The 274,198-nt window shown below is 39.3% G+C and overlaps 3 protein-coding genes, 1 long non-coding RNA gene and 1 pseudogene across 34 annotated transcripts in view; 3 read left to right on the top strand and 2 right to left on the bottom strand.

Moving 5' to 3' along the window:
• The window catches only part of UBP1 (upstream binding protein 1), a 35,329-nt gene extending 17,252 nt beyond the window's left edge, over nt 1–18,077 (bottom strand). Inside the window, exons 1-5 of one of the 4 annotated variants that reach the window (XM_064704979.1) lie at nt 17,456–18,077; nt 8,272–8,423; nt 3,166–3,242; nt 918–1,023; nt 212–318 (exon numbers count right to left, since the gene is read on the bottom strand). In XM_064704979.1, the coding sequence (XP_064561049.1) occupies nt 212–318; nt 918–1,023; nt 3,166–3,242; nt 8,272–8,423; nt 17,456–17,568 (555 nt within the window). In that variant the 5' untranslated portion in view covers nt 17,569–18,077. The remainder of the gene's footprint in view (nt 1–211; nt 319–917; nt 1,024–3,165; nt 3,243–8,271; nt 8,424–17,455) is intronic. The other 3 variants (XM_064704978.1, XM_064704977.1, XM_064704980.1) reach the window with 3 other exon arrangements.
• A 14,135-nt stretch (nt 18,078–32,212) lies between these two features.
• Nucleotides 32,213–180,794, bottom strand: CLASP2 (cytoplasmic linker associated protein 2). Of its 27 annotated transcripts, XM_064704948.1 has the most exons (43): nt 180,418–180,794; nt 168,266–168,344; nt 155,301–155,404; nt 151,892–151,983; nt 151,491–151,566; nt 149,913–150,010; nt 142,879–142,949; nt 122,331–122,477; nt 107,057–107,136; nt 101,324–101,416; nt 100,545–100,690; nt 98,593–98,728; nt 95,399–95,469; nt 93,258–93,317; nt 92,057–92,134; nt 91,340–91,507; nt 88,727–88,782; nt 87,422–87,592; nt 84,105–84,128; nt 81,296–81,313; nt 79,272–79,373; nt 79,109–79,135; nt 76,170–76,196; nt 74,147–74,317; nt 73,129–73,236; nt 69,395–69,457; nt 68,618–68,724; nt 65,270–65,293; nt 64,568–64,812; nt 63,966–64,029; nt 58,775–58,938; nt 57,983–58,061; nt 57,775–57,825; nt 53,136–53,279; nt 49,294–49,437; nt 48,844–48,950; nt 47,341–47,494; nt 46,376–46,604; nt 41,943–42,136; nt 40,974–41,102; nt 39,108–39,314; nt 35,424–35,540; nt 32,213–34,464 (listed from the first exon to the last, which is right to left on the bottom strand). In XM_064704948.1, exons 1-43 carry the CDS (start codon nt 180,610–180,612, stop codon nt 34,378–34,380), a joined length of 4,707 nt encoding a protein of 1,568 aa, XP_064561018.1. In that variant the 5' UTR covers nt 180,613–180,794; the 3' UTR covers nt 32,213–34,377. The 27 variants fall into 27 exon arrangements, with proteins under 27 accessions (XP_064561018.1, XP_064561022.1, XP_064561020.1 ...); XM_064704952.1 differs by lacking the exon at nt 57,775–57,825; XM_064704950.1 differs by lacking the exon at nt 65,270–65,293.
• A 24,510-nt stretch (nt 180,795–205,304) lies between these two features.
• On the top strand, nt 205,305–209,122 carry LOC135443147 (uncharacterized). Its single transcript, XR_010438841.1, has 2 exons — nt 205,305–205,409; nt 208,395–209,122. It is a non-coding gene; the product is annotated as an uncharacterized LOC135443147 (long non-coding RNA).
• On the top strand, nt 205,461–206,445 carry LOC135443652 (uncharacterized; annotated as a pseudogene).
• Nucleotides 209,123–210,779: 1,657 nt separating the features above from the next.
• PDCD6IP (programmed cell death 6 interacting protein) lies at nt 210,780–241,298 on the top strand. Of its 2 annotated transcripts, none has more exons than XM_064704947.1 (18): nt 210,780–211,079; nt 217,087–217,141; nt 218,918–218,987; nt 222,081–222,208; nt 222,783–222,936; nt 226,091–226,191; nt 227,858–227,974; nt 228,785–229,007; nt 229,728–229,851; nt 230,476–230,653; nt 231,049–231,160; nt 232,252–232,421; nt 233,244–233,492; nt 234,789–234,923; nt 235,791–235,885; nt 237,173–237,305; nt 237,670–237,875; nt 238,714–241,298. In XM_064704947.1, the coding sequence occupies exons 1-18, from the start codon at nt 210,874–210,876 to the stop codon at nt 238,877–238,879; spliced, it is 2,622 nt and encodes an 873-aa protein (XP_064561017.1). In that variant the 5' UTR covers nt 210,780–210,873; the 3' UTR covers nt 238,880–241,298. The 2 variants fall into 2 exon arrangements, with proteins under 2 accessions (XP_064561017.1, XP_064561015.1); XM_064704945.1 differs by having other exon boundaries at nt 227,843–227,974.
• The last annotated feature ends 32,900 nt before the right edge of the window (nt 241,299–274,198 follow it).

The following is a 274,198-nucleotide window of genomic DNA, read 5'->3' as shown; positions in this document are numbered from 1 at the left end:
TTTAATTTTTTATTTAATTTTTTCTATAAACCCAAATTAAATAGAAAAACCTTACTAGGGACTCTAATAAACCTATGAACCAGTGGTTTTTTTGTATTTAATGGCCATCCCACAAATAATAAACCAATAAGCTTTGTGTAGTTCAAGTACATTGCTGTTTGTGACCTGAAAGGCACCAAACACAGACATCCAGTCAAATAAAGTTTCAAACCTGAATAAAAGCAGATGTACATTTTGTTGGATCCCATAAAAATTCAACTGCGTTGAGCTGGCTTGGATTTGTCTTGATATCAATGACTCCAACAGACATTGGAATATCTATTAAAATAAGTAGCATGTAATTCAGAAAAGCAAACAGCAAGTGAACACTATAAATAAACTGCAATATAAGGTTACTATCACCATACACAAGGTAGGATGGAAAAATGTGGGCTTTGGTGGCTTGACCAGTTTCTTAGGACTGATACAAAGAACCTTAGTAGATTTAACATACAAAGTGCTTAAGGTTTTGGGTGCTTTTTCATTCTCCTCCCCGGCTGCCACTCCTGAGGTTATGCACCAAAAGTGATCAAGTCACGCAAAGTACAGAAACCATGTTGGTACTGTTTTCACAATCTAATAGAGAAAGTTACTTTTGTCTGTGTTCTCCTAATCATTGCAACACTTAGCAATCAAAATCAGAGAGAATATTAAATGCATATGGCTGCAGAATTGCTATCTTACTTTTATAGCACTTAAAATTTGAAAAGAACATAGAAGAGGCAAGAAGGTTTATATTCGAAACACACACTATGACAAAGCAGCATCCAGAAATCTGGTCTGTCCTTTTCCATCAGCCTCACCCTCAATGTGAACGTGACCAATTTAAATTTGGAAACTGAATTCCATACAGTGGCAGCAAATAGCAACAATTATACCTAGGTCGAGCAGTCTGTCCCCAGGGCGGTTCCACTTCCAACCCTCTAGCTGCTGGTGCTCTGTGTACTGCAACCTTCTGTCATGGAACACAACTCTTATAATGCTCTAACAAAGAAGAAAACAAGCCTCTGATGAGCCACACAGTCACTACAGATAAAAGTACTAAACCATCCCAAAATAGCCACAGTGCTAATAAGTACATTATTTACAGCAAAAATTTGGCAAGCATCAGTATCCCAAAATATTCCAGAAGACAGAAATAGAACTGAGCAGCAGGAGATACTTGAAGATGTGGTAAAAATGAAAGGGAGAATTACATCTGATAGGATACTCAAAAGGTCACTATGAATTACATGCAGCGAACTGCACAACACTGGCAGCACAGCATCATCACTGTAGGCAACACCAAATTATTTTAGAAAGCAAACACCAAATATTTCATTTATTAAGAAAAGTGGTGAATATTACTCGATCATTCTTTCACTGAGAATTCTGTGAACTTGTACAGGACATTTTAAGAAATCAAATGGAAAATTCCCTTACTAGCACTTGTAAGATATTTACAAAAAATCTATGATTTTACTTAGTAGAACTAAAAAGTTCCAAACTTTCTCAACTACTCTAGATGAAATATTCATCCAGAACTACTACAACATGATTAATTTTATTGAGGTAGAAGCAATTCTCTAACAATACCTGTTTTTGTGGGCAGTTTTGATACTGCTAAATGAATGCACATATAAAGCAATTTGTTACAAAGAGGCTGGAAAAATAGTGTATACATTGACTGTTACCCAACAAACTGAATGTAGACAGATTTGCATATTTTTTCCATTATTCTACAGTCTTCCTTGTATTAACAGCAGCTTAAAGTGTCCACAAACCCCAAGAACTTTTAAATGGAGCACCTCTTCAAGATGAATTGTACTTCCCTGTGTTTATTTCAAAGATAATGGAAAGCAAATGTACACACACACAAAGGAACCCTTCCTTCTGAACTGCAAACCAGCACATTTGGAACTTGGAAATATCTGTAGCCACCTTCACCTCCATGAAATTATTTCTTTGGTAAAATACTAAGATTCCAATATTTAATTGTCCAAAATGGAAAATTCATTGATGCAGCATTACAATACCTTGCTATAGTAAAACTGACTTTTCTAAACTTTTACACTGCTTTGCCCTATTGTACCAACCAAATGACTCATCACCCACACACAAAGCTAGAAAATTACAGAAGAGAGACACCCAAGGCTACAAGGAAATAGCAGCTAAGGGGGCAAAACAGTTCTTATTACAGCAAGTCACCATGCCAGGATGTAAAAAGTTTAATCACAGAACTCTCAATCCCACTTTTATGCTCATGCTTAACTCCTCCTGAAATGATCTCTAAACAAGCATCCCACAGATAATAAAAACAAGGCCTAGGACTATACAAGCAAGCCAAAGTTCACAAATTACACAGCCCAAAGCTGGCAGGTAAAGATTTAGACTCCCACAGGCACACCATTCTGGTGCACTTATCAGCACCACTTTCAAAGTGACTTTAATTGAATTTTTTCCCTTCTTTCCTAATAACGAAATAAATTTTTTTTGAGAATTCAATAACATCAAAAATTGTCAGGTGCTTAGAAGAAAAATCCAAACCCCTCCATCAGCTCTTTTAATCATCTGTGCTCCAAAGAGGTTAATTTTTCAGTTTGCCTCATTTTCATATTTCATAAAATAGCTCAGATCAACAGTACCTTCTACTAACATTGAAGCACAAGGAGACAAATCTGGAACTGAGGAGAGGGGCTCAGCTGTGGAACAAACTGCTCAACAAGCAGCAAAATTAGAGATCCATTCTCCCATGCATATATCGCCAATAGCCCACTGCTGCAAAACCCACAGGCTGGCTCTGTGTGCTTTCTGTAACACTTAAGAAACACGATCACAATACCTCCACTTTTATCTAAATGATCCTCTACCTTCCTCTCACCTCTCCTGATCACTTGAAGTGGACAATGTGATGGCTCAGAAGACACTGGATACAAAAATCTACAGACAACTATCTTTAGCTTTGCATAAATACTTAGGCCTGCAGCGCACACAAGCGTGCATTGGGTACTTATATCCATGTTTTTATTTTAGACATCACTGGTCCACATATTCTGACCAATACCTAGTGATAGCAGGAAAAAATAATTCCACAGAACATACAGTCTTTGGTTTGTTAGTAATACTATCTAGTGAACTTAAATTCACCTTCACCAGTTTTCCATTGATCTCTGGTATGTCTCCAGCTTTCCGATTATCTAGCATTCGGATCTCATAGGACTGACCTTTAAAGAGAAAAAAAATGGCATGGGTAAAAGAGCAAGAGCGCAAGGTTATTTGGTGTTTAATGCATTTAGATTAGATCAGCTTTTGGTTCACAGTACACGAGGATACCAGTACCTGAAACTTGAGTTTGAGAGATCCAGATAGCAACATGCACTTCACACCATGCAAATTAACAAACTTAAGTGACACTTTTTGGTCCCCTTAAAACCACAGATATTTTCAAAGTTTAATTATTTAATTTTGTATCAAGTGTAACTAATTGCTTCTCTATTTTTTTTTTCTGAAAACAAAACATTTCAAGGCTGAATTCCTTCTTTTTTAAAAATGCCAAATGGCAACATACTAAGAACCATTAACTGGTTTTCCAAAATAAACTATTGCAGAGTTTCCATACTTTCTCCAAAACATAGGTACTACTCTCCCATGTTTAATTTTGTCCATTTACCTGTTGCCTTTGTATGATTTTATGCTCTGTATGATTTCAGAAATAGACCTTTAAAAGAGACAGTTACCATTTATATCAACAGTATAAGCAAACCTATCTTTCCAGTGAATATGATAAACTGTTTTGCTTCAAAAACAAAGCTTCTAGCAATTTATTTAATTACAAGGATTTTTTTCTTTCCAGAGTGAGCAGCACATACTCATTTGCAAAATCATGTTTCCCTAACTAGAACATGGGACCAAATAAATTTCAACACCAAGATGAAATGCAGGAAAATCATCACCTCCACTGCCCTTCAGGCTACCTTTATGGCCCAATGTATTACACATTGGACATTCTGACATGTCCTACAAGGCAATAACCTTGTGAATGAGCAAATAACTTCCTCATCTCCTTTCACTTTTCATAGACTGATGTTACTTCCAACTATGGACCATTTCAGGGTTTTTTTTGCTCAAACATAATAAGCATATTTATGTATATACTCTACACATGTACAGGCTTTCCTTACCCAAGCAGCATGTGAACATTGATACAGTCATTGATGACATAAATTCATATGAAACAGATGTTCACCTGGTACAGTTGAGAAAATAATATATAATTCCTCCTCCTGTATTCAACAGGAGGAAACTTTTCCTGCTAGTATGATTCATTCAATTACCAGTGTTCTTCTACTCAAACAGCTATAACATGTAAGTTCAACTATATTTAAAGTCAGCATTTCTTGGACCTGGCAATATTAATAAACTTTCTCAAATATTTCTCTGTCCTCTCAACATTTTTGGAGGGGTAGGGAAGCGGGTGAAGAAAAGAAATTTGATTATTTCTTCAATAAGTATGGTTAGCCTTTCATAGGTACAAAATAGACAGTAGATTTGACGAAGGTAAAAATCAAAGAATACAAGACTTGAAAATGTAAAAACAGCTCTGGAAATTTTCAAGACAGGGGAATAGATACATTCAATTTTGGACACGTAGCTGCTCTGAAAGTGTAAAAAGCACCACAGCACTCACTTTTGTCATCTCTACATAAGACCTACATACACTACTTTCTCTGTCCTTTCCTGGAGAACAGCCAGAGGAGCAAGGTGACACAGCTATGGACAGTAAGTGAATCCAGCATGAACTAAATTCACACTGAACCTCTGGCAGCTTCATTCATAAAAATCCCAGAATGTTCAGTTTTGGAAGGGACTTCTGGAGGTCATCTTTGGCAATTCCCCTGCTCAAAGCAAGGCCACCTACAGCCAAGTGCCCAGCACTAAGCCTGGCTAGTTGTGAGTGTCTCAAAGGTGCTCATTGAGACCATACCTCGTAAGCTTCTTGGTAAAGATCTCATGGGAGAAACCAGCAAAGGCCTTACTGAAGGAAATCACTTGTAAACAATATCTACTACCCTCTCCTTGTCTACCAAGGCACCCAGTTCATCACAGATGTTTATCAAGCTGGTCAAGCATGATACCCCCTTGGGAAATCTGTGCTGACTACTCCTGATGATCCTGAACTTTATGTACCAGGAAATGGTTGCCAGGAAACACTGCTCCTTCACCTTCCCAGGAAGCCTGTAGCTCACTGGGTCCTCCTTTCTGAAGATCAGAGCAACATTAGCTTTGATGTAGTCTCTAGCACCTCTCCTAGTCACCAAGATCATTCAAAGACTATTAATGGTGGCCTCAGTGACACAGGCCACTGCCCTCAGCACTTGTGGGTGCTTCCCATCAGGACTGGTGGATTTATGTCTGTTCAGTTTGCTGAAGTATTTCCTGATGTTCTTCTTTCACCAAGGGTACATATTCCTTGCTTCAGACTTTCCCCTCATCTCTAAGGCCTGGGATTCCTAAAGATCAGTGATACCACAAAAGACTGAGGCCAAGAAGGCATTCAGTACTTCAGCCTTTTCAGTGGCCCATGTCACCATGGCCAATGTCCTGCTCACCAGGGGGCCCACTTCAGTTGTCTTCCTCTTGCTATTTATGTAGCAAGAGCTACATAAATATATACACAAGACCACCTTGCTTTGACATTCCTCACCAGATCCAGTTCCAGCTGAGCTTTGGCCTTTCTGATTGCACCCCTGCAGGCATGGACAGGATCTCTGTACTCCTCTCAGGTTACCTGTCCCTGCTTCCATGTTTTGTATGCCTGTCTTTTGTATTTGAGTTGCCTTGCTTACCCATGCAAGCCTCCTGCCACTTTTGCCTGACTTACTGTTCACTGGGATTTGCTGCACTTGAGTTAGAAGGAGCTAATCCTTGAATGTTAACCAGCCATCTTGGGCCCCTCTTCCCTCTGGAGCTTTATCTCATGGAACTCTAGTCTCCTGAAGTTCAAATATGTGATCTTGGTCTTCTGCCTTGCTTCTTCCTCTCAGGATCATAAAGTCCACCATCTTGGCAAACAAGCCTGACTGACCTTGATACTCACAACCCCAATGAGCCTTTCCCTGTTTCATGAGGTACAGCAGAGCCATCCTCTAACACTTGGATCAGGAAGCTGTCAATCAGCACTTTCCAGACATACCCTGCTGTGCTGTCCCTGCACGAGACTCCACATTCCTTGAGGTTCTCCTACAAGGACCACGGCCTGTGAATGTGAGGCTACTTCCAGCTATTCAAAAAAAATCTACTTGTTCATCCTGGTCAGGTGGCCTACAGCAGATACCCACTATAATGTCATCCATATGACATAATCCATAATATCCATCTATAATCCTTACCCATAAACTCTCAATTGGAACATCACCTATCCCTAGGCAGAACCCCAGACATTCCAGCTGTTCTCTCACGTAATGCTTAACCTCCCCTCCCTTATCCTCTTGCTCTGCCTTTCCTTAAGAGCTAATCTCCCCAGACTGTAAAGTGGCAGTTTGCAAGCCATCCCACCATGTCACAGTGATCCCAAATCACTCAGATGTCTTAAATCCTCGTGCTTACTTCCCATGCTGCTTGCACTACTGCTGTGTGTGCACTTCAGAGGCACCTCACCATGCTGACTTACCACACAGGGCTTTGCTGTTTCCTTGGAATCATGCTCAACAGGCACTCACTTGCTCATATCCAAATGCTGGAGATGACCCTGTTTAAGCCTCCTTTTGTTGATGCTGTGCTCCCTTTCATGCTCTCTGCTTATCAGCCATGGCCATCACTCCCTCTCAGTGCTGCTGTCAGTCCCTCCCCCTCCCTCACTGTTCCCACTTCAAAGCCCTCTTTACCAGGTCAGCCACAAGCTGGCTAAGACACCTCCACTGCCCTTTCCAAGCTGGATCCCATCTCTCCCAAGCACTTCTTTGCATTCACAGAACTCCAAGCTTTGCTGCACTGTGTAAACCAACCCAAAGAATGCTTCCCTTTTAAAAGCAATTCTCTTCCATACCACTTCTGCTGTTCCATATACATCCAGCCAAACAGCAGCCAACCCAAAACACGGTCCCACAAGCCCAGTGTGTTTCCAATGGACCCATTTAACAGATTTCACAGTAAGAACTCTGCAAACCCCTGAACAACCAACCATCATTGCTCCAAGATCTGAACTTCTAGAGTCAGCCTCAGCTGAACATCTAATCACAGTAAATATTCCATCACAGTCTACTGAGATTTAAAGTCAAAATCCATGAGACAAAGAAAGCTGAACTAGAAAAAGGATTGGAGATCCTAGGGCTTTAGAGCCAGAGGAGGGGGAAGAAGAGGTGCAGCCATTGATATGATGTATGCAGCCACTGATATGATCCAAAACAAATGATAAATGATTTTAAGTTCAGAATACTAACTGGCTAAACTTAGGACACCAATGTAATTCTCAATGTACATCTTCTCAGAGGAAGGTTTTATCATGTAGCAATGACTACATTCAGATTATTCTACCCAGCAGTCAGTGGTCTCTCTAAGAAAAAAAAAAAAAAAAAAAATTTCATGCAAATTAAAACCCAGGGAAAAAGGAAAAAAAAGCCCAGCCTGATTCACATGAAGTATTTATCTAGTTAATTTCTGGTAAATCTATACAAACTCCGAAGGTAACTGCACTTGTGATTGTGTTTAAACATAATACAGTTCTGGACAGACATGTCTAGCTCATTTGAGAGCAATTACAGTGGTTCCTTCTGTGCAACACCTCAGGCACTGACATTTTAACATTTATTATGATTTTTGAGGGCTGTCTGTACCTCATGCATATATCCAATTAACTTGTTCTTATCAATCAAATTTAAACAGAAATGCCAAATTAGTCACGAATTTTCAGCTATTACTGCCTGAAATTTGTCTCCTAAAAGGTCTGTTGGCTTGCATTTATTGGGGGATGAAGAGGGGCAACACACAACAGGAGAAAAAACCAAAACCAAACCAGCAAAGGAAGAAAGACCCCACTCCTACCAGAATCCAAAGGGAAAGTAACACCATACTATGGCTGTGAGCCTACAAATTGGGCAAAAAGACCACTGGCAAGGCATCTTTACAACCTCAATGTCCACAACCTCATTTCTGACATGCATTCATTTTGGATATAGACACACATGTATCAAAACATGCAATATCACTCCAGTATCAGGCTTGCACCATAAACTGCATTCACACACATATACCAACCTTGATTCAAATATGTGAGAGTTTCATCATATAATTTGACTGCTGGAGATGTTGCAGCACACATAACATACTGGAAAGGTGGATGTTTGGTCTCATTTTCTTGTGGAAGGCTGGAATCTTCCTGTTTGAAAATAGGCAGCGCCAAAACATCACTGAAAAGAAAAAAAACCAGACAACTTTGAGACTGCTGGCCCTGTTTTGATTGAAGTTAAACAAAAAAGTTATTTGTGACTTAAACTCCACAATGAAATACATATAGAATTTTGTTAGTCGTTTTAAATATATAGTAAAATCTATATGAGCAGGATCAAAAAGATTTTCCACCAGAACTTAAGGCTAGGTTACATAAACAAAATACTATGGGACTTAAGCAGACAAACAATTTTGCTGATGCTTTGAAAATCTAAACTTTGTTTCCTGTCTCCACTTAAAAAATTCAGTTCTCTCTTAACTTTTCACCTGTCAACACAGCCAAGCTTGCCTAATAAACATGGAAATGAAAGCAAGGCTTTCATTTTCTTCTTTGGAATAATGTATTTCCCAAAGTGAGTTACCTACACTGTGAAAGCATCTCTCTCCTCATTTAGTACCATTATGCCTAAGCTGTTAATTCTGTTGGCATTCTCAAGCTTTTCTTAGGCTTTGGCACACTGATTAGCTCAAAAATCATTAAGCAGCAGACTCACAAAACATAAGCTATGAACAGTTTATGCCAGGATTCACTTCACTTATCTATGATGCATAAGCACCAGAAAAACTTTGGAAATGCTACGTTTCTTGAGAATAAAGAGCAATCCATGTTGCCCACAAGCTGTGGTAAGAGAGAGAGCTTCACCACAACCAGCAAACACATCTTCTGCTTTCTACAGAAATTAATAATCTGTATTAGTAATAATCTTCCTTGTATACAGAAATAATGCATAAATTAGATTTTTAGGAGCTTTTCTTGTACTGAATTTTTGTTCATGATGACATCATCTGCATATCCATGCAACTTTCCTTTAAAATGTTTCAAATGTGAATCAAGATCTCACACCACCTCACCTGTTAATTTAGTTTTTAACCAACATGTATCTTGTTTCTATCTCTTGCATTGATCTCAAACATGGATTTGATATATTTTGTAAAACAGTTATGAATGCCTGTATTGCACAACTATTTGTTAGTTGTACACTAAAATTTTTGAAGTAAAACTGTTTTTAACTGTTCCTCATTTCTGCAAGTCTGCTTTATTAAAAGTCTATTAATTACTCTTGAATTCCAGCTCATATCTGAAGAATCAAGAAAGTATATCATAATAAACTCAAAAAAAGAAATCACAGCTAATATTTTCAAGTCACATAGGCTTAGAATGTAAGACTTGGTCTGCTTAAGTCTTAGATATGCAGAGTGCAGGGGCACCCCAACTTTTTTTCAGGGCAAGTGCCACATTCCACCAGGGCTGTTACTCCCCGGGGTACTTGGAAGACATTATACTGACAAGAAAATATTTATGAAGGGTGAAAAAGTCTAAGAAGTTTGTCTATGCCTTGGAGAGACTGTACTGTGAATCCTCAAAAAGAGACAAAAAAAGACACCCATACAGATTCCCTTTCACTAGGAAGAAACCACAGGAGATGCTACATGAGAGCAGGACAAGGCAGTACACTGCCCAAAAAACTGAACCATGTCCTAGCTACTTCTGATGCCACCTCCTCAATCTGTAGCCCAGAGAAGAATTAAGCTACAAATGAAGATGTGAAATAACCACTTCAGAGAGTGGACATCCTTAAAAGAGTTTTCTCATACACAGACAAGGATCCGTGAGTAGGGCAGCAAAATCCACAGATGGGTGAGTGCTCCTTGAGGATGACTCAGAAGAAAGCGAAGGAAGGAGCTGCTTCAAGCCCCGATGTCATCAGGAGGGCAGCAGGAGCAGCCCAACACAAGAGGGAGCGCTGTGACAGTGACAAGCAGAGGGAAGAGAGTGTGCTCTCAGGACAGGGCTGCTGCACCAGGAACCCACGCTCACCACGCACTTCAGCACCCAAAACACAAGTGCCATTATGAGGAGGAACTTTCAAATGGCAACAACATGGAAACAAGGGCAATGTTTAAAATACACACATGAGTCAAAGTGCAACAACCAGGGCATGAGAAGTATCTCATCAAATAAATTACCTGTAATTCTTGACTAAGTTCTGCAGCACTTGCCTTCACATAACACACGATTAAAGAGAAGTCTTTTGTGTATTTGTGAAGAATATCTTTAAAGCCTTCATTTTCCACTCACAATTTGAAGTTTATAATGTAGCTGGTCTGGCTTAAGAAAGTGTGAGGTGGGGTTAATGAATTAGCTAAGAGATTTTGCATTGGAAGCCTACAAATACACCAATTTAGGCAGCTTTAAACCAGCTTTTGCTAATACTTCCAAAGCATAATGACTAACTGCCACTGCAGAAGAAGGAAAAATAAAGACATCCAGCTCTACAACCCTACAATTTAGCTGTAAAGAGAGCACACTGTTCATTCTTAAATGCCTCCATTCTAAAAAATACTCCATAAGACAGCACAAGACAATTTTTTCCTGTAAAACACTTTTGAGTACTAATACATTCCAAAGGAAAAGACAAGCCAATGCAATGTAAATTCCTTCCTAGACCATCTTTAAATAAATACCATTTAAATAATATTTTGATTCATTCACTTGCAAACAATGAAATATTGGTGGTTTTTGCATTTTAACATACACTCTTTCCCCATCTAAAAAGAGATTAAAGCTGCAATTAAAACAGTCAATAAGGTATTTCAAATTAAGACCTGAAGGATCAGTTTAAGGATCAGGGACTAGCTAAATTTCACAGCAACAAACATCTTCTACAAATAAAAATTCATTGCAGCACAGGTGAAGAAAAGATGCAAGGACTGCTTACAATGGGAAACAGAATAGGAAACAGGAACTTAATATTTTTAATAGTGCTCTTTACTGAAGCTAAAGATGAAAAACTGCATCTAATATATGCTATTGCATCAATCACATTACCAGAAACTATGGAGATGCTAAATCAGTCTTTTTACCACCTCTAATCTTAGACTGATTCTATTTTAACACCCAACAACGACAAAAACCAAACCCATAAAGAAATCCCACAAACAAACAAACACAATACAGAGAACAGATCAACCTTGTCAGCTCCAGCCTTTTTCCTTTCAGACCCCCACTACAATTTCTGCATTTATGAGCCAATGTCCCAGCAGAACAAATCGTCTGCCCACAGTCAAGCCCTGGCAGCCTCCATGCCTACATACACTTAGGTAGGCATCCTTCAGTCATTTTCTTACTCACCTGCTGAAATCTTGGTTTTGTTAGGCCAGTAGAGATGAGAGACAGGGACTTGTAGTGCCAGCTTTGTTAAAGTTATTTCATACAGCAAAGAACCTAAACTTAAAGTTCTTACCTAAACTGAAGTGCCCACTGACAGAGCAGCCCACATGGAGGAAAATCCAAGTGCTCCAAAATAGCTACTGCTGAAATGATTTCACACTACAGGAGAACAGAGAGCTTGAAAAGACTGATTCTGTTCCTTTTTTTCCCCATTATTAATTTTTGATCTTGTGAAATAAAGACTCATTTACTTCACTTGTTTCATTTAAGTGAGCTCTAGAACTACAAGCAAGCTGATGTATGGGTGAGTAGTAACCTTTGGAAGGACAAGTGGCATCTTTTGTTATATTTTCTGATATCATTTGAGAAAGTCCATCTAGCAGGATTTACTCTCCTGATGGAAGGAACTCCGAGACCAAGTTTTTGAAACTATTAGCTCTAGTAAGAAAAGTCTTATCTCAGTTCCCCAGCATGTGTTATCTAAAGCATTCAAATGAAAGGCACCTATAGGGAGGAGGAAAATTTACCCAGAGAACAACCCAACAGAAAGAGTCTTCATTTCACCTCAAATGCAGGCAGCAAACCTACCCTCCAACACAAGTTATGCTGAACACTACTTATGCTACAGAGGTGCATACATGAAACATCATCACACAAAAGCAGGAAGGCTTAGAAGAGGAAGTAAGGTGAATGTTACCACTTGAACTAAAGCATCCAGTGGGATCCAGCACATGTGAGAAGTTGTATTATGTCATGTACCCTAGATGAATATAGCACAGAAAGACCAAGAAAAATGTAATTTATCCCCCCATGCTTGTGAAATGTGTCTGTAAACCTTCAAAATCACCTTCCTTAAAAATTTAAAACCTTCTTTCCACATATTGTCCAAAGCAATTTAAAAAAAGCCTAACACACACATACAAAAAAAACCCTCCCTAATAATAATAGAGTCAAAAAATAAATGAAGAACTTCCTGTCCTTACAAGAACAGGAACTACTCTGTCAACAAAATTCAAACTGATGTTCCATCAATCATCTGCCTTATCTATCTTCTGGATTGCATGTATATTTTTGGGTGTGAGTACTAAAGCATCCCAAGGCCTTTTGAACAGGTCTTTTGAAACTTTAAAGCATGCTTTTTATGAGGACAAATACCTTCAGGAAAAATTTTTCTCAAGCAGTCTTTGAATTAAGACTTATGATCTCAAGGCCAAGCTCTGAACTGTTCAGAGGTATGAGCAAGCCACAGGAAAATGTAAAGCAATGGGAGACCTGGTACTTCCTAAAAAGCAAGTTTGATGGGGGGAAGGACCCCTGGAATTAATTTCTGGGAAAAAAGCTTCTCTGCAACAGGTGTCCGAGAAATCCTACACAGGAGAAGCAGGTGCAAATGTCATGCTGTTCCTGGGAATCCCACACACCATCCCACAGAAACTCAGATGGAGAACGGCTTCAATTTAAGGGCAGTCTGGCATAAAATACAAGAAACCACCAATCAAAGAAAGAAGAGAATGCCAACAACATCACATGCGTCCTTCCTACCAAGGAAAAGAAGTAAGAATGTTCACCATGACAAATCCACTCCTCTAACACAGGGAGGTCAGGCAGCTGCTCTCACTTGCAGCAGGCTCCAGTACAGATGGCTCCTACATGGAGAAGGGCACACCAAGGCAGACCTGCTGCCCTGCCCTCAATCTGCTATGTACACCCAACATCAGAGGTGACAGAGGAACACAGAAGGCAGTTCTGCACTTTGAAGTCTTTTCCATAAAAATTAAACTGCCCCCTGACTTTTTGTAATGTATTCACACACTCAACTTGGAAGAAAACAACAACAAAAAAACTCAAACCCAGGCCAATGTCAACGATCTAGAACATGAGGTTTATCTTTCAACATGTTTTATCTGTGGTAACAGAACAAGGAAGCTTAGATTTATGGACACACTTTTCCTTCAAATGCCTATTTCCTCACAGGTATTTACTTACTTGTGTGCTTGCACAAAGAATTGAGCTCCAATTCCAATCAGTACCCGACATTTTATTTTAGAGTCTATATGTGAGTGAAATTTTTTTTTCACAGTGCAATGCATAAAAAAACAGACCACTAAAAGAGAAGCTTTATAATGTATTCTGCAGAAAACACTTTGTACATCTAAAAAAGCAGAAAAGCAAAAAAAAAAAAAAATCAGGATAGCATCAGCAAAGATTCCTCTATCAAAAATCCAATATAAGCAGCAATAGAGTCTCAAAAGAGTGAGAGACATTAGGGGAAACATAAACAGCAATTTGTCAGTCATAATGTAACAGCAGCCAAAACCAAGGCCTGAATGAGAACTCTTTTTCGGTTTTGCGCAGCAATTATTTAGTTAAGGCAGTAACTGTCACGACCCAATGGTGTTTATCAGAAGCCAAAAAGGCTGCCAGGGACCCAAAAGCTGTTAGAAGAGAACACTCTCCCTTTCTCCTCCTGAAAAGAGAGCTCTAAGTTGTCAGACAGCATTTCCAGACTGACCATCTCAGAGTTCCTTCAGCCTGAACTGTGCAGGAGGTTGGTACACAAAGTGCCCTCACCCCACAGCACAGCGAGGAGACAACACTGAAGACTGCATCAGGCTTTCCCTCTCTTCAACCAAGGCAGCACACAGCTGCATTCTCCAAACACAATTAAGTGTTTGGGAGATGCAGCACAGGCAAACTGACTTGGTTCTCCAAAAATGGAGGATTGCCTGCATGTATTTTCATACAGTCTTTTGTACCAAAACAGCTACTCTTGAAATAATTTTCAAGTTCCCCATGACAGGGTTGAATTGTACCACTACAAACATCATTAGAATTGCAAACATTTAAATAAATCCATATACTAAGCTTACAAATTACACATAAAAATTTAGTCATTAAGGTATTTTGCTGTCTATTGATGCTCAATTAATGCAATGTATATGGATTTAATAATCAAATAAATCACTAATAAAAAATAGAATTTTTTTTGTTATCTGGTAGAAAGATGACAGGCAGTTCTTTGAAACTTAACTTTAAACAGCCTCCATTTTTAAACAGTTCATAGCAACCACGAGTGATCCTCAAACATACACAACTGCTTCTGTGTTACAATGGATATTATGAGGGATTCAAAAGAAAACATGATAGGTGCCATTATCAACAGAAACAAACATTAACTTTCTTAAATTAACTCAAAACTCAGTATCACTGAACGGTACAATGTTTTTATATGGGTTTTGGTGCAGGTGTTGACACATCTGACAACTGTTACAATACATTCAATTTAATTTTGTAATTATAGGTAGTTTCTTTTTGCATGAGAAGGTGCTACCAGAAAAAAATGGGTATTGAGACTTGAGAAAGAAATTTCAGAAAGTATCTAAAACTAAAACTGTGAATCTGAAGGGAAATTCAGGAGGCACTTAGCTGCCTTCTAACAAAAGTCCTATAATGGACTGATGATCAATGAACGTGTGCAACTTCTCCAGGAAGAATAAACACAGGAGTAATGCCATAAATTCTATCTAAGGGCTCTGATTTATCATCAACTCCAGGAAGTATCAATTCCTTTATATACAATCCCAACAGTTAAAGAGATTACATGCAGATCTAAGAAAATCAAGGGGGCATATACCTTGGGGAGTTCACTGAGAACTCTCCTCTAGGCAATATTTAATTTTCTTCTGCTTTGTTAGCAAGTGACAAGTAATTAACTTCCAGTGACACAATGAACAGTGACAGAGCAGTATCCTTCCTGTGCATGCTTTGCCACTTCTTTTGGTTTTCCCCTCTCACATCACTTGACAGGCCATAATTTCTCTGAAGTAGAAATCTAACCAATATATAGAATAACTTACTTACATTGTGCTGAGAATCTGAATCCAACAAACACTGATGGCAATTAGGTGACCCCTTGAACTACAGGGTCTGTGACTGTAGCTACAAATACTACTACTACTCTGTATGTTTTCCAAAAATACTCTGCAGAGGAAGTGCATAACAAGATTCAAGACTAATATATAGCTTAGCTTATAAAATATTACTTTTGAAGTGCAGTTTTAACGGCTACAACTCTTTCTGTGGTAATTCAAAATGTCCTAATAGGCAGGTATATGTAAGAAAAAGCCAGCCACCACAACAGGATTATATGACCAGAAAAAAACAAACTATCCCACAACAATAAAAATAGTAATTCTTACAATTCCTAGGAACTGTAGTAGGTGCATTACTGGGATGAGAAATTAAGTTAGGAATACACAGGAAAATATTAAAAAACCTATCAATCAAAATGCAGAAGTTTTAATCATAAGAGATCCTAGAAAGAAGTGGATGAAGATAGAGAGGAGCAGCTCTTGAACATGAAATGCACATGCATTTTCCATTGGTATCTGCACTTAGAACCCATCCAGGCAACAACCACACAGCTGCCCACAAGAACTGGCACACCACTTCATGGGATGAATGACTGAAGGCAAAGACAGAAACAGAACAGAAGTGGGATAAAATCCAGACAAGCTGAATATAAAATCAGGAATATTCTCATCAAGAGAAATGAATCACTTCATTCTCTGAACTGGCAAGTTCTCAACGTTATTTTTAATTTAAAAAAACCCCGAAACAAAACAACAAAAAACAAACCAACCAACCAACACACAATCCAAACCCCACACAGAACAAAACCCTCATCAAATACATGTCCCACCATAAATCCACCGAACTCACAATACCAAACACTATCAAAGTGTCCTCATTTCTGTCCAGCAGAAGCCCTTTTCCGTAACTTCCAGCAAAGACACTGCACTTCCAAACACTTTACCTGGGAAGTCGTGCCTTAAAGCATACATAATAGATGAAGCTTGTGGTCACCTGCAAGCTCCAGTTTCCCCTGAGAGAGAACGTGCCTTTTATACAGGCTAGGCCATCAAAACTATCAAATGCAAGTGTTTTACTTCTCCAGACAAAATCCTTTAACACCGACAAACCCTGTCGAAAACCTTGGACTTAAAATGTCTGTCGTTGCCTCCAAAACAGTTTCTCTTTTTCACACCAAGTCGTCACTCAGGAATCCACACATTCTGCCCATGAGCAAGCTAAAATTTACTCAAACAAGTACAGTTTTAACTTAGTTTCGAGAAGGTACACCCAAACGCTACTTAAACACTAACTCTGTAAAACCTGGAAAACAATCAAAAGGTAAGGAAACCGCCAAGTTGGCTACCAACAGAGACCTTCACGGCAAGGAAGAAAACCCCATCATTAAAGACACACTACATAGAAAAACCCCATCACTACACAGAAATACAGAGTAAGTATTGAATAAAGGACAACCACTCTATTAACGACAACGTTTACCTGCTCGAGATATAACATTTTTAAACCCGGCAGGAAACACCTATTGTTTATCACGACAGAACTACATTTGCCGAGTGTAAGACGACCATAGTTTGGAAGGTAGGGTCCGGTTACACCCCGAAGAGACAGGGAAATATCAGTTTTAGGGCAGGGATTTGGCACATAAAGGCAGCAGCACCCCGGCGCAGGCGGCTGCCCGCCCTTCCCGAGCCGCCACCTGCCAGTACGGCACGGCAGGGCAGGGCGGGAGCCCCTCCGGCACGGGCCCGCGCCTCGGGAAAAGCCTAAGGAGCTAAAAATAAAAAACAAAAAAGAAAGAAAAAAGGGAGGGGAGGAGAAACTCCGGCTCCTTCCCGCGCAGCCTCAGCCTGCCCACGGCACGGACAGGGCTGCGCGGCCCGAGGAGGCCGGCGGGGACGCGGCGCCCGGCGGCGGGGATGGGATGCGCTGCGCAGCGGGCCGGGTTACCTCATGCTGTAGGCACCGGCTCCCAGCTCCTGCCCGATGCCCGACAGGCTGGCGTCGAAGTCGTGCACCAGCCCGGACTCGATCACTTCATCCATCTTCAGCACCCACGCCATGTTCCGCCGGCCCCGCCGCGCTCCCGCCGCGGGAGGAGCCGGACGGGGCGGAGCCGCTCGCACCGGGGCCGCCGGGGAGGCGGTGCCGGGCGGGCGAGGGGGCTGGAGGAGACGGGGGGAGAGCGGGAAAAAAGCACGTGCGGGGCGGGGGGACGGGGGCGGCTCCGCGCTCAGCCCCGGGGGGGCCCTTTCCTCGCAGCGCGACCAGGGCGCGGGGTCGCTCTCAGCATCCTGCGCCCGCCCGGCCGCCGCGGGGCGCTGGGGACCGGGCGGCCGCCGCCTCCTCCTCCTCCGACCGGACACTGCCCAGCGCCGCCGCTTCTGCCGCCGCCCGAGCTCCGACCCAGCCCAGCGGCGCCTCCCGCCGCATCATTCGCAGGGGGGAGGCTGCGGCGGCAGCAGCAGCAGCACCGAGGGCGCCCGCCGGGGAGGAGCCGCCGCCGCCGCCGGAGGTCACGGCTGCCCCGGGGGCCGCGCCCGCCGCTCCGGCGCGTCCCGCAGCGCCGCCGCCGCCGCTGCTCACGACAACATGGCGGCGGCTTCCACCCCCGAGCGCCTGCCGGGGCGGTGCCTGGCCGCCATCGGCGCCGCCGATTGGCTGGGCCCCGCCGGCAGGGCCAATCGGGGGCAGGCGCGGAGGGGTGAGGGAGAAGCCCGGCCAATGAGGAGGCACTTCCTCACGCCAGGTGACGTCATTGTGACGGGCGAGAGCCGTGCCTGCGCTCCGCCCCGGGCCCGCGGCATGGCGGGAGCGCGCCCCGGAAGCGGCGGCGGCCGCAGGGGCGGGAGCGGGAAGGGGCGGTGGCGCTCGGGCCTGCCCGGAATGGCCGCTGCCGGCCGGGCTCCCACCGCTCCCAGCAACCTCAGGGGCCGTGACTGCCTTGAGCAGCCGGGGTCGGTGCGAGGTGTCCCTTCCCATGGCTGCGGGGATAAGCTTTAAGGCCCAACCCAAAGCGTTGCATGGTTGCTTTTTCCAGAGAACACCGCGGAGCCTTCCTGGGAAAACAGCCAAACCCCAGAAAATCACTGAATATTCCGAGTTGGAAGGGATCCTCGGGGAACACAAGGGTCAGGTTGGAAGGGACCACACTCGGTCATGGGATCCAACCTCCCTGCTTAGGCATGGACACCCTGGAACACACGGCACAGGATTGCATCCAGATGGTTCCTGGATATCCCCAGTGAGGGAGACTTCCACAGCCTCTGTGGGCAATGTGTTCCAGTCACCCATATAGTAAAGAAGTTCTTCCTCATATTTAAGTGGAACTTCCTGTGCATTGGTTTTTGCCCATTGCCTTTCTCATCCTATTGCTTGGCACCACTAAGAGCCTGGCTCTGTCCTTGACACCCTCCCTTCAGATAGTAATAGATACTGTTTAGGCCCCCTCTACTCTCAAAAAAATCCTCTTCATATTTAACAGTTCAGACAATACTTACATAATTTTAGGATTTCATTATTATTATTAATTTCATTAAAGTGTTATGTCTGGAGAACAAACTATTAAGGCCGAACACTATTAAGACTGTAAAATGTATTTTGATCCTATAGTAACATGCTTTAAGTACAATTGCACAAGTTTTGCAAAAGATAAAGGCAGGCCCTAACCTCATTAATGGTGAACAAAATACAAGCTGTTGTTCAAAATGTGCATATGTCATCCTCAAAGATAAAGAGAGGTACGCAGACCATGATTTATGATCTTCAAAGAAAGTTTGTAAGTTAAAATGTCTGCCATCTTCTCAAAAAAAAAATAAAAGTACTGGTGTTATTCCTGCTGTAATTGCTGTAAGAGTTCTTTGCCTGTCTGGGCAGAGATGAAGAGCTCATCTGCATATAAGGAGAAGCTTAGAAAAAGTGAAATTTATTAAGAAGGCAGGGGCTCATGGACAAGCCACTAAGGTGGGCACTAGATACCATGTTACAGCTTTGAGTGAGAAGAACTGAAATTGCCACAGGCAAAATTCCTCTTTTGTGCCTGACAAGATGCCAACAATACCCAGAAGCAGAAACAACACAAACCCCCATATTTGTAAGTTTTACAAAAGAAGATTTGTGGGAAACATGAAGTAGTGCACTTTCTACTTCTGACAGATAAGGCAGGCTATAAGACCAGCGAGGCCACATACAGTTTGATTTATGCATAGCAAAACTGGTTTCTCTGCTCACTAGACCTATGCTAACATAGCTACCTGGCAGTTACGAGATCATAAATTGGTGATTTTGATACTGGGAACTGTTTTCTTGTGACATAAATTCCAATCATTCCTGAGGGCATCCTGAGAGGACAGAGTGAAACCCATCCTCTTGCATTTCAGTCTTTAAAAGTTGGGTGTAGCTTATCCATGATAAACAAGGTGACTGCTAGTTTTTCTGCAGATGTTATCTTTACATATTTTAGGACACAAAATGCCCTTTTTCTGTTAAAACATGAATATTAAAGGGAAAGTATTTTTTCTTTAGCATTATTTGTATCCCTGGCTCATTCAGAAGAAGTTTTGTAGAGGTGTGTGTTGTTTGTTTTTTGCTGTTTTTAAAGTACAGCCTTGTGATGTGTTTCTTTGGGGCAGGTTCCTTGATCAGTGCCATTCTCACATCCTCAGCTGAGGATCAGCAATGCACACAAATTGCTTCTGAGCAAGCCAGATCCACAAGTCTAACCTGTCAGAGACAACACTGCCTGTGGCCCTGCCATTCCACTTCTGTAGACCCAGTAACTGGAATTGGAGACATGATGTGATGGAGAGGAAGTGCAGGCAGTGGAAGTCTGATTTTGCCAATTCAGTTTTGCTTTTGCAAAAAAGCATTCCAAGTGCAGTTCTGCTGGGATATGGGGATCCTGGGACATTTCTTTCTCCATCTGTTTATCACTGCTGCTGGCTGGCATCGTCCCCTGAGGCTGATTGCTCCTCTAGCAGCCCTACTGATGCCCAGATGTGAGACTGAGGTGTGCTGTTTCACTGAAGGTGCACTGAGGACAGAGACAAGCAACTCAGTGATTAAGAGCAGACTGAAGCCTCGTGCCTGGACTGGTTTGTGTTCTTTCTCCTCAAGGTAGTTGGCCTTGAGGGGCAATTTCATTAGAGATCAGCTCCTGCACACAGCCCATAATTGATGGAAGGGCCTCCCCTATGCTGTATTTCAATCCCACAATGCAGATGCAGGCTGCCATCCAAACCTAAAGGCAGCTGCTCAACAGTGTGTGGGAAGAGCAACTTGAGAAGGACTCAAATGGCAGATTTTTAGATAAAGGGTGGGAAAATAGAAGCAAATATAGGGAGCAAAGGCAAGGAAAGGCAAGGACATGGTGAAAACAGGCCCTGAGAAAAGCTGTGAAGAGACCAACATCCCTGTGGCTGAAGAAAGGAAGACTGGAGGAGTGAGTGGACACTTTGCACCCTCACTTTCCCTTGTGGCTTGCTTCCTTTTGTGCTGGAGCTGTGCGTGTCACTTGTAAACAAGGTGGGAACTCGAGCAGCCGTCCTTCATTTCTGCTTTATTGCTTGAGTCAATAGAAACAGTGCTGTGCTTGCTATCTGTGTTAGCCAATCTGAATTTCAGATCACTCTCACCTTTGTACTGAGATGGATTGATTTTATAAAACTCCACTGCAGTTTCATTAGTTTCAGGCTTTGGACTCCAAATATAGCCTCAGTTCCTTTGGGTTTCTTTTTGGTTGGTTTGTTTGTTTTAAAATCTAAAACTTAACACATTTCTAGTAAAAACATGCAACTCAATAATTCTGCAAGAGAACTAGTAATGCTGTGATGGAGCAATAGTTGTAAGGCTACCAGTATAGTAAGAGCCACATGAAGATAAATTATTAAATGCTGTTATGTTTATGTACATTGTATTAAGCCAAAAAGTAATTAGCTAAAGTTTAATACAAAGAGTGAACCACATTATAAATTGAAACTTAATTAACATCAAGATTATCTGTAATCTATGAGCCTAGCTCTTGTCGAAGCACAATCATTTTTAATTATAAGAAAATTTGAATACTGTACACAAATAATATTTCAATCATGCAGAGGTTAAGTAGGTTCACAGCTCACAGGAATATGCTGATGCAATAAGCTGTATATTGCATGAGAATTTCAATGCAAAGCATTTAGCCTGCACTGATATGACAAGCAGCCCAAACCCCTGGTCCCACAGATCAGTTGAACTGCAGCAAATAATCAAAGCAGATATGAGACATCAAGGTACTTCTAAGTCTGTATTCTTTCATATGAAGGGAGTTTTATCTACAGACTGCAAATGTAATTTAAAAATCCCAACCAACCAAACCAAACACAAATTAAGCAGGAAAACATTCCTGACACTATTAGCAGCATGCACATACAGTGACATGGCTTGTGAAAATTGTAGGACTACTGCAAAGTAGACCTCCACCATTTTGATTCTACTGCTCCAATTACTTTCAAATCACCAGCTCTATTTGAAGGTTTCAGCTTGTGGATCAGCAAAGATTGCACATACACTCTGCATTCCTGTGTATTATAGCATTATAATTACAATTATTATGATAAAAAGTCACCCCCATCCTTCACTTACCGCAGGTAGCTGTTGTTGCTGGTGGGATACTGGTGGTGGTGATAATGTTCAGGCTGGCTGTGCCAGAAAAGCATTTTGGGGTGAGGTGAAGGCGAAGCATTGTGCTCAGCTAGGAGATGGTCGCTGCAGTGATGGGAGATAGGAAAGAGAAAACAAATACTCAAATTCGGATTACAGTTGCACTTGGGTTGCTCTCAGGCCTTTTGTCCCTCCCTCCAGAAGAGGCAGGCCAGCTGCTGGCTTTGGCTGTTCCCCACATGCTCTCCCGCTCCCCAGACTCACTGCTGCTGCCCAGCTGCAGGGCTTTGCTACTGCCAGTGTGGCATAAAGCACAGCTCAGAGCTCTCCAGCATCCCTATTTCTCCCCTCCTGTCCCCCCACACTGTCCTGGAGTGTCAGCGAGCAAACCCTGTGCTACAGAGCCAGGGAAAGGGCTGTTTCACTGCACTTGGCCTCAGAAAGGCACTCAGCTTCCTCTTCACACAGTCCAGAGACCTTGAACACTGTAACCTGCAGAGAAAGAGATAAAAGGTGGAATACACAAAGACCTCTCTAAGGGACAAGGATGCCTTCTCAGCAGTGTTTAGATTGCAGCCTTTTTGCCTGCTCATTTAATTCTGGTGGCAGGCAGACTGCAAACTTATAGTCAGTCACCTTCTTGCCATGAACCAAGATTAAAAAAACCCCAACCTAATGATGAAAACACTGTCAAATTGCAGGAAAAATATTTACTCCAACACCACTCCTCACACCCACACTTTAGGGAAAAATCATATTCAGATGTAAACCAGCTGCTTGGTGCACTCAGTACCATTTGTTTGCTGGAATTTGCAGCCAGGACTGCAGTATCAATTTAAAAATACACAAAATAGTACAGGTTGATCTTGGAAAGATCTTGACACACAGAAGTAATAGGAGGCACACATCCAAAATCCTCATCTGAAAATAGTTACCTGCAGAGGGCACCCATTCTGCTTGAAAAAGGAAGGACTACTGACAAATAGTAGTAGTTCATTGGTGGCTTTGTAATTTTTGTGGTTCTTTTTTAAAACACCAGCTCATTCTATAAAAAATACTTGTAAAACGTATTACAATATTGTGGCAACACACAAGCTATAAAAATCAGGACATCAGAGAGCAAGATTCTGGGAAACAAAAAGGAATTATTTAATATTAAAATTATAATAATATGTAGCAGCCAAAAAAGCTTCAAATAAACATAATTGGTTGGGGATTTTTTAATAGCATCTCAGACAATTCTCCCTTAATTTACTCTATTTACTTGACATCAAACAATGCAAGCAGAAATGAATCACAGACTGGCTTGGGTTGGAAGGGATCACAGAGATCACATACCATGGGCAGGGACTCCTTTCACTGGACCAGGTTGTTCAAAGTCCCACACAACCTGATCTTGAACACCTCCAGAAACAGGGCAGCAACAATTTCTCTGAGCAACCTGTTCCAGCATCTCACTACTCACACTGCAAAGAATTTCTTTCTAATATCTAATGTAAACCTACTCTCAGTTTGAATCCATTCCCCCTTGTCCTGTCACTACATACTCAAATGTCTCTCTCTGTCTTCCTTGTGGGCTCCCTTCAGGTTCTGCAAGGCTGCAGTAAGGTAACCCTGAAGCCATCTCTTTTCCAGACTGAACAAACCCAATTCTCTCAGCCTTTCCTCACAGGAGAGGTGCTCCATCCCTCTGATCAGCTTGGTGATCTCCTCTGGACTTGCTCCAACAGGTCCACGTCCTTCCTGTGCTGGGGAACCCAGAGCTGGATGCAGCTTTCCAGGTGGACTAAAGAGGCAGAATCATCTCCCCAGCATATAATAATACAGAATAATAGTAGAGGAACTGTAAATGTGGGATGAGAAACAAATACCCACAGATGACACTGCCCAGGAAAGCAGAAAAGAATTGGGACTGCTGCCGTAGTGATTCTGAGAGATGATTCTCCTCCAAGTGGCACAGAAGCACCTCGAGGAGGGCTGTTATGACACAGATCTGCTTGTGTACACAAAGTGATCTTTGGTCCAGCAAGGATGAGAGCTGGATGAGTCTTTTCAAGGTTAGTTGTTCCTCCTACCCCTCTCTGTAACCGCAGGCTTGAAACAGGCATCCTCACAGATGGAAAGGGCTGCACATGTCCCAGTGATCACTTTTTTATTTTTTAAATAATTATTTTGATTTCAGTGACTGTAGGAAAATAATATATATTCTGGTATCCAGTTTGCTCCACAAACCAGTAAACTCTAAAATAAAGCTACTCTGTCTTCAGCCCTGGATTTTGGCAAAGGAGTTAAATGCATGCAGTGCATTTATTTGGAAGCTCCATTTCCATCTACACTGATTATTCTCAAGAAGAGAGCTACACATGCCACAAAACACTTTCACAACCTTCCCCTGGGGTTTACAAAAGCTTCTCATGTAGAGGGCAGGCATGTTTTGTTCTGTGACTTGTGTTTCTGCAAATGGAAAGGGTAATACCACAGATTCCCTTTCATTCAAAGAGCTCTACCACAAAATGGCTTCCACTTCTCTATGCATATCCCACAGAGCTCATGTGGCTTAAATTGTCCAACACTTTTCTCCCTCCCCAAACCAGCCCACTGCTTTTCACAGATGCTCATTTGTCAGAATGCAAATGAGAAGGAACACTGCAGTTCTGATTGGCCTTTTTTTTTTTTTTTGGGAAGTCCAAGACAGAACTTGGGAGCAAAAGCATTTGAGACATCTGTGTTTTGTCTTTAGCATAGACTTGGTTCCTACCCCTTTTAGAATTTTGATATTTTTAAGTAACACAAACACCATATATTAGGGCTGCAGATTTGTTCTTAATAACAAGATAGACAATGCGCTGTCACTGAAAAAATAACCACCCCAGGGGAGCCCAGGCAAGCAATTGCAGATTCAGCAGGTCTGGGTTCAGTCCATGTATTCCAAATGCAGAGAGCAAGCAGGAGCTTTAGTTCTGTGATTTCAGTTCTCTGTCATTAGCTGTTACCAGAGCTTTGACTCTCCTGACCACAACAGAAGGCTGTAATAAAACAGGAGCATCACAGCAAATGTGCCCATTCAATCTCTTACTTTCATTTGGTTATTCAAATATTACCCTTATGTGGACAAGTGAGTCATTGATAATATGCAAAAAACTACTGCCTCGAGGAGATGTTTGTAGGGAGGGTGAAATAATGGCAGCTTTTCTGATCTAAGTACTTGCTTCTTACAAAAGGTAGAAGTCCCAAGGCCTGTGTGACAGGTGTCCCTCATGGTATGCAAACTATTTCAAAATTGAAAGTGTGACCACAGAAGCTGCTGCAACAAAACATCCTAGCCCACTGTGACCACTGTCCCTGAAGGTATAACAGAAGCAAAGCACAAGCAGCTCTTGTGGACTTCTATACAAAAGCACTGTGGAAGTGGAAATTTTGCTCTTTTTTTTCCCTCCAAGGGTTGACAAGATGATTATCAATCATGATGCTTTGAGTTCCTCGTATGGAATAGACAGAATATGTAGGAAAAAGTTATTATTTGAACTAATTATTATTCAAAATAATTAGGGTTTTCTTTGTCCTATTCAGTCTTGTGTTTTGACTGATCTCTCTTGTGAACAGTATATGGGTACGGCTTCAAGTACAGTGTAACTCAGTTTTTAAAATCAGGATAAACTTCCCAAGATACATCTAAATGTGGTATTTTGCCTTGTGAAACACTGCATATTCCCCACACCCACACCTGCTGCCCTTGACCAACCTCTAGACATAAAGGTATGTGGTTGCACGGTCCTTCAAGTTTGGGGACAAATAAGGTGAGTTTTTTACCTTGTACTGTTTATTGTTAAGGGGCTATTTTTTTTTCTTGCTTTATAATCTGCCCAGTAAATACACAGATCTCAGCAAAGGAGCACTGTATATACAAACAACAAGACATTATTTATTTAAAACATGTCTTGCCCTAAGGCTTGTGTATGGCATACAAAGTCCAACCTGAAATTTAAGGTGGGGAGGCTCATGTTTTGCTAATGGGTGGATATGAAGTTAAGTACTTTAGCAAATACTACCTGATAACTTTATTGGATTTTTTTCCCATGAGTTGCATTCAAAATTATGAAGTCTCCTAAGGCATCACTCAACTTGCTGATCTTTTTTATAGTGATCAGACTCTTCATATAATTTTTCTGATTGATCTTCTGAGAACTACAACAAATGACCTTAAATACTGGCATTATAACTGGTTACATGCGACCAAATGTCATCTTTGCTTTTTGCTTTCACCGGGTAAAAATTGTTGTACGGAAAACACATGAAAAACTTAAACAGGCACAATATAAGACACTGTGAATTCAGTATCTATTCTGAAAATTTTGTTTAATGGAAGCTTTTACTGTCCAGTGATTCTTGTTGTGCTTAAAATACTAGCTTTCAGTTTAAAGTCAGAAGAAAGTTTTATATTGATGCAGAAGCAATCCCTATGTACTTCATTCCCAAAACAGAGTTGAGGAAAGTATTGTTATTTTGATGCATCCTATTTGGTCTCTGGACTCTTTTTGGTTGTACAGCAGTGGCTGCCTAAGGCAGGGTGACCTTGGATAACAGTGAGATAGTTATCCATGTCTAGATGATATTCCTGGCTTGGATGGGCTATGAATCCATCACACATTTCTGTGAAAGGTGCTGACACACACTTCTAGCCCCTCTGGTTTTGAAAGCACAACTTCTCTGTCTCTCCTATACACCTTGTTAGTGAGTGTATTTCCTCCTACTGCAGTGAACTTAAACAAAGCTGGGTAACAGCCACAAGCAGTAATAACTTGTGCATGTGATCCATCCGTGCACTGACCTGCCATTCTCCACACACCTCCTGACACACTAAGGGCTGGCCCAGCCCTGTCCTTTGCTGTGTCTGGTCATCTGAAGGTGGCAGAAGGACAGGGTCACGGCTGACAGCCTGAGAACAGCAATGCACTGTGTCCATGGAGTGCAGCAAAGGATGAGCAGCAAAGGCCCCACATGCTCTCCATGTCCACCTGCCAACTTTAATCTGGATTCTTGGATATTCTAGGTGTTGTAATTTGGGCCTGTTGAATGCTGAAGGACTGCTGCATCTACCAGCCCTTCTTCTGTGATACAGAACACTTGAGAAGCAGGCCTGCCAACAAAAATAAAGGGGAAATGGAAAAGTCCACAATGAACATTTTTAGTTTTTACTACAAGTTCCAGTAGTAGTCTCAGGACAGTGCCAGCATAGAGACAACACACCACAGGATATCTGACAGAACTGTGCTCGATGCATAACCCTGCTGAGCATGCCAAATGCTTCAACAGCTCCTTCTGAGCATTTTGATCAAATATATCAGATATGTAGCAGACCCTGTGGACTTGCTTCAGTGTCTCCTTGATATGAGTGCTCACTTGGAGAAGTCAATTCATATGTAAAGGAGAAATATGGATTGCTTCCAATGCTCAACTGTTACAAAAACCATAATTTGGCTGCTTCTGAAGAATGCAACAGGATATGCTCCTTTACTCATGGGGTCTTGTCCCCTTTTAAGAGAGTCTGCATTGCAAGGAATTCCTGGTCTGTTAGTTTATTCCTCCATATTCCTCACATGACCTACTTCTCAATCTCAGGATGCAGTAAGGTGCTGAGGAATAAATGCCTTACTGACATGACCTTACAAGATGAAGCATGGAGAGTATTACCTTTGCTTTCTTCTGTTTTATCTGCTGCCCTTTAGGAAGACCATGGCCTACAAAGAAACCTGTAACATGGAGATCATTTGCAGGCACTGAGATTTTGACAGCATCACTAACCAGAGTATTTTAATTTAACATCATACCGGAATCTAAACTTAAGATAGCAGGTTTTTATGATGGTGGCAAAGGGTAGAGTCCATTTTATTTTAATATGACTCAGAAGTCTGTAAAGGTGGACAAGTTCAAGTTGTTGTTATTCTGCTATTCTGGGCCTGGTAGCCTAAAAATCAGTATTTGCACTTCCAGACTGCTGTGGCAATGTAGGCTGCCTGACACAGAAAACAGAGCTTGGTTATTTCTCACTCCTAATGGACTGACTCCCTTTTACTTGAGGCTCTGAGATAGCTTTGGTATCCTGCCAGGTCTAACATTTTCTAGCATTGGGCTGGCTTGGGTTTGTAAATAAAGTCCTCCAACATCAGTATTTTTCTCTCAATTCCCAAAGCAGAAATCAAGATACTGTGTATTCCAAGAAAATTCCATTCCTAAAAACTTTACAAATCACAAAGGGGCACTAAGGTTTTTCAGAACATTAGCTGCAACATACAAGGGGTTAAATAAAGTATAGACACCATGTCTCTCTCCTTTTATTTTCTAACAACCCCGCCTTTTCCACCTCCTATGCAAAAACCTCTTCCTACATGGTGCCAACAGTGGCCAATTAATAGATTTCTGAGAAAAGGCAGCCTCCAACAGTATTAGCTCTTCAAGTAAGGTTTTAAAAAGTTTAAGCTGGCACTTTCTGAACAACCAGGTAATATCCAATTTAGATTTCTTCTCTAGGGCAGGTACAGACTATAATAAATGGTGATGCATGAAAATTCCTTAGGGAAAGCAGGTAATTTTGTCTTGCAAAAGTGTTTCAATTGATTAGTTGGCCAGCATGGCAATAGCTGTCATCTCTAAGATCAAAACCAGCATCAAACAGCTCAGAAATTCTTTAGGAAAAATACAACCATCTGTAAAAGACATTTATTAGAGTGTAAAAATGTATCTGCATCACTTTAATTTGTGCTGAAAGGACACAAAGTAACAGGCCAGATATCACTATTTTTCCAGCTTAGAGGCTTTTTGTGTTTGCATACCGTTAGGTACGTTTCACATGTGTTATTTCAGACTAGCATATAAATTAAGGGTTTTAAAACAGGCTGATCTGCAATTTCAAATGGAACACACATCCATTTCCCTACAGGCTTGCACTTGAGCTGTTTATCCAAGCTGAAATCAACAGTTTCTTCATCTTCCCTGGTATTTTGACACGAGCTGTATGTGCTCAGGTTAAACACACTGTGCTAAGAAAGAGGTGAGTGTTTTTGTATTTCCTCCTCCACAGGCAGACCCTCTCAGCCCAGGACAGACATTCCTTCATTGTCTGGCACAGGTTTGTGAGCCCTTGGTGTTGCTGGAGGACCAGTCTGAGATTATTCCAGACAAATCAGATTGGGGAAGCTCCCCCAAAGGTATTCTCTTGGCTCTGCCACAGGCAGAGATGAATAGATGGTGAGGGAATACCTAAACCAGTCCAGCTGACTTTTGAGAATATCTGTCTACTGCACAACTTAAATCTATATATTTGTTTTTAACTGCTACAGGTGTTCGTTCCTTGGACAGACAGGCACTGCTTCTGAATTTATCCTGACATGAGGTTATCAGAACCATCTCCAGTACTGACCGTAATATGAGTTTACACAGGTCCAAAGATCAGCATTGGTGGATAATACAATGATCTAGATAAGAAAGGATACTGAAAAAGAAAACTTGTAAAACTGTGATGCCCAAGATCAAGTTCAGTTACCTTTTCACCTCCTATCTGATATCAATAAAAGTGGATATCAAACATCTACATGCAGGTATGTTCCTTTTTCCACCAAAGAAATATTCTCCATGTTTCACCATCCATAATTTTTTGCAATCTTACCCCCTCAAGTATTTCCACTAGGATTACTTATATCTATCTAAAATACATCAAAAGTGACAGAATTTTTACATTCAACAGAAATCACACAGCATTCAAAAACTGCTTGCAAATTTCTTAGTAAATACACTTACTATTCTAAAATCCCATCAGCAAATGAAGAAAGAAACTTCTTTAACTGGGATAATCCAAGCTGCACAGCTTGGAAACTCTGAGCTCTTAAAGTACACCAAAACACAGAAACATAAACAAAATATAGGAGAAGAGTAAGTGAAGTTTGATTTTTTGCCAGACCAGCACAATTACTTCTTCAAACTTCCCACATTTCTGAAAACCTTATGCGTTTTAACAAAAAAGAAAACATATAAATTATGAAGCAAATCTTTAAAGTACGTACATTTAATGAGTTGGAAAACTCATGTCAGGGAGAATTTATAAAGATGCTTTCTTAAGTGAGCTCAATATAAGTACTGACTTTTTTCTTACCTGGAAGTAGACTGCAACTGCAAAACTCATTAGTTTACTGTTTTAATTGGGAGAACAACAACAGATAATGTTCTCCAGATAATCCTCCAGTTCCAAACTGCTTATGCATCCCCACCACATTGAAGTTTATTGTTTCTCTGTGTTTGTGAAGTCCCAGCCTAACGCAGTGCAAGTTAGCACAGCCTGTGGAACCATTCTCACTCGCCTCCCATAGGGAGTAACTGTAGTGTAATTCAACAGATTTATTTCCCAAAATTATTTTCTCTTTTATGATTGTTTCCAAAGGGACAATACCACATTCAGCATTTGAATTCCTTTGCTGAAAATTCAAACTTGTGAGCAGTTTAGGCCTCCATTCTCAATAGAACTTTTCCATGGGTATGTTTGTGACTTAAATGTTTAAACATGGACAGAAACCATTAAGAAAATGTAAGTGTTTCAGGATCCAGATGTTTGTTCTTTTTGCTCTGTGACTCAGACCGCAAATAATAAACACAACTCAATCTGTTCCAACCTTTATCTTCAAAAACAAACAAGCAAGCCAACTCAGGAAAATTTACATGATCAGCTCTCCTTTCAATTTACATTTATTATCCCAACTTCCTTGCTAAGACTTCATCTGAACATAATGTGTTACTCAAAATTCTTTAAAGCAAATGACATCCAAGTCTGAGACATCCACAATATTCATTTCCCATCCTGATTCTGCATGTAGCTTTTCTTCTCCTTCCTCTTTTTTAAAGCCCAAACCCAACCTTTAAGAATTACATTTCAATACTCAAATGACTGCAATGACCTATCTTCACAGGATATTAGAAGGAACATATAGAAACCCTGTCTGAAAGAACAGCAACATATAACTGTCCTATTTTTTCCCAGATCTTTATGCGAATCCATTAGAGAAACCACCTCCAGCAGGAACATAAGGCATGACTAATCATTGCTTGAATTTAACTGAGCTAATATCTACTTGTAATATAGGAAATGAAGGTAAAAAGCAATGCAGTGAATCTGATCAACTGGCTGCTGTGGAAATAATTTTCTTCCCAAATTCTTACATTCTGATGGGTTTACATAATATAAATAGATTCTATCTATTTTTTTTTTTTACAAAGATAGCAACCCCATCTCTGCTGGAAACAAAACTAGTCATATCATAAGTAAAATATTCATTTAAATATATAGCATTGAGATTTTTAATACATGGGATATCTTCACTTAAAACATTTAAAGACTGCTTCAAAGCAAAACTGATGGACAAACTTCGGGTAAATATTTTCCTCCCCCCTACCTGGAGCAAAATTTTTCTGTCATATAGGGGATAAAAAGCATATCTTTTGTTTACACATAAAAAAACTAGGTTTCATCCAGAATATATACTGTATGTTTCAATAACTTATATTTTCAGTATGAAATAGCATCTTCAAAAAGATGACAAGTAACAGTCATCTTGCAATGGTTCTCTGAAAAGAAATATTACCTATACAAAATGCAGGAATAACATACAGGGCTATTAAGCTTAGAATTCGTGCAATTTTTTGATGTGACTTTTTGTATCATTAAAATGTAAAACCTACAAGACTGCAGACTGAAAAATATTTTTAAATATTAAAAAAATAAAATGTAAATGATGTATCATATACAAATAAATGAAATAATAAGCAAAAAAAATCTGCCTAGATCAAGGAAACTGTGTTGATAAAGATTCTATTCAATTTTTTAAAAAATTGTCTAATATACCTATATTCACAGCATGTTCTCAAATGCCAAGTCAGATTTAGTAACAAAACTATATAAAGAAACATCATTTGGATGCACAAAACATGAAGATAAATCTTTTTAACCAATGCTGTATGAATCACATTTATAATTTTTCTTATAGCATGTGATCAAATAAAACAGAAAAACCAGAATGTATACATTGCTAATCTTTTAAGTAATGTTATGTACATTTTATTGCCAGTATATGCACAATGGTAAGCATAGAACTATAAATACACAATGTAATTAAACAGTAGAAAACAACAAGGATGTTACACGTAACAAAGGAAAGAAGGAGGAGATACTATTTTCTTCATGTAGCTGCTAAAAAGGGCTAGCAACGAGTTATGACAGTCTTGGATTTAAGTCTTTACATATATTTCTACAACTTTTCCTCCAAATAAATCTCTGTAATGGCATTGTTTCTTTAATAACCACATCTTAGCTCTTTCTATTGCATTCACTTCAAACTAAAGTAGAAACAACCTTTCATGTTAACTACAAGCATCTGACTTATTTTTTTATTCAGTTTTGTTTTTCAGGGTTCCTAGCAGGTAAAGTATGTAAGTAGTTTCTTATGATATTTGGCTGCAATGTTGAAGAATAGAGTTCTGAATACACATTAAGTGATAATTTGGAAAAAAAAAATAAAGATTTTTCTCTAGATAGTTCTTCTACTGGGTGCTATATGCAGCAGCTCAGTCAAAATTAGTCACCCTGAAGAGGTAGAGAGAATTTTAGCCTAGCATAGATCATCATCCTTGGCACCACTATTTTCTCTCTTATCAGGATACACTTCCATCAACTAGACAAAATCACAGTCAAAGGGAAAAATAATGCCAGGAAAAAAAAGTTTCACTGTTCCTGGGAAGGGCACTGTTTCATCCCATTTCTCACTTAATTAGCTTGCTGCTTATATAAAAGAAAAAAAGGATAAAAAAAGGGAAAAAAAAGGAAAAGACAACATTTAGGGACACATTTACTTATCTTTGTTCTCTTTCCATTATCAACTTCATAAATACAAAGAACCATTATTCACAATATACTAACTCTTTTTCAAAAATGGAAAAACAAACCCTTGAAACATTTCCACACCTTAATCCAGATGGGTCTTGAGGATGCTATTCAAGAAAACCATGCAAATAATTTGGTGCAGCTTTTCCTACTCATCCAAAATATATATTTTTCTTTAAATTAAAAGGTGGCGAGATCCATAGCGTTTGTGACTATTCCCCCTTCCCCCCATTTAAATTCAATGCAGAAAAATCTCGGTGCTTTTCAGAAGGTAAGGAATAAATAGTTTTCTGCACTGTTGTCATAAGATCCCATGTGAGTTACAATACAAGACTACTTGTTCCAGCAATTAGGTTGAGAGGAAACATTCTAGTGATAAAGATAAATACATACTGAGCATGCTTGGGCAGAGCACTCCATTCTGAAGCATCCTGCTTGAAGAACGAAAGGTGACAAGGATGGTTCACGTCCATCAAGTGACCATGAACTCTGCTGCTCACCAGCAGGCTGCCACACTGCCAGCAGCTCGGCAGTGCAGTGCTGCCCTGGCAGGGCTGGCTCCCACATTAAGAGGTACTGGTTGTACCAGTCCTCTGCTGCGCACACCAAATTCTTATTTATGCAACAAACATACAACCAATGAACAATATCACTGTGACAGGACTGGATCGATCCAGCTTTCTTTTTATAGGCATATTTCTCAATCTCCAGAATATCCCAAACAAGCTGTAAATAAGATGATGAACCACCAACACAGTGAACGAGTCTCACTGCAGTTCAGACTAGTTCAGCCTTGTTTCACATCACTTCTTGTTTCTAGCAAAGGACATGATGCTCAAACAAAATAGCAATAAAAAAGTAATGTTATCTGCAGCTGAAGAAAAGCAACAGAATTTATATTTTAACTTCTGAAGCTTAAAGCATACCTTTTTAATTAGCATTAAAAAATCTTTTTTTTTAATACAGTAACACTGGCAAAAGTTAATGGGAAGACACAGAGGATTATGAACAGGGTAACTGATGGATAAGATTATTTAAAATTTTTATTCTGCTTTGATCAACTGATGTTAATACTGTTTTTCCTTAGATTTGGAATAATTCTATTGCAACAGTCTCATGCAGGCTGAGGACAGCCATTGGTTAAAGGAAAAAAAAAAACCAAAACCCCAAACAAAAGAAAAATAACAAAAGAACAGGGGGGGAAAAAAAAACAAAACAAGAAAAAAGTTCCAGAAGTTGCATGTAAAGATTTTCCTTTCACTGAAGAGGGCCTTGCCCTTGCTTTAGGAGACCTGGTTAACTCTTGTCAGCTTCATTAGCTTTGTCCAGACATATCTGCTGCTGTATCCCCTGCTCCAGAGCCTGTTTGTGCACGTTTGATGTAAAGGTTCAATAATTTCATCTGCAAATTTAAGCCAGAAATTAATGCTGTTTAGTATTTGCAAGCTGTACAGACTGACTACAGGAATGGTACAACAAAATAAGACATTAATCCTTTTTCTTTTCCCTAAAAGCAAAATTGTACTGTACATAGGAACTCAAAATTAATATATATGACAATGAAAACACCAATCACAAGTAAAATTTGACACAAGGAAACTGCTCAAGCTTCTCTAAGGATATAAAGAATATTATATCAGGTAGCTAGATTAAGACAGATGGAATATTTTCCTCCAATTATAATGCTTTTCTAAATATGGTAGTGGTTTGGGTTCCTTTATCTTTTAAGTAACTGCTGAGGTTTAAGCCTCTAGTCAGAAATGCTAATGCTGGTATGTACTAAAACTTCCACTATTGTCTAGAGTCACTTTAAATATGATCACTGCCAGAGACTGTTTTAAAGATTGAACTGTTTTATTCACAGACACACAAAATTAATTGTCCTGTTTTACTCCCAAGGACAAAGAGATTCACAACTAACATATAGTTGTTTAGATGCAAAAAACTGCATGAAAAAGAGGTCAATGAAGTCATAAATATCCTGAAACAAAAAGGACCAGAGACTGGTTCTTATTATTTCAAATTAGAGGTAATGAAAAGACTGGTGAAAGCAAAATAACAAGGAGGAAGAATAAATGGAACTGCTATGTTCCTTGTTTTTCAATCTGAACTTGCATGAAAACAAAGAAAAGAAACACTGATAGGAAAAGCCTGCTGAATACAGCCATTACCACTGCTACCAGCATACAAGAAACTGACTGCATTAAAAAGCTGTACTACGGCAAAGCTGTATTAATACAACTGATAGTCTCTTTCAACTTCTATACACTTCTTTGACATCTTCTGGCAATGGCAACCAAAATGCAAACTCATCGATGCAATTATGAGCCAAGATTTCTTTGACCCATATCTTCTACTTACTTTACTGCCAGTGAGTTGACTGAGATGTGGTTTTAGTTCATCACCAATTACTGCATGAATGGCTACAAGGCAGAAAACGCATGCCTTACGAACGCTGCTCTCTGAGTTATCATAACCCTAGAAAGCAATAAAATTAACCTTAATACCTTATCAGTTAATGATTAAAATCCCCAGAAAGCTATTTACTACAATAAATACATTGAAATCTATGGGAAATTAAAGCCAGTGCAACCCAACGAAGCATTCCAACAAAAAACCAAACACACAAATAGAGAGCATGCAGTTAAAAAGCAGGCTGCATATTAATAACCATTGATAATCATTTTCTAAGGTGAATTTAAAACCCACACAGTCCTGTTCATAAGTTACACTGAAAACAGAGCTGCTGCCATGCAACAGGTGAGCACATAAGAGAACCTTTCTAGATTATACAGGTTTTAAAGCAAAAGAGCACTCCCAATTTAGAGCTTCCTGGCTCTGAATGAAGAACTCTCTTAACAGCTACACTTTTGTTAACCCCCATCTCATTCTTCCATGACTTTTGGTTTTTTTGCCATTTTTCTATCACTCCATGCCTGGCTGTCTCACTCAGACTCCCTTCCCAGAGGGCCCCTTCTCTGACTCTATTTTCCTGCAGATGTGTGACTGGATCGCACTCATTAAAGACAGAAATCTGCAGATTGCAGCTGCCAACTCTAAAGAGTCTTGATCCATGAAGGAAATTAATGTATTTTAACTCTTGACATGATAAAAAGGTGGTAAAAATTCCATGTATATAAAAATGTCCTTAAAGACAAAGGAAGAGAAAACTTGGATATTCTTCTAATTTTATTTAACTTTATAAAATTGCTTCTTTCCTCTTGCCTCCCAAAAGCTCCTGCTGATGAAACCCTACAATTATACACAAATAAAACATAGACAATTTATCTAACTTGGAAAAAGGTACAAACAACAAAGAACTATCTTAGAACTGGAAGTATCTAGCAAGCTTACCTATAACCAGAACTTTATATCCTAATAAGATTTCCTGAGTCCTAATCATGGTTATAATTTAGCTCCCTGCTAATCAAAGAGATTGTTCCCACTTGTCATGGTTTGACCCGGAAGGAGTTGGGAATTCTGGGAAGCTGTAGTCAAACCAATGAAGGTTTTGAGTTTCATACTGACACCTGGTGTAGCCAGTGGGGTTTGGACACACCTCCGAGAATACACAGGGGTTAAAAGCAGGGCACTGCCCTGGCATTTCCTCTTTGGGACTCGTCGGGCGAGGAGGTCAGATCTCTCTCCCCCGCCCGGCCCGCTGCTGCTGGGCGGGGGAGGGGACAGCCATGCGGTGAGGCCTGGGGCCAGGGCCTGGACAGAGGGGGCTTCGAGGATGGAAGGGTGGCGGAGCCCCAAGAGACATCGAGATATCGGGCAGCCAGCCCCTTTCCCCCCCCCCCCCCCCCCCCCCCCCGAGAGAGAGAGAGCCGGCGGCACCGAATGTGATGGCAGCCCGCCAGGAGGAGAAAGGGGGGAGAGAGAGAGAGCCCGGCCGGCCGCAGCAGCAGCATGTGTGAGAGTATCATCTCCCAAGACAGACAGAGGCAAGGGGGCAGAGAGATAAATCAGCTATCCCAGTCACTCAAGCTGTAGCCAACAGCCCAGGCTCAGAACCAGCAGCTAAACCAAACAGTGAGCCTAAGCCAGCATCTAAACCCATAACTGTTGCTACCAGTACTAGAAGTGAGAAACGCACAGAAAAAACTGATCGACCAGTAGATGATAATGATGATGATAGTAATGATACAAGAGAGGGAACCTCAATGCCTCCTGACGTAAAATCAAGAGTCAAAGCAGCAGGTGCAAGATCAGACGCAAATATTGAGTCTTATTCCCTGAAAGACCTTCGTGGCCTAAAGAAAGACTACACTCGAAAGTCTGATGAATCCATAATTAGTTAGCTAGTCCGTCTCTGAGATGCTGCAGGCGAAGCTACAATTTTAGATGACACTGAAGCCAAGCATTTGAGATCCCTGTCACAAGATACTGTCATAAACCAAAGAATAATGAGAAGAGCTAACTCTCAAAGCCTCTGAGAACGAGTCCTAAGAAGTGTAGCAGAAAAATACCTGTGTGCAAACGATCTCTATATGCAGCAGACTCAGTAGAAGACAATAGAGCAAGAAATCCAACGCCTGAGAGAAATAGCCGTAGTTGAAATTATCTTCTCAGATGATGTAACAACTAAGAACCCAGACTTAGTACCATGCACGTCTGTGATGTAGCGAAAACTCGTACGACTCAAGCCACAAGAATATGCCTCTGCCTTAACCATCATGAAGAGGGATGAGAGGAGTGAGACTGTGCTTGACATAGCAAAGAAGCTCCGAGCATATGCAGATGCTGTACATGGCCCAACACATGCCAGAATCGCAGCAGTAGAAACACGTCTTCAAAAATTAGAAGACAAGATAGAAGAGAGTCACAAGAAACTGAGAGAAGAGATTAAAGAGAGCTTTCTCCAAATCTCAGCAATACAGATCAGAAGTTCTAGTACCCAACGCAGACGTTCCCCAGACAGCGAGAGAAAGTACATCCCACGAGCTGAGCTGTAGTTCTATTTGCGTGATTGTAGAGAAGACATGAAGAAATAGCATAGACAACCTACCTCTGCTCTGACACAACAGGTGAGACAACTGAAGATTCAGAGAAGAAGTTCCAAAAAGGAAACAGCTCCAGTAGCCAGTAACCGAACTGTCACATATGATGATAATGACAATATTTTTGATCCCCTTAAAAGAACCTCCAAGACATATGCCCAAAGAAAGAAAGATAACCAGGCTTAGAGGGGCCCTGCCTCTAGCCACGTAGAAGCTGGAGAAAACCGTGTTTTTTAGACTGTGTAGATTCGTTGGCCTAGCACATATGAACCACAAGAATACAAAGCTTTAGTTGACACTGGTGCACAATGTACATTAATCCCATCAAGACATGTGGAGACAGAGTCTGTTTCTATTGCTAGTGTAACAAGAAGATCACAAGATTTTACTCTAGTAGAAGCTGAAGTGAGCCTGACTGAAAATGAGTAGAAGAAACACTCTATTGTGACTAGCCCAGAAGCCCCATGTATTTTGAACATAGACTACCTTCGAAGTGAGTATTTCAAAGACCCAAAGAGACTCAGATGAGCATTTAAAATAGCTGCTGTAGAGACAGAAAGTGTCAAGCAGTTGAACAGCTTGCCTAGACTGTCAGACAGCCCATCTGCAGTAAGTCTCCTGAAAGTAGAAGAGCAACGAGTGCCAATTGCCACCTCAACAGTGCACCGCCGACAGTACCGAACGAATCGAGATGCTGTGATCCCCATCCATAAAATGATCCGAAAACTAAAAAGCCAAAGAGTAGTCAGCAAGACCCACTCACCCTTCAACAGCCCCATCTAACCTATGCTTATCGCACTTTGTTAGATAGTGTAAGACAGCAGACACCAGAGTGAAGCATTTTCATAGAAACACTAGCTCTGTGCCAAGCTCAAACCATGACACCACTATTGAAAATATTTTGGGTCAAGGCAGCCATCAACTATCAGACAAGTGAAATCCTTCATAAGAACCAAGTGGTACTATTTTTTAAAAGTCTTTGCAACTCCTATGTATACAGTTTCTTTTTATTAGTCCGTTTTGCTGCTTCTTCTTTCCTTACCTGTATTAGACCTGGCACAATCTCTGGTAAAAGCTGAGTAAGGGTTTCTTTAGATACTCTTTCTATAACTTTTGTCTGCATTTTGATTGCAGCCAGATTAATGGGGTAATCTGCAGTTTGGATAATTGGACAGAGAACTTTGATGCACTGATCTGGGCTAATGGAAGTGGCCAGCATGGAAGCAGCTTCTTCAGCAGATCTCACCACCTATTGAAAGATAAAGACAGAAAAGTGATTTGTATAAGACTCTTACTCTGTGGTCTGTTTTCTGACAGTAATGGTCTTGAGCATAAAATTTTTCTATCAAGTCCTCTGCAGTATTGTAGAAATATGTAGAGAGTCCAGTCTTTGGACATTATTTTGTAAAACCACAATGCTTCCCAATATTCTGTGCTACTATGCCCTTGGCAATACACATACCAGTTTTTCAAACCTGCTTGTTTAATAGGATCTAAAATTTCTGCGTACCCTCCAACTACATAATAAAGTATCACCACCTTTGTAAACCTGTAATTTCTTGTGTTGTCATTTGTTATTGCTTGTTGGGTCAGAGATCACTGATAAAACATGCTTTCACATTCATTTCAAAAGTGTGTTTAGTGACATGCCTAGATTGCTAATTGTAGAAGCCAATAGAGATGCTGTTCTTCCCCTATGATTTTGAAAGAAACTATGACAAAGGAGTACTTTAACCCTGAAGAATATGCAGAACAAGAATAAGAAGGTAGGACTTCACCAGCTACACAAGCTCAAAACACAGTAAGGGCACCACAGAGAAAATTAACATCTGATCTGCACATTGGTGCTGTGGTGGCATCTGCCCTCTAACATGGGGAACCACTGTACAGAATGAGTGGTACACAGTGGTGTACAAAAACTTTCAAGATTTTCTCTCCATCCTTTACTCTCTCACTCCTAACACACAAAATGATGAGAGGGGAAAAAAGCACAGGAACGGAGAAGAAACAATGGGGAAATGACACTGTAATAAATGCAGTGTATGAAACAAATCCAGAGAGCAGAGGGAAAAGAGAAATTAGTATCAAATGAGTGATAAAGTCATGGGATGGGAGGAATTGCAGTTGACTTCAAAGCTTGAAACTCCACAGTAAATTCCACAAAGTGCCCTTGCATGGGGAAGATGGGCTCATTTAGTATAAACATGGATTCTTCCCACAGCATCAGTGACACTGATGTCAGAAGCTGAATACTGGGTTTGTTGTTGTATCTGTGTTTCCTGTATTTACATGCATTGTCCTTTATTGTGTATGCAGGCATCACAAATAACTCTGAGCAAGGTTACATTTACTCTTCTCCTGAATCCCCTCACTATTCCTGGCACAAGCACCTCCCCTACTGACATATTCCTTTGCATTTTCCCTTAACACCACTCAAAGCCATGCTCTCAAATGGAGCAGAATGGAAAGGGGTGACAATTCCTTGTCTTGTTTAGCCTCATCTCAACCATAAATCTCATTTCAATCCAAAAGCTTGTTTTACATCTCTAGGACACTTATATTTGGCTTAAGATGCCAAACAAGGAAAAAGCACCTTTCAGTTTTTCCTTGAAGAGCCATGGTGACACGCTGTTGGTTACATGGTCCTGTGGGACGGCACCCAAGGCAGTTGTTATTAGGGATGATATTAACCATTCAGAACCTTTTAGAACTGCAGGGGTTTTTTTCTTGCAAACCCATGTTTACTAATAACATCACTGTTATTAAACATATAATAATATGCTCATTATTAAAAAAAATTACTTCCTCAGTAAGAAATTATTATTTCACATTTTCTGGACAGCTCTTTCATTTTGTAATAATTTTATAATAATATAACCTTAAACAAATAAAATAACTGATTACTGACCTCCTTATGAGGATCCTTATGTGCTTCTAAGGTCTTCATGATTGTGAGCTCTGCATAATTCTTAAACCTTGCTGGCTGGTTCCTTAGTATTTCTCTTAGAACTTTCAGTGCCAAAGCTCTAATTGCATGCTAAAGATTCAATATTAAAATAAATAAGTTATGCATCTTTACCCAGGCATATGCTTTTCACATTTGTTCAGCTGCTGGAAAAGTCTTTAATAATGGAAAAAATATCTGACTATGTTTTGCACACATATACAGGCTCAATCTAGTGTTAACAAATAAAAGTAGGAAAGAATCTCTTCAATCTCTTTTTTGTTTTGCAGAAAATGTAGGTGACAGATCATAAACATATTACTAAATTTATTTTGATGTATCCATGCTACCCAGAAGTTGCAAACACAAGGGCTGATAAAACCATCATGCAAATACATTTGTTACTTTTTCTTTATACAATTATTTTAAAAATCAAACACAATTACTAGTGTCTTTTTGATCCTGAGCAATTTCAGAAACATGGCCTTTCTAGAGAACTAGTTCTCTACATTACACAGTTCTCTACATTTCTATTATATAGAAAGAACTCAGTCCCTTCATAATGAGTATTACTGTATTTTAGAAACAAATATTTAAATGCTTTGCCACACATGATGTTTTGATATTCAAGATTCCTTCAGGGGCTATAAAGAGAAAAGCTTTGAACCTCAGTGCAAAAATGTTTTATTCAATCTAATATGTCAGATTCCACAAATAGAAATCCTGGAGAAAGTAAGTATCACTGATACCCTTTTCACCATCAGAGGAATTGGACTTCATGGCATTTTTGTATTTTCACATTTTTTTATTTTTCCACCACTAACTGGAACTTGTGCCCTTTCTACAATTCATACAAATGTCAAAGGTAAGTAAGCCATGTACTCTGTTAACATGTACATGTTAACATTCTTAACTGGATGTTTCTGAATTTACCTCTTTATCTCCAAGTGTTTCAAGCAGCAGCAGAAGTATTGTTTTGAAGTGCTCATCCCAAACACCAAAAGACTCTTCCTGAGTTAACTTCATGAGCTCATACAGGGCAGCCTTTCTTTCTTCAACTCTCTCATTGTGGTTTGATAACTCTTTCAGTAGCTCTGCAACCAGATCAGAATGGTCCATGGGAGGCTCTGTCAAAAAGGAATGCACAAACACAGTTACTGCAGATAATAACAACAGTGTCTGTTGTACAACTAAAGGATATATTCTAGAATGACCTGCTTGTTTTCGAGCATGCTTTTGTTTTTTCCCCCACATGTGCCTGCAAGCATTGCAGTTTGGCCACTACATTTTCAGTGCAGCCAACACTGCTGAACAAGCTAACAATTGCTCCCAAATCCCTACAATGACACAGCAAAAGCTCCCTTGCAGGCTAGGCTGCTGCAGGAGTTTTTAGGCTTGCAGTACCCACTAAGTACTCTGCATCCTTTTGTATCTGATCTATACAAGAAGGGCCAGCTTTCCCATATGACTCTTCCATTCAAGATGAAAAAAATTATTTTCTCTGTTAGTATTACAGAATTGTTTAGATTTTTGTAAGTCAAGATTCCACAATAGCTAGGTTGCTAAAACAAGCAGGGGAGAAAAAAGTATAACAATTGTTCTTGGCACAAAAGAGCTGAAATAAAGGCAAAGCAGGGCTAGTCCCATAGATCCCAAAACCAATTCATTTGGAGATGGCTCTGGATTTTAGCTTTTATTAGAGAGGATTCCATTATAATGGAAAAATACATTATTAATACAGCCTGTATTTGTAAACACTGGACTGCAAACAGAGTGATCTGCAAACGATCAAGAAACTTAAATATGGTCTTAATGAAAACTTGAATACCAACTTGAGAATCTTTATTCAGCCTTTAAGAAAGGTAAGCATATAGCTTCCATCTTTGCACTGAAACATTTGGATAAATTAACAGAAATATGCCTTTTCCTAAGGTGAAAATTTGGAAGTTGTGGCATAGAATGCAAATGCATTGCACCTTTCCTGAAATGACAGCATGTATTAACTGACACATGAAAAACATCCTCCATGACAAATTAATTATATCATACACTGAGAAACCACAGCCCTTGAACTTGAAAATGCTGTACAAAGCATTTGTACAAAGAAAACAGTAAATGCTGAGTACCACAGAATTAAATATCTTAATATCACACATCAGCTACTGTAAAAATCATGCTGGTTTTGAACCCCACAATCCTATTTGCATTCTGTTTTGCATGAATAAACAGGAGCACCAGCACCTGAAATCAAACCACAAACACTTCTGTTGCCTCTGTATTAATGGATGATAATGTTTGACTAAAGGGCACACTGAAATTGCATTAGGTCAGTTATTACTTAAAGCAGATGAGTAGAATGGACAGTCATTTTTATGGAAGCAAGATCATTACTTTTACTGGCAGCACTTTTCTACTTGTTCTACCAAACTGTAAGAATTATAGCATAGCAAATCCATTTTCAGGGAATGCATATTGACACTTCATTTGCAAAACTACTTATATCTGTTTAAATAAAGCATTTTCATTGTAGTGTCATCTTAGATGGATGGATGGAAGGGTTAAAGAGAGGGGAAGGTAAGAGCCATGTCCATGCAGGAGTAAGGGGAGGAAAAAGCTTCAGTATGTATGGACTACATAACTGAAAAACATGAAGATAACCAAGCGGGATGTGCTTTTTCAGCTTGCCTTTTCTATTCCTTTGTATGACTTAGCACCCAGTATTTAATTTCCAAACATTCTCTAGGTAAGAACGGAGTAGCATAAAAGAAGTCACGTTCAAAATCTACTCTCAAAATTTATTTTTCAGAAAGGAAAGAAAACACAAATGAAGAGGAGCAGATATAGTTCCTTCATTTGAATGAATTAAAATATGCATTAGAGAGATAAATAATTGATGAAGAACAGCTCTTCTCAAACCAATCAAATATCCTTTTGACAGGACAAACAGTGTAGGGGTTAAAAGGGAACATGTAGGTATGTCCTGAATTTAGGAAAGATTTTCCTACTGCCACTCACAACATCCTAATATAAAAGCTATGCAAACATGATGGCCAAAAAAAACCAAACAAAGCAAGTGCAAAACTTGATGAATCACTTGCAGGGTGACTGGATTATAAATGGCCTTCTATTAATCCAGGAGGATATGAGTGATGTCCTTGCTTAGATGTGTGCAGAGCCTGGCTCTGTTGGATGCATTTGTTAGAGCTATCAAAAAAATGTGGAGCCAACTTAAAAAATCTGCAGATGACATCACTTTAAGGAGCAATCATAAATGTTCTGAAGAACAGGGTAAGAACTGAAAATTGTCATGTTAAATCAAAGGAATGGTCTGGAAGAAAAAAGATGCCAAGTGTAAGGTGAGACACAGAAGCAGAAACCCTAAGCCCATGTACAAAGTGGGAGGTAAAAAGGAAGATGTTCGAAAAGTGCAAGCCATGGAAGTAAGCTGAAATAAATAACCTTCTTTGGAGAAGAACACTGTTTTTCAAACAGGGACTGTTTCCCTATGCTTCAGATAAAGAGTGTTTCACTTGGGGAAAAAAATCAAAGCGCGAGTGGTTGGAAGATTCAGGTTGTTACTCTGAAGATCTTTTTACATAAGAGAAGCAAAACACTCAAATGTGAGTCATGTGAGGCACACTGTGGCATCTCCTCCACAGAAAATTTTCAACTGCCAGACAAACCATCTGTAAAATACACATTCCTGCCCCAGTGCTGTTGACAGGACTGTATGAGCAGCTAAGGTTTTCCCATCTAGCCTTGTATTTCCACATCTTTCTGTCAGTAATGCATGACAGGATAGCTGGGAACCCAGTACTAAAGTAATTGTGTGGCAGGAACAAGCAGCGATTCTGTGGAGTTTCCAAAAACTAATAACTAATGTCAAATTAGCCCTTCAGGTTTATGAGGAAAGTGTGTAACTCTCAACAGAGGAGTTGTATGCACAAGGTTTTTTGCCAAGTGTATCTTTTCTCTTGCAGACTTCTCGCAAATAATCCCAGTGAAATTCTAAAAGTAACACACAAATGACAGAATGTACACGATACAGCTAAATACTATGGGTGAACAGCATAGGAATGAAAGCAAATACTTCATCAAGACCCATTAAAAAGCAGACCTAAATAATGCATTGCACTACTCTTCCAACTGGGACAAACTCATACTGGATGGGGATGCTTCACTCCAGCCAGTTGTGAGTTGTTACAAACTGGATCATGCTGGCACAGCACAGACTGCTTCTGGTTTAATGCAATACCCAAAAATTAGTTGTCAGAAGGCAGAAGGCTTCTCCCATGTACAACAAGGTCCCTTAATACAGAATCTCAAATGTAACCTGGCTCTGTATGTGGATGGCAAAGCTATTTAACTATTAATATGTACATGACACGATTTGTAAAACTGTGATTTTCCCTCCATCTTTTTCAGAAGATAGTATCTGGGTGCACTATATGCTTCTTCATGATATATAAGAAAACCAAAGAAAAATGCACCATACTTGGATTTGGTTTTGATTTGATGCAAATTTAAAGTCAACTTACAGAATAGGTGGATAAAACACCATGTCAAAAAAGAACTGGTTTTTAACTGTTTCTGTAACACATCTTTTGCAGAATGACAAAAGCAAAACAGGTAGAAGGGAGATGATTTGTCCCTAGTTTTTAAGAAAGTATTTACTTAAAAGCTTAATCTATAGCTGAACCAGTGAATACCAGATTATGAGAACCACTGACTATTTGTTTAAATAATGATAGTAGTGCTAATTTGGAACCTTCTTAAAATAGAGATAGAAAAAATTACCTAAAGATAAATGGAGAAATATCATAAAGAAGCTCTGGAAGCCTACAAAACAGCAACCCATGTTCCTATATTTACATGGGCTAGATGAACCACATTCCTGGCAAAAAGCTGGTTTGTTATGTTTCATTTAAAAATAATGTTTAGTCAATAGAAAATGCCAATGCCATGTTTCAAATATAAATATATTACTAACAAAATACTTAATCTTTCACCTAATTCCCAAACCAGTTTGATCCAGTTTTATTTCCTTCCTGTAAATCTTTTCTCCACCCTCCTGCTTTAAATTTCAATCATAAAACAATCTGACAGGTAAATTTATACTGGCAATACTGATAAAAGAGGTGCTTCCAGAAGTACACAACATAGTTCAGCATTTCCTTCATTTTTACTCTTAATCCAACAATGTAACTCAAAGAGGTAACTAATAAATAAACTAATTTAAAATACAGCTTTTGTAAAAACCTCTCAAAGAAGTGATACATATCTTCCTAACAAACTTCAGGAACTGAACTCCAAGATAGAAAATCTCATAATTTTTCTTCTAGCACAGAATGTCATCTGAATCTTACCATCAGGAAACTGCTCTGCATCATCATCAAACATGGCTTCCTTCAAAGCAGATTTATTGAATGCACTGATCCCATCAGAATAATTGTATGGGTTGTACTCTCGTGAGCGTGGTGAGGAGTGGGGAGGCATGGTGTTGAGTAATGATGTTTTGTTATCCAGCGCTGTCCGGCCCGTATCACTCACACCACCTCCTGCTCGCATGTCCACCATTCCCGAAGCACTGCAAATCTGCACCAGAGCAAGTGTCACAGGAGCATGTGAAACACTCTCACATCTTTCCATTAACTACAGCACTAATTCATTTATATAGCAAAAACTCACAAATTTCAAAATGCTTAGAATTTTCAAACTAGCCTTCAAATAAGAAGTCTTAGTTCCCTAAACGCTGCTTTCCTTAAAAAAAACAACCAAAACAAAAACCAACCAACCAAACAAAAAAAAACAACCCCAGAAAAAAGGTGTATGTTGTCCAAAAAAATCATAAACCAAAAATAGTTGTATTTTATCTTACAAGTCTGCTGCAAAGTGATTAAAAATGTGTTTAAGCATATATATATGTGGCAAGTTCAACAAATCTTACAGCCAAAGTTTAACAGAAACAGGAGTCTTAAATAGTGCATCTTAACATCCCACAGGTTGTGTACAAAATAAAATAGAACATTCAGAAAAACATGTATTAGGATACAAACATCTCAGAAAAATACTTTCAGCTGTTTTGCAAGATCACTGATTTGTAAACTGTTAACATGTTAAAGACACAGACATTGCTATGTAAAATCAGAATTTACATTTTCAAAATGCAGCTCAAGACTAGGAACACATTTTTCTAAAGCTCTTAAGTAATTCAGGAGATATGCCCAATTTAAGAATATAAACCTCCTGAACCAGATGCTTTCTTATCTGCAATCAATCAGACACTAGCTTAGTTTGCTGATACCAACATGGACTGAGTTTAAATTCTCACCGTGTCACCATCATCTTTTTTAGCATCTCGTTTTACAGGCTCGTTCATATCTTCCTGACTGCGAAAACTGAAATTCTGAATGGCTTCAGTGACTCCACGAAGAGAGCTGTAAATATCTTCAGAATTCATGTTTTCAGTGTCATAGTCAAATGCACTGTGGGCCACAGAGGAGGACATAGGAAGTAAGACAGAATTATTTTGTGATCTGTCCTTTTAATTCACATTAGCAGGCAACTACAGAGACTCAGGAAATAGTACTAAAATTATTACTTTTCTTGAAATACATTAAGAAAGTTGTCTCTTCACAATACAAAATTGTATTATGGTATGCCTTTGTAAGTGTACTACCACCGACACAGAAAAAGACTGAAAGTAGGTAAGGGAAAAGCTACATTAGGTAACAGCAACTGCCTGAAGAAAAAACTTCTTTTGCTCTGTTTTACTGTGCTGAATGTGCAACAACTGGAATTTTTACACTATCCTCTTATTCTGAAAAAATTGCTAAAGCAAGGAGCACTGATAAAACTCAACAGCAACTTTACTGGTAAAAAAAAAAATTAGAGTCAACTTTGCTGACAACATCATTACTATAAAAAACACTTGTAAACTATTACTTTAGTCTCCCCAGTTTTAAATCTGGTTTGATGACCCAGTGTGCTGCTTTTGGTTGGGACAGACTTAACATTCCTCACAGTAGCTGGCTGAAGGACTATGCTTTGGATCTGTGCTGGAAATGGGGTTGTTACCATAGGGCTGTTCCAGCACCAGCTGAGCAGCGCTTACACAGAGCCAAGGCCTATTCTGCTCCTCACACAGCCCTGGCAGCCCGGGGTACACAAGGAGCTGGAAGGGGACATGGCTGGGACAGCTGACACCACTGACCAAAGGGATGCTCCACATTGTATGGCATCACCATCTAAGCATATATCAGTGAAGGAAGGAGCAAGGGAGGGATGTTCAGAGTCATTGCACTTGAGTTCCCAGGTCACTGCTAGAAGTGATGGGGTCCTGCTCTCCTGGGGACAGCTGGACACCTGACCCTCCCATAAAAAGTAGTAAATTCACTGTCTGTTGCTTGCACATGTAGCTTTTGCTTTACCTAATTAATTGTCTTTATCTCAACTTTTTCTCTTTTATATTCTGACTGTCCCCCATATCCCACCATGGGGATACTGAGTGGCTGTATGATGCTTAGTTGTTAACTGGGATTAAACCATGACATGAGATGACATATTTTAACACTTGTTAGAGAAGCACACTTGAGTTTGCTCTCTTGCTAATCCATTTGCATTCCAAGATGGACAGTCCTCTCCCACCTCAGGCCAGCATGTCAGACCCTTCTGGGAGGCTGAGCAGTTTCATTCTATGGAGGAAGAGGGATTATTTCTGAGCACATCACATTTTGTGCAAAATTTTGCCCATGCTTTCATTGCTGGGGTTACATTTTGGACAATGTGTTATCAGCCTCAGATGTGGAATTTCAACACCACCAGTCTACATTACCTTGGTGACAAAGTGTTCTGTGATGTATTGGTTGGGGAAGTGAGAGGACTTGACCAACTTGCTGGGGAGCGCGGAGTAGGTCTTGTTAAAGGACTTCCCATTGATCCCTGGAGGAGGAGAGGTGAGAAAAGATACTTAGTAGGACTAAAAGTTTCCCTTTTAACTTATTATATTTATTATTATTTTTTTCTGGTACCCAGAAACATTTAAAGAGCTTCAACTAAGTTCCTGGATTGTCTAACCCATTACTAGTAACTGCAATTGTGTGTAACTTTGAATTTAGAAAGTACAAGATGACTACTCTAAAGAAGCACATCCAAATCTATTAAGTCACTTGGAAGCAACGTAGAAACTGTAACTGCAGAGGAAAAGGAAAAGACATCCCATAGAGAGCTACTAAGTAGGCTTTTACACAGTAACTTCAGAAAGAAGAGCAGCAGAAGTGGATACCTGACCACTGTTGCCTGTATTCCGGAGATGATTATGGAGAAGCTTTGTGGCTCCATCCTGAAATGTTTTTGGTAAAGCACCCAACAGCATTGTAAACTCTGGAGTGTTGAGTTCAAAAAGGGAAATCAGCACTGACTGTGCAGCCTACAAGAAGAAAACACAAACTCAAGACATTAATTAGAGTTTCAAAGTAACTATCAGCAAAAGATGCCATAATGAGTGGTAATCACAAAATGTGACTTAAGTCTTGATCAAGCTTGAATGAAGATGTTAACAGATGTGAACAAAAGCAGTTCATATTTGCTGGCAAGTTGGAAGTTCTGATTTTGATAAATTCAGGCACACAACTACCATTGTAACAAGCACTCTTTCAGAAAAGTGCTTTTCAAGCCTCCTAGCCCCACATCCTTACTGAAAAAAAATAATGAAGGAATTTGAAAAATGGCTTTCAGAGTTTGGGAAGTTGAATAAATTTAGAGAGAGAAATGAAACACTCCAGGCAGGAGCAAGCATGTGATCCTTTCTACTGAGTTCTGCAAGTGGTAAAAAATTACAGATGGTAACACACAGGTTAGCACTGTAGAAATTAAAACAAACTCAACCAAACAAGATACCCTACTGTGGAATGAGACAGTAGTGATCACAGAACTTGATACTCCTCATAACTTACCCTACAGCCAAGCTAGTTAGTTAACCTTGCCTCTGCTTCCTTTAACCTTTCTAAAAGGTAGGCAACCATAATGGGCAATGGAATTTAGCTGACTATAAATTCTGAAAATGAAAACTGTGGAGTAGTTTGTACTGGATGTCACCTCCCATACTCTCAATTTAATCAGTTCATCTTTACTATCACATTCATCTTACAGCATGTTTTACACATGCTGGGGTTTTTTTTAACCTGAATAAAAAAATCAGCGCTCTCTACTGACAAAGCAACACTGTAAATTACACAACAGTTGGATTCCCCCTAGTACAGGAACTGTTGATTGAAAGAATTAAGTAATGTTTGTACAGTTTGATGAAGATTCACTGGATAGTATAACAAACCTGTCAACATAGTCACTAAACTAACAAGTGCAAATGAGATCTGGAGGAAGTTCTCCAGAATGCCTTCTTTGTAGCAGAAGACTGTGGTTGTAAGATTAACCAACTGTGTGTGGTTGTAAGATTAACCAACTGAGTTTATACAGCTCACTCTCAAGGTCTGCCACGCACTGGAGAGAACCAGTGCCTCATGCCAGACAGAATGACAGGCAGCTTGCTTAACCACCAATACACTCCAAGCAAGTAGTTTAGAAAATTCTTTCAGACATTTATTTCCCTCCTTTTGCTTCCAGAGCAATGAACTGTAGCATTTTTTAATTAAAAGTGGAGAGCCAAGGTATGAGCACACATACCTGCACACATCTCAGTATTAAGTTAAACAACAAAAATCCTAGCATGTCAGATTGCCACAAATTATCTTTGAGTACTCGTGACTGGTTGTTTTCTTTAACTTTAAATTTATTTCCTTGTCCCTTTGATAGCCTTCCCTTCAATGATCACCCGGAATGTCCTCTGCAATCTGTCTGATGTTTCTCTTGTCCTTGTCATTTCTGATGGTCAGTCTTTTAATCAAAATTAATACAAAGCAAAACCAAGACAAATTTAGCAGCTGAGCAGAGGTTTGGAAATCACCACCTTCTTTTTTTCTGTCTGGTTAGCCAATCTCCACTCCTTAATACTGTGTCTATTTAAGCTGCTATTAAGAGAACACAATATCCAGTCCAGGATTGTATCAGGACAGAAACTGATACCATCAAGTCTGCCCAAAACGAAGCTCTGTCTATAGTATCAAAACTGATACTGACTTGCAGGAGGTTTTCAATGCAATTACCTATTTTCTCTCTTTCTTCCTTACCCAAGAAATCCTGCATTTTAGAGTATTTAGAGGTTTTTGTTCTCCCCAGCATAAGGTCTCTGCTGAGATTTAAATTCACTCACGTAGAGATAATCTTTAAAAGAGTGAAATAAGGATTAGAAATATTACTTTGGTTTGGCTTTCTTCTTAGAAATTTTCTAAGAATAGATTCAAACTTCTTTCAGAAGCATTCTAATGTTAGAAAAAAAAATCTAGGTTTTGAAACAGAATTTTACTTTCCAGAAAGAAGTCCCATGACACTGAACTACACTAAGAGTGCCCAGTGTGAAACGAATAAACTAGGATTTTTCATAATATTTAGCACTAGAACTGTTTTTGCTAAGGAAAAAAACCAAACCCATGAATTACACAGAAATTACTTAGAAAAAGCTTTTAATTTAAAGAAATTACACCAAGTTCTATAAAGCTTATTACACCCAATAAAATCAAGAATGCCATGATAGGTTGAGAAGACTGTTAAGAGAATTAAACATTTTATACTATCAGAATAACTCTTTTGACTTCTTATTGGCAAAATTGTATTTTCAACTGTTAAAGGAAAACTTTGCCGTTAGTTACCTCAAAGAGCTGTGTTATGGAAAGAAAAATAAATTCTGAAAACTTACATAATTAAGGTGTTCCAGATGAATAAACTCACTGGTAATTCTCTGCATGATTCAGTTACTTATTGACATAAAAATGCTTATTAGGGTTATGAACCATCAGATAAGACAGCTTGCCACGTGTCTCAGTACTAAAACTTCACAGATTTAGAAGATAGTGCTGCTTCAATTCTCCTCCTGTTCTATGATCTTTCATATGTTACTAGAACATGATACCCAGGCAAGGAAAATCCACTGGATGTAATCTATTACTGTTTTCTCAAACTCATGAAGTTAGACAAGAAGTGAATGACTAAACCATTACTTCCAATACAAAAACTCTCTGGTGTTTTTTTAGTATGTATTACAAACATTCTAGATACCAAGAAGTCTTCTAAGTTATTTTTGTTTTCTTCACATTACAATTTGTAAGATAGCTCCTAGTATTCTTTCCTACATCCCTCCTAAACAAAGGAAGTTACTCTTTCCAGAAATGATGAAGCTGCCAAAACTCAAACTTAATTGAAAATAGCAAAACAAATCACAACAAATTAATTGTTGCTGCTTTTCGAACTGCAGAAATAGACAGAAAAAGAGAGAGAAGAGTTAGCTCTCCTTGTCATAAACACTTGCACTCAGGAACAATAAAAGGTACAACATTTTAGGAGTGTTTACATGCTGGAAATGGCAGCTACACAGCATGACCTGTAACCATCAGAACAACAAAACTATTCCATCAAAGTGCAAATATAAAAGATTTTTTTGTTTTCTACAAACTGAAGTGCTGTTTAGAAACCCTTTCCAAAGACAGCACAAGTACATTTCTTGTGGTTATTCAGTATCTATATAGCTCACAAATCTTAATTTTCACTTTACATCAGTATGTGGAAAAGGGAGGTCTGCACTGGAAGTGCAGCATTACAAGAATAAGCCTATGACAATAAGCCTATAACCTTATCAAAGCACTTTCTTTGTGCAAGGTACAACAGCTATCTACCTACCTGTTGTTAAAAAAAGGGGACTCTAGAAAATCCAACAGAGATTAGACTGAGTTTGCTACCACATTTACCTCTCACTCTTGTTACAAATGTGCTATTTAGTATCAGAGAGGGTGGTTGCTGAAGTACTATTAAAACTGTACCAAAAACGGCCACTAAAGAAATTTTAGACAATACTTGCAATGAAGAATGATAAATTATGAAACAGAATCTCAACATACTAACATATATAAAAGCACAACTGTAATGGAGAGTCTCAAGATGTTAATTTAAAATTTTTACTTCAATATTCTTAATTACCTGGAATGTTTTGCAATTCTAAGGACACATTAACAAACATACCTTTCTAACATCTGAGCTTTTAGGTTCTGTGGTCCAGGTGATGATTCGAGACACTGCTAACCTAGTTTCACTTGAATTTACAAAATCTCCTGGGTCCATCTGTTGCGCAAGAGTTTCGATATATTTTAGGATTGCAACTTTGACCTGCAAAAAGAAACAGAGTCAGGTGGACAATAACAATGGTGGGCTGCAAGAACAACTGAGCTCACAGAGTGTTCATTCCCTAAAATAAAGATTTTTTTTTTCCAATTAAACTACATATTTTCAGCAATAATATTTTTTTTGCAATAAAACAATCTACAAATGGATTTAACATTTGAAGAAGAAAGTTATTCCACACACATTCAAATACTCATAGAAAGCTTACATTTCACTGATAGCAACTAAAAGACATAAATCATTGCATAGGCAGAAGCTTATATTTAAAAAAAAGAAATGAAGAAAAGATTAATTCAGAATTATTAAATAAGTTTTTCAAGTGCTAAAATGAAAAATGAACATCATCTGATGAACCAATGATCACTTCTTACGAGCTCCTACCAAGTAGTTAACACTCAGTGCTTTTTTCATAAAACATCATATTGAGTAGTCACAGGACCACAGGAATCTTCCCACTAAATACTAAAAAATGTATGGAATAGCATTTCTAGCAAAGACCTAAGACTGGTCACATACACACTTTTTTTGAATATATTCAGATAATAGAGACATGGATTTACCAGGAAGAGAGAAAACCTCCTGAGCTCCCTCATTTATCTGATCATTCTCTTACTCCACAAACTTGTTTTACTCCTTATGCAGGATCCCTGTTTTGTACATCCCAGACTGCAGCCCCTCTCTCCTTTTTCTGTGCACCACTGCAAAGGTCTATTACACCTGTGCATGTCTAAAATATTTACTTCCTCAGGTCCTACTACCTCAGAAATTTGTCACCCAATCTGTCAATGAATGTTCTGGACATTTATTTAGACCATCTATCAGCTGCTTTTATTTCCACTAGTAATTATAGTGAACCAAAAATACCTACCAGGAGGGAGAGACCTATGTCCATCATAATCAGAGAGAAAAAGAGTCCTGGGTGTATTTCTGGTTGTTCATGGATTGCAGTACAACTGTTCTGTGCAAAGCTATTTAGAAATTTCTCTTGGTCATGAAACTTGCAAGTGATTAAAAACTCAAGATACACTGGCACACACAATGAGGATTAAGAATGAATACTTCATTACCAAAGCAGCTGTTAAAGCTCAACTTCTCTGAAGTCAGACCAAGAAGCAGCTGAAGGCTTTCATCTTATGCAGATCAATATCTACAAATGCACACTATTTACTAGCTATTTTCCAAGGAAAAAAACAAGCCATGACCATCTCTGCAGCAAAAACCTTAGGCCACATGGCTTTCCAAATTCAAAGCAATAGTTGACATTTCTAGATTACATAGGGAAACCATTGTGACACCACTACATTTGACTGTTGAGGCTTTAAATAAATCTAATGTAAGACTTAAAGGTTGCTGTTAAGGACTGTAACACTTTGAACACCCAGAGGTATTTCTCCCAGTGAAGAGACTCTGAAGTACTTCATGTGAGAGAGCAGAATTATTTAGTGTTTGAAGAACTGCTTCCTGACGAACTTGCACAGACTTCAGCAAAAATGGAGGCTCTTGGACAGAACAGCACTGAACAGAAAATGAATGGAGGGAGTTCTTACTAACAGAGCTTTTCACAGTGAGACAGATTCCCAAAGCTAAATCTGACAGCTACTTTGAAAAAAAACCACTTTTTATTAATTGTTTTTGAGGTAAGAAATTCTGGAAGGGCTACAACTTTCTGTGGTCAGTATTATTACAGATTAAAAACTCCACGCTGAAGTAAAACTCCATAAGAGCAGCAAATCTACTTTAGAAGTATCTTTGCCAATATCTCCAGTAACTACATACAGAGCTGAAATTTAGAAATAAAAAGGCTAACATCTTCAACAATCTATTTCACTCTTCAACAATCCATTTAATCTTTCTGAGAGAAAAATTTTGCACTGCAATGAAAGCATCTCCAGAATTCTTACAATGAGTATTTGCTGTTAAATTGAAACCACTCTCTAGGAAGCTGTTCAATACTGTCACTTTCAGACTGCCCAGGTGTCAATCTCCAACTTACTGAATACTTAGGAGTGATTGTCTGTGTCCTTATATAACCAAATGACTAAAATATACTCTAAAGATAAATTGTTGTGAATCTGTGTTAATTAGGTGTTTTTTAATCTAGAAATTTTAATGCTGATTTAGGTTAAAAAAAAAAAAAATCTGATCAACTGTGGCAAATACCTTTGTCAACAAATCAGCACTTTTAAAATAAAGAAGGATTTAGAAACTTGAACTTTGGTCACAATGCTCAAATCAACTCCTCACTAAGGCTGAGTTGATATGAAACACAATAAAAATGAAGTGATGACTGGAAGTGTATTTCAAGACAATATCCATCCTTTGGAAACTGTAGGTTTTGCCTCTGCAAAAATAAGCTGAAGAGATTATATCCCACCTAGAACATTTCACCAAACCAGACACATACATCTGGCACCTCTAAACTGTGTCTCAGTAACTCACCACACCTAAGTGTAAAATGATTGCAGAAGCATGGCAGATATAGCACAGTACACTAAGCTGCATCTTTCATGGATTAGGTCAGTAGAATTCTATCTTCTCTATGGCTGGCCTTCTTACTACCCAGCTATCCAAATCCATCTCTGTGGCCCCTCTAAAAGCTCAAGTTTTACTGCCTGAGACTTAGCTGTCTTTTTAAGTGTAGAGAATGACAATGACAGTTTATTCCAAAGGATGATGATTATTTATTACTATCATGTGAAAACCAGACAAAAAAGTAATTAGTAAAGGGAATTGTTACACAGCTCAATTTCTGATCTACCATCCTCCTATCTGAACATCTTTGGGGATGCGGAAAATCCCTTCTCTGACTTTTTCCTGTCACAGCGAATGCTGTTTCTCAATATTCCTAGAAGAAAAGCAATGGGATAATCATTTATCAAAGAACAAAAGCTCAAGACTTCAAGAATTGGAAGAGTCCTCTAGGATGATCAATTATTCAGTGGGTTTTGACCACACCAACTGATTATTTCAATTATTCTATCTGGGTGCACTGAAGATGGGATTTAGGCAAAATACTCGATAATGTGGATATTAAATAGATAATTCTGATCTGGGCAATAAATAACTTTACTGTCTGAAACTTGAAGTTGTAGTTACCACATAAAAACCAAGTAAGGTGCAGATTCCACTTTCTTCTGGAAAAAGAAAGCTTACCCTCTCTTAAACAGTTACATAATTTACAGTCCCAAAAATTCATTCTAAATACTCTTGATTTTGCTTCAAACTATACCATAGTAGAGTACAAAACTATAGGTTCTTCTATGGAGATAACTTTTACCAGCATCTTGATTTCAGAATTCCCTCTCAAAATTATTTCCAGAATGTCTTCCCATCAAGTGTTTCATATTTCTGAATTCCTTCTGGACCCCTTTGCGAATAATCTTGAACTTGGTCCCAAATCAGCCTAGTGGGAGTCCATGTCTTGTTCCAAACCTACACTCTCAGCTTTGAAATGCGCTTGATACACCTTTAACAGCTACACACTACTGTATGGAAAAAGGAATATCTCAACCATCAAATTCACCTTCCTAGAGAGGAAAACCAAGCAAAATAAAACCAATCTCAATTTGTTCCAAGGATTCATTTAAACAACAAACTGATTTTTACTACCTCATTTGCTGTCTTCAATAAATGACAGCAGTCCCTTTTTAACACAGCTCTACGAAGCAACAGTGGTCAACGTATCAACTGTCCTCAAAAGCTTAAAAATATAAGTTTTACTGTATTGTAGACAAAAAAGGCATATTCATGTGACTTCAGGTTCAACATAACTCTGGAAAAGTCATACTCTTGTGCAGTATCAGACGGAGTAAAAATATTTCGTGCAGGATAGAGCAGAAGATGCCAGTTATCATATGCTTGTTATTTCCCCATTCTCATCACTTATAAATCTTCTTAGGATTTGATGCATTTGTTCTAAAATCAACACTCTTTGGAACTGCAAATGTACTACAGAATACATTTTTACTTTTCAGATATGCTGGAAGATCTATAGACTACAGATTCTTAGGTAAAAATGTGTGTAATTATAAAGCTACACACTGCTTTCAGAGGAGTCTACCACAGAAGTAGCTGATTTTTAATATAGTAACTCAAGTTCACATTAATATTAGAATAATTTAAAATAACTCAAGGCCTATCAGGCTGAACACAGGAAAAAATATATATGAACTAGGGAAAAAAGTATGGGAAATCACAAACATAAAATTAGGAAAGACTTGATAGAGTGAGTTTGCATAACCAGCTTGATGTTAGGCAGCCACATTTTTGTTGCTCATTTTTACTGTACTGTGTTTTTATTAGATCTCTCTTGCAGCAAACATTTTCATACTAGTGTCATGTTTAAAACTGAGCATCTGCATGCTTCAAGTTTCTCGCAAAGGTTAGTAGCAGCATACAATGCATTCAAATACAAATTATTGGTAACACTGTAAGAGTTTCACATAGGGTTAAGAATAAAGACAGTAATTCAGACAAAAACCTTTGAGCTCCAAAAAGAGCGAAGCTGGTCCTGCAGTGCTGGCTTGACTGTCTGAAAGTTTATAAAAACAAAATCCACTAATTGAAAACCTTTTCTTTTTCTTTGTTTTTACACAAAACAAAAATAACAATCCAAATTAAAAAATTAAGACAAGCAAACTTCTATTAATGATAATTTCTGTCTGCAAAGCAAGCCTAATAAGTCTTACCTTCAGACTAGGTGTTTGGGTCTGGTCAACAGTAAATCTCATTAAAATACTGAACTGGAGGTCATTTGGAAAAGATTCCCTGTAAACAAACAAAAAAATGTTAAGTTACATTAAATTTTCTTTTAAGAACTGCTGAGAGGCACCACATAAGCTCTCACCCTTCTTAGTAAGGGTGCTACCAGCTAAACTGCTATCAGTTGCCACTGTATCTGACCTTTTAGAAACATTTACCTAGCATGTAAAGGATAAGATTTAAGGAATTCCTCCTATGAAGCAATTACAGCTAGAAGAGATAATGCTAGTAATGTGGAATGATATAATAATGATATGCTAGAATTCTGATTCTAAATCAGGCTATTAGTGAAGTCTGGTGAGAAGAAAGGGAAGACAGAAAGCAAATCCATTATTATCATAACTCCTTAAAAGTCAATGCTGATGCAGAGATGAATATTCCAGTGAAACTTTCACAGCAAAATAAACAAGTGCAAACACAATTTCTACATCACTGAATACAAGGTGAGACAACAAACATACATGGTTCAAGTACACATTTTGGAATCAGGTAAGTGGTATCATATTAATTGTTCAGCACTGAGGACTCGAACCCTTTCAATTAGGAGTCATTTCACGAAACCAAAATGCTGAAGCAATAAGGTTTACTCAAGTTTCAAGATCTGCTAGGAGCTGTCCATTTTTCCAGAAATCAAACAGCACACAAAAAAAAATAAAAGCAGCAAACCCTTGAAAATAGGTAACAAATATGTTACTACTACTTTTTAAAGTGCTCATTACCTTGTGACATCAAGTGCCTTCTGAACTTTTGCTTGTACAGACCCAAGCAAATCAGCACCCATTTTTTTCAACAGCTGCGTCAGCAGTACAAACAGCCAGTCCTGCAGATCTTCTTTATGGACCTGGATGAAGTCGACCAGGGTCTCCAAAAACATACTGAACACCTACAAGGCAGAAGAAGATGGAAAGAGGGTAGGATGGGGCAAAAGAGGAAGCGACACTGACGTATGCTGAACTTACAAACGAAGAAAGCAGTAAGGGAATCAGAGGCAGAGAAAGGCAGTGTTTTGCAGCCAAGCGGGAAAAAAAGAAAAAAAGGAAGGAAAAGAAAGAAATCTGCCTTGCTTTTTCATCGGATTTTGATATAAGAGTACTTTGGAAATGTTAGCTGACTTCTGTAGAAGTTTGACAATTAGATATTCCATGCAGTTTCGTCAAGAAAAGGAATGCTTACTGTGATGGCTGGCGCAACCTCAATTTTTCCAGTAAAACTTTATTTTTTACCCTCTCAAGCTCTATCATTAAGTTGATTTGTCATATGCCTCAAAGACTACAAAACCACTTTCTCTTTAAAACCAAAAAAGCTGCTAGTTCTTTAGCAAAACATTAATTTTAAATATCTGCATTATTAAGTACTGCAAAATGAGGACAGCTGTCCCTTTCCTTTACAGATAATGTGTATAGAACAGAACAAGCTCCTTCTACTATCACAGGTATCCCAACACAAAATTATTCACCACAGTAGGGAAAAAAAGCCACAATAGATTTCAGATTGGCAGGTGTTTAAAACACAGAAGTACTTTCATTTTTTTGAAAACATAATATCCATTGTCTTCTTTTCAACAAATAATGTTGAAAAGACTGCAGTAGGTAAAAAAAAAACCCAAAACAACAAAACCAAAAGAACCAAAACCATGTATTTTTTAATTGGACTCACACCAGGAAGAAGGGCTCTTTTTGGAGGGAAGGGAGGGTGTGACAAAAAGGTAACTTTGTTTAAAGAGCTCTTTTAATATATCTGACTTGTTTTAAGCTTTTTCCAGACCTAAGAGTGAAATCAGGGTGTATACACTCTATACTTCTGTGGCCCATGGGTCTCCTGTTTCTCTGACAAGAAAAATGGGTGTTTGAGCTGAACAAAGTTCCTTCACAATACACACTCCAGCACAGAGCTGGGTACAGCAGCATTGCTGTGGTGCATAGAGGGGTGGGCAGATATTGCCTCCTGAGTGTTTATGGCATGTGTGCAAGGCTAGAGGAGCTGGTGCAGCGCAAGGGCTGGAACCCACATGTTCCTGCAGCTGACCTGCCTTGCCATTAGGCCAAATTCTGCTGCTTCTCTGAGAGTGGAAAACCCCAAATTGTGATCACACAGCTTCACACTCTAGGCCAGGGAAGCAGACTTGCTTCCACAGCACTGATGCAAGTCAGGAGGAGCTGGCATAGGCTGCTGCACACCTTCTTTGCTGAGGAAATTCAATCGCTTTTCATGACAATCACCAAGTCAGGGAAAGCAAACTCACACCATAAAGCGGAAAAATTCCACACAAATATCTCTTAAAGTAGTGCCTCCAAATTTACTCTAGAAATAAAAAATAGATCTGGATTCATTTTATCAGGAAAGGTTTGACCAGATCATCCTTGAGGTTCCCTTTTAACCAGGTATTTTATGACTCTTTCAGAATGTACTGGAGACTTGGGAAAAATTTTTAGTAGATATCTTAAATACTGAAAATCTATGTTAGAAAGAAAACAACACAAATTCCTACTCAAGATAAAGCCCATCAGGAATAGCTACTTCAATTAATTTTGCTTTTGGGACAAAGTATGTTAAAAATTGTGAAAAAAAATTGCCAACTTCTGTGCTGTCTGTGTAGATGTATGTTCAAGTTAGAGGTTTCAAAATTACCCCACCAGTAGTGGGACAAGACTTTATGTGCAAGACTGGAAACATCTTCTGTCTCAGGTTAAACTAAAACTATACAGAATTTTGTGGCTACAAGCAGTAGCCACAGTAAAAGGACAGAGGCAAAACGAAACCAATATGTAATTTTATTTTGTAATATGGAGTCTTTGGCTTTCGCAGCCCTAAAGTAAGGGAAAAATATACTTAGGCAAACAAATTCTGGTGCTATAAAGATTACACTGTGTGTGTGTGGTGGGGGGGGGTGTCTCACAAAATCCTTCAAATTGAACTACACAGCAGAATTTAAATCTGCACCTGTTTCTTTGAGTTTGCAGACACTGACACACATGGCTTTTCCATTAAAACATGGCAGCCAAACAAACTGCTTACAAGCTCTGACTTGATGGAGTAATACAGACTTCTTATGACACTTCAAACATGTAAAGTGGCCTAAACTGAAATCATTATAAAGTGAATTATGATTCACTAAGGCTAAAGTACTCTGAAGATCCTGTGCTCATGTTTTAGCTGTTAAAAATACACGTAATTGAGGACTCAGCTTTGTTTCATTTTAGATTTACCACAGAGAATGTTTAGACAAAAATAAGTCAAGTAATTTTGCTGCATTAAAAAAAAATTCTCAACATATCATTTTGTCTCAGCATGAAGAATTTAAGAAGGCTGAAAGAGCATCTAAGGTAAAGGATGAATTTGGAATGGAAAATGGAACTCAAGCACCTGTAAGTTGAAGAATGTATGTGGATACTGCAAAAACTGCATTTTCTGTTCTTATGATGCAAACTAAAATACTGAAATCAACCATCTAAAGTTGAAGTCATAATAATTTGACAGTGGACAAAAATAAACAGATATGGAAATAATTATAAGTGTTCTACCTCTAAAGTGAATTATTTCAGATGTGCCAACCACCACAATACAAAGCAGGAATGCATAACCAAACAATGTCAGTTAATTAGTAGATAAAGCACATCTCGAAACTTTACCACACATTTTACTAATTGTTTATAGCATTTTATGATTGCAAAAGGCTTGACACTGCATGAACTCTTTGGGGAAGAAAAATAGAGAAAAGGGGTTAATTGCACATTCATGCAAAGTAAGGTTAGGCTTCCAACAAATACTGAACCAACTTACTCTCTAAAGAGAGTTCCAACACAGGGGACAGCATGCAAAACGAAACGAAAACAGAACAGAACAAAACAAACAACAAAAAAGGGAAAAAGATAAAAACACACAAATTAGTGGCCATCAATACGACGTTCCTGTATGGAATATAAACCAAAATAAAACAAAAACGGTACTTCAAAACTTTTATGACAAATTTAAGTAATTTTATTGGGATACCCAATTTAATTTTAAAATAAGCACTTGGCACGTCCTTTAAGTCATTCTCCCATTTTCTCCTCCAAATATTATGACTCTTATTCTATGTAATTCCCTCCATTCAGATATCATGTTAAAGTGAACCTTATAAAATTCCACAAAAGTGATGACAGAGTAATTCCTACAGACACTTGAGTAGAGTCTAAGATGAGATTTATGTAGGTGTATATGTCTGATTAAAAAAAAAATCACAGCTCATGAACTCTTATATTTAAAGGGCTCTCCTGATAACATATTGATAACTATTAATAGTTTTGCAATATTAAAAAGCAGGCAAGGTTTCAGGGACTGGAACAGCTGTACCACAGGTTACAACACAGGCCAAATTTTCTTGAAGCTACGTTATTTCATATCACAGTGGCCCGTGAACACAACAATCAACTAGAACAAGTCAACATAACATTTTCAAAGTCTTATTTAAAAGGTAAAATGCTCTTCTAGCTCTGACACATGCATTGCTGCAATACTAATAACCACAGAACAAGCACAATTAAACCAAGCTGCTATTAACAATTTGGTAATTACTTCATTTAAAAAGTAAATATTCCAGCAATATTTCAATATTTAATATTCTTTCCTCTGCTTTGACTTTTCATGTATTTTTTTTTCTTTTTCACTACTTGGTTTAGTCTTTTCTTCTGAATTTCTGCAGTATGTGGCGAACTTTAGAACCACAATGCTATCAGCAGTGCAAGTTATTTCCAAAATACATGGTGTCAGAGATAGCAGCTCTCACTTTTTCCATCAGGAAAAATAAAGAGGACAGATGAACACTAAAGTTAACCTGTCAAGACCTCTTATCACTCTGAATTTAATTTTCCATTGCAGCAATAATAAAGAATTTTACATATTTTTCAAAACATGTAAAATGTATTGCATAATCAAAGTAGTTTTTCAGGATTCTTCTGGAAAAAGTCACTACTCCTAAAATAATACCCTATTATGAATTCATCTTTACAATTTTATCAATTCTGAAATACTGACACAAAGTGGGACATGTTATACTCAACATAAAAGATACCACTTCATCCAAACAAGCCTATAATTAAATAAAATATAAAGTTAGGTACTTTTTATATATTATTACATTTATCAGGCTCCTTCCTTACCTGCATTCCTTCTGCTATGAGAAACTGCGATGTTTAATCAAGCTGTACTAGTAACCCACTTCCCACAAAAATTGTAAAAATACTATCATGAAAAGGAACTCAAAAAGATTTTAATTGTCTTAGGAAACAGAAGCATTATTTTCTTTGGTATATCATCCATACTGAGTCATTACCTAAGTAGAAGTGAATAAACCATCACATTTTCTTTTATACAAAAGTATAGTCTCCTAATGGAATATTTAAAAAAGTATGTGAAAATTATTCACCAGTCTCAACTGCCAGCCCTATCTACAAAATTCATGGAAAACATCATAAGCTATGATAATACACAATGTCCTAGAAAATAAATAAGTACACGTTTGGCATAGTTTATCTGATTATGTATGATTTAGTCAGACAACTTAATTTGTAACTTAAATTACTGCAGAGGCTTTTCTTCTCATTGAGAGAAAATCTATACTTATGTTGAAGTGGCCTCTGTAAATAACAACCTCTTGAAAACACAGATTTTCAGCACAAACTCCTGAACTACTTCAATGCATTTTATATGACATTGACCTTCACTTTATTTCCATGATCCTGCAGAAAAAGGGTGGAAAATTATCTTGTTCAAAACTTCAAATTAAATTAATTGACATCTGATACCTACTTTACTACTTTTGCTTGGGAAATTTTACATATGCAAATATCACTGACGTAATTTACCATAACTGCCTTTCTTTTAATTTATGTTTTCAGAAATTTATTGAAAATAAGAAAAACCTACACATACCTTACTGTGAGGATCAGCAAACATTCTTGTGAAGATCTCACACAATCTTTTCAGCTCAACACGACTGTCAAAATGACAATACATTAGTCAACTCCCCTGCCAGTTCTGCTAGAACACTAATGCATAGCAATCAGTGAAATCACTAGTAAATCTTGAATCAAATAATCTAGTAAATTAGGTTTTGTTTGAGACATGGATAAAAATGTAATAAATTTCATCTAAAACGAGACTTCAAACCTCTTCAAATGTCTTTTAAACTGTCTCATGTATTATACCATATTTTTGTAACAGCGCAGATACTAAAACAGGTGTTCTTAGTAGTGAGTAGTAAACTATTTCTTCTGAATAAATAACCCCAAAATTATAGTAATAATAAAAAAGGCCTTCTTTTGATAGTAGATGAACACTCTGTATGGCAATAATTCTCAATTGTGTATTCCCTACATCCACTAGTACATCAACATACACTAGTAGCCAGAAGTGAGAAAAGCTTCCTTGCTCCTTCCCCCACCTTACTCTCAAAGACACACTCTGCCCTCCCTCTCTCTCTACCTCCCACCAACACTGAAACAAGATGTTTCTCTACTGAGATGCCGTCCTACCTTAGAGTTCTCTGGTTCTTTAGCAAGTTCTGCAGGCCTAGAAGGCCTTCTTTCCTCTCTGACCAGTTGGTGCTGGCACAGCGGTTCAGGACCTCAGCCACATCTTCTGTCTGCCTCATGTAGGTGGGGATGCTCCCGTTCCTGGAGCTGTAGGACCTCTCTGAACAGGCACTTGATGCATCACTGTTGGCATCATCATCTGAGTACATCCCGTATGATTCGTATCTTCTTCGCACGGGCTTCTTCTATTGTACAGAGACAGCCCAGATCAGCACTGATCCTCAGAGGGATAATACAACATACCCATAGTGGGGCATAAGGCCAACATTTTCAGTAACTGGTGTGACCCCTACTCCCTGCAGTGACAAATGGCTCCAACCATTCAGCAGGTCAAACCAAGTTAATGAAAATATTCTGAATTATGGCTTACATAATGTTCCAAACATAAACCCAAAGCAAACGCAGAGAAGACATACGTTTGAGGAAACATTTAACTTTAGGTCCTTTTTAAGAACCCACAAAATTGCATAATGGGATGACAAAAGATTGTTGCAAGTTAGTTATTTCACTTCATAGCTTTATATACATTACAGAATTTAAGAATCAGAGGTCTACACAAATTCTGACATTTTAACTAATTTTGTATCAAACATGTTAATATCAAAATATTAAACTATTAAAGAAGAAAAATAGTTTCTATACCTTAGTCCGTATGTCTCCTAAGAGCTGTTAGCAGTAAATTATTGAAAAGAAACAGAAATTGAGAACAGGAAGGTAAGGCATAGCAGCACTGTGAGTAATAAACTTCCTGCCACTGGACAATATATAGTCTTACTGTAAATTTGGTTCTTAGCTCTCTGTGTCTGATTAGCACACTGTCAAGATGTAGTTTGCTAAGTTTCCATTTCCAGTAAAATATTACATATCATGAGCAGGTTGTTCACAAAGACTTCTCTCTGAAAATCTTTGTGTCATATTGTGGTGATATTTGAGCATGAACACATTAACTTAACGCATGCAGGCAATTTTTATTTTACAATCAACTTTAAGTTAAGGCCCAAACCTTGATTTGAACTATTTAATATCTAAATTTTGTCACTGCAGTAATAACAGTCAATGTTCTACCAAAAAAAATTGATTACATAACGCAAAATTCCAAATTTCCTAAAATAAAAAGCAAGCCAACAAAACAAAACACAACAGACCAAAGATCAGAAGGGACAAAGAAAAGCTATTTATCCTAAAATGAAAAAAAACCCACACACCTCTGCAAAACAGCTCTTGCCATTCAAACTCTGGAGCTGAAGTCAGCATTTAAAAACTCAGTTACATTACATACTCAAAGAATACTCAAAGAAGCAGTAGTATAAGTGATGGTTTTCCCCTTAATTACCACTGCAATTTGCACAGGGCTCTCATTTTAACCATGGAATAACTTAAAGGATATCACAATACTAATCAATACAACAGGTAACAAGCAGGCTTATTGTCAACAGAACGAGCATACATACATGTGCAAGAGAATAACTGAAGGGAAAAATCACAGAGATGTTAAGTGTTTTGGAAAAGAGACACCATAAGGCAAAAATAAAACAACTTTTCAGTAAATGAATCTGAAATGCCAAAGATGGTACTAAAGTAAAAGACAAAAAATATGGAATGACTTCCATTATGGCTGCATTTTATATAGCAATATTCAAAAGAGATCTTAGGCAGAAGACTGACACCTCTTTGGCTTCACCACCACTAAAACTGGCCAAGTATTTTTCATAAAATAAAACAGAGAAACACAATCTGGAATATATCTGAATTTATATTACGTATGACAGGACTCTACATTCCACCATTTAAAAATACCACTATGAGTGTGAATCTTCAGTCTATGGTAAAACAATAACAGTGTTTATTACCAGACTTCCATCTACATGGAGCCATTTGTACAGACAACCGGTACCATCTAGACCATGGCAAGGAACCAGGCATGCAAGTGCTACAATAATAAAATTATGCTGCTCTTGATCCTTCTCTGTAATGTCAGACTCTAGTTAAAATATACTAACTCATTTTCCTCTAACATTTCTAGCAGCATCATTTCTCTGAAGAAGCTTTATTGCTTCAACAAAGCAGGACATATTAAAGCCTCATGAGCAGTCATGGAAACATGATTTTCTCCTCAACTTCTACTCTTACTAGATAATTTGCCCAGCAAATTTGAAAACTAGGAGGCTGCTAAAAGTACTGAAGATCCTCTTAGTGATGCACTTGTGTGAAAAGGATCATAGCGCATGCTTTCCAGTTACAGCCAGAAAATTTGCATGTTCCATAGACTGTTTTTCTATTGCTCCCTATTCCAAAATCCAGACTGAATTCCAGTTTACAAACCATCATTAATGCTGAAAACATTTAGCAAGTTTGTAATAACAGACAGGGGAAATGCACTCAAATGCACTCACTTCACCATGATTTCTTATGCAAGATTTCACAGATATTCTGATCTGTACGCCAGTGAAGGCGCATAAATTGCAAACTAGTATGTCAAGAAAGAAGTATTAACTAAGAAATCAATAGTCATACTAAGAATATTACAGAGTTCTTCAGAGTTTCAAATTTTGTTTCTCTCTATTGAGTAATATCTGACTGTAATTTAGAGTCTAATTTGTAGTTTTTTACTAACTTTTAAAATAACAGTTTTTCTTAAACGAGAGAAATAACCATCCCACTAAAGCATCCTGGTAACTAGAAAACAGATACATACAAGTATTTATTGAGATGCAAATAGCATACAATAATTGATAAAAATGTATCTGATTCATAGCATTAGGACTTTAACCGAGGATTTCAGCTTGCTGATGTAAATATCAGAATAGCAACATACATCATGTGTTCACTTTGGCTTACAGGGGCAGGAAGGCAGAGGAGTCACAGCCACCTTATTAAAGAAAAATACAGCTTAAAAAGAGAATAACCAGTTTTAACTCAGTGTAACATTTTGAAAACAAAGGAAAATAAAAACTAAACTTATGAGATGCTACCTGCTGTGCTGGTTTTGGCTGAGCTAGAGTTAATTTTCCTGACAGTGCCTGGTGTGGGGCTGTGTTCTGGATTTGTGCTGAACACAGGGTTGGTAATATAGAGATGTTCTGTTATTGCTGAGCAGGGCTCACACAGAGCTGAGATCTTTTCTGCTTTTCCTACTGCCACACTGGACAGGAAGCTGGGGGTGAATGGAACACTGGGAGGAGACACAGCCAGGACAGGTGACCCAAACTGACCAAAGGGACATTCCAGACCATGTGACATCATGCTCAGTATATAAACTGGAGGGGAAAAGGAGGAAGAGGGGGATGTTTGGAGTGATGGTGTTTGTCTTTCCAAGTCATTGCTGTGTGTGATGGGGCCCTGCTCTGCTGGAGATGGCTGAACACCTGCCTGCCCAGAGGAAGCACTGAATCAATTCCTTGTTTGGCTCTGCCTGGGTTCATGGCTTTTGCTTTCCATATTAAACCGTCTTTATCTCAACCCACACGTTTTCTGACTTCTACCTCTCTCTGACACCAGTGGTGGGAGAGAGAGAGTGGCTGTGTGGGGCTTGGCTGCCCAGCCATCATTTTCTCTCTTCAGCATCAATTTCACCAGCTGTCAGACAGAAAAACTTTTAAGTGGCACCCAGACCTCTGGTAAGCAGAGGGCTTTAGCTGTCATCATTCCCAGCTCCAACAAGCCTTCAACCTATCCTGAAATTTTTCTGGCCGTTGTGAGAAACTGCTGGTTAGCTCTCCATGCTCAAGTGGCTCCTTAGGCTACTCCAACACAACAGACCAAGACTGTTTCCCATCTGCCATGAAAAAAAGCATGCTTCTCAAAAGTTAACACTTCTGTAAGGAATGAAAATTCTAATAGTTGCAGCTCCACCAACTCAGTTTCTTTGGGTTTTTTTCCCCCCGAGAAGCCAATAAAACAGTAAATTACAAGTTCTTCTGCATACTAATGTACAGGAATCAAACACCTGAAGAGCCTGTAACCCACACAAGGTAAGGGTGTGATTCTTACCAAAGCATCTGCTACTGCCTCTTCCACATCAGAACCTGTGTTCAGGACTCTCATAGCACTGACTGAGGACGATAATCTACTCGACTGACTAATTCCAAAGCCAGTACCTGTTACAACAACAAAAATAAACACAAAAAATTCCATCAGAATAGAAAGCTGGGATGTAAATATCACACTCACTTATAAAAACCCAAGTAGAAGAAAAGCATTTGCTTAGCATTTTTAATAAGTTATGTAGTGGATAAAATAACCATTTCCATTCTGAAGTCTTTAGTGGCAGAGACAAAAGTAAGAATTCAAGTAAAAAGCCAGTCACCTACAAACATTCTGTTCCAACATCACATGGAAAAAACCCTATGAAACAATGGTTTTATTTGAAAGAAGTTTTGCTTTTTAAAAAATTAATGGCTTCTTCATTTTGGGTTTTTGTTTTCATTTAGAAAGAAAGCAAATACAATAGGAAGGCTATTGAGACTGTTGATTAGAAAACTACATGCATAAAGAATGCTCTACAAATACTAAAAACATAAAAAACTAAAAAAAGTTTTTCTGCAAGTAAAAAAATGTTGTTAAGGAAAAAAAGTATTAACGTTGGAGGATGAGGGTGGAGACGACATCTAGCAACATAAACACATCTATCTGGATTATTAAAACCACAAAACTCAAATTAATATAAATAATGCTTTCTAAAACTGAACTATGAGAATAACCAAGTGGGTGGGAAAAAAAAATCCAGGATGACTGCACAGATGACAGCAAAAGGTACTCATCCTTCACCTGTGGCCCCATAAGCATCAGGAGCGTAGAGGGCACCAGTGGATCTGGAGTGATGTCTGGAAGCTGCAATAACAGGATTAGATAAACCCTATCTATGACCAGGGAATCACAGTGCTGCAATAGCTGCTCAGGTGAACAAGAGAGTATTTATCAAAAAGATTCAGCTTAAGCACAAGAAACAGAATATTAAACAGAAGCAAAAATCTTCAGAGTAGTTCTTTGATTATACCAAATATGATTATATAGGTTTATGTACACTGGACATTTCATGCATAATTTTTTTTTAATTTACAAGATTAAGAGCAAGGTAAAAGCAAGTACGTTTAAGTTCAAAGAAGAAAAGGTGCACAGACACACATGCGCGCACACACACACACAAACAGAATAATCAGAAACACCTGAAAAGGTATCAGTCCACTGACACTGGTCTTGCATTGTGGACTTAACTAAATTCTGTGTGCTCCAGTCAGAGCCAGAGCTCACATATCAAACATTATCTGCAAAAAGTGCCTCCTGCATGAACCTGCTGTGCTGGCAGTTGACAATTTGTACACACCTGAATTCTTGCCTATGTTGCAGACAACTCAACCTCAGCAAAAACTCACCACTATGAAAATGAAGTTAAAAATACCCAATTATAATTAAAAGTTTAACATAAGCCAACCAATGCAATTTATAATTCATATACTTACTATTTTATTTAAATGAATAAAATGTGATGCTGAAACACGTTAGTTACTACAGCTCATTACGATGCTTTAGTTATGGCAACTGGAAACTGGAGATCCTTAAGGGTTTCTGAATAAAACTGAGTACCTCACTCCTTATGGCACTTGTATAAAACTGCTTTTTTAGTGATTCTCAAGAAGCTGACTCACCATTGCTAGTATTTTCTTTCTTAAAACAAGCAAATTTTAAATTAGATATGTTTTATACAACTCAACTTTTTTCTTCAGTTCACTTAAGTTAGAATTTTATTGCCACATAAATGACAATTTAAACTTGAACCCAAATGTCCACCCACAAAGGCAAAACTCCTAGATAAAATCTTACAATTTAACAAATAACCGTAAAAGCACATATCTTACTCCTTCTGGATATATAAAGTAGCACAAACAGACAAATCAAATTAATCATCCTTTTCTCTGATTAGCAAAGACCATTCAAGAGTCTGATTTGAATCACGTACAGGTGAACCATGGATCAGGGAAGGACCTTTTGGGAAGGACCTTTTAACCTGAGTGCACTTCCACAACCACCCTAAGCCCTGTAAAGATCCCAGAAACAACATTGTGTCTTTCCACATTAAGTTCTCCACTCCTTACATAAGGTACAGTGATGTACTTTATTTCTAACTAATTCTACATGAAGATGCTTGGCTGGGGCATTTAAGTTTGGAATTAATGCTTCATGGAATGCTTGGTTCTTCAGAAAGTGTATCTCAGCATGGAAAAGGAGACAGGACTGAGGATGTCACAACACAGACATCACAGCTCTTTAAATACAAGCATGATTGGGATAAACCTTCCCCTTACTTTCCATCAATGAATGCTGAAAATTACAGGTTCAACTGAAAACTAAAAATTTAAACTTCAGGCAAGAAACTTGAAATTACTCCTGTCCCTACATCCATTTGAAATATGTTGGACAAGTTTTTAAGACGGTGAAAAAAACCACTATATATAGGGTGAAATGTACCTCATTCCAAAACTTATTTTCAAGAATATGCTTTGTAGCCCTCAAACTGCAGAAATTGTCAAGCATTTACTTTTGCTGCTGCATTTTTTTTAAAGTATGAATCAAAGTAAGAGTTCAAATGGACTCACACTAAGATGAAATGAACGATTTCTTAGCTAAAATATGGACATTAAACTAGTCTGATATTTAATACTGACTATTTAATAAAAGTAGACACTTCTATATAAATTAAAAATCGCTTCCTTCTTAATGGCTCTTATCTCCCAGTTTATAACATTATACTGAGATGTGAGATTACATAAACACTTCATACCAATGAATACAGTGAAGCAATTATGCAGCATTTAGGTCATTTTATACCCTAAAGGGGGATAAAATCCATTCTATTTCATTTGTGTTCGTAAGCAAAAATTTCTGTGCTGACAATGAGAGGCAATACAAGTTACATTCCCCTATTCATCCCCCTGTCAAACTGCCTCTAGATACACAGAGCTGAATTTGCCTTATTTCATCTTTCACTTGTACCAACAAAGCAATGAATGACATTTTAAATCATTCAAATAAAAAGTCATGCTAAAAGAAATCTTCATTTATTCCCATTCCCAGTAGAATTTCCTTTTTTTTTTTTTAACCAATGCTGGATTCCTATACATATTACTTTGCATTCTCTGTGCTACCAGACAATTCCACCTATTTCACTAGTACTTGTTTTGATATCTGAATTACAAAACTGAACTACATAAAATAAAACCTCCAGTGGCATCTATCCCAAATATCTCATGGCATTGCCTAATACAGACTTCTTAAGATAGCAAGCATTTGACCAGTTACAAAATGTAAACCTGATCTTGCATGCATGTAATTCAAATCAAGCTGCAATGCAGCAAAAGAAGCACCAAGAGTTCTGGAAAACACCCTTGATTTTAAAAGAATAGAAGGTACATATGTACTTCAACACAATCTCCCAGCCATGTTTTAGAAAAAAATACAGCTATCTCAATGGATCCTGCATAACATCTACTTTTAGTATCATTTCCCAATTAAACAGCATCTGGGCAAACTAGCATTAGTTACTGAAACAGCCTTCACTCAATTAATCTGTACTCTCCCAATAAAACCATGCCTGGCAGGAAGCCCTAACAGACCACAACATATGTCCAGTGCTAATTAGGAGTACAATAGGGTGCCTCAATTTGAAATAGAAATCAGAGATTTACTATTTTCAGACTGTGTTTAATAGCTAGTATTATGAAGTCCTTAACTGTAAGCTATACTGAACAAAGCAAGTAAGATGGATACTGAAGATTATTTCAGACAAAGGTAAGATCAAAAAGAGATCTGTTTCAGATTCAATTGCACAGAGTTGAATTGAGAGAGAGAAATATTACCAAATAAGCAAAACAAAAACTCAACCAACAAACCCAATATGTAAAAGCACTTTAAGCAAAATGTACTAGCAACTTTGTAGCAACCTTGACAAAAATACATGGAGACAAAAACCTGCCCTAATCCTTAACCAACATCTTAAGGTAATAATAAACGAATATCCTTATACCTCATTGACATCTCAGAAACAGAGTGATAATCTTGCAAAACCTTGCAATTTGTGTTAGACAAATAAGCTGCTGACTATAGCTGAAGGGACATAATTAAGTGTATTTTCTCCTTATACACTAAAATAATTCATTGACTAGGTAGAAAATTTTGAGCAACAGCTGACTGCACTCAAGTACCCAAGCAATGAAAAGAGAAATATGCAATTTCAAAAAAGTACCCAAAACCAGGAATGTCTTTTCAAAATGGCATCTGGACACTGCGCACTACACACCTTTCTAGACTTGGTACTTCCGACTGAGCCTAGCAAAGCCTGTATTTCTGTGTGCAGCCCATTCACACACTGCTCAGTCCTCCATGGGGTAAGTGGGGGCAGAGCCGAAGGGAGGGAGAAGCCGGTGGCCAGCTAGAAGCTAAAGGCAGGAGGCACGGATTCGTTAGGGGGCAGGACAGCCATGCACGACGAGGCTCCGAGTACTTACCCAGGGGCGGGAAAGAGCGGACAGGGCTCGTGTCCCTGCTGCTTTCACGGCTGGCCTCCCTGCTGCAGCCCTGACTCACACTAGGCCGAGGAATGCGGCTGCCTCGCGCTAGTATGATTCAGGGTGCAGGCAAACAGCGGCACAAAGGGAGAAGACATAAGAAAAGTTGCAGTTTTAATGCAATTCTGTTCCGCAGTAAGATCAAAGACGCGTTTCTAAGAAAAGACATTGATGATTATGTCGCATTTTAAGTCATAACCTTTTTTACAGACTCTCTTGATTGTGGTGGGTTAGTCTAAGTGTGGTCAGTTCAATGAAATTATTTTTTTGTACAACTTAAAATGGAAATTTACTAACTCTTCACAGAATGGTTGAAAGACCCGTTGGAAAGGATGGAGAAAAAATGAACAACATTGAGTAATGATTCAGAATTTGTGCTCATGATGAAGTTAATCGAGAGTAGCACCAATGAAAAACTCCACAGCCTTACAAAGAAGGAAAATAAAATTATGTGGCTAAGATAAAAATCAAAAATACAAAGGAAGAACAGCATCAAACCATTCAAATCAACAGATGTCTTTCAATAATGTTGTTTGCAATAAAGTGTAATCAAATCATACTGAGGCTGAAGACATGTAACCTTCCTTTTAGCACCACAGCATTTACACATGTGCACACACATACACAGAAGACATGAAGTAATGAAGAACTTATTTCCAAAATGGTACTACACTTTCATTCAAAGGATATGGGTATTTTGGGTGTGAAGGGAAAAAAAGAGAAGGAAGAAAGGGAGGTGAGGAAAATAACAACTGCAACATTCTGACAAGAAAAACCTCAAATTTCAGCTTCAGTTTAAAAATGTCTTGTGCATTGAAAACTAGTCTCAGAAAACAGCCACATTCTGGGATGTATTCTATTTTTTTCATCCACCTATAATTAAACAGCAGCTGTGGATATCCAGCACTTAAATTAAGAAGGGCTATAAAGAAACCACGAGTTATTTGGTGACTCTTACCTACTGACAACCTAGAAGGACTAGCTTCTCTACTGCATCCCTGACTTCGTGGGATTTTGCTCCGTTTTTGTGCAGCTGCAGGATTCACCAACACTCTCTGAACTCCTGTGTTCATAGTGGAAAGTGTGGTTGTTGTTAAAACTCTTCCAGGAGATCCAGATCTACTGCCAGCTGAAGGTAGAATGAAACAATATTAGCAACACCACAGTGGACAAATAACCATGGTTAAAAAGAAAGTAATACCTGAAGTTAGTAGGAAGGTGGTGGCAGACTGAAATGATCAGGAAAAATTTACAAGGTAAAAACATGAAATAGAATGCCTTGGTCCGAGTTCTTCCGGTACTGCATACAAGGAAGCACTTGACATGGTATTTAGCACTACATGAGCTCAAGAAACCACAATTATTAATTTTGGACTTTATCAAGAGTTCCACGGTCCCTAAAATGAATGTGTCCTTTTTTTTTTTAAGCTATGTGGTCTCACTAACCACATTTTCTATTAATAAAGAAAAGCAAACAAACAAACCTGTTGGAAAGCTAAAAGGAGAAATTTTAAACTAGGATTTCATAACTATCCCAGCTCTTCCAATGCAACCAGTGTTAGAGTTAATTATGTGATTTTCCTAATATTTGACATCTTCTCCCTTGCTTTTAAATGCATGGTGTCTTCAAGGACTATTCTGACATTAAATAAAATATGACAGAAGACAGATTACTCATGCACATTTCTGTGGAGGTTACCCCACAAATTACAGAAAACCTTCAATTAATTCTAAACAAGCTAAAAAATTGACTAGGATATATTTAAGTGTCTTAAATTTCTGTTAATTAAAACTGTATAGTACAAAGTACTACAGATGTTCCAGGTACGTTATCACTACCAGAAAAGGTGGTCACTTATCTTAAATTTTGATATTTCAGTTACAGAACATTTAAGTTCTAAGTTTTTAGCAAAGAATTCATTCTTCCCTAGCTGTAACTAATTTATATCACCAGCTGACATTAATATATTGCTTCCAGCTATACAATTCAAGAAATATGACCAAATAAAAAGCAAACCAGAATTTCAATCAAAGACTAATTACATACAAATCTGAACCCTTCATTAATCTTAAAATAAAATCAGGTAACTGTATGACCACAGTGATGCTATCAGATTTACAGACAACATGCAACTTTTCAAGTGAATTTCATGGGTTACTTCTCATGAGACATGTGGAAAAAAAGACACAAGTTGACTAAAGCTTGACTATATGGGAAAAGAAATAAAATCCCAAACAAAGTAAAACATAAGCTGGGTGGAAGAGAGAAATCTAAAAAATGTACCATGCATGTACTTTCAGATTCATTGTTTGAATTCAAACTTGAAATGATTATTTAGCAAAATCCCTTTTCCAGACTATAGGCCTATTCAGCAGAAATGATAAATAAACTATTATGCAGCCTGGAAAAAAACAAGCACAACTTCTATAGCAACAAAAGAATAAGCAAGCCTATAAAACTGCTGTTAAGTGCAAAAATTAAGGGTTTGACAGTTCCTTCATATCAGGGTATTTCAACTTAGAACTGATATTACTATGCCTTCTTCCTGTTTAGTAACTCTTTAAAACAGTAAAAATATTGTTGAAAGTTTCACTGTGGTGCAGACTTGTACATTTTCTTCAATAGGTCAGAAACCACTTGTTCTAAAACTTCATTTAATCTTTCTATAGTCTGACCTGCAAAGTGTACCACTGCAGTGTAAACTAACTGAATTCAGCCTGACAACAGCAGCACTGGCATACTCTTGTCACTCTTACCACTACCAGCAGATCTAAGTGAGCTGAATGATGAAACAAAGATTACTAAGGCACTACCCCAAAATTACAAACCCATCTCATCTCTCCTGCTTTCTACGCAATTAATTTACGCGCAGCATATGGAAAAAAGCCAGCCAGAATTTCTGCTGAATAGGGTCCTTAAATGAGGTATGTCAAACAGGTGATCAAACAATGATGTGTACACAAATTCTGTAGACTCTTACCACCAATGGGGTTAGCAGACTGTGATCCTGAACAAGTGTAAAGGCAGGATTAGGGTAGGGATTTATAATCCATGAAGAGGGAGGGAGCAGAGCAGATTAAAAAATGAATGGCAAATGGAAATAAGAAAGCTTTAGTCATTTCACACAGGAAAAAAAGCCACAAGGGGGTTATGCTAAAGCAGTGCTATTAAGTAGCTTCCACAATTGAAGAATTAAACTCATATGCTATGTACAAAGCAGATGAAGCAAAGCTGCACAAGCAAATTACAATTCTTCAGCTTTCTAATCAACAACTCAACACTGAAGAATTAAATTTCAATTAAGCATGAAACTGTAGCCTGGATATTACTTGAAAAGAATATTACATTGCCAAAAAGGCTCAAGAAGTTCAACAGCTGAACAAAAATTACACACGAGATCAAAACTGTTTTTTGAGACACAACAGTAAAGGAACTGAGCTGCAGGTGCGGTGGATGACCAAAACAAAAAAACCAAATTCACAATGGCATAACTGAAAAGACTTGCATAGAATTCTTTGTTTTCCTCTTTAAAAGTAATCTTGAGTACAAAAGGAAGAATTTGTTTCCATTCAGAAATTCTCTGAATGTCAACGGTAATGCAATTTTAGCAGAAACTGTTAAATTACCTGACAATCAAACTGGAAAGAAGAGGAAAAAAATGTAACCATTTTTTTCCATAGGTAAGAATAAAATAATGAGGCATTTACTTTATGTTAATTTAAAAATAGAAGAGTAAAGGGCTTTTAAAACCCTAAAAAAATATTTTTTGGTAAAAGCATTCAAATTTGCAAGTCTTTCATAAAATGATTTTTGAACAAAAGATAGCTGCAACCCAAAAATTAACAAAAGCATCTGTGCTAGAGTGGTTTAAAAAAAAGATAGCTTAAATCTAGTATGAAGCTATTCTCTCATTATATAAGCTGGGGAACTACAACAATCCCCTGTATGGAAACATTAAGCATCACGCTTCACACAATGCTGTGAAAATTTTCAGTCACATAAAGAAGCATCACCCAAATAGCTGGCATACAGTGCCTGAGAATTCTCCTTTGCCTGTCCATTTGTATTTGCCCTGTTTATCTTCCTTAAAACATCTCAGAATTCTTGTTCTCCCCCACTGACAGGTTATAATGAGCTATTTGAAGCAATCAGTTCTGAACAGAAGTAGTAATAAAAGGCTGTAAAGATGTATTCATGCATTTAATTTTCACACATCATCACATGTAGTCAGATCTAGTTATCTCAATTTATCTCTTTAGACATTAATACTGTGTAAAAATGAATTTAAAAAACCAACCCAGTCATTATTAGTAGAAAAACTGGAAAGGCCTAATTCTGCTTCTCTGGATACAGATTTATTTAATGTTATATGACAGTGATCATCACTAAAGTATTATATTGCTCCCTAAATTTATCCCCTTCCTCAGACATTTATCAAACATCTTTGCTTTTTACAAATTTACCAAAGCTATCAAAAATGCAAAAGTATTTTAAAAAAGCTTAATTCCAAACTTTCCTAAAACTAATGAAAAAATTGTTACAGACACTGCTTATAGCTTTTCACAGAAGGGAAAAGGGGATTAGAAGGAACTTTACCTTCCCTCCCTCCTAAATTATTCACATATTCTTGGTTTATGGTACAGTGTTGCAATCTGTAAAACAAGTTTTGCAGAACTTCTGTCCCAACAACTCATTTGAAGGCTCTCATTTCACCAACATTTCTGGGACTAGAGTATTGTCAAAGCCCTTAGGGGAACTTCTTCTACTGAATTTCAGTAGTAGTAGTAGAATTTCAGTAGTAACTCCACTGAATTTTTAGTATGCGACATTTATCTGTACACATTGTTTAAAAGCTTTATTTCAGAAAACCTGCATATACTAGATCAGGTTTGATCCAACTGTACTTGTTGGGAAATTAAATTATGGCAAGTACTCTAACAGGAAAAACCCAGCTACTACCCGGTTTTTTAACTTCTAAAATCATTCTATTTACAACAGATGCAGTCACTGCTATGAAGACAAATGCTTCTGCCATTAAACAAATTATTAAAGGGTTTTATTAAAGAAAGTGGATACGGTTAGTGATAGCAAAATAACTGTATGGAAAATTTTAAACCTGGCAAAACTTACTGTTTTAGAACATTAGATCTGAGAATTTATACAAGTGGGAAGTTAATTTTAATTTTATTGTGCATTTGTCTTCTTTTCATTAATTTAGTTGCATTTCACCTAATCAGAAAAAGATAAGAATCTGAAAATGCTAGAGAGCTTAGTCAGAAAATGTCTGTTGGAGACATCACATGTGTGGATGAATTGCTGTAGGTCAGCCAGAGCCAAGAGTGTGAGGTAATCAGGTCTTTTTAATTAATGACCAAGTGCTTGGCTACATCTGCAGTGGTTACTAAAGACAGAGAAAATTACTGTGGATTAGCTGACACACATTAAATTGCTTGTTTTAACCCTTTGACTCAACACAAGCTCAGTAACTGATTGTAACGTGAGGGGTTAGCATTTTTTCCTAAAAGAAGAGTTAAGTGAAGGCAAGAGCTGTAATACAAAAAAAAGGAGTTTATACCCAAGAGCTACAGCAGTGCCTAGCCTAAAGAAAATGGGTATTTCTGGCTAAAATAAGACTATTTTAAAAATGGAAAATTAGGTCTCCCAGGCAATTGCCTTCCATTCTTCCCTATTACTAGTCCATGTTTACTGGTGTTTCATGTTGAGGAAGTCAGAAAAGGGGGGAAAAGAATGTTGAGAAGTTATAATTGAAGACAGAATTTAAAGATAGATTTTACTTCCTGCTACATTATCTAATTTAATTGGCAAACTAAGATCTAACCTAATATTTTGTCCAGAGAAAAACAACATGAATCAGAAAAGCATGCAAATACCACTGACCCAAAACACTGAAAAAAATACCTTCATTTTGGTCTGGCGATGATGAACCTAAGGCACAGAACAACAACTCAGTATGTAGCTTTTTTTAAAAAAATTAACTTTGACTGTAGCCATTGGTCAATGAATATATGCTTAAGCATTTGGCCTCTTTATCAGGTATAAGTGATAAACAGAAAATACATACGCTGCGATTGTGACACCACTTTGGTTCTACTCCGTCCTCTGGAATCTGTTTTAGAATTTCCAATACCAACGGAAGGGGTGGAGAGCTTTGATCGTATACGACCTAGAAAAGAAAAAGGGCATTAAATCAGTTTTTCACAGTCATGCAGGAAGCAGAGCATCAGTAGTATTTACTAATATTTTATAAAGTTTCTGCATATAAAAGAAGCGCAATGTAACTCAACTGGTGACAATTCGCTTGGGATAATTAGTAGAAATTTGAACATCTTGATGAATTTAATAGCTGAGGAAGCAAGATACTTCTCCTCTGATGCTACATGTTTCATCAAACAATTTGCACATTACACCTTCAACACCCTGCACTGGCTAGTTAGTTCTTCCTTCCAACATATATATGTCAAGTACATTAAAAAAGGGGAAGTTTACTCAATACAATGTAATTCAAACACTAATGTTGCTGTATGAGGTAGAGTCTTCTCATGATTACTTGAGCTTCTACTTCTACTATTGCTGTCATAAAACAACAGATTCTGAGCTTTCTTCCTAACTTCACTCCTATTTTAAGAAATCTAAATATTTTTTATTACTGAAGATTCTACTGTTTTCCTGGCCCCAGTCATACAGACTTCTACAGGATTTCCCAAACCTTCTAGAGCATTTTGCAGACACTAAATACATTCAAGTAGTTCTCATGACAACATGATATAAAGAAATACTACTTTCCCCACTAGACAGAAAGGCCACGCAAGAGACAAATTAAACTAAGTATCTACAAATAAAACAAGATTCACTTTTCCCTAGAATGCCAAATGGCAAATTCTCTTGGTTTTTCAAAGCTTTCTGCATTGCTAGCCATGTTTCTTGTAACATCCAGCATATACAAAGAAATTAAAGAAAAAAAGATCCCAGTTGTCTGTATTATAGCTATCTGAAAGATCCTTCATAAAAGAAAATAGTGGTGTTGTATACTACATTTCCCAAGCCAACCTCTCAAACAGCAGCAAAATGAAATCACAACCAAACTCATGCTAACCATAATTCTTCTAAGCTGCAAGAACAAATCCCAATAAGTCTGCACAGGGTGGATCTAGCTCAACAAGCTCTACACTTTTAAACACAGCATGATTAAAATATTTCGTAGACATGCTGAGTCAATATTTGATCCAAAAAAATTAAGTACATGGACTGCTATTTAATTCTAGCCTCTTTAGGCTTTCCACAGCAGAATTTGGACATCAACCAAGTTAATATTATTCTTCCAAGTAGAGGGAATAGCCACAGATGAGAGTCTATAGGAAGAGAATCAGGATAAAGGTGGTTATTCACTAAAACAATAGGCTTAGCAAGAACAGTTAGATTAACTAGTGCAAACTCTACTAGTTATCCCCGTGCAATGGCAATTGAGAGCTGTGAGACTGCAAGGCATGTAACTGCATTCGGAATTTGGCCCAAAACCTAGGAATACAGAGTGCCACTATTTCAATACTACGTTAAAGTATCACCTGGAACCTGTTTCAGTTTTATCAATGTAAAATAAATCAGTTTGTGTCTGTCAGTTAAATGAACTGTTAACTCATTTGGAGTCTCTACATCCATTCACTAATGGCAGGTTTAAATGCTAATAACAATAGAAAATTAGCTTCCAAGTCTCACAGAGATGAGTAATAGTAGCACCTGCTTCCCAGAGCATGAACACATTTGATGAAATATTCTGTGACAAGATTTGCTTTAAAGAATGAATGCAAAATTATAAAGCCCCTGTATTTTCACAGTAGAATGTTAAGCAATGGTACTTCAGACTGCAGATGAGTAATTGAGAATTAAAATAAAAGCAAAAGAATTTAAAAAATAGTACATAACAACCAAGTATTAGATGCATAAGCTGTTAGCCCATAAGCCCGTATCTGTTATGAACCTCCACAACACCCGAGAAACACCAAGTTCTACTTTTAAAGCTTCATTTGTATCAATATATGAAAATATGAAGCTGAAAATATTAGCTAGTCTAACAAAGTAGTTTCTTACCATCTTCAGAAGCTGTTCCTAAACAGAAAAAATAATAAAATACATGATATTCCAAACAATACTATGTCTTTGAAATTTTTTTTGAGATTAATCTTGGGAATCTTGACAAATTTTAACAAGTCAAGAGAGCTAAAGCTTTTATGTTGCAACTCCATAACTGAACTGAAGTAAAATAATCAAGAAAATATCCATACTACACTGAGAGCAATTTACAAGAACAAAATGCACATCACTGCCTTTCAAACCACAAAAAGTTCAATAGAAGAAAATTACAACTATGAGATCAGTCAAAAAATTACATATACAGATCAAAACAGACATTAAAAATACTGTAATGCAAGCTCTTCTGCAAATATGAAACATACTGTTATACATAACCTCAGAGAAAAACACAGAGACAGTGTTTCCAACACTGGACAGTGATAATTTGACAGGAACTGCCAGCAAGAAGGATTTCTCTGAATTAAGCCTGTGATTACTCTGAAGATACACATGCACAAGATCAAGTCTTGCTCAGAGACATGGAAGGAATATGAGCTTGCTGAAATCAGATCACACTTGGACAAGTATGCTGAGCTTAACAAGGCTTGAGTTTTGATAATGTGAGAGTCAGACAAACCTTTCTCCCATCAGTACCTAGGAACTGATGGGACCCTGCCTCATCAGCAGTCCTTCCTCTAAGTTCCTCTGAAACAGAACTTATTACACAATAAAATGCATTCTAGTAATTGTAAAAATGCCCCTAAAAAAAAAAAACAAACAAAGGATACTTCCATTTTTATTTTCACCCTCTACCATTTTTGCCCTGCAAGAGAACTACAACGATGAAAACATCTGTTAGTGTCTTTGGCTAGACTGAACTCAGTCAGATTTGCTGGGAAAGTTTTCCCATGTTACAATATCTTCACAGAGCTAACTCCCTCTAAAAAACTAGTTCAGTGTGTATTTCAATGCTTCTTCACAAAAATCAGTTACAGAAATATGTAGGTAGGAGTGCCTCAAAGTACTGAGATAAATTTGCCAGTTTGCAAAAACTCAAAACCAAACAAAAAAACCAAACTCCCCAAGCCCTGAGCTACCTCTCCAAATCCAACAGTCTTGCAGAGATGGATCCTGGAAGGCAGATCCCATGCAACAACTAAGACAGCCTAAGAGATTCCTAAAAGCTCCTGAAAGGGGTGGTTCTGTTTCTCATTCCTCTCAGCCTTGTGCTACCACCTGGTCTGGATGGCTAAAGGTTCACTGGCAGCTCCAACAGCTAAATAACAGTATTAGTCACTTTTATGAAATCAGTTTTATGGAGTTTGTTCACCTACAGTCATCAATAATGGAGTATCACAAGGTGCTAACAAAAGAAGAGATAAAAAAATACGTGGACAAGGTTAGTGGGCAAAGGAAAAATGATTAGTTCCTCCTGGTGATGGTTAGATCAGAACAGCTGTATCATACAACTACAGCTGGACAGCTGTTTTCATTCCAAATGCAGATCATATCTGGAGATAGCTTCTAGAACAAAACCCCACCCTGTTAACTCTGATCAATTGTATAGCACTTCCCTTGCTGCTTTAAACAGAAATGTGCAACATAGCATTAGTTGTGACTTCGGGACAGGACAAAAGAAAAAGCCTACATGGCCCTAAGAAGATTTATTTCTGGTGACAATGTCCAAAGTTCAAGAGTTGCTATAAATACCAGCTATAAACAAACAGCTACAAGTAAAGCCTACTATATGTAGCCTAAGGACATGCAACGTGGAAATGAGCAATACAGATTCTACCATCCTGTACAAACACTCCTCATTTTATTAAACTAGTCTTGACATCTTCAGTGCTAAAAACCAGCTCCAATTCTTTCAAGAAGCACCTCTTTTGAGATTATTCAGGATTCTGGTTTAGAGATCTACTCTCTTACTCTTTTCATTTCTATGAGATACATTTGCTTCCAATAAGCTACTAATTCTTCCAAACATGCACAGTTAATAAATACATCACACAAAATATTAAGTAAGCAGTAAACTTATTAAGGGCTTGTTAAGTGCTCCCAAGCAATAAATTAGAACTACAATCACCAAGCAGCAGGCTGGGACTGTCACTTTATTATATGAGAAGCATTATTTGCACACACCTGAAACAGACAATTGCTATGAGAAGCTTGATGCTCAACTGTTTTGCAGTCCCACTATGTGTTTGTAACAGAGTGAATTAAGAAAAAGCAAGTGCTAAAACTTAGGTGGGACACTTGATAAGCAATTTTAGCAGGGAAGTGTTCTTCACAAATGATTCTTTAAGAGAATTACATTTTACTACAGAATCTAAAGGCAGTTAAAATTATGTAGCATACCTAGATTTTGATAGAGGAGATTTTTTTGGTTTTCTGCTTTTTTCATAATTAAGTGGTCAAGCATCTTCGGCTCTCCCACTGCTGTTCTGCTAAGTCAAAAAAATTGACTTCACATGCACAACTATTGAATCAGGTGGCACTAGATTAATTTCAAATGCATGTATTTAACTAGTTAAAATCAGCATGTAACAATTACAAAACTGCTCTGTAATTAACAGAGCTTCTTTTAAAAAAGAGGAGTAATGTCAGATTTCTGTTAAGGTTTCTGTTGCTGATACAGACCAAACATTCACAAAATTGACAGATACAGCAATAACACATAAGACATCAAGATTACATAGGAATTAATGGAAACAGCATAGTAATTTGTTAATGAACAGACAAATATATTAAACATCAATACTTTTACATAAAAGACACTTTATTAGATATTTAATAGAATTAGAGGACAGACTAAATAATTTCTTACCATCCATCTTGTCAGAAGTATCCTCTTTGTTGAAAAAGCAGGCAAAGAAACATGGAAAACTTAGTGTGTTAGAATAAAGGTGTTCACAGCAGAGTCATAAAACATTAATTGAGGAAAATACATTAATATTAAATACAGCAGACATGTTTACCTAATTAATGCATGTATAAGCTACCTTAAGCAAAGTTGGTTTTGCCCAGTGCAAGGTACAAAATTACAAAACAGAGTACAAGTATCCTGCACAGTGATATTGATTCTGTATTTCCCAAATTTGAGAAAACCCTTACCCTAAAACATTTATAAATGGTTTCATTCTTGGTGTAAACAGTTACTGAAGCATCAGTACATATGTACATCATTACTGAACCACATATTTATATTTCTTATTAAATTTGCTTCTGAGCATGAAGCCCCACCTGGGCTAAGGGACAGGAGGGAAAAACAGCACAATTAAGACAGAGGACAAATAAGAGAAAGTTTCACTCTGTTTTAAAAGCATTAAATATTTACCAGTTCAGCTGGAAGGTAGGGCATAAATATTCTGACAGTAACAATCAAAATTAAAATATTTAGCACAAGATATATATAATTACAGCTCAGGCCTCCTCACCAAGGACATTAATACTTAAGGATGTCAAAGATAGTCAACATTTAAAATAACTAGAGAGTATCCTCCTGCTTCTAGCATAGTCTTTTAATAAATCATAAATAAGCAAGAGTTCTTGTATTAATAATGAAAAAGGAAGAGATGGGTGAACACAATTATGGATTACTATGCTTATAAGCTTCTGGTCTTCTGAGGCTTTAAATTTGGTAGCTGTGTAAGCAAAAGGTGGATGTTTCTCTGCAAGCCAGGCTGAAAATAAATTCAAGCTCTAGGACACAATGTCATTTATTTTGGTATTGACTGCAACACCTAAAGGGAGTGGAAAGCATTAGAGAAATAAAGTAACAGTGCCTGGGCCTTTTCAGACCATGGCCAGTATTGGCTTGATAGTTCTGTCAAATATTTAACTTTCCATCTTTGGGCTACTATAAATAAATCCCTTAAAATGGACAGAAGAAAGAACTTTACAAATTAGCCCATTATCTGAAACATGGCACTTGCTTGGATTTGCACTCCATTGATTTAAAGGTTACCTTTCGAAAACTAAGAGTAAACAATATTTTGAAGCTAATCCACAACAAACAACAGTCACACTGTCTACATGGTATGTAGCTTTCAAATTACCTTACCACAGTCAAGAAACTGTCAGGAGATTGAGCCAAGATCAGTCAAGCAGTACAGCTTTTATGTGACTGCAAACAAACCTTGGTCTCCTTGACTACCACTGCCCTTTCACTGCCTGCACTAGGACTTGACTTTCACTGTACTTTGCCAGTATTACGTTATTTTGCCATTTCAAATGACATCACACTGCTCTCCACAAGTGACTGCATCTGCTAGCAAGGTAAAGCTTTCCAGCAACTCAAATCCTTCAAATGAATAGGACCTGGATTTATTGCTTATTATTCCTCTCCCCCAATTCTCACTCATTCAATCAATAAATTACACAGAGAATAAGCTATTTCTGTTACTTTCCTGCTAAATCCACCACTGTTTACTTCACTGGAAATCTCTGTGCCCTTCTCAACTCTTCCTTACAAAATTCTTGGCAAGATTCAGATATTGCTTTAGAAGTTGTAAAAGCAAATCAATAGTCCAATCAAGAGATAATTTTCTGTGAAAGTCTTAAGACAATATAGTCCCTTCATTTGAGCAGCATAAAGAAGACATTAACAGAGCAGGATCTCTTTGTTTTCCATTTGACTTTTCTCTCTGTCACCATGCTCTGCATCACTTTTACTTTGAATGCCAGCTTTGTCTGAGGTTCAAAATATGTTTTATTGCACATCAAAACACACCAGGCAATACTCTGATCTTGGAAAACGATCATCACACATATTTCAGACTTTTAGGCACTAAGTGAGGAGGAACTCACGGTTCCAGAATTATAAAATGGCTTGAGTTGGAAGGGACCTAAAGACCACCAAGTTCCAATCCCCTTACTGTGGACAGGAACACCTTCCACTGGAGTGGTTGCTCCAAGCCTAGTTTTGAACACTGTCAGGGATGGGGCACCCATCATTTCCCTGAGGAACCACCGGTGTATCCCCTCCACCAGGCAGCCTCATGTCGGTGTCCACCTGCAATCCAGCAGGTTCTGCTGCCCCCTCTGCGGGCACTAGAGGGAGCCCACATCCGAAAGTGCTATTCCAAGTACCCAGTATTCCTTTTAGTTCAGGACTGCTCTTTAAATTAACACTAAAATCAATGCCGTTCACAGCACTGATACCGGGCCCTGATGACAAAAAGAATCAACTAATTTTAGGCAGCTTTTAACTTAAGTTCTGATCTTCAAAAGCACAACTAAAACCTTCACAAACCACAGCCTACATGTATGCTAACACCTGCCCAAAGACAATGTAGATCAGAAGAATTATACAGCTTCTTAGCCTCTTGTGATCACCTATGGCCATACTAACATGTTTCTCCTTGGTAGTCTAGCTGGCACAGAAGCTGAGAAGAAAAAAACAGTTTTGTGAACACTGAACCTCTCTTTCCCTACTGTTATCCCTACAGCACTGATAAGCTAAAAATTCAGAACAAAAATACGTTCATAGTCGTTTACCATTGCCACTTAGTGGATGTTCTAGCACCTACACCACCACCTGGTACCACTACAATTATCAAATACTTTTCTGCACCATTACCACGTGCAGCACTTCCTATGTCTAACAGCAAATATCAGTGGAGGCTGTCAGCTAGGTAAAGCATACACATCGTTCCATCAATGCCCTTAGGAAGAAATTACACACTCAATGTGTAGTAAGTTATTGTGTAAAACACTTCTCTATTTCATGAAGAAGCCATCACTGACTGCCAGGCAGAATTAGCACTCTTGCAGAATACCTAAACAGCTGAGAAAAATGGAAAATCAAGAGCTCTCACATTCATTTTACAAACAAAAAAAGACATGATCACCATGTGCTGTTAAGTACAGATACCACTCCTTCCAACACTTAACATTAATTCTAGATAAAGCCATTCAGAGAGCATAGTATGGACACACTCTTTGCACTGGCATTCTTCCAGCACAAGAAAAATAAAGCACGTAGGAAAGTTTGCAACTTACTTCAGAACACCTGCTCTTCTGCCACACTCCAGTGCTACTAACAACGACTGCTTTCAAACACAGGAGTATTGCACTGTAACTTTTGGATCAAGAAAATCCCCAAGACCTCTGAGAGCAGCAGAGCGGAGGAGCTCCCCTTACCTAGGGAGGCGTAGGAGCCCGGGGGCAGCCCGGCTGCGGAGAGGCGCCCAGCTCCAGCTGCCTGCCCAGCAGCATGGCGGGCCTTGGCACCCGCCGCAGCGTTCACGTCGATGTCACTGCGGGACCTCTGCAGGGTGCCCGGGCTTGGGACGCCCTTGCTGCTGCCTGGAACTACCAGAAAAGGAGAAGAAAAAAAAAAAAAAGAGTTGATATTGAATAAAATGAATGATATTTAAGAGGATAACATTATCTACTACCGTATCATGCTCGTAAGAAAGCACAAAAAACAATGTAAAAAAGGTTAAACTAGTATTAAACCAAGAATTACTGAGATTAAAAAGCAAACCAGATCTGGTCTTGCTATGAATTGCATCTAGAAAGAGTTTGTGTGTCAGTAGTATTTATCTTCATTCAGCATGAAATTTTAGCATTATTTAATGCAAACTGTCTCTTCCCACCCCAGCACAAATGACATAATTCTGAACCTTCATGTGATTTATTATGTTACTGAATGATTCACAACTGTAAGAAAATTCACATCCTTCCTTGAGATACTGAAGGACAAACAATATTCCCACATTTCAGCTAAGGTGAGCTGAATGTGTATTCTGAAATGTTTTAGAGTCTAATCTTTAGTATTTTCATATTCACTTCCTATTATTTACTGAATTTTAACAATTTGCTTAATTTTAACCACTGTTTTAGGTCTTCTAAACTTGACTCCCCCTTATCAGTTTCAGTATCCATCCTTCATTACAGTCCATTTGTAAAAAGCTCCTCAATGATTTACTCTCAAAGAGTTACTAAGACATTATGGGAAAAGACATTGAAGTTATTAAATCCCAAAAACTAAACACATAATTAAACTCTTTGAATTACAAATATGCCATTTGGCTGCTGTTCTTTATTTATTTATTTACAAAGAGCAAGAGCTACATGGGAACAGATCAAAGAGACAGTGAGTCTTTAACTTCTAATTGCCATAAGCCTAACCATGAACAGACCAAAGAATAATATTTTGTTTCTTTGAGAATGACTGTTCCATGACAAAACTCCAGGACAGAGGATCAATTAATTCAAAATTCATAAAGAGTTGTGTCTTATAATTGAAACAACTGAAACTACATAAAATGTGAAGCGAGTGTGAGGCAATCTGAGCTCCAGGTACAGTTTGTAGTGACACCATACCATTATTTATCTTGGAAACAGGGTAAATGCTGATAGTCAATTTTTAAGCTGCATTTAGAACTTTTAATTCAAACAACATGAAGAACTATGCACTACACAATATTACCATCACCGTACCTCTGCCTGCAAGACTTGCTGGGCTGGCTGCAGACCATTTAGATGACAGAGGCCGACTGAAAAAAGTCAATAAATCCAGTAAGTCTCATGTATTAGATGCAAAAGTAAAAAATAAAAGAGAGGAAAAAAAATTTCTTTTCTTTTCTCCCCCTCAACCTTCTCATCATATTTTTAGATAAATACTTAAACAGAAAATGCTAAGAAAACCAGGATTATCTTTTCCCTTACATTTTATAAACTACATCCTTATCACAAAGCACTAATCCTTCAGCTACTGACAGCCACATTTGCTAACAAAGTTCAGGCATTCCAGACTAGGTCACAGAAACATTTAAGGTGGTCAGTACAAGGTTTTAACCACAGGGCTGATCTTACACATCAGCCATCAAACAAGAACAGTGGGAGCTACCCAAAAACCTTTATTTAAGAAAGACTATGTGAAGTGGTGTCTGCAGTAACAAGAAAAACAAGTGTCCAACTCATAAGACTCCTCCACAGTCCCAGATGTCTCAAGAATTAAGTTATAAATTAAAAAAGTAAATGCTGAAGCTTCCAAGCAGCTAGACTCCATTTCCCCTGTTGGAATGTAGAGGCTCGCATAACTTAAAAAAGGAGAAAAATCCCATGTATTTTCCTCTATGTTTTGTCTTCACTTCGTTCCCAGTGCAAAAACAAGTAGTTACTGAAGTACAATCTTCCAGTCTAGTCAAGTTTAATCGTGAGCCCATCCTTTGGCCTATTTGGAAGGGTAAAAGGCAGCTGGCGAGATCAGGGAAATGAAAAGGACTGGTACAAGAAAACATAATTGCATATTCATTGGTTAATATTCATTGGTTAAATATCTGATGGGGGAAGTTTGTATTTGATGAAATAGTTGAGTATTTCATCAACAGTCAAATTTCAAGCTGAGTCAGTGTCTCAGCTTTAGTAAAAATAATTCCTTTAATTTTAAATCTAAAAGTAGAAAGAAAAGAGATGCCTCATTCTGTGGATTTATCCCAGTTATTAGCTCAGCAGTAATATAAAGGTCAGCACCATAACCTAAATCCTCCCAGAAGAATATGTGTTTGCAGCTTGTTCTGAATAAACCTGCTTTTCTGACATGACTAACTAATGTTTTGAAGGTACTTTGCCTCAAGTAAGGTAAGGAGGCTGAAGTAGAGCTCCTGACCTTACAACTTGCTCCAAACAAAAGTCCCAGACAACTGCCACAATCTATTGCAATTGACATTTTATATAAACAGTTTCATACAAGTAGGCAGAAGTCACCACATTTCTCTCCCATTGCTCCATCTTCTCTGAAACAATTCTGGATTAATGATCTCTATGAGATGTAAGTTCAGAAGGTCGAAAATCACAAAGGATCTGACTTCTAGGAAATCATAGCCTATACAGGGGGAATTCAGCATTCACTATAGTAAAAGCCAGAAACAAAATTTTGGGTAACAAACATCCATCTGAATGCAAAGTTTGTAATAAATCAATTAAAATTTCATTAAATTCCAATACAATCACCTCTACTGTTCATTTCTTATTTTACCCCTCACTTCCTGTACTGTAGCACTTAGACATCTTGCAACATGGGAAACAACACCTGAAGATTTAGGAGTATTTTAAGATTCTAATTTCCCTGTAATTTAGTTTTTAACAGTATATTACCAGTAACTCATTAACAGCACTTTTATTTTCAGATGGGAAACAGAGATTAATTTAAACAAGAATATTTAATCTTTGAATAAACATTTGTGGAAAATGAAGTGCTGGCAATTGCTTGCATCACAGACAATTATTTTTTCATAATTTTTTTATAATTACAAGAATCACAGGAATAATAAGGTAAATCTCTGATATTTAAGGCATTAGCTAAAAAAAAAAGGCGAATTCCAATATATGAGAAGCAGTCTTTGCCTTCAAGTAACAAGTGAGGAGACAAGCTCTCTGATTTTGATAATGAAGATCTGAAATATTAAAAGGCTGAAATACTTTGAGGAAGCTTTCTAGCATTTAAAGGCAAAAATCACCATGTACTACTTCTACTACTACTTCACATTTCTGCTAAAAAGCCTGTAGATTTCTTTTACTATTGGTACCTAAGAAAACTTTAATTTTTTCAGCTCAAGATTGCCTGTGCATTTTAATAGATCACTGCAGCACAGACTCACCCTGTACTAACTGGCAGAGCTATGAAATACTGCTAATACATATTCAGTACTGTGAAGATAGGGGAAAAAAAACTCAAACCGATCTCCAACAAATCTCATTGTTCATGTTCCGTTTTCATGCTTGCCAGGGAAAAGAGATGATAAAGGAATTACACCATTATAGCTTTCTTAGACCTATTCAGCACATCAGAATGCTGGAGTTCAGTATGAACCTTGAAGATATTTTGGTGTTTACAGCAGCTGTCAGGGAATGAAGGCATGAATACAGCATCCTAATATCCAGTTAAAGACTGTACTTTCCAGCTTGCTGGGGTAACGCTGTCACATAGCAAAAAAATTGGAAGTCACAAAACAAAACTGCAGTTTTTCTGTACTCAACAGGAATCTGGATAATTTGCTTTTGAGAAACTGCATTTATTTCTTGACTGAGAAACAGTGAAGTGACCCTTACTTGAGGCTCTCCTGTGAGCTGGAGGATGACCTGTCTGACTGAGGGAGAGATGCTATACTGCCAGAATTCTTCAAGTAGGTCTGAAGGCTTCTTTGATAGGGTGGCTCCAGAGAATTGTACAGAGTCTCAGCTTCACTAGGAAAGTGATTTCTAAGACCCAGATAAGCCCTGCAAAAAAATAAAAACCACAAGTAAATGCTCAGTGTTTTCTTAAAAGGGTGGAGTCAGGAAGTAAAGATTACAAAATGAACCATGGATGGGAGTGAAAGGAACTGAGAGTATGAGCAATGATCATCAAGTCAGCTGCACGGACTGAATTAATCTTTTCAAAATAACTTAAGTCTATCCTCTGAATGTCTCACATTCACTCACCAGTTGTGTGGGAAAGCAAAAGGAATTGTTTTCTAGCCTTCTCAAAGTGTTGCAGTTGTTTAAAGATTTAATTAATGGGAGAAGAATGATTATGCAGCAATATCAACCTTTCTAAGTTTTCTTTCAGTGGAATCATCAAATGCTGCACAACTGCATTGACTGACTTGGCTTTGAGAATGTCTTTTACTAAAGAAACTGGGTAGCAATTCAGGACAAAAATATCAGTTTTCAAACAAACTTGTTTGTATCTTCTTGAGCCATGGATAGCAGCTCACCTTGGATTAGAGCCTTCTATCACTCATTTAGCACATGCAATTTTTCAGAGCAAAATGAATCAAAACTCACTTTCTTGCCTCCACTCTGGCTTCTGCATCAGCATCATGAATACCTTTCTTGATTGTTTCAACCAAGACAGCTGCATGCCTAGAAGAAAGACATTCTTCATGCTATTTTGCTACTCCAAATTCTAAGCAGTAGCTTTACACTTTAATTAACATTTCACCAAGTAAAAAACAGCTGCAATGCTAGTTCTTTCCAAAATATGCAGTAAACAAACACTTAAGCACACTGATGACATAACTGTACCTTCTGTACAGGTTTAGGTCAGCTTACTCCTTCAATCTAAAAGGATTTTAATCTACTTCTGACATACACCCACCTATCACACTTAAAAAGTTATTTAAAAATACCTTTTATAAGACATTTGCCTTCCTGAAATGGAAAAACTATTTCCACTGTTATATTAATAGTAGGAAAAGGGGAAAAATTAAGACCATAAGTTTTCTTACAGCTTGGAAAGCTTTTGGCCTATGAGTTATAAACCTAAATACAAGTTCAATGAACAGCAAAGTACTCATCAGAACACAAACTTGTGAAGACAAAAGTTTTGATTCAAGGTAAGTTTTGGGTGGGAAGTTTGTTATTTGGGGGTTGGGGGAGAGGTGGTGGGTTTTATGGGTTTTTTTAGACACTTTGGCATAAATGATTTCCCCATTACTCTCCTTCTCAGGAGCACCCGGGGGAAGCAGCAATGTGACTGGAATGAGCTGGATGAATTCTTCAGAGTCAGTTCTGGATGCCCTTTATTCTCTTTGCTCCTACCCTGCGTTTACAGTGACCAACCTGCAGAACTGATGCACGTACAGTTTTCCCATCTATCTGGAGAAGCCACAACGTGCCCTTACTCATTAGCACAAGAAGTCCTCCAGCCTAAGCCCACTTACCCTCTTTCACAGCAAACACACAGATTTCCCCCTGCCAGGAGAAAAGACAGCTGCTTACCTGTATATGCATTGCTCACAGGCAGGATAGCAGAGGCAGAGGGTAAGGAGAGGAGGCCACAGGAAGCCAAGGCTGGAACATACAGCTCTCCTTCCCCCTGGCACCTGAATGAGCCACATGACCTGCTGTGCTAGAAAGGCTCTCTATGCCAGAAAGGCTGACCAACACTGAACAACATAATCCAATTAAAGGATTCAACGACAATATTTCTGTCTTAAATTACATTAGCAGTTTATTTTAGGGGAAAAAGTATACTGGCCCATACCTTTCCAGTGAATGTGTTTGCCACTCTTGTAATAACAGGTCTAAAAATTCAAAGGAGCGCCTAAAAACACAGAGCCAAAGTCATAATTAAACACTCATTTCTCTAATGTGCTTGTGGAAGAAACACTAACTTTACTCTTTCCCCCTGAAGGAAATAAATAAAATAAAATACCTTTATCTGTCAAATAAGGGCATTGGTCACCTTATTGGAAAGTTAAAATATTCTCTATATTAAGCAAACATGCAGGCTAACTAATTTTAAACTTCAAAATAACAGACATGGTTCAATTAACAATGTGCTGTTCAAGTCATGTTATTACACATACCCCATGTTAACTGTATTAGTCCCAAAATAACAGACATAAATTAATGAAGTTGAAAAAATTGTACAGAGTATAAAATCTTATCATAAAAAATAACAACATTAAAACCCCATAAAATATTAGTAATTATTAATATAAAACTTTAATTTAAATATTAATAATTGCTATACCTAGTCTATTTTTATACTAATACAAAATAAGACATTATATTAATATATAATTATATATTGTACATGATATAATAGCTAATTTTAATTTAAATATATTTATAATAATTTTAAAATATTAATAACATAAAAGTACTAAAGACACAATACAGGATTTCTATGGCAGTATATTTCTGTCCCAAACCCTATTCCCATTCTTCCATCTGTCTGATATCTGTCTGATATTATGCTACATACATCTACTGAGTATGTAGCATAAAGGAAAACATGAGACTATGAGCAGAGTGCTCTGCATAATAGAAAGCACCGCAAAAGATTTTCTGACACAGTAGTAATGAAGATCTCTAAATGTATTCATTATTAATTTGGGAATCTTGATAATTAGCCAACTGCCATTAGCAAAAGGCATACTTTCAAAAACTATGTCTGAAGCTAGATCCTGAGGAAAAACCAAACTGACACAGATTAAGGAGGTGTGGGTAATTTTCAAACATGAAGTGTACCTGACAGCCCAAAACACTCTTTTTCTGGTTATTCAGCATTTTTTACTTGTTCTGGAGGGACAAATTTGGTTTTATTCTGCCCAAATCCTTTGGGCATCAGCAAGGCACGGCAAGAAACCCTGCAATGCTTGTCACTATTACAACTGAAAGTGTTTCGCTGTCTTTCCAAAAGAATGAAAGCAGTATGGAGACAACACCTTCAGTGATGCTCACTGGATTGCTGTCGAAGGAAGGGGACCAGGACACCAGATGGTTCAACACAGGTCCGGTCCAGTTTATTGAAGAAAGCATCAAACACTTATACAGCAAATAATAAGCTTATGAATATTCTGTAAGCCAAGCAATCTGTTGGTTAAACTATACCATGAACTCTTCCTCATTCCTTAGGGGTTACATCTCTCTTTTCTCATGTCTCTTTCACTGTTTGTTATCCTACTACAGCTAGGCCCAAGGACACAGCTATCAACACAGGTGCAGGACTTGGAATTAGCCACGGTTTTGTACTTTTCCAGTCTCTCTAGTCAGCTAAATTCCCAACAGATTGTGAACTGCAGTATCAAAGCCACCTACAGTCTCATGTTCCTCAGTAAAGGCACAGCATGTGGAGGCACTGAAGCCCTGTGAACTGTTTAGCAGCCAAACCAGAAGCTGTGGCAGGTCAGTACAATCTGGGTTGAGGTGACACTTGCTCTGGATGCAAAAGCAGCTTAGACTCAAAGAAAGTAATTCAGATGCTCAAGTTGTTTCCTGCATACACACAGTGACATCGCTTTCAGGACTAGTGTCAGTCCTGAAACAGCATTAACTGCTTTCGTGTGATGTGGTACAGAAAATGACACTGTCAAAAAAAAAAAAGTCATTTTTTAAGAGCCAACCCATGTGCTCAAGCATCATGTTCTCAGAGAAAGCAACATGCTGGAGATGTAGCTGAGATGCTGAACACCACAACACATGGATGCTCTGTGTCCTAAGGTAGCTGCCACTGTCTCAAGGCTGAAATTAAATTTTGCAGTTTGCAGTTTACTTGCTAACAGTTTTGTGTGTTCAGCATTTATGGCCACAAGTCTTCTAATTTGTTAATTTTCAACATATGATAATCATATTTTAAAAAGTAACAGCTTTGGTAATTTTCATTTATAATGTACTCACCTTCTAACTGCAACTGATTTTGAGGTACAGTTGCTTGTTATTAAAGGTATGAGTCGTGGCACATGAGTATGCTGCCAAAAAAAGGGCAAAACAGTTTATGAGAAAAGCATTCCTGAATCCTGAATTTGTAATGCACTTATTAATTCAAACAGAATTAACACCATAATAAAAACTGCAATCATTTAAACTGCTTACCAAAACTAAATCATGGAATACTATTATAATGAACGACTGCAGTTAGCATGTCAATTGAAAGAAAGCTATTTTCTTCCAAAAGGTCAAGCAAAAACCACTTCCAGTGCCATCAACAATTACATCATGATATGCAATACTTTGCTGTCAAAAGTAATATAGGAAGTTCAAATGTAGCTGTCTCCTCAGAGGAGTTGAAAGCTGATGCTATTTTAGTTTTGCCACAGGAAAAAAAAAGTAATAGACATAGCTGTCTTAAAAGTCAGTGTTATAGAGCAAAAAGTGAATCAATGGATATGAAAATATAGGCATTCTTACAAGGATCAGTATGATGAGTACCACAAGGATCAAATGTCCTTTAATGCAAAATATGTCAATAAAGTAATAAAAGCATTGACATATAAGCAAGCCTATATAGATAATCAATATGGCAACACCTGATGGGAGAAGAAAACTATTAAACTATGCATAATATAAACTATATTCAATCCAAATGCATTACAGAATTCAGAATTAAAGCTGTCTTACTTCAGCTTTTCTTAAGTAGTTGTAGACACAAACCATTGCCATTTTAATTTCAAGTAGGAGTAATGTAGTTCAACAAATCTATTCTCAGTTAATTTCTTTAGTCCTTTCTTGATTAAATACCTACAGTAAACAGTACCCAATACAGTGTGAAAGAGTAGGCTAATTTAAAAAAATCCAAGATCTTCAGAAGTACAGAAATGAAGAATTTAAACTCTCTCATGTATCACAGCTGCAGTATATAAACACAGAAATCACAAAAAAATCAGAGATAATCATCAGCCCACAGAGTACTGCCAATTTTAGGATTAGGAAGAAATTAATCAAAAATTCTGGAAGAGCCTAGCAGTTATATTTGTTTGTCCTGATATACTTGAAACACAGTTTTAGGGGGTTTGTTTGTGTTTTGTATAGATTGAAGAGAGGCATATGACTTCCAGAAAGGGACAATGAGCAAATCAGGGGTAAAAATAGTTTTTTACAGATGGAGAAACCTGTAAATTCAAGTTATTTGGAGCTATCGATGTTGTAATTTCTAGAAAGCATTTTGCAAAGGAATCAAAGCTTCAGGCTTGCTTTAATTCTGTTTTTAACATGTCATACTTCATCTTCTGCTCCTTTGAGGATGTAATGATACATGCTTCCTGGCAAATCACCTTGAAGATCAGTTGACAAACCTGAATCCCACCTCCTTCTGAGACAGATTTCTGCCATCATGCCATCTCTCCATGACTCCCTCCCTGCCCCCCCCCCCCCACCTTTATTTTAATTGGCTTCCTGGTGTACAAAGAGTCAAGAAAGAGAAATCAGACTGCACTGTAAGAACTTCCCGGAGAAGAAATATGAAATCCAATGAAGGCACAAAGATGAGATGAAGCTCCTCAAGATCACTGGTATAATACAGCCTCCCTGTTTCTATGCAGACTCACTCTACAGCAATTACAAAGGAAAGCACCAGGATCTCAAATGGCTGTCACTGGGTGCTGCTGGGAATTTTTGAGTAAAACACTGACTCCAAAAACTGCAGCAGCTTGGGTTATAAATATTGAATTGATCAAAGACCCCTGACCAATACTCATTTAGTCCAAAGGACAGAAGCCCAAACAGGCATGGGGGCTGCACTTCTTTTTGATATTTAATTCTCAAATCTGAATTTTTTGCTAAAAAACCTCACATATGCCATTTATTGGTTGGGTATTTGAACACTGTGGATAGGATTTTCTTGTTCTTATGCTTCAAATCCACTATGTTAAGTCACAGCTAAGAACGGAATTTTAACAAAATCAGGGCAACTATAGCTGCTGTGTAAGCTTGTCTTCAAATGACCTAGACCAATAAAGCCAATTTAATGCAATTGGTGAATGTTTATAATTTCTTACAAGCCTGAGCCTGTTTTACACTACTGCTAATGGTATTCTCTTACAACTTTAATTATCCTATGTAAGATGTATTCCTTCCCTCTCAAGTCTGTGCCATCTCACAGTGGAGTGTAAGAGTCTGGGGAAAAAATACCAAGGCATTTTGTCTTAGCCCAAGTGCTTATGCAAAGGTCATGCATGCAGAGGTCTCAGAGCACATTCTCAGAGGCACAGAGACACAAAGCAATATACCTTCTGAACCATTCTGAAGATGGCAACAAAAGGCGAAAGTCATGAAACCTCTTAGGTTTTGCAACAATTTACAAAATTAAAACCACCAATGAGATCATACTAAATTGCAGTAAGTGCTTGGCATTAAGAACACCACAACTTCTAATGCAGAAATTACAGGCAATCTCCCACTTTATGTGAAACACAAAAGTGGCAGTACAAGTCCCAAACTCTAAATATCTTGCCTGAGACACCAGTCAGTAGGTGCTCAAAGAACATTCACTAGAAAACAGCTAGGACAGAGCACTCCTCTGTCCCATATGCTATAGCTTTGGGCCTCAGCTTAGAAAGTTCTTGAATTTAAAAATTCAAGTCTCTATTGGACTTTTCTTTCATGCACTTGTGCTTTCTGAACTGATCCAGGTATGTGTAGCCTCTTCAACATTTTATCATTAACTCCATGGTTTCAAATTGTTTTGGGGGGGAGTGTATATGTAGAAAGAAATTTGTTGTTAAATAGTGCTTTGTTGTTTGCACTACTTAAATTCTCACTAGTTTCTTAGCTAGTTTGTATTTTCCAAGAAGGCAGTTAAAAGCAGTTACTCTTTGAAACACACTTGGTCTTTTTTCAATTAACACATTACAAAAAAAAAAATAAAAATCCCAGAAACATGAAAACAGTAGCTGTTCACATCTATTCTTCCATCTTTATGATGACAGTGCTGCCAATTGGTTTCAACGATACGTAGTATTTGTCCACCCATGAGAAACATTACTCTCCTCTGTTAAAGAATGATTTAAAAACCTGTATTTCAGGGCAGCTGTTATCTCTGCCAACAGCCACGACCTGAAAATTCCTAGCAGGCGAGGTGAGACTGGAACACCTACCCGAATGATGAACCTGATGGCCGCACACCCAGAGGTTGCCATCACTTTGGCGCTGTTGGGAACCAGGTTAAAAAGAGTAGGCACAATTGCTTCAGCGCCATGGTCAAACTTGTTTCCCAGAACAGTTGAAAGGTGGCTGTTTAGAGGAAACATAAATTAATTTCTTAGTCTTAAAAAACATGAATAACTTTGCTTCATAATGAAAATACAAGTACTACAACTGGAAAGCCTAAATTTTCATGTCTACATAAAGTATCACTGCATTTCTGCTTTTTAACAGACTTTGAGATGTATAAATGTAAATTTTAAAATAAATTATTGAGGTTTTTTTTCCTTTTGAATGTAGGCAAAACTACTGAACTCACCACAATCAGCCAACCATAAAATTTGACTCCCTTGGCTCTTAAAGGTTAGGTTTTCAGTTTTAACGAATATTAAAACACATGCCACACACAGAAATTTAACTGTCCATTGTTGACAACAAATGCTTCTTTCGTGCAGTAAGACTATATAAAAAAGGATTTGTAGCCAGCAGCAAATGACACATCAAATACATCAATGTTTTAGGGATCAAGGAAAATTCCAGGTTGTTAGGCCTGCAGGAGAATATTTGCAGAGTACTTTTAGACTGCTCCTGACTTCATGTTAGGAAAGGTTATTACAATTTTCTCAAAGTCTCAATTTCCTTGGAAAGGGCAGTTGTATGCTTCAGCATTTCCTCTCAGTCTGTTCAAACAGGAGACCAGAATAGCAAGGGTGAACTCTATGGTGATCCTGTTTCAGATGGAGACTGAAAATCAGTGGTTACACTAATGCCTTTCCAGAGGATAAAAAAAAGTCACGAAAAACACGGGAACGGGAAAGACTACTCTGGTTTTCCCCTCTGCCCTTGAATTTAAAGGAGTCCATGAGATGCTAACAGTGAAGATTTTATTTCAGTTTAGCCACAGCTTCTAAAATTATCACAATCATCTGTCTCTTGCCCAGAGAGACAATCCTGGAAGTGTTCAAGGCTAGGCTGGGTGGGGCTTTGAACAACCTGGTCCTGTGCAAGGTGTCCCTGCACTGCCAACAGGGTTGGAACTAGATGATCCTTAGGTCCCTTCCAAGCCAAACCCATTCCATGATTCCTTGGGAGATATTACCTCAGCAAAATGCTCTATGTTCAAACCACTACAGCGCTATTCACACTGTCTTTACAAGCAGCGCCAGTGAAGTGCTGTGCCAATCACCCAAGCATAAGTGATCCTGAGATAAGTCCCCAGTATCATTCACAGCAGTTTGCATTAACCTGCACTAATGATGGCTTGGCAATGGCGGTAACTGGTTATTCACACACAATTGGTTACAGGATTATCAGCTACATGTATCCCCTCAGAGAACCAATTCCTTTAAGCATTTCTTTTCCTCTGTGGCTTCAGATCCTGACTTGACTCTATCAGTCACAGAGCACAGCAGCCCAACAAGAGAACCTCACCTGGGACACTGATAAAGCACTGTCACAGACATTTTTTCATAAAAATCCTTTCTTTTAGGATTTGTCCTTTCTGGGAAGCTGGGGCCCCAGAAGAAAAATGTAAACAATAATTATCTGCTGATGTGGAATGTAACAGGTGCATGTGTGATTGGTTTTCTGTGAGTGTTTGGATTTGCTGACCACTCACGGAAGAGTTTGTCCTTGCTTTCTGCTCGACACAGAACTTTGTTATTCATTCTTTCCTATGCTATTCTTAGCTTAGCAGCTTCTGCAACTTCGCTCTCTATTCCTTTTAGTATAGTCATAATGTATTATATATCATATATCAACAAATCCAGCCTTCTGATCATGAACCAAGATTCCTGTCCATCTCTCTCACCCTGAGGAAACCTCAAGTCGCTGTAATAAAGCACCACTGAGCCAACCCCACAGCAGCACCCAGCAAGGTGCCCAAAGGCACAGGAACTGTACTTACGCTACAGTGATGCAGGCTTCTCTCACCACCTGGGATCTGAGATCCTTGGCTGACAGCTTGAAAGCACCATCCAAGAGCCGCAAATGCTGGAAAAACCCATCGTACTGTGCAGCTCCAGCAACGAGCAAGGAACGAACCTTCTTCAGCTAAAAAATCAACACAGTAGGGTTAGGACACTGCCAATGTGCATTTCAAAACAAAAGAAAAAGGAACAGCTTCACTATGCAAAATTCATGTTGGCATGTCTTTAAAGCAAAATTTTCAAAATATATGGCAGTAATTAAAAAGAACTGTGAAAAAATTATTTTAAGCTCTAGAGGTGAAAAAAAAAAATCAGAATCCAGAATACAAACACATTCCATTCACATACCTGCTTATAAGCATTAAGATGCCATAAACATGATTAAAAAATAAAAATGGTACATACACACAGAAATTTTAGCCCTGTAAGTGGAACTTTTCACAGCTGCACACAAGACATGTTAATGCTAGCAGTTAACCTGTAGAATATGCAGCTTTACATAAATGCCAAACTTCAACATCTGTGATGGCTTCTAGAAAAGCTTCCACTTAAATGTCAGCAAAAATGCATTTTAGACTTTAGAAAAACACTCAAACTTACTTGGTACAGAAAATTTAACACATAAAAATTCAAATAAAAAATTTTTTCATTACATGGAGTGCAATGACTTTAGGAAAAAAAAAACATTTTAAAATACTGTCTGTCTGTGCTTTATGAAATACACCCACCCAAGCCTGAAATCACATAAAAAGCTTACCGCATTAGTTCGCTGATCCCAATCATGTTTGTCATCTGAGAGAATTTCCCTGATTTTGTTCAACGTTTCTTCAAGTTCTCGACTAGAATAAATCTGAAGTATTAAAAATAAAAATTAAAAAAAAATCAGCAAGTTTTTATTGTTAATATCCTAGTTAATGTGATGAAGAAAAATATCTTGAGAAGAGTGAAAATACAATTCTAATCCCACAAATCTTACTCCTAAAATTCCAAAGATCTCTGTAAGAGTTATAAATGGGCATTTTAAGACCAAACTGTAAAGATATCACTGAGTAATGATTATTCATGAAAAAAAGGCTGAAGAAGCAACATTTTCCTTTCAGCATTTTCCTTTCCTTTTAGCTCATCACAAAGATTTTACCCTTCACCTTTATGATGAGCTAATCATATCCACAATTTCATTAACTCCACTTAAAAAAATAAATAATTCAATAGGAGCAGAGGTTTTAGACAATCTGCTGCAATACTATGGAAACTCAGTTTCATTTTCATACTCTTATAATGAAACTCAACCAACATTTTAATTCATTGCAACTCTTTTGGAGCTGGGACTCTCTGGGGAACTAACTGGGCTGTGAGAACACCAAAATTAAAATTTGCCTGAAAAATTAAATTAAAAGGCTTCCATAGCCTCTCTATTGCTACTTTAAGACTATAATTTATTAACTTATACAGTCAGTAAATAAATAGAAGTTATATAAGGAGCCGCCTCTAGTCAGAATTCTCACTATACAGCACGACCACCAATATTGAAGCCTGAACAATCTAATAATGCAACAGTCACTATTTGTTTTAAAATGAATTAATGTCTTTATTGAACTGCACATGTATAAGAACAGATTTTTAGAGAATAAAGGAATAAAAACCTACTCGTGAAAAAAATAGTATTTTTAAATTAACCGATTTCCCTTCTATTTTCCTGGACATAACTCAAATGATGCTTTTTTCTGTTTCCACTGCATACACAAAATTTAAAGCTCTTTTTCCCTTCAGACTGGGAACAAGTTTAAGAGAATATGAAGCAAATTACTAAGCAGAAACTTAATCCGGCCATGGTTTTGTTTTCTTTAAAAAAACCCAAAAAACCAAACTATCTTCAGTTAAACATTTCCAGGTTTTTTGATCAGAAGTTTTTTTATGTAATCACATTAGGCAAAACTCACTGGCCCATACACAAGCACCTGAGACACCTTTAAGGCATAGGGCTGGCAGACGTAGGTCAGGATTTCAGGGAAACTCACACCTCTCTACAGTGAAAGCTGGACACCAGCACGGTAACTCACACAGCACCTAAACAGCAGGGCCTGATGCTGCCTCCTTATTTCAGACATCATTTTTGTATGTGCAAGAGCAAACAGGGGAAATGAGGGCCAGTGGTTAGGACACCTTGTTTTGCATGAATTGGTTAAGAGCTGTGTCTAGCATGTATATATGCATCTTTGATCTTACTATTAAAATGATGCAATGCCTTTCTTCTGTTCTGTAGTTATGCTGAATGATTCTTTTCTTTAAAATATCTTTATTTCCCAGGCATCTTCAAATTACTGTAAGGGTTATTCCAAATACAGTCTAGTTTTCCTGTTTCCTGAGCACATCAAATTAATTTAACTTACAAAGCATGTGGAACCTTAACTCTACTGACATCTACTCTTTTCCCAACACTTTAACAGAATATGGTTATGGAGGTATGCATATTTCATGCTGGAATATGGAGGAGGTGAAAGACATCGCAGCTCTAAAACACCTTCATACTGGATTTCCAGAATAAACAGGCTAGAAACCTTCACAGAAACAGATTATTCAGTACACCCAGACCAGCTTCAATGTAAGGTGGAAAATGATTTCTGAATATACTTTGCCAATGAAAAGTGAGATTTTTATTACCATGCAGCTGTGTGAGCTCTTCCAGGATACACTGTGGAAGCAGCTTTGTACTTCTATACACTTCTATGACTGCATCCAAAAAAACCTGAAAGCTATTCCTCATGATCACTGTTTCCCTCAGTGGAAGTCACTATGTATCTGATGAAGTATCCACCGCCCACAAAACATGAGTTCTGAATCACCATAAGATATTTGTGTATACTGGTAGCCTATTAATAGTTGTTAAACAACCCTAGTTTATTCTAACACTAATTCTCTAAGTATCATACTGTGAAAAAAATAAATATTATGTGTGCCTCAGTAAGCTTTTTTATGAAAATGATTTTCATTCTGAAAGAAAATTTTTATTTTTCTTTGAAAGTGTAAAGGTCTAGTCTCTAGTTAACTCAAGATGCAGTTTCATATTACAGTGACACTTCATGCCATCAGAATTCATGACATGATTCAACCTCCTCAGAATCTCCCTTTACCATAACTCTCTTTAACCGGTCTCCTGCTCAGTTCAGACCTTTAATACACAGAAAGCTCATCCTACAAGAGGAGAGACAAGAATTTCTTTGCCAACTCAGCATTTCTCTGTGAATTTATCATAAAGCAAGGTGCAACAAGAATGGAAGCAGGATGATGCAGCATTCACATTCTCTGCAAAAATCTCTTTGCTCAGGATTTTTCTCCTGGGAAGCTGAGAAGCCTCAGAGAAAAGGAAAACAATTCTTATCTCATTTGCTTCTCTTGTGTTTTGCTCCTTTGGAATGTGTTTGGAGATTGTTTACCCACAGGTGATTGTTTCACTGGATTCTGGTGTGAGTTGTTTTGGCTCTCTGGCCAATCAGGGCCAAGCTGTGTCAAGACTCTGGAAAGAGTCACAAGTTTTCATTATTATCCTTTTAGCATTGAGTAAGTATCCTTTCTGTATTCTTTAGTATAATATTCTTTAATATAATAAAATAGTCTTCTGAGAACATGGAGTCAGATTCATCATTCCTGCCTTTGTCAGGACATTTCTCAGCAAATATAATATGATGATGCCTTTTGGTGGCCTCTAACTGAGGACTGTTCAATGCACACTCAAACCCCAGTCTGAAGTCCTGGTCAAGGTACAAAAACCTTTTGCAAGCTGTTTCATTAAGCAAATCCAGAAAATATAACTATTTTGCTGTCAGCCTCTGTGTCATAAGAAACCATGTTGTACTGTATAGTTACTGCTGAAAGACTAAAACATACTGGGCACCAGGCAAACACAGAAGCAACTGTACAATGGGTTAATGTCCACCCCATTAGCATTTCCAGGCAAGGAATTGAATTTTTTCTTTAATTACCTGGCACAAATAGAACTGAACTTAGGAACATTCAAATTGGCATTGGAGTGAAGAATTTAATAAGTGGTATAATTTTATTTTGTCATGAAATGAAAACCATAATGCCACTGAAAAATCCTGTATTTTCAATGTTATACACGCCTACCTTAATTTCACAGGAATAAAAAGTAATATTCTAATTATTTGTTTTCTCCCTACCCTCAATTAATTACACTTTTAGGAGGCCAAGATGAAACTATGTGTTCAGCCAATGACATAATGCATTTTTTGCTCACAAGTTCCCACGTCAGACTTTATAAAAAGAACTGAACTTGTTTTCAAACAAATTTTAGCTATTAATGGGAGTTATTCCTAATAATCTGAACACAAAATTTTCTTGTTTCAGCAAAGGCTTAAGTTGTAAAAACAGGGTGGTTGTAACCTTGAATATGAGTGCACAATCCTGTCACTACAGTACTTTTTAGCACAGAGATCCATCAGACTACATCTAAAATCACCCATCTTGTTCATAAACTGCTGCTATCCATTAGAGGGCAACATAAACACACCTCATTAAAGGCAACTGTAACATCAAAGACAGAAAAATTAAAAGCTAAAACACAAGTAGGAATAATAACTGTACAGATTGAAAGTATTTTCAATATGAGGATTTAAAAACTGGGTACAGGTAAACAACATGACATTCCTAAAAAAAGATGAGCAGTCATATGAACAGCTTACTGGAAAGACAGATCTACCATTGGAGACTTTGAAGGATGATTTAAAACATACCTACAGAGTAAGTACTCTCAATTTATTTGACTAATTCAAATGCACTTAATCTTCATCCAGAATTGAATCTGGTTTTCCTTTCTTACTTTCACTGAAGCCCCTACTCAAACCCATAAATGTAATGAAAACAGAAGAGACACAGGAATGGGCCCAGTAACATCCAAATATCCTCATGCTGTCCTATGCTTTTAGAATAATTACTGATAAACTACCAATACTGGTAGGTCATAAACATTCTTTCTTCACAAGTCTAACAGAGAAATTTCCCACTTCCTTAACAACTAACACGGTTGCAAAACATGAAATCTGCTTTGTTTTTTTTTTTTCTGAAAGATCAGAGACTGTCCACAACTAGAAGCAGGAAGTTGGCAAGGAAGTCATTATTCCTAAGAACACTAAAAAAAAAAAAAAAAGAAAAAAAAATCTTTTTCTTGTGTGCCCATCCATGTAACAAATAGGTAATTTTGGAGTCAGCCACACATTTCTCTCCTGCCTCCTCACCTCACCTTGAGGGAGATTAGTAAAGACAAATGTCTTTCACCTCTATCTCCTGCAGTTTAGCAAATGAGCTGCCTTCCTAGGCCATTGAGCAGTCAGACAGAACATAACATGTGTCGGTCTATGTCCTGTAGTCACCCCAGTTTTGTCCCTGCAGTGTTTCCAACCAGCCTGAGTAATCAGAGAACTCTGTGTGGGACTCTGTCCTTGGGACTGCACACACTAAGGCACTGAACTGCAAGCATCACATTCCCTGTTCTGTGGAACATGGCTCTGTTCAACATAACAGGGATAAACAATATTAAGAGCTACATGTTTTTATCCACCAAAGAATTCTTAACACAGTCTGAAGAGGCAAAGATACATAAAGCTCTTACAGTGTTAGACAAAGACTTTCTTGATGTGACAGGGATCATGGAGATTGAGTGCTCCCTCATGAAAGCAGACAGTATTGCTGCCTGCAGAAGCAGATCTAACAAATAACTATGCTTGGGAAATAAAAATAGAACAAAGTCCTTCTGTCATTTGGCAACTATGGCTTACTGAGATTTTGGTTGTGTTCCACACCTCATCTCCTCAAGGAAAACTTAGAAATTCAAAATAGCCCTCATTCACTACACACATATTAAATGACTCAACTATGTGAAAGTATCAAATACATGCAATTCCCACACTAAAAGAATAGAAATTCAAATCTGATCTTCTTAATTAAGAACTCAGAATCCAACAAGTTCATTAGTATGAAAATAAGGCACTAGAATATATTTTTTAAGTATTACTAGAATAAGAACATGTATACCAGGCACACATCAATACAATTCAGGTGAATTTGAAAATACAATTCTTGCTGTTTAAATTATTTGCCTATATTATTATTACTTGATTATGCCTTGAAATTGTAGCCCCAAACTTTCAAAACATCATGTTAATTTTTTTCTTATTAAAACATCCAATTATTTTCACTAGTTCCCTGTAAAAGTTTGAGAAAAGCAATAAGGATTTTAGCCAAAACACAATGTAGTAATAATATGTAGGAGAGTAAAAAAAAAGGCGGCACTTTTTTTGGTAACTCCTGGGAAAATATAAAGAGCTTTCCATGGAGACTCTAAGGTCAGAAAGAGGGAAAAGTAATGACGCTTGCTTAGAACAATGTAAAATTATGTAAATTTAAAAAGCAGGCTAACCCATTATTGCAAATAACATACTTCTGAAGACAAACATGAATATACACAGCATCTTACCTGTACAGTAGGAACATCTGTAAATGCCTTAATAAAATCATCCTCATCCACAGCTCCAGCTCCTCCTTCTTTAGAGGAACCTAAATAAACATAAAATACTGTTAAACAAGATGTAATATACATCAAGGTTTGAAATCTCTTACAGCCATCTTCCACCATACCTACTTTCAAACATTTAATATATCTTACAAAAATGCTGCATTTTTGTGTAGAATTGTACATCATGTGCAGAATCACAAGACTTTGAATTCTGACTTAACCATAAGAAAAAAAATAACCTTTTTTTGCCCCAAATGAACAATTCCAAGTAATTTCCAATTTGACAACTTTAATGATACGATGATTTTTATTTTTGTGTCTAACTGGAAACGTGTTTAGTATAACAATCCTCTAGCAGCAGCTTGCATTTGATTCTGAGACCTGCACCCTGACAATATAAAAATGTTCTAAAATAAAGCCCCAAATTTCAAATTATTTACCAGAGCAAGAGCTATTCATCACTAAATGGAATTCCTCAGGATGAATTTTCATCTTAACATATGTGCCTTAAGTAATCAACCAAAAAGTCTGGGGGTTGATTTTTGTCTTTTCCAGTATGCTCACATGAAGCTAAGAAGTGTGAGGTACACTTCTTAGTCTTAAGGTTACAAGATCTTCAACAACAAAAGAAAAAGACACAGTGAGGAGAATTTGCGCTGGAGCAAAATCTGAACTTCAGTGACCTTATTTTCAGACCTCTCACGATGGAACTGTTCTCACATGACAGCCAAAGATGCCCAGCTGAAGGACCACGGAAGAATACTGACTGGTAACCTGCTGGTTTCACACTGGTAAACCTTGCAAATTGTATTAACATCTTGTCTTAGAAGCTAAGACAACTCTAAGCAAGAAAACTACTTGGAAACAGTGTCTGGATTTTGCTCTCCTGAAAAAACTCAGTTTATCAAGAAAGCCCCCTTTTTAAAGAAATGAGCTCAAGTTTGCTATCAAATCAAAGGTCATCAAATCCAGGCTATGCTACAAGTCTAGAACTCCAAGCACAAGGTGAAGCTTGGAAAATCCTTAAGTATCTTCAATAATTGCATCAGGAAGGTAATATGACAAAACATATTAACCACATGGAATCAGTCCAGCTGAACATTTCCTTTCTGAAAGGAAAAACATAATCTGTCATAGCAAATGAGCATTTGGGAACAAGTGCCTCTTTCAGAGTGAGGCCTACAGGGTAGATGGCAGAATGTCCTTCCTAACTGGCAGAATGAAATGGAGGCATCACAAAGAGAAGACAAATATTTCACTAACTACAGAACAAATAAAAACTATAAAGAAAAAGCATTTAAGAGGCTGAATGGTCAACCAAGAACAAAAAGGTAGGAATTCTCGATGAATCAAATTTTTGGTGGCTGCACTCTAAGAACTGTGGTTTACAGACCCTGATCTCTTAATTCTAGTGAAGGAAGTGATGCCTGCTGTCTTTGTATACATGTCCAGTTTGGAAGCACCAGGGTGCACTACTTCTACACATTTGGTGGCAAACTTACTAGATCCCAACACTGTTGTGCAGAACAAGATGTCTCATATACCTTTGTGGCTCATTAGTGTAAAAACACAGAACCTGAACACACTACCTGCAGTATGATATAGGAACATCTAATCGATTTTGAGCGCCTTAGCTCAAGGATGCTGCAAAGAGATGCTGTACACACACATTTCAATGTCTGTATCTCCAACACATCTGTCACAACTGCCAGTGGCAGCCAGAAGAGCAAATAGAAACCATAACCACCTATTTCTTCTCCTTCCAGAGAGCAGAGGGAACAAAGCCTTCCACAAAGTTAATGACCATTTGACCAGCTAAAAAAAAATGAAGAGGGGAAGATTCATTTACACCCAGAACACACCCTTCTGCCACACAAACTTATACAGCTCTTCAAAGGGAGAATATCCTTGTCAGAGCAGAATTCTGGGGAGAGACAGCTTGAAAGAAATAATTTGGCCCAGAGGCACCACGTTAAAGTAGGTGGTACAAACAGCTGCTTAGATGCTCAGATCATCACCTCATTTGTTTGGCCATAAATACTCTGACATTTAAGGAAGTCTCATAGAAACAAAATAGAGTCAATACACAATACCTAGTCATCAAAACAAAATAGAAAAGTAAGGTTATAAAAGTTCTGTATTATTATTCAGTTACATAAATACAAAAATACCTATGCTAACACAGGGAAAACAAGTACTTTGCATTCCATCCTTTACTTCCCAATTTTTTTTTTCCAGGGAATAAACTACAGAAACATTACAAATTGACACATATAGGCCATGAACACAAAAATATAGAAAAATGTTTGGGTTTCAAGTATTTCTAGCTCACTGTTGTATATCATAAAGATTAAAAGAAGAATAAGTTGCCCTTGCTAAGTAAATACATGCTGTCACCTTCAGTCTACCCTGAAGTATCCCTTTTAAAATTAGGAAACAGCATGTGTTACATGACAGATATTTCTAGCACCTGAACATCATCTAGTAATGCATCCTGAGGATTAAGGAAAATCCTTTATCCAAAGAATAACAATTTTTTACTTCAAAACAAGACAGAAGAGGGACAGACTACTATTTAAAATCCATTTGACATAGTCCAGACACAGAAAACTCTCCATCTTCCTGAGTTTCAACAACGAGTTCACATCTACAAACCAATTTTCTTTCTCCAGAAGTTGTTTTATTACCTTGTTGACTAGTAAAAAAAAAATTATATGGTTCAAAGTTATTTGTAAACCACATTTCGCTTCTATTTCACTGATCCTTCTCCTCAACTACATGATGGCATATGCATACCAGAACAAAGTATGAAGTAACTTTTCTTCATATAGTATAAAAGTGAAAAGTCCACACTGCTTAAAGAGGAAAAATACTGTTCAATTTTTCCCTTTCCCTTTTAATCTCTCTGTAAGTATTTTTACCAATTCTGTTTACCAAGTCACTGTTTCTGTAGAGACAATCAAAAAATGACAGAACTCCACCTGCTGTTTCCCAATTCAGGAGAAAGTATTTTACTGTGCTCACAAGATACATAACAGTCATACACATGCAGATGCCTTCAAAGGATCTCTCATGCTTTTGTAAGGCTTGACTCTCCTCCACAAAAGCAACACCAGAGCTTTTCTAAATTCTCAGTTCCAGACAGTGCTGCCTCCAGACCCCAAACTGATATATCTGACAGAGCACACATATAAGCTGTTTTGTTGCTTACCTTCTCAGACCAAGCTTGTGATTACAAATTTCTTGTATCTCTCTCTCTAGTATTAATTCCTTCCACTGAACAGTGCCTGTTCAAGGCTCCCAGCAGAACACACAGTCCTTTGACCAAATAGGGACAAGTTCAGCCACTGCGTTCCTAAAGGCAGGAACACTATAAACAACTCTAGGGGGCTTTAACCCCACTGCATTTTTAACATCTTTAAGTGCTCAGCACACAGCTAAAATTCAGAGCCTCATGAGCTGGGTAATTATATTACCCTGTCTTTGGACTTGAATCCAACTGAGCTTTTTTTCAGCTGAGACCCAGAAGAAAAAATTCTCTCACGGAGAGGAAGAAAAATACACGCAAGACATTTATCTACATTGTTTGTTAGTTTTCATTCCTAACTTTTACTTTTTCTTATCCTTCAAGCCTTCTATTTAGACAGACTCTCAGAGAGCCCTGGAAGCCTCAGTTCCACTTCAGGAAGCTGGTGAGGATATACCAAACATAACAGACAGACATGAAATGGAAGCATATCACGGCACCTGAAGCGCCTCTCAGTTTTACAGTGGCGTGGTGGGGGTTTGATAGGTTTCTCTTTTTTGTGTGTGCATTTTCAGGTTTGTTTTGTTTTTTAAACTGAAGCTCAATGAGTTTAGAAATGGAAGCAAAAAAAAAAAAATCCCTCATTTCCTGCAGACTGCTAACAGAGATGACACTTTCATGAGTTAAAGGTCTCTAACACTTTGCAAGACCCTGGGAGTCTTTTTTTGGAAGAAGGTTTATTCCAGTCATAAGGCTGAGTTCAGCACTGGGAATAACTCAACACCAGAAAGGGTACTGTATGCAAGCAAGGGAATTACCCAGCCTTTTGTGAAATCAATTTTTTTCATCCAGGAGTTAATTCCTGTGGTTGAGTTCTTCCACTCTTCAGACTAAAGCACTTGAAATACTTCCAATATATCACAACTTTGGAATGTTCACTTGCTCTACTGCCTTGATGCTCTCCCCAGTATTATCTACAAATCTGTACACCATGGGATGACAAAACAATATGGAAAAACAAAGATGCTGATGTGATTTTGCACTTGTATTCCTGTTTTGAAAAGAGAACCGCCTATTCAAAGTATGTCTAACTGTTAAATAAAGTACACAAGTGATGGCTTAAAAGTACAAAAAATGTCCTTCATTTGTATTTGGTAGCAGGCCTTTACTAGTCAAATTATTTTTTTTCTACTTTCATAAGTCTTTTGACAAAAATTTCAAACAAAAAATTTCCCTGTGAAAAAAGGGTATTTCAGGGTATAGAAACTTAGGAGTAACAAATACTCTAAAATGGTTTCACTTTTTGTTCCTAAATCCCTTTCTCGAAATGTTTCCCTAAAAATATTTAACTATTTTCTGATACAACATGCATCACAATTTAACATTAGTTGACTCTGAAAGGGATAGTGTTTCTCAGATGCCTTTTATCCCTCAAAAATCTCTAACTGTAGGCAATAATTATCTTAATTAAAACATATCTACAGTAAAATGATGCGGAGTACTTTTTTTTTTTCTGAAATACAACAAAATGTTTTGCCTTTGTCCCACCTAGTTCAAAAGCTTCATTTCTTATCTATCAGAGACTGAAGCAAAAGATGCAGTTCATTCTGAACTGAAACAAAAAATGACTGTTACCCTTTTGGCTTTGTAGGTTAATCAACAATCAGCTGTAAATTAGGAACAGACAGCAGCTTCAGCTCTGCGTGGGATAAATGGCCAGGATAAGCTCAAGTACTTACTCAGCTTTTCATATAACAGGTTAACTGGCAACTCCCACTCACTCCTACTGACCTCTCTCGTTCTAGCACTGGGACAGCTGAGCACTAGGTCACTAAAGGGAGGGGCTAAACCAAGAAGAAAATAAACTGGCCAAGATGAATAGTTTCCCTGAGCAAGTTCCCTAGTCTGCCTCACTGTGGGGCCATACAAACACCAAGGCAGCACAATCCAGAGCTGACTCAGGATACAAGTGAGTTAGAGAAGACAAGGAAGGAAATTAGCCCAGGCAGCTTAAAAAAATACAGCTGCTGAAAGTCTAAGTACAGGCTGAGGGGAATAGAGCAATACTTAAACAAAATGAACTCAAGGAAGGACAACTGCAGAAGCTACATGGCGAAATGGACAGCCTCTCTCACAGCAGGAAGGGTAGTGCATCTAAGGAAACTGCTGACACCAAAGAAAGATAAACAAACAAGCCAGTGCACACACACAAACTATAAATAATAGATCACAACAACCCTATCAATGACGAAGGCACAAAACCTAATTGTTTCTTCAGCATGATACTTAGAATAATAACCACATTCTGTTCCCAGCCATAGTGGGCAGATGTTGCAAAGGTCATATTTAATTATTTGAATGTGCATTCTGTTGTCTGTTAATCTCTGTAACTGGGATTTTTCCTGAATCTTCTGTAGCTCTCGGTCTTTGCAAAATCTTTGTTTATCCTTGGGTCAGGCCTTATTATTTACTTTTAAAGTGGTATATGTTGGGGGCCAGGGAAGGAAATTCCAGTGCTTCATGATCTGAATTTCAACCTCTGAGATAGCAAGGGTGACTTTTGAGGCAATGACTGTGATACACAGTCCTCCTCATGTACAGACTGATCTCAATCTCAGTAACTCAGAAAGGACTCTCTTTATCTTTCCAGGTATCATAAGATTACAAAAATAGTCTAGAATAGCATCTTTTCATAAGTCTGGCTCTGTAAAACAGGAACTAATGACCAGAAAACTGGCTGGAGACTGAGAAGTTTTGAAAATTCCCTTCAGGTTTTAAACTACTGAGTTATCTAAAGCTATCTGATACACTGTGCATATAGATCTTGCTGCATTAACAGATTCTAACATTCTAAATATTCTTATTTACATGTTTCAAAAACTGATCTGTGAGCTTCAACTGACAAACCTATAAAACACCTCCCATACAACTAGCAAATAGGTATTCTTCAGTCTCAAGTATCTGCATAAAGCACAAAGGTGTTCTTTCATCTTCATGTCAGTGACAGTCACCTAGTATATAGATGCTTTCAGCTTGCCTTAGGTTAGGAAAACATTTTAAAGCAATAAAGAAGCAGCAGTTGCTCAAGTAAAAACCATTTGGATCAACATTAGACAAGACTGTTTTTTTAAACAAGAACCACAGTTTCAGATAGTTATACTGGTAAAGCCTACAGGATGGATATAATTAGACCAACTTAGATAAAATTATGTTAGTTTAAGTAACTTGTACTGTCAGCATCACTTACTGGCTTTGCTATACAAGTTAAGAAACAGATCATGCAGCTAATTGCCACAACTCTGCCAATAAAGCTTTGGGGAAGACCAAACTATGAAGAGCTGCAGAGATCCTAGCTTAGATAGAAGTTTTCATCAACTGAATTTCAGCTGCCTTGTGTCCATTTCCTGAGAGAACAGCAACTGCATCTGCAAACAAGTAACTCCACATTCTCCAAAACCCCTCTGTTATTATAAACTTTTGCAAGCACACACCTTGTCTACCAGAGAAACCTCACAAATAGAACTTCATTGGGAGATTAACTTACTGGGTCACTCAACACATTTGTCTTATGGTAGTTATTACCTGCACATAGGGAAACAGGAGAGTGAGAAAACAGCAAAAGGAACCTGTACCAGTCCCATGGGCCACTGCAGTTCATGATTCAGTAACTTAGCCTAAAATACCTCTGCCTGAAGTTGAACTGCTTTTTACAATGACACCCAGGCAGGTAAGGAGTATCAGCAAAGCCGTTCAGTTGTCCCAACACAAGCCACTGAGTTTTTGAAATCAAGTTCAGAAATATGTTTTAAAATCATCAGATCCAATACTAAACCCAAACGAAGACCCAAATGAACCTTCCCGCCCCCAGCACCTCCACCAGCAAAGCCTTCCTGTTGTTTTTAACCAGCTTAGAAAACAATTCAAGTGAGTAAGCAGAACAGAAAAGCGTTCACTAGAAAGCCCACTTTAAGGAAACTGACAGATGAATTCTGTCATGTTCAGCCCCAGTGACTGACACTCACTCTGTACTGACTTGTCCACCCCACTTCCTCCAATGCCAAAAGTCATCATCCCTGAGGCACACACAAAGTCATTCAAACTGGAACAGCAGCATAAACTGAACAAAACAGCACAGTATCTTGAAATACCTTCACAATACCTTGTATTCTTTAATTTATCTGCCTTGTTAGAAATTTGGCAGACACAGTAGAGACCTTCCCAAAACAGCCTACCTGTACTGCGCCTGTTCCATTAAAACATTCATCTTACATGCCAGAGACATTGCTCATGAACACAAGTTTCCACCCAACAAGTGAGTGTGCTGTCTCTGAGGGCTGAGATGCTAAGCAGAGCTCTCCATGCAATTATACATCCCATGAGAAAACAGGAGCAGGAAGGACAAGCAGAAATTAGGAGTGAGCTGCACATACAAGGAAGAAAGTGGTGCCAGATTTTCAACTATTAGGATAGCACATCTCAAGCCCTGAGGTGTGGCATGTTAATCAGGTACAAATACAGGACTCCTGTACTAAGAGGAAGCACAAAATATTTCTTAGGTGGACTGAAGATGACAGGACCAGCACGCATACGGTAAAATTTGAAGCTGCTCTTGAGCGTGCAAATTCCTTTGGAATTATGTATTGAATATAACATGCTGCAAGAAACTTAGTCACTAATGTCTGAAGCTGATTCTTAACACTGAATGCATAGTATCAATAAGTTTAGCCTCAATTCCTTTGTATACAGTTTCACAGGTATAAAAGATTAATAATACTAGCTCTTCACAGACATGCTGTGGCCATCCATTCAACAAGTACACAGTAAATAAGAATATTACAAAATAAGAAAAATAACAGTGCTATACTTAGCACAAAGTTTAGACAGCACACATTAGGTAAGACCAAAGCCTGGACGTGGTAGAAGACAAGCAGTTCCTCAAGCAGTGAGAACAGAGATGCCTGACTTTTTAGGCTCATCTCAAATTGATTAATGTTGGTTTCTACTCAACTGGAAGCTCATGCAGTCATCTTTCTATTCATGCACAATGTTCACGCTCCCATGGTAATCTTTCAAAGCACTCATGTATTTCTTTTCTCTACTGGCACTCAGTTTTCATAAATAATTAAAAGGACATACATTTGCAACCCTGGCCCATTTGTTCAGTTTCAACAGGTGAGTTTGGAAGTTAGGCTAATTTTATGAACATGATAACATTAGTCTTATTTTCAGTTTTTAACGTAACTTCCTAATAACCTATTTACATTTTACTATAATTTGATCCTAGTTTTACATTTGAATGGGAAAATTGCACTAATTATTTTACATTACAGAAATTACTGAGAGCATGCAGGAACACAAACAATTGGTTTGTACCATCTGTAATTCTGATGCCAGAACAGAATGATTTGAGATACTGTGATGTAATAGTTTCAGTAATATAGAATTTTCATTACTGTTGTCAGTATCCATTTGTGTATTCCATTCTGGAACATTTCCAACAGACACTTTAATAACAACAATTCACACCACCTGTCACCACAAACTACACAATTACCGTTTTTACATGTTCTAGATAATACATGTTGATCTTCTAGAAGTTCACTAGGGCAAGACAGAAGGCTGAAATAACTTGACTTTGAAGTCTTGTTTTTCCTCTTATACTGTAAAAAAGCATTTAATTTATACATTCCAAAAAATAATTTCCAACACAGGTGCAACTACTTCCATTACAAAAATAATTTCCATTCCCTACTTCTCTGTTTGAAAGCATATACCATTGTCAAAAGAAATGAAACAGCTTTCTTAAGACTCTTCTCCCACACACCAACACACTACCCCTATGAAGAGGAATCACACCTGCTACTCCACAAAACAGCAATGCAGGAATGTTTTGGAACAGTTGTCTTTGCTTACTCTTCAACACAGTCACAGTCCACAAGAACTCCAAGCAGCAGGGTCAGCTGATTTTAGTCCACTTTGCTCCTCCCTCCTTCCTCTTTTTTCTTCTGGTTTAACTCACATGAAAATACAAATTACTTCCTCTTCCTATTGCTTGAAATAATCAGTACTCAGTGTCAGCAGCTAAACAAGGGCTGGGTTGTCTTCGTTATTCTCATCACTGTCTGGTACAACCATGATTGCCAGTAGGATGTCTGGGACAAGAACCCCAGGCAGAGATGTCACAAGCAGGCTGGGTTACATCTTGTGGTGTGCTTTTATCTCCACACCTCTTCTTTTGTGCTCCACTGGTACTCTCTCCCTATTTTACCCATTTACAAGCTGATTTCCAAACTATGAGCCTTTTGAGAAAAGACTGTCTGATATAATATCATGCTTATACCAACATAATGAATCCCACTATTTAACTGAAACTTCTAGAAATTCAGTGAAAAACAGGGTAGTATGAACTATCACTTCAGTGACACACAGAAACCAGAGAGGCTAATGAACAGTGTTAGGGACACATACACATATTTTCTGAAGGTATATGTAAAGGTGTGTATACATATATATATGTATATATATATATATATTCATAATTTATCATGTTTGTTTGTTTTAATTCAGATGCCTTATTAAGGTGGATTTTTCAATCCCCCTGCTGAAGAGAGCTGCAAAGGAAGGTATTTGCTACAAGAATGGAAATCCCAGTGATTGCACAACCATTTATAATGTCCAAGGAGAACAGAGCACTGATCGTATGGAAGGGATCCCTAACATCAAGCGCCATTCAGGAGAATAAACAACAACAAAATCCAGTAACTCCCAGAGAACACAGAAAGCTGAAAGCCCTCCTACCTCCCTGAACTCTGTATTAGGTTAAAATAGCTGCAGTTCATGATCATAGGATTGCAACCCAGCAATTCCATGGGCAAGGATCTCTTGGGATGGAAGTTAATTGACATTAACTGTGGGGAAAAAGAAGCAAACATGCATTCTGTAACAAATTCTCTGATGCAGACTCTGATACCCAAGGCTAATCTCTAAGGCTGCTCAGAATGACAAAAAGACTTTAGCTGGGATGTTGAAGAAAAATCCTTGAATTTCACCACCACCCAGAAATCAAAAAGGAAACAAAGTGCCATAGAATGCTGGGGTGCTTTGCTGACTAGTATTACCTCAGAGCAGCTTTACATCATACAAAGGGCCAGGTAGAACAAGGAAAACCAAAAGAATCCTAGTTTATTTTAAACAACAAAGAGAGCACTTTGGAAATCGCTTAATGAGGGCTAACAAGAATAACAGAGGAGATATTCATGGACTTCAGAATTCAAAATTAAAAAACCAAAAACTTGTGGGCATTGATTATTATGAATTCTTCTGGTTTTTGTACAAGTGAACACAGAACTCTCTTGAGTCTGGAGACAATCGATACAGTGAACATGAGTCTATCTTGTTCCAAGTCCATTCACTAACCTTGTGTATTTACAGTTCCAAAATTACAGAAGCACTTCCAACACAAATGTTTCTTAAGTACAGCACCTAGTTCTAATGAGGTTAACTTCAACTACCTTTCAGTCTCACACCTGCTTTATACAGGGCCTTTTCATTTAAACTTTGTCCTACTAAAGCCTCTAAAGGCTTCAAAATGCCTTCTGCTAGAAAATCAAGGCAAAAAAGCAAATAAGCACCATGTTAATACTTTTCAACAAAGACCTGTATGTCTTATTAAGAAGGGGAAAAAGGCATAATGACAGATACAATAATGAGAGTGTAAAGCAAAAACCAATATATAATATTGCCAGCCCGCCAATGCATTAAAGATTAAAAAACCCTCAATGAAATACAGATAAAAATTATACCATGCAGTATCTTCCTGCTGAAAATGCTGTGATATGTATGAAGTCCATCTTGTTTCAAATTACAGCACTAAGACTAATGCTCCAGCCCCACAGAGGTTTTTGTAAAAAAATTCAAAAGAAAGTTAACAGAAATTTCTGTCATGATTATATTTCATCAGCAAGCATTTCTTCCAAAGGCCACATGGCTCTCTTGAGGAATCATCATTTCTACATTTAACCCATTTTGAAGGCTACTGACCTAAACTGACATTTTGGTAAAAGAGAGGATGCCAGACTTCTTGTTAAGGCAGCCTGAGGTTTGCTACCCACACTTAGATTACATAAAGCTTCCAAATGGTATACAAGCAGGCAATTCCCTAGAAGACTTGGAACAGGGCTTTCAAATTTGCAAGAGAACTTGCCAAAGACCTATGAGAGATCTTGAACACCACAGGGAGAGGAATATAGCTCATTTGGCTGACATGAACTCAAGCCCTTTTCTACTGTAAATTATGGTCTTCCTTACCATTAAAAAGCTTCTTGAGCCATACTGCCAAGAAAAAGCCCCTGAGTATCCAATTTCTGCAAGGGCAGGACACAGAGCACACATCCTCAGTAATAAGAAGGCTTTAGAGCAAAGAGGTATTTGCAGAGGCTCCACCACCTGAATGAAGAGCTGAGAGCAAGTGTATCAGAAGTAAGTAGATCAGCTGTGTGCTTGCTGGCAAAGGTCTAACTTGGCAAAGTGTATCGACCATGGAATAAGAAATATGCCAAACAAAGCACTGCCCCATTAAGTGGAAGACCTATCACTTCTCATTCATCACTAACAAGAAGCTCAGTATCTGAACATCTCCAAGCAGAAAAGCCAGAGGAGAAACAGCCTGCTGGATTCTTTACTCCCAGGGCAGGAAACCACTCTGGCTGCCTGATCTGGTACTTTTTTGGCAAGCTGTCTTCAGCAAGCTTGATCATGCCTGTCAGCAAATCCACAAGTTCTACAAACCTTCCCATCTCAAGTGCTAAGAGGAAAATGTCTGGCACAGTCATTCCCGGCACAAGGAGAGAGAATTCCAGGCTGAGTAGGACTCTGCTATTGCTCACATAAGACCTGTTTTACCTGCCTTCCTGGACAATGATGTTGCACTTCCAGTAACACCAAAGTACATTTCCTACATTAAAAGGAAAATGCCCAAAACAGTGAGAAATTTATTTTTTTTTAATATCAGATGGGTCCTTTCACTTGAACGGCATATCTGGGCAGTGGTGGAATTACCCATTTCTTCCTTAAGAACCATCTCCATGACATATATAATGAAAAGCCAAGCTCACAGGCATCTGAGGTATAATTCAGCAGGTGTCAGCAGGCAAGAAAACCAGAGGCATGGCTAAGGAGTTCAATTTTCTTAGCCTCAAGACAGGGTAGCCTCAAACCCTTTCTGGACCCAGGGAAAAAACTGTACTTTGCCACCTACAACTCATTGGAAAATACTCCTTTTTCAAGCAACATCCTATGACAAGGATCTCTGGGATCCTTTAAAATATAAAAGGCAGTTTAATTGAATGGAACTTGCAGTAATCTCAGCCTTTGCTCAACACAATTTCTATCTGTACTAAATTCTGCCTGGTCACAGAAGGCTGAAGCAGAGAAACTGCAGTAAAAACTTGCTTCAACTGCAGGTCACTTCCATGATTGGAGATTTTTGTGGAAGGGAAATAAAAAGCAACACAGTTAAAGGAGCTGCTCCTTGCTCTTCCTCCAAAGCCGAATTGCAACTTCTGAAGATGGATTAATGGATATTTGAGAGTCAGAGAAAAGGGACAAGCAGGACCAACAGGTGGCAGAAGCACGAGGTGAGCAGTGAAAGCCTGAAATACCCATCCAGTGCTCATGAGGAAACGGTGAGAAATGGCACGCCCACTGACTACTGACTTGGAATGCAGTGGTGAGCACAAGGATGTGGGACTGGAGGATACAGCAGATTCTTACTACATCAGCAAGAGCAAACAACTTCCAGAACTATAAATGAAATCCATGGAGATGGCAATTTTGAGGCTGGAGAAAAATCTCAGGTGTACTTTAGGCACCTGCAAAGTAGATCCTACAGAAACTGGATGTGAAAGATCATCAAAGATTTGTTGTAGCCATAAAGATCCAGGAAGTCTCTAGGATAAACAGAACAGGATGACCTAACTGGGCTCTCCAAAGACCATGGCTCTCTGTGGAGTAAAGGTTTCTAAAAGCAGCATTTTGTCCCATAATGACAGTGTGCCTCTAGACACTTCTCCTGTTGTTGCCCATGTCTCAGGCAGTCGTTTCTGACCACTGTCAGATGGGAGTGTGGGCTGCCCAGGCCTCTGGTCTGACCTCATGTCATTGTTCATATGGAGATTATTACAGGAAACTCCTCACTTCTGCTAGAGACTATGACCTTATTGTTAAAGAAATACATTTGGCATCTACACTAATGTTCTTGATTAGGCTAGGAGATGCAGGATTTGTAAATAATGTATTAAAATTCTGACTACAGACATCCTACAGAATGAAAAAAGAAGGGAAATAGATTGGTATGTAAACACACCCCAATATTTTTCTCAGTTGAAAGGAGATGGTATAAAGCAAGGAATGACCAAAGTACTCTGGTTTTGGCATGCTTAATTTTAATTTAAGTTTGGCAATATAGGAAAAAGAGAAAAAACAATGTACTATTTTTTGGGGTTTTAAACTGCTTTACTACTGTATTTTTAGATAAACTGAAAAATCATTGAGTGGTTATTCTGTTCTTATCTCCCTTCACCTTGTATCTCCATGTTTTTACTGCAGAGCATGAAAAGTGAAAGCCTACATGTAAAAAAAAAATTAAAAACCATCTGTATTTAGTAAAATATTATTAAAAGCCCATATTGAAATAAACAGGAATCCTAAGAATTCAGTTCTGGTACTATACATATTATTAGCCTTGCATGCAAAACCCACCATGCCTAAGGTTAAAGAAATTACATTATAATTAGTTATTGATTTATATTTACTCATTAATAACACTTACTATGTGCAGTAACAACAACAATAATAAATATCAATGAGATAATTTCCTTTATGGAGTGTTTTAGGTGGTATTTTCTGATACTATTCTGATATATATTCCTATCAATTCTCAGCCACACTATGACAGTGTTGATGCAGTCCTATGGAAATCTTTTCAATTTATTAGGAATTCTTAAGATTACTATTGAAAAGCAATAAATTTTCAAAACATCAGCTGTATCTTACTAATGTGAAAATACTTAAGGCAGCTTATTAGCCATGCAGATTTTCTTCCAAATTCTATATTTGCTTTGCAGATCACATATGAGATTACATGAACAGGAACATGGAAAAATTACTCTTACAGAAACCCCTTACTAAAAGAATCACTTATTCATAAAACCCCTGTACCAGAAGCATGGTGTATCTCCACAGAATTATGTATTTTTTTTTAATATGTACATGAACCATCAAAAAAGCAGCCACTTCTTTAACAGTAAACAGTTGCTTTTGTTAGGCTACCCCCGCCCTAAAAAAATGCGGATTTCCCTGTTCTAAGATCATAATTACTAAGCATTCCTCATACACTGCTTTAGAGCTACACCATGCAAAAAATTCCTGCCAAGGGTTTTGGCCCTCATTTTTTATCTTTCATAACCAATTTCACAATACTGACAGTTAAAAGAATAATAATAAAAGTCATCCAGATGTAACACACACCTCTGATGAGGGCTCTGGGTGATGGCTAATCCTTTCTAGCCACGTGAAGCAGTGCAGACCTACAGTAAAAATTTTATCTACACAGACCTTCTCCAGAATTTCACAGGATATTTATGCATACAATAAGTGCAGTGTGGATTCCAGCAGAGACACCCATACATATATATGCATATAAATATATGTATTTTTTTCCATTCACCAACATAAATGCTATCTCCAGACATTAATTTTATTTATAATACAAGAGACCTTTATAAGCTCAGTGTACACTCACAAAAACAGACAGATATGCACACACCTTTCCAGATGAATAATTACATAAAACAGGGTCCCTTACTGTTCTCAGCTCTGCAAAAATACTGCAGTCATGAATTAAACATCACCTTGCAAAGTTCTCTGTTTTGTGCCTCTCTGGCAAGGTTTCTGGGAACACTGATTAGAATCTGAATAGCTTTACATTACCTCCAACCTTAGGCCCACCAGCTGATCCCGGCTTTCTTGCACTGTTTGAAGGATTTCCTGGCTTTTTAGGTGCCGGAACCTTGAAGGCTGAAGCAGCTGATGATGGCCTATTTCCATCCACTGACTCTTCATCATCAAAGCTTTTGTCTAAGAAAAGATATGTTAAATAAAAACAGAGCAGTTAGAATAGACATATTTTCATTTCCTAACAAACTATTTTCCTTCACATTTCACAGAAATTCACAAAATGCATAAATAAAAACAAGTATTTATCAGTTTCTGCTGTCTCTGATCTAGGAATAAAATGACAATGGGAGATAAACAGCATTTTCCACATTTCACATTCTTATAAAATATTATTTTTGCTTCATAATTAACCACAGTAGAACTAAGCATAAAAAAATGAATCCTGCACATCCACTCCCACAAAGGAAAAACATCTTTGCACAGACCAAATTTTTTTAATCATTTCTTAATATTTTCCCAAAAGGAAAGCCCTTAATATAATTTTTATCATTGCAGTCTACCGAAGAAAAATGCTTCTCCTTTTCCTTCTTTCACTCATGCATGCATTTTCTGCTACACATCCTCCCACAATGTGTCTAACTAGCACTCCCTGTCTCCTTCCTTCCACCCAGATTTTTCAACTTACAATCACAGATCCTCTTGCAGATCAGCCGCCTCATTCCTCTGATAGCTCTTCAATCCCCTCACCCTAGCACGGACCCAGCACCTCACATGGCCACACGCAGTAAATTCTTAATACCAATCAAAGATTTTATCAAAATCTGCTCGCAAACACCCAAGATCCACCACTGAGATTTGTGCCGGCATCTTTCTCTCCCTTCCCTGCACTAGGTGCTGCACAACCAATGAGCTGCAAGGTGACATCATCTTCTGGGAGCCAACGCCAGAGGAAAAGGTGAAAATTCTCCATGCAAATAAATTCATTCCCACACATGGTATTTGCCACTATTCCAATCCTTCGTTTGAAAAATTAGACAGGCAGACAATATTCAGAAAGAGGGCTTGCACTCCTCTTTCCTATAATTTCAGGTTTGTGTATTTTTAATCATGAAAGAAATTCATGCCTAGTGACTAAACAGTCTCAATTCAAAATACTGTGCCTTAAAAGAACCCCAACATATTCCAACAGTAGAACATCATGTTTTCCCCACCCACTTAGGGAAGAAGGATTTATCTATAAGCTTAGCACAGAAAACATCCAGCCTATGGTTCCTATAATAAATAAAATGGGCGAGGCTGAGACACAGCTGCACTACAGTAATGAAAAACCAATTTAGCATATTACCTGCTCTAAAACCTGCCATTTGTTAAAAAAAATATATATATATTGCAAAACTTCATCATCTCTGGAATAGTTAACTGTTTACCCTTTGCTAATTCAGTACTTGCTCCCAGGGAAATGTCAACTATATTTAACAATGCAGCCTCCCAGAGGAAGGCAGCTTACATTAAAGGGTATAGCAAGGTTTTGTCCAGCAGCACTGGCAGCACCATCGAACGTCACAACACCCTGCATTTAACATGTCCAACATCACTGCTGCTATAGTTAGCACGTTTTTCTAGCATTTGCCAAAAGCTGTGTTTTGCACTAATGAACCTCCATGATCAAAGAAACAAACCATCACAAGAAAAATATGGATGCATACTACCAATTTGCATTAACATTACTTGCTCCTCTCCTATAAACACTGATTTTTAAGTGAATCTTGCTAAGAGTAATTGTTTGGATCTGTAAACTCTCCGAATGGGAGGAAAAGGCATCAGCCTTCCCCCTCACTGTCCTGTGTGTTGCCATGGGAACAGCACTCCCGCTCAGCATACGGGCTGAGCCAGAATACATTTTGATTCCTGATGCTTTTACTCTCACTATCTTAAATAGAACCAGACATCAAGAATTTGAGCAAAGAAAAGCACTAGCACAAAGGCCAGATTAAGTGAAATGACTTAAACACTGTCATAGAAGGGTAAATGGCAAGGGTTAATATCTAGGATACCCGCAGCATTACAGGTAATTTTAAATTAGAAATATCTTGCAGATTTCTGAACAGCATGATCAGACCAACACTGACACGTGAGTATGCAATCATGAAAACAGACTAAAAGTGAAAACAGGCTTTGCAAATAAAAAATGGTTCTGTCACTGCACACTTTCAAATCTGACGAAGAAACAGGCAAGACTTTCATGCTACTACCCAACAGCTCCACAATGCTGCACTGATATGCAAATATTGCACAAGCCTTTGAAACAATAAAGTTATCTGCAATACAATCCTAAAAATAGAAACTAAACATTTGCTTATTTATGCAAAATCTCCTAATCAGCAAAAATCTAGACAACCCCAAACAACTGTGTACTTTGGGAACCAATGACTCAGATGAAATAATTTCATTTTTACCAAACAATTCATTATGAAGGAGTATCAAGGATGGATAATTTTAGAAGTTACTCCTCAACCCCAAAATGTGCAAACAGAATTTCAGAAAAAAAAATGCAAAAGCAAATGTTTCGACCCAATGTGTATATTAGAGGATACATTAAATAATGTTCTTGGTAATACTGTCAAATTACTTTGCCTAGTTAAATAATATTTTTTCATACATTTTAACAATTGTTAACACTGCATTAAAAATCTACACTATGAAATAGTTTTATACAGTTTTTCAGTCCACATAAAACTCATCTTTTTAAAATAAATGCCTATTTTTCTTAAGATACACAGAACTGATTGAAGCCACTGATACATGGCTGTTCTTAACCAGACTTTTCATGGTTTATGTTAAAATAAATTTAAAATTGCTGTGCAGTTACTTGAAGTGTTCCAAAATAACAGTACAGTACCATAAGCATGTAAAATTAATGGCTGAAAAGGATCTGTTTGAATTCTATTAACGCTGAAGTGATAATGCAGCTGATCCTCTTTTGTTCTGGATTTGTTTATTTTTTAAATAAACATAAGCAGGAAATTTTCACACAGTCATTTAAAGAAACCAGAGGTTTTCCCCACCCTTTTAGGCCTTTACACTTTTACTTCCCTAGGATTTACCATCAAAATCCTGAGTGATCTTTAGGGACATTCCATTTTCAGAAATATGCTTTACACTATGAAGATCCAAAACCAGAAGTCTGTATTTACAGCACTTCATGAAAACAGAGCACAATACTTGATCCCCTACAATGCAGCTTCCATGTGCTCTCACTCATCTGCAATGATGCTCTAGCTGGAAGCTCCTGTAAAAGCACTTCCATGTACTTCAGCATGGAGAAGCCTGGCTCCAGTTGTAACTGCTGCTCCCCAGGGCATAATCAAGGAGCAGTTCTGCTCAATCTGGCTTTACTGCGAGCCTTTGGCTGGCCAGAGGAGCAGGGATGGAGCTCCTGACAGCCAACACACAGCATGGGGATCGCTGTATTTCAGTATCAAACTGTGCCTCTCATGTTAGTTTTAGGCAGACTACAAGCAAAATATATCTCTATAAGGAGAAGTCATAAAAGCCTAAATGTAATTGGTATTTCAAAACAAAGCCATCTGATAGATGCAAACTTCTTTTCATTCTAAAATGGCTGGATAATTTTCATTCTAGGTCATTTTAACACTTTCAGAGTATAAATTTTACATATGCACATAGACCTGACAGTTGAGAAAGCATTATCCAAACAGTGTTTTAAAACAAAGCTCCAAGGTACTAAATATAAAAAGCTGTATGAATTGCTAGCAACCCACAGAACCTATTAAAAGCCAAACACAATAAACTAAAGACACTGAGCCTCTGTTAAATCCCACAACATGTTCTTGTACTTGATATACAGTATTTTAAAACATAGTGCATAGGGAGTTTTGGAGGTAAGCACACTGTACAGAGAAGAGCCTGGAATCTTGTACTGCCAAAAACTCCTGAAGAAACCTGATGAGCACCAAATGCTCTCACTCTGGTACAAGCTCTCTTCCAGATGAACAACTTCAAAGCATGGGAAGAAAAAAATTCAAGAAAAGGCTGTTTTTGCCTTCACAAAGCTAGAACTCAGGATCTGAGCATTATAAGTTTTCTCTTCTAATGGTGGGCAGATATCTGCCCATAGGGGATGCTCTGCAGGTACAGTGCACCAAGTGAACTGCTATCAACAAACTGCTGTGCATTTCTACAAAATTTCTGAAGAACTGTCTAAGAAATCTTTCCAGTAAAAACCCACCAAACCAACCTGCAGGACACATCAGAACCTAAAGTCCACTACACTTTCAGAGCTTCTGATTTACCAAAGTTATTTGAAGATTAAATGCATGCAGACAGACCAAAACTTGCACTATCACAGAGCATTAAAGACTAAAATTCTTAAGAAACAATGTCATTTGAACTAAAAATAAACAAAATATATGTGCTATCTTCTTTGCAGCATTACTCTTGGGGGCCAGATCACAAATGTGTAGTCTATGTTTTCTGAAGTATTCAGAGAGATCAAAGCATAAACATTTATAAAGAAACTTGATATTCAAAGAACATTCTAGTACTCCCAATATTTTAAACTCCGGAACAAACTACTTACTGTGATTTGCCTATACAGCAGTAAAGATAATTATGTATCCAGTAAATGTAAAGATATATCTAATGACAAGGAATTTCTCCTAGGGAGAAACCTGAAGTTTTTCATATCCAGAGGGAAAAAATATTTCATTTTCAAAGAAGATTAAATTAGAATACATTTATTGTTACTGCAACTCAAGCCTCCACCTTATCTGGTTTGAAGATTCGTATAACTAATGTGACATTCTGGTGTCTAATACTTTGTAAGTCATAGTCAATAACAGAAGAACAAAACACAGTATCACCTACACAGCAGTGCAAATACAAGATCTATATTCTATCTGTGCTACTCAGCAGCAGGAAATCAAAAGTTAACTCACTTAAAGGAGATCCTCAAGTGACACCATGAGGGTGAAAAAACTGGATCCCCTACAGTAAAACTTAACTAAAGCTGGCAATAAAGGCAAATCCAGATACAGTTTTCAGCAGCAACATCTTACACGTCTAACATAACTAGGGCTGTAAATACCAACTTGCAGTATTTTACTGTAGCCTGACAAGAGTCAAACTAGAAAACACAGTATACTTAATATTTACATATTTAATAAAACTGCTTTTAAACTGACTTCTGTTCAAAACAGTTGTATCAATTCTACTTCAATAACTGATCATTTCAAGCTTTGCCAACAAATAATGGTTTTTACCTACTGCTAACACTTCCTCTTTCACACCACAAAATATTTATGAGGACAATTGCAAAATCCTGCCTAAGCAGAAAAACCTCAAGGAGATGAACTCTTAAATTTCCTAGTCACTCTCCCATCCTGTGCCTACCAAGACACCAGCCCAGTCTCCCTTTAGTGACTTACAAACACAGACTGCATCAATTACTTGGAACATCTGGGACTGGATCATTAGCTCAATTCCAGATGAACTGGTGTGGCCTACAACAACTTCTGTCAAGCATGAAAATGAAGCCGCAAGCGCTACACATGCATCAAGTTAGCTGATCCCTCTAATCCATACTTCAAGCCAATGCCCCACATCATTGAGTGAGAACTTTATCCCTTACACATCAGGCATTCCATACAGTCCAAATCTGTTTGTCCTGACACAAAGGACAGGATTCATTTGCCTAAGCACAGTCATCTAAAACCAGTTTAGACAGTCCTGGGCATCCTGTCTGGCGGCCAGCTGACATTCCAGCAGGCCACAGATCTCTTGCAGTTCTTGTGTCACACCCACTCGTTCCACGTGGCTACTGAGGATCCTGCAAGGCACCTCCAGTGGCACCACACAGTGGCAGCAGCTCTCTGGGCACACAGAGCAACAGGCACAACTTTCCCAGGCATTGTCCTGGGGAAGGCTGTGAGAAGACCAGAGAAAATAATGATAAACAATTCTTATCTTCACTTGCTGCACCTGTTGAACACGTGGAATGTGTTATAGAGATTTGTTTATCAAAGGTGTTTTCTTAATTGGCCAGTGGTGATGGTGTTTGGATGGAAGGACCAGTTGGGTCCACCTGTATCCTGAGTGTCTGCAAGGCCAATGGGTTTCTTAATAAGTACAGAATAATAAAGTGATTGATCAGCCTGCTGAGAATCATGGAGTCAATGCTAATTATTACCCAGCTGGGGGCCTGTGGTGACACCAGACACCTATGGCTGGACAGATGAATTGCACCTAAGAAGCTTCAGATCTACCATAAGGGCATCATTCCTTGGCATTCTCCCCGTGCCACAGCAGGTATTGGGCTCCTAAACTTTGGGAGAAAAATTCTCATGCTCAAACAAAAGCCTGCTTCCCACAGTGATGGAGCATGGCTCTTCCTGGGACAACAGTGGAGGCACAGAAGTAACGCGAGGCCATTACTGATGAATTTAACTTTACTCCTTTGCTCCTCCTCTTTGCCTTCCTGAAGGAAGCAACTGTACCAATGATAGTGCTGGCAAATGGTTCTCTTCTGTGCAATACATGCTGATGCTCACCAACAAAATCTCAAACTCCTACCAGAAGAGACTCCTTTTTCTGCAGTAACCTCATAGGGGATAGACAAGACAAAAAAATACCAATGAGAACAGCGCTCGAAGAACAACAAACCTTGGTTCAAAAAACCCCCAAAGTTCTTAAACGTATATAAACTTATATTCTTTAACATGCTATTTTTTTCAGGCAGTTCCAGTGAACTAGTGTCTTCAAAAAAAAGAAAAAAAAAAAAAGAAGAATCAAAAAGGCAGCAAGTAAGAGGAGCAGAGGAGCAAAGGAAGCAAGAGTCAGTAGCAGGAATAAGGCAAATATTTATCAGTTAGATTTTGCTGTCGATCTGATCTCAAATTTTAATAAAGTTCCCCTAATTTTCCAACAAGCAAAGCAAAATACAGCTCTCCTACAGTCCATTGATCAGTTACAGCACTGAAAGAGGCTCACACCTGCTTTTGGGGGAAGCTGTATGCATTGATCTGTTCTGCTGTATGCATTTGATCTCTTTTAAAATATGACCCTCAATGAATAGGACAAAATAAAAGAAGGAAAATGAGGAAGAAAATACTAGACCTAACAAACATTTAAAAAAAGAAACATTTAGGAGTGGCAGTGGCACATGTCAAAATAATTATCCACATGTAATACAGGCATACTCCAAAGACATTAGTAGTTTATCTATTCTGGTCCACAGTTTCATGAAGGACTATGTTAAAAAAAGATTAATTCAAAAAAATTGAACACATCTCCAGTACTATTTTCCTAACTCCACAGAAAAGTTATTCTTACAGTTTATCTTACTACTGTCTGGATGAAAGACAAGACTTAACTACAGGTTTCAAATAAAGCTGCAATAAGCTCAAATAAGCAACTGAGCTAATTCTGCTCCCAAGTAAAGCTTCATTCCCATTTCTAGCTCTAGAATATCTCCTGTAAACCCAAGTACTTTTCTAATTTTTACCTATTAAAGTTTAAGACAGTTTCTGCAAATCTTGCCATATTTTGCATTTTTACAATATCTGTAAAATTACCACAGTTCACATGTTTAAATGAATTAATAATTTAGTCCTTCCTAAATTCTTGCAAATGGACTTCTGTTACAAATGTGTAACATTTCCCAAATGTAAAGGAACATTTCCCAGCAAATGTTCTGAAAACTGAAGATGCCGTCAGCATCACTGTACTTTAAAAATCATCAATTTCACTGTCTTTACATCCTTCCTGAGGCACATTCAATGGCCTTCTGAATCAACACTTAGTAGTCTTCAACCTATTAGCAAACACACAATTTTCTCAGTAAAAGGGGAAGAGAAAGGATAATGAGGATCTCCAGAATTCATGACAAGGTCAGTTTCTAAAATAGGATTCAAGACTAAACAGCAAGGCTGAAAATAAAACTACATAATGTTATTGTTCTTCAACATCTGGACTATGTTATTGCCCTAGGCCATGCTATTTGGACCACCCTGCACTATGTCCAGCATTAACAAGTCAGGTGCCTTTTAGGCAGGGGGAAGGCAAAAAGGTGTAGAAGGACATAGACTGCCTTGCATAAGAAATCAAATACTGAAAGTTTTTGGCATTTTAAACACACAGGTTGAATCACTAGCTGTAACACAGAAACTGACAGGATACTCCTCTATTTTAGCACAAAGTAAAACATGCCTACCATAGCATAAATGTTTTGCTCTCTTATGAAATACCAGAATTAAAGCTGAGAAAGACAGTAACTTCTGGAGCACTCAAGATTTCTGCTAAATGAGTGACTACTCCCTCAGAGAGTTTCCCTATCCAGACACTGGATAGGGAAATACTGATTAAAATAAAAGGAAGTAATTCATTTTAAAACATGGTAAAAAAAAGAAAGAAAAAGAAAAAGCCCTAACAGAACTTTTACTCAATACCTGGCAAATTTTTATGAGCCACATTACATAAAAGACTCCTAATTTCTACCAGAAGTGATGGTTTATTTAACCATTGAAGCCCTTCTGAATCCTGTACTCACTTGTGGCCAAACCCCTCACTCAGTTGCTTAAGCTGCCCTCTGAAAAAGCTGCCACTTCAAGTATCTTCTTAAAGTATCAACTCCACTATTTGCATTTAAAATACTCTGTAAGCCAACAGCCAGTCTTTGCTCAGTAGGCATGTTTTAATTTCTGTCTTTATTATTTCATCCCCAGAAGTAATTTTATCTCTTTCTTCACAAATTCTTTTTGGTCATACATCAAGCATCCAATTCTCCATAGATTATCAGTGAATCTATTCAATGACGTATTTTAAAATTAATATATTTATCACAAAAGTGGGTTTTATCTAAAAACTACTATCCATGAACTAAAATAATATGCCTAGCATTACTGATGCATGTAAATTCAGAAAAGTAGCAAAAAGAACCACCATATTTACCTATCTGCAGCTAAGTCAAACAACTGATATCCATTGAGAAACTATGCAATTCAGGACATTCCCAGTACTTAATTCAGTGACACAGAAGCACCTGGGCTTAATGACTTGAATTTTCAAACTATCAATTACATCACAGCAAGGGTAAGAGAGGCACCCATAAGTGCTGTGTTCATTCATCTTTAACATACATCACAAGTATATGTGATAGGGAAGGGGCACAGGATATATGCAACATCAATGAGAAGGCTGAGAAACAGGGGGCTTAAATTGGGATTTACTATTAGAGCGTGACAGTGACGAATGTAAGTCTACCATCAGAGAGATCATGAGAGCAGCTAACATTTGCATTAGTTTTTAGTGTGGCCGATTTCTGCATGTTCAGCTCCACTTGCATGTTGAAAATGTAAAACAGTAAGGCGGATTGACAGATAAAACATGGATCTTAGAAGCAGAAAGTGCAATATGAGCACACAGCAGATGAAATATTGAGAAGTTTATTTTTCTGCATTTTAGATCCATGTAGCTTAGGAATTACACGATAGAATTTGCACATGAAATCATGCAGACCACAGCACAGAATGAAAGGGGTTGCTAATGGCCTTTTGGCTCACTGTCCCACCTGACCTCTGCCTTACACAGTCAGAAGTACAGATTAAGAAAATATGGCAAATTACCTTTCTTTTACTCTCAGTGCTGCCACTTCACTTGTGCGTAATACAACTGGTGGTTTTAAGAGGCCCAACTCTCCTCAGACTGGACTTCTTAACATAGAATCATAAAATGGTTTGGGTTTAAGGCACCTTAAAGACTGTCTAGTTCCAACCCTCCTGCCATGGGCAGGGACACCTTTCACCAGACCGAGCTGCTCAGAGCTCCACCCGGTCTGGCAGTGAATTCCTCCAGGGATGGGACATTCTCTGCTTCTCTGCTCCAGTGCCTCACCACCTCAAGTGAAAAATTCCTGTCTAAATACACCTTTTTCAGCTTAAAGCCATTCACCATGCCTTTATAAAATATCCCTCTCCAGCTTTTCTGTAGGCCCCCTTCAGGCATAGGAAGGTGCTGTGAGGTCTCCCTGGATCCTGCTCTGCTGAGGGCTGAACAACCCCAACTCTCTCAGCCTGTCTTCACAGCAGGGCTGCCCCAGCCCTCTGATCATCTTTGTGGCCTCCTGTGAACTCACTGACCAGAGAGCACCTCTCCTGCCCTGCTAACCACTCTGCTTTTAGTGCAGCCCAGGACAGAACTGGGCTTTCGGGCTGCAAGCCCACACTGCCAACTCATGTCCAGCCTCTCATCCACCAGCACCCCAGAAGCTAAAAAACTCACACCAGATCTGGAAAATCTATGGCTAGCCAGCTTCAGTAGCTGCCATTTCTCTGATTTTGTGGGAACATGATCCCACAAACTCCCAACTCCCAAATAATATACAGAGACTGTTCCCTCACAGTGTTTCTAATGAGTTTGTAAAAATCGACTCGACAATGCTAAGAAATTTTAAACAAAAACAACCTACACAGAAATGTAGGAAGTTTGACCTTTAAGTTCAATAGCCAACCTTACACTGTGTAAGTTCATTGACAAAACGACTTTTATCAGGTCAACAAACAAAACAATCCATAATGATAAAAAGATTTTTTGTCAAATAGAAATCTACTTATGCTCATTGCTTAGGCAATCATGGAACACCATGCAGCTCCTGACATCTAATGAAAGCAAAAGTATCTAATTTGAAGAAAGTAAGGTTTTTCTGCAGGCTCTTAAGAGCTATGCTCTACAACTTCAGTCCTTCTCACCTTTCCTCAGGCTCCAAGAAGTTTGAGGGCTTTCAAGTGTTTCTCAGTTGAACAGAAGAATTTTCACATCAATTAAATACACATGAAGAGGTACCAGAGAGATTTTGGTACCATGAAAATCTTGTTGTCTACACTCCATATAGCTGGGAAATTCCTGTGAGTTTTAAATTGTAGTTAATTCTTGTAAGAGTCTACATACACAGCTGGTTTTCAAAAGGCATTTTCAAGTTATCAACTGCTCTTTCCAGCTGTTGCTATGAAAGTGCATTTTGATGAACAAGCTGGGCAAAGAAAGCAGACAAAACCACAAGTCTTTAAAACTAAGATGCTTTTATAAATACAATGCACAGAATGGAATTTCTGATTCAGGTCAATACTAAAGGAGACCCTTCACCTCCTCTGAAGGCATTTCAGACACTGAAATGACCGAAATGTAGCTTACTTGCTCATCAGTATTTATTAAAAATAACATGTAACAGTAAGGAAATACTCCTGGTATTTCATAGATAACAAAGATGAAAATAAACCCTGCAAGGCAAATATCCAACCAGTCAAGTGGAAGATTCGTGCAACATCTATGAAAGGAAACCCTTAGTAGGGCTTAAATTTCTCCTGCGGTTGTTCACAATTTTAATGGGTTTTTTAATTTGGTTTTTTTTCCCCAAAATGTATTTTTAAAAATAATTAAAATAAACAACCCCCCACCAAAAAATAATCAAATACATGCAGATATAACGGAAAACACCAAAATAATTTTTTTATTATGTAACTTGTTCTTAAAAGCTAATAAAAATTGACTCCAGTACTCCAGATAACCAACACTTTTGGATGATAGATTAAACATATCTGGAATCTTTTTAGTGAACTTATGTTTCATGTTTAATGAAAACAACAAAAATCACCACTACCCACAAAATTCTTTGACATTTTGAAAATGTCAGTTAGAAACAGGAAGACAAAACTTGTAGTTATTACCCTAGAATACATAAAAAAAATCAGGTGCTCTTATCATTCTAGAAGTTATGCTGGTTTTGAGAAAACAACTGTGTCTGTCATATGTTCGCAGCTCTGTTTTTTAAATTAAAAATGCTCTGAGTTGCACTTTGAATTCTTCCTTGAATAATTTTTAATATTCACGCCACTCTTGAACCTTGCTGTATTCATCCGTTCTCTCTCTCCATCTTTTCATACAGCCCTTGGCTTGTTTACACATTCCCTCCCTCTCCCACTCAGCTGCTACACTTTCCCACTGTTCTTTTACTGCCATTAGCAACAGTACTTGCACTCTACAGACAAAACACAGCTCAGAATCTCTGCTAATCTTGAGAATAGCATATGACCTTTCTGTGGCAAGAAGCTTTGCACTGGTTCGGAACAGAAATCACACTGCAGCTCATGGTATCCTGCTCTCTCAGGCACAGCCATGTCCCAAACCACTTCCCAAACTATGTGCCCACCAACTGCTAATAACAGACAAGGAGGGGTGGGGAGCAATTACGGGAAAAGGACTGCACAGCCCTTCCACAGTCCAGGAAAAGGACACCACACCACTGCAGGTGTGGTCTGCATGGTGAGGTGAAGAAAACATAGGCCCAAACAAGAACAGACAGGGTAATAAGTGATACACTTCTATCCCACCCAAAAACTTCTGCTACTCTTTATATTCCCACCCCCAGGAGACAGCTCTGAATGGTACAAAGCACCACAGTTACTGCCTGGCCAATTTCTAGGCCAGTGTAGCAATTGCTTTATTATCAGCATTCACAGGGCTCTGTTGGTTTAAAAAGTCTCCTACCAGAGGGTAAGAAAAATCAGAAATACACCTCAGAAATCCACATGCACTAAAATAACATATATTTTAAAGCAAGCTAATGTCTCAAACATCACTGTAGCTTCTGTGCCTTTAATATGTCCAATCCCTTTTTGAGTCAAAAGTAAAATATTAAAGCTGTGCAGCACCCACACTTCACAGAAACTAGTTAATCAGATTAAAGACTTAGGAAGACAGCCTTCCCTGAGAAGAACATCAGGGAATGGAAGATAATTGTTCTCACGCTTTAGGACCATGCATAGATTAATCAAGTATTTTGAAAGAAGACAAAAAACAAAATTTGATATGCAGATGCAGTAAGACAGAAGGATAATTTCTATTTATAAACCAGTCACATATGCTTTATCACCTAAAATGTGACAAGTGCTTCAAGTCATGAAACATCATTACACTGTATGCCATTTACATAAAAATACACTAATAAATAAAGAAGTGCTTATTCATTGTATGATACAGAACAGTATACTTAGTATACCCTAGTGCAACAAATGTGTGTACCAAGTATGTCCTCTTACAAAGCTGATTATATGCTTTTAGATAGCCCTCAAATACCTTATGTCTGGTACTGCAATATGTTTAGTACATCTTAAGAAAACCTATGTCTGATCTTCCCTATAAGGCTATTTGTTGTTTTAGGCAGATAATTTCGTCCTTATCCTAATTACCTTGCTCAGCTAGGATCAAGGGAGTCCCTCACCTATGAAATCACAGGGTAACAGAGCACAGACTGCCAAAAAGGAGAGGAAACAGCAGTGGAAGCTGCTGGCCTACAAACCCCGGAGAGCGCACAGCGCGATGTGCACACGGCGACTCCGGCCGCCACCTCCTCAGCAGCCTAATCTGGTTACCAAGGGATAATGGCAGAGATGCATTATCCTCCCCAAGGAACACGGCAACCAGAGCGAGGAACGGCTCCTGGCTGGCTCTCCTCAGCAGCCTCCACAACTTGCAGGGCAATGCCAGACCTGCACTCACACCAGTATGAGAAATGCCTTTGAGGCTGAGGCAGCGCGTGCTTTCCCACTGGCACGCACCCGCTACAGTGGAAGTTACGGCCCATTTGTTTGCTGGGCCACAAGCACTGGATTATTTTTTTCCCCCTCCACATTCTTCCAACAATAGCTTGGAGAGCTTGAGACAGTTAACATGGGGGCAAAAGAAAATCTGGTTCTTCCCTTTAATCTTCACTTGAGAAATCAGATTAAGATTCAACTGCTAAGCATCACGTTTTATTTACACTTCTGCTTGTGCTCAAGAAGACTGAAAATAAAAAATCCAGAAAGTTCCCATAAGCCAAGGTCTTGCATTCAAGATAAAATTGACATTACCACTTCTAAATAGCATTTTCAACCATACTCTGCAATTCCATAATACATCCAGGCTGATTAAGTGAGCAAACCAAATAAAACAAGTAAAAAATCTCCTCTCTAGAATATCTGCATAATGCATTCAGCCGAGTCTCACAAATATTAAGTTAAACATACATATTGGCCACAACAAAGTGACATTTTGCAGAGGAAAGTCATTTCTCAAAGGCTGCAGAATCACTAACCTTAAAACATTTTCTTCTGTGTTGCATGTATTAGGAGGATATACAGAATATTTGCAAAACAAAACACCGCAGCCAAACCATCGTTAAATTTAGAAAAAAAGATTAAGAAGTTTTCTTAACAGTAACTAAGGTTTTGTTTTCCCTTGCAGTTTCATAACACAACATCAGAAGACTGAATTCCTTGTAAATGTGGTAAGCAGTAGTTTTAAGAGAGACCAACAGCTACATAATCATCCTACACTGTTAATTGTATCTGGCATTATTGCTCAAAGCTCCTACACAGAATGTCAGCTGACTGCCTGAACAGTACTTTGTTCTTAGTGCCTTTGTTAATGACGAATTAAATTATACAGAAGAGAGCTCCACAACCACCCTCACTTTATAAACCTCGACCATTACAGAATGACAAAAATCCTACAGCTTTGCCTAGAGAACACAGCTATTTCTTAACATGCTACAACTTGTGTTCTTAACCTGCAAGTTAGCACCATTCATGTTTACACCATGGAGAACTGTGTTGCCTCACAGGAAGGAAACAAAGATGAAGAAAAACATTTCCAAGAAAAAAAAAAATCTCAGCAAGAGTGAGCTTGGTACTTATTCAGTTCTACAGAGACCATGACTTCCCTTGCACCTTGCAAATGACAAAACCAGAAACATCAGAGAACCACCTATATTTTTTTTTGGACTGTACAGTCCAGACATAATTTCACTGCTCTGGTCACAATCATTAACTCTTTCGGTCTCTGACATTTGAAAGAACTAAGTGGAAAACACACATTTCAGGCTGCCTCAATAAAGAGTCTTTCCCAGGACTAATACAACTACTGTTTTGGCAAATTCAGATAAAAAAATTGATCTTAATCTGTGATCTTTATAAACCATCTTCTTTATGCAAATCTGCATACATTGTCACTTGTGAAAGCATAGCCATCCTACCTCATCCCTAAACTTGCTGCAAGTCCAATGAATGTGCCTCAAGTCTCTCCAGAAATAATAACACATATATTTCAAGTCATCAAGGTATTAAGCTCAGAGAACCTGGCTGACACGCAAACCCAAGGGGTGTCCTAAAGACAAAACATAAGTCTAGTTTTTAACCAAAACACAACCATATAGTCTGTACCGCTTTACTGACCTACTTTCCATTGGTTTGTGTAACAATACACTGTGCAGCGAAGGAAACGTAGTAACATCCCATGTCTTTATTAAATATACATCCCCAGATCTAGCAGCAAGGCTCTTATTTTATGGCTATGCCGAATAAGTAAGAATTTCTTCACACAACAGGGCAGGTTAACATCCGCTTGTTTACAGAGCGGTGTAGTAAATTCTGCCTTATCTTGCAGAGGTGGCCAACACAAGTAACACCGAGGCGAGAGGGGTAAACACAACGCCAACATAAAAAATGCACAGCGGAATCGGCCAGAGTAGTAAATAATTGAGATCACGGGCCATCCCAGAAACCCAGGCACGGTTAAAATTCCAAGAAGGGCTGGAGCTGCCACGCTCGGTGCCCGGTACCCTCCGGCTGCCGCACGTAGCATCCATCGCCCATTGCCCGGCTCGGGCGGAAGCCGAGCCCGCCAGCCGCGATACCAACCTGCCATACCGAGCTCCCCGGCCCGCCCAGAGCCCCCGCGGCCCCGCGCCGCTCCCCAAGGGCACGGCGCTCCCCACTCACCGTCCCCCACAGCCATCATGCCCGCCGGTGCCGCGGGAGGGCGGGCGCGGCGGGTCCCGGCCGGATCCCCGCCGGCTCCCTGCCGCTGCAGCCGCCGCCTCGCTTCAAAATAGCAGTCCCGCCTTGCGAGGGAGCCTCCGCGCCGGCCCGGCCCCGGCCCGGCCCCCCGGGCGCTCCGCCCCCGCCGTCACGGCCCGCCGCGTCCCCCCGCCGCCGCCGGGGACAGCCCACAGCCCCGGGGACAGCCCTGCCCCCCGCCACCGCCACAGAACGCGAAACCAGAGGAGGAGAAAGAGCCTCGGTAAAGGACGAGCGCCCTGCGGAACACAGATCAACCAAAACGTAACGTAACACGAAATGAAAAAAACAATAAAGGCATAGGAAGTAGGAAGGGGTTCCGTTGAAGAAAGCTGCTGCCTCTTTCTTTGAGTTTTCGGGAGACCTCTCTGGAAATCCCCCCCGCACCTTTGAAAGAGAAACTGCTTCCAAAGCATATGTGCAACACACGCTGGGAGCATCAATGACAGCCTGCCCACACTGATCAGCTGATAGCTGCTGATCAGAATTTGTACTTGATCAGTTTGTACCTGAATGTACCTTTTGGGTGACATGCTGAGGGTAAAGAGTGCAATCCAAAGTGATAAAAAAAAAAAAAAAATAGTAGCAAGTAAGTAGTACCAATTTACTTAGTCTTGCCAAAAGAAAAGTTTAAAACTCAGGCAGACTGCAGCATATGCTGTTGCACCGAGCATGAGAACCACGCATTTGCAAGGAGCCAGACACAGTTCCCTATAGTGACAATCCAAAAGCTCAGTCAAATTCCTTAAAACCAGTGGAAGTATCAGCCTGATGAGGCCCTTTTCTTCCAAATGGGCTTGAACTGACCAGTACACTTCATTGGTCAGTAGATTTTCCTATTTAAAATGATAAGCCATCAGGAAGAGCAGTTGAAATGGAAAATGATGTGGTTACATTTTGACCGCTTACATTGAGCACATCAAAGGAATACATGCAGCTCAAAACCTCTATAAAATAATCACGGCAGCTATCACCAGTATTCCCAAACGATATATATTCATGTTGTGCTCCACTGGTGAGCTCTATTAAGAGTATGTCGTCACTGTCTCCATAGTAACTATATTTCCAAATAGAAAACAGCAAAGGGAAATAAAAAACAATAGTGTAATGTGGAAAAACAGATACACACTCCTGCTATGGATTTTTATTTGCCCTTTTTTTTCCAGGAGAACATGTATTTCAGCTGCATCTTTATCACACATCACACAGCTCCCCTACACTATGATCATACATCCTACCTGTCGTATTTTGTGTTTGTAAAGCCAGTCCTTTGAGCCATTAAATATTAAAATGGAAAAAGTGCACAGGTTGAATAGAGATGAACGATTTATCTTAAGCCCAATCATTCTGCTGAGTGCAGCAGGGAGCTCAGTATTAATAGTTTCCCTACTTTTGTTTTAATTCCCTATCTCAAAAATGACACTACTATCCGATACAGGAGTCTGCTTGAATTCTCTTAAAGAAAACAGTATTTACAAATCTCAGGCAGCAGAAACAAGTGCTTTTGTAGTGCTGAGATTGGCTGCCAGTTCTGTTTCCATAGAAATGAACATTCACTTGCTGAAAAATGGTGGTGGGGGGGTGCTTTAAAGAATCTTCTCCAGTTTGGAAGGCTACATATAGTTCTGGTGGAGTGAAAGGGCAAAACTAGCAGCACGTGTAAGATATTGCTTAACAGGCAAACATCCTGATATGATTCTTTTAATACACATCATTATAAATGTAAACAAATCCCAAGGTTTGCATAGCAGCTCATTCATTCACATAATTCACATTAAAGAAATGATCTCTGATTTTACTATACACATCTTAGAGTAAAAAATAAAAAAATCAAGGGTCAGCTGGAGAGGCAAGTTAGCAGTGGGATATTATTTAAGACTGTAGGCCACTCTTATCATAAGATTCCTACCCAGGTCCCTTGTTAGACATGGCACCTCCTCATGTGTTGGGTTTGAAACTCCTTGTTACATCCCACCCCAATTATTCCATCCATATGTGTTTGAATGTGCCTTCCACCTTGTCTACCCTTGAAGAGGATCTGTCAGTCCCTAACAGTAACTCGTTTTCCCCCGCTCTTTACCATTCCATCAGAGACCAGATTCAATAAAGAGGCAACATAAGAGTGAAGGGACTGTTCTCACTAGATCCCCTCCAGCACACTGAAAAAGTCAGATATTACATCTACCAATGTGCTAAGATGGCAGGAAGGAAACCTTGTCCTGTCCTACCTGTATTTCTCTCACACACCTAAGCATACCAACATTATGTCTTTTAAAACTCTCAAGTATTAGATCAGTATTTTTAAATATATATTTGTTTTGAATATCAATAAAGTATGGAAAACATTTTTGTAATCAGGTTGTTTAAAGCTGCAAGCTTTGACTCTTTATTCCTGTTTTTCTTCCTAAGTACATGCTGGATAAAAAGACTGAACAACTGACGTTAGTATTATTTCATGAGAGAATCCTCAGTCACATCTCTGGATTCTCAGAAACTAGGTCAACACACCAAATATTCACTACCACAGCAGTGCAACTCAGGGCCATGAAGAAGAAGATATCTTCTGAGGTTGTATTAACAAGTTCCTCCCTATCCAGCACACACTGAACAGAACCCCCATCAGTACAGTCACCCTACTTGGGACAGTAACTCCACCTGGCAAAAAGCCATTTCTTTTGCTATTAAGAAGCCCCACTATGGAGTTTAATGATATTAAAGCCAGATGAAGTGTTTTTGTACTTTTCATCCTGCCTCTGCCTCCCCATTTAGGAAAGACAACCCTATTCCCACTCCCACCATCCCAAACCCTACTACAAAATATACAAAGCAGTAAAAAAAAAAAAAAAATCCTCAACACTGTAACAGATGTATTTAGTCACTAAAATTTGGCCTTTATCCAGAGATGTTTGATAAAGCCCCTGAAAGAAAAGTTGGAACCAAGGCCACAGGAATTCAACAGCAACTTTACATCTACACGTGCAAGCAGTAAATACAAATTGTCCTTCAGAGAATACTGAAGCACAAAGCCAAGATAAAGCACTAACAATGGAAGAATACCTTTCAATAACATTGAAAAACTGCCTAGATGGAAGCAACAGATGAACTAGGTTCAAGCAAAAAATACTGAAACCAACGTATTAAGAGGGATTCTGTCATTTATGGTACCAAAACAGAACCACAATAACTTTTGCATAGAAATTGCTACCTACAAGACAAAATACATGGTTTATACTGTCAGAGATCAGCATCAATATCTGTGTTTTGCACATGAGATAAAAATAGCTTCAAAATAAACTTTCTCAACTCTCTTAAATGGAGACAAATAGGACTACTCCAGCAACATGGTATATATATATTTATATATTTAAATAATTTCAATCCTTATATTCCCCTTTGTGACTTTCTCTGTTTTCCTGAGAACTACTGACAGAAAAAATACCCATGTAAAATGCATCTCTGAATCTCTCAAACCTATGAAACCTACGCAGCTGTATTAATATTAAATGCAAAAGATAATGGTTCACCCTTTCATAATGAGTAAGTTTACAATATAACAGAATATAAACATTTACATTTTTATGTAAAACATTCCTACCCAAATTGGAATGCTGTGGGTTTAAAAAAAAAGATATAAATTTTTACAAATCAATTTTTAAGTGTTCAAGAATTGCAATGCTTTATTTCAAAGCAAAATGCAGCATGAAAACTCTTGCTATGTCAAAGAAAAGGTTACAACACCACTTTCCTTTGAACCTACAGTCACTTCTGTTTTCACACTAACAAGAAAAGGGTGAGAAAATTTAAAATGAAAAAGGTATATTTGAGTACATTAAGGAATTATATACATTCCTCAAAATATTTCTACTCTTGAACAATTACACTTTTTAGATACAGCAGACCATAATCAACATAGTTACTTTCAAAGACAAATTAATATGAAGAAACACTTCCTAATAAAACAAGATCTATTGATTCCTTGCAGAAGACAATGAGGCTTCCAAAACTGACTATGCTAACGCCACTGCCAAGGCACCTCCTTTGTTTTGCTGTTATGTAACACTTTTTTCATAATTTACAGTTTTAAATCAAATTTTCATACTAAAAATTACGGTAGCAATAAAGCAGTAAGAAGCAACAGGGATTTTCTGCAACACTGGTCTTTTCCTGAAATACACCAAAATAAGGAGCTCAAGCTCAATGAAGTTTTAACTTCAACAATTGTCTTTGAATGCTGCAGTCTCCTATTTCTGTAATTTTAAACTCCCTGTATTATAATCATGATACATAATTTTAACAGAGAAAGTATCAAACACACCCATCACTAAAGTACATTTTTCTCTTAGAAACATACTAAGGATAAAGGTTCATCTGATCTTTTTTCCCATACATAAACACTTTGCAGCATTCTTCTATCCTCTGCTGAGCACATCTGTAACTCATTAAATATTCCCTGCTTGTTTCCATGCAGTTTCAACACCTTTTCCAATTGTATTCTGACCACAATCCAGCAAATACTTCCAAGTAAAGTGCACAAGCTTGTTTCATCAAGTGTCTCATTTTCTTAGCATTTACATGTTGCTATTCATCTATCTCACACTGATAATGCTATTATTTAAATACTTATCTTGCATTAATCTAAAGCTGATTATAAAGATATGATCTTTCATACTCACCACTGACGTTACTTAAAATCATATTGTCAGAGTTTCTTATTTCATCAAATTTTGCAAAGATTGTTTGCAACCTATAATGTACAAAAACAACAAAGGATTTTTAAATGTCTGAAATCCCACTGGCTACTGGTAGAAACAGAAATTAGTTTATTAGCATATATAAAGCAGCAATGCAAATATACAAGGGATTAAGTGTAGGAAGAAACAATTCTTAAAGGATTCCTCTTTAGCTGAGCATATTCCCAGAAATGCATAGAAAACAAAGTAAACTTAGCAAAGAACAAAACTTTAGTATAGTTATTAGCATGATTAAAAATAACCTTCTATAGTTCAGGTTCAGTAATAGCAATTGGGTACATATAGTCTATATATATATCTATATTTATTCATACTCAACAATAAAAGGTTACAATTTGAACTATGGAATGTTCAGTAGAAGAAAAAAAAAGAATTTAATTTGTTCTAAGACTATTAATAATTTTCTTCAAAAGTTTTTGTTCCACAAAATTTCCTCAGTTTGGTTATGAAAAGAGCTCTGTCAAACAACAAGACTTTCTTCTAAACTTAAGATACCCTAAACATTTAGATGTGTTCAACCCACACACCACTGATTTTAACTGTCACAATAGAGAACACACTGTAAATGCTGTGCTACATGTAAACAGCAAACAGACAAAATTCAGGATAAACCAAATCACAAAACTCCACAATCCTACGTTTGCAATCTAGTCCCACAGGGCAAAAAATGGTGTTCAATCAAGAAAGCTGGCAAAACACTTCAACAGCCCTTTCTCATCACTTCTGCAGAAAACTCAAAAAAAGCAGTGGAAGTATTTCCCAGAAAAATGTGACCCACACATTAACAATAGATTTGCACTGACACTGTTCAGCTGTAAACAATTGAGAATATTTTCTTGTATTTCTCCAAAGACTTCTCTGAATTTTAAACTACTGGGAATATGGTAAGATGTAATACGCACATGGGATTTTTAGCTCCAGGACTATCAGGACTGAATCCTGATTTTAAATGAACAAAGTTATGAACTACAAATCACATGGCAATCTGCAGATCTCTGAACAGGTACAGTTCAGCTGCATCAGAAGAACCAGAGACTCTATTACCCAATTCAAAATTTGCACTGACAGGCTGTCTTTACAATTCACAATCCAAACTGTTGAATGACAAAACAAGAAAAATAGGTAAGAACTACACCTGGGTATGAAAATTCTCACAAGGAGAAAAGTCAAGGACACAGGAAGATTTCACTTCAGCATTTCATTTCACTTCACACACCACTTTTATGCAATGATCCATGCAGAGAGGCAGTGCACTTAGTCTACATTCTCTGAGGCTTGCATATCCCTTTCACTCACTGGGACCTCATTTACCTAATAAACCTCATCCTAATAAACCTCATTACCCAATAATGAAGAATGTAATAAAAAAATGAAATGGAGACAGACAACAGCATAAAAAATTGGAGCCCTATCCCCCCCGCGCCCCCTTCCAACAATCTGGAACTCTCAGGATGCATTATGTTTACTTTCCAAATACTTCAAAGCAATATGCTACAGAGCAAATTTGTCCTGGACTTAGCCTACAATCAGAACTATACAGATCTCCACAAAAAGGCTTACCCTACTGCAAGGATCTAAACAACACAACCAAAAACCCTCTTAAACATTAAAGTCAATAACTCCTACCATCTCAACTTGTCTCAAAACTAGATGCAGCTCAGTAGTAGTTTGCCTAATCTCTCCCTAGCACACTCACCAGCTTGTGTCTGAAACCTATTATCCCCTCTCCCTTTTGCACCATTGCATTTCCAACCAGTGCTGCCACAGCAAAATGAAACGGCAGCAATTCACAAATGTCACTGCTCTACTATTAAACTTCAAGTTTTGAAAAGATCAATTTTGCAAACCAAATGCAGTATATACTGAAATGGGGTTTTCTGCACTTTGACTTGAAAAAGTAAAACTTTTGAAATGAAATGTTTTTGGGGTACTGGAATTTACTAATGACACATGAAATGCCATTAACATGCTATGTGCTTTCAACCGTAGGAAGCGAGGAGTTCACACGAGAATCAATATCTATAACAATGCATTAGGCCATCTTGCTTTCATAACAAGAAGTTAATGTGTTTGCCTCATATGTTTGTGTTTATCAGGGATTGCTGTGAGTTCCTCTCAACAGTGCTGGATTCCATAGCAAACACGGCATTAGCAGTTCACCTAGTGAATAAGAAAGACTTAACAGTATATCTGAAAGGCTCAAACTGTCATCCCAAGAGAAACTAAGTATGACTAGAGAGATTAACAGATTTGCCTTAAAATTTCACTTTGATTTTTACATCATGTAAAGCTGATGTTATCCACTTGGCACAAATATTTTAGAGAATTCAAAAGAAAAAAAAAATATTTCCTGCTCTTTTGAACTTTGTTTTCAAAAATGCTTTCCTGAGTATTTTAAACAGAAGCTAAAAGCAAAATGCTTCCTTGTAAATATTTTACAATAATATACATGTTGCCTCTCACTCTGGGCAAAATATTTGATAAAGTATTAACTATAAACAATTTAAAAAAATGTGTTTGTCAGCAGTGGATGCTACATTGTTAGTGTTGCAGGCTGGAGAACAACACACAGTACTGCCACTCCTCACACTTTCAAAGCATGTCGTTATGACCAGAGACACACTCCACAGTATTTGTCATAATTGCAACAACAACAGAAGAGCCAATTATAACACAGCTGTCAACATGGTAAAGCACTACTGCAGAACCAACCCTCTCTTTAGAAGAGCTTACAGGATCTGTAACTACTACTTTGCAAAGTCTCTCACAACAAGTTTCTCCCTCCCTCTCCTCCCACCCTGCTCTTCTTACTACCTCCTTCTCTTATTTCTTCACATGGTGACAAGCAGCAAGGCAGTATGGGCTACAGTCTCTAAAATTATTGCAACCACCATCAATTTAAGAATGTTTACAGGAGGTTCAGCTCCTGGCAAAAGAGAGCCTGCCAAGAGGAGTCCAAGAAATTCTACAGGGCTGGATGAAGACCAGTTTTACTGGCAATAAGGAATATTTTTGAGAAGGGAAGCGTTATTACTCCTTCATCTCGAATCTGCAAGCCCAACTCCGGATGTGGCAATCAAAATCAACCACTGAAGTCACCACAGGTCACTGGTGGACAGAAATACTATCTCCTTTTCCCAAATAGCCATAGACAGGTCTTCCTCAACTTCTCGTATAGATGGGAAAATTCCCACTGACAAAAACCACAAGTTTGGGTCAGCAGGTATTTCTGGATGGGCTGTCAGTGAATAAATGAATGAATGCATGAAGTTGTAACACTTTAAATGGGGGCTCCTGGCAACCTGGCAAACCCTCTCCTCCAGCAGGCGACAGGCCTCAATCAAAGGTGAGGATGGGCAACAGGAGGAATACACACGTACCTTGCTAGGACACAGCTTGAGCTGACATGCACACATGGAAACATGGATGCTTCCAGAGAATGTGCACAACACTTCACACTGAAAAGCTGTTCTTCAAGACAATGCTTGATGCAGTTCAACTGTTCATATGATGGGCAGAGGGGCATACCTAAAAGTGTGGACCTTGTGGTGAAGAGGCAAAAGAGCACCACTCCCCTATCAACAGCAGAAGGATAAAGAAGAAGAAGAATGGATGGTGAACTAGTCTGTTGTTTATGTCCAAACTGAGTCTAAAGCAGGAAATGACCCATATGAAACTTTGCAGTTGTTTCTCCATATTTCCCCTTTCCAAGGGGGAAAAAAAAAATTATATCTTGAAGACGTGTCCACATCTGGACACACAGATGGACCTCATCTACAGCTTGAACTAGACAGATAAGTAGAATGTGCATACCACATAAAATGTGGTATTCAGAAACGCATACTGCAATATGCTTCAACATTTTAGGAAATGAAGTTTGGCCCTAGACATGGGAACTAAACAAATGACTGGTTTTTTGCATTTCTGTTTCTCAAGCAACAGTGGGGAAATTTGTCAGATGGATTCCTCAATGATAAAAGCTTTTAACACTCAGACTAAGGAACTGCTATCCAGAGCCACGTATACTATTTCCATTCAGGGAAGATCAGCCACACAGATTCCATACTGTAAAACATTCAGTTTGGCCCACAGAGAACAAAACCTCTTCAGTATTTTTGGCTCACTGAGCAATAAATAAACATCCATTTTCACTATTCACAAATATATTAGCACTACTGCTTTCAGGTCTGACACCAAAGACTGTCAAGCCTCTCTGGCAGCAGTTATAACAAAAGGGAAAACAACATCCAAATTTCCAACCACTGACTTCACACTGATTTTTCTGGAAAAAGAAAGTGCTTCAAGCAAAAAAGCCTAATAATAATCTGAGATTTCTGTTAAAAAATAACAAATAGAAAGAGGAACTGACTGATTTTATTTATAAACAAACTCACCAATTAATCTCAGTAAAAAAGAGAAATGCACTGAAGAAAAATAAATAGTAAATAAGTCAAATTGAACTACAAAAGTAAGATCCCATATTTTATTCATTACTTAGATTCCGACAGGTCCAGTAAAGCCCTGCAGAAAATCCAGTGTTTTCCACAAAGGCAAACCCTACCAGGTGCAGGTTAGAAAACCTTTTAAGTCTACTATTATTAAAGTACTGACCATATTTGGCTTTATACAGACACAACATGTATATACCATTTGCATATTTAAGGAAGTTGAACAATTTCTCAAAACAATGCTTGATTAACTTTCCTGCCTTCCTTTCAGCAGATGGGAGCTCTTATTTTCCAGTGCTCTAGGATGGAGTGCATTCAAGCAGCAACACACAGCTCTGTAATGTGTAATTTGTTATGCAAACAAAACAAGCCTACATTCTATTGATTCATGTGTGCACCAAACACTAAAGTAATAGATTTTTCTGCTAATATTTATGTTTACATGTAATTTTTAATGCACTGAGTTACAGCAAAGGAGCTGCAATGCAGTTCTTTAAGGCTGAGCTCAACAACTGAAAGCAGCCGTGTCTGAACTACAGATTATCTGTAATACTTAAAACCCTTAAAACCAACCCAGACACACACACACATGAACACAGATTCCTCTCAAAATAATGATGATACTCTACATCAAAGGTTTTTTTCCCCACAGATCATAGCTCCTGCATAACCACTTGAAAATTTTACTGCATCTAAGCAAAGGGAAAACCTCTGACAGGCATGGGGGAAGAAACATCTTAAATGAGGTCTGCCTCTGAAGGAACAACAGTCTGAGCTACCACAGAGCTAATCTGTCTTTCCTGAGCTTTGTCAAACGCCTTCTTAGTTGTGTGAAGGAGTACGACAGGACTACAGGAACTCTGCTTTCTGTCAGGGATGGATGGGACAGAGAGCAGCAGTCTCATGTTGAACTCAGGCAAATCCTAACTCCCTCCTTTATCCCAACCTGAAACCTACTGCAGAGGACACAGCACTGACACTCAGCTCATGTACTATTTAACAATAGTCCTGACTGTCAGGTGCAAAACTGCTGGAGATTTAGTGGCAACAACCCATTTAACATGCACCAAGTAGAGCCTTGCTTCTTTATGTAAATGCAAATTATACAACCATGCTTGCTTTCAGATCAGGGGGAATTTTGTATTCAGCTGATTCAGACAGTAGAAACAACAACTTGGCACCTACTGCTACTAAATTAGAAGCTGTTGATTGTCCTGAGGATACAAAGCACCTATGGTGTTTAATCCTATTTGGATCCCAAGATGTACTCAGCTTGTATCACATGGAATTTTAAACGGTGAGGAACTTAAACTTACAGTCAGACCCAATATTCATTGCAAAAAGGCTGTGATATCTGCACTCTTTTATTCTCTGTTCCAAAACATGTTCAAGGCCCTATCTTAATGCAAGGAAGATCTTCTTGGATATGTTCCACTTATTTGATAGGAAACTTAATTTTTTGAATTGTAGTAATATGGCCTAACTTCTGTGGTAACCATTTAACCCACTACTAGTCTAAAAACAAGACTATCATTAAATAGAAGAGAATGTATACAACTTCTCATTCTCAGAGGCACGGTAAACTTGTGTTTCAACTCTGCCTGCAAAGAGAAACAATAAATTCAACACCCTTCTTCCATGGCCCTTCTTCTTTCATAGAACCATAGAATGGTTTTGGATCATCCAGTTCATGGGCTGGGATAACCTTTCATTAGACAAGGCTACTCAAAGCCCCATCCAATCTCACTTTGAACACTGCCAGGGACAGGGCAGTCACAGCTTCTCTGGGCAGCCAGTTCCAGAGTCTCACCATCCTCACAAAAAAGAATTCCTAATTCCTAATATTGAACCTAAACCTATTCTCTTCCACTTTAAAGCCCTTGACACTGGTCCTATCACATCCTTGCAACAAGTTCCTCTCCAGCTCTCCTTACACCCTCTTTAGGTACTGGAAAGTGCTCTGAAGTCTCCTAAGAAGCTTCTCTTAGTTTAGTTTCTTAGATGGGTCTGATAAGGCACTCATCTGACATACTCTCTCTGAAACCAAGCAGTAGACATATTCAGCTTTATCAAAAAGAAGTGAGATGAAGGTGATGGTAAAGTGGTATATAAGGGCTAATATATAAGGGGTTAACACATTTTAGGAAGTATGAATTGTCTTAACAAGGAATTTTAAAGATTTTATGGAATAAACAGTCTTTCTCACTAAGTGCAATTTCAAGCTCTGTCTAGCCTCCTTAATTAATCAAAGGTAGAAACAAAATAATGTTTTGTTTCATATGAATTATTACAATACTAATAATAATAACGAATTTTCTTTCATATAAACTAATCAACACAACACAGTCAGAAACTCTAGTAACATCATACTGAAAGGCAAAACTAACTAGAATATAAAATAAAAATTACAGTAATATTAAAAGAGCATTTTTAGTGAGTTTAAAGTTCAGATAAAAAACAGTAAAACATAAATGGCTCAGAATTACAAAATCAGAACAGCTAGCTCACCTTCCAGGAGGAATTCCTCTTTTTGTAAGATCTATTCGTACTTTCTCTCCCACATGTCTATAAACCTCTACAATGGCTAGTATGGCAGCATCTCTCACCTGTGAACAGTTTAAATTGTTAATTTCAGGGTTATAGAAACCAAAACAACATTTGCTGACAGGCCACTCATCTTACAGTTTCTATGGCCCTGTATGCCAATTCAGTTGAAACAGTGAGGGTGAAAAGGAAAGGAAATACAACTGTTATATCAAGATGGCATTTGCTCCAAGTTAGAGAGCATGTCCAGATGGTAAGAAATCCTAGAAATAACAGCTTTAGAGGGAATTTCTGGATCTGACATAAGAATAGCATTTGTGGAAAAAATGTGCTTTATCTAGGACTCGCTCACAGCAGGCAATTCTTTCAGAAGTTAGCTCCTGCACTCAGTCTTGACATTTCATCTTGCTTCCATCTGTTTTGACACACAGCAAGGTCCTTCTGGAAGACTAAGAATGCCCACAAGAGTGGACCAAAGTGATCAGCATTTTCTTTATTTATTTCAACTGGAATCAGGTGGCATGACATCAGCACAAGAAAGGAAATAGGGCAGGACAGTGAAAGGGGAAAGAACAGGGGAAAGAAAGGAGATAGAGTGCCTCTTCAAAAATTTTAAACCATGGTCATCACAACAAAAAATGTCAAAAATGCATTTTAGTAAATGCCATTATTCGCTATAAATAATGTCTGGAATTAATTCAGTATTATTCTTTGCAGCAATTCAAACTAAACATACAATTGCTCTAGCAACATGTGAACTACATCTTTACCAATGACCAGCAAACAGGACAAATTCTCAACAGAATTTCTATAGAACAGAACAGTGCTATGCAGCACAGGGGAGATAAGAACTTAGCTGCATTCAGAAATTAAGCATACAGACCAATCCTGTTTAAAAGTCCATCTCCTACCAATGTTATCTTCTCCCTTGCTGTATTCATAGTCTTTTCCCTCAAACACAACTTCAGATAAATCAAGATATTTTAACCATTTCACTGAAAGATTTTCTGAGGTTCAGATGTCACCATTATGAACTACTTCCTGATTTTCACGACAGATGTTTTTGCTTACTTTAATGATTTTAATGACAGTCCTTGCATGTTCTTAAATGCCATTTGGGTTCCAACTGGACAATTACACATAATGTTAACTCCAGCAAATTTAGCAAACTAGCACAGGCTTCACATAAGGGCTGCTTCTAGAGGTAGTTTTTTGTGTCAATAGCTTATTTTTTTATTTATTTCCTTCAACATGCTCTGTAAGAAACAATTACTTTCAGCAATTACTAGTTTCAACTTCTGAAGACAAAACTAAAGGGACCACTACATCATGATACTGCTGCCTTTGCAACTCTACTTTCATCTTCCAGTGAATGGATTGATTAAGAAGAAATTTGGTTTATTTTTTCTCATGGTAGAAAATAATGATCTGCTGCACACAAGGACTCTTATCAGCTTTTCTTTGAATGCTTACATTTATTTTGCTTTCACTGCTCTGTCAAAGTATAGTTTTTCAAGGCCCAGTAAGTACTGAAATCCTTACCTGACTGTTGGAGTCACCAAATGCTATACACAGATGTGGTACCAACTTGCTGAGGATTAATGGTTGTGCACCGTAACTAAAAAAAAAAAAGAAGAGTGTTTTTTAAGAAAAAATCGGAAAATAATTTTTGCAGAAGTGAACTTTTGGCTTAGATTTTATAGAATACAAACTGACATAAGTCAAGCTCTGTCTCTCTCTTACTAGTCCTTTATCTACTTTTAAATAAGACAAAATTTCTGTAACTTTAGTCTTTCTTTCAGAAAGCCCGCTACTTAAGTAGTTTGATTTTTCCTATATATTAATTTAATTGAAGCAGACTTCCTAAAGGATTACTTTCAGAGAAAAATGACATTCAGAAGAAGGATAGAACCATTACATCTCCATAGAAACAAAAAGCTTACATGTTTAAGGTAGCAACAAGACACAAACACACTCCTTCTCGGGATCGGTAATTCTTGTGTTTAAAACCAACAGCAAGGCGTTCCCAAATGTACTATAAAAGCAGAAATAATGGTCTTTAATTACCAGGAGCACAATACAACATAATTCTATTCCATATAATTACATTCATAATAGTTGTAAAAAAAATAACAGAAGGCAGGTCCACTGGAAAAGTGATAAAATTAACTTATGAAATGCACAATATGGAACACAACACAGATTAATTCTACACCAAAACCAATTCCTAAAAAAAAGTCGTTCAGCAATCTAGCTGAGTATTTTCCTTGTTTAACAAACAGCTCTTAAAACATACAGAATTGTTACAGTTAATGCACACAAAACAAACATTAACAGTACAAACTACTGACTCAAGCAGAAGTTACTATATTCTTTTTGCTTCATATTCTGTTTCCCTGCCAAAATTTCCTCACATCCATTTTAGCTTGTCCTTACCCCTACTCCTGCTGTCCCACTTCTCCCTTACTTTTGCTTTAGATCTATTTCCTCATTTTTTGATTATTTCTTGACCCCTCGTTCTAATTCGTGTGCTTCCATTTTTGCTGTGCTTTCGGTTCTCCTCTCCGCGCTGCTGCCGCTTCCTGCGCTACGATCCCCGGGCTCGCTGCACCCTCGCTCACCTCCCTGCGCACTCGTTTTCCTCTGCCCGCCCTGGCTCTCTGCCTGCTGCCTTCACCCCGTTACCTTTCCATCTCCTTGCCGTGCTCTAGCCGTGTATCAGGGCGCTGGAAGCACCGAGGTGGAGCAGAGGAGCTGGGGGACTCTCCCCGGGAGCAGCTGCACGGGCTCAGGCTGCAGCTCGGCCCAGCTGCGGCGCTGCCATTGCAGCCCGGCCAGCATCCGGGCAGCGTTGCCTAGCGATGGATGGCTGCACACTGCCAGGAGCTGCACACTTTGCAGCCCAGGCACCTCCCTCCCGCCAACTGCACCCCGGAGTGCTGCGACTGCAACCTGTAATGACGCCACACAAAGCTGCTAAAATGTATTACATACTAATTATTGCAATCGGCTTGCTGGAAAAAAAAAATAAAGCCTTCACAAACAGCTGTTGATCAACAAAAACAGAGCATAAGAGCAGGGAATATGCACCCTCTTTATTAATGAGGTAGCACGCTTCAGAGCAGACATAAAATTTTCCAATTAGAGCCCTGCTTGATAATTTTGTCCCATCTGTGGTTTTTTTGTTTGTTTGTTTTATACTTCATTGCATTTAGAGAAAACAAACCTTAGACGAGCAGGATACGGCTTGCCAAAACTGCATAGCTTAAAAACAAAGAACAGGATTTTATGGAAGAAAACATCCTTCCAATTAACCCACTGTCATGGACAAACGTGGGAAAAAGGAAATCTTGCTAGATGTATAAAAAATACAGGTGGAGGGGGAACTGCAGACTACTGAAATAAGCAAAGCAGACCAAAGAGAAATTTCATCTTTCACTGAATTATCCCTTAAGAGCTAAATTTTTTTAAGCAGAGAAATTCAAATGGCTGCTTAGAAATTTTAATGCTCAAAAGTTCCTAGCAAGAGCTGATGTCAACCTCTCTTAGCCCCTTTCATGCACATTTATACCCCTATATTTTTATGCCTTCCTGCCTATAAACAGCTACATCTAGTTCTTGCTCATAAAAGAAACAAAAACCCCCCAAACATCTAAAACAAGTAAAGGGATTTTTAATGACACGACAAATTAAATATTATTCAACAATATGCTAGAAGAGGCAAGGTGGGTTGACTAGAAACAAATTTACAGGACTTATCTTCAAACAATTATTCCACTCAGCTCTTTTAAAGGGATGCTTCACTCTGCAGCAGAGAGCCTGAAGTTCTGTATTTCAGTGTTGGAGGCACAGGAAAGACTCTGTTGTTTTGGTCCCTGCTGTGAGGATGATTGATGCTTTTCATCCAAATCTGTAATGACCCATAAGCTTTCCCGAGAGCAGACAACCAAAGCCAGGCTTCTCCCACTCTGGGGGAGCTACCAGGCGAGCCAGACCTTGTCTGACACACACATGGTCTTCCTTGGACCCCACAAACCTCATATGCTTTCTGAGAAAGAGTCATCTTCACAGGGGATGGAAACTTCCTTCCATCACCTCTATGTACAGCCTAACAACTCTGCACAAAGATGGACCAACAATGCAAAACTTTCCTGACAAGGGTTTAGCACAAAGCAACTACCATCAATTTCTTTATCAGCAACTGAAGGTATCTTCAAGGTGGCTCTGCTGTGCACTTGTCCAAATGCTGTTGCTGTGGAGGTGCTGGTCTGTGTGCCAGGTATTTGGGAGCATCTTGGGCACAGTAACACGTCATTTATGAACTACTGGCACTTTGACACAAAAAAATACTACCAGGTCTTTTGGTCAACGATTATGACTGACACTGCAGCTTGTGAACAGATAAAGGAATGTCTTTGTGGATGGTATTACTAGACCCTGATGCCTAAATCCCAACCAGACCTGTAGCCAAAGGGAAATAAACATGTTCTACAATAGCCAACATGCTACATGTTTTATCAGACAAACAAAGCAACTGACAATCATTTTCTCACTCTAGATAAAGTCCACAAATCTTATTCACTGCACACAAACATTCAAACTTGAATCTATGAATAAACAAAACCAGGAATTAGCACCTACAAAACCCCCTTTTTTTTTCTTATTAACATCTAGAATTAGAACTCAGAAACAGATTTTCTTCAGGAACTGAAAACTTAATCCAGGGCCTCCAGACTTCCAAATAACACCACTATTCCAGAATATAACATTGTTAAACAGTCCTCCATTTTTCAGACTCACAGAGTCAAGATATAAGATGAAGCACTCAGAAGCCACAAAATGCTTAGAACTGAAGGTTAAGTAAGCCTCCTTACAACCAAAAATGACAAGCCAAAGGGCAACTTATCCCCACCTCAGTTTGTCCATGGTTCACAGAGCATCGTTGTCATACAGCTAGAAGGCCATGTTCTTTTAAGTTAGAAAATGTGCACCTTAACTGTAGGACTAGTCCTACATGTTCAAGTACAAGTCTAATTTTAAATCAATTTGGAGCTAATGAAAGGTATTTATTCCCACTGTCCAAACCCAGAAGATGCTTTAATTAACAAAGCCCTGACACATGGCATAAAAACATCTACTCAGAATTAAGCTATGATATGCAAAATATGCAGAATCACATTGTGCCAAGATTTTTATCTTTAGCTGAACAATACATCAGTGTCAATCCATTAAGAGTATCTTTAACATTTACACCATTAACAGTGGCAATAACATTGTGACATGTTCAAAGTTCATACAAAAGTCATAAGCTCACTGGAGGCTTCCATCTGAATCTGCATTAAGCAATCATACCATGGGTGGTGCTGCTTCACTCATCAGTTTCAATATAAGATTCTGTGCTTGCTCTCGAACTTGGTCTTTGGCATCTCCCATACGATCTATCAAAGCCAGGAGAACTACAGAAAGACGGGGGAAAAAGAGAAAGTAAAAAGGATTAAACACTCAATGGAGATTTTCAAATGCTTAAATGTATTTTTTTGAAACAGATGTAATATACATGTCATTCAAAAATAAAAGCAGAGTTTAAGTAGGCCACACTATTTTAAAATCTCAAGTGCATTTCTGAGTATTTTATAAGACTAACAACAAATGCATAAGGCTGAAATGGAAGAAAATAGTAACTTTCAACAGGTTAAAAAGAAACCAAGATTCCCATTTTCAAAACGGTATGAATGACTTTGATTTCATCTTCAAAGAATGTTCCACTTAGCTTCAGAATGTCTGGCTTTTCTAAAAAATAATGCTAGGCGTGGTGAGTGGCAAACAATTGGAATAGAAATATATGGCTATTTTAAATCAGTGTGACTTTGCTATTTATTGTAAGAAAATCGAAAGTTTTAAATCCCTTTATTCACACAGTGTATCTTCAGGAAACCCAGCCTTACTTCAGTACAAGCATTGTTAAAAATTACTATGTTAAAACAAGCATCCTCGAAGAGTATTTAAGTAAAATTGCATGACAGCTGATGATTTCACACCCTAAAAATAAGTAAAAATGAAAACCAAAGGACTTGCCAATTCTCTTTGTTTGCTTTTCCAGACAGAAGTTTATGACTACATCAGATAAATTAATGCTATGACATTAGGAAAGATATCCCAATGAACACATAGCCAGCTCTGAGCTGTAAGACAAACTGCTGTACTGGTTCCCAACCCTCCATCTGGGCCCAACCCTTTGTGAGATTCTTCCCCCCATTGCTTTCAGTACCACTTTTTACAAATGAGGGGTGATGATACGAGTGTGCTGCTTTCCTTCAGGAAGCACAACTGATGGAGCTGGTGAATTGGTGGAGATGTCATCCCTCACAAGACAGTGATGTAAGGTACTCCAAGTAAAAAAAAAAAAAAAAATCTTCACAGCTAAAATAACTTTTTACTACATTTGGTACTATATTACTGAACACGAGGATATTTTGCAGTTACTGCCTGACCTCAACAGACTGCAGAAGAATTTCTACCCACTAAAGAAATAACTGTATTTGGCTATTGTTTGAAAGACAGATCTGAAGTACTTAATGATTTTATAGTAATAACAAAACAACAGATTTGCCAGCAAAACAAAGGGAAGAGAGTCATACATTCTGAGGAGGTTCCCTGAGTCCTCTGTTCCTACATCAAAAACAGCAGCCATTTCTGTACCATGATTGTTACTGACAAACACACTGCTGAAGTTGGAATTTCCCCTTCTTTGATACCTGAAGGCTTTCTTAGTGTCCTAATCTGAGTATTTAATACTACTGGTTCTGGATAGTCCACTGACATCTTCAGCCACCATTATCAAGGTTTTGTGTTTTTCATCTATCTTCTCTACCATTTCTCCTCTGAAGAAATTAGTACAGCTACTTTCGTTTTACAGTTTGGAAGGAAGAATCTGGGAGATTTTTGTCTGGGTTGGATTACCATTGTTTTGATAGCGTGGGACTTTTTCTTTATGGTTTGGGTTTTTAAGGGGTGTTTCTGTTTTGTTTGGTGGTTGGGTTTGGTTTTGGGGTTTTTTCCCATTTTGTGAACAGAGAAAGAACTCCAGACCTTAAGAGATTATTTCTGGGAGTACACAGCTGACCAGTCCCATGAACTTCCAATCACTTTACACCTACTGATTACATTTTTCTTGCCAACACTGACCCTGCCCCCATGCCTTACACTACTAGTGATGTCTCTACACTGACCTGACTGCTGGGCAGCTGAAGGCAATTCTGGCTTTACAGAGAAGGAAACAAACACAGCCAGTGCCAGTTCTGTGGGAACACGGCTCCTTTGTGACTAATTAGCACTCTGAGTCATTTGATGGAGCTGCAGATACCAGGGCTCTGCTCAAATCACCAAGGCAAGCACAGAGAACAGCTAGAGAAGCTGCTGAACAGAGATGAGGTCACTGAGTTAAACTAAGCTATGACACAGCCCGCAGATTTCAGTGTGTGCAGCCACTGAACACAGCAGCCTTTGCCACTCCTGGAGCTCTGATAGAGGGGCAACATGCTGTGGGAGCTGTTAAAGGGCCCAAATGGCTGCAGGCTTGGCTTTTTTCCCCTAAAAGCTCAAATTTCTGTAAGACCCCATATAAGGCATGATACATTCTATTTGCACAAGACAAAAGAAATTAGGCTGCTGAATGCTGGCAACCACCAGCTGGTTTCCAGTGTGGCTGTTCATCTTCTCTGTCAGAATAAGCTCCAACAGGAAATCATTGGAAGTTGGGTTTCCTGTCGATCAAGTTTCAAAACAGAACATTTTGGCTGCTACTTTTCCTATAAGATGTACAAGCTTTCTCACCAGCATTATTGAATTAGTGTTTCTCTTTATACTGCAGTGCAAATAAATGCATTTGGTTGTTCCTGGCATCAGCCTGCAAATTCAACAATCTCAAACAGATGTCAGAATTAAAAGAAGGGTGACAAAGAAGAAGTAGGACCATACATGAAGGCTGTATTCAATGTAGTAGCCTCCTAACAAATTACTCAGTGAGGTGTATAATTTGTCAGATGCCATCTGGACTGAACAATCCTACTGTTTTACATTTACCTTATCCATCTTTTATCTTGTTGCCTAGATTCTTAAATTATTTCAAATGGATTTTGGAAAACCTAATAACATATGACATCTTTCTGTTATTTATTTCTGCTGATATGCTGAGAAAAAAAAAACCACACTAAATTTAGGAGACAGTGATTCCTTTTGCAGCTGTTGTTTATTTTTTGTGAAGTCCTGTATTTCATTCAACTTGCCTTTTCACCACATTTTAGCATCTTGTCAAAGTTTCTTACCACTTCCAGCCACTCCTGAGGTTTTCCTGTTAAGATCTGTACATTGCAGAAATCTCATTCTCCCGAGGATTTCCTGCTAAGATTTCTACATCACAATTTTACAGGTTTTGATTACTGAACAAAACCTTAAAGTGTTATCAAAAATACTCCATAGCAGACATTAATTCTACCAGATCTATCTCAAACTGACCAGCTATTTTATAGTCATAGACTATTCTGAGTTGGAAGGGATCCATCAGGATCATTGAGTCTGACTCCTGGCCCTGCACAGGACACCCCAAGAGTGGCACCATGAGCCTGAGTTCATTGTCCAAACACTCTGTGGTGGTCACAGCACCAAGCTCTGTCACGCTTGGTGCTGCGACCACTTCCCTGGAGAGCCCATTCCTCTGGGCAAAGAACCTTTTAATGATATCCAAATCAAACTGCTCCTAGCTCAATTTCAGACCATTCCCTCAGGTCCTGTTGCTGTCCAGCACAGAGCAGAGATCAGTGCCCTCCCCTCCTCTTCCCTCACAAGGAAGTTGCAGGCTGCCATGAGGTGTCTCCTCTTCTCCAGGCTGAACAGACCAAGTGACCTCAGTGACTCCTCACACAGCTTCCCCTCCAGACCCTTCACCATCCTTGTTGGCCTCCTCTGAACACTCTCTAATGATTTAATGTCTTTTTTATGTTCTGGTGCCCCAAACTGCACTCAGCACTTGCGCTGAGGCCACTGCAAGGTAGAGCAGAGCGGGACAATCGCCCCCTTGAACTGGCTGACAATGCTGTGCATTTACATCTGAGCTGCAATTTATGCCTTTTTCCTTTCTGCTATATCCATACCAGAGCTTATTATACCATCAATTTCTTTTTCCATTGCCTTTCTTCTCTTATCTCAGTAAATCTGAATAAATTTTCCTTTATCCAAATTCATCAAATAATTTTATCACCACTACTTGGGACAGTAGATGCATGAGTAAAGGCCAAAACCAGCCTTCAGAGTCAGATAGAAGCCTGAGAGATTAAATATTTATTTCCTCTACTAGGGTTGAAAATGACAAAACAAGTAAATTGCAGAAATTGCCTAGAATAACACACAATGTATTTTTAAAAACCTAAGCAGTTTAACTATATGACCCCTGCAGCAAAGAATGCCATAGGTAGCACAAACAATTTCCCTTGGTTAAACTTTAATAAGAGTTCCTTCTGGAGCGTTTCAGTTTGTATGGTTGCTTTTTCTCCTCCTCTGACCACTTACACCTGCTGCTCTTTGTACAACTGTGCTCATTTTAAGTCTCAGGTCAACCTATTTCTATGAATCAACTTTAGATAGTCCATTACCACAGGCTTAGAAAAAAGCATTAAGCAAAAAGGAATCTTTATTGAGGAAACATTATCAATGTCGGCAAAAATTCTGTTACTAAAAAGAAATGTCTTTGAGGACAGAAAGAGATTAAAGCTAGGCAGCAATATCTTTGTTTCCTGAGAAACCTTGCCAGCTCAGGCAGCAGCACTGAACAGCTGTCATTAGAAAGGAGGGAGGGAAAGAGCTGCCCCTGCAATTAGGGCAGGCTCTGTTCTGGGCAGGATGCACAGGAGAGAAAAGTATCCCACAGGGCCAGCCTGACATATCCATGTGGGCAAGGGGCTACTTCTAAGCAAGGGATCATCAGCAGGCTCTCAGAGAGGCCTCAGTGCTCCCCTCCTCAACAGAAAGTCCCGGCAAGTTTAATCAACAGCAATTTCAGACACTAATGTGCTTCTTGGGGTCTCTCCAGGAGCTAATTAAAAACAGCATTAGTGGGATTAATGACAAATACTGTTCATCATCAGTAGCAGAGAGGAAGAAACAAAGCTTTTTTTATATGATCTATCCATATGCCTATCAAGGTGTCAGTCTCAGGAACACGAGAATAGTCTTAAAGGCCAAAGAGTTTCAAGAGGTGTATTAAACCAGAAAGAAAAGTAGAAGATTGAGAACAAATATTCATAGCATCTTCTGAAATGTGTAAGCTCTAAGCTAGGCTTTTTACATAACTAGAATTAATTGGAATCAAGCTGAAAGCAAAGAAGGCTAGGATTTCTCTACTCTGAGTTAAAAGCACTGCATTTCTAGGTGGCATACACTGAAATGCCCACGGACAGCAAGCAGATGGCATTTTAAATCACAGCCTATCACTCAGGCATGGATCATGTCAGGTAAAATGAATTCCCACTACTAATAAACTCCAGCACTAGCTAGCCAGGACCAAAAAAAACCCCAAAAAACACCAAAACACCTGCATAGATTTTTACTTTTTTCTTTTTTAACTGAAACCTCAGAGAATCTAATCACAAGGATGAAAAAAGTTGTGCCTTTAATCCGTTATGACCTTCAGCTGTGACCATTAACTAAAGAGGAAACCAAAGAGAATTTAAGGATTTTCTGAGGTGTTGTAGGAAGTTAGTATTTTTGTTACATTTAAAAATACAAAAGCAGCTATTATGGAGGAAAAAAATACAAATAATGGGCTATCCCCTAAATGCCTTTTCAAAAAAGAAAAAAAAATGAAGCAGTCTGCATTTTATTGTTTAAGAAAATCCTACAACAATCCAGCACAGCTTTTCCTGAGGTCAGTAAGCTATAAAATGAAAAGGCGGTATCAGACAAAACACCTGACTTGCATTTAGATGCAACAAAGCATCCTTGAGACAAGACATCTTTCATATAAATAGAAAAGCCTGCTGCTTTACTTTATCTGAACAACTCCGTTTCTTGAGTTAATTTCCAAGTTTTCTCTAACAGCACAGCTTGGCCATTTTTTAAGCAAAAACACGGAACAGATAATTTTGAAGGTCCCTTCCAACCTAATTATTCCACGTTTTATGTTTAGCTGTTCTGCAAGCATTTTAAATCTTGAATCTTCAGCAGAACCTGCCCTTAGTCTCAACATTCCAATTAAATTAATAAAAATTAAAAATAAGAATAAAATCAAGTCAGGCACTAACACCTGAAGATCCAGCATTTTTTTACATGTCATATATCCATGGCAGCTCAGGCTAATACAGTTCTTGGTCTTCATGGATTTCATTGATTTTCAAAGCATTTCTCCATACCACATTTAAACCAATTATTAGAGTCACAGCTTGAATAAACTGCACTCTTGAGTCTTTTCCACCAAAAAATTCAATTATTAAGTAAGAGAAAAAGCAAAAACTTACAATTTGGGTGTCACTAAACACTGATTTCCTCAAACAAGTATTTCCAAATTCTCGGACCAACTACTTTCAATCCAAATTCACTCAAAAAGTTAAGGCATGTTGCAAGCCCTTACAACTGCTTTAAAATACATCAGGTAACGCAGAACCATTTAAGTCAGAAAAGCTCTTTTGCAATCATCACAGCCAACCACTAACCCAACACTGTAAAGCCACCACTAAACTTTGTCCCTCAGTGTCACATCTACAAGAGACTTGCAAATACCTCTGGGGTGGTGACTCACCCTCTTCCCTGGCCAGTAACAGTGCTTGGCAACATTTTTCCTCGTATCCTACATAAATCTCCCCTGGCACAACTTGAGGCCATTTCCTTTTGTCCTATCACTTGTCTCTTGGGTGAAGAGACCAACCTCCACCTTGCTACAACCTCCTTGCAGGAAGTTACAGAGAGCAGTAAGGTCACCCCGAGCCTCCTTCTCTCCAAGCTACATAATCCACAGCTGTTCCTCATCAGCCTTGTGCTCCAGACCCTTCCCCAGCTTTGCTGCCCTTCTCTGGACATGCTCCAGCCCCTCAATGGCCTTCTAGCAGTGAGGAGCCCAAAACTGGACACAGGATTCAAGGTGTGGCCTCACCAGTGCCAACTACAGGGCACAATCACTGCCCTGGTCCTGCTGCCCACACTACTCCTGATACAGGCCAGGACACCACTGGCCTTCCAGGCCACCTGGGCACACACTGGCTCATGTTCAGCCACTGTCAACCAACACTCCCAGGTGCTCTTCCTGCAGCTCTGCCTGGGGTTGTTGTGACCCAAGTGCAGGAGCTGGCATTTGGCCTTGCTGACCCCTCAAACCACTGGCCTCAACCTGCTGCTCCAGCCTGTCCTGATCCCTCTGCAGAGCCTTCCTACCCTCCTGCAGATCAACACTCCTGCCCAGCTTGGTCTCATCTTCAAGCTGAGTGTGCCTTTCATTCCCTTGTCCAGATAATGGATAAAAATATTAAACAGAACCAGTGCTGAGTCCTAGGGAATACACTTGCCATCAGTCACCAACTGGATTTAACTCCACTGACCATCAACCTCTGGGCTCAGCCAGCTACCCAGTTTTTAAGCCACTGAAGAGTGCACCCATCCAGGACATGAGGCTTCAGAGAGACTTGCAGGCTTCATTGTAACAATAAATTTGATGGAGCATTTCAATTAGTGTGAGGACACTAATTTAAACGCTCTTCCAACACTTCTAAAAACTACCTGGTAAAAAATCTAAATGCTTCAAATTTGTTTCACATGTTAATATTGGCACTACAACTATCTTCCAAAATTATTTTTGCCCAGTGGTTTCTTTTAATAGTAAGATAAATCTGAAACTACTATTAAACATAAACACATTTACATATGGAGTTTTTGTGTGTAAAATGTGTATCCCTATTGAGACTTCTACATACAGGTACATCTACAAATACAACCTATCTGTCTTTCATTGTTTTAATTGTCAATTACATTTCCTTTAATTTTCAGGTAAGTATAATATTTTGCAACATTTTGTAGGGTTGTATGTAAAAGCTAATGTCAATATAGTTATGTAACAGACTAATGGACAGTTCAATATATGCAGAAAAATATGTCATGGTTTAATACTGCACTGTAAAACTGAAACAAATTCTGTTTCCTTTACTGTATTAATTATTTTAGTAATATCTTTACTATATTCTTTCTTTTCCTTTTGACAATAAGGAGAAAGCCAAGTCATATACACTTGTTTTAGAGAACAAAACTAAAAGTATGAGCAGACACTTTTCCCAGAAATCCTATCATCCAGACACATATGCCCATAATTCTAATTGTCTCTTTTATTTTGGATATATACAGTTCTTGTAATAATTATGTGATCACCTGGGAAAAGAGACTGTGATACAGTAATTATGTACTCTTATGTAACATCTCTTTTAATCACAGAACAAGCAGTAGTTTTAAATACCAAAAGATGTAACACTCAAACACTGCTTTATTTTTCCAAGAATACAAACACAGTCTTATGAAAGAACACATACCCTAGTATTTATTGCTTCCAAAGTATTTTCAAAGATTTTAAGTGGAAGTACTAAAAGAAAGATGCCAAATTTGTGTGTCTAGACTCCCAGAACACTGATGCCAGCTGCAGAGCACACTCAATGTCGTTAATCATAAAAGGATAACACCTTATAAGAAATTTAGTGCAACGTTGGATGGTTGCCTAGGAAACTGAATTAAGTCTCTTATCAGGCATTATACTTCAATGCAAAGATCACTAACATGCTCTTTGGAATACTGGAAGGTATCTGCCCTACCACTGTTGTATTGGTTTTGCCCAAATGTAAATATATGTAGGTTGAAAAGATTGTAGTAAAGCATTCATGTTTTTCACTTCATAGCAGAAGCCTGTAATGTTTAAGGGGGTGAATATTCAGTGACATTAGCTGTCCTCTGCACTTAAGGAAATCCACCCCCATCAAAACAGAACAGGAAATTAAATTGGGATGGGGTGGGAAAAGGTTGAATATGTTTTCCCCTATTGCAGTTGGATAATGTATTATTATACTTCCATCATTTACTGAGATCTGAATCACAAATAAAAATATCTCAGGGTCACCAAAATATAACACTGTTTATTAAAAGAAAAATACATTTAGGGTTGCAGGTATGTTATAAGTGAAAACAGCTGTAAAATTGAAGCTTTACCTAGAAAACAGGTTGCATTGTATTTTTAAAAAAGCAGAGAACAAAGCAGTTAGGTATTTCACATCTATCCTGCTTTGCTGTAGTTATGGTGCAATCCCTATTATTCTTTGGGAATGCAAGTACCTACAACAGCTTAGTGCAATAACTGAGAAGTTAACTATAGTTTGACTATTTTAAAGTAATAACTGAATTCTCTGGAAAAATTCTGTTATGTTTGCCTTCAAAAAATAATACACTTACATTTATTTGATCAAAATAGAGAAAGTAAAAGCCTACCATATAAATTAATACTAAGATGGGTCTGTGGGACCCGAAGAACTTGTTACTTAGCTGAACTACTTTGCTTACAAATTTCCCGACATTTTCAAGCTTAATTCCATGATTTTTGTTTTCTCCTAATATCACCTGAATGCACTGCACATCTGAAACACACGATTATATACCCCATTAACAATATCCATATAACTTAACTGGACATAACCAAGAGAATGACTTAACTGGACATCACCAAGCTGTCCTGGGGTGACGTTATGATGCTTGTATATCCCCATTCATCTGTTCTGTGCCTTTAAGACCGGCTCTGAAGAGTGGAAGTTTTGTTTGGGTTTCTCTTATCAGGACACAGAGACAAGCGGTACATAAGGCTGTTTTTTCACTTCCAGGTTCAGCTTGCTGCTTTTGCTTGCTCTCTTTTTCTGCTCTTGCTTCTGCTCTGCTCTTGCCTCTGCCTATTAGCTAGTTCTAGCTAAACAGTCCACATTGCTTCCTGGACTGTTTCTCCTCTCCTGTTCCTGTGACCATCTCGAACCTGCTCCGGACTGGGACCCGGGAACACCGAAGGTTTGGCTGCAGTAGCTGCCCCAGCGCCGGAGGGACTGAGAACAGAGCAACCACCCCCGAAAGAGACTTTCTGATTTTGCCATCTTTCTCAGAGCGGTGTCATCGGGTATTGTTCATTTTGTGTGCTGGGGGGGTGCTGGGCCAGTCAAATAAACAGGTTCTTTCTACCTCTCTCCGAGGAATTTTTTCCCGAACCGGTTGGGGGGAGGGGCCGTGTGGGTTTTGCTTTCTGGAGGGGCCCTCCTTTGCAGATTCTTTAACAAATTTGCCCTAAACCAGGACACAAGCTAAAACAATAAAAGAGAAAAAAAACCTCTCTAGAGAGCTGAACTTCCACACAGCTCTCAAGAAGGGGTCTTGCCCTAATGATAAAGGCATGGAGCAAAAACACTACCCTAGAGAGTGGGCCCCAAATCCACCATCACTGCACAGGAAACAGGGTGTTGTAGTAGACAGTCTCATGCATGTATTAGGCAAACTTTCAGGGAGTAGCTGTTCCCATCTTATTGCAGGGGTTCCATACTGTTGTCTACTTATCACAAAAGTTTCATACCTTCTTGGTGTTTCTCGTGGACAGCTCCTCAGAGCACTGACTTATTCTTCTTCACAAAGTAACCAACTGACTGCAGTTCCCTTCTCAAGTGGCCACCTCACTCTTTTATAGCACTCTGCTTCTCAATGGTTACAGCTGCGGCCTGTTAAAGTCAGGCCTGCTCCTAATTTTTGATAATTGGCCCAGCTGCAACTCCTTAGGGGTAAGATTACTTTCTACACTATTTTCTCATATTCTATCCTCCTACAAGCAGCTATGAGAGGGATCTATAATCAATAACTACAAAAGTAATAGATGACAAATACAAACAAATACAATTGTGCCACTATGAACATAGGCCACCTCTCTGGTATGGTGTGATAGATATGGCTTCCTTAACTCAAATGCACCACAACAGAAAGGCACTGAAAGGGCAAACAGTTGTATACAAGAAACAGCTCCATTGTGTCTTCGAGCTGAGGCAGAGGGAGGGATAGCAGAGGACAGGCATGGAAGAGATCCACAAATAGAAACTGGCAGTCAGGCAGGTATGAAATGTTAGCTCACCTCTCTAACACAAGATCTAGCAAGCACCAAGTTTTTCAGGCAATCAGTCCAAACAAGTTTCGCATACTTAAGTACTTCTACAGAACACTGCAAAAACCAAATGTGGGTCAGAAACTAAACAGAAAAAGCTGTAGGAAAACAAAGAGAAAGGGCAGACACTGAAGACACCATGTGCCGCAGCTGGCCCTAACCTGTAAGACTGCTGACAACTCCTACTGATGAAGGAGTTATCACTGCCTGTTTCTCCTGTCCTTACTTTCTTCTCAGGCAACTGCAAACATATCACTGTCAAATACAAGTCTTTGGTCTGACTTACTGGAGTCAGATTACATTAGAAGACAAATCTGCAGAGTCAACAGAACATGATTTAGGAAACTCCTGGTTCTTTAAGTTTTCTTGAAGGAAGCAGTTCTCTGCTTCACCAATGTGTTTTTAATTATTCTCATAAGCCCTGACTACACAAACCCGGGACAGTTACAATAATGTTTTTATGTTACTGCTTCACTGACAAAAACTGAATGATACTCCCACCTTGTTATGAAACTTGGAGAAAGAGAGCTAACAACTGAGGAGAAATCATATCACTCTTTTAAAAAGTAACCTAAAATACTGTTTTCTGCCTTTACTGAGACTAAGATTTCAGCAACTGTTAGGTTTGTTTATACAGAAGTTGATCATGAACTACAGTAACTTGAATATTCTAGAGGTCTTGATTCTGAAGATGTTCTGAGGCTCAGTTTCAGTTGAAAGCAGTGCTTCTTAGCTTAACTGAAAAATACTTGAAGAATACATAACTTCAGATGTTACTTGTGTTCAACTGTCACCCAGTGCTAGTACTCTCTCTCTCCTCTGCTTTTGAATATAAATACTACTGAAATTTAAATATTCAGTTTGCACATGGTCTCGCTCAACTACTGTGACAAGAAAAGCCCAAACCCACAAGAGGATTTTCAAACTATTCTCAGATAGTTCATACTTAAAACAACAGAGAAAACCTGAATAAGCTTCCCAACACTCCTTTAATAATGTGACTGTAATTTTAGGTTTTACAGTGTCTTAAAATAAAAACCAAAACTTAGCCAAACTCTGGAGCAAAACAGTGTTTATAGCAACAAATGGAGACTATTCAAAAGTCAATACTGTGCATAGCACAATATGTCTCCAGTTCCCTTACACTGCTCCAATACAAAATTAACCAGCCAAAGAGAAGCTCTCTGCAACAAAACAGATTTAAATTCTGTAGCACACTACTGCAGTAGCTCCACAGAATACTGAAATAAGCTTTCAATTAATTTAGTTAGCAGCTTGTCATAAATTATACTTTGTATTCCTGAACTTTGAAATTTTATTTCAAAGCTCTTAATTACAAAACTAGACATGTAAAATTTTGACAATTTGAGATAGCTGGGGATCAGGGAAAATAATGTAACTTACTCAAATTTTGAATAAGGACATTCACTAGAAACTTCTGTCAAAAACAGCCAGTGCTATAAAACCAACATTAATATCCTAATATCACTAGCTCTTTTCAAAGCCAGCAGCAAAATGAATTGACAAGTGTAGTTTGCTTGTACCTCCCACAAAAAAGGTCTCATACTCCAGCACATGTAGATCCATTAACCTGAAATTCATTTGAGTAAACATTTCACACAGGAGTAAGAGCTAGTAGTTTTTCTTTCATCCCATAAAAACTTTAGACTACTAAAAGCTACAGTCAAGTTATCTAACAGAAGGTGGACCACATAATCCTCTGAGACTACAGGCTTCAGGAGGCATAAATCTCTGATTAAAGTGATCTGAAAAAAAAACCTTCCATCTTTAACACAACTTGAAGATAATACTTGTGTTTCAATGTAAATTTTAGGGGACTGTCTCAGGGAGTGGTAAGCAACCATATAGCATGGAACTAATTACTGGAAAGGCACTCCTTGAACCATTAAAAAAATCCCAAGCACCACCTAAGAAATCAGTGACAAATGAATACTGACATGCTACTCTACAATTATTTCAATTCCAACACCAGTAAAATGCCTGCCAGTACATTATAATTAGCTCAAGAAGTTTTCAATAAGTTCCACTTCAGCTGCTAGGAGAGAGGGGAGGAAATATCTTTTACTGTTTGGTCTTAGGAAAAAAGTTGTATTTCACTTACCAGTTCCTATATAGGGTTTAAAGCGTCCTGACAGTCTGTCAACAAAGGCACCTAAAACATCTAATCCCAGTAGTGCTACCTGTTGAAACAAAAGCATTAGATATTATAAACCAGATCAATAAGGAAAGTTTTAAAATATATTGCAAATAACTTAAGCATAGAAATGCAAGTATGCTGAAAAGCTATCTTAAATTAAAGTTTCAGATGAAGAGCTAAGAATTCTTTCAAAGTTCCTATCAAGACAAAGTTATCAGAATATGTTTGAAATGGATCAAGTTTATTTACATGTACCAGAGCAATTCAGATTTTTAATTCTTGTCTTAAAACAGAAGAAAATAAGTATTAGAAATCCAATGTTTTCCTATTTTCAGCCACAAAACCCAAACAAAGACATGGTTTAAATGTTTCCCAGATGCTTAAGAGCTTACTCCAGGAGCTTACTTCTGGCCACTTAGCTCTTCCACTAAGGTCATTACATCATTTTCCAAACTCCCAAAAGAAAATAATTGAGAAGCTAATTCTGCTTTCCCTAGTGGTCCAGAGTAGACCATTTTTCCACTCGCTTGTTAAACTAGGGAAGCTCAATATTTCATTTGCTCATTAAAATATAATAAAGAACCCCCTCAAACCAAATGAAAACATCAAGAAAAACGAAACCAAAAGAAAGACCAACTCAACCCACAACAATGAAAAAAAAACCCCAAACAAAAACTAAACCAAAACAGAAAAAAAAAAGGAAATGCAAAATACTACTGGAGTTTTGAGGCATTTCCCATTCATGTACAGAAACCAGATGAGTTAACAATATCCACTAATACAGAAACAAAAACACAAACCGAAATTATCAATTTGACAAAATTATTTTAAGAAGTAGGGACACTTTTGCTATTTACTGTCTAGCATATTGTTCCAAGACTTCCTTTTGTATTTCCTACAATAGCTCATAATGAACACCAGAACCTGCATTTTCACAACTTGTAGTTACCTCAATTTGCTGCTGCCCGTGAAGGTGCAAATGGAACAACCATTTGTGAAAGGAACAACCTCCTCAAGCTTTTCCTCCTCTTTATTTTCTAGTAAGACATGTACTGCACATTTCTCCCCATGAACTCATGACTAGAACTCATCTCCTTTATTAGCTGTTTATTTTCATAACATTTGGATCTGCATTTTTTGGACCCCTCTGTTTCCTTAAGGTCCCTATCTGTCACAATTGTCCACACTAGGCAGAAGGCCAGAAGAAAATTTGACGGGATATGCATGTGATACACATGGCCCATGCACACGGCATCATACAAGCCTTGTTTCTACAGGAAACTAGAAAAAAAAGGTCCTCAAAAATCCCAGGATTAGAAGCAACCACACAATGAAGCTGATTTTAATAAATTCAGTATTTGCACAACAGATCTGCTTTTAAAAAGGAGATATAAAACTTAGTTGGTAGTTAGTACAACTCACCCAGACACAATTCTATTACATACTGAAGCTCAGGATAGCATATATAAATGGATGGCATCACTGGCTTAAATTAATATATTGCCAAGAAGTAACTATCTACAGATTAGAGAAATGGTATACTATACCTAGTAACTTACTTATACAAAAAAGAATTATACAAATTAGCTTTTGTGGTAATGTCAAGGCTTTCCACAAGGTTTTTCCTTTAATGTTACTTTCCAGCTTATCAAGCAATATGAAACCATAGTCAAAAGCTCTGTCTAAAAACCAGTGTCTGAAAGAAATAAATTCCTTCTGGAGCCACAGTTTTCCTATGCTTCTGTTTCCTGACTACAAACTCATCTGAGACTTGCACTGACAATTTTAAGGTACCTTTCCATGCAAGTGTTTTGCACAAACAGGAGCCTTTTCATCTGTTAAGATACAATTTTAAAAGTTTCTCTCTTCTCCACATATTAGATTACCTTTGCAAAATCTGTCTTGAAGACTTCCATCCTCATGAAGAACTAAGAAACTTAGAGTAAAGCACACGTGCATGAGCTTTACCTCATGCAAAGTCTTCTGTGGTCTGCAACTCTGAAAAGGTAACAGGTATGAAGTCACAATAACTGAAGAGTTAAAATGTCAGTGTGGCCACAAGCTGAAGTAATGGAAAACTGCTCTTGCTAAAAAATTAGCTTTCATTCCACTTCACAAAACAAGTCAGCTGTACCACACAGCTACAGAGGATAGCAAGTGAACTACCACCTGTTGGTTTTGTAAATCAGTTTTCATATTTCTCTGTTCTGATACACAGTGCTCTAACCTTCACCATCTCCTGGTAGGTTTCATCAGTGCAGTATTCAAGCAGCCCTTTGGAAAGAGCTTCTAATTTATATGGGGTCACATAAACACCATTCTAAAAAAAAAAAAATAAATTAAAAAATGTAAATTGAGGCAGAACTTAGAGGTTCTGCAGAAGCCCTGCAACAAAGAGGTTCCAAGTTCTGAGGCACTGTGTGGGACCATTTACCAACACAGTCTGTCCACTATCAACAGAAAAACCTTTCACTAGCATCACTCCTCTTTCCCCAACAGCTCCAATGAAGGATGAATGCCTTCTGGGATTAAAATCAATGGATTTGTTTCTTACTCTGCATTCATTAAGCCTTTTGCTTGCTGTCTAGAAAGAGCCTTTGTATGTTGAGAGTGATTCATCAGTTTACCATTGTCTGAGGCATTTAAACAGTGCTTTTAAAGTTCATAGGGAAAAAGAAATTTAGGCTCATTTGAACTACAGTTGGTTATTTGCTATTCTTTAACAAGCCAATATTAAGCCTATCCTTGACTTCTCAGATCACAACAAAGTTGCCAAACCAACTGAGAAATATTTTATCTGTTCTGGATAAAAAAAGACCAGACTCTTTAGAGAAATCAAGATGTTCCAACAAAAAAACGATTATGAATAGAACCAGTGATTAGTAATTGAGCCTATTCTTGCTCTGCAAGCTTGATCCTTTTCCAGCTCTCCTTCTGCACACACTTTCCAGCACTTCCCCTGCCCTTCTGTGGACAACTTCCAGGCATCTAAGTTTTCTCCTAGAAAAAGAAATGCTGTTCTTCAAACCATACCTGGATAACCATGCATACTTACTGTTATTTTCATTGTGGTTCTGTAATTTCCTATCCCTGTGGGGGACAGCTAGGGGCAGGACACTACCAGGAAAACATCCCTACTTGTGTAACTTGCCAAATAACCTTAATACAAATGTCCTTGGGTTTGGTCATAGGATCTCTGAACTGTGCATGGAAATATGGGTTCTGTAGAACAGGATCTGTGAACTAGTCATGAGAATCTAATGGGGGAATTATGGAGGTCCCTATCTGGGACTCCAAAGAATGAATTTAAGGCATTGGACTTCCTGTCACCATGGGGACGGCTGTGGTATCACTAACAACTACTGACAAACAGGACACAGCATGCCAAACAACTACGCCCTGCAAGAGCAAGCATTGTTCCAGCACTGCACTGCTGGAACAAGATATATGCAAAAACTTCATGGGATGATTTTTCACAAGTATTGTCAGCCAAGACACAAGATACACTTTTCTTAATTTTCATAATCTCAAGAACCTTGCAAGCAGCTCAACGTGAAACAAAAATATTTATGTTTGTGCACTATCTTGTACTTGACTTCTTCAAGTTTCATATTCTTAGTTCTCTCTACTCATCTTTCAGGACACACTTCTGCTCCCCTATTCCATACTTCTTGCTCCCTTTACTGTTTCCCACTCCAATTCTATCCACTTCCCCCATCTGCAGAGATCTATCCATACTCCATTCCCTCCCTTGACTCAAAAGCTTGTAGATACTTGAGCATGCCCTTGGCCCCATGAGCAGAAGGACATTTCCATTTTTCTGGGTCATTTCTTCAACCTGTGTGGTTTTTCAGTTCCAGCCACGACATCTTCAGACTCCATTCTCCCTGCCACTCAGCAGCAGTTGGACAGCTGCCTCTGCTGACAGAAGCCAAAACTGCAGACCCAGCTGCTGAAGCTACCACACACATCTTCTATACTGAAGATATTTTAGCTGACAAGGAAGCATTATTTCCATTCTCTTGTGTCTTTCACCTTCAAGAGCACTAATGACACACTTCCAATTCCAATGGCATGTTTTTTTTTTAATATGTATCACATCACATTTCAAGGAGAGAGCAGAGTTGCTGCTATCTAACAAAGTCTTCAAGCTCAACAATTGGGAGTTCAAGTTGGTTAGCAAATGCAGAGCCCCCTCTACCTCTGCCTTCAAAATGTTTTGCAACTATATTTTGTACTACAAGGTAAGATTCTCCTAAGCATCCCATCTTTGCTACTGTTAAACTACCTGCCAGCTGCAACCTCATTGTCTCAAAAGGGGTATAGACTATTGTAAAAATCCGTGTGAACAAACCATCTGATATAACATAAACTATTCAGTGCAATATAAAGACTACTCAGTGCAAATCTTAAATCACCCAGTGCAAAACAACAACTAAATAAACTATTTAGTGCAATACATGTGACTATCAAATTTCTGATAACCTTCCCTTCACAATTCTCCTGTGATGGTCAACCACAGAACATTTCAGTGACGCTGTGCAAGCAACCACACTACCAGAGGATTGCTGAATGAATCACCCGTGTTTATCTAGAGAGTGACAAGTGTATTGCTGCACTGAAAGGCTTGGCTTCTTCAGGGGATCTCCCAAGAGGCACAATTCTAGGATGTCCCTGTTATGCTGACCATCTCCTGCACTGCAGCCAGAACAAGCAAGCAAAGTGCTCTCATAAAAATTCTAGAGGTTAGTAAAAAAAAGGAAATATGCTTTAATGACCTTTCCCCAAGTTGGGAACTTCAGCTTCCTATCTTGTCTGCCCACATTAATTAAGAAACTTTTAGCTAATTCTGAAGAACACATTGATGTAACACTCAAAATGATCACTGAAAAAAAATGTTTACAACCTTCTGCTATTTCAAAATCTCTCATCATCAAAACTGAATTCAGACTGCAAGTATGAGCCAAACTGTTCTGTATTATGTGGAAAATACAGTATTCTAAAACTTGTGTACTGCCTCCAGCTTGATCCATTACCGGAGCATCTCCAGTTCACTTCACATGTGCATAAACATTCTTCCCTTATCTATTGTAATAATTTTTTCATAAATATTTTTCCAAGGACTGTGAGCAAAACCCAAAAGTATATGATGCAGCAACACCTGACATTGTAAGCCATTTTGTTGAGATTGTCTGGCTAAAACTTTATGCGCTGCACTGCAAAAAGTTTCCAAACAGAGCTTCTTTAAAAGCAAGATTCAGTGGGAAGACAATGAGATGTATGGTATTTCTCTTTTGAATAAATAATTAATTAAAAAACTTTTTTTGCCCAAAAAAAATTGCAGTTGAAAGCCTTTCTAAGCACATTGATGGTGCAAAACAAAGAAACTTTTATTTTAAGACTCAGTTCTTTCAAAAGAATTTAATTCTTTTTGTGCCCAAGGTCTCTTATTTCCTTTCCCATTTCCTCTTATTTAAATTGTATCAAGCATACAGTGACCCCCATTCTCTGCTACTCACTCCCACCTCTGCAGCAGCTCCTCTGCTGTGGGAAGAGCAGCATTCATGCAGCTGAAGAGCAGCCCACTTTGGGGAAGCAGCCCAACAAAGAACAAGAGAAGGCACCTCCTGAGGCGTCTCCTCCCTGGGCCTCCAGCCGAGCGGCCTCGCAAGCGCTGCCATCAGAGCCGGGCAGCATGACGCACCAGCACCACTCCTCAGCAGGCACACAGACTGCTTCCATCAGCAGAGCTGCTCAAATCGCCGGGCTCACACGCCCTGACTGCTGCCAGCCCTGCCCTGAAGGATGCACCCCTCCTCTGACACACTGCACAGGGCTGGGAAAGCTCTCTACCCACAGCCAAATCAATCAAACCGCAGGCTAGAAGTGACCCTCCTGTTATCCCTCTTGGCCTGCAGATGCATTTGATCTGGTGCACTGAAACTGCCTGTAACATGAGTCAATTCAGCTTGCTGAAACACTGGAAAATGAATTGAACATGGACAAAACGTTAAGTGCCTCAGGAACAACAGTGGGAACAGAACACCTGGCCCCATGAGCAGCAGAGCTGCAGTTTCAACAACGAGTACAGTTAGGCTGTGTCACAGACATCTTTTGTGAAAATCCTTTCTTTAGGATTTCTCCCTCTTCTGGGAAGCTGAGGCCCCAGAGAAAGAATGTAAACAATGGTTATCTGCTGCTGGGGAATGCAAAAGGTGCACCTGTGATTGGCCCATGTTGCATGTTTACAATTAAGGGCCAATCAAAGACCAAGCTCTCTCTGGGACATCATGAGAGAGAGCTCCTTTGTTGATTCATTCCTTTTCTATTCTTAGCTTAGCAGCTTCTGAGACTTTTCTCTCTATTCCTTTTAGTACAGTCTTAATGTAATATATAAAATAATAAATCAGCCTTCTGATCATGGAGTCAAGATTCTCGTCTCTCTCTTCACCCCTGAGGGACCCTTGCAAGCCCGGCAACAGGCTGGATAACACAAAACAACTGGACAATGCAAAACAACTGAGAACTGCCAATTCCACCTCTGGAGGACATGCCTGAGACTTTGAGACTATACATTCCCAACTCCCAGCTAAAGACCAGACAAAATTCATTTTAATTAAAATAATTAAAACTTCTTGGAAGTGCCCCTTGTCTTCAGGAGATCTGCTTGATTATTTGGCTAATATTCCATTACACCTAATGTATCATGAAGAGAACATAAATATTACATTAAAAAAACAGTAATTATTACTCAAGAAGGAATCAAATAATTGAATTTGAAAAATAAAATTGGATTCACACATGGACAGGTTAAACCACACTCTCACTACATAGAAAAAAGAAAGTAGCTCCCACACAGCCAAAATCAAACAAAACACAGCCAAAATCAAACAAAAATTGAAGAAAAAAAGAATGAAATTCAGCAAAGAGTTCAAAGTCAAACATTTCTTCTTCAGCAAAGACATTTAAATTACCAGAATTTGCTAACAAAGACTAAGGAAATACCGAGATCTACACAGTAACTGAAAATAAAGGTTTAGCAGGGTCCTCCTTTATTCCATTTCTCTGTCCTGCATCTTACAGTCCTACAACTCACTATGGCATTTGCCTTTTGTGTAGCATATGTTGGCTTGGGTTCAACTTCAGATCCAAAACAACCCAGACATTTTCTTCCTGAGGTCTGCTACACACACACACCCCACATCTTGCATTTGCGCATTCGGTCATTTCTAATTAAATGTCCCACTCCACATGTTTTATCTCTGAACTCTCTTTTTTCAGATCTCAGTATCTCCACTTTATTCAGGTGGTTTTAAATAGTAGGTTCCACCTCGCACACATATGTGTGGTCAGCCAAGTTTTAACTGCTGTCATCTCTCTGCAAGTACTTCAGACAAGCATCCCAACCACTTGTCTTTACCTATCTGCAAAATTACACTTCAAATTTTCCCTTCCTTTCTGGAAATTGAAAGCTCCTCCTGCTGGCCTTTTGTTGAACTAAAGACAAACCAAAATAAATACTTGCCAAACCAAGGAAATACAAAAATGCAACACCAACATTACTGGTATTTTAGTATCTTTTGGCATTTAGCATTGAGACAAACAAACCTCAGAAAAATCTCACTCTTCAAGATGCACAGATTGAGATAATTCCAAGGATTTGCCTAAAAGAAACAGTTTATCCACACTATCTGAAAGAGATAGAGCGAAATCAGATTTTCTTCTTCCCATGGCAAACAATCTGCTGCTCTGGCATAAACTAGTGATTATTAATTACTTTTCTACTGCAGCTGAGGAATAAAACAAGCCAAGATACTGACCACAAAGGTAAGAAATCCAAAAGTGACTTGCAGTCACAAACATTCCTGATTACTCTTCTCATATAAAACTACCACCATTTTAGTCATAGTTTTTTGTTAGTTCTGATCAAGTTTTGTTAGTTCTGATCAGATTTCTTTAAAGAACCAAAAGGTGGCTTTGCTGCTCAACAATAATTTTAATGAGAGTAATTGTTCAATTTTGGCATTCTTAAAAGACATACTAACAACTAAGAGTAGATTTGCAAAGCTCCACATTAAAAGCAGTATTTCCCCATCCCACATCTCTTCAGCAGGAGTTCAAAGCAGATTTCCAGATTACTTGAGTCAGACATAGAACAGTTTGAGTCACCAGACTGCACAGTTAGATAATCTTGTAATTATTTCAAGTGACTACTGAGCATGAGAGAGACCTAACAGATGTGTTAAACAAAACTCATATATACCTAGATGAAGATCCAGGCTAACCCTGTAACACCAGCAAATATCTATCAGCAGTACCACTCTCAAAATGGGTAACTCATTTACTGTTTGAAGTTCACCTGAGAGTCCAAACAGAAAAAATATCATTGTTCCCATTTCCTGAGATTGCTAAATATTTCAGAGTGAGACCAAATACCAGCAGAATAACTCTATCACTCAACTCTTAATACTCTGCATTCAACTTACCTATTCTTATTCCTCACAGCCTTGGGAAAACAGTTGAGGGAGGGGGGATAGGGACTGACATATACCCAAAACCCCAAATCTCTGCATTGTAGAAGGAGAGAGATTAGACCCAACCAATACAAAACAAACCACATCACCAAGCAACCAATTTTCAGTGAGAAATTCTTTCATTCTAGTGAGATACAAAATAAAAGTTTAAATTATGCACATCTTCTGTGCACTCCCTGCTTTGCAAAGCTTTTGAGTCTTTGTAAGCCAATTCATCACTGCATAGACATGGCAACTGAAGTCCTCATAATTCAACATTGACTCATCTCTCTCTAGGTCATTCCCTATGTTCTGCAACCCATTTTCACTACAACCCTGAACCACCTGCAGATGAGTCAACACATTCTTAATCCCACCTTTCTGTTTTACCGGTAACTCAAGCTAGTAATTGTGTTTTCCACTTCAATGAGCTAGATGAACTCAGAAATTTTCCTATCTGCTCTCTCAGTTTGGAATTGGCAGGTTGTTTATTCAATAACTATAAAGAGTTGCAAACTTCAGAACAGCAAAAGCACTGTGCTTTATGCGGCCAAAATCTTTTGGGGATGAGTTAATTCAGCCTTGCTGATAAGTAGCCCACATTTAGAATTATTGAATGGTTTAGGAAAAGGCCTTTAAGATCATTGAGTTCAGCCTGTTTACTGAATGCTTATTCTCTTTTTCCCCCACTCACTATCAACCCTGCCAAGCCAACCCTCCTATTACTCCTCCAGAGTCTTTCCCTTCGGGTTACATGAGCCAAAAACTTTCTAGGGTGGCATACTATAGAAAGTTTTCTCTTCACAAGCACAGCTTAAGAGTTGAGACCAGAGCTCTCAGATCATGCATCTCCTCTTTCAGTACAGTCAGCAGAGTACACTGCATGCAAGAACTGACATTTCAGTGGGAATAAAAAATATGGCATGTTCAGGGCACGTGACATTAGTTATCCCCTTATTATCCATCCCCATCACCACGAGCAGAAATAATGCTCTCCATCAAAACTTCCTCCATCATTCCCCACTTGTATCTCCAATTCATCTAGCTCAGCAGTTCTGAGTCTCCAGCCATTATCACTGCTTGTGATATCACCAGTCATGTCAACTGGGAGGGATTCATTACTTTAGGACTCCAGAGACCACCAAGACCTTCAGCAAGATACAAAAGAAAGATGATAAGCAGAATTGTTAAGTGCTCTATGTATCAATTTCTTGGTAGAGGGTGACCAACAATATGTTAAATAATACAGCAGTCAAAAATCACTCGGTTTTTTTTGAGAAGACACAAGTCTGTGGATTCATTACCTTCTATTGTTCAGGGCCTGAGTGCAATAACAAAATAGGATACAACATTTAAATGTGTAACGTCTATGCTGGCATGAGACAAAATATGCAAGTGAAACACATGCCATTTTTCTAGACTATTAATCTGCATTTTGATGCAGCACACACTAGCAGTCACTACCACAGCCAGGAACACTGGTACTGATTGTGAGCAAAACACCCATGATCTTGTGCTATATTAATGACTATATTGTCATTAATATAGTCACAGAATCTTCCAAGCTGGAAGGGGCGCACAAGAATCATCAAGCCCAGCTCTGAAGTGATGGCCCCTAGAGGAATCAAACCCGTGACTAACACCATGCTTTGAAACACAACGAAGAGCCATCAGTAAGTGGACATAGAGAAGAAGTAACAAAAATACTGTAATGATTTTGCAAGCAATCTTTAAAATTCTCAGAATTTGTAATACTCTCATTCTGCATGACCCTTTTCAGGAGTAGCCAGCCACGTAGTAAGGGCAACAGGCTCAAACTCAAACACAAAAGCGCCATCTGAATATGAGGGAAAAATTTCCTTTACTTTGAGGGTGACAGAGGACTTGAAAAGCTGCCCAGAGAGGTTGTGGAGTATCCTCTGGAGATATTCAAAACCCACCTGGCTGTGATTCTGTGCTACCTGCTCTCGGTGAATCTGCTTTAGCAGGGAGGTTGAACTAGGGGATCTCCCTTCTGTGACTGATGCTTGGGGAGCACAGCATAGTTCTCATTGATCCTACAGTCCAAACAGCTCTGGAGTTCTGTCACCTTACATCAACAGCAAACAAAATGTCTTGCACTATGAAAAATACATCTTGAAAATTGAATTTCCAGTCTTAACGCCTAATTCTGTTAATTTACAAGTGCAGGAAGAAACTCTTACATTACCCTGTTAAGTAAGAAGCTAGCACTCTTCATGAAAAAGGGTATTTTTAAAGACCTGTGTAGGTCTTGCACTAATCATTTTTTTCACCAACAGCTGCCCTCAGATGATGGATTTAAAGATAAATAAATTATATTTGTCCAGCACACGCTACTTCCTCAAGCTAACCCGACCTTGACAGACAGATTTATTTCCAAAATAAATAAATCATATGCGCAAATCGAGTTAAGCCTTTATTCTTTTCAGACCTCAATCTCAGAAGTTGCTACGTGCAAAGGCTGGCGGATTAAAGTCAGTGGAGGGAAGAAAAAAAATCCATTTCAGGAACATACTGCCCTCCTCCTGTGTCTCAGGAAACAGAGAAAAAAGCGAGCACAAGCTGAGAGCAGCGAGTTTAAAGGTCCAAAGTGCGGGCGGATCACACCGGCAGGGCAGGGCGGAGCGGGCCCGGCCGGGAGCCTCAGGCGCGCAGCGCGGCCCGGCAGCGCCCCCCGGCGGCGGCAGCGCGGGACTGCCCCGGCCGCGCCGCGCACACGCACCGCGGGGAGGGCAAAATTCAAAATAAATAAATAAAATAAAAAAATCGCCAATGCGAACGCGATTGTCCTTGGCACTAAAACTGCGCTGTCAATCGCCTTATCGGCTGACCGACGTCAGAACAACTCGCAAGTGTTAACGCTGGGTGAGGGAGTGATCGCTCTTTTCCCGTGGCTCCGTCTAAAAGACACACGCACACAGGAAAAAGCGAAACGTGAGTCATCATCGGGCCGCTGTGAGGATACTGTATAACTTCCCAGGCACGGGAAAGTCTCCTAAACACGACATAAACAACTTTCAACTCACAGAGGGAACCCCAAGAAACCAATTATTCCTTAAATCGGCTAAAATACACACAGCGTGATACAAATCCGGTGGAGCAGCACTCTTTACGGCCTGCAGAAAACGATGGCAACCCCATGAAACACTACACCCAAGTGCAGACACCATGGAAGGGGAGTGGTAGCAAGAAAAAAATACGAAAAATAATCATCAGCTCCCTTGTTTCTGAGTAAGGAACACAATCCCAGTGCGTAATATAGTTGCGGGGGGAGGGGTGAGGGGGTTTAACACAATGCCGCGAAAAAACCCTCAAATCCAAACCAAAACCAAAACACCACCTAGCCAACGATAAAGGCAAAACCAAAATCCCTATTACCGCTTCTTTAAGGATAGACAAAATAAAACATTAACCACCCTTCCAAAATTTCGGAATTCCCCTTTGTGCGGGGAGGGATAATACTGGCACAAATGTAGTTTTACTTCTGCTCTTACCTGATTAAAAAAGTAACCCGGGGCTCTGCACCTCCCTACCATGATGAATCATGGTCTCCCCGGACCGAGCCCCGCCGAGCAGCCTCACCTTAAAATTACTGGAGTTGACCCACGCTGTTAATTCGTCGATCACTTTATCAAGGCGCTGCTGGTCTTGCTCCAGATCGGAGGACCTCGCCGGGTCGCCCAGGTACTCCAGCAGCTCTTGGCCGACCTGCATCCTGCGGCCCACGTCCTTCTGCTGTACCTGCTCGCAGAAATAATCCATGCCGGCAGGCTCCATCTTCGGACGCTGCGGAAAAGTTTCTTCGTAGGCGAGCCGAGGGCCTCAGGGTCGGAAGCGCGGGCAGGGCAGGGCGGGCGGCAGGGGCGCGGACAGGCCTGCCGTCCTCATGGAGCCGCTCCCGGCGCTCCCGGCTCCGCGCCCGCCGCCCCCATGCGCACTCGCGGCCCCGCAGGGGGAAGCCCCCGGCGGGAAGGGAACGCGGCGCTGCTGCTGTGCCGGGCTCGGTGGGAGCCGCTCACTCCTGTTCAGGGCTTTCCAACCGCCCCCGCGCCGTCCCGAGGGATCCCGACAGGGCTCCCCGCCGCCGCCCCTCCTCTTCCCTCGCCGGGGAACGGGAAATAAAGCTCGAGAACAGGCGCCGCGGCTGGAGGGGCTCGCAGGCACCCCGGACGCGGGCTCGGGGGATCCCCCGGGGAGGTGCTGCCGCCCCCGCTCGCTCTGCCTTCTCTCCTCCCGTCCGAGGAGAGATCTGCGGGCCGCCTCTCACGGGCACCGGCGAGGCCGCGGCGAACCTCTCATGCTCCTGACGCCGCGGCCTCCAGCCCCTCCTGCCCGCCCGCGGGGCGGCTCCCAAACTTTCGTCCCGGCGGGTGTCGGCGCCGCCCGCTCCCCTCCACCGTGAGCCGGGCCGGGCCGGGAGAGTCCCTCCGAGAGCCGCTCACGCTTCGCCGCGCCTTCCCCCGCCGGGCTCTGCGGCGGCAGCGCCGCCTCCGTCCCGTGCAAGTTGCGCCTCCCGCCGCCGCCGCTGCCGCCCCGGCCGGCGCCAGGCGGACACACCGGGCGGGGCCCGCGCGGCTCCACCTCCCGCCGCGGCTCCCGCTTCCCCCGGGAGAGCGCGCGTCCACCTCCTGCCCCGCGCTGCGGCGGGACAGACGGATGGACGGACGGATGGATGGACTGACGGATGGATGGGCAGGCAGAGGAGGGGCAGTGCGCGCTCCCCCGGGACCCCTGCGGGTCGTGTCCGGCGGCAGAGGGAGGCGCATGCGCTGTCCGTTCCGCTGATGCCCGCGGTGCCGGTCCGGCGCTCTGGGGGAGAAAGTGTTGGAAGAACAGGGGAAAAGGCGTGAAAGGTGGTGCGGTGCTTGGGTGCTCCCCTGCCTTCCTCAAACTCCCGCTTCCGAGCGCGGTCCAGACTTTGCCTAGCCATGCCCTGCAACCCCTCTCTCCTTGCTCAGAGCCCCGGTGTAAGATGGGGAGATCACCGTGGAGCCATTCCCAGTATTCCCGGTGTGGTTGGCTCTGCAGCATTGCTGTCCGCAAAATCGCGTTCCTTATCCGGAATGCAACAACACTCCAGAGAGACACGGGTTTTTAAATTCAGAGTTGTGCAAGCCTCGGTGCTCAGTGCTATTCCATAAATCCAGCACAACCCATCGGACTTTCTGCACTGTTACTTACACAGAATCACTGAATCACAGTTAGGGTTGAAAGGCTCCTCTGGAGATCATCTAGTCCAACCCCATGCCAAGGCAGAATCACCTAAAGGAGATAACACAGGCAAACATCCAGTCGGGTTTTGAATGTTTCCAGAGAGGCAGACTCCATGAACTCCCTGGGCAGCCTGGTACAGGGCTCCACCACCTTCAACATAAACAAGTTCTTCCTTACACTGAGATGAAACTTCTTCTGTTTATTTTATGGCCATTGTTTTAATTTATGGCCCTTGCTCCTCCTGCTGTTGCTGGGCACTACCGAAAAAGAGTCCAGCACCATCCTCTTGGCACCCACCTTAGAGATATTTATCTGCATTAATGAGATCCTCGTTCAGTCTTCTCTTCTCTAGACTAAACAGACCCAGCTCCTGCAGTCATTCCTCAGAAGAAAGATGCTCCAGACCCCTAATCATCTTCGCGGCCCTCTGCTGCACTGTCTCCAGGAGCTCCTTTCTTGTGCTGAGAAGCCCAGAACTGCACAAGGATGTGCAGCTGAACCAGATGAACTCTTGTTGATGGATGGCAATTTCCCAAGTAAAGCCCCAGCATGGCTGACCCACATGTAGACTGCCAGGAATCCACTTGAATTAAAACAGAGACCCTTAAATGAGGGGCTGTGATTTTAGGTGCTGTTTCAGTGTTGGAGATCTTTTCAGAAATGGCTTAGAAGGCAGCTGTGAGGAGTAAAATTCTCACAGCCGGTTTCTGTAAACAGCAGAAGTTCTCAGGTTGTTTTTAATTACAAGTAAAAGTGACAAACATGAAGGCCTTGACAACCTTGCATACCAGAGTTCTCAGGCAGCTTTCTCATAACAAGTAGATATTCTATCTTTGGCTGTTTTGGGAAAGCAAAAATAATTTTGAGAACCCAAATCTTGGTATTGGAAACATAAGGAGGGGCTGGTGTGTTATCTCTGACCTATTGTGAGCTCGGGTTTGCAATATGCATGAACTTAATTAACACGGTTATAAAAAGTGATTGATTGAGTGAATAAATGGAGTCGATGCTGAACAATGAAAGTTGGGTCTTCTCCCTCCATCTTTAATATTTCAGGACCAGTTTAAACTGGTCCAAGTCCCCTTGATGGTGGGAAAGGCAGTCATGTCCTCTCTGTCCCTCTGCATTGGCCTGCAGAGGTGCAATTATGGCTTTCACACGCAGGGAGAGGAAAGCAGAGGAGGTCATTCTTCCCCTTCTCCCACCCTGGCTGCTCCACTTGGCCCCTGTCTTGTCCCCCGTGCCAGACCCTGCACACATTGATCACTGGGCTGATTTAATGGGCTAAATGACAGAGCTGGTGTCAGTGAGCTGGGCTGGCTCATGAGTCCTGCAGGCAGAAGCATGGCACTTGGAAAATGGGAAGCATAACAACATAAGTGGCCATGGACAGCGACATTGTTCTCCTGCCCCTCTGATATTGGGAAGGTTCACCTCATGCTGAACTGGAGGCCACTGCTGATACAGGCAATCCTTTTCTTCCCTGCTGTCGTGTACACAATTCTTCCCTTCCATATACCAGAGCTGGTTTTTATTCATCCTCACTTAAACAGCTCAGAAAGATAATATTTTTATTTATTTTTCTCCCTTTTTTGAAATCGCATAGCTAGCTTTTTGCTGATTCAGATTCCTAAATTCTCTCACTCTGGGGTTCAGCAGTTACCAGAGTTGGAGCAGGCAAAGACAGCTAGAAGATAGATGGGGGAAACAGCCCTTATGTTATGAAAGCTTAGTTCCAAGACAGCAGAGTCTGGCTGTCTGGCTTGCCTTGTTACGCCTTGGAGTGGGGAAGAGTGAACCTGCAGGAAAGCAAGGTACTCCCTTCATTTGGCAGCTGGATTTACACTGAGGAACCACACCTGCAAATTGCTGCTTCACAGCAGTGTAAACCAAACTAAATTGGTGCTGCAGTGTTCCTACTTGTCTGCTTCTCACAAACCCCTTTCTCAGGAATTCTCCACTTTCCTCCTGTCCCATTGATCTGAAAAAAAAAAAAAAAAAAAAAGACTCTCCATCCAGGAGGCAAGACAACAAGCAGCCTTTTGTTGATTTGGTGAGATGCAGCAAACTGAGGATCCCATGCTTCATCAATCCCTAGGCTTTACAATAATGAAGATGGTTAAAAAGATTAAAGATGCCTTTAAAACAGAAATGTATGTGTTTACTTTGAGCTTATTGTAATTTACAAGAAGATCATGAGCTGCTCATCATGTTTTCAGGAAGGAAATCCAAAAAAGGAATTTTGGATGGAGATGAATAGTTCTTGTCTTGTGTGTGTGCACTGCCACTTATGAAGATATGGAATTACAGGTTGCTTTTCTAGGAAAATGAGACCCAAGAAACTTCTGGAAGTGAAAAAATAAATTTCAGAAAAAAACCAAACTGGATTGCAATATTTTTTTATCAGTGCACTAGAATCTGATTCCCTGGTGTTGTATGTTTAAAAAGCAAATATCTTGCTATGAAAGTTTTAAAATTGTTGACCTAATAATATTGGCTAAATAGAAAAGAACTAAGGAGGCGGTGCTGGACCCTTGGAGTATTAACAACTGTAAACAATTTCTGAATTTCTGTCCTTGTCCAAAGTATCTGAAAAAAAAAAAACCAAGTAATATAAAATTCACTTTTCATTACAGTCCAAGTTAAGCTCAATCTCTGAAGAAAGAAAATCCTAAGCAAAAAGAGGGGCTAAAGCTCGTGGCACTATGTTTTTGAAAAATTCTCTCAATTCAAAGCAAATACACTGCATAGGTAACCTAGTTGCTGTGACTAGCATTGAAACTGAGGGGAAGGGTAAAGTATAATAAGACACGCACTTGAAATATCAGAACTATTTTGTCAACTCAAAGACGGCATTGCAAAGCTATGCTGAGGGCAAAAAGTCATGCTGGGCTATGTGGCCTTTCTTTTTTTTTCCATTTCACGTAATAAGTGTTTTCTTAAAAACCACGGCAGAAAATAATTGCCTTGCTGTAAAGTCAGAAGATTAGACCACTGTATTTCATTCTGAGAACCTGTGACTACATGCCATGACTAGTGCCTTTTTACAGTATTGATTATAGGTACACTGTTTGGATGTACTGTTATTGATATAACAGCAGAAAATGGGTAGCCTTTTTACTCCTGAGGTGTTTTGCTAAGACTAAGTCAGTTTCATTTGAAAGCTAGCACTGAGAGAAATTTTTTCTTTTTCTTTTTTCCCTTTTTTTTTTTGGTGGTATCAATAAATGTTGGTTGACATTTTCCTTTGCAAACAAATAGCTTTTTGCAAATAGAACTTCTGGATGTTCATTTCCTTTTTTAGCAAGGCAGGAGTAGCACTCCAGCACTGAATCCAGAGCAGTCCCTCAGCTTGGAAAAAGGACATGGTTTCATTGTAGATGTTCCCACAGAGTCCTAGTGGACTTTATACCTAGGGATGTGGGCCGGGCTCCAAAAAGAAGGCATTTTCATTCAAGCTAAAGATCTTTTAAAGCTTCTTACTCTCAGTTAAGGAGATTGCTTTCTCTGGAATGCAATCTTCTTTTTGATATGCAAGCATGTGAGCATAAATCCACTCCTCTTGTGTATTCGTACAATGCATAATATTTTGTAGAGCTATTAAGCTTCGTAATTGAATGCAGAATCCAAATTTCCTTCAGTCTTCGCAATGTGACTCGCTAGCAAGCAGAGCAATTACAGCAGGAGCCGAGGTAAATGACACTAATCCAGTGCGGCGCGTTTCCAACCTGAATTGCACACCAAACCTGTTCCTACGCCCCCAGCCCGTCCGAGTGTGCTGCACAATTCCCGCACGTATTACCCTGCTCTGGAAAAGGAGAGAATCCTACCAGCGGGCTGGGGAGGGAGGATGCCGTGCTCTTTGTTCTCTGGCTGATAAGGGAGCACGCTGGGTGCTCCAGGCTCTGCTCTGCCCTCCTTCCCTTGCTAGCAGTAAGCCCTAACAGGCTCAGAGCTCATGCACCCTGGTTATCGATCTCCTGTAGCAGAGTGTCAGTCACTGCCGCAGAAAAGCTACTTCTACAGAGTGACTTCCCTTTCTGAGAAACCCTTCCCACACAGAGGATATGATCCCATTGCTGAAAGAACCAGAAAAATCCCCTAAAAAGCCTCTGAGAAAAAGTTCTCTTCATCGCAAATAGCGAACACGGGCCAAAATAATAAAAATAGAGTGGATTTAAACATGAGTCACTCAGAAAGTTCCCATAAATTACACTTGATGTAGCCTAGGTTGACACTGAAGAAACCTACGAGAAAGTTGTCCTTCCTGCTGGATTCCTCAGGAGCTGGGTCAGCACTTCTACAACATGTTCCACCCTGGGTGACTTGAATCAAATGTTCAGATTGCATCTTGGATGTAGTGTCCTTCAGTCATGTACCACCGTTTAATGTCTTCTAGAAGAACCATAGCCTTTTATTTTTTTATAAGTTGGAGATCAGTACACTGAGGGTCTTCTTAATACTGTCAAGAGGTAAAAGACTGTGCGATTTTAAGCAGAAATGTGGCAGACTTTGTTATCTATGTTGTAGAGGTATTTATTTTGCATCTTTTCTGTCATTCATTGTGAAAGTATGATGTGTATCCTGTCAAGCTGAATTTATCACTGTTGGTAACTTTATCATTTGAATTCCTCCCTCTGAGATTAACAGTATTAGAATAATGAAGTAATAAATATCTTTTGAATATAAATAAATAATTAATGCAGGAATGTTCTGATGATGATGTTGCAATATACGTACCAAGCTAGTTGAAAATTTGTCCATTTTTCTCACTAGGTCTTAAAAGATGAAATCAGATGTAACTGTATTAAAAATGTACTTGGTGAACTCAGCCACATTTAGGCTTGTGCCATGAACGTTCTTTAAATTATGTATTTAATAGAGATTGCTTTCATATGCTTATTTTTAAAACAGTCAGGAGCTGAAACTAGTAGTCTGGTATTTATCCTGTACATACGAAGTTAATTTGATCACAGAAATGGGGTGTGAGGGGGGGATCAGCCTGATGCCTGATTACTGGATTACTCCAAGGCATTAATTTGTTCCTTATTGTCAAATATGTTTTAACATGTAGACACTGCAATTAAATAATTCACCCTGATAAATGTTTTATGAGTAATTTGCAAATTTTCTTGATTCATGTGATACAGAGAAGGAAGAACAAATTAAAAACTACAGATAATAAAAAATAGTGTCAGAATTAACATGTAAGTGACAACTTCTCTTTCATCATGTTAGTCTACCATGCCTTATATAGTTAATCAAAGCACTGGTGCATAACCTAGCATCCTTTGTGCCCTTTTTGCACAGCAACAGAGATATTTGTCTTTAGTGATAGTAGAATTTGACCGTGCTTTGCCAAGCAAAGGTTTCTTTCTGTTTTGTGCAGCAGGTTATTTGCTAGACTTTTATCAATTAAGATTTTATATCTTTAAATTTCTGTGGAGGAATATAGTATGCCAGTGTTCTGTGTAGGACCTTAATTGCTGTATAATGATTTCATGTAATGTTTGAAAAAATCTGGAATGCATTAGTCCTTTGATATAAAATTTTCTCAATTTTTAAATTTAATGAGTTAAACTTTTAGTTAAAATACCTGTGAGAACTATTTCAATATAGATGCAATTACCTTTGTATTGTAATCCTACCCTTTGTAACAGCAGGATGAAAGAACTAGAAAAGGATCCAAACTACTTGTGTCATCTGACCTGAAAAGTAAAAGCTGGTGAGCACACAGTGTACTGCAGAGCAGTATCAAGGGACATGTAGCTGGGTGCATTTTGGCCTTGGAATGGCAAAATCTCTGTTCTTGCAAAACAGATCATGGCATTTTCATTATCTGCAGGAAGATTGCAAGACAGTGAATGCACTGAAGAATATGAAAAAAAGGGCAGAATGGAATCTTTCTCTTTCCATTGGAACAACTCTCCGAACAGGCAGAACAGTGATACTCATCCTAGTAACACCAGTGCAGTGCCAGACTGTCCCCGTTTGCACAAAGCAACCCACTTCTCACTGCATGGCAATGAGGAGGGGAAGAGAAAAACACGTACATTTCATTTGTTGGCCTCTGGTTGGGCTTGCTGTTGTTTCTGTAATGCAAGCCCTTCTATAAATAGGACAGACTCAGCAGTAATTTGCTACTCGTGGAACTCCTACATCAGCAGTATTGATCCAAGGAAGGTTTTCTCAGGTAAGAAATTGCAGGGTTCTTCCTAAAATGAGGACAAAATTTTCTGAACATACATGTGGTTTAACGCATACAGACGCATTTCCATACATATAGCCTAAAACTACTTTTTTTTCCATAAAGAATTGTACGCATTTCCATGTTGGGATCAGGCTGGCAGCATTTTTTTGGCTGTTGCCGGATTCTGGCGTGTTTTTCCGCTGGAGTTTGCTGGAGTTGTCTGGCTGCTTGAGAGCTCCCTCTCGTGGTGAACTCGCCTCTGAGGAGATTCCCGACCAAGGATTCCCGACAGAAGGCGTGAGGCTGGAACTTTACCTACCATAGCTGTTACTGATAACGCTGTGCAGCAACAGAAAGAAGCCAAGATTCAGTTGTTACAGGTTTTTTTTTTTTTTTTTAATTTTTTTTTTTTTTTGCTTGGCTTTCCACCCTGGTCACATAGAAACCTACTGTTTTCTATGGAAGCAAATATCAATTGGTATTTTGAGAGGGGAATTTCTGTAAATCAGTAAACATATGAAGGAAATGTAAGTATTCATCTGTGTTCTAAGGGAAAAAAATTGCTGAAAGGTTTTAATTTTTTTGCCCTGAAAAGAGTAAATGACTGTCCTTCGCTAGAACAGTTTAGGGTCTCTTGTATCTGGTGCTGCTGCTTTGACCAAATACCCACGGCTGCTGGCCGTCAGCAGCTTTGACCAAATACCCACTGTTATGGGTCTGTGCTGTACCCATAGAGTGTGTTTTTATTAAATTCATTTTCAGCTCAGAACTGTCACCCATTCTGCGCAGGAGAAGAACTCAGAGTTTCAGAAAGAAAGCCTCAGGCATTCTCCTCCCTCCTTCCCTCCTGCAGCCCAGCTCCTGGCCCGGGAGCAGCTGTGCACCTGCAGCGTGACGGGCTAAAGCAGCAGCCACAAACCCTGCAAACCTCTTTGCAGCGGCTCTTTGTGGATGCTGCGGGATGCTGAGTCACGGCTTTGTGGTGCCTGCGCCGCCTGACACACGGACATGGGAGGGCTGCTTCCAAGAAAGCTCAGAGTGCACCAATTCTCCCTGTTTTCCCATGGCTAAAGTGATAGCCTGCACAAATCTCCCAAGCTAGGTGGGAGAAAAAAATTATAAAAAGAAAATTATATTATATAAGTAATATAATTTATTACATTATTAAATATTTATATTTATACTTACAGATATATTTGTATTTATATTATGTGGTTATATATTATATCTTATTTATATAATTATTTATATAATTATTATAAATTATATAAAATATACACTATTATAAATGATATAAAATATAAAATATGCACTTCAAAATATACAATTAAAAAATACACTTCAGCCTGACACACGGACATGAGTGGGCTGCTTCTAAGAAAGCTCAGAGTGCACCAATTCTCCCTGTTTTCCCATGGCTAAAGTGATAGCCTGTACAAATCTCCCAAGCTAGGTGGGAGAAAAAAATTATAAAAAGAAAATTATATTATAGAAATAATATAATTTATTACATTATATATTTATATTTGTACTTACATATATATGTGTATTTGTATTTATATTACATGGTTATATATTATTTATATAATTATTATAAATTATATAAAATATACGCTATTATAAATGATATAAAATATGCGCTTCAAAATATACAATTAAAAAATACACTTCAGCCTGACACACGGACATGAGTGGGCTGCTTCTAAGAAAGCTCAGAGTGCACCAATTCTCCCTGTTTTCCCATGGCTAAAGTGATAGCCTGTACAAATCTCCCAAGCTAGGTGGGAGAAAAAAATTATAAAAAGAAAATTATATTATATAAATAATATAATTTATTATGTTATTATAATTATTATGCAATTTATATCTATATTTATATTTTTATATATTATATATAATTATTATAAATTATATAGAATATAAAATATACACTTCAGAATGAATATTTGAATGAGATAAATAGCTATAAATACAGCTCTGAAGATAATAGCAATGTAAGTCAAGTAAAATAGTGGGAAAATTATAAAATGAAAATTATATTATATAAATAAAATAATTTATTATATTATTTAAATTATTGTATATATATTTATACTTATATTATAATGTTATATAATATATATTATTTATGAAATTATATAAAATATAAAATATACACTTCAGAATGAATATTTGAATAACATAACTAGCTATAAATACAGCTCTGAAGATAATAGCAATGTAAGTCAAGTAAAATAGTGCAAAAAGTGAGGCAGATTAAGGAGGAAGGAAGATTGCTTTTGTTTATGTGCGTTCTGAATTGGGCTGTTTACAAGTAGTTGAATTCATGACATATTAATGATCAATAAATAGATTGATCTGTCAAGAAAATACAGCTTTTAAGCACATCTAACTGGAAAAGAAATAAAAAACCCCACATGAATCCAAGAAGCTCAAAATGACACAATTTTTGAAAACTAAGACTGGATACAGATCCTATGACTCTGACTAGTATCAGGGATTGGGCTTGCTATTTTGATTTTGTTTTTGTTTATTTGCAGAAAGAGGGTGAGGTACTGATGTGATGCGTATAGAGAGGATCTCTTAAAGAAAGCATGTGGAAATAAGTAATAATTACCTAAAGTAATAGAAAATTTTCTTAAAATTAAAATGTAGTGTAATTGTTAAAATATAATACAATTGTTAGAACTTAAAAGAGAAATTGTTATATAAACATATATGAACAAATTTAATTTAAAACCCACTGTGTTTCAAATAATTATTCAGAACAGCCTCCAAACTTTTCTTTGGCCTTTATTGAACCTTTATAATTTTCAGTTTACTTCCAAATAAATCCTATAGTCACTAATTTTAGTAGTGAACTTGACAGTGCTGGGTTAGTGATTAGATTTAATGATCCTAAAATTCTTTTCCATCCTAAATGATGGTATGATTTTAAATTACTTGCTCTTAGCAGATACTTTTCTACTCACCCATATAAGAAATTTGATATTCATTTGCCCTAATCCATTAAGTTGGAGTCAGAACTTCCATAAGCCAATGCTTAGGTGCCAATTTATTGACATTTTAATAAAAAGTTAGGTACTTTACCATTTCTACATTCTAGAAGGGAAATGGTTAGAGAAGTGAATGTACAGACTGGAAACACAGGCACTTTGAAGGGACAAAATTTCTTAGAGCCAGATTGTGAATAGGGGTTTTGTTCCCCTTTTAGAGGCTCTATTTTTCCACTGAGAGAACTCAGTTATCCACATTGCATAGGTCTGGGGGACTGTTTCACTAAAGACAAATCAAGAAAAATATGTCACAATGTAGGAAACACTATAACTTTTTTAAAATATAAAATCCCAAGTAATATAATGCAAATTTGTGGCAGCAACAGTGGACTCTTTTTAATCTGCGTTTGACTGAGTAATGATGATGTCTGTGATGTCTCAATTATGAATTCCCCTTTTTTTTTTTTCAATATTGCATGAGTCACAGCAGAGACATTCTTGTATTCATGGCCAGCATTTAAAGACAATAACCAGCCTATTTAGAAGTAAATTCCCATTGAAATCAAAAGTTCAGCCTACGAGTGTTTCTGCACACAAACCTGCCCTGTGCTATGGATTTTCCAGAGCATACACCCTGTGCATAAGTGGGCAAGCATGTCAGTGCTTTGAGTGACAGCAGGGGGAAAACCCTACCACCCCCAGCATGGTACACACCTATCTCTGCAGTGGATGTCTGAACAATCCCCTGTGTTGACTCCAATAGTTGGCATGCCAAGCACTCACAGCAAATCAGGAATGTATAGAAGTGAGGGTGACAGGCTAAAAAAGTCATCTATAACCAGACTTTTAGTTTGTTCAGTTTAGATATCTGCTTACATTAAACATTTTGGCTCTTTTTAAACTAGTTTAAATGCCAACCTACAGCCTGATCCTTTTGGAAGGAAAAGACTGTGCAACCTCTGCAAAAATAATATCAATTTAGAGACCAATTTAGTAGCTTGTGGGGTTTTTAAAAAAAAACAAAAACAATGTTCTTTGTTTTTAGATCTTGACAATGTAACTTTTATTCAAGGATCTTGGCATCAGGCAGATGGATGCTCCTGCAAGTTCATGTGGAATCCTGCGAAGGGCGCAGGGATCAGTGCGGCAAGGACTGCAGCCAGAGCAGGCTGCTCTGGAAGGGAAGGGAAGCCACCAGCTGGGCAAGCTGGAGTAGGGGTCCCACTGAGGCCTGTGCTGGAGCAAGGTGAGCAGAACTGTCCCTGGCAGTGCCCCCAGCAGCCGGGGGCTGCCACACTGCTCACCAGGCAGCTTCCAGGCCGAGACAGGTGTCTGACTGGGGCACACCACGGAGCTTTGCTCAGGGCAACAGATGGAGCTTAAGCTCTGCCCCCAGGTGAAGCTAGGAGGCCTCCAAAGGCTTCTCACAGCTCCTTCTCACCCACCAGCTTTTCACAGCCACATCACTCAAGCTTGTGTTGCTATACCACATGGCAGTCAGGCCTCTGCTGGGGGAATGCACCCAAGGATCCTCATACTTTGGATTTATTGGTATTTTTGTGGTCTCTGACTTCTTGTTTGCAATTAAAATAGACTAGTTTCTTAGCTCTGTATGTACTCTCTTGTTTTCTGAAGTGTAAAATACATGTTTCTTTATGTGTATGAAAATGGAAATATTCTTTTGCCTTAAATGCTTTAAACATTTGGATGTAGAACTTCTATCCCATTTCTGTCACAAAGCTACATGGCAAAGGAGGAGTAAGAACAGTAGAACCAGTCCATGCAAACTGGGGATTTGAGATGGACCTGAATGACAATATCTAAAATTTCAACATAAAATCTGATTTTCCACCCACTGTTCACTTTCATTCATCTCTGTGGCTCTGCTGTAGAGCCATTGGAAGTCTAAGGACTAGTTTCAAAACTTTAGCTGCAGATTTTCATTGAGATTCAGAAATCCAAAAAATCCTGTTATGATGAGGCTTAATGTCAGTCCTTACCTAAGCACAACATCCCTTGAGTGCACTGAGTTGCTCAAGTATGAACTTCTGAAGTATGCCCAAAAATAGGAACGAAGCATATCTTGGCAATGGCTACAATTCCTCATATTTATGAGAGCAATCTTGGGGACTGTTGACATTTTCAAAACTAGCATCCAGTTATATGTATATTTGGGGAAAAAAAAAAAAGAGGCATATTTAAACAGATAATGTTTTCTTCTCCCAACCTTATTTTTTTGAAGCATATATGGTGAAAGTACTTTCCAATAATCCAGCTTACTTCTTCAAGCAAACACTTTAATCAATCAGATTTTACTAACTGAAAAGACTTTTAGAAATCTTTTGACATTTCTCACATTTTGTAGCACTACTTTCTTTTCCCTGGGACCCTGGAAGCTCCACGACAACTGTGCTCTCTGGGTTTCACGGGGACAGATTAGACCAGCAACATTCTCCTTCTTTGGTGCAATGTAATGGATATCTTGATGCTGCTTCAGGAAGTGCTAACTTGAGCCTGGAGAATGAAGCAGATACGCTGGCTATGCCTGTACTCCATTTGAGGTTACTCTATCCATGTTCACACTGCTGACTGCAGCATGCTTCCAGGCATGTCCACACATAGGGATATGCTATAGTTGTAGCAGAGAGAGAAAGCAGACCTTTTGGCTTTGAAAGCATTTTTGGATGCATATTTGTGCAACCTGATGTGTTTCAAGATGCATGTTTGTGCAGACCAGAAGCTGCCTTCAAGGCAGCGTTGCAGGAAGAACAGTATTTGTGTGGTTATGTGACCATATTCCTGGCCAGGCCAGGAGCTTTGTTCAGGGAGTGTTATTCAACACAAAATACTTTTCCTGTTCTCATTAGCATAAGTTTTAGCCAGAGCCTGTCACAGTCAGCTCCAGACAGTCTTGCTAGGCAGTGCTTGGCGTCCCAGGGTCTGGTGTTCAGCTGGCATTGCTGGAGGAAGGTCTGCAGCTGCAGGTGAAAGCCAAAGTGAAAACATGCATGGCTGCTGTGGTCATGTCTGTGTACTACCAACCCTGCTTTGTGCTCATCGCTGTAGGTCAGGGCAGACTCTGGCTCCAGCAGTCACCAAGCACTTGGCCCTTCTGGAGCTGGAGCGTGACCTCCCCTCCCGTGCCTCCTTGCTGTGTAGTCAGCCTAGCAAACAGGAGAGCTCAATGGCCCCCCTGTGCTGCCCAAAGAAGCACATGGCAGGTGAGTCTCCGATCTCGGCCTGTTGTCTCTGCCCGGTTAGGCGTAGGATGGCCTTGGGACAGCCCGCATCCAAAGGACGAGTGCACTCTTCAGATTTTTCAGTCTTCAATATTGTTTATTAATTCTTATCTACAAAGTCGTCTCACAGCCTGACAGAGGTTTGCCCAGCAAGACAGCCATGGGCACACTGACCTCCAACTGGGCGGTCGTCTATTTTTATACTAAAAACTACGTATAAGATATTTACCTTTACCTTCCAGTACCTTTTACCCTTATTAACAAGTGCAGATTTAATGTGAACCAATCCCAAAGTGCCAGCATCACCATCAAAGATGGATGACAAGAAGAAGAGGAGAAGGACAGGACACGCCCTAATTCCTCCATCTTGTCTCCTAAAAACCCCCCTGTACCAAAATCCCAAAACGTGTTTTCACCCTGTGAATAATCAATTCCTTCACCACTTATCCCCAAGTGATCCTCTTATCCTCACAGAGGTGGTACATCCCGTGCAGGGTCAAAATCCAACCACCAAGCACTTCTGGCAACATTCCAGGATTTCCAAGCCCCCCAAGGGTTATCTCAGCAACTCTGGACATCAGGAGTGATGTGCTGAGTTCCCACAGGTGAGGGTGGGCACTGGTGGTGCAGGCTGTGGTGTGTCCCTGTCACTGTCCTTGCAGCAGGGCCCACAGCTCCCCCTGGCACGCACTGAAGGACATGTGAGGAGCATCCTCTGCCGCCGTGCTGAGGCTGCCCTCTGTGCCTCTGGGCGTGCATAAATCATTGATGGTGTACAGTCAGGGGTTCTGGCCTCGGGCAGTGTACAGTCTGGTATGGAAATACACTGAGATCACAGAACCTCTGACAGAAAGCTTAGTTTTAAATGCACTCTACATTCCATGCCGAGACATGGCCGTTACATGAAAAGCCAAGAGCACAACTATCCCAAAATTTTTCCCTGAGCCATAACTGTGTCCAGTAGTCCATGTGAATGGCTAATCCGAACAATATTTTTCCACAAAGAGGAAAGATAATGCAAATTATATTTCACAGAACTGGGCGATAGCTATGTAATTGTTGCTTGAATACAATCTTTATCAGTTTTAAAATGTGTCTGTAATCTCTCCTTGTAAGCATATAGATCTCAGCAGGTGTTTTGCCTCAAGGTTGTACAGCAGCGGGGCCTCCTGAGATCAATCAAGCCAAAACACATCATATGGTTTTAGTATAAAACTGTTCCACCTATTTTAAATATTTCCAGCTGTAATTAACTAACTTCAGCTACCATTACTCACTCCTATTTAATGTACCACCACTACAGCTCAATTGCAGATTTACTTTCTTTCCATAACCACTAACTAGCTGTTGGTTTTATGAACCCTGTTTTTCTCCTACTCTGATAAACGTCCATTATATGATAAAATCTGACTTAATTTTAGAAGTGTTCTGGTCACTGTTCTTTATTTCATGTGTCAGTAATCATAAAAAGAGCTAATCCTGCAACAAGGAGAAAATCCAATATTAAATTACATAGTAGCTTTGTACAGTGTAATCTTTTCACTCTGAGAGATTAATTTTATCAGCATGGCATTTGCAGCTGGTAGATTCAAGAGATACTCTACTCCTCTCGGGAAATAAGTCAAAACCATGGCATGAATATTATTACTTTTAGCTTTATCTTGTGGCTAGAAGAAAATGAGCTCCCTATCATTTTTATCAGTATCCCCTATTTATTTAGGCAAAGCTGAGGGTAATGGTAGAAACGTGATTCACATGGTAATTATTTTTAAAACTTTTTCCATTCCTTCCTAAAAGCGAATTTTTAAGCTAGAAGGAGAAAAGTGCATTTTTCCCCCCGATGGTGACAATGTTGTGTGCTGTCCAGTGACAGTGGTGTGACAGCTGCCTCTGCGCTGTGATGCAGAGCTAACTTGCTTGAAGCAGTGCTTCTACAGGCTTTTGCTCTGAGAAGTACTTCTGCTGGGGCTACCTCAGCAATCTGCACTGCACATTAAATACCTTGAACATTTTTATCTATTTTCATCTGTTAGCTCTTTACAGTTATTTTGTGCTTCAGACTGAATTTTTGGATTGCTTTTTTTTTGTTGTTTTGTTTTGTTTGTGTGCTATTTCATGCACTTGTGTTCTTCCTCTGCAGCACAGCAATATTGAGAACACTGCAAAAGTGAGGCAGTGTCAGACAGCTCAGTTCCCTTCAGGTGTAGTACAGAGCAGAAAGCAAATGGAAGGTATAGGTATGTATCTCCACTCCAAAGTTGCCACAGGCCAGTTTGGTTCCTGGAAAAATTCCAGCTACCCTAAGAGTTGCCCTAACTTGTACCATAATTGCTGTGTTTCCCATAGGACTTTTCAGCTCTCTGCATGACAGGCACTGAAGAACATCCTGGCCACACCCCAGAGTGCTCTCATGCTGGCTCAAACACAGAAAGATCCTCAGCAAATTTCTTCTTTTTTTTTTTTTTTTTGGAAGACCTCTTCTGGTGCAGGTACAATGTAATGAAAAGCAGAAGAGGAAAATCAGGGATGGCTAATGTCTCCACCATATAGTAATAAATTCTACTGCAACAGAAACCCCTGGCTCTCTTGCTGGATCTAGCATGAGAGTTCTCCTGGCAAATAACTTCTCTGGTATGTTTATGATAGGTCTATTAATATATAATGGCTTCAATTTTTGTCTAATTTAACAAAGTGTTCCTAAACCCTTGCATGCATCTATGGTTATTTACTTGGCATTATGGCAGGTAAAACCATGCTCCTTATGTCCCTCATTGAACATCCAAAAGCCCTAACAATTTTACACTCACCCTACTCAGGACACCCTAAGCTTGCTGCTTTTTCACAAGTATTGTGCCATCACCTCAGCTTCCAATTTTGCCTACAGTATTCCAATTTTACAGTATTCCCTTTTCCATTTCCTATAGAGTCGTCATTCTTAATTCCTACATTTCCATGCAAATAATCTGGTTAATATGCCATTCTCAAATATGTTTCATGTGAGCAAGGGAGAACACAGGAGAGGAAATGAGCTGAAGCAACCTTTAGTTTGTCAGTGATGAAATACGGTGTCAGCAAACTGTCACAGCCCAAGAGTGGAGATGACTGGGTACAACTATAGCACTCCTGAAAAATAATTCTGAAGAGCCTTAAGTTTTCATCTTTAATTTTTACCTTTGCTCTTAACAAATAATACATCACAAGTAAAATTTCTCATCTCTTGCTGAGCTGGTTTTTTTGGCATTTACTTTGATGTGCATGCATTTAGACCTTATATATGAGTTTTATACAGAAGGAGAGAGCTAATCACTGCATACATTTCTGAACAATAAAATGTAGCATTTAAAGAATTAGCATATAAATACTAGGTACATTGAATGAAAAGTCATATTGAGTCATCTGCATGGTAGAGCAAAAATTCTTTAGCTGCTTCATCCCTGCAAACAGGCACAGATAAAAGTATTACCATGCCAAGCAGGTAGTACTGGTATGATCAAAATGGAAAAAGTGACTTGCATGAGATGGAACAAAACACACCATGGGAAAATGAATTGACCTGCTATGATGACTCACATCCAGCTAACCAATCCAAAGTACATTCTTTGAAGCCTGTGAAAAGTGGAGGAAGCAGATGCTGTAAGTGCATGTAGACACTGGGGTACAGAAAGGATACACAAGACCAGAAGCCTGAAATTGGACAGACACATGCACATCTGGTGTTATCAGGGTTACAGAAGCATGAAGGATTGTACCAGTAGAAAAGTAGTTAGCCTTTGATTTTAACTTTGTGAAATTCACTTGCTATCCTAGAGTGATTCCAAGGGCAATTTAATGTCTAGTTTTTCTGCCTAGTCATAGTCGAATTCCTAGCTAAGTAGGTTGGAGGTAATGCCAGCTGATTGTGAAAGTGGCTGCTGATAAGCCTGTCAATGCTTGCAAGAGTGTGGAGAGTAATCAAGCATTCTTTTAAACATAATATTAGAAGTAGGAGTAACCTATCTCATATTCCTTGAATTATCTTATTTGTGTATGTCACCACCTCTGTATCTGAAAGGACAGGAAACAGTGCTAAGTACCTAGGCCTACCAACACACCAGTTTGAAAGGAATGAAACACTGTAGTTTATAATCAGTCTGAATGAAAAAATGTACAAATCAGCTGAATGTTGGATTCTACAGAAGGAAATACCACTTAAGGAACTCATTACAAAAATTTCACTCTCTGTATGTGACACCAAGAACTTTCTGGATCTGTAGAGGGAATCCATGAAGTATTAGGGATAAACTCATAAGCTTCTAAAATATAATTTGCATTATATATTCCTTGGTGTAAGGTTTACATACTAGCATTAGTCAAGCCCCGTCCAGCTACTTTATGTCAGGATGAATCATATATGACAAATGCTCCACTGAAATCTGCCCTAATTTATGTAAGTTTTGCAAAGGTGTTGACTGAAGTGTGGTGTCATACCACAAACTGGCTCATCCAGTGTCTCTCAAACTCCCCTCTGTAAGTCTGAGTCAGAAAATGGGAGGTCCTATGGATGTCCTACAACAATGTGAGAAACAATGTGAGCCACAGTTATCTCCTCTGATGGAAAAAAATTAGAAAAAGACATGTATTGTAAAAATTTCCTTCATCAAATCATTTTTTGTTCAAAATCACACTGCTGCATTTTGTTGCCTGCTTGCACCACATACATTTTTATACAGCCAGGAGAACAATAAAATAGAAGACTAAACAACATTTTTTGCATCTTATTTTTTTGCAGATTGCACTAGTACAAGTCTGTCTATAATTTCTCCTTTGAACATTGTGAAGCAAGCATTTTAGGAGGAATCCTCTGGCAGTGTGGTCAGCAAATCCTGTTGCCATTTCTTTATCCCCAGATTTTTGTGGTCAAACCAAACTTTTCAAAAGAGCTGCCTGTACTGGCATTTGTTACATTATTTAACAGATGAACTTTATTCTTATTCATTATATTTGGCATATTTAAGATAAAAACCACATATTATGGACAGGTTTAACAGCAGGACATGAGGATCTTCACAGCTTTCAGAAGTTATTAGAAGTGTCTCTGCGTAAACTCATCAGTATGTGTGTTAAGGAGATGTTTTAAAATGGGAAAAGTCATAAACTCCTCCTTGTATGGAGCATGGAACAACACTGAGCTCAGTGTCTTCCATCCTTTGTTTGATCTTCCCATTTTTTGTAAGTGTCAGAGTGTTTAGCACTGGAGTGTGTTGTTTCCAGAGAATAAGGACCACAGCTGTGCTTCCTGGACCATGCTCCTGGGGAATGATTCATTCAATTCTCACATTAGAAGGAGAAACCTTGAGTTGACAGCTTTTAAATCACATCCTTGCTTTCCCCCTTGAACATACAATTAGGCCTTGGCCCCTGCTGTCATCTCCTAGTACCTTCCAGCAGAGTGAGTCTGCTCTGTCCGGAGCAGAATGGCAAATTCCTTCTCCTGACTGCAAGGTGCTTTCACAGAATAGATTCTGCGTGCCCAGTGACAGAGGCAATATGCACAAATGCAGATATATGGAGGATCAGCCTACACGAGCATGCTCAAAAGCATGTCTGGCTTTCCATTCACCTTGGTCCAAAACCCCTCACACCCTTTATGGAGTGGGAAGAGCACATTCCGAATCTGGAATAGTGAGTTGGTGACAAATAACCTGGCAGTGAGTGAAGAGCTGAGCTGCCCCTTTGGGCAGCCACTGCTGCAGGCACAGGAGTAGAAGCGCACGCCTCCAGCCAAAGGACAGATGCCTCCCACCCCACACATGATTGTCTCTGTTGGAGCACATGCACACAGCCCATTGGAGGGAAAAAGTTTATTTTACTGTCTTCTCAAACCCCACTGTTTTGTGTAGTAAAGGAGTTCTAGATAATTGAACAGAGACTTGCAGGCTCTCCCCCATCTAAGATGCTGAAAATTAAAACTTCACTATCAATAGAAAAGATGACATAGTGGTGTGAACCTCTCACTTGCTATATAAGGCATCAGTTAAGTGAGAGAACTGAATTTCAGCAGTGTTTTTTAGGGAAATTTACCAAATGGAGGTACTTCTGTTGGGATCTTTTTTATTGTCCTGCTTGTTCCATGTAGCAAGAAGTGATGTCTGTACTAGCAAGCATTATTCTGCATAATGACTGACTTCCTAATTCCCTACCTCCATCCAGACATCTTGCAAACTAAGTAAAATTGTTTCTATTTGAATATTTTACAAGCAATTTCAGAATAGAAGATGCAGTTGAAGTATCTGCTACATCCGTGACGATGTAGAAAGGATCTTCCAAAATTAAACCAAATTTAATTTCTTCCATATCTTCAGTGTAGTATACCTAGCAGTCTTCAAATTATACAAGCAGTTTTCAAGACAAGCCTTGTAATTGTAGTGTAATAAACAGGAAAATGCATTTTTCTTGCATTGAATATGCAGACAAACTAATAAAAATTTAAATATATATTGTAAAATACTAACAAAGGACACATATTAATTTCTGCCTCTTTGAAGGCTACTCTGTCCTTTGGTTCAAAAAGTATTCAGATTGAATGGATGACATAGTTAAACAAAATTCTTTATAAAATATGAAATGCAATGCTTTAAATAAAGCAAGCAATGTTTTAAAGTGAATAAACTGATGCTGTTGCTTTAGGTATACCCTAAGATGCAATAATTAAGAGATTCAAAGTTACCCCAGTATCTTTCATCTATTTTGCTGTTTTCCACTATTGATGTTTGCATTATTTACTAATACAGAATTTAAGTGAAAACTTTGTGACTTTCAGCTCTTAAGGGTAGCTTAATCAAAGCCTTTAAGAGAAATTTGTAAAATAAAAAAAAAAAACAAACAAACTTTCTCTCTTCCAAAATGCATAAAGAATCACATACTTAGATTCAGTGGTTTATTATTTTAAATTAGAAGAAATAAAACACAGCATAGTTAGGGGAAGGCTATATTGCAAAACTCTTCTGTTTCAAGGTCATTAATCCTTTCTTCTTCAAACATTTAATTAAAGATGTGATAACATTAGAACGCTACCCATCTCCTGTTGGGGCTTCTGAAATCCTATGACACTTCAAGGAAATGTTCATAGCAAGAATAATTGCAGAGTAAGGGAAAACTTAGTCCATTATCACAAAAAGCAGATGTTTGATTTTTCTTCTGCTTTCAATGCAATATGGCAGATCCTTTGTTTTCCATTCCTAAGGGTAAAAATTGTTTTAAACTCCATAATTTATATATGTAAAGTAGAATTAATGATTTAGTAAGTAATATCAGTGGTTCAATGCTGAACAAAAGTAGAGCAAACCTTTTCTTCATTTCAACAAACTCTGAATTATAGAATCCTAAAATGGTTTGGGTTGGAAGGGACCTTAAAGACCATCTTGTTCCAAGACCTCTGACATGGGCAGGGACACTGTTCACTAGAACTGGTTGCTCAAAGCCCCAGCCAACTTGGAAAAGTTGAACTTTTTTCTAAAACCCCACCATAAACCTTGCAATGAAATCTGTTGATTACAGATTTTTCATGCCAAAATATAAGTTAAACACTCATGCATGACTTTGGATTTTTCAGAAACTTATATGCAATATTTCAGTAAATAGCTGTAATCATTTTAATCTGCCTGGGATTAAATTACACTGATATTCTGTATTACATCCACTTCTTCTTGCGCATAGTTGTGCCATTACCAATAGATGGGCAACAGAGTATAAACTTACATCCTCACTAACACTCTCATTCAGAGTAGAAGTGGCCATTTTGGGGCCTTCTACTTACCTGACTTGTATCAGTAAATCTATAGCACTGCACATTTATGGTTTGCTTTCTTTCAGGACAATTACCTCTGAAACCATTGTCTCTTGTGTATCTGGAGGCTGAGCATGGCTGCACCCTAACATACAGTACTATGATAACACAGCTAATTAAAAGCAGTTTTATGCAATACATTGTGAAAAAACATTTAATATTTGTACTCACAGATCTTGAATTAATTCCCATCTTCAGCTTTTGGGAAACATGTTTCAAGAGCTTCTCAGCTATTTCCTATTGAACTAGAAGCTGCTATTGTCTTCCACAAGCTCTTCTGCTTTGCAAATCTTCTAGAACTACGGTGATATGAATAGTCTAAGCAGTAAAAATAGTAACATTTTTAATAGGATTTATGAAAACACTAGTGATGCCATGGTGCTTAATAGGAAGACCCACTATTACAAACCATGATGTGAGAAAGTGAAGAGCTGTTTGTTCATGTTTCTGTGGTGTATGATTAACAAGCACAGGCTCTATCATTATGTGATCAGTAATATGGCATATTTCTGAAGCCTGCTGAGACTTGAGGAAAATTCTAGGCTGTGCTATAGTTGACCTAAGAGCTAATACTCTTGTAAGCATTTATGGAAAATATTGCCCTGATGCTGGTTGGATTCCCTGTTTGCTTGGCTCTAGTTCATCTACAATAATCATAGAATCACAGAACAGTTTGGGTTGGAAGGGACCTTAAAATGATCTAGTTCTAGACCCCTGTCATGGACCAGGACACGTTCCGAAAGACCAGGCATCTCAAGGCCCTGATCACTGCCAGGGATGGGACATCCACAGCTTCTCTGAGCAACCAGTTCTAGTGTCTCACCACCCATAAAGTAAAGAATTTTTTCCTAATATTTAATCTAAATCTACTCTTTGTCAGTTTAAAGTCATTACCCCTTGTACTGGCACTGTATGCCCTTGTTAAATGTCCTTCTCCATCTCTCCTGTAGCCCCCTTTAGGTACTGAGACTGCTCTAAGGTCTCCATGAAGCCTTTTCTTCTCCAGGATGAATAAACCAACTCTCTCAGCCTGTCTTCACAGGAGAGTAGCTCCAGCCCTCTCATCATCTTTGTGGTCTGCTCTGGACTTGCTCCAACAGGTACATGCCTTTCTTATTTTGGGATCCCCAGAGATGGATGCAGCACTCCAGGTGGGGTCTCATGAGAGAAGAGTAGAGGGTCAGAATCCCCTCCTTTGCCCTGCTGGCTTGAGGCTGCTTTTGATGCAGCCCAAGATGAGGTTGGCTTTCTGTGCTGCAAGTGCACATCGCCAGCTCATGCTGAGCAATGCAGCAGGTGAAATTATTCACCTAGGTCAACAGTTTCCAGGTCTGGCAAATATCTTTCTATAAACATCTACAATGTTATTTTCTGAGGCACTAAGCGTGTGATGCTCTTCTCATTCTTGACCATTCAGCCAGCACCCTCTCCTCAAGCAAAAATCAGACATAGTCACTAACTTGTGGCTGAAAGGTAAGTTGGGCAACAAGATTTTTATGCAGCTGGTGAGCAAGCCCACCAGGGGAGGGACTATGTTAGATCTGTTGTTTCAAATAGAGATGAACTGGTGGGAGATGTGGTGGTTGGAGGTCGCTTGGAGCATAGTGATCATGAAGTTATAGAATTCTTGATATTTGGTGAAGTCAGGAGGAACATCAATGAGACTTTTATACTGGACTTTCAGAGGGTGGACTTTGACCTGTTTATGAGGCTTATTTAAAGATTTTCTTGAGAAGCAGTCCTTAGAAGCAAAGGAGTTCAGGAAAAGTGGATGTGCTTCAAAATGGAGATCTTGAGGGCACAGGAACAGACTGTCCCTGTGTGCTGAAAGACGAGGCGATGAGGGACACCCAGCCTGGATGGGCAAGGATCTTTTGGAGGAACTTAAGAATAAAAAGAGGATGAATCATCTTTGGAAGGAGGGTCAGGTATCTTGGGAAATATTTAAGGGGGCTACTAGAGCATGTAGAAGAAAAATTAGGAAAGTCAAAGCTCAGTGTGAACTTAGAATGGCGACTTCAGTAAAGGATAATAAAAAAAATGTTTTTACAAATATATTAACGATAAAAGGAAGGGTAAGATGAGTCTTTGCTCTTTATTAGATGCAGGATGGAACTTGGTAACTGCAGATGAGGAGAAGGCAGAGGTGCTTAATGCCTTTTTTGCCTCAGGTTTTAGTGGGAAGATGACTTGCCTTCAGGAAAACTTCCCTCTTGGATTGGTCAATGGTATCAGGGAGCAGAATGGTCCCCCCGTTATTCAGGAGGAGGCAGTCAGAGAACTGCTGAGCTGCTGAATGTTCATAAATCTATGGGACCAGATGGGATCCATCCCAGGGTGAGGAGGGAGCTGGCAGATGAGCTTTTGAAGCCTCTCTCCATCATTTACCAACAGTCCGGGCTCACTGGTAAGGTTACAGATGACTGGAAGCTGGCCAGTGAGACACCCATTCACAAAAAGGGTAGAAAGGAGGATCCTAGTAATCACAGACCACTCAGCCTGAGCTCAGTACCGGGTAAGATAATGGTGCAATTTATATTAAGTGCCATCATGCAGCACTTTCAGGATGGCCAGGGTATCAGACCCAGCCAGCATGGGTTTAGGAGGGGTAGGTCATGTTTGACCAACCTGGTCTCCTTTTATGACCAGGTGACCTGCCTGGTGGATGCAGGAAAGGCTGTGGATGTTATTTATTTGGACTTCAGCAGAGCCTTTGACACTGTCTCCTACAACACACTCCTGGAAAAGCTGCGGCCCACAGGGTTGGACAGGAGCACTCTTTGCTGGGTTCAGAACTGGTGGGATGGCCACGCCCAGAGTGGTGGTGAACAGTGCTGCATCCAGCTGGGGTCAGTTGTAGTGGGATAGAATATAAAAAAGTAAAGATAGTGTAGAAAGTAATCTTACCCCTAAGGAGTTGCAGCTGGGCCAATTATCAAAGATTAGCAACAGGCCTGACTTTAACAGGCCACAGCTGTAACCAATGAGAAGCAGAGTGCTATAACAGAGTGGGGTGGCTGGTTGGGGAGGGAACTGGAGTCTGTTGGCTGCTTTGTGAAGAAGAAAGAGTTAGTGCTCTCAGAAGCTGCCCATAAGAAAACACTGAGAAGGTATGAAACTTTTGTGATAAGGAGGCAAGAGTATAGAACTCCTGCAATAAGATGGCAACAGCGCTAGTCACCAGTGGTGTCCTTCAGGGGCCTGTGCTGGGGCCAGTTCTGTTCAATATCTTCATTGATAACGTGGATGAGGGAATTGAGTCATTTGTTAGTAAGTTTACAGATGACCCCAAGCTGGGGGCATGTGTTGATCTGTTGGAAGGGAGAAGGGCTCTGCAGAGAGACCTGGAATGGTTGGATGGATGGGTAGAGTCCAGTGGGATGGAATTTAATAGGTCTAAGTGCCGAGTCCTGCATTTTGGCCACAATAACCCCCTGCAGTGTTATAGACTGGGGATGGTGAGGCTGGACAGTGCCCAGGCAGAAAGGGACCTGGGGGTACTGCGTGACAACAGACTGAACGTGAGCCAGCAGTGTGCCCTGGTGGCCAGGAAGGCCAGTGATGTCCTGGCCTGTCTCAGGAACAGTGTGGCCAGCAGGAGCAGGGAGGTCATTCTGCCCCTGTACTCGGCACTGGTGAGGCCACACCTTGAGCGCTGTGCCCAGTTCTGGGCCCTCAGTTGGGAAGGACATTGAGAAGCTTGAGCACATCCAGGGAAGAGCGACAACGCTGGTGAGGGGCTTGGAATGTAAGCCCTGTGAGGAATGACTGAGGGAGCTGGAGTTGTTTGGCCTGGAGAAAAGGAGACTCAGGGGTGACCTCATCACTCTCTACAACTTCCTGAAAGGTGATTGTAGCCAGGTGGGGGTTGGTCACTTTCTCCAGGCAACGACTCTCAGAATGAGAGGGCACAGTTTCAAGCTGCCTCAGGGGAAATATAGGCTGGATATTAAGATGAAGTTTTTCACAGAAAGAGTGATAAAATATTGGAATGGCCTGCCTAGGGAGGTGGTGGAATCACCATCCTGGCATGTGCTCAAAAAAAGATTGGATGTGGCACTTGGTGCCATGGTTTGGCTAAGGTGTTCAGGACACGAGTTGGACTTGATGATCTTGAAGGTCTCCTCCAACCTAGTCATTCTGTGATGCTGTAATTGCCACTATACTCTAAGTAAGTGTACTAACAGTATTAATTTGATGCTTTCCTATGTCTCAAGCCTCTTGCTTCTTCATTCTGACCTGCATCACATCTGGAATGTAGACTGAAGATGTGTTTTTCTTATTTAGCATTGGAACGGGGTAGGATGACATACTGAGGATTCTTGTGATTGCAGCTCTACGAGCACAGTGATAAGCATGGCCCCTGCCCAGCTGAGCTCACTATCAATGTATCTCCTGGTGCAGGCCCCTCCTCAAATATGAGAAATACAAAACTTTCATGAGTACAAATTAAAACTGAGGAAATTAGGATTAATAATACCTCTAAATTTTGAAACAAAGAGTAAAGGAGTGTCAAATTTGAGGGAAATGGTAGGAATTTTTCCTCGTGTTTTTGATTATGGGATGCTAAGGAGAGAATTCATTCATATGTCAGGAATTTGACAACTTCTTCTAAATAGATTCAAATAAATCAGACATATATTTTTCTCTTGCATTTCCTCATTTTGGTAAATGATGATAACCACTCCTGAAACTCATGGTCAAAAGATAATGGTGATAGAGTAAGGACTAAATATTTTATCTCACAAAAAATGTTAGGACTATCAAAATGGGATTGGATCTGAGTGATAAAATAGAACTTTAGGCAAGAGGATCATCAGATTTAATGAAATGAACAACTTATCACTTCCTTTTCTGATTTTTGATTTATTTGCTATAGCATCTCTTTGCCAGTTAGTGCAATTGCTACAGGGTAATTCTTACGCTATGAATAAAGCAGCATGATCAAACTCTACAGAATAAAAATGGTTATTTAGGAAAAAGAGGAAAGCTGGGGACATATAATGTCCGCACTAAAATGAAATGCATCAGTGACCACTGTAGGGCTTAAATGTGGCTGTAATGTGTTTATGCTGCATGAATTTAAACATTTTAGGGGAGTCTGTGTTAAAGTGGTTCCCTTAGATAATATCATAAATCTGTTGAAGAAGGAAGTATGGTCTTGTTTAAAGCACAGGACTCTGAGTCAGAGGATGTAGATTATGCCCCCTCTACTGATAACTACTGACTGTGGCTTCCTCATCTTTAAGTTGGGAAATAGTACTTAGCTATACATAGGTAACAAGGAGACAAGTCATTACTAGTTAAATATTGTAATAATCAGAATAAAGCCATCAGGAGTACTGATTTATTAAGAGATCTGTGGGAAAGAAGCAAATCACTTGTTTGAAGTTCTGGAAACTTGTTCTTAAGACAAAGTGAAAAGTTCTTCTGCTGTGTTGATGGACGTTCAGGAATGCAAAGCATCAGTCATTCCCTTCATTAAGCAACAGCCATCTAAAGGTCACTGGGGCTCTAAAGTAGAACTATGATCTCATAGCTGCAGTTTTTGCCCTTCCCTGCTCACACCCTTTCCGTGTTTATGAGTGTTATGCTGGAAGGTATTGATGGCTTCCATCTTCCATAGATAGGCAGCCACGTATCTTGTAATGATGTGCAGGCTAACTATACTCCAGAAGGTTTTGATATTGGAAACCGTCCAAAGTTAAGAGTATATCTTAAGATTGATCAGAATGTGAGCTGATCAGGGAGGAGGTTTTCCCTGAACAGGAAAGTGTGGCCAGTGCAAGGCTAACTCAAGCTGAGAGATCAAAATGCTTGCAAGTGTATGTGGGCAATAAAGCCTTGAGGGAAAACAAGCACTGAGGAACTCATGCACCCAGATAGGAGTATGGCACAACTGCCTACTTTTTGTGTTCATTGTAGGATAAAAACACCTTTTTTTAATGTGAGATTAAGTCAGTTATAACTTGGTTTTGATTGAGCTGGGGGTTTACTCGGTGCAGGAGTGCTAGAAACTGTTAACATATAGTTGTATGACTATATATATATAAACTATAGACTATATAACATATAGTCATGTTTTGTGACTACAGCAATCTGGCAGAGCTCCAAGGGCACCCACTTGGGCCTCACTGAAGGTGACTGGATGCCACAGAATGAGGACAACTTCATCATCCCTTTCCCTATGCCTGGGAAGGCTTGGCTGCTGTTGCCACAGCATCTTTGGATTGCATACAGGAACGTTTAATAGTGGACAAGCTGCCCCTCCCAGTGGTGACAGGAGTGGTTAAGACTGATTTCTCAGGCTCTACCCTTTTCCTCTTATGCACCACCACTTTAGACATTCACGACAAAGACAGCTCTGCTTAGCACAGAACACTTTCAGAATGGAGTGATCTCCTGCTTTACAGCAAAACTCATGGTCTGCTGCAACATGAGAACAAATATGTAATTTTAAAAGCACTTTTACCATTCCTTTTATGGTGTCATCACCTGGTGGCTTATGAAAATATCAGGCTTGGAGGCTTAGCTGTCTAGAACAAAGGGGAGAAGAAAGGGTGAGATGAGCACAAGGGCTGAATATTCTCTTTTGGTCCCCAGACAGCCAGCCTGGCAGGCTGAGTGCCTGTTTCACTCCTCTGAGCCATGCAGGGCTGAGTCAGCAGAAAGCAGGCGTGATGTGAACAGCTGATCCATGACTACACAACACGAGAATCCGTTCCTTTTGCTGCCAATAGAGACATTTCAACTTTGACTACAGAGAAGCCCCTTTTCACTTTATTTTAAGGCAGCAGCCCTTAGGGTGGGTTGAGAACAGGACCCTGTGAGGCGTTACATGCCTGTCTGCTGCACCACCTTTCTCAAGACTGTCACTGCCATGTCACAGCTTGTGTTCCCAGCTGGTGAAGTTTTCCCCTGCCACAGCCAAGCTCACAGTCACATCTCGAGTGCTTCCTGGGGTCCCACTGGATGTGCTGACCCTCTGACAGCCAGGAGTTCATCTGGGGAGGGAGCACTGTGTCCTTTTCAGCTCAGGCAACTGTCCTGGGTATAGCAAACCCTGCATTTCATAGTCTTAGAGGAGGGGATCATACCGAGCCCATCAAGATTTGAGTCTGTCAAGATTTGAACTACATTTTTTGAAATTGTTAATCAGGAGCTGTAGCTGGATAGGTATGATTAAGTAATTGCATAGTGAGCATCACATGGTGCCAAACTCTTTTCGGTGGTGCCCAGCAACAGGGTGAGGAGCAATTGCCATAAACTAAAACACAAGGAGTTGCACATCAACAGGAGGAAGTACTTCACATTCAGCATGGCTGAGTACTGGAACAGGCTGCCCAGGGCGAATGTCTGGAGACATTCCAAACTCACATGGATGTGTTCCTATGTCACCTGCTCTAGGTGACACTGCCTTGGCAGTGTGAAAAATGCCAATCACTTGGAGTTTTTTTAAGATTTTAAAAGTTTAATAGTAATAAAATGGTTATAAAAATAGTAATACAATTAGAGTAATAATTTGGAAAATTTGAATTACGACAATATGAGACAACAGAGACAAAGAGTTACAGGCATCTGGGTACCTTTTTCTGGGCAGCATGAGCCTGAAAAAGGATCCCCGTTAACAAAGGATTAACCCTTAAAAACCATAGCGTGCTGCATATTCATAAACTTCATACATGATGCATAAATTCCACTCAAATACAGGATTCTGTCTGGTCATCATCAACTTCTTCCTCTGAATCCTAACAGCGCCTTCGAGGCGGGAATAAGTTAGTTTCTTCTGATAAGAAGGCAATAAATTCTTTTTCTCTGAAAGATTTAGGTGTCCTGTGGCTGCGGTCTCGCTGCAAGTCCTTTCTTTAAAAAAAGTACCCTACGTAGCATAGTTTCTATTTTAACATTTTTTATAACCTAAAACTATATTTAACACCCTACTTAAGAGAATTAATGCTTTCCAACACAACACATATAATATTCATTTTAATATTTGCGAAAAGCCAATCATAAAATACACATTTTTCACAGTAAGGAGTGCTGGACTAATGATCTCCCTTCCAACCCTAACGATCCGGCTGTTCTGTCTGCTTGCACGCTTGGCTAACCTTTTGATTTGAGCATAAAATAATCCCAAAACGCTCTGTCCGGACAAGAGCCACCACGAGTGACACACTCCAGACTCAAACTGAGGGAAGAACTGCGCTGCGGATTAATTAGCGCCACAAGCGACAGATATAACCACCAAATAGGAACTTGATTACTAATTAATAAAGTTATTCCATTTAGAACCAGTAAATGCTGATGCCTTTGTTTGTTAATATGTGTAAATAGCGTAAAGTTTTGATGACGGGTGAGCCCGCCTTTTGCGGGTCTCGGGGCCGGGCTCTTCCCTCACGAGCGGCTCCCGCTCCGGGGGCGGCACCGGGAGAGCGGCGCGGGAGGAGGGACAAGGCACGCGCGTGCGCGGCGCTCCCGGAAGCGCGGCGGCGGACCGGGAAGGGGAGCCCGGCGCTGCGGCGAGGAGCGGCGGCGGTGTCGGTGGCGGCTCTGCCCGCCCGCCCGGCGTCGGCCATGACGAACTTCATCTCGGTGCAGCTGAAGAAGGCCTCGGAGGTGGACCTGGCCAAGCCGCTGTGCAAGTTCATTCAGCAGAGCTACCCGGGCGCCGAGGCGCAGGCCGAGCACTGCCGGGCCGCCGAGGAGCTCAGCAGGCTCCGCAAGAGCGCGCTCGGCCGCCCGCTCGACAAGCACGAGAGTTCGCTGGAGACCCTCCTCAGGTAGGGCCCCCCACCCCCGTTATCTGCCGCTTCCTCCGTCTCCCCCTGCCCTGATTCCCCGCGGGGCCTCGGCGGCGGCTCCGGGCCCTGGGCGTGGCGGAGCCGGAGCCAGGTGCGGGCGGGCCCAGGTGTGGGCGGCCTTTCCTGCCGGCAGGAAGCGGCTGGGGCTGCCAGGCCGGCTCTGGCGGCCCGTGGGATGCAGGAGCCCCGGCGCTCGGGTGTCCTGCGGCATCCCGGTGTCCCCGGCCCTCGCCGCGCCGCCCGGGTGTCGTGGGTTGTCACATGATGGCAGCGTGGGGAGGGGAAGGCCTTGTCCCCATCATCGTCCCCTTCCCAGGGTTTGTGTCTGCCAGTAGCTCTTAGGTGTACGTAGAAATTGTAAAAGCGGAGAACGTTAAGTGTTTGGAAGAGAGTTTAAAGATCATCCAGTCCCAACCCCCGCAGCCGCCACGGGTGGGGACACCTCCCCTAGACCAGGTTGCTCAAGGCCTTACATCCAGCTTGGCCTTGAGCAGTGCAGGGCTGGGACACCCACAGCCTCCCTGGGGAAACCCCTCTGCCAGTGCCTCACCTCCCTCACAGTAAGAAGTTTTTTTGAACGTAAATTTCCCCTCTTCCAGTTTGTACCCATGACAGACCGTTTTGTTTTCCATATAGGGTTGGTGTTTCTTTCTCTTCAGTGTTACCTTTTGCTATTACAGCTTTCTTTTCACTTCCTGTTCAGTTCTGTGTGTGGATTTGTTTTTGTGTTTTGTTACCAGCGTGATTTCCTATTGTTTTCTATGTTTAGCAGCTTCTTAATGTATTTGTGAAGTCACATCCTTTTGGTTTTTCTGCTTAACACAGTTAGTTTGCTGTCAGAAAGTTTAATAGAGTTTCTATGGTGCTGGAGTTACCATAGGTTAGATAAGCAAAAGGTTCATCTGTGCCTTGTGCCTGGTGAAGTGCATAAAGCCTGCATTAGGACTAACAGCTCCATTGTCCTATCTCCCTAGAACACTTAGGGATTGCAGTGTTGAGAAGAAAGGGAAGGAGAGGGTCCAGAGGAGGGCCACAAAGATGATTAGGGCTCTGGAGTATCTCCCTTACAAGGAGCTGGGCCTGTTTAATCCGGAGAAGACTGGAAAGGATTGTAGGGGTGCAGAGAAATACCTCAGAGGTAAGTTTTGAGAGGATGGTGCTGGTCCCTTCTCAGTGGTGCCCAGTGACAGGATGAGGAGAAGTGGCCATAAGTTAAAGCACAAGAAGTTGTACCTCAACATGAGGAAGACATTGTTTATGTTGAAGGTGACAGAGCATGGGAACAGGTTGTCCAGGGAGGATGTGGAGTCTCTGTCTCTGGAGACGTTCAAAACCCACTTAACAAGTGCCTTGCCAAAAAGAAGGCAAGTTTTGTGAAATAAGTTACTGATGATTATCAACCCTTCACTGGTATTTGGGCTGTAAAAGCTCTGACTCCACTGATTGTATTTTACAGTAGCTTTGTAGTTCCCTGCTCTATTTTATGTCTACTGCTGTGTATGCTTTTGAAGGTACTTGAGTTTATCCCTTTGAAGGTCGGGGAAATTGTGAGCATCTGTGAACTGAAAGAGGAACTTTGCTACCCAAATTGAAAAGCAGATTATGTTTCCTTGGAATTCAGCTTCAATTGAGCATGCTGGAATCGAGCTTCCTTTTCTGAAGGTGCCAGTCGGGTTTGTTGTTAGTTTCTGTCTGAAATGCCTGTTTGGCACAGCCACATTGTGTGACTTCACATGAACAGTTGCTTTGCAGCACCAAAAGAAGGCAACCCACTTTTCAGTTTTGATCCTTGCACCTTTTCTGGAAGGCAGAATGTATGCATGACATTGTGAGCAACCTGAATGAGTTCAGTGGAGTGTCAGACAAACATCAGAGATGGTACAAAAATAAATAAAAGTAGTGTTTTGGAAAGCCAAGAGGCTGAGCAGAACCTCCCTCATTATGAAATGAATTTATCCATAGTATGCAACTTCACCTCAGTTTTCCCTCTGAATAATCAAGGGAAACCACTTGCAATTGCATAATTACCTAATTACCAGCTTTGAGTCAATTCCATGTGCAGTGATCTGTTCTCTCTGCTGGTGATGGGTGATCAGCAGATGAATTTAGCTGGCCCAGGTGCCCTTGCAGTAGACTGGAGCTGTTGGGTGTAGCTCTGAACTGATGTAAACATGAAGTGATATCCCTCCCATGCAGAAATTCCTCTCTTAAAACTTCTGCATTTTTAATTGTATTGCTTGAGAATATTTGTTCTTTTTGTAGTGGAAGTGAGATAGGATGAAAGTCTGAATAACTGTAAGTTAGTGACGATAAAACAATCAGATGTATATTTTCCCTTATTTCTAACAAGTTATGCATATTTGGTCCATGTCTGGCCATATATATTCATTACAGTTGCTAGAAAATAATTTTGCTCTTACTCTGTAAGAGTATTCTGACATACATTCTCTTAACTATTCTGTAAGGCACAGTTACTTTAAACTGTCTGCACATCGAGAAGTTTGAAGTATCCAGTGCCTGAATGCCTTTTGTTTCCTCTGAAAATCTCTGCCTCTCCAACTTTCAGTGTTTTTCTGTTGGTGTTTAAGAACAATGCTCAGTTTTAATGTTTAATTTCATTAAAGTTGGAGTTTAAAATGTTGTTGGTGAAGTAAGGTTAGAAGAATTATTTAGAATTAATTAGAACCTTGCATACCATTTGCATAGTTTTACTTCCGTGTGGCTTTTTATAGACCGTAATACCTAGTAGAGCATTGCAGACCATTAAACTGTTAAGAAATGAGGGCTTAGTCTTCTGCCTACTAATCTAGGATTTGCCCATGGTTTTGTGATTTCTAGAAGCCTTGTTTTGCTGAGTAGTCACTACAGACTTTTTTTTTCTTTTATGGAAGAAGTGAGCCCTGTTGGAGCCACATCTCCTAGACAAGCATTGACCAGTAAAGCTTGAAAGCGTGTGGTGTGCTGTTGTTCAGCTGCTGAATGCAAATGCTTCTCTTGGAGAAACATTTGAGACAGAGGTGCCCCTTTTCACTGGGAAAGACCTCAGCCTGCTTCCAAGCTTGCTTTGTTTTGTGAGAATCTGAGTGCTCTGAAGGTGATGTAGGTGAGCTTGGTACAGATGTTTCCCCTTAAATTCTGGCGTGGCAGATTTGATTTAGTGGTGGTTTTCTTTTTTTTTTTTTTTTAAGTTCTGAGTATAATTATAGCTTCAAGGGATTCCTTGCTTCCTCCAATATTAAAGATAGCCTGGATTTTATTTCCTTTTTCTGGAGACATGGAATATTGGTGCAAGTTTAATTGCTTTAATTTTGCTAACAACTCCTGCAGTTTTTTTTAAAAAAATCGGGAAATAGAAGGGGGGTGGGAGGAGTGCACGGTTTTATTTTGAATGCTCAAATTCCCTTAGGGCTGAAAGTTGCAGTTGTGATTTCTAGCTGTGAGTTCAGGACTCTGGTTCTTATCTTGAAGAGCAAAGACAGATCTTTGGTCTTTTTGATGCTCTTTTGAAGGAGATTTTTCTTTATGATTCTTTGAGGAGGCACATTATTTGCGTTTAATGCAGTACATAAATTTTAGTTAAATTCTAATTTAAACCTTGACTGCCTACTCATTTGATGACCTCTTTTTACTGGCATTTAGTAGTGTGTAATGCCAGTTGTGATGAGAGATTGCTGTATTTTGAGCACTAGATCTGTGTTGCTGACATGTGCCCCTCCCTTTCACTGCTGCAGTTGTAGTTCCTCACTGGCACAGCCAAACTCACCACTCCTCTGTGTTGTGCCCTGTATTCTTTGTATCTTGATAGTTTAAATTACTGTAAATTTTGTTTTAAATTACACCTTTATATTTACTGTCCTCCTCTGTGTGTAACTGACTTGTGCATCCATTGTGGCTTTTCCTTCTGTAGTTCCTTTCTGGTTTTCTACTGATGATTTTGTGCTGTTCTGTGGTTAACATCTTCATTTACCATTTTTATAAGTTTAATTTTATGCATACTGTTATATTTATACCGTTTATATTTATAAAACTAAAAAACTTTATGTGGTTGTATTCTGGGATTTTTTTTTTCTGTCTGCAGAGTTTTAAAGAGCTCTTAACTCTTGAGTAGATTTTCAAGTTCTCTAATAAGAAGAAATAACATCACATGCTTAAAATAGTAAAGAAAACAGCAAACATAAATTCTGAACTTGTTTAAAACCAACCAAACAAAAAGCCCTTTTTAGGAGGAGTTATACACCTCTCTGGCTTATTTTGTCTGTGGTAATGTTGACACAAAGAATAGCCTGTTTGCAGGGAGCCAAGGCTTGGGCACACCAAGCTTCACAAGGACATTTGACAAGCTTTGCTCCTTTGCTCCATCCTCATGGCAGATGAGGACAGTGTAATCGTGGAATGTGGGAGGACAGCTTGGCTTTAGTGGCAGCTTTTAGTTAACAAATTAAACTGAGTCAAGAGGAGGCAGCATGCAAAGTCTCCTGTTCTTTGTGATACTATGTTAAAGCAAGTGTGTTTAGACCAGACCAGGGCAATGGAGGAAGTATATTTAAATATATAGTAGCAGTAATCTTCAGGGCTAGTTATTATTTTTAACTATACCTTTCACAAAGTTGGTAAGTTGTTTAATCTTGATAAAATTGCCATCACAGTAAATATTTGCAGACTTTTGTTTAGCCTTACAAGCAATTTCTTTCAATTCATTTATTGGTGGAAGTCCTGTTGCTGTTGCAGATTATTGTAGTTTTTGACATGGCTTGATATATTGTGTCTTAAATTGCAGTGGCTCATTTGAAGTCAGAGACCTGTAGTCTGATATACATTGGCAGATACAATTAACTGAAGGATACACTAACACTGGTTTTATTGTATATGAGTTTTGAAAATTTTTCTTGAATTTTTAATGAACGTTTATTGTCTGTACAACACAGGTCTTGTACATGCATGTCATGCCTGTATCTGTTGTGATCAATATTTAATAGTGAAAGGAGCTGGGAACAATGTTAGTTCTGTTTCATAGTCTGTGAAAACCATTACTGCAAGGTGTTTTGTATATTGGAAATACAGATTCTTTATAAAACAATTTGCACAATATAGTGTTGAGCATATAGCTGCATGGCCAGTGCTGCAGGAGGAGTATAGGAAACAGGCTTCACATGATATGTGTTCTTAGCAGTTAAAGGTTTTCATGTTCTGCATCTAGCCTGTCATGTTTAACAAATGGTGCAGGTGTAGATCGCCACTCAGGAAAACTTGGAATTCCTTACTGTTACCTGGATAGATTGGGAGGGACTGTGCTATATTCAGTACATTATCTTTCTGGCATCCTTTCCTAAACATCTTCCACTGTGACTAGTCAAAATATTGTAATGTAGAAGTTGTGGGTTTAATTCACTGTGACTACTAGAATATATTCCAATGAAAATTAAGTTTGCAACTAAAGAATTTTATCAGTGATTGGTCTCTCCAACTGGTACTGTGCAAGGCAAATGGCATCTATTTCAAAAACATTGAAATTGGGTTATAATGGTAAGATCAGGAGAGTACAGTGTAGCATGTTAATATTATCTTAAATGCTGTACCTAATTTACTTTTGCAGCATGACTTAATGTAGTCATTGTCTACTGTGTGTATACAGGGACTCCTTTGCATGGTGCCCTTGTCTAATCCACCATCCATCAGGCAGTGATACCTGGATCAGATCTCTTTGTCTGAGATCCTGTTTTACTTCCGACTGAGACAGGGTTCCCATGTTATCTGTGAAAAACTACCTCCTGCTGAACTTGCTCCTCTACTGAAAGAATCTCTTTAGACAGAAATTGTCCAGCCTGCAAATCCTCCATTTCTACAAATGAGCTTCTTAATTAATTGAGTGTAGGATTTTTGTGCCCTTCTCCCTACTTTATATGCCAGTTTAATAAACCAAAACTATTAATTTGATTTATCTAATAGCTGTGTGTTTATTTTCTGTTTTTTTTTATTTTTTTTTTAGATACTATGATCAGCTGTGTGCAATTGAACCAAAGTTTCCATTCTCTGAAAATCAGGTAAGAAGACTGCCAAACCAGTTACTGAATCATGGCACCTGTGATGTGTGACTTCAAAGCCTGTACCTAATCCTCTAACGAGTACTTTTATTGAACAAGACAGCTAATCTCTCTGAGCCTTATTTTCCTAATCTCTGTTTATTTTCTAGTTGGTGCTCACATACAGTCTGTGCTGTAACTTCACCTCTAGTGGACGTAATTGCCTTTGTTTTACAGATTGTGAAACATTTTGGCTTTGGCTAGGTGATCACTGTGGTCTAGGGCAGAAAGGATTGGGCTCTGCTGATTCCTCTTCAACTCTCTGCTTTCCAGGAAGTCTATTTCATGCTATGTTCTAAAGGATTTTAAATTCATAATTTCTATGGGAAAACCTATAGAAGTGGATGGAATCTGATCTTTGTTTTCTGAAGCAGGAGAAGTGTTTCCTTTACAACAGAATAATCCATTTAAGAGCTTATCACTTTATTCCTGCCTGTGCATGACATAGTTTTTATATAGGTAGTGTTCGTTAGGGTTTGGGGTTTTTTCTTGCCTTATTTCTTTAGAATCATGTCTCTAGAGAGACATTCAGCTGAACTTCTCCCTGTTGAAGGCTTCTTCAGGTGGAGACTGGAATAGATCTGTAGGCTCCTGTATTTTGTAGGAGAAAAGTGTGGATTTTCTTTCAATGTGTTTACAAATATGGCAGAATTTATATTTCTTTATCTACCAATCATATTTAAATGGTAATATTATGGTCAAAAAGAGAAATTTCTTCATTTCTTTCAGTCTTACAGGTTTTAAGTAATGTTAATCTGTTTCTAACTTCTACGTGAGTTTTGCATGTAGCTGCATTTGCTTGCAGCCAAGAACTGCACATTGATTTTCAGTGAGCAAATGCTTTGCTATGGTAATGTGCAAACCCTGAGACAAGGAAAACTGGAAAACTTAAGACAGCAAGATCTGCATGTCTGTGAACTGTTCCACCTAAAGGGAGAAATAGTCAGTGGAAGCAGCAATGCAGCTGGGGACCAGAACATCTTGAACTTTACTCTTGCACTAGCACTGCTGCTAGAGGAAAATACACTCTCAGTACTGTAGCTCCTTCTGAAGTGATTCTCCCCAAGCACTTTAAACTGAGGAAGTTTGCCATCTTTTCTGGTTTGATACCAGTTGCCTACAATTACTTGATCAGATGAAAAAGGAATTGAATTGTGGAACTTGTCAGCAGATTCAATGAAGTGTTTGCATTGCTTCTGAAGTGTATGCTGGAAGTATAAATAAAACACACTGTTTCTACCTCCATTCTCTTTCCTGAGGGCATTTTCTGATAATGCTGCTATTGAATTCAATCATAATAATGAGTGGATTTTGGTATTTCACAACAGCTCCAAATACACAGATAATTTGGCACACTGGAAACTGCCTGATTGGGTGGTTTCTTTAAACTGTGATTATACCAACCCAACAGGCTTACTGGAAGAAGAGCATCTTGTTCAGAAAAAGATTTATCTGTTGCTCAGACCACAAACAGAGCTGAAAAATGATTCTGACAATTTCTGTCTTGTCTACTTGAAATGTTTTGAGCAAACTAACAGAAAGGAAAAAATGTAGCATAATTTTGTTTTGAATACTTCTTGATGATTTCCTGCAACTTCCAGAATGTTTGTAATGTTCCAAGAAGTAAATGAAAGGTTTTATGCAATTAGAATATAAGGACTAAATAAATAGATTTGGGGTATTTTAAGGTTATATTTGATTTTAGAGGTAAAGATCTTTGTTTTTCACAATTTCCAGGTCTGTGTAACATTTACATGGAAAGATGCTTTTGACAAAGGATCGCTTTTTGGAGGATCTGCCAAACTGGGTACGTGAATGTAGCAAAAAACCCAAGTATTAATGATACTAAACTTTGAGAATGTTTTTATGTAGTTGAATTAATGTCTTTCTAGCATTCTGAACGTAGCTTTCAAGTTTCAACATAGAATTCAGCTGTATTGGTAACGGATTAATAACTTCTTTAACATTGATAATGAACATGTAAGCACCATGCAAAGAATTTTTACAAAATTGAGATTTTATATTAGATTTCCAGAGGCACAAATAGATGTGCAGTCTGATAATAGTTGTACTGTCTGCTTCTCAGATGTCTTCTGGGAACAACTCCAGTTGATACTAATCAGAATTGTTCATGTTAACATTAAGATCCAGTAGATTTTGGGTAATGCAGCTCTTCCTGTTCTAAATGAGTAAGATGAAGAGTGCTTAGGAGTGAGTGAGTCCACTCCAGAAGAGGAATGATGGTAGCTGACTAGTTCAGTAACCTAGTCTTGATACCACATTTTCAAGAGAATAGAATTATTTCCCTGTGCTCCAAAATTACTCTTCTATCACTTGTTTTTGAAATATTTTCATACAGATTTAAACACTTGGGAAAAAAAAAAGTTGTATTTTTTTCTCATGAACATAACGAGTTTGAGTCTGATTTGTTTAGTCATAGAGGGACAATCCTGCACACAAATTCAGGGTTACTTGCCAGTATAGAAGTAAGCCTAAATCCTTTGAGTGAGTGAGGAGTGGTTCAGTTGTGTGTCATCATTTTTTAGTATTTCTATTTATACCTAAGTGTTCATCATGATCAGCATTGCAAGATGACCATGGCAATTTTGAAGTTCCAGACAAAGCCTGAAAAAGATGTTTGAACTTTACTCTGGTTTTATTTTTATTAAAGTTTTTTCCTGCTTTATACAGTTCTCTGTTAGCAACTACTGGAAATCTTTGCAGTTTCCTATGTTCTGAATACACATGCTAACAGTTGCACTTGTGTAAACTATATCTGTAACAACACACCTATGCCTACCTATGCATACTCAGATGATCTTTGCTTTCTGTTCCAACTGTTCTAAGAAGTCCTGGATAATTGGAAACCTTCCTGGAGATGCTTTGGTTTTTTTCTCAGAATTTGGCTTGTTCTTTCTTCTTTGGCCTAATATTTAATGAGGATTGAATCTATTTCTTTGTAAAGAAATTCAGAAATGTTTAATTATGATGGAAACATAGTCTGTGAATCACTAGAGATCTGTAATAATTGTGAGAAAAAAACCAGTAACCATAACAATGATGATTACCGTAAGAATTTGAATAAATGTGATGTTACTGCAGCTTGAGGAAGCTTGCTTGTCTGCAGGTTAATTATATGCTAGTCTAAATAATCTGTGAGGTAGATGGCCAAAAATTTATGCAGCAGTCTGTGTCAAATATCAAAGAAGTTTTTAACTGAGATGTGAGTAATGCTCAGTTAACAAACAATGGGATTAGGGTCATTTTGAAACTTTGAAGCAGATCTTGGTGGGAAGAAATTAACAAAAAGATATCAGAATTGGTGGTGAGATTTCTCAGTGTAAAGCAAATTTATCAGTAATCCAGGAAGAAAAATTTCTCTTGACTTCTAAGAGGAGTTTCCAGATAGAAATTCAGCATAAAACTCCTGAGATGTCTGTGGCAATAAGATGCAGGGATGCAAATTGAGAGTTCTGGCTCTTGCTGTGGTGCTGGGCTGTTTGCTTCCCACCTTCCCCTGGATCCCAAGTCTGTATCACAGTGGTAGCTGACAGATACTGTGACTGCTTGAAAAGTGGCTGAGTTCACAGCATGACACATCATCTGAAATATATTGACTAAGTTAATAGGTAGTGCTGGAAACAGATGAGTCTGTGGAAAATCTGTATTGCTGTAGTAAATCACACTTGTGGTGTGGTCCAGAGTATAAAGTAATTCTGCACTTCAGAAACTTTCAAGTCATGTTTTCTGTCCTGTCTTGAGTTTTAGTTTTTTCCAAGTCTAAACAACTTTTGTCCAAGTTCAAGACCTTACTCTTAGAAAAATTCTGGAAAATAAACTTAGAGAAGGGAGATGATCTAGGTAAAATAGTGACTGTGACAGTGTAACTCAGAAAAAAGTGGAGAAAATGGCATGTCAGATTTAGGCTTGCTTGCTGAAAACTTGGTGCAGGTTAGTGAGCACTAACATAGAAGCTTCAGAGAGGTGTTAGATAAATATGTAGCTGTTTAAGGAGGCTGGATGTCAGTGAAATGAAAGAAATGTACATCTTGAGTACCTTCATGTTTTAATGATAACTGTACCTGGGTTTGTGAAATTGAAAATTCAGTAGTTGTCCCTCCTGTATTCTCCAGGAGGACTGTCTAGATGCTTTTTGACACTGGTAGGAACTATTATCTACAGTATTTGTTTTTTTCAAGCACTTTCCTAGGGCATCTAACCTTTTGAAAGCAATTAATATTCAAAATGGTTCCAGTTCAGGTATTTCTAGTTTCAGAAGTGTGGGCTCCATCCTCTGGGCTGAAGAAGTACTGCAGGAATAGCTTTGAGCAGTCTACACTGCTGCCTAGTGAGATCAAGTTTTAACTAAGTAAATCCTTAACTGTTTCAGTACATGTATAAAGAAGATATTTCTCAGCATTTTCAGCCTGAAACAATAGCTTTAAAAGTGAAAATTTCCCTACATTTAAGTAAATAGAAAACAGAAAATGTCCTTGTAATTGGTCAGTTATTGCAAAGTGATTAATGTGTGGAAGTTCATATTTCAGATGACCACTTGGTAATCAATACTTCAAGAGCCAAAAGGCTGCACTCTAGTTAGAAAGACTTGGAAATTATTTTGAATACATTTTCATGCTACTGCTTTTATGTTTAGTGTTGCTTTCTGTAGTTGCTCACATGGAAACATTTTGTGGTAGTACTAAATTAGACTTTACAGTCTTCAGATTGAGGATGGCTTCAGCTTAAAAAGTTCAGTGGGATTGGGGTTTTGTTTGTTTGTTTTTACTTGAAACTGTTGGTACCTTTACTGATAAGAGTACTGTTGGCCTCGTGTGTAGGATGCTAGAGAACTGAAGTTTATTTTCTTAACAGTCTGGCTAACTGTCTGTCTTGCCTGCAGCTCTGGCAAGTTTGGGATATGAGAAGACCTGTGTTTTGTTCAACTGTGGAGCATTGGCAAGCCAGATTGCAGCAGAACAGAATCTGGATAATGATGAAGGACTAAAAGCTGCAGCTAAGCACTATCAGGTACAGAGGCTCCCTGCTTCTGCTTATGAATTCAGAATTTGTATTGTTAAAACATCAAACAAGTATCTCTCAATTTTAAAACTATATGTTAAAATATATATGTACATATTTTCCTGCTCTTAATTGCAAAGATGGATTGGCTGTGTACCTTGTCTTGTGACATATTTGTTTATCATATTTGGAGGATATAATTCTATAGAGTTCCGCATTCTCCTTCCTTCAAGTGAATTGGTAGCTAAACCTTCAGCTTAGGATTTAATAATTTTAGCTAGTATAAATCTTAGTTTTCACAAGTATTAGAGTAATAATCTCTTATGTCTTTCTGGAATGCATTAAAATCTTAGGCTGTTAGGTGTAACCTATATACCATTATTTACAGTCTGTTATGATAATGGTCTCATTGTAAGTGGCTACAAGAACAAGAGGTCACAAGAGGTTGTTTTTAGTGACTAAACAATAAATGGGAGACCATACATCAAAGAAACTTTAAAAAAAAATTATATGTATTGTATTTGTTAGTGGGAAAATGCAAATGAAAAGAATGGGTGATAATATATTATTTTGTTTTATTTAGTTTGCTAGTGGTGCTTTTCAACACATTAAAGACACAGTTTTGTCAGCCTTGAATCGAGAACCTACAGTGGACATCTCTCCAGACACAGTTGGGACTCTCAGTCTTATTATGCTGGCTCAAGCCCAAGAAGTCTTTTTTTTGAAAGCGACAAGAGGTATACTTTAGTTTTTGTCTTGTATATTTAAGGGCATATTACAACTTGTCCCAAAACTTTAGAAGTGTTTTAAGTTACTAAGAGCCTGACAAGGGTGTTTCAGAAGTTTTTATGTTTGCCTTTTCTGATCCTTCCCATGCTCCTTGCAGGTCATTAAACACAAAATACAGATGTCCCTTAAGAATTTGTCTTAGGTTCACCTGACAGTGCAGTTTTCCTGTCTGCTTTTTTATGTTCTTCATCTTTACAAATGATATTACTGAATTATATTTTTTCCCTTTCCCCCTTGAAGACAAAAGACTCTCTGAAATAACTGAGAGTACTAAAAGTGGGGCATAAGGGGTTTTGCAAGTACTCCCCTATTTCTCTGTCTAGGGAGCGATTTCACAAGAATTTAGAAAGAAATGCCTGTGCTAGAAACCAATGAGATTTTCTAAGAGTTGAAGGGAAACAAATTCTGTTTGGTTGCTCCTGCTTTTAACAGAGAAGCTCTTTGACCAGTTCTTTTAGAATGACCAGTTGATCTCGGAAAGGGAAATTCTGCTGGTAGAACAACAAATAGTTTCCCTGGATATTAAGGGTTGATTGTGAAATACACTTTCAAAGTCTAGCTATCTTAACACCACTATTAGAGAACTAGGCTTCAAAGAAATTTTCCGTGGAATGGTACTAAATTACAAAATTTCTTACTCTTCTGCTCTTCTCTCTTTGTTCAGAAAAAGTTCTTCATCTAGAAGCTAAGGACATAGAGGTCAAATGCAATTGCCCACAAATGGTTCTCTCTCCTGACATTATTTGGAATACTTTGGAGGAAGACTTGGGTTATCTGAACTGTGATGTTTCTTGTCTTCATAGGGAAGATACCTGAAAACTCTTGTAGCCTTTCTGTCTTTAGGAGAAGCTCAACAAGAAACTGTAGTCTTTCAGCCAGCTGATAAATTATGTTTGTTCTTTATCATGCTGGTAGGAGTAGTAGTATTTTAGTCTCTGACTGTTTGGATACTGCTTTGAAATAAATTAATACAACAAATGCCCAAAATGTTTGCTTCAGGAACGGAGCAGGCGCTTCCTTCATTTTGCATGACAAATAGATTGTCATTGTCTCGATTTCTTCTTTTCCAACCCATGAAAAAGACGAAACAAGGTTAATCCAAATCCCAGGTGTGCACAGTGACCTGAAGATTTTTGTGATTACTCCTAAGACCACAACTCTGACAGTGTTTTAAAGACAGTAAGGTTAATAATCATCTGATTATAAAGGCTGTAGATTTTGCTGTATTTAGGTTCATTTCTCTGGGGGGAAAGACATTTTCTGAAGAATCATGATTGACAACATGATTACCTTCAAAAACCTGTTTTTCAAGCGCAAATCCTTCAAAGTTAGATCTCAAAACAGAAATTAAGCTTCTTGCTGCATTGACTATTTACCTTACTTGGAATTTTCTAGGCTTTCTCTCATGTGAGATAGTCCATTTATCAGCTTACCAGCTAAAATGATATTTCTGATAGAACTGAGTTTATTTAGAAGTTAAAAGAAAGTGGAAGTGTTGGCAAAAGCCAAATTGGTCAGTCATAACTAACTTCATTACATAACTACCGGCCAGTTATTTTAATTTCTGAGCCTTTCCTAATGTTTTCTTTAATTGTCTTTAAGTCTGAACAAGTTTGCTGTTCTGAATCAAGTCTTACATTGTAACTGCAATATTTTAAAGATACCTGAGTAAAAACTAAAGCTTCTGATGGTGAAAGATACGTTCTGAGTTGTCTGCGTGGACAGATGAGTCTCCTCTAACATTTTCCTCGTTAATGGAAATGTAGTTAGTATAGCAGTATTTTTCTTTTCTTAATGGTCCAACTATAGGAAGGAAGAGGCAACTACTGCATGTTTGGTGGGGCTAGAAAGGAAGTTATTTAGGTTTTTTGTGTGGTTTGTACTGCACCAGACACGAACATTCTAGCAAAGATGAAAGGTAATATATCTCATAAGCTACTTTCTCTCAGCTTGTCCTCTAAATCCTGTTCTGCAGTGAAAAGATCTTCCTGGCATACCTTAAACATGTTTACTTCATAGAAGCTGAATATAGTATATCACTGCTCATGTCTGAAATCTTGTAGATAGATGTGCAAGTATGCTGGTATGAGCAGGCCACTTAGGAATTCTTTTGGTTAAATTTTGGCAGATAAACATACTCTGGAGAATTCCTAATCTCCCATAGTCCACAGTCATGCTTATCAGTATGTCAGTACCTAAGGTCACTGGGTGCTTCTTTCTAAGGGCAGCTATTTAGAGTGGACAGCCAGTGTTTGCATTGATTGCCTGCCTTATCTTGAAAGGCTGAATTGCTAGTGCAGGCCAGAGGTTATCTTTATCTCTTTTATAAAAGGAGATAATCTCCAGCCTGCACTAGCAATAGTGCATATCTCCTGTATAAAAGGAGATAGAGAGCTGCAGAATGTTCCAATTCTAGCAGCTTTGGCTTCAGGAGCAGGATGAGGATATGAGGCAGGGGATGCCACAGCAGATAGGCACATGCACTGATAGGAAGAAGGGGATATGACTTTGAGGAGCTGTGGTTATTTATGTCTAGGAGTGGTGTTTCTATATTTGCTGTAAGCTGACAGTGGTGTGGACTGCAATGGAAATGACCAGTCCCTTCCCTATTGCAGCTTTTCAGAGTCCTGACATGGAACTGGGTTAGGAACAGATCCTGCTGAAAATAAAACCTATTTTGTTAACTAAATTTCAGCTAAATTCCTTGACTATTGGTGCACAAGTGCTTGTGCTGGCACTAGGAAGGGCTGGGAGCAAGCTGTGAGAGTTATGAGTGGGACTGTTGTGGCTTTTATTGGCAGCTTGCTGTTGGTTTGAGGTAAAGTATCACTATTAATCCTGCATAAATGCTTGCAGCTGCCAAAAGATTTCTTGTACAACTGACTGAACCTTGGGTGTCATAATTAATGTAGAAATCCTGGAAACTGCTGCTGGATATCGAGAGGGAAGAATGGGATCCCACCTTTGAGTTGTAATGTAAAGCTTTAAATGTACACTTTAAACAGCAATAACTGCATTTTAAGATTAAATAATCGCCTGTTCAATTGTAAAATGTATGATTGTCTTAGTTGTTCTTTGGTTTTTTTCTTGTTCTCCCCACAGATAAAATGAAAGATGCTATCATAGCTAAACTAGCAAATCAAGCTGCAGATTACTATGGTGATGCTTACAAACAGTGTCAATATAAAGATACTTTGCCCAAGGTTAGTAACTCATGGAAATAATGTGGGACATGTTGTTATTGTGAGTAACTGTTATTGGTTACAGTGTACTTACTGAAAGACACTTAAAATGTGTATTCTCAAGCTACTTTCAAGGAAAATGAATTTGAAAAACTGTGAAGAATCGAGGGGGCAAAAGAGTGTGGGGTTTTTTTAATAAGTAAGATCTTATTACATGAAGTGCATTTATTTGTAATGCATTTCATTAAAGTAAACTTGAAATGGTTATGGTGTTATTTAGAGATGCATTGTTAGAACTTAATGCCTTACTAAATCTGTTTTCAAACTAACACTTTCTATTTGGACTTAATTGGCTTTTTAGTCTCAGTGTTTCCATGTGAAATTTGCTCTCATGTTGAGTACAGCATGAATACAGAGGTACTGTTCCCTGACCTGTTAGTGACAAACATGACTGGAAGTCGGTGTGTGTCTTCTGCCTGCCTTATCTTGCACTGACCCAAAGCAATCTTGATACTTGTAAAACATCCCAATTTAATCTTGACTGGTGATTTGAATGCTGTTGGTTTTGGAAGAGGTAGAAAGATCTTTCTCATGTTCCTTGAATGTTTCCCACATAGGTGTTATGTTCGTGATGATTTTGACAGGCAGTGAGATATAATACAGCCATTGCATTATGTTTTGTTGCTGTTTCCTTTCTAAGCTGTAGATCTGCTCCTTGTTCCAGTTGCAAAGTAATCTGTCAAGTGAGGTTATTTGCAAGAGCATAGGGTTTGCTGCTTAACACCAGCTCTGAGAACAGTTCCATGTTTAGGAGCGTGCCGTGAAGGCTCATTGGATGTGTTGAACTCCAGTGGCAAGGCCTTTGAGACAGCTTTGTCTTCCAAATTTACCCTTTTTTTAATGGTATTTTTTCATCTCTGGGGGAGCAGCAAATTTGCAGAACTGTGAAGAGGCAGGTCTTTGTATACTGAGGTCTTTAAAACATCACTCTGGTTTTCCAGTGCTGCTTGATTTAAGAAATAAAACAGTAAGGCCAAATCCTTGATCTAAGACCATGTCTGTACTGTGCGCTGCAGCGTAATGTTTTCTTCATGTCTTGGTTGGTACTCCTGCAAAGATAAGTGCACTTATATAAAGTCTAAAAATAACTTTTAAGTTGCTTTCCATGTCAGTAGTTACTGGTCTTCTTTATTTGTTCTTTCATAATTGTAGTTGCTTTCTTGATAGGCCTGCTGCTGTTTTAAGTGTAATTACTTTGTTTAATTAAAAAACCAATCAAACCAAAAAACCCCTAGAAGACCTATCTTTCCACCCACCTCCATTTCTTAAGAACACTGTCTTGGCTTTGTCTGGGGGTATTTGGATGTGTTCTTGCAACTGTCCTTTCTACTACATGCATGCATTTCTTATCTTTGAAGTAAATGTTGTGACTTCATGGCTTGGATTTAAATCATAGTTCATTTAAAATCATGAACACCAAGAATTTTGCAACAGCAGATTAAAAAAAAAATTCAATCCATGCAAAGCCACATATCTCTGACATTTACCTCTAATGTTTTAACCTATCTAAACCATTAATTGGGTGAATCTAATTTCCTTTTCTTCTTCCTTTTTCTTCCTGCATCCCATGTTGTCTGTGGTGGTTATTGTGGTTGGACTTTCCCCTGGTCAGTATTTTTATTTCCAGGAGGTGTTTCCTGTTCTGGCTGCAAAGCACTGCATTATGCAGGCCAATGCAGAATATCATCAATCTATCCTGGCAAAACAACAGAAGAAATTTGGTGAAGAAATTGGGAGGTTACAGGTGAGTAACTTTCTTCTCAGAAAAATATGGAAAAACTTTTAATCCTGGAAAGCTGGGTTGGAGTTCTGAAATCCAAATAACTAAGAATGAAATGTATTCACAAATTGTTGAGCATGCTTATCACATGAATTGAATTATTATCAGCTGCAAAGATAAAAGTCACCTCTCTAAATTTTGTAAAGATGGGTTTTAGTGATTTTTGGGCAATATGATTCTGCTTGACATGTTAACACTTTATCTTAGTGTTTGCATAAGCTTTATATCTAAGTACAGCTAATATGACAGATTTGTTGATAAATTTTCCTATGTAATGTTATTAAAAATCCCCCAAAGGTTAAAATTCTTCTGATCTATACCTAGTTCTTTTGCTGATATCCTGCTTTAAATCCGAGTAATTTTAAAAAATTGTACAAACAGTTCTCTTTTTAGTCGTTATAGTTTTTTTCCCCATATATTTTTTCTAGAGGGACTCAGATGTTGTAATAAATAAGCTCATCTCCTGTTTTAAATACAGTGGAGAAAAAAATGCTAAAATGAGCTACTTCCTTTAAGTCCGTGGAAATTTATTTTTGGAAAATGATTATATGAAATGCTACTAGTGAAGATCCATGTGCACTGTGTATCTTCTGATATGCAAGAAATTTGACAGACATGAGGTGATTGTGTTGACATCTTGAAAGTTGCTGTTATGCGTTTGTCAACTTCATGCAGGATGGAGCTTGAAACTTCTTTTTTGTATGCTCATCTGTTTTCTTAATATGAAAGGGAGAAAGAAAATTTATTATTTTAACTGTATTTATTTTATTTTAGCATGCAGCAGATTTGGTGAAAACGGTGGCATCTCGCTACGATGAATACATAAACGTTAAAGATCTGGTTGACAAAATCAACCGTGCACTCGCAGCTGCCAAGAAAGACAATGACTTCATTTACCATGACCGGGTTCCTGACCTGAAAGATTTGGAGCCCATTGGAAAAGCCAGTCTTGTGAAGTCTACTCCAGTTGTTGTTCCACTCAGTCAGAAATTCACTGGTAAGCAAAGTGTGTGGAGTGCACAGGGTAATTGTTACCTTGTGAAACACTTGATCAACAAAGTTCATTTGTACCATGCAAAAATAAACATTTACTTTTTGCATTCTGTTAAGGGTACCGCTGTGTTTTTGAAACTGCTGTTTTTCTTCTCCAGGCTGTTGTTGTTTTTCTTGATGATAAGTGTAATAAAGCACAGGTTGAAAATTCTTACCTGAAATGTACAATCCTCTTAAAGATCTTTATAAGATTTTCTCAGCAGTTGTATTTTCTATATTAAACCAGTCTTTTTAATTTTAGAAGGAAAAGTTTTGTAGGCGACAGTACCAAGTTAACTAACCTTGTTGCTGGTCTCCTATAAAGTTGAAAAATTTCAGTTCTACAGATGAGTTGTGAAAAATTTCTCTTAACTTTCTCATGTTTTTCCTTTAATGAAACAAAATTAGAAATGAAGCCTTAAGGCAAATCTAATTGGTAACCCTACAATTGGTGTAAATATATTGTCTTTAAATTATCTCGAACTCAATTCAGCCTTAAAAACTGAAATATAAAGGCCTTTAAAAATAGATTTTTGTTTTTAAGACATCTTGGGGAATAGGTGAAAAGTATCTTAAACTGTTTAGGTCAGTCTCTGTAGTACAATATGTACAAAAAAGCTGTTAAGGTGTTTGTGCTTTTAGTTTCATAATGCTGCTTGTGTAATTTATACTACTCTAATTGCAGACCTGTTTGAGAAGATGGTTCCATTGCAAGTGCAACAGTCTGTGAGTGTTTATAACCAGAGGAAGGCAGACCTGGTAAACAGGTCAATAGCCCAGATGAGAGAAGCCACAAATCTGGCAAATGGGTAAATATGGCTTCTTGTTAAGTTTCTCAAGTGAGGCTTGTGAGCCCTGGGTGCCTTGTAGTCTGCAGATATCCAGATTATAGCAGTGTTTTTTTGTTAATGTATGCTAGGCTGGCAAATTTAAACCATAACAGGGGGATTTAGAACTATTTTTCTGTACGTGTTAAATCTGAAAGCTCATTAAAAACAAGTAGTATTTATTTTTCTGCCATCTTCCCCTATTTTTTAGGAGTCCAATACTTGGTCAGAACCAGTACCATTAATCTAGAAGGATTTTCATATTCCAGTGGTCATTAAAAAAAAAAAGTTCTTTAAAATAAATAATTATGAAAAAGTTGTACCAATCTGAGAGATATCAATGTAACTTAAAGCAGTTGTTTCTTTTGTCTACCAGTCATTGCCTAAAATGTTTGCTATGTTTTGTAAGTGCTAAAAGGCTAGGATTTCTTTAGCTTTTTAAGAGCTTTGAAATGTATTTTTAGTGAGATGTATGTTTGAAATTTCAGCCCAGGCATACATTGCACTCCATTTCCATTGTAATTGACTGTGTGATTGTTTATTTGTTTAGATGGCAGTGTTATTTTCAGATTAAAAGTTGTTTATTTAATACATTTACATTTTCAGTGTGTTGGCTTCCCTCAATCTTCCTGCTGCTATTGAAGACGTGTCTGGCGATACTGTTCCTCAGTCTATTTTGAACAAGTCTAAGTCTGTGATTGAGCAGGGGGGAATTCAGACTGTTGATCAGCTGATCAAAGATCTGCCCGAGCTGCTGCAAAGGAACAAAGAAATTCTAGATGAAGTAAGCCCAAAACCCACTACACTAAAGCATTCTTAAAATACATCTCCACCGAATGCTTTAAATCACAGTAGAAAAAGTGCATAATTATTCAAATGCTTGTAACTTTAATAACACTTTCAAAGTATGCTATTTAAGTGTTTAGCTCATACAAAAACTATGCTGTCACATGTGGATGTTTCCTTACAAATATTTTCTTTTTAAAAAAGTTGGTGGAGTTCTAAAGAGGATTCTAAAGAAATAGCAGTGATTTGTCCCTTTCATGCCTGTTTTTTATTTGTCAAATTATATTTTAAAAGAATGTATAGGCAGTTTTTGTTTTCTACACTAGCTACATATTTTGAAGCTATTTTGTGTTTAAAACAGCTCATAATGCATGTAACATTTTACTCTTGCAGTCTCTGAGATTATTAGATGAAGAAGAAGCTACAGACAATGACCTGCGAGCAAAATTCAAAGAACGCTGGCAGAGAACACCATCCAATGAACTCTATAAGCCTCTGAGGGCAGGTAAAGTCCATGTTTCATGCTTTGGGTTCTAAAGATGTGCAGAGTGTGAATTAAAGTAGGTTTCAGTGCTCTGATATTATCTATAAGTACACAAATATCAGTTTGAGGCAGGTTATGCCAAAATATTTTGATTGCAATCTGCAGTGTTACTTGGAGCTGAAAGAGGATGTGACAGCAGGGAATTTGATGTGCTTTTGCACTTCTGGTGTGTATGTGCATGTTGCATATAGGTAAAGTCTTATGAAATAAGGGTCTTGTTGCCCTTGTAAATCATGGCTCAGGCTACTTAGGCTAAGTAGAGGGGAACTCTGGGAGGGTGACTCAGCTGGAATAGGGGTAGAGAGACATGAGAGATGTGCTGCATGATTGCCACATGTCCACATCATGGTGTATGGGGCTGATTGACTTGGGCTTGTTGTGCCTTAAAAGTATATAAACTGATAACTGGCTAACTGCTTAAAAAGGCTTAGTTTTTGCAATAAAGCAGCTCTTCTTTGCACTGTCTGGGGACTCTGAGTCACTTTGCTTCATACATGTGCATGCTAAAGTTTCAGAAAGCAAGTGAAATGAAAATTGTCTGCCCTCCTAAGGATCTAGTTTCAATTGCCTCTTCAATACGTCAACGTATTTTACTTTGTCAACATATTTTTTTTTCCATCCATGTGTTGTCTCTTTAATTTGATGGGGTTTTTTTATTTTTTCCCCAGCAGTTAGGTCAAACTATTTAAAACCACCACTATATCATGCTTTCTGTGTACCTAATATGTGTTGTCTTTGGAAGTTAACAAGGGACTGATACCACTGACTTGGTCTTGTGAAGTTACAGAGGTTTAAATCGGTAGAGTAGCTCAAAGCAGTATTTATTCATATACCTTTGTATGCTTCATGGGAGAATTGTTACAGGTGCCTAGTTTATGCACTTTTTAAAACATAATTTGGAAGGTTAAGTTTATATAAAAGTCTTACATATTGTGCAGTTTTATAAAAATGTATGATGGCTTGCTGAAAAGCACAAAAACTGCTCAGGTGCAAGATTGGATGGAGCAAATTTTGAAATGATATAAACTCTTTTTTTTTCCTCCTGCCCCCAGAGGGAGCCAATTACCATAATATTTTGAATAAAGCTGTGCAAGCAGATGGGCAGGTGAAGGAGCGCTATCAGACCCACCGGGATACGATTGCACTTCTGTGTAAGCCAGAGGCAGAGCTCAACGCAGCCATACCTTCTGCCAACCCAGCCAAAACACTACAGGGAAATGAGGTAAAGCAGTGAAGTCTGTCTCTATTTTGAATAGAAATGCTATTTGTCTAACAAAGTGAACTTGCTTGAATTGGTAATTTAATTTGTTTCTGTCTCTGTTGATAGGTGAGGTAACTAACACTTGTCTTCATGTTTAAAATCTTCTTGAGCATAATTTGGTACATTTAATGTGAGCAAAGTCAATCACCGTGGACAGCAGGACTGATTGACTATTATAAAAGGAGTAATGAATATTTTTGTTGTGTAGAGAAGTGGGATGTATTGCTCAGGGACAACATAAGACGTGGCTCAGTATTTTAAAGTTTATTTTAAATAGTAGGCACTTACACCAATTGCTTTCCAAGAAGTTAATGGCTCATCTACAGCAATATTACTATTTTTCTCATAGTAATGATTTTATGTGTGTTTTTTGCTGCTGTCTTAGAATATCCTATTGGAAGGTATCTGATCAACTTAAAAAAACCCAAACATTTTGCTGTAATTCAGCAAAAGCAAACCTGTAGAAGAGAATATAGATTGAGAAATGCTTGAAGATCTTTTGTTTGGTCATATTTTGTCCTGCTTTCTCACCTTTAAAGACAATCATAAACAAATACTCATGCAGAAATACTGCCAGCATCAGTGAGGAGTGCAAGATGGAAACACGCTATTAGTAGGTTATAGTTGCTCATATATATATATACATATATATATATATATATATATATATGTATATATATATATATACATATATATACATATATATACGTATATATATATATATTCCCCAATAGTTGCTCTAAACTTGCTAACTTAGGACATTTATACATTTATATTGTCTAGGTTGTTAATGTCTTAAGAACTTTGCTGGCCAGTCTGGATGAAGTTAAGAAAGAGAGAGAACAACTGGAAAATGACCTGAAATCTGTGAATTTTGACATGACAAGCAAATTCCTGACTGCACTTGCACAGGATGGTGCTATAAATGAGGAGGCTATCTCTGTGACTGAGTTGGACAGAATTTATGGAAGTTACACACAGAAAGTGCAGGAGTCCCTAAAAAAGCAGGAAGAACTGCTCAAAAACATTCAGGTATAACACTTTGCATGTTTTCTTTTCTCCTAAACTAAGAGCAATGATCCTTCTACCTGTCTAGTCTCACTTTGCTTTCTAGTCTGTTTTGCTTTTTATTCTGTTGTATGTCAGTAGATACTCCTTTATGCCTCAGCACTGAAAAATAGAGATGTCTTTGTGTTCACTAGAAAGAAATGGGAAGGTTTAGCAGGGTCTCCCTACAGCTCCAGTGTCAATTCTATTGGACCTTGTCTTAGCCCAATTCTGCACATGGTTTTGTCCTTGAAGGAAGCTTAAGTGGTGTGTTAAAATGTTTTTTTGGTTTTTGTTTTTTCCCCTCACTCCATTTTAATTCTTCCTGGGATAACAGGAGATGTGTCCTTAATGTCTATTAGAAGACATTTTTGATCTCTGAAGTAGAGCTTGATTTATTCCTAATTGCTCTTTACAATATATGCTTGACTTCCAGTATGTGCAGAGCTCTTTGAAGTAAAACTTAACAGCATTTCTCAAAGTTTATTTATAAATTCAGTCTTAATTTATCAGAGATGGGTACCTGAAACATCTGGCAAAAGAGGAGGTCTTAGTGCTTGGAGAGAAGATAATGACAGCTTGAGTAGTGATGGACACTTTTTCCAGTAGGGGAATATTTTTTTTAAAACGACCATAAACATCATATTTAGCAAGGATTTTATATTTGGATATTATTTATCACAACATAGTTAAAAAATCCTGGTGGGTATTACTTTAATGTTTGAATGTCCTGGAGTTCAAGTTAGTTGGCTTCTAGCAGTTGAAACAGTCTTTTTAAGTTTGCTTGTTTATTTTCCTGAAAGAAATGAGATGTAAATATTCGATCCTTCTGTAAGTTTTCCTCTTCCCTGTCCTTTTAATAGTTTGCCAATGTCAACCTAATGTGAAGTAATGCTTCTTAAAAATACTGACTTCCAGTATGATTTTATGAATATCAAGGGAAGTTGGTACAGGAGAGAGCCTAATTAGTGTAGCCTTGGAAAGACAGTCTGCAGGATGAGCTTGAGAATTATTAAAGGCAAGCTCACAACAGAGCAGGTAATTAAGTGGTGCTGCCTACTGCCAGTGGGTTAACATATGTACAGTTGTGAAATATACATTATAATGGTCACTGCACTTGGCAGGTAGCAAGTATGGAAGTCCAGTGTGGATGGGAGATGAGGAGAAGCAGGTATTGGGGAAACCAGAAGCAATGACCGGAAGGAAAAAGAAAACAAAACATACAGAATCTTACATGGAACTATCTTGCATTATTTACACGGTTTATTCTCTTCTTTTAAGAATGCGCATCAGGATTTTTCAAAGATGAAACAATCAAACAATGAATCTAATTTAAGAGAAGAAGTCTTGAAGAACTTAGCTGTAGCAAATGACAACTTTGTGGAACTTGTAGCCAATTTAAAAGAAGGCACAAAGGTATGGTAATGCTTAAGGGATTGAAAGGACTATTTTATGTATACAATGAGATGTGATTCAAAAATCATAACAAACTTTGGAGACATGGTAGATGACAAGTGCATTTTTGAGGATTTTACTGCTGAAGCGAGGACAGTGAGTTGCTTGAATTTTGATTGTTTCAAGAACTGTGAAATGCTTCTTTGTTCCTATCTGGAAAGTAAGCTTTTCTGAGCAATAGGATAAGTTGTTAATTACAGCTGAGTAAATGATGCTGAAGCACCCAGATGAGCTATTTTATCTGAGAAATTCTTTCATCTGTTCTCCCATGGTATTTAATCACCTTATAAAATTGGTGTTTTAAATGTTGTTACTGCATACATGAGAAATAATGAGAGCTGTATTTAGCTTGCTTTTTTTGATCTGGGTGTCTGTCTTACGGCTTCTGTACTAAGTATTTTTTGCAGGTTTATTGATAGCTCATTAGACAGAAAGAACCCAATCTTTGAGATATCTATACAAATGAAATGCATGGAACTGAGAGCAATAAAATTAAAAATGAACAATTATCCTTTACAAAAATAAATAGTTCATCACCAGAAATGATCTAGTTTTGCTTTTGTTTTAGTTTGTTTTTTAAGTTATCCCAAACTATTTTTATATTTACACACACACAAAATTCTATATTATTACAGTGATGGGCAGCAGCAGCTGACAAATTTTGGTTTTGAAAAGTAAATAGAATGTAATAGCAAACCTTACTGGAGTGACAGGTTCTGGGCACTGTAATAGTACAGTACAAATAGCTGGATCAGTATGTAGAAGTATGCCAGCATGGAGTCTGAAAGTATTGATTGAGCATATTGTGGTTTTATTTTTCTTTACTAGTTTTACAATGAGCTGACAGAAATCCTGCTGAAATTCCAGAACAAGTGCAGTGACATTATCTTTGCTCGCAAGACTGAAAGAGATGAACTGCTCAAGTAAGATTTCAACGTTTTGTTTAAGTATTGCAGAAATATTCAAGTATTTATGAGAAATTTGTCTTTGGGGACATGTTTATTATGATGAAATGAGAAAGACTTAGCACACCTATTCTTCCTATCACTTCTTTACTTTAATCCTAGTCCTACTCTCATTTCTCCTAGGAAAGTGATAGGAGAAATAAATGGAAAAAATCTACTTTGAAGTCTGCTCTATTGTTCCTATGTGCAGTTCAACACAAATCTATTTCATGTTATAATTTCACTCTCTAGTCTTTTTGGCATGCATTTGTTAGTTATTTTATTCTTTCCTTTGAGGAACTTCTGATTTCCACACCCTGCTTCTGCTGTCAGTTTAGTTTGAGAAATTAGATGCTTCATCATGAGATTTGCTTCCATGTCTTCAGTGTGAGGGGGGGAAAAGCATTGGTATTCTATTTCTGCTTTTCAGGTCTGCTCTAGTCCCATACTTTATCATTGCTTAGATATGTGGATTGCCTACAATGCTGGGGAGAGAAGCACATTTGTCCTTCATGTGAGGAAGAGTGTTTGATGTCATTGTCCCCTATATGAGATCAGACCTAGTGTAGTATGTTTCAGATGTGATTTTTAGGCTCTTCTCTTAAAAAGAAAGCATAACTGAAAAGGTTTGCCATTTAATTAGTGTTCCTTAGCAAAGCATGTAGCCTTTTATAAGAGAGCTTGTTACTAAAATTTTGGTTGGTGAAAATGCAGTTGTTCTGTGTACTTGCCATCTTAAAAATGGGTTGCTCAACCCTCAATTTTTACCTTTCCAAACTTGATCCTTTGTAGAATTGTTATTTTTCATTTGGGCTCTGTGCTTGTAAACAAAGTCCAAATTACAGCCCCTTCTGCCTTTATTTGGCTTCCTACATTCATGTAGTTTGGAAGCTGTTAGGCTGCCTAACTAAGGCAGAGGGCTGAGTATCTCACATCTCTGCTGTGTTTATGTTCACTGTTAAGGCTGTAGGGTTAGTGTTGATAGAACATTCTGCTGAGTCTTGCTGTGCTCTTTTACTGTTTTGGATGTGTTGTGATCTATACCCAGTACTGAGTTTAGAAAATAAATGTGACAGTTAATCAGAGAGTTGGCTAGAGGATGGTTTCCGTGGAAGTGATTTGGACTCCACATTAGTTTGAGCTAGCTCAGTGATCATGCTTTAAATATTAGACTTACTCTACTGCATCTTTTTAGCTTAACTGGCTGCAGTGTATAACAAACCATTCTTAAACTAAGCTGCCTGTTTGCTCTTTTGTTTTTAATAGAGATTTGCAGCAAAGCATTGCTAGGGAGCCCAGCGCTCCCTCCATCCCGCTGCCCACGTATCAGACCACGCCAGCAGCAGGAAGCAAGCCAGCAGCATCGCCCGCTCCCACTCCAGCCCCAAGAACCATGGTGGTAAATACATGCTGCACAATTAGGGGGTTGAAAATACTGGGTCTGTTCTTGAGAACTCTAAACTGATCTGTAATTTGTGTGCATCACTCCTTAGTATACTGGTGTGGTTGGAAATGTGTGAAAGTGATAGAGGGCAAAATCTTAAGGCTTTGAAGAGAGGTGTCTTATGTACTATTCATATTCATCACTTCTAGATTTGAAATGAAAAGCTTACTGCCATTTAGATGCTTTGCATTATCTGTATAGATGAAATGTAGAATGCCTGTTTAAAATGAAAATAAAAATTAATTAATCATATAACCACAGCCTTTGATTCCAAGACTTCGATAAATGAGCTCCAGTTTAATTAACTTTCTCTTGTTAGGGGACTAAACCACAGCCACCAGCACGGCCACCACCACCAGTGATTTCTGCAGCAAGCAGTTCCCCCTCTGCATTAGCACCCTCTGGAACAGCTGCAGCTCCTGCTGCTGCTCCAGCTCCTACTCCAGGAGCCAGTGCACCTGCAGCAAGCACTGCACCTTCACAGGCACAGGGACCACCTTACCCAACTTATCCCGGTTACCCAGGGTAAGTTGCAGGAACACTTAAGCAGATTTTTTGTTATCCTGTTACTTAAAAGCACTTTTTCTTGTGTGTAACATTTTAACATTAGTTATTGTTAAAGTTGAAGGTTTGTTTGCTGTTTGAGGGAAGGCGTTATTTTGTTTGTTAGTTTTTTGGTGCGTTAGTTTTTTGGTTGGTGGGGTTTTTTTTTGTTTGTTTGGGTTGGGTTTGTTTCATTTTTTGTTAGTTTTAATCATGTAACTCTTGTAGGAATCATTTGCTTCTACCTTTTGTGAGAGTATACATTTTAAGTGTTTACAGTTCATCTTCTTTAAAGGAGAAGGAAAATAGGGCTGCATTTCCTTAATCGTGGTTTGTTGATTATTGCCAACACTTGTATAATCATTTGGTGGTGGTTATCTCCAAGTCTTTAGTATGATACTAAAATACTGAAAAATACAGAGAAAATTCCAGTTGAGTAGTGCTTTCTTCTGATACTTTTTTTCCATCTTCCTGGTGTCATCACAAGGAATTGAAGGCAGCTGTGCTCTCCTTTGGTAGCAGGCTCAGCAAATGTTGAAATATGCACGATATTATTAAACAATTGAAAATTAATTTAGATTCGTTCTAGTTCCAGCAAGTTGCCTTTACTCCACCTTCTGTCTGATTTCTTTTCCACACACTGTAATAGTTTTCATGTTCGCTCCTTGAAGGTTACCACATTCCCTGCTGCACTCAAAGCAAAATGAGAGGAAAGCATTTGTGCAGACTGCGTGTGTGTTTGTATCAATGAGTTGTTTTTGCAAATTACCATCCTCAGTGTTTTTCAACTCAGGTATGCTGTTTTTTTTCCCTCACACAGGTATTGCCAGATGCCAATGCCAATGGGCTATAATCCATACATGTATGGGCAGTATAATCTGCCATATGCACCCTCACCTGTGTATCAGACTCCAGGACAGCCACCATATCCACCACCTCAACAACCTGGATACCCTTTTCCTCAACAGCCTTATTATCAGCAATAATGTCTCTGCAAAGAAGCTCTGCTTATTAAAATTTGGGAGAAATTGGCAATAAGTGTACTAAAACTTCTAGCTTCCGTTAGTGTACCATACTGAACTGTATGCAGCTATAACTCCTGTCTCTTGTTAACTGCTCCAAAATGTCTAGATCAGTTTTTATGACACTAAACTCTTTGAAAGATCTGCTGCAGTGGTTTAGACCATAGACTAATGACAAAATGCGAGCCTAATTCAGTGGTCTGAAACAGTACAGTACATTTTGGTTAGACCAAAATATTTGTTTGCAAAAGTCCTCTAAGTAACAAATAGGATCAGATGAGAAAAACAAAGCAGTGTGTGCACTGGGTGTGATATATTCTACAGAACCATATAGCATTTCCTTCTATACTCTATTGGTTTGTATTTTTTTTAGTTTAGTTAAAATATGCTATTTTGTCTAATAATCAAGGCCTTGTAAATCATCAGTAAAAAGAAATAAATTACTTAAGAACGGTTTAAACACTTGGCATTCTCATTACCATAAAAATGTGTTATGTGTGTCTGTAGATTGTTTCATTTGTCCCTTGACTTTCATAACAAAGAAGTTCTCAAGGGTTTAGCCTTACAAGTGAATTTTCACCTCTTTTCCATGATTCTGTATTTTTGTGACAGAATCTATAATTAACCCTTTAAGTGTTGGTAGATGAAGTCTTACAGGTAAGAGTTTTCCTATAACTTTGAAGTGTACTGGACTGAAATACATTTATTACCATTTTGTAAGAATGGTTACTGTCACCTGCAGGATACTGTATAAAAGAATGGAAGTCAGGGTCCTCTTACAGGACCAGTGAGTCGTTGTTCTAACTTGTGTTTTCCAAAGAAATGGTGGTGGAAAATGTGTTACGGCTCAAAATAGGGCAACTGTTGATTGCTGGAGCTTTGCAGTTTGCTTTTTAAATAATTGCTTTTTTTCCCCTGAAAAAATAGATGTATTCCCTCAGGGAGCTTGTTATCAGTGGAAAACTTTTTTTTGGGGGGTGGGGGGAAACGAAAATCTTGTGAATTAACGCATATTGAATGTTTACTTTTGGATCCATCATCTCAAGGGATAAGTAACCTTGCACTGCATTTTACATAAGATACTGAAGAATCTAAGTTTGGGGTTAATGGCTTCTACCAAATATTTGCTAACCATTTTTCAGCCTTTTCTTTTTCTAACAGGCTTGTCTAATGAGGGACTCTCCTTTCATTTAGCCCTTGATAAGAGTTAGTTCTGTGGGACAGTTAATTTTCTGAATGCTTGATAGAAGATGTTCTGGCCTTACAGAATAACTATAACAGTACCTGTGTTACAAAAAGTTACTCCTTTGTTTTTCTATTAAAGTGCCTGATTAAGATATCGAGGTATATTTTAGTGTAGGGTGTTTAGAGGTGCCAGTTATTGTAGCATCTGTGTGGAAACCTCACTGGATCATGAATATTCTTCCTCATAAAGAAAGCAGCATTTGTATTCATATGAGCTCCTTTCTTTCTGTCTCAAGTTCCTCTTGCTGTGTGATCATCCCGATTACCGTGTGAAGACTCCTTGTCTTTAATACTCGCTAACCCCCGTAAAAAATGTGGATCAAAAGGTAGAAATTAGCACCCCTTATAGAACTTATTGAGTACCAAATTCTAAACAAATTGGTTAATCTGTAGAAGCTCAGTGATGTGGGGAACATGGTGGAGTAAGGGAATCCAGCACCGTAGGTGAAACCACTGCACAAAGACAGGTGCTTTGCATTTCTTCAGAAACATTGCTGAATGGGGTGGCACAGAAACCTCTCAATTTTTTTGTTTTTTTTCCCTGATGAAAAGACATGAGGCAAGCGAGGACAATGAGAAAAAGCTAGGAAGATAACTGTTTGGAAACAGCAATCAGAACCTGATTTTATTCTAACAGGAAAAACAGTAGTTTTCCACTAATTTCACTGTGTCAATGTGCAAGTGCAAGTCTAATGCAACCTTTTAAATTCTTAATTTTTGGTATACCATGGGCTGTAGATTTTTCAGTTCAGAAATTAGATGCATTTGAGCTACTGTGTAAGTTTGTTTCTAGTGCCTCAATTGACAAAATTTATTTTCATGCTGTATAAAAAAAGTCATTTGTTCCAGCATAAAGATTCTTAGAACTGAAATTTCCTTTTCAAAATTTCATAAATCTGGAATTACTGTCAAGACATTTTTTTCCTGTTGTGTTTCTGCTTGCTTTAGTCTATTATTTGAATATGTGTAGAAATCTATGCATTGTGTTCAGTTTTTCTATCTTATTTTTTTCCTAAAGAGAACAGAAATATCCAGACATGTTATGTATCTGCTTTTAAGCATGCAGTTGTCATGACTTTGGTTGAAATGTTACCTTGTTCTTCTATAGTTTATTAAAAAAATCAGTTAGAAAACCTGATTTCATGGTGTTTTTCTCAACTCCTTTGGGTTCAGACAAGTGTTGTTTTGGAAAGGATGGAAACAAGTTATGGGCTTCCAAGAACATTTGTGCTGTGATGAAGGCATATCAGCTACAGCTGCTTGGTAATAACAGCCACGTTCAAATCCTGGTAGTTGTGTTTATTTCCACAGCTGATGGAGTGTATTTCCCTCTGTTTATATGAGGAGGAAATGATTAAGATTGATTTAATGGTTCTGTGCCTTCAGAAACTTGTATTCCTAATTTGTTTTTGTGAACTTGTGTTCAGGCTGGGTTACATGAGACCCCCAGCATCAGGAGCATTAAAGCATGGGTTGCAAGAAAAGGGGTTGTAAGGGCAGCTAATAACAGCAAATAAACAGTCCCCATGGGCAATCCAAGAAGTCTATTTTTAAATTTTTTTTTCGTTTTAAAGGCTTTGAAATGCCATGCTTGTTTCAATTGCTGTGTGGAGGGAAAAAGTTTGCAACCTTGTCCTTTCAGAAACTTTGAAGTCAAGCATTTATTTCATCTTGCATAGAAGCTTTCATTGCAATTAGTAAGAAAAGCAAATTTTAGGAAGCAAGCTAATAGCAGATCATCAGTGAAATACCAAACTGTTGCAAGGCTAGCAGGTCTTTCTGCAATCTTTATTAACATGGTTTCAGCCCATATGGAAAAAGTGTCTTCTTTCCTCACCACTGATGTGACACTGCCAGCTAATGGAACTTCTTTTACTATCATCCCATTGTTTTGAGTGCTTTTAGAGCTGATTTGTGAGATTTATTTTGAATTAGACTGAGTGAAGTCCTTTGCTATTTCCAAGTACCTTGAGGCAATATTTGAACCTTGACATACTGTAACAGCCTCACCCATTGTCAGGTAGCTGAAAATCACAAGAAAATCCTTTGGAAAACACTTTTTTCCCCCTCTGCATTACCTGAGAGATGAGCTTGCTTGTTGCTAAAATGTATTTAGTTTTGAAATGACTTGCATCTCAGAAGCTGCTTTCTGGCATGCATTTATCCTGGCAGAACATTAAAATAGACTAAAATGAGCAATTGTGGTTTGAGTTTTAGTTGTACACTATTTAGAGAAACTACCTGAATTTTCAGGAGTTCACTGTGTATAGTTTAAAAGAAAGTATTTGGAAAGTTTCAGTGCCTGAAAAGATGAGCTATTACAGCAGAGCAAAACTCAAAATTGCTTTTTTGTATTGTTTATGGGGAAAGATATGAGATTCTTGCTGCTTTTGACTAACATTACCCAATGTGCTGACTTTTTAGGTTTACCATAATGTTTGAAAAGTATATTTGAAATGGTCAGTGTTTCTTTTTTTAAAAAAAAAGTGATTTCTTCATCATGATAGCTAAGTACTGCTAGATTAAAAAAAAAAAACAACTAGTTTTTTTAATTGCACTGCTCTAAGTACTTTCCCTTATGCTTTTGTGTTCTGACAGTCAAAAACTTTATACTCAAGTTGAGATTTTGCTGATTTGGACTTAAATTTGGAACCCTGGTAACTTACTGGCAAGCATAGAGTTACTGCTAATCTCAAGTTATGACTTTATTCTTGCATCTAATTCCCCTAATTGAGTGTAATAGTCCCTGGTGCCAACAAGTTTATCTCAGTTGTTATATTGTGCTTCTTTTCCTCCCCTTTTTTTTGTTTTTAAATGTTTCAAAATCCTTGTGAGAGGCTGGTCACCAATTTTATTAACCAGGTTGTGAAGAAAAACTGTTTACTGTCAAGCATGAAAAGGAAGACACAGCTGCCATTGCAAAATCAGCACTAAGGCTTCACTGCAAATTACTGCTTTTGGTCCCTTCAGTCCTTTCACTTTTAATCCATTGATTAGTTCTGCATGGCAATGATGGTTTGCATTTGCACTTCCACGTTGAAGCACTCCTGGGTGCTGGAGTGCTGTTCTTGGTGCTGGTAAGCTGATGGAGTGTTTGCTGGTGTGAAGAGAACCTGTTCCTTCGTTTTCCAGCCAGGTGAGGTGTGTTGTTGGGAAGGCAGAGCAGTGGAAGGGCCATTCCCAGTGGGCAGCTTGCCTGCAGTCCCTTTCCTTGGAGGCTGAGGTGGTGAGCAAGCACATGGGTTTGTGCCTGGAAACCCAGCTGGTCTCGGACTGTGCTCCTGGGACACATGCATGCAACAGCTGACAGCATCCAAGTGACAAAAACGCGCTGAGACTTGGCTATGGAGTGACTGTGGGCACTGGTGGGATTTATACCAAAACCAAATTTCACCTCAAGTGACCTTTCACCTAGAGTAACCTGTCCTGTGACCTGAAGTAACCTTTATCCTAGAGTGAGTTTTGTCCTGTGACTGTGAGGAACCTATGCCATTGAGGAACATCTGTCCTTGGACCTCAAGGTCCATTAACCTTTGACCTTGAGGATCCTCTCTCTTGTGTCCTCAATTAACCCTTGACCTTGAGGAGTCTGTCACCTCAATTAACCTTTGACTGGAAGTAAGGTTTGACCTCATGTAACCTCTGTCCCAGTGGAGTAACATTTGAAATAAATTAACCTTGGCCCTGTGACCTTTCAGAACCTTGCACCTTGATCTTTGTTCTGAAATAACTTTTGACCCAGCACAACCTCTGTAATCTGGCCTCATGCAGCCTATGAGCTCCAGTTACCTTTCTCCTTGAGCCCCTGTCCTGTGATCTCAATTAACTTCTGTCCTGTACAGAGGCTGGACTAGTCTCATTCTGGAAATCTGCCTTAGAAAGTAACCTTTGACACCAAGTAGCTTCTGCCCTCTGACCTGAAGTAACCTTTGATCTCTCGTAATCTTTGTCCCATGACACAACCTGACCCGGGCACACTCTGGAAGGATGTCTGAAATTGCTGGGGACAAGCAGCATTGTGTGATCTGGGCAGAAAGCACTGGGCTGTTAGACAAGCAATATGAGGGCAAATGGCTTCCTCTGCCACTGCTGAGCTCCAGCTTCTTCTGCCCCACCTTAGGCATGCTGCTAGCAGTGGGAGACCCTTCTGGCTTCAATGTTGGCAGTGGGATCCTCAGGACCTACAACCCTGGTGCCAAAGCAGACAACAGGAGGACTTGCTTATGGCGTGTGAATTGAGTGTCCAGGTTTTGCTAATGATGGCTTCCACTGGAACAGACAAGCTGCCTGAGGTAGATAACTGCCCTGTGTTTTGGCTGGTGCAACATTTACGGGTTATTTAATCTAACAGATTTGCCATTGGTCTGCCTGCTTTTCAATGTGTGACAGCAAGAGTGTGAGTGATGTGTGAGGTGGGAGGCTGAAGTGTAAGTGCCAACTACCTTACACCTGGGGAGTTCACTGCAGTGCCATCTGCCTGAGGGTGCACCTTCCCAGCTCTTGTTTCTCTGCTATTTCCTACTGCAGGTTTTTAAATCTCCCCAAAACCACACCTGGTGGCACCTCTTACTTTTTGCTAGCTTAAACTTATCTGAGTTGAATATACATTTGTGTATGCACACACACACACACACACACACACACACACACACACAATATCTGAGTTGTAAGACAGATGCAGCCTGTGCTGTTTACATTCTCAGAAAATAAGCAGCATCACAGAGCTGTCTGCTGAGCCTACAGCAGAGGGCAGACTGAAACTGTGTAACCAACAAATCTTTTTGGTGTGAATATATGCAAAAAGAGATTTGAAGTTTATGCTGGTGGAAGGACAGGCAAATCGTTTTTTAATTACGCGTCATCAAATTTAACTTTGTGTAGATACCATGAGTGCTCCTTGGTTGATGACCTGGAGCCTGAACAGTAAAAACAGCCAAATGCAGGGACAATTATATCAGCTTCCTGCATCCATCTTCCTGACCAGCTGCATAACAAACTCAGAGCACTGTGCTGCCAAGGTGAAGGGATAGGTAAGATTTCAGGTCATCCTAAGCTGCTTTATTGACCCTCTGGACTTAGATAACTTTTGGGAATTTTCTACTTGGAGTTTGCATACTTGGGTAGTGTATTTCTGTATATAGCCAGTGTGATTGAAGCTCATCTGGCACGATAAGATGTCTGCTTACCTAGAGCAATGCAAAATTAACTGATTAGGTTTAAGGAGTTGAAGCAATGAGGTTGCAGTGGAACAAAGTGGAGGGTGGGTGTCACCATGACCCATTCTAAGAGGAGGAGTAGAAAAAAGGCTCCTGTGCTGCTGGCAGGAGAGAAGTGTGTTGAAAGTAACAGCTCTGTCCCTGTCGGGCAGCTACAATGCTAACAGCAGGTATTGCACCAGGGGAATGAGAAACACTTAGAGAGGGAAGATGTCCAAGTGGTCAGAGAGGAGAAGGGGCCAGGAGAAAATGGAGGGATAGGATAGCTAACAGCTGAGGAAAGAGGAGGTAAATCATGTGAGTTTAGGAAGAGGAGGAAGCATGGAAGAAAGGCCCCAAGACTTTGACAGCATGAAGCATAGCATTTTAGGTGGTGCAAGGAAAGCAGAATTCAAGTTGAAAGGGCTGAAATATTAACTGAAACAGAAGAAAAATCAATGGTGGTAAAGGGAGGGGGAAAAGCAGCTTTAGCTGTACAGAGAGAGTTCAGAAAAGAACTTTAAAGGTGAAGGAAACTCATTTTTATGCAGTGAGTTTAGAGTGCTGGATGAAAGCTGGGGGCTGATGATGGGCCGAGGTGTTTCGAAGGGAAGACAGAAGATGTAGGAGATCATGTGCATTTGACAATGTTGGTCCAGGCTGGCTGTAATGAGGATTTATGTTTCAGAAATGAGTAGGATAATCCATGGAGTGATCAGAGTAGAGGAATCAAGGTAAGTGCTTACATGCCAGTGTGCAGTGTTGGAGTCAAAACGGGGTGATGTGAAACTGCAGCCTGTAAAGCAGAGGAGAGACAACAGGTCAAGGTGCAAGAGCCTAAGTCCTGGTGGTAGACAGGAGTATCTCAAAGGGAATGGAGTTTCTTATTTAAGAAAGCTGAATTTCTTCTCTAATCAGCCTCTTGCAGTCACTAGTTACATTTCATTAGTGAAGGAGCATTTCATATTCTATTAGTAAATTTTTCATTAGCCAGCAGCTTCCAGCAAGTATTAATTTCCATAAGCAGGAAAGGAGTATACGATCTATCACAGAAACAGATGTAGATTCAGATTAAAAACACTTCCCTGGCGCCTTGCTGTTTTCCAATGTTGTTATACGGCCACATTGAAACACTTTTTCATTTTGCTTTGAAGTAAACAAAACTTTGCAGGGCATTTCCAATCCCCAAATGCAGAAGGATTACCTAACCGAGTGTGCCTGGCAGTTCCTTAGCACTAGGTGGCATTCTATGGAAAGGCATAGCACCAACCCCGCTCATCCACCGCGCACTGCGCTGCTGCAAAATCTCTGCAGCTCACCAGCATCAGCGGCTTTGTGTGGAAAATTTTGAGCTGCATCATTAAGAGTCAAAACAAAATTGATGCAAGCTGATGGAAGAGAAAGTTTTGCTCTGCAACAGCAAAAGATTGTTCTGAAAATATTGGAGAAATCGGAATGCTACCTGTAAGCCTCTAGAAGACGAAGAATTTTTTCTAGATTTTGCCATTCCCAACAAACACACTTTGGCTATGTTAAGCATGTGGCATTTCAGCACAGGGTTGTCAGTGGGGCTTAACAATGGACCCTCCACCCCACCCTAGTTTTCTGTGAAATAACATCCTGTGCCTTTTATTTTTATTTAAGAGAAAGAAAGGCATTGGATTGTGTGAAATACTGATAGTAATGACCCACACTATCATTTAATAACCTTGCTAGTGTAAACCATTTTTTCTAATGTCTGAAGAGGAGGTAATAGCATATATGGGACTCTTCCTCATCCACAATTTTGGATAGCTGTTTATTCTGTTGAGTAAGGAGGTGATTATTGAAATTGTGCTGGCTTCTGCCATGATAAAGAGCTGACAGTAGGGCCTTGAATATGATCCATGCTCTAAGAAGCCGGTTATGGTACATTTTATGCTCAGGGAGAACTTACCTGGACTAACTATTTGCCTCCTGTTGCTCCATGGTGGCTGTGTTTTGTGCGGCCTCCACTGTGGAGAGGAGTGGCAGGGGGTGAGCTGGCAGCTCAGGGTAGTACAAGTAGAAACTTCTTGTGCCTTGGTGTGCTTCCCTGGAGCTGTGCTTGCTGTCTTTTGTGGTGGTCTGAGGAGATCTGCTCCCTGCACAGCTGCAGTAATATTCATATCACACTGCACAGAAAATAAGCAGGCATTTGGACCACACTCAGTTGATTTTTCCCTGTTACTGAACGTTACCTGCACACAGGTTACTGAAACTGTCTGTGTGTAGCAGAAGTTACAAAGCCTTTGTTGTGAAAAGGATAATCCTCAAATACTGCTCAACAGTCATACAGGTCACTTTGAAAATAACTGTAGCTGTAAACAGTTTTCATCTCCTAGAATGCTGATTAATGCAGGTCACAATGATTTTATACAGCTGCTCTTAAGCATGGATGATTTCTTAAAGCCCATTCAAGATGAGGCTGATGAAGCTTTGTCACAAATAATTTACATGGTAAGCTAGTCCCTAAATCTTTAGAATAAATGCAAATGCTCCAGCTTGCAGATGTCTCCTTCAAGCAGATCCTTCTGCCTCCATATGTGCTCTGAGTGATACCTGTTGTGGCAGCTTTGCTTTGCACACTGCGAGTTAACGCTGTGTGCGGGGAAGACCAAATACAAACAGAAATTTGCAATTGGAATGACCTTGACTTCTGCTTGCGAGCTGCAGAGTAAGGGCAAGAGCAAAATTGGGCTCTGTGGGAAAGCATCTGGTGTGTGTCTCAGCTGACAGCATCTACCACAGCGAGCAGAGAAATGGCTGGCAGCGCTGGCGGAGAGCGGATTAGGGATGGGGAAGTGCAGGGAAAGAAGACAAAGGTACGGGTTGTACGCTTGCATGCTCTCACAGCCTACTAGGGTGCAGCCTTGTGTGACTTAGTTCTTGTAATTGGATTACCAGCTGTGACAGGGAGCATAAAAACTATGAATACAAAGGTATGCTAAAGGATTTCATGTCTTCCTGAAATGATGAATGTACTGATGGATGCTCAGCTTTCTCTCTAAATTCACCCTGATGATCTGACCAGTCCTCCTTCTTGTGTCCGTGGCTGTGAAAGGCAGCATGGTGGCTTGTTTTGGAGGAAAGGACAGATAGGCCAAACTTAGTTGCCTGCTTCATTTTGTTTGGGTGCAGGTGACTGGGCAAGGTACCACAAGGGATGGACAAAAAAAGACAGAGATTATTCTGTGGGCCTCCTAAACCTTCATGCAGGTTGTCTTGCATTTTGACAGTTTCTAAGCAGGAGCCCTGAGTTCCAAACCCAAGAACAGATTTCCCACAGATCTGTGCCTTGTGGGAGGCAGTGTTGAATGTTCAAGAAAAAAAAGTGTTGAATGTTCAAGAAAGTATGGGCTTTCCTACTGAAGCACCTTTTGGAGATGTAGCAGTTACAGGCGTGGCCTTGTTCTCCTCCTGTGCAAATTTTCTATTATCTAGTGAGCTTTCTTTGACTGGAAAACTTACAAGACCGCTTTTCCCTTACCTGATTGCTTTCACAAAACTCCTTCCATCTAACTGTCCTCAGAACCTCAGCTTTACTGGTAGGTTTGTTCAAAGTTGCTGGAGGCCTGGAGAAGAATTCACAGAGGAACAGAAGTATGCGTGCATTCACTCACTCCCTTGCAGGACAGCATCATTGCACAAGTGCTGTTTCCATGGAAACAAGGATAAAAATACTGAATAATAGAAATTAGAGACTCATCTTACAAGTATTTTCTATCCTGGACAAGGTTATTCTCATCTGTATTCTCTGTTTGCATTTGTTTTCGGGATTTTATATTCTTTTGTTGGTACTCTTCTCCTCTTGTACGCAAGGAAGGGCCCTCAGCAATAGCCCCTGTTGTTATTCTTTCTGAAGAAAAATGCTGCATTGCATCACTATGTGCTGCTGAAGCACCTCGATGGGATCAGAAATTCATGTTAAGGATTTTTTTCCCTGTGTTGGCTGCTCTGCAACCACATCCTGCAGAAAGCAGCCTCTGGGACGCTGCAGTAGGCAGCCCAAAGCAAGCTGTGCATTCTTGGTCTTTGAATCAGGGACAAGAACTTGCTTCACGCCAGCGCTGGGAGTGTCAAAAAGGCACATTAGACACTGATTTATCCTTGCCCTGCAGCTCTCCCAAACGGGTGTGTGGGACAGCTGGGCTCTGAGCCAGTGGTCTCAAGCACGCAGCAAGTGGCTGTGAGTGCCCTGTGCCCTGCCCCAAGCAAGCTGACACGGCCAAACAAAGCCTGCAGAAGCTGCCAAAGTGCTCTTGCCACTTGCATATAAGCAAGGCTCTGCACTTTAGAAAAATCTTACATTTTATTTCATAAACATAGGCATCTGCTGCTAATTAAAGTAGCAGCATATAATTATACCCTTTCTTATTAGCAGAGATAGAGTCTGACAGTTGCTTAGATACAAAATAAGCAACTACAGATTGTCTTCTGCACTTTAACAAGCAGAGCGAGCTGGAACAATAGAATTGTAAACTTATTCTGTATTATCTTTGGTAAATGTGCCTGGGAAAAATATGTTTAATCTCACTGCTTGCTCGTAATGTCAGCTATAAAGTTCTTTAGCTACCTCTTCGCTTTCCTCCACAAAGTACCAAACAATTTCTGTGGAAAGGGCAGGATACCTCCCTGGGGAAAGCATTAGACTGAAGGAGCAACAGTGCAGTTAACAGCCACCATTTTGCTGAGACCACCTTTCCTAGCTTTTTATATCCAATGGAAGTAAATTTCTTCTTAATGAATAAAAAAATATAGGTGCTAGTGCAGTTATGCTGTGGTTTAACCTTAGCTGACAGCTAAGCAGCACACAGGTACTCACTCCCAGAATGGTGGATCTGGGGAGAAAACCTGAACAGTAAAACTGGGAAAATTTGTTGAGATAATGACAGTTCAATGGGTAAAGTAAAAGATGCACATGTAAGCAGATTTCCCATGGGGATCCCACTCACCATTTCCCATGGGGATCCAGGTCTTCAGTCGTCCCTAGGAGAGCATCATAAGTAACAGAGACTTGGGAAGATAAATGCCATTACTCTGAATGTCCCCACTTCCTCCTTCTTCCCCCCACCTTTATCTGCTGGAATGCTGCCATAGGTTATGGGTCCCTTTGGTCAGCTGGGGCTCCCTTCCAACCACCTGAGCACCCCTGGCCTGCCTCAATGTCATGGCAATGTGAGAAGTAGAAAGGGACTTGATCCCGTTGTAAGCCCTGCTAAGCAGCTACTGAAACACTGTTGAACTATCAATGCTGTTTTTGAAAACACAAATCCAAAATTTAGCCCCATGGGAACTATTGTGAACGAAATGAATCCTGTCCCAGCCAAAACCAGCAGATAAAGAGGAACATGAAGGGTGCACATAATGTAGCTGCTATCTATAAAAGGCAGGTGTTACACAATGTGGTTGCCTTCTTTTTTATGGGTTAAGCTCACAGCCAAAGCCCTCTGGATGTGACAAGATGGATCTACAGCTTTGCTAACAAAGTCCCTATTGCTTCTTATCAGAAAACTCATGATGCTATATTGAGAAATCACTTCTTCTGCCCCATAGATTGTCAGCTGTATCCTCAGAGGCATAGTTGAGTGTGTGACCTTTTCTTTTCTCACATTCTGCTAATAACCCCCAACTTTCTTCGCTCACAAATCCAAAACTCTGTTGATACACCTATAGTCTCACTGCTCTTGTTATTAAACTGTAGGGAATGTAATCAGAGCAGCTAATGCCACAATAATCCTCCTGATCCGTGCGGTTATCTCTGAAGATATCAGAAATGATGCTGTCTGCAAGAGAGCTGATGTATTTTGGTTAATTCTGCACCTGCAAACCTTTGGAGGAATACACCGAGCTTCCAGATGCTAAAACACTTGAAGCTGCAATGAGATCCCAAATGCCTTTGTTATTGACTATCAAAACTATTCAATATTTCTCAATGGACAGAGCTGGCTCATTCCTAAAAAAAAAAAAAAAGAAGTTAAATTTTGACAAAGTCTTTCATCCCTCTGCAGCACTACTGTAAGAGACCTTACAAACAGATTGCTGAGCTCACAGGTATGCTTGCTGTAGGGCTTGGGCTGCAGGGGATGCCTGGTGAATGTCACAGCCTGTCTTACTCCTTGAAGAGCCAAACTGCAGCATTCCTTCTGGTGGCCTGTTTGAGGGATTAGGGGTTGAACAAAAATCTCAGGTTTTTTCTTTGCTTAGATATAGCAGCTTTGCCAGAATTTAGGGCACCATTCTGTGGCAACCTGCAGAGAGAGGTAATATGCAGAGAAGCAGCTGCAGCTTGCTGCTCAGCAGAGCAGGTTCAGGCAGTGCTGAATTACCTCTCAGATCACCAGTACATCAGCCTGCTTGCACCAGGAGATGATGGGATTTTTCCAGCCACCTGCATAATTTCTAAGGTCTATAAGTTCTGCTCACTGTGACTCTTTGCCACCCTGTGTCAGATGTGAAATGACTCTCCCACATAAGAACCTTTATTTTGGATTTTCTTCCTCCTTGGCAAATGCATGATAAGAGTTGCCAGCTGTGCTAACAAGTAATAAATATTTAGGCCAGCAGTGTGTTAGGCAGGAGCTTGGGTTCAATATGAAGGTGATGGTGTGGTTTGTTGGTTATAACATATCTCCCAGCAGACCTTCCTGGTGCACACAAGTCTGGGAAACAGGCTGCTGGTGGAGAGAGAAGCATGGTTTGCTTATCATTGCCTATGCAGCCTGCTGGGGCTGACAGGTTGGCAAAGGTTAGACAGGTCCAGAGAGGCTGCGCAGCTGGAATTGCTTTTATATGCTAATTTTTTTTGTTGTTGTCCAAGATTTTTTTTTAAAAAAGGGGGAAGAGGAAAAAAAAAGTGAAGGAAACAAAAGAAAAAGAAAAAAGGAGAAATAAAAATAGCAAGAAAAAATGCATAAAGAAGAAAAAATAGATTTCTGAGCCTGATGCAGTCATTGGGAGCAAAATATGATCTAAGTATCCTGTGATGGCTAAGTGTTGGTGGGTTTGGAGCACCACTGTCTTTCTCCAGATTGCCTTTTAGTGTTGGTTGTTGCTGTTTTCTCCTCTGAAACACGACCAGTTTTAGATTCTGCCTTACTCTTTCGGCTTTCAGTAGCTGGCATGAATAGCTAAGCAGTCTAGTTGGTGCTTTCAAGTTGGGCAGATCAATAGCACAGGCATTCCTGAAATGCAGATGAAAATGCTTTTAGGTTCAAAGTTTTTGAGCTACAAACAGCCTCAGGGTGCCAGTGGGTAAAAGCCAAGGCACCTTTTACACTTGCTGTGTCAGCCCTTGGAGCCTGAATCCTCGTCTTCTTCCAGTCTGTATGTGGGCTGGATGGTTTGCTCTGCTCTGCATGTCGCCTTCCAGCCCACTGTGAACTGACACAGGGAGGACACAGATCAAAAGACACCAGCACACAGAGATGTGGGCAAAACATTACAAGAAGGTAAAGTGCTGCAGTGAAGAGCTCTTAACATCTTTCTCTGTTCCCAGGTTTTGCTACTGGGTTATTTCCCTTTCCTTCCCAGTGTGACAGGAATTTTATCATCCCAGTAACATTAATTTGCCAGATCTTTTTCTGAAAGTCTCCTGACAAGCAAGCTGCACTGTGACTTCTTGTGCTCTTTCCCTCCCCATCAGATTTTTCAAATATTTTGATGTGGGTTCAGAAGCTTCTTTCTTCTGCTGTTTTTCTTTTCTCAGCATGAACTTCATGGTCTCAAGGGGTATATTCAGAGTACAAATGCAAGCAAAATGCAGTATCATTGGATATGCTTCAGGCTCTTCTACATGAAACAAAGAAACATAGCAATCCCTTCACCTCTTCCAAACATAAGGATCGTCCTACTTCCTGTGAGACAAAGTCATGCAAAAGTCAGTGAAATCCTCAGCCAGTTGAGCTGACTGCTCATCCTTTTGATTTGTGGGCAGTTGACAGTTGTGTAAGATAGTTTTTAGCAACTTTCCAGAGAAGTTGCTTGTAAATTCTGCCCCCTTCAGAGCACCACAGACCCTTTTCAGGAAAGCAAATTCCAAAACAAAGTAATCCGAGAGGTAGGTTGCTTACTGCAGTCTTGCTTGACATTTTGGCTTCAGGCAAGACATGGAAGCGCATTGGTGTGCTGTGCCAAAGAAGGTATTTCTCTTTTGTTTTATTTTCTTGATACAAAACATCTTCTAAGCCAAGCTCAATTTACCTGGTGGCTCTTAGATGAGTTGTGGCAGTTTGCTTTGTGCTTGGATGATGATACAGGTTCTAGTGACAAAATATACATGCAGGTCTCATGTATGATCAGAAAACCAACCTCCAGTGAGCTGCCACAGACCTCAAATTATACCTCATTTACCTGTATTCTACAATTCCCTCATCTCTTCTTTCTTTTTTTCTTTTTTTTTTTTTCTTTAAATAAGAGATTCTCCTTAGCTGATGTGCCACTTTCCAGACAACCTCAGGAATCTGGCATAACATACCTCTGCAGGGCTGTGGATATCTTCTCCAGCGGTTCAGTGTCTGTTTGCTTGTCACCCTATTGGGGGTTTTGCTACTTCAGCAGCAGAGCAACAATTAGACCTCACATTTTTAGAAAGGGCTTCACTACATAAGAGGAGAGGCTGTTCCCAACCATCTGTAGCTGCCAGGCTGCAGGAGAAGGCCCTTCACATGAGCACATGATTGCCATGGATTAGTTGGGGTGGAAACATTTCTCCCAAGGCTCAGGCCTGTGGGCCTTTGGTGCAGGCAGATGTCTCAGTGTGGATAAGGGGGTAGGGGCTGGGTGGGTGAGGCTGTAGGGGAGAGGGGATATGGAAGAAGAACAGGATGGGAGAGAAAGAAGCCTCCTTTTTGTTCCATCAAAGGGACACACATGGCTGGAGTAGGACTGGTACCACTTTGTCTCATGATCCCTGTGGAGGGACCACTGCAGGGAGGCCTTAGCAGGTTTCATGTGAGAGAGCTCTCAGAGCAGATCTCTCTTACTTTACACAAGTTCCAAATTGCTTCAGATCCAGGAGTGTGTTCCTAATGCAATACACATGATCTAGGAAGGAAGATATCTGAGAGGCGCAGAGGTGGTCTTCCAGCTGGAGTGGGTGTAAAACACTAAATGCCTTCTTATATCCCCGCATGGGCTGAAGTGGTATTTAATTTGGGCCCTCACAAATGCACAGACACCACCACAGCTGTAAATGGAGCAAAGAGGGAGGAAAACTGGGGACCCAGGAGCTGCTTGGAAGCTTCAACATGTCACATCGAGAAACTGAAGGTGTCACAGCTCCAGGGAGAGCTAAAGCAGGGTCCCCTTTGGCAGACTGCTCTCTTCAGGCTGGCCAGTCCTTATCCCTTGCAGTTAAAGGATGTCTGAAAGGCACAGCTATTGAAATAACTTCCTCTATCTTAATGCATCTTAACACCTCTAGCATCTGAAATACCTTTGCTAAAAGGAGTTTTTGAGAAACTTTAAATAATTCCTTGGCAGCAAATTAGATTCCAAGCACAGCTCAAGTCTGTCTTTACTCCTGCCATGCTTTTCTTTTGTGACTTTACTTCCAAGATGTTGCTTAAGAAATTGCCTCATTGCTTTGCCAGGGAGGTAAAAAAAAAGAACAAGAGAAAGAAAGAAAAAGTTTTGTTTTTTTCCAAGGTTTATTGGCCATTCAGCATGAATTTCAGTGAATCTGACAAATCTAGGATGTTTTTGCATCAGTGAACTATAAGGTACCCAAATAAATGCTGTTATCCTGAGAACTGCCTGGTGCCTGCAGTCCAAGCAAAATGGGGGAACATCCATATTTGTCACAATAGGGTCATGTTGTTCCCTCTATTAAAAACAAAGGGTTTTTTTCAGAGTATAAGTTTCAACAATTTGTTAGGCACTGTGTTTCTGAAAAAGAACTTCCAATTTTCCAGTTTGTTAGTGTTCTTCCTGTGCTGTAAACAGTGATGCTCGATCAAATACCCTGACACCATTATAATGAGCTGTACCTAATACCTTAATGAAAACATCTGTGTGTAGGCTCCAGGGGAGGTGAGAAACAAGAGAAACAATTTTTTTGAGTGTATCAGCATGTTCACAACTCTGTAGTTTGTATAGCCCAGCTACATTCCCTCTGCTTATACCCATTAGCTTTCTTCCTTTTCTGAATTTGCTCTGGGTATCCAGCATTGAGCATCCAGTCCCAGATGACCAACTGAGGTGGCACTGCTGCTGTTTGGGCTGAATTGGTACTTTTGGGGAAATTCAGCAACCAGGAAAGACTGTGGTGACACTCTGTGGCTTCCCTGCAATGACATCCCACATGCCATGTTGCTCTGTTTTCTAATCCCCTTGAGCAAACATTTTGACTCCCACTCCGTGCACTTCTGATTTAGACTCCATTTATATTCACCTCCAGCAGCTGGAATATCCTTCTCATGTTGTCTGTGCATCCCTCAAAGCCACTACAGCGCACGAGGGCATTGTTCTGCACACAATACCTCATTCATAAATTTTCACAGGCATTCTTCTAGACCCAGCCAACAAGGGCATTTGTTAACTGGAAAGGGATTTCAACCTGTCTGATACAGTAACTGTGGGGTTGACTGAACCTGCAGAAAGCTGACAAGAGATGATTTCTTACAACTGTGAAGCCTTGAAGCGTGAAGTTTGCAGCATTTCTCATCCTTTCAGAAGGCTGTCATAATTTGATGGATTAATCAGGGTTACTTAGCAGGGATGCTTACCTGGCAGGACAACTTTTGTGCCTCTCCTGTACAAAACTCAAGGCCGGTGAGCAGCTGCATCTGGCTCAAACAGTACTGTTCAACTTTAGTACCAAGGTCTGTGTGAGTTTTATGTTTCCAATGTGAGTTTTTCCATGATTAAAGGTCCTGCTGTGCTCTGTCTTAGCTGAGATGCACACATTTTTGTAACCTATGTGTTTCATACGATGACATGCATAGAGCATTTTGCCCCAGCAGTGTTGAGGAGGCATGCATTTGCTCTCTCTGATGTGTATTTGTTATTAGCAGTCCAGTGCAACTCAGCATGATTGTGTAAAAGATAATATGCTTCACACCCTCTGGTGCAAGTTCTGTTGCTAGCTTTTAAATCAAACATTCTGCCTTTCACCAGTAAGTCTCCAAGGTTCCTAAAGCCTGCCCTGGGAGGTGATCAGCTCTCTGACATAAGGTCATACAAAACTGGGTGTGCCAGTGTCATTTGGCTCAAATGTTCTTTGCCCTGAGGAAAGGTTGTGAAATGTCTTTAGCTGGTGAAGCTGGGTCTCATCAGGTTTGGCTGTGAGATGGCAAAGACAGGACCCTTGCTCCTACCTGTGTGCAACCTTTTCAGGTTGGACTTTGTGGCTTGTGATTCCTCCTGCCCCCCTTTGTGCTGCAGCCTGACCTTCAGGTTTCCTTCTTCTCCTGCCTGATGGAGGTCAGAGCAAGCCAGCTTGCTGCTTTCCCTCCTGCCTGAGCTGGTCTGTGTACCATGATCTGTGCCTGTGGCACCTGCCTGGGCAGCTAGTTTAGTATTTTGATTTTAGTTTTCACCCTTTGATCTGCTCTCCTTGAGCTATTAATCATCTTGTCTCATTCATCAGGGAGACTGCTCTTCCCCTGAGAGGAGATGCTGTCTTTCTCTTCATGTTTCCCCTGCTATTAGAGCTACACCTTGATCACGGTGCCTGAACTTAGCTATGCTGTGTGTTTTTTGCTTTACACAGCAGAATGCAGCTTCTCCATTGACATCTCACCTGCAAATATATCTTCTTTTAAAAAGTTTTGAAAAGACTATTTAAAGTATTTTTCTAAGTTTTTCCTTACCACCATGCCTAACTTGTGTCAGGACCAACAGGAGGAATGTTTTTCAGAATGGGAGGGTTGTGTTTCAGATTGGAAAGTAAACATGAAGCAAGTGACACTTCTGCCTTGGATCAAATGCTCAGACCAGAAAATACTGACCTCTGTCCTGTGACTCACCTGGGGCTGCAAGTTCAGCTTAACAGAGTCTTATCCTTGGTAGCCAAAATCTTCAGAGGCTCTGCAGGGTTGAAAGGCTTGGCTCACCTTTTTCCCCCAGAGAAATCCAGCAGATCAGGAGCAAGCAATAAGGTCTGATTAGGGCTTCCAGACTAGACCTCCTGACTGTTTTGTTAAACCCCAAAGCAGAAGCTTAATCTTTTTCCTAGGCATCTCCTACAAATTGCATTCTATTAATTGAAAGCCCTTTTAATTAACATTTTCAGAGTACCCTTCTTGAATAGCCACTAATTAATGTTGGCTCTATTTTGGCACAGAACTCAGTAAAATATATCTCTTTTTAAGTGGTTTTTTTCTTTTTTTTTTCTTTTTTTTTTTAAACCATTGCATTGTGAGGAGTTTTATACCTTCTGAGTGGTTTTAGGTAGCTTAACTATACATATATATTTAATACTTTTGTTTTTTCCTTTTTCTTTTTTTTTTGCAGTTCTGCTGCAGTCTGTCCTAGAAATATCCTGAACCGTGGAATTCTCCTCCATGCTAATTCTCTAAATGCCAGAAAGTCTTCTTGCATCCACATGAAGACTTTTCTAACCTTTTCTTACCTAGAAAACAATGTCTGGCTGCTGCAGAGAAATTCAGCCTGCTCTTGGCCCTGCTGTTTCAATACAGCCACATGATATCTCACTAAATATTCCGCTTCTAAATGAGAACCGGTTTTAAAAACAAAATTTTGGCAAATGGAGCATTTCCTCCCTTTTTCTCAACAAAATAAACCCCCTTTCATCCCTGGGCACACACAGCTTGTTGCAGCCTCACCACTGCTGAGCCCCAGCAGCGTGGTGCAGCAGAGCTTTGTTTTCCTGAGCTACAGAAGGTCTCCTTCTCTCTCTCCCTGTGGGATGTCCTCCCGCTCTCTCTCTGTGCCTGTCTGTGCCACTGCCTGTGGGAAGCCCCAGCCTTCCAGCAGCTGACCCTGCTCCAAAGCTCAGGGCAGCTTCTGAGCTGGAAGAAGCAGGCTCTGACACCACGATGCCTGATGGCTGAGTCGCTGCAGGGCTTGTGATGCGATCTGCCAGCTTCTGGAGGGTGCCAGCCTGCCACCTCCCCCTGGCAGAGAGCACCTGGAGTCAGAGCCAGTCTGGAAGCAAGGGTGGGCAACTACTGAGTGCTCCCAGATGACTCCAGACATGGTGCTTTTCCTAGCTAACGTTTTTCCCATGCAGACACCGATTTTTCAAGCCCTTGCTCTGAGTAAAGGTGTGTCTGGCTGCACCTAAGTGGATGGATTATACTGTTCTGAACTCCTCTGACTTAGGGTCCCTCCTCCCTGAACCTTTCCAGATCCTCACTTGCTCTCAGATCTTCAGGTAAGAACAGACACCAGGATGTTCTTTCATTCCTAGTTGTCAAAAAGATTGCAAGAACATTTTTTCTACAGATGGATGTGAACTTGCCCTAACCATCCAAGCCTTTTTCATTTTCATATTAGATTACTTCAGCATATTTCTACACGAGGCTATGCCAAGTGCAGCATACAGCAAAGTTAATAATGGAAGAGCATAGAAGTTAAAAGTAAATCTGGTGGTTTAAAATTCATTCATGTTAATAATGCAAACTGCTACTTTTTAAAATTCCTTGCTATGCTTTTACAGTGCTACTTCAAAAATCTCTCCATAAAGAAGGCCAAAAAATCAAATACAACTCATAACTTTTTAATTTGCTTATGATCTTAATGGAGGCTGCTGTCCTTTCTTTCAATGATTCTCCTGAAGACTTTAGGACTGTGGGATGAAATCGAGGGAAGTTCGTGTATTTGCTTTTGTCCTTCTGTTGCTTATGCCAGTTCCACAACACATTGCAACTCTTGGTGATGCTTCTCTGCTGATGACTTGTGAGAGGGCTGGCAGCTCCAAATGATGCCCTGGTATGAGGTTTGAAAGGTTCTTTTAAACTTTTGCTCTGAGATTTCTGGTCTGTGTGGGAATATGTGGGGGGATAGAATGTAAGAAAATAAAGATAGGGCAGAAGGCAATCTCACCCCTGAGGAGTTGCAGCTGTACTAATGACCAAAGATTAGGAACAGGCCTGCCCTTAACAGGCCACAGCTGTAACCAATGAGGATGAGTGCTGTAAAAGAGTGGGTTAGCTGGGTGAGGAGAGAGCTGGAGTTTGTTGGTTGTGCTGTGAGGAAGGTGCCAGTGCTGTAAGGAGCTGCCTAAGAGAAGTCCTCAAGAAGCTATGGAATTTTTGCAATAAGATGACAACAGGAATATTTTCTAAGGCCTGAAAAGCTGGATGTTTCCTCTTTTCCTTCTAAAAGGTGGCTAAATTTCCCATGGAACTACCTGAAGTAAAAAGCCTGAAGGGACAAAAGTCTTTGGATAGTTGGGAACAGTAAGGCCTGGCATGGTGTTGGATGCTCAGGTGGGTGGGTAGTACTATAGTCACACACGGGTTTCTCTTCATGTGTTTTCATACTTCTAGCAGTGCTTAAAAGCTGTTCTTTATTTTGTGATACTTAATGGGCTCCTAAAGCCTTTGATATGGGGCATTTTGGCAGATTAACATGGACTTAGAGCAGTTTAGCTGTTCTTAGGTGCAGTATGTTCACTGAGCTGGAAATACTTTGCTGGAAAAGTGTATAAGGAAGAAAGGAAAGCATTCTTAATATCTTTAAGTTACGTGTGATTAAAAAGAGGTTGAAAAGGCTTGGCAGGCAGAACTTGCACTTTCTAAACACCAGAACAGGTAGAAGTACCAGGTCAGTTCCGGGAACTTGAAGTTTAATTCCCAAAGAATGCAGGTTGATAGGGTGCAGCTGCAAACAACCTAACTTGGTGGTTCCCAATCAGTGCCTACAGCAAATGCATGAACTGCTGCAGCCACCTCTGTAATGGGAGGCCTGTGGACAGATCAGGAAGGTGGCCTTTTCACTTATGTCCATCTCTCAGAAGAATTTAGCTCTATTTTGTTTGGGATCTTTCTTATTGGAGAGCACTGGCAGCAAACAAGAAGCACCAGGTGGAGGCAATGCCCCCACCAGCCCCTCGGCCCCTGGGGTCTCCTGTAGCTTTCGCGTTCTCTGAAAAAATCCCTTTGCCCAGGATTTTTCTCCTGGGAAGCTGAGAAGCCTCAGAGAAAAAAACCCCAACTCTTATTTCATTTGCTTCTCCTCTGTTTTGCTCATGTGGAATGTGTTTGGAGATTGTTTACCCACAGGTGATTGCTTCATTGGATTCTGGTGTGACTTGTTTTGGCTCATTGGCCAATCAGGGCCAAGCTGTGTCAAGACTCTGGAAAGAGTCGCAAGTTTTCATTGCTATCCTTTTAGCATTCAGTACGTATTCCTTTCTGTATTCTTTAGTTACTATAGTATTCTTTAACAGAATATAGTATCATAAAGTAATAAATTAGCCTTCTGAGATCATGGAGTCTGATTCATCATTCCTGCCTTTGTGGGGACATTCCCAGCAAATACAATTGTCTCCCACCCCTGACCGTGCTCCAGGAGCCTGTGTGTGTGGCAGGCACATGAGAATTTGAGTCTTGCTGGGGTTTGCACAGCTCTGGCTCCATGGCTGGTGCTAGCCTGCTTGCCCTGTTAGACCCAGCCTGCCTGTGCAGAGTGATGGACACTCAGGAGCTGTCTGTCCCTCTGAAAGCCATCTGCTGCCCACCTGCTGAAATAGCAAGCGTTGCAGTCCAGACTAGTAGAGATCACAAGCTCTTCCCAGGAATTCTTTGTGCATGAAGTCTAACAGGGTAAATGAAATCCCCCTCTGAGAAGGGTCCCTGAAAAGGCTGCAGGAATAGGTGTTGCCTTTCTCCCACCTATAGAATGTCACTGCCTCTAACTCTGGCTGCTTGTAAAGGCCCTTTGCAGCCAGTCCCAGCCACCAGTCCTCTCTGTATTTGCTTTGCAACTCAAAGAATTCTTAACTTGATGCCTGACTTTTCCCTAATGACCAAATTGCTTTGGCCCTGGAGCTGGCTGCTCTCAGGCAGTCCACGTCCTGGTCATGGAAGAAGTGCAGGACTTGTCCCCAACTCAGGGTCTGTTTTTCACAATGTTAACTTTGTGAGCTGAGCAATTTGGAAGGAAAAAGGCTAGTTTCTTCATTTATGGCCACTGATGACTGTGGGAGCCCTTTCCAGGCTTGTATCTGCCATCCACTTCCCCAGTGGGAAGCCAGAAGAAGCAAGAGGAATCTATTTCCCACTGTTTAGCTGTATTTATTTTCCTCTGCCTGCAGTACTGCTGATGTTCCCAAAGCACCTGAAGTCATTTATTTTCTCCCTCTGCCTGTGGCAGTGGTATTGCACCCTAGAAGGTTTTGCTTGAGGCCTTCTGGGCTTGCTCTAGGCGTGTGAGAAAATAAATAGATTTAGGAACAGCATGTGTTAAATCCATGGTGGGTGTCTAGACTGCCAGGGTTTGTATACATTTTCACTTTTAATAAGTGTACATAGATATATTGCCAAATATCTGGTAGACAAACATACTCTAGATGCTGCAAACTTGCTGCTGGTATGGTCCTCTCAGGAGCCATTTGAACAGCATCAGCTTCCCTTTATAAACACTAACGTTTCTTTAAAAACTTAAAGGAGTTTTGATGGTCTCCATTTAATTAGGAAAATCTTTGCAGTGTTTGTTGTGCTTTATGAGCTTTCCTGGGTCATCCAGAGTCCTCTGTGGATTAGGAGGATGCTCTGTCATTGCCAGGGCTGTTCAGGTCTTACTGCTCTGAACTGGGCTGGGCATGCACAGTCCAGGGTTCAGGGGTTTGGGTGAGAACAGCCAAGGAAAGGGGCCAGTTGGCAGGGTTTTTGCTGAAAAGTTATGAGGTTTGGCATGATAAAATGGCTACAGGCTTCAAAAGTAATAGGACTTTCATTCTTGTCTATGATTATAAATGGCTGGGAGTCAAGATGGGTCCATTTATTTCCACAGCTGGCTGCTTAGGAAGTGCCTGGTTCATGCATTGAATAACTTGTATTTTCCCCCACAAGTGTTTTCTGATGGTCTTTTGTGGATGTACCTGCATTTACATCATCACACTTTCACATTTCTATCAGCTGTGCTCCTTTAGCCCAGGTGGAACCACTAATTTAATTTCTTCACCTTTGCTGGCAGATTTCTTGTCTGCTGGCTCAGTCACATAAAAAAAGCAGCAAAGCTGCTGGCTTGAAGGTGGGGCAGGTGAGCAGGGCTGCTGTCCCTGGTTTGTAGCCAATTGAACCTCTAGCCCTGAGCCTCCAACTGGGGAAAGTGTGAGGAAGGAACACAAGAGGGTAAGCCAAAGCAGTTTTTTTTTCTCATTTCATTTGGGCACTTTCCCTCATTCCCCTATATCTTGCTAGCAAAGGCACCTGCTGCTTGTCTGACAGCTGCTAAGGCTGGAAAAGAGCTCATGAGAGATTCAAAATTTCTGCAATGTGAGCTCCCGTGTACCTTCCCTACTTACCACAGGGGAGACAAATCCTCTTACCCAGCTGTCAAATAAGCCCAGCAGCAAAGCTGGAAGTGAGGAAATGAGCTCTGTGTGGCTGCCTGGTCACCGTGGGAGCTCTGGGGAGTGTGCTTGGCCCTCTGCTTTAGAGGGGTTTTCTGGAACTTCATTGGGACCTGCAGGGTCATCCTGGGTACCCTGGCACTGAAAGGATCCACCCTGCTCAGCAAACTCATACAAGTGACAAAATCAGTTTGAGTGATTGATACAGTTTGAAGTTACAGATGAAAAGGGGAACTTCTAATAAAAAAAAAAATTTTTTCCATTATATTATTTCCCCCTGGCTTGCTCTCCAAACAATCCTCTGGTGGTCTGTGTTCACAGGGGTCATAGGAAAGCTTCTATTTTTGTGGAGGAGGAGAAAAGTCTAAAAAGAATTTGGTCTTTTTTTCCCCCCCATGAAATTGAAAGACATTAAGTTTTCTGGAATAGCATGTCAATTTGGTCTTGCTGCGGAATAAGACCAGTGCTACACACAAATGAGGTTATTTGGGTACAAAATGAATGCAAACCAGTGCCTCATTCCAGTGCAAGCTGGAATGGCTGCACTAGAAACACAAAGCATCTGCTCTGTGCTCAACAGAAGCTACAAGAAGCCTTAAAAAATGAGGCTTCTTTGCTCTTTTTCTGAAGTTACTCAGGAAGCTACAAAATTAAAAATAACAGATGATTCTTATGACTTTTTCTTCCTGGGAGTTCATAAATGCCTTAGGTATTTTTGTTTTGGACTGTTTGACATTCACACAACCCCGTACAGAAGGTGTATATATAAGCTCTAAAATGCCTCCTTGAAAGATTTTGTAGGCTTCTCAGCTGGCTCTGCAGCATAATTGACATTATGGCTTCTATCCCTTTCTAAAATTTAAAAGTGAAACATAAGAAACCGATTTCTCCAGTGCACTACCCCAGGTCACAGTCTGAATTTGGCTGTTTGTTAGCAGTGTGGGCTTTTAAGAAAGGTACCTTCTCAGGAGGTGAGAAAAGGTGCTCCATGAACTCTGCAGCCCCTCTGGTGAGGCTGCACTTGAGCCAGCTGCTCCCCAGGTCATGCCAAGGCGGAGACAGGGATGACTCATAAAGTTTGTCTCCAGGAAAAAGCAGATTTCTTGAACAAGAAGGGTATCATTGAGACCTTTGAAAGCTCTGGGTTGCTCACCTTGAATGAGGTAACTGTCTGCAGAGCAGCCAAGCACCTGGAAGGAAAACTCACTCAGTAAGGCAGTTTTTCAGAATTTGCTAAGATTGGGCATTTATCTGCTGTTTAGTTGGCACCCATCAGGATAGCAACTAATTGAAGCCAAAGGGACCAATCATGATGTAAGATACTGGGCAATGTGAGTAATGATAATATTATTTGGCCTTTAATTAGTCATTTAGAGTTCATTTCAGAACTGGAGAGCTTAGGTTGGATTCGCTGCTCCTGCACATGGGCTCCTTGTGGATTAATTTGTGGCTCCCACAGAAGGGGGCTGGTGACTGCAGAACTGCTGATATCTGCAGGTGTTTGCAGCACTTTCCTACCCCTGCCATTCATCACCTGAGAAACTGGGATTTTTCTCCTCTTTTGTCACAAAATATCTGTGGTCTCTCAGGTGTCTCAAATCTTGCAGATTTCTCTAGGTGCCAGGTAAATCACAGCAGCTTTGCTGCAGGATAACAAGGCTGGCCATCTTCCAGCTGTTTTTTTGCTGTTTGTCCAGCTGTTAACCTGGCCAGGAAAGTGCTGGGGATGGATGTCTGTCACAGCACAGTGTTTGTTGTTCCTTACCTTGCTGGAAGTATGTTTGATTAGGGTTGAACAGCTGAAGTCTGTGAGAATTAAATTACTTGATTATTGCCCATTAACATCTGTGCAGGGAAACTGGTTTTAATAAAGATTGCAGGATATTCTAAGTTGGAAGTAATCCACAAGGATCATCAAGTCTACCTCTGAAGAGGGATGGATGGAATTTTTTTTTCCTTTTTACTGCTGGATTTCTTTTAGGAATATATTTTCCTGGAAACTTTTTTTGTTTTTGTTTTACTTGTCCTGTCATTTCCTGTATACTTTAACAGGAAGAATGACTACTGTGATGGTTGCTGCTGAAAAAATTTTGGATAGGCAGATAGGATAAGGGATAAATTTTGGTGTACCCTTAGCATGTGTCCTTTGAGGTCTGATTTTTTTTTTCCTGTGTTCTGGCTATTGTAATTGGATGTGGATTGATGCTATGGCATTGCCTCTGATCGCTAGATTTGATGTTGCTGTGAATTTAGAGAGGTGTTTCTGTGTTAATCAGCATCTCTGTTTCTTTGTTAAGGTCATATGTGCCCCCCTGCTGCCTAAAAGCTTCCCATGAACTTATACTAGGATCTTTTCTTGGCTTTGTCTTCTTGTTTCTGTTTATGCTTGGCTTGAGCAATTATATGCATTGCAGTGAGTAACATATCATTTGCTGAATCCTGCCAGGAAAAAACAGTCTCCTATTGTTCAGAGTGGCTTTATTTTTTTTTTTCCCAATAAGCTGGATTCTGTAATACCTGCCTTGAGGTCTTGACTGAGTTTTAAGTGGAAACAGCTTCAAAGGAGAGCTGCTGTTACACCTACAGTGAAATCTAGAGCTCAGTATCCTGCAAAAGGCAGTGAATTCCTTTTAGGTAGGGAAGTGGCAACTTGGGTCAATGCCGAGCTTAAGCACAGCAGCAATAATCAACTTCAATATGATTGCTGCAAGATCTGCTTGCTTCCAGCAAAGATGATCTCTTACAGAGCCTCCAGTATGGAGTGCCAGGCCTTAGGCTGGTGGGGAAGTTTCTGAGGGGAGATGGGCAAAGCAAAAGGCATTTTTGTCTTATCTGGTACAGAAACACTAGAGATTTAGATGCTGTCTAGAGCCTTACCCTGTAAAAATAAGTCACAGCAGCACAGGAGTAGATCCTCACCCAGCTCCAGTTTATGGCACTGGAAGGTCTGGCTTCTCTCAGTCCCCAGCTCCTGCAGTCCAAAGCTGCAAAGTTTTGTAAGGATGTGTTGCCACTATTCTCCCTATTAAAATGGGCTGGAAAATGAATCACAAACAGTCATACACTATCAGTTAGCAGATGAAGGCTGTAAAAAGAATTATGGCCACCTGTCCTCAGCAGTTTTGTGGTTGCTGTATTTATTGAGCCTATTTCTCTTTGCTGAAACAGATCTGAGTATACAGCTTTTCATGCTGCTGGTTAATGTAGGCAAAGCAGACTGTTTAAAAATCACCTTTCTGGGGAGTGAATATTTTCAGCCCTCCATTCTTCCACTTCTCTGCTTTTTCACACTGTTCTCTGAGCTGTGAAAGCTTTTAATTTCTCTGTGTTTGGTTGTCACCCCTGAGGACGTGACTCATCGGTGAGGGGATGGACACCAAATTTGTGTTCTGCAGTTTCTTTGTAGGGACACATCTGTCCTGAGGCAGTTTTGCTTTTTAAGTAGCAGGGGATTTTAGGGAGTAGAAGAAAGGTATTTTTGACTAGGAATGATAAAGGTTATCTAGTCAAAGCTTCTAAGAAAAAAATGCTCCCCTAAATTCCTTCCATTGTATGTTAATAGGGTTTTGTGTCAGCGTGGTCTGTGGTGGCTGCACAAAAAGATGAGGACATCCTAGAGGGTCTTCTTTCCCTATGTAGTTCTGAGCTTGGAAGGCCCACTTCTCTGCTTTTGAGCAATTCCAGAAAGATTGAGATAATCTTACTGATAGTACAGACAGAATCAGTGGGGGGTACCTGGGCTCTGACACAGAGTGCCACAGAGAGTTCCCCACAGCATTGTTCTCTGTGCAGCCATTTATTCTTTCCCTTGTCCCTTAGGCTGCTCCTACTGTCATGGTGTTGGGATACTCCAGGGAATTTTTCAACTTTGGTGAGCTTATGCTGGCTAAATTAACAGCTAGCTCACCTGGGGCGCAGGTGCTTGTGATTTACTGGACACCACTTGGAACAAAGTCACAAAATTTTGCTCCTGGATAGATCCCAATCCCTTCAGAGTGCTCAGTCTTGCCAGTGAAAAGGCCATAATTGTGTAGAGCTAGCTGGAAATACTGATATATTTACTTAAAAAAATTATTTTGGCTTTATAATGTTGGTTCAACTCCAAGGAAAACACCAAGACCTTTTTCCAAATAAATCAGTTCTACTAATTGGCAAGGAGGACTCTGTCACATGAGAAATGGTTTTGGACCTAGGAGATTTGCAGCTGGCTTGATGGGTGCAGTTTGAAGGGAATGAAAACCAGGAGTATTAGACTGGAGAACAATCATGAGATGGCTGCAAGATGCAGTGACTTTGTCTGGTTTTCAGACCTAGGAAGGAGTTTACCAGCAATGAATCTAGAAGCACCTTGCTCATGTAAAATTGAGATCAGTATCACTGAACATGTGTAATTAATGTAGTAAAGCTGTGGTATTGAGTCTTAGTCATAATGGGTTTTTTTGGAGTGATGGTGTGTGGAGCAGTGAAACATTCTGAAATATCCCTTACCTTCAGACCCTTTTGCTGACTGGCATGCATGGAAGGTGATGGGTAAGAGTCTTGTGGAAAGGAAAGCTGCTCAAAACCCCTTTTGATCTTCAAAATGTGCTAAATAGTTTTCATCTTTAAACAAATGAGGCACAGAATTGTTTATTCTCTGAGTGTCTGCTGGTTTAGGGCATCCTGAGAAGATGTTTTATGTTATGAGTTCTTTCAAGAAACACATATAATGTTTCTCAAACTCTACCATTGAGGGAACTGCTGTGATTTTGCTTTTTCTAGTAAGGGTAACAACAGGTGTGTAGGAATAGAACTTTGTAAGCCCATGAATTTGAAGCAAATGAATGTGTTTTGTCCTGTTTCTTATGGCTTTAATCTCAATAGGTTTTGATTATATAAGAACAGGAAAAGGACAGTGTGTTGTGATGGACAGTTTAATCTTTCCTCTGGCCTAGAGAACTGAGAAGCATAAATTGCCTTTTTAATACTGATAAACAGTAACATTGAGGGAGGAGAACTTAAGAAAATGTTACATCTTAATTGATATTATGTCTTAATAGCAGTTCTCTGCTGAGATGCACAAATGTGGTTCATCCTTGAAGTTTGCTGCTTACTAAGTCTCTCCATCCCACCATAACTGTTTCCTTAACCCTTAGCAGATTAGTGACATCTTCTGTGGTGCAGCAGTGATTGTACAACAGTTTCATGATGGGACTTCTTTGTCCATGCTTATTATATGACCAAGGCAACCAGCAGGCAAGGTATCTGTATGCCCCTTCTGTGACTTTATGCAAAATCATAATGTAAGTGATGTCTTAATAAAAAGAGAGGAAGGTTAGATAATCCCCCTAGTCCTTTACAAGGGGGTAAGCTCTGTTTCTTCTTGCTTCAGCCTCTCTGACTGAATAGAAAAGGAAAAATAGGGGAACAGATTAAAAATATGCAACTTGACTTAATCACAAAAGTGTAGTACTGGCAGTGACACTTGAAATGCTTGTTACACCCAGCCCTTCATTCTCCCTTGGGAATAGACAGGTCCTTGTCAAGAACTTCTTAGTGTGTCTTACATCTCTAGGACACAGGGCAGGCTTTTATCAGATTTTCAAGCTGGTTTGACATCAGAGAAATGAAGAGTCCTACACCCAGCCACTTGATGACCGAGCAGCCAGCCTACATATGCCACAGCTTGGGAGTACAAGGATGGATATTATCTGAGAAGATCTAACATGGGAACAGAGAATGAAATGGAGTCTAGACTGGACATCAGGTCAATATTTCCCAGCAGTGAGGTCTAACAGATTGCAGAATACCTCTGGGTGAAAAGCACCAGAATGCTGACACATGTGGCCTCTGTGTGAGTGCTCAGAACCAAAACCCAGCATATGGCCCTGTAAAGGGCAGTGCTGTGCCATCAGGGCTGATGAGCATAGGGGAAATGATCCCTGTCAGAGGAAAGGGGCTGCTAACACTGTGGTGTTGCATGGAAGGGGTGGTGCTGGCATCTGAACTGACTTCTGTAGCACCTACCTGGGTCACTATTGGCTCCCCACTTAGCTTGCTGCTGTGACATGGGAAAGGATGACTGGACTCTGAATTTTAAGAGCAGCCTGTATTTGCCTTCTGCAATTGTTTTATATGAGCCTGCAAGGCCAGGCATGGAGGAATTAATTTCAAAGGACAAAAAGGGGTCATTTGACATTTCTCAGAAAGCTTGATAGGTGGAACAAACTTAAATATCCCCTTCAATTTTGTTAGGAGAAATTCCATTTGCATGTTACACCATTATTAGCAGAGACAATGGGACAAACATTGCTATCCTGTTAATTATAGGCATGTTAATGATATATATTTCTGCAGTCAAATAGCATTGCAAGTCTATTTCCTGTCTTAATTTTGTGCTGTGCTGTTTGAAATGTTAATGAAGCCAGAATTCTCAAAGGTCATCCTCTGAATGCATTTTCTTTTTTTCTTGTTTTGTTTCAGAACAATTTAAATGAGGTTTTGTACCTAATGTTGCTAACAATGTTAACTTTCCTGTTTAATTAATGAAAGTGTGGGAACATCTCTGCCCTGGTCAGTGAGTTAAATGAGAAAGGCTCTGTATTCCTCTTTAAACCCTCCCTTGCCATTTTCCTTCCCTGACACATATCCTGTGTCTCCACTTTCGCCCAGGAGCCCCTACTACTTTCTTTTCATAGGCTGTGTTAAAAAAAAAAACCCAAAAAAACCTTCACAACCCAAAAACCAACAGAAAAGTGCAAATTTAGCAGAACTGAGCATTGTGTTTTCCAAGGAGCCATTAATCATCCTTGGAAAGTTTTGGTTCTTCACAAATAATAAAGGAAAGGACTGGTAATTGCTGTTTTCAGCTAATTGACAGAATTGTGTCATGAAAGAGGGAGAATTTCTGAATTACCTTTGCTGATGACACTTGAAGGTTGTTTTAAACTTTCAATTGCTACCAAATTGAGAGACTGTCCCTTGTCTGTGCTCATCATTAATCCAGTTAGGTGAGTTTCATTTGTTTTTAATGCAATTAGATGATGGGCAAATGGTGAGTGTAAAGGATGTTTCTATCAGCTCAGTTTAATATTGTGAAGTAGATCCTGATTTGGATTCTGCAGTCTTTCTGTGGGTTTTACTGAAAAGTAGATGGAGGCTCTTCAGTATTTGCTGGTGGAAGCCTGCTCAGATCTCTTGAGCACAAAAATACTGATATAGGTAGAACACATGGCAAAAGGGATCCTACACCTTCTCCCCACCAGGCAGAAGGTGGGACACAAGGGATTGGATACAAGTCTCTGCTTGGGGTGTGGGAGAAGTTCCTCTTCTACCACTACCTTGCCTTCCTGAGTGCCCTTACACAAAAGACAACAAGCTCTAGAATCAGAAGGATGGGGACATGAAGAGGTGGATGATGCTGATGAGAGGTCTGGAGCACAAATCTAATGAAGAGTGGCTGAGGGAGCTGGGGGTGCTTTGCCTGGAGGAAAGGAGGCTCGGGGAGGGCACATTGCTCTCTGCAGCTGCCTGAGAGGAGGTTGTAGCAAGGTCAGGGTTGACCTTGTCTGACAAGTAACAGCAATAGAACAAGGGGAAATGGCCTCAAGCTGTACCTCAGAGGTGATTTAGATAACACATTAGGAAAAAAATTCACAGAAAAGATTATCAAACATTGGAACAGGCTGCCCAGGGAAGTGGTTGAATCACCATCCCTGGAGGTATTTAAAAGATGTGTAGAAGTGGTGCTTAAGGATGTGGTTTGTGCAGTACTTGGCAGTACTGGGTTAACAGTTTCACTTGATGATCTTAAAGGTCTTTTCCAACCTACTCAATTCTGTGATTCTATGCTAGAGAAGTTAGTGAGATCAGGTCAGCCTAACCCCCACTTCATTACCACGTCCCAAAGAAAAAATGTTGTCATAGGTGGCTCCTTTGTGAAGGGAGGACAAGATCCTCTCTGCCAACCACACTCACCTTTCAGTGAAGTATCCTCTGGGATTCTAGTTAAAGACATTGCCAGGAAACTTCCTAGTGTTGTATGTTCCTCAGATTATTATCTGTTACTGCTTTTTCATGTGTGTACCAATGAAGTGACACTAAGAAGTCCAAGGGACATCAATAGAGATTTCAGGGCCATGGGGAGATTGGTAAAGTGATCAGGAGCACAGCTGGTATTTTCCTTTAACCCTCCCAGTTTTAGGGAATGACATCAGGTAGACTCAGCTCACCCATACCTGCCTCTGAAGCTGCTGTTGCTGGCAGAATTTGAAGGTTTAGATCTTGGGAAATATCCATCTTGGATGTTGTAATGGGAGTCTATAGGTTACACAGCAAGGATGACACCACTGTATTGTTCTATAAGGAATTAAAGGATATCTGTAGATCAGGTACCCTTATCCTTATGGGAGAGTTTTTAACTGGAACTGTGATAAAACAAATGTGAACAGGTCCAGGAAACTCCCAAAGCATGTTAAGGATAAGTTTTTGATATGAGTTCTAAGGGAGCCGACTAGAAAAGGCATCCTCCTAAACCTGTCATTTGTCAATGGAGATGGTCTCATGGGTGAAATGATAATTGCTGGCTGCCTTGGCCACAGTCATAATGAAATGCTTGATTTTAAAAGCTTTGACATGAAAAGAACTCTCATCAGAGTTGCCACCATGGATTTTGGAAGGGCAGGCTTCCAAAGGCTGATTAGGCTTAGGCTGCTTGAGAAACTAGTCAGTAAGGACTAGTTAGAACCTGCTTTTGAGGGTAGTGGGGTGCTGGTTACATTTGAAGAGCCATCTTTAAGAGTGCAGGGGCAGGCAATAATGTGTCATACGTTAAAGAATGGCAGAAGCCTGGCTTGGCTGAAGAGGGATCTCCTGGATCTTTGGTAGAAAATGACAGTGTATGTATTTTGGAAGCAAGTTCAGATTATGTAGGACTACAGAGATGTTGTTCACTAATGCAGGCAGAAAATTTGTATGGCCAGAGCTCAACTGGAGTTGAAGCTTGCCGGTAGTGTGGTGGATAATGAAAAACTTTTCAAATTATTTTAACAATAAAAGGACCCCTAAAGTAAACCTTGGCCTGTAACTTGATGAAGTTGATCTCCTCACAAATATAGATGAAGATATAGCAAGGGATGTTTAATGCCTTCTTTGCCTTGGTCCTTAACACTAGTGTTGGGCCCTGGTACACTGAGAGGCCTGGGAAAGAGGATTCCAGCTGAGGGAATAAGCTCCCAGCTGACTTTAAACTGGTGTAGGATTTGTTGCTGTAAATGAATGCCCATAAATCTATGGAGCCCAATGGGATTCATCCCAGATTACTGGAAGTGTTGGTCAATGCTACTGTGAGGCCTCTCTGATATTTGGCAAGAATCTAAGCAATCTGGAGATATCCTAGTTGACTGCAAACCAGAAAATGTTGTTCCAGTTTTCAGGAAGGGTGAGAAAAACAACCCTGACAATTACAGATCTGTCTACTTCCCTTTGGTGTCTGAGAAAATTATGGAGAAGTTTATTCTGGGACTCAATGAAAACACCACTTGAAAGGCCATCCTGTCATTGGTCAAACCCAACATGTTCACGAGGGGAAAGCCATGCCTTGCTAATTTAATATTTTTTATGTCTAGGTTATTCTTCTAATGAAAGACAAAAAAAGAGGAAGTGGATGTTGTTTATTTTTCCTGTTTTTAGCAGGGCTTTGATTATCTCTCTCACATTATCTTGCTGGACATCATGTCCAGCATACAACCAGATGCCATATGCTGGGTGAACAACTGGCTGAATAGTTGGGCCCAAGGAATTTAGTAAATTGGATAGCATCTGGCTGGCAGCCAGTCAGTAATGGTGTTCCCCAGGGCTTCGTTTTAGGGCCCTTTTTCTCACGCTTCAGTGCGCTGTAAGTATGCTGATAATACTAAATTAGGAGAAGCTGTTGATCCCCTTGAGGGTAGAGATTCCTTACAGAGAGATCTTGATAGATTGGAAAGCTGGGCAATCACCAAGTACATGAAATTTAACAAGGACAAATGGCCATTTCTGCACCTGGGAGAGAGAAATTCTATATGTGCCTATAGATGAGGAAAGAAGGGGCTGGAATTAAGCCCTTCAGACAGGGATCTTGGGGATTTGGTTGATGACAAGCTCCATATAAGTCAATAGTGTGTCTTGGTGGCCCAAAGAACCACTTGAACCCTATCCTGTGATATGCTAAGCACGGTACAGCTAAAGGATCAAAATAAGTGATATATCTGAACGTTGATGCAGCCTCACCTGGAAGTACTATGTGCAGCTTTAGGCTCCATAGTATAGGAAGGAATGTAAAATATCAGACTATGTCCAAAGACAGGCAACAAAGATAGGGAAAGGACTAGAGGGTGTGATTTAGGTTCTGGGGTTACTAAATTTGTTCAGCTTAGGAAAGAGGAGGCTAGGGGGTGACCCTGTTGCTGTCCAAAATTTACTCATGATGGGGAGCAGAGAGGGAGGGAGGTGCTGATCTCTTCTTTCTGGTATCCAGTAATAGCAAATGGCTTAAAGCTGTGTCAGGGGAAGTTCAGGTTGGACATTAGGATAAAGTTCTTCACTGAGAGAGTGGTCAAGTACTTTAAAATGCTCCTTAGTGAAGTGGTTATGGCTCTAAGCCTGCTGCTGTTCAAGAAGGACTGGGAGAATGCTCTTGGATTTAGAACTTAACTTGTATGTTGCCCTGCATGGAGCTGTACTCGATGCCCATGGATTCTTTCTATCATTCTGGACTGTAGCCCAACTCCAAGTTTTTAAGTCTCATATGGTGGGCTGAAGAGGAAAATGGATGAAATGCTAATATGCAGATTTTGGTCTTTACTGGGTTAATCAAAACTGGAGTGAAGGCAAAGAGCTCAGGGTTTTAATGAGGTATTTTTTTTGTTATGCTTCAGTGTACCCATAAATATATGCAGGTGAGGTAAGCTTGAGACCTTTTGAAGTTAGCTTGTTATTTTTCTTGTAATGTAGATATCATGATCAAACTGCATGTAGGGGGCCAGCATGCAGGTGGAGTTTTACCTGCTTCTAATATGAACAATCCAGAGTTTACTTCTTGTTTCTTCTGTGAAGGTGACTTTGGTCCACTTGCATTTCTCATTTCACTACTGAGATTGTCAGTGTTTTTTGCCTTCACCACCTAGAGCCGGAGAGTTCCTCAAATATTGCTTTTATCACACGTGTTTCCACCCACATTTTCCTTGTTAGAGAACTTCAAGGGGAGCTTTCCAGGCTGGAGACTCAGCTGTCATTTGGGTGCAGAGGACACTTAATCAAGTTTCTGAGTGGGGTTCAGCATGTGCCCAACATGCAACCATTGCACAGGCACTGCTGCTTTGT

This window comes from Zonotrichia leucophrys, chromosome 2, assembly GCF_028769735.1.
Source record: "Zonotrichia leucophrys gambelii isolate GWCS_2022_RI chromosome 2, RI_Zleu_2.0, whole genome shotgun sequence".
Classification (NCBI taxonomy): domain Eukaryota; kingdom Metazoa; phylum Chordata; class Aves; order Passeriformes; family Passerellidae; genus Zonotrichia; species Zonotrichia leucophrys.
The sequence above is the reverse complement of the archived record's forward strand: the minus strand, read 5'-3'. Positions and strand labels throughout refer to the sequence as shown.

Excerpts from the sequence above, each read along its gene's own strand:
- CLASP2 (XM_064704948.1), bottom strand. The coding sequence starts at position 180,612 with ATGGAGCCTGCCGGCATGGATTATTTCTGCGAGCAGGTACAGCAGAAG. Across the intron at positions 53,280-57,774 it reads GCTCTTTTTGGAGCTCAAAG|GTCAAAGTTGCAATCCTAAA; the intron begins GTTTTTGTCTGA and ends TTCTTTTTGCAG. Across the intron at positions 46,605-47,340 it reads AAAAAGATGATGGTGACACG|ATTTGCAGTGCTTCGGGAAT; the intron begins GTGAGAATTTAA and ends GCTCTGGTGCAG.
- PDCD6IP (XM_064704945.1), top strand. The coding sequence starts at position 210,874 with ATGACGAACTTCATCTCGGTGCAGCTGAAGAAGGCCTCGGAGGTGGAC. Across the intron at positions 211,080-217,086 it reads TCGCTGGAGACCCTCCTCAG|ATACTATGATCAGCTGTGTG; the intron begins GTAGGGCCCCCC and ends TTTTTTTTTTAG. Across the intron at positions 222,209-222,782 it reads CTGCAGCTAAGCACTATCAG|TTTGCTAGTGGTGCTTTTCA; the intron begins GTACAGAGGCTC and ends TGTTTTATTTAG.